This window comes from Phacochoerus africanus, chromosome 6, assembly GCF_016906955.1.
Source record: "Phacochoerus africanus isolate WHEZ1 chromosome 6, ROS_Pafr_v1, whole genome shotgun sequence".
Classification (NCBI taxonomy): domain Eukaryota; kingdom Metazoa; phylum Chordata; class Mammalia; order Artiodactyla; family Suidae; genus Phacochoerus; species Phacochoerus africanus.
This window is the reverse complement of record NC_062549.1, coordinates 7,007,069-7,295,426: the sequence shown is the minus strand read 5'-3', so window position 1 is coordinate 7,295,426 and position 288,358 is coordinate 7,007,069. Positions and strand designations below refer to the sequence as shown.

Below are 288,358 nucleotides of genomic sequence, written 5' to 3'. Positions count from 1 at the left end.
CCTGCTTCAACCAAGCACAGGCCACAGAGGTTGGAATGAACCGACTTCTAGAACCTAAACACAAGTGCTTGAGCCCAGATGAAAAAAGGAGGAAGGAAGAGGCTCCGTAATGGGAACTTTAACGACTGGGTAACGATGAGCTGGACACTTTGGTGCCGAGAGGCACTTCTGCAGACAACCACGCGCGGGCTGTCACGCAGCTGTTCACTTTGGGGTCACCATGCGCGGGGATCTCAGCACGGCACTCACGGTCCTGGACGGCCCGCTTCAGCCGTCTCGGTGATTTTCAACATGCAGCTGCGAGCCCAAGGGTATCCTTTCCATCGGATTCACGCCCAGTGAAATGACGAGGGTGCGGGTCATGGGCTCCTGGGGCCCAAGGAGCTGTGCGTGGACGGGGCGTCTCTGAAGCTCCAGGGAGACGTCCTACAGCTTCAACGAGTGGCCATGGGTTCCAAGTGCCGAGGAAGGTGAGAAGTAAAGGGCGCTCCTTGTCTCGGCAGAGGGGTCAGTGCCTCCCTGGGCCTAACGGCAGCGAAGAGCATGGGTTTTGTAGTGAGGCCAGCATCCCCACCACATGCCGGGTCCCTGTTTTCCTAGCTCTACAGCGCCGGGGCTTTAGGAATCTTTAACAGGCATGCTTTCCCTGAGAGAGGGACAGAGGGGTCAGACAGATTGAGATTTTTAAAAAATGCCTTTGTTGCTGCTAAAGCCATTGGAGCCTGGTGGCTCAGATGTGGCAGACCCTTGCTAATCTGCACACCCCTCCCCCAAACACAGACGGCTCACCTGGAAGTGGAAGCTGTCCCACTAGACGGACTGCACGGCAAAGAGGTGAGATCAGACTGTAGAATCAGAATCAGAATCCAAGTCCATCCAAAGGCCAGAGATGCTGTTGGTTTGGACAACAGAGATGCTGAGGGACAGAGAGAAGCAGGCGGAGTTGAGAGCGACACGGAAGTAAACGACAGGACGAGGGGCTGGTGTGACCAGGAGGAGGGGAGAGGTCTCTCATCCCTCTCCAGCGAGCACCTGACATTTAGCCCTGACTTCCTCCCGGCTTCTCCCATTAAAGGACAGGAAGTATCGGCCTCTCTTTGGAGATGCAGAGAGAGTCAGAGTCACTCCTCTTCCTCTCCTTGGCTAAGAACAGGACCAAAGCTTTGAAAATTTTTTTTTGTTTCTTTGTTTGTTTAGGATTGCACCTGCAGCATATGGAGGTTCCCAGGCTAGAGGTGCAAAGGGAGCTGCAGCTGCTGGCCTAAGCCACAGCCATGGCAATGCCAGATCTGAGCCAGATCCAAGCTGCATCTTTGACCTACACCTCAGCTCATAGCAATGCAAGATCTGAGCAGCATCTGCAAACGACACCGCAGCTTGTGGTAAGTCAGATCCTTAACTTACTGAGTGAGGCCAGAGATTGAACCTGCATCTTCAGGAAGACAATATCAGGTCCTTAAGCTGCTGAGCCACAACAGGAATCTCTGAAAGTATTTTCTTTTTTTCTTTTTTCTTTTTTTTGTCTTTTGTCTTTTTAGGGTCACACCCACAGCATATGGAGGTTCCCAGGCTAGGGGTCTAATTGGAGCTGTAGAGCCGGCCTACGCCAGAGCCACAGCAACACCGGATCCTTAACCCACTGAGCGAGGCCAGGGATTGAACCTGCAACCTCATGGTTCCCAGTTGGATTCATTTCCACTCTGCCACGACAGGAACTCCTGAAAATATTCTCTAATGAGAGATCTCTTTTCCTTCTGTGGATAAGACTTGTTATCTGTTCATGAGACCCTTTTCCTTGTCCTCCTGGGCACCCAGCTAGTTTATATTTCCCAGCCTCCCTTGCAGTTAGGAGGGACCATGTGACTCAGTGCTGACCAATCAAATTTGGGTCTGAGTGATATGTGTCCATTCCAGGCCTGGCCCATAAAAATCTCTCTCACATACTCCCCGGTTGGCTGGTGGGAGGTCAATGCCCAAGGTGACCTTGGAAGCCAAAGGGGGCAGACAGCAGAGGCCCCATCAGTCTGGGCCCCGGAACAGCTGTAGACCTTTGAGTCTGTCTCCCCTCCCCTTGCTGCCAGTGGACAAACACTGGGAGCAAACAAGAAACTTCTGTTGGGTTGGTCTGCCGAGATGTGGAAGTTTGTCTATCACAGCAGTTAGCGTTGCCTTAACTAATGTAATTACCGAGTTTGCTGGTGCTCGATGTTATCTAGGGAAACGACTAGATGAATGAATTACTAGCTTTATTCTCTGGCACTAGAAAGTCAGGATCTCTGTCCGTATTCATGAGAGGGCAGAAGCCACACGTGGTATGCAGGATGCCAAGCCATCTCTAGGCTCCAAATCCTCCCCCAGAGCATCAGGTACAAAAACAGGTTGCAGAGATGCTCTTTATGCCCTGAACTTTATGAGATGCCTGCAATGTGCCCAGCCCCGTACCTGAGAGTCCCTGTTCTCAAAATCCTTGGACTCTAGAAATCTGCGACTGAAAGTAATTCCAACTCAGAAAATCAACATTTTTCAGAGCGTATTATTCATCGGCTTTTCCCCGTGACATCGCTGCATAACAAGCAGTCCTCAGAGCCTGGGGGCTCCTAACAACAAACGTGTGTTCTAACATCACAGGTCTGCAGATCGCCTGTGCTTGACTGACCTGGCCTGGCCTTGGCTGAGCCCAGTTCCTCTCCACTGTGCAAGCTGGGGCCAGGCTGGCTCCACATTTCTTGATCCTGGGACTCTAGCGGAACAGGCAGCGGCTGCCCAGGCTGATAGGAACCTACTGGTCAGGACGTAAAATCCTCTGTTGAGATGAGGACACTGTCACCCCTGTCCACATTCTTTCGGCTCAAGAAATCACATGGCCAAGTCCAACCTCAGAGGGCTGAGAAGCAGACCTCCTCCCATGGAAGCTGGTGGGAGAGAGCAAATTATTTCCTGAAAAATCATCTACCAAACAGAGAGACCAGATGATTAGCAGCAACAGCACAGGAAAGTGAGCACCGAGGTCAGCCTGGGAGGTCCCAATGGCCAAACACGGGAAGGGTGTTGGATTGGACACCCGGGAGGTGAAAGTAGTTGGACCACGGGAAAGAGCAGGCGGAATTCACTTCAGACCGAAGACACGGCTCGTAGAATCCTGGCAACACTTTTCGTGAGAGCAGACATCGGGACTCTCTCTAAATGTCTCTCAATAAGAGATCTGTTTACCAAAAACACCCCACAGAACAATTAAACTGTTGAACACGATGTATGAGTTAAGAAGAACGAAACTGATGGAGATAAAACGACAAAGAGATTTTTCTAGACACACTATTTGGTGAAAAAAAGCAAATTCCAGAATGGACATGTTAGCGTAAGTTAATATTATTCAAAGAAATACCCATACTTACAATAACAATGCTATATTTTTAATAATCCGTCTATTATAATAGCACATAAATTATCCACTAATCCAGGTCAGGTAGATTATAATTGATCCTATTAAATATTCCATATTCTATTATAATATATTTTTTGGCCATGCCCACAGCATGTGGAAGTTCCTGTGCCAGGGGTTGAACCCTCGCCACAGCTAAAACGAGAGCCACAGGAGTGACAATGCCAGGTCCTTAACCCACTGAGCCACAAGGGAACTCCCTGATATATTATGTTTTAATACTCCGTATATGAGATATGTATATATAGAGAGATAAACAAGAGTGAAAGTGAGAGGAAGAGGGAGGGAGGGGTTTATGTACATGAAATCATACCCTCCCCCAAAAACAACCAAGAACACCCGAGAACAGCCAGAGCGACTTGAGACAAAGTCCACGGAGCTGGCCGGAGACCGCAGCTGCTTCTGCAAAGTTACAGTTTCTTACAAAATCGTGTGCTTGTATTGCATCCATTCTACTGAACAGGTTGGGATGACAGGTTGCGAGCAAACAAGGACTGGCTGCTTCTCTTCCTGTAAGTCCACTGTCCCAGTCGCCCTCCCTCCTACTCCTGGAGGATCTCAGGCAGGTTGCAGAGCATGAGCAGCCCCTGTGGTGACTGTCAGACAATCAAATATCCTTCATTCGCTCTGTCTTCACAACAGTCGTGTTTTCACAACCCAAACGCCTCCAGGGCCTTGGTCAAAGCCCGTCCAGTCCCGGGCCACATTCTCCTGCACCGGCAGCTTGAGCTTGTGGTAGGAGATATTTTTCTTTCCTGGCTCACCACCTCCCAGCTCCCCAGCAGCCTTTTCTGACTCTGGAGGAAACGCTGGGACAGGGGGACGACGGGATGAGGGCAAAGGGCACAGCACAGCAAGGAGGAGGGGCATGGGGGGGATGGGCTCTCCCTGGACCCAGGCTGTGTGGGCACTTTTGTGGGGGTTCTGGGGATGCCCTTCCCTGATGATGACCAGGCAGTGCCCCTCCTCCCTCGGGCTACCTCCAACCTCGGCTCTGGTGCTCCAGGCCTTCCAGCCTCTGCTGAGCTGCTCCTGGCTGCCCTCTGGGTTGGGGTCACGGAAGCCCCCCGCCCACAGGAACACTCGTGCCTCCCTGCAGCTCCCGGCCCTTAGGCTCCGCCTGAAGTAAGGAGCCAGTTCCATTTCGGATGCAGAAAGCAGTTGAGGTGGGGTGCACAGCACACCAAGCCCCCCTCTGCAAAAGACGCTCTCAATGCTTCCACCCCCACCTCTTCAGAGGTCGGAGTGGATGGTTTCCAATGGTGACGGAGCCCCGCAGGAGTGACCTGACCCACGACGCCGATCGTGGGTGTTCTTGGCACTAACTGCATTAGCCTTTGATTTCTCAGCCAAAGCTGAGACAAAAGACTTCTTTTTAATGCCCTGTTATACTCATATAATCACATAATTAGGGCCAAACAAGGCAGGAAAGAAAATCTTTGGTTTCCCAGGCAAAATGGAGGCAAAAAGAGACCCTCTGAAAACCCTGTTATATCTTCAAAATTAAATAATAAAAGACTAAATAATTTAGAGGAGACAGAGCCCACAGAAGAAGACCAGAGATCTCAACCAAGCCTCTCTGTCCTTTCCTGCCCTGCAGACACGCACACACGCACCTGCACACCCACTCACACTGCAGACATGCACACACACACACCTGCACACCCACTCACACTGCAGACATGCACACACACACCTGCACACCCACTCACACTGCAGACACACACACACCTGCACACCCATTCACTGCAGACACACACACACACCTGCACACATACTCACACTACAGACACACGCAGACACCTGCACACCCACTCACACGGCAGACACACACACACCTGCACACCCACTCACATGGCAGACACGCACACACACACACCTGCACACCCACTCACATGGCAGACACGCACATGCACACCTGCACACACACACAAGTACAACGAGCCAAGAGATATGAAGTTCTTGGCAAGTTCTGGAAACGATAAGATGGTCAAATCTGTGAAGAATGTAGTAAGCAGCAATGAATCCAGATAACGCAAATTCGTCACATATGTTCCACATCCAAGCATGGCTTCCAAGTGCCTTTTCTTTTTTATGACGCCTGTTAAGAAAGCACATGTGGCCTTTTGACGGGAACCAAAAGCTGGCTGAGCTGAGAGTCAGAGGTAGCACAGGTTTTGCTTTAGGCACGAAATGCATTTCTGTTGCGTCTGCATTACTGCAATAAGCCGCCACCACAGCTGGACTGGGTGGCAACGTCGGTTCGTGCAGCGTGCCACTCCCTGTGGGGCTGAAAGAGGATCAACATGCGAACAGGAAACCCGACTACTTGGGGGCTGCGCACCTCCCTTGAGGCCACCTCCCTTCCCACCCTGTCACCGCCTCACCCACAGGGCTGAGGGCCTTGTCTCCCAAGAGAGCGAGTCTTCATTTACTTAGCGCAGGTGGTCCACCAGCTTCCCCGCATCTCCACCAAGCCTTCCAAATCCTTCCTCGCAGCCGGTTCCAAGCTCGGACAGTAACTCAAACCCACTCGGCGCCGGCTGTGTGATTTTTCTACCGACACCAAATATGCGTTGTTTTTCCACACCAGCAACCAACTCTCCCACCCCATCTGGATGGCCAACAGCTCAGTTCAATTGACACTAACGACCCGGCGTGAGCACAGACCGCGCAGACGAAGGGCGTGCTCCGTAAGGCTGCCCCCACTGCAGGCACCCGCTGCAAATGGGGCCCCAGGCCCCTCACCCTCTGCCAGGCTGACTGCAAACTCAGGGGTTCTCACAACCCCCTCCTCAGGCAGGACAATGCGCTGGGATTTACGGAACTCAGGAAGGGCCTCACTTAGGTGCGTTAGTTTCGCATAAAGGATACAACTCAGCAACTGGAAGAGATACACTGAACAGGCGGGTGGGGGAGTTTCCATGTTCACCAACCTAGAAGCTCCTTAAATTCCACATTTAGGGATTTTTACTGAGGTTCCATTATGTGGCATGGTTGGTTAAATCCTTCGCTACTGGTGACTGAACTCAACTCCCGGCTCCTCTCTCCTTCCCAGAGAGGTGTGTGTATGTGTGTGTGTGTGTTGGGGGGGGTGTTGAAAATTATCACCCTCTACTCACGGGATTGGTTCTCCTGGCAACCAGCCTCCCCCTTAAAGCCATCTAGCTCATTACATAAACTCAGGTACAATCAAAAGGGTTCATTAGGAACAACAAAAGACTCTCCCATCTTCAGGAGAGTCTAAGGGTTTGGGGCGCTCTATGCCAGGAACCTGCTGTTTGCCAGGCACAAACATCAAACATATATTTATTTGTACTACGCCAGGCAGGCCTGGGCAAACAGCCTCCTCCTCTCTCGAACACCACCCTGCTTCCCGAATCCTGGCTCTCGCTGGAGGATGCCATTCCCTGAACTGGCCATCCGCTCGCCTGCTGGTCTTCATCGTGCCCGGTTAACCCCGACCGTCTCCCTTTGCTTTGCTCGTGAGACCCAACGCTCTTGGATTCAGATGCTGGCTCAGGTGAAGCCTGAGGCCACCCCATCCCTTTGGGTTGGAACCCGGGGGAGTGAGGTGGCCGAGCATAGCTAGTTACCTCTCCGGGCTTCCTCCCCTCCACATGGACACGTGAGCTTGCCCTCCTAGGAGGACCTACAAGTGAAGCCGTCCCAATCGGAACGACGAGGGCCGGGCCCTCTATATCCACGTTACCAAGGCTCATCCAGTCACCACGTGGGCAAAACAAGGACCCCAGTGAAGTATGGATTCTGTGTATTCAAAAGAAGAGTGTTTCAGTTCCTGCTGTGGTGCAGTGGGCTAAGAATCCAACTGCAGTGGCTCAGGTTGCTGCAGAGCTGGAAGTTCGATCCCCAGCCCAGCACAGTGGCTTAAAGGATCTGACATGGCTCAGATTCAATTCCTGGCCCAGGAACGTCCATGTACCGTGGATTCAGCCATAAAATTAAAAAAAAAAAAAAAGAAAAGAAAAGAAAAAGAAGAAGAAGAAAAAGAGTTTTTTGAGGATGAATTCATCCTTTGTATCCTTTGCTTTTTAAGAATTTCACATGGTGATAAAATTAATCTGCTCTTACTATGTTTCTAAGAGGGACAACTGAAATAAATATTCCCTGCCAGGTTCTCCCCAGAAGGACAGGGGGGATCCCTACTACCCACTTACTGCTCTTGTTTCCTTCACATAAAGCACCCTCTCCTGCTTTGGGCCGTTTCTTTAGCATAGTTCTTGATAATTAGGGTTCTTCCCATAATCACCCAAGAAGCTTCTGCTAATGCCACTTATATACGGTGGTTGCCATAAGAAAATATCATTTCATGGGCCATTAATGGGCTTAACCGTCTTATTTAAAAAAATAAAATAAAAATTCCTATTTCTCGAGTGGATGGAAGCAAAAGCACTATGCCATGACCTCTCATTTCACCTCAGCTAATATTTGTTTAACACCGTCCTGGGCTTGATGCTCTGAGCGTGCCGCCTCCTTAACTCACCCGGCAACCCTACGGGACAGGCGCTAGGACCCCTTGGGAATGAGAACGCGGGCTCAGCAAGGTTAGGCTCCCTTGCACACGCATGGGGCTGGGACACTGCCGCGTCCTGACTCAGCTCCAGGGGGTCTGACCCCAGGGACTGTGCTCCTTCCCCTGTAACAGGCGGCCTCAGAGAAACCCACGAATAAACTTGGCAACTGTAGTGAAGAAGCCAGAGTTTGGAGCCAGGCTGCTGGGTGCGGTGTCTCCCTCCACCACAAGCGAGCAGTGAGACCTTGGCCATGGTGTCTCAGTTTCCCCATCTTTAAAAAAAAAATTATGGCCACATTGGGCACGTGGAAGTTCCGGGGCCAGGGACTGAATCTGAGCCGCACAACCTCATGGCAATGCCAGATTCTTTAACCCAATGTGCTTGGTCCAGGGATCGAACCTGAGCCTCCCAGCAACCTGAGCTGCGGCCGTCGGATTCTTAAGCCCTTCACCACAGCAGGAACTCCTCCCCAGCTTTAAAATGGGAATATTAACAACAGTGGCCCCATCAGACTTGTGAGAATTAGCTCATACCCACAACCCCCCCGGAAGGGAAAAAAAGCGTTCAACGCCCGTCCCTGTTGTCATTATCTCCAGGCTCCTTGCAATGAACCTTCAGCAACAGAACCAACCAGCTGTGTATGTTTTGTGAGCTGTGTGTGTTCAACCTTCGAGTGTGTCAGCGCATCAGTCTGCCCTGGGACTCTCACGTGTACTCTGACAATGGATGCAAGCCTCTGGTTTTCCTGTATGAAGATGTAATCTTATATTTTGATACCTCGTATAGTTTTTTCTATAGCTCCTCTAAGATCTTTTATAGATGAAAATATTCAATTCTTTATCTTTTTTTTTCCTTTTCTGGCCATCTTTTTTTTTTCTTCTTTTTTTTTCTTTTTCCCTGGCATATGGAGTTCCTGGACCAGGGATCAGATCCGAGCCGCAGTTGTGACCCACACCGCAGCTGCAGCAATGCCAGATCCTTTTACCCACTGTGCCTGGCCAGGGATCGAACCTGTGTCCTGGCACTGCAGAGACACCGCTGATCCCATTGCATGCAATGGGAACTCCCAGTTCTTCATCTTCACACACTACTTAAGACTTTGCACATGCTCTCCCTCCTCCTCCCCTGCAGCCCCCAAGGTCTGGAGCATTCTTCCAATGCCCTTCTCCTGACCAGCAATCACCACCTGCTGGAAACCTTTCCAGAGCCCATCCTCCACCCCCACCTCAGTGCTCTTGCTGTCTTGGTCCTTACCTTTAAAGCCATGTTACCACTGCCTTGAAACTACCTGTAACTGTTATCTCCCTTTCCATCAGACAGTGAGCTGACTGCACTCCAAATGCCAAAGGGTCCCTAAATCCTGTCTTCACTCTGGATGTGTGCTTATTCCACCTACTAGACATCGCCCCAAGGACATCGCACTCCTGGTTGTGCCCGGTGTTCCCTGGCTCAGTAAATGATGCCTTTGAGCATCCCCAGAGGCAGATCCCAAGACAGGGGTTCAAGTACAAGTAGTCTGGGTGATTCAGGGAACAGCAGTAGGAGAGTGGAGAAATACTGTAGGAAGGAAGAAAAGTCCGCTGCTGAAGGAGAGATGACTAATTCAGCCCTGACAGTGGGTGCCTGATGTTTAATTCTATGGAAAATGACCACGTCAGCTAAACAGACTTCTGAGACTCTACCTTAGCCCCGACAGGCTCACAGCCCAGGGGAGACAGGCGGCTCTCTGATGATTTTGAGCAGACAATGCTAGGGGAGCCCAGGGGAGGGGACCTCCCTTAGCCCAAGGGAGGGCATCTGGAGTCTTAATACTGGAGTTGACCCCTATGCTCCTGACATGGGAGGCTTTTGTAAAGGAAAAAAAAAAAAAAGTTTTCTAAAAGAATTACCTTCACAGTTTTCAGAAGAATCCTTGCTATTGCTCACCAAGAAAGGAAAATGAGAACACTAACCAAGGCACCTGGAGCTCTCCTTGTGGCTCAGCAGTAACGAACCCGACTAGCATCCATGAGGACACAGGTTCAATCCCTGGCCCCGCTCAGTGGGTTATGGATCCAGCGTTGCCATGAACTGCGGTGTAGGTTGCAGACACGGATCAGATCCTGCGTTGCTGTGGCTGTGGCAGAGGGCTGGCAGCTGCAGCTCCAATTTACCCCTAGCCTGGGAATATCCATATGCTGTGGGTGCGGCCCTAAAAAAAAAACAAATAAACAAAACAAACCAGGTACCTCCAGACCTGGTCCAGGCCTGCTTCCTGCCTTCTCGCTCACCGCAGCATAGCCCTCTGTTTTTTACTGTTAGTAACACAATTTCTTAATTAGAGTATAGTTGATTTACCATGTTGCGCCAATTTCTGCTGAACAGCAAAGTGACTCGGTCACACAATACATATATTCCTTTTTTAGTATTATTTTCCATCATGGTCTATCCCAGGGGAGACTGGCTAGAGCTCCCTGAGCTCTACAGTAGGAGCTTATCCTCCATCCATTCTAGAGGGACAGTTTGCATCCCTGCTCACCCTCCTGCAGATCCCCAGCACCGGAAATGCTGAGCTTTCTGATATGCTGCTCTGTTGTGCTGAAGCAACTTACAGAGTCCAGCTTCACTGGGATTTTTCAGAACTGACCAAGGCTTCCCTGTCTCAGAGCCTCCATAAGCTTCCCAGGTAGGGTGACAGCCACAGCCTCTCACAACATCCTGGCGCTCTCCCGGTGAGGCTGTGAACAGGATGAGGGCAGCAACCTCCCAGCCACCTGCCTGCCTGGCTCCTAGAGGCACCCAGGAACTATTTGCTGAGCAGGGACAGTTGGGTAAATGATGGAGGAAGGAAAGACTGTGTCTGACAATCACACGAATCAGAAGGAAAACAAAATCTGCCTTTGCACGGGAAATAGAGAACCAACCAGATCCCCATCCCCACTTATTCACATTAGTCCTGGGAGGAAACCCAATCCAGAGTCTACCTATTATTCCTCTGGATAAAATTCTAACATATCTTAGAAACCACAGGTGTCAGCTCCGAATCCCAGCTCCATCTCTTCAATTTAAACCCAGAGTGGCACTTTCCTTGTCTGTTCATAACATGCATTCATTCATTCATTCATTCATTTGAAGATTCAACAAATGCTTCTCAAGTACCTAAAATACGTGAAGCATTGGTCTAAGCACTCAAAGGATAGAGCAGTAAGAAATACAGTTCTCGGAGTTCCCGTCATGGCTCAGTGGTTAATGAATCCAACTAGGAACCATGAGATTGCTGGTTCGATCCCTGGCCTTGCTCAGTGCGTTAAGGATCTGGCGTTGCCGTGAGCTGTGGTGTAGGTTGCAGATGTGGCTCGGATCCCATGTTGCTGTGGCTCTAGTGTAGGCCGGTGGCTACAGCTCCAATTCGACCCCTAGCCTGGGAACCTCCATATGCCACGGGAGCAGCCCATGAAATGACAAAAAAAGAAAAAAGAAAAAAAAAGAAATACAGTTCTCCTAAAGGAAGAGAGACAAAGACAAAATAGATGATTAAGCCATTGTATGTGAGATGGTAGATGCTGTGGAGGAAAACAGATAAGGAGGATGGAGGGGAACTGACGTGTTCCCGGGCATGAGCTAGGGAGGCCTGTGAACGGAGGCCTGTGAACGGAGACCTTACGATGGGCATGAAGGAGGCAGGTGCACGCTGCAAGCAGAGGGCACAGCAAGTGCAAAAGCCCTGCGACTTGAATGGGTGAGTGTGAAGAGCCAAAAGGAGGCAAACGCGGCTGAGCCTGATGGAGCCCCAGGAGAGGAGGAGAAAGAGGTCATGAGGGCAGACCAGCCACGCCCAGGAAACCACGTCAAGGGCCCTGACTTGCGCTGAGTGAGAGATGGAGGACCTTGTGGGCACAGAGCAGAGAATTAACAGCAACTGACTTAGACCTTAACCATCACTCTGGCTGCTGTGTTGAGAACAGACGGAAGGGGGCAAATGCAGAAGCCGGGAGGCCAGGCAGGTGGCCAGGTGAGAGGCGGAGATGGCCTAGACGAGGTGGTACTCACAGGGGTGGCCAGACGTGGTCAGATGCGTGATGGGTTTCGAGAGTGGCGCCCAAAGGATGGGTCACGTGGCACAAGACCAAGAGGACTCGAAGATTTTCGCCTGCCTCACTGGATTGTTATAAGAAAAAGAAACGTGGCATGAGTGAGCACCCCAAAATGTCAGTCTTGGTCTTAGGGCCATGATTTGACTTTCACAAAAACTTGATTATCTCTTTAGTTGATCCACAGCAAGACAGAAAAAGTAATTAAGGAGAGACAGTCCCAGGAGAGAGCTGATTGGAAGGAAGAAAAATGCCAGTTAAGAACAGAAGGCTGAGCAAATTCATTAAGAGGGATATGAGAAGTCACAGAAGCCACAGATACTCAAAGCCAGTCAGTGGGGAGACCCATGTTCCAGCATGCCTCAGTGAGTCCTTCTTATGAAAGTTAATTTTCGTAATGCCAGTGAGTCATACAGAAGATCCAGTTACGTTTATTGTATTATGCTTGAAAGAACAGTAAAGTGTATAACTCATTACAGGAAAACGTCCACCTAAAATACTTAAAATAAAATACGTACCGCTTAAAAGGATAATTCTCAGATACCTGGGGAAAATGGCTGCCTTGAGATTCTAGGAAGATGCATTTTGTTGTAACAGCAGAAATTCACCCACATTCAAAATGTGAAAGACGCGTTGACATCTAACACCACCTCTGATGCTTATAAAAGCCCTAGGAGATGGGTAATGACCCCTAACTTCAAGGGCATGAATCTTTATAGGCCCAGAAACAGGAAGTGATTTGTTTGAAGTCAATGGCGGAATGGGTCAGGAGCCAACACCAGGAACACAGGAAAAGGATTCTTCCCATGTCAGCTCCTTATCACTGGCCCGAGCTCTCCCAGCATCCATGTGTTTAGCAGAATGGCCCACAGTGCCAAGATCAAGACCTGGAATTGAAATCCTGTTCTGCCACGAATACCTGTGCAACCTGCCAGAATCTAAATAAGGGAGCGCCAAATGTTCTCTTCACCTTCCAACCTGAAGTCCTCCACGATGCCTTCTCGGAGCGTGGTGCCGAAGAATTCCAGGATCAGACAGACTTCACCGAAAAGAGACATGAACTGGAGGAGCAGTGTCTGCAGCAGCGGTGGCTGGGCAGCAGAGGCGTGCACTGGGGGCTTGTAATCTCTAAACTCCCTTCCGAACCGCATGTCACATGATTATGTCTAAACAGAAAAGTCCGGATGATGAATAAAGAAGGAGTGGAAATCCACAAAGACAGCAGTCTTTCCACATGTTAATCTGCTTTCCACAGCACAGCACTGAGAGCCTCCAGCAGAGGCTTTTTGTATCATAACAACATTTTCAAATATTTATACTTCACATTTTTAGAATATCCTCACTCGGAGAAGCTCAAGGTGATACACTTTACTTACATTTTGTATATATTCCAATTGCCAGTTGTGAAAAAATTCTCTTAAATCTTAAAACTATAGCCAACAGGGCTTTGCTCTTATTGCCAGAAAGTGTGTTCCTGTTAACAGTGGAAGTAGTTTTATTGCCTAATCAGTTATTCTATAAATCCTAATTGATTAAATAGATGACATTTTTCCAGAGAAATAAGACCTTGACCTAAAAGTAATAAATAAAACCTACAGTGGGGGGCAATGATGTAATTCCTTCACTCATCTCCACCAAGAATAATTTTTCACAGTGAACAACTCAAGTTATTTTGGGGACGGTGGTTTCCATGGCTTAACTGTGATGTCTCATTTTGGATCAAGGCTACACTAAACATTATCCATGTATCTGTGTGACAAAAGTCACCTTTGACCATCTCAGAAGGCAAAGGGCTAAGCAGAGCTTCATTGACTCTGATGAATGTCACAAATTCTCCAATATTTATTGCTCCAAACAACAGCACATATATAAAATCCACTCACCTCCAAAGAACTATCTTTTTTTTAACCCCAATATTTGCCAAGGTACAAATATTTATCCCTTACTTAACTTAGCACTCATAGCACTAATGGCAGGTGTTTTGTTTTGTTTTTTAAATCTTGGTATTAAAGCTAAGGAAACAGACAAAAGCTCATGGACTCTGCAAATATTTCTTGAGCACATATTAGCTGTCAGAGGCCAATTACCTAACAGGTTATATGGCTCGTAAGTGGCAGAGTCCAGATGAGGACTCAGCCGATCCCAGTTAGCCCGACTTTCCCTCCACCTCGGCATCTCTCACACTGTCGTCTAACACGGCCCTACATCAGAGTCACCCAGAGTATACGTAACAACACGTCCCCGGCCTCACTCAGACTTACTGAATCAGAATCAGGTGGAGGAGTTTGAGGGTCTGTCTTCTGACCACGCAACCATGCTGATTCTATCGACAGTAACATAAAGTACAACTGCTTTTAAAATTATATCATCTCCCCAAAATACTTTAAACCCGAAGGGGGTAGTAGGCATTCAGTAAATATTCCTCTGGTCACTGCATAACTATTGCTGCCCTGATACACTGTTTAACGATGGCAGGAGAACTTTAGCTAGAAAACTAGCAGAATTTTCTTCACTGAATAAGGAACGATTTTTTAAAAATACTAAGTTCTGTGATGTTTTCCAAATAAACAGCATATTCACACAAGTACCCGATTTGGCCTTCACAAAAGGTCTTGTCGGGGGAAAAGTTAATACAAATAGCTTCTATAAATGAAAAGGCTGGCCAGTGGGGGCGCGCTGTAGAGCACGGGAAACTCTACCCACTGTTCTGTGATCATGTAAGTGGGAAAAGCACCTGGAAGAGAACGGACGTGTGTGTGTGTGACCGTATCACTTTGCGGTTCAGCAGAAAATGATCACAACCTTGGAAACCAACTCTGCTTCAGGAAAACCAGAAAATGAAAAAAGTACCAAACCATAAAAAAGGGCCAAAATACTGAATAAATGGCCACAATTTTTTTTAATTAGAAAATCACACATTGGGTAGTAACCTGGAAAAGCATTTACCTAACTTCCCACCTGATGTTAGAGTCCTTTCTGAGCCTTCTTGTCAGCACTTCCAGAGGGGAGAGATCACCACTCAGCATCCATGTCCTTCTAGCACCTCCGTTAAACTCTCCTCCATAACCCAGCGACCGCGCCTAAACGCGGCGGCCCCTGCGCACGCATCTTCTCACTTAGACATGAGATGAGGCCCAACAGGTGCGAGGCAGCTAGAGTGAGGGGCTGTGCCCTCTGCTTTATGTGCATCATCTCTGTTAAACCTCACAGAACCCACATGAAATAACTGCCAAACGTATTCATCTATTTAAGGAATGTTCATAATTACTGTTCCTCTTCTAGACTCTGCTTGACAATGCGTGAAGCTAACATATGATACTCTAATAAGGTATACACAAAGACAGGAAAAGGCACAATTTCAAAACATCTTTGAAAACCAAGAGCAACAGTCAACCATTTAAAGAGGATTTAGAAAATTTTCAGTCACACCAAATGACATCCAACTGATATCATGCTTGGCACCTGAGGATGTGTCTCCAGGCAAAGCAGAACGGTCGGCCCACGGGAAGGCAGTCAGGCAGCTAGAACAGGAGGGAGAGAGGGCACCTTGCCTCAGGACTGCTGTAAATCGCATTCTGATGGTAAAGCAAACAAGAGGGAGGATACAAGTGGAGATAAATACTACATTTCGCAAGATCTGCCTCATGAAAACATCACCAAACATTCAGAAACGAATACGAAAAGAACGCTCAAGAAGACGGTGGAGGAGGGGCATGTCTCTCAAAGTGATTTGCTGAAGTAAATACAAGAAAACGTTACGTCCATGGAGTTTGTAAACATGACTACAGATTATTCTATACCCTCCCTCCCAACCCGCTGTTGGGGCTTTTCCACATGGAGCTCTGGGCTGGCCTTGGACTTAACTTCGACCAACGAGACCTTAGCAAAAGCGACGCAAACCAAGACTTGAAAAGCTTTTGTGCATTTATGCTGATCCTTTCTTGCTGCTCGGTGGCACCTTAGGACTGCACCACGCTAGGAACTAGAGGACAGACGATGATGTGTCTCAGCTGAGGCCACCCCCAAAGAGTGACCTTCAAGTGCCAGACAGATGAGCGATGCAATCCTAGACCATCCACAACCAGCCAAGCCGGCCGGGAGCAGAAAAGCCACCCAACCAACCTACAGAAGAGTGGGAAGTAAAAAATAAGTCACTGAGGGTTGTGGTGCTTATTTTTCTAATGTAGCAAAAACTAACTTATACCCATTTGGTTGGTTTCATCAACAACTTGCAAAAGACAATATTCCTTGAAACGACAAACAAGGAAGCAGAAAGAAGAGCACCTAGAAGAGATAAAAAAGGTAACTGCCTCCAAGCCGGAAATAACTCAGTAAGACTAAAAATACAATGACAATTAAAATCAATATTGCAAGGGAGTAAAACAGAAATACCACTGCGAGAAAACAAAACAACGCAGAGAAAAGGATATGGATTCAATCTCAAAACAGACAGGTAAAGGAATAAGACATTAGAATAAGGGAAGTTTGACATGTAAGAAGTTCTAAATGGTGAGTAGGGCTGACTCCAGAAGGAAAAAAAGAAACAACCACAGAATTGGAGAAGGGGGAGGAGGGGAAGGAGGAGCAATTGGGGCGGGAGTTAGAGGGAGTAAGGTGGGGCCAGAGAAAGGAGGGGAAGAAGAAAACCTTCCAGAGCCTTCGGGTCAGTAAGGCAGACAGCATCCTAGGGAACACAAAGCAAGGAAACACACAGAAAGATGTCTTTGCACTTCATAAATTACAAGATCAATAAAAGCTGCACGTTTCAGGTTGTCCCAAATAGTTTGTTCATAAAGAATGGAGAAGAGGCGTGCCAGGGACAGGGGTATGGAGGGAAGAGAGAAAAAAGATTCTATTGTCGGTGTCCCTACTGTGTGCCCGTCCCGAATGTTCTAAATGCGTCATAGACCCTTTTTTTCCCATTTGATCTTTTTTTTTAAAACCCCTTAAAGAACTTCATACACCACCACTGTCATCTCTTGAATATGAAATGTAGAAAATGCAAGATAATTACAACGGTTTTAAGTGTTAAAAATGAGAAAAATTATCATGTGTTCAAAATTACACACAGGTAAAACTGTGTATAAGGATTTTCATTTCATTTTCAATTAATAAGCTGAGAAAACAATTTCATTTTAAAAATAGCAAGAATACAGCAATGCGTTAAAATAAATATTAAAGAATTAGAAAAAAATGTTAACTTTATTAGAGTGTAGCAGACTTACACTGTTGTGTTAGTTTCACATGTACAGCAACGTGAATCAGTTACACCTATACATATAACCATTCTTTCTCAGATTCTTTTTTCATCTCTTTAGGGCCGCACCTGCAGCATATGGAGGTTCCCAAGCTAGGGATCAAATTGGAGCTGTAGCCACTGGCCTACACCACAGCTAAGTGGGACCCGAGCCACATCTGTGACCTACACCACAGCCGCACAACACTGGATCCTTAACCTACAGAGCAAGGCCAGGGATTTGAACCTGTGTCCTCATAGATACTAGTCAGATTCGTTTCCACTGAGCCACGATGGGAACTCTGGTTTCTCAGATTCTTTTCCCATGTCGGTTATTACAGAATACTGAGTATATTTCCCTGTGCTGTATAGCAGGTGCTTGTTAGTTATCTATTTAATGTATGTGTATACGTTAATCCCAAACTCCTAATTTATCCCTCCTCCCAATAGTTTCCCCTTTGGTAACCTCAAGTTTGATTTTGAATCTGTGAGTCTGTGTTTTGTAAATAAGTTCTTTTGTAACATTTTTATTAGATTCTACATATAAGTGATACTGTGACACTGTATGATATTTGTCTTTTTCTGACATTTCATTTAGTATGATAATCTCTAGGTCCATCCATGTTGCTGCTAATGGCACTATTTTGTTCTTTTGTATGGCTGAGTAATATTCCATTGCATATATGTACCACATCTTCTTTATTCATTCTTCTGTCAATGGACATTTAGGTTGCTTCCATGTCCTGACTATTGTGAATAGTGTGCAGTGAACACTGGGGTACATGTATCTTTTCAAATTATGGTTTTCTCTGGGTATATGCCCAGGAGTGGGATTGCTAGGTCATATGGTAGTTCCATATTTAGTTTTTTAAGGAACCTCCATACTATTCTCCATAGTGGTTGTACTAACTTACATTCCCACCAACAGTGTAGCAGAGTTCCCTTTGCTCCACACCCTCTCCAGCCTTTATTGTTTGTAGACTTTTTGATGATGGCCATTCTGACTGGTAAGAGGTGGTACCTCATTGCAGTTTTGATTTGCATTTCTCCCATAATTAGTGATATTGAGCATCTTTTCATGTGCTTTTGGCCATCTGTCTGTCTTCTTTGGAGAAATGTCTATTTAGATTTTCTGCCCATTTTTGACTGAGTTGTTTGTTTTAATTAAAAAATTAAAATGGGAGGTCCCATCGTGGCTCAGTGGAAACGAATCCGACTAGTATCCATGAGGATGCAGGTTGATCCCTGGCCTTGCTCAGTGGGTTTAGGATCCAGCATTGCTGTGAGCGGTGGTGTAGGTCACAGACACAGCTCGGATCTGGTGTTGCTGTGGCTGTGGTGTAAGCCGGCAGCTGCAGCTCCAATTTGACCCCTAGCCTGGGAACCTCTATATGATGCAGGTGCGGCCCTAAAAGACAAAAAAAAAAATTAAAATAAAGAAAGTCTATAAGCTAATTTTAGGAAAAATTTAAATTTCAAAAGATGCTAACTAGAAAGAGATTTTCAACGAAAGGTAAGCCCTCATACACTGCTGATGAAAACATAAAATGGTTCTGGCCACTTGGAAAAAGGGTTTGGCTGTTCCTCTAAAAGCTATCTACCTAGTCACCCACCAATTTCATTCCTAGGAATAAAAGACAAAAAAGAGAAAACATACGTCCACCCAAAAACACGGTCCCTAACATCATAGCGCCATTGTTCCTGACAGTCCCCAAATGCAAACGGCCCAATGTCCATTAACGGATGAGCAGGGAACAGAAGTGTTATATCCACACAACGGGTTATTACTGGGCAATAAAGAGTGGAGTACTGACACTTGCTACCACGTGGATGAACTTGAAACATTATATTGTGAGAAGGAAGTCAGACACACACACACAAAAACACATACCACATAATTTATATAAGATGTCCAGAATAGGCAAATCCATGGAAAGAGAAAAGTGGGGAGTTCCCGTCATGGCACAGTGGTTAATGAATCCGACTAGGAACCATGAGGTTGCAGGTTCGATCCCTGGCCTTGCTCAGTGGGTTGGGGATCCAGCGTTGCTGTGAGCTATGGTGTAGGTTGCAGACATGGCTCAGATCCCGCGTTGCTGTGGCTCTGGCGTAGGCAGGTGGCTACGGCTCTGATTTGACCCCTAGCCTGGGAACTCCATATGCCTCGCGAGCGGCCCTAGAAAAGGCAAAAAAAGACACACACACAAAAAAAAGTGGATTAGTGGTTCAGCGCACGCAGGGGTGGGGGGGGGAGGTTTGCTGGTGGGAGGGGTGAAGTGGGGGAGGAACTGCTAATGGGCACGGATTGCTTTCGGGAATGAAAAACATGCTCTAAAATTCATGGGGATAGTTGCATAACAAAACCACTATATACATTTTTAAAGGATGCATTTTGTGGCACATGAATTATGTCTCAATAAAGTCATCATTTTAAAGCCGATTAGCATATAACTGACTCTGAGTTAGACCATATCAATGAAACAGCACATACATCAGAAAAAAAAGAACATTACATAAAAAGAATTAATATATGATAAAGCAAGAATAGCAAATAAATAAATAGGGAGGGATAGATTATTCAGGACTTAGAGTAAAAAATGGCTTTTGCTAAAAAAAAAATACATCAAATTTAGATTCTCACTACTATATGGCAAAATAAATCCTGTTTAGATTAATGATTTGTATGTATAAAGAAACAAGATATAAACACAGACTATTTATTGCTCTCCAGAAGAGGATAGACTTTCTCAGCACAAAAGCAACAGAAGAAGCCACAAATTAGAACACCGAAGGGTATGCTATCCTACAATTTAAATAAATATCTATAGAATAGAAACACCTACAAAATGTATGACAGCCATGAAACCAAAAAAAAAAAAAAAATCTCCCTACTAAATTCTTCACACCAGTGTTTAATATTTTTATTTAAAGAGTTCATTAAAAATTGATGAATCTTTAATTGGAAAATGAATAAATAATATTATCAGACAGAAGAAAATCAAGTAGCTAATGAGTGTTCAATGTTATAAATAAGAACAAAATATGGAGGCATTCTTCCACCAACTGGACAATATTTACAAATTAGTGCTGTTAGGGGGCAGAAGTGATGAGTTAGCAATTCTAGTAGAAGCACAGATCAGTTCAGAAGCAGTTGTGCAATATGTAAAGTTCTCAAAGATTTGAAAACCCAGCTAAATACATGGCAATATTTGAAATCAATTTACTAAAATAAAATTTACACTTTAATGGAATTCATTATCTGACAAATGTACTTCTAGGAAACTATCCTAAGAAGAAATTCAGATATTCAGATGTGTCAAAAAAGATTCATATGTGTTGTATTCATTCACTGGACAGATGTTTACTGAACAACTACCACGTAATTGGGTTTGTTCTAGGTCATAAGGATTATAGCAGAGAAAAAAAAACAGACAAAAATCTCTGACTCTATAAGGTCTACATTCTAGACTGACAATAAATAAAATGCTCTGTATTCGATGGGGATGAATGCACCGGAGCAGCTGATGAGAGACGATGGCACCGTTGGAAGAGCCTTCCAGTCCACCAGGATGTGAAGTTCCTTCTCTGCTGTGGATGCTCTCCACACCCACATCCTCAAGGTGCAAGGTGCATCCTCAGGGTACAGAGACCCTCGCAGCTTGAGCATAGTAATGAGTGTCCCTCTGCCAGCCTCCTTGCCAGGTTTCTATGCAGCCCCTGACTGCTGGCCCCAAGTCAGAGAGTACTCCTTACCTTGGCTCTCCTTTCCCTCCACCCAACTGAGATGCCCAAGTGCCCTGTCGCAGATCTGCACCCTTCCATTGTCCTTGTCATTTAGGGACCCTCTGAGTGGGGCTGCGGTATGGCAACAGTTCCTTTCGGCTCACGCCCGCATCTTTCATGCTGACCCACCTGCTAACGTTTTTCCCAGCGCTTTCCCTCTGCTGTCAGCTGACAGCAGGGAACTGAAAAGATGCTGCTGGTCCCCTCCTGCAGCACAGGACTCCTCTGGACGATGGTCACAAGTTCCATGGGTACCTGCTGGAGGAGTGGTTACTGTATTTGCCGGCTGCCTCTGTGTAGGTCTCTTCCATGAGGGGAGTCACCCTCCCCTTCAAACAAGGGGCTCTGAGTCTGAGAACTGCCCCAGATCTAGAAACTGGGTGATGGGCCACAAGTCGTCCAGCGTGATGGTAAGCCTCAGCCCTCTCCTCATCAGCTCTTGATTTTTTCTAGTTATACAAGCCAAGCTACATCCTTGTTGGCTACCTGCTCATCCCTAAGGCCCCTTCCATCACCGTGATCTATTAGCCACTGCTATAGAGCTTGTAAGTTCAGGTCTCCCTGGCTGTCCCTCTGGCCTGCGGTCCCCTGATAGTAATTATGTCCTCCTGATAGTAATGATGGTAATTAAGCATTGACACCTGGATACTGCCAGCTAGAGCCTAGCATGTCCGGTTCAGGGGCACCATCTGCTACCGTCAGCCCTGGTCCATGAATGGCACTGAGATTTTCAGAGCATCTATTGCTGCACCCCCACCCCCAACCCTAGGCAGCGTATCCTTATTGGCTGAGTGAAGGGCATGTACCCTCCCAGGAAACATAATCAAGTGCATGCTCTCTGGTCGCACATAATAAACCCAGTCTATTCTTCCGATCTCTCGCAGCCTCCCGACCTCCTCCTCATTTCTCTGCTAAGGTTGTTCTGGCATCCCCAGAGCTCATGAAGCCATCACTGTTCCCACGTCTCAGAGAGTCGCCCCACAGATCAGGGTTGGCTCCAAGGTGTCCTTGCCAGGACATTAAGTCTCGAATCACAGGAGAACACCCTGTTTCAATAAACGGCCTCTCTTCCAGCTGCACCCTGCACACCCTCCAGTCTGTCACCCTCACCAGCCACTTGTGTGTGGTGCTCCAGTGCCAGTCAGTGCATATTATCCAGATCCCATAATCACTTCATTAACAAAGCTACTTCCTCCTCGAGCAAAGGAAATGAAAGAGGAAAAATATGGGGGTCAATTCTAAAGAAAGATCCAAGGAAGACTTCATAGAGAAGATACCAGATCTGAGTGTCAGGAGCTGGGAAGAGGTTCAGAAGGTATAGAGGGAGGACCGGGGAGAGAGGGAAGGGCATGCTACGCAGGGCATGCAACTGCACAGGGTACCAGACGGCTGGCACACTGAGGAGCCAGCAGGCAGAGCAGCTTAGCAGGAGCGGAGAGTGTGAATGGAGCACAGAACAAGGCTCGGGATGTAGTTTAGATTCATGGAGGAGGAGCTTGTGCGCTGAATAAGGATGCTCCCAGGGCCACCCATTCCCTAAGGCTCACCCCAGCCCTAGCTGGAAGGATAACTCACAATCTGGGGGGGAGGGGGGGGACTCAAATATCTCATTTAAAAGATCATGGTTTGGAAGGACAGATAATCTTTCAGATACCAAAACTGGACCCTATGAGGAGATGCTGAAATTCCATCTGCAGGCTGGTGTCACGTTTAGTGGAGTGAGTGATTCTCTACCTCACCTGCTGCTGAGGATGGAATTCCTGATTGACAGCTACCTGCCACGCAGACTGGATGCCATTTTTTATTGCCACTGTGTTTCATGCATTTTACATCTATTTCCGGTATCGCTCTCACCCAGTTTCCCCTCTTTAGAGACCAGGAAGTTGAGTTTGGAGCAGTTCAATGCTGTCCCAGCCAGCCAGTGATAGAGCTGGAGTTAAGACTGAGACTTCGGGGACGAGTTACCTGCAGACATGGTGCTTCATCAGGTTTGACCTGGACACTGAACCGGCCAACGTTCAAGTTGAAGCTCTCCAGGATTTGCATCTGTGTGGCTTTCTGTTTAACATCGGCTGGGTAACTTCTCTGGGTTATTGCGAGATAATAATAACAACAACAGCAAAACACCCATGAAATGTCACTGTCAGTGATTATAATATACAGCAAACTACAAGGAGTTTCTGTCGTCTTTATCAGTAGTGCTGACATTATTTTGTCTAGTGGTTCTTGTCATCATCGTCTTAATTTAAAATCATAACTGGCTGAAGAACTAGTAGCAAGGCAAGGAATGCAAGCCCCCATGGTGCTTTTCCTTTCCTACTTGGGACTATAAATTAGATGTGTGAGAAGCTTTACGCCGGAGGAGAGATGATTGAATGCCGAACGACACCAACCCAGGCAGAAAACATCGCCGATGAAACGGGAACTTCAAGAGTGATTTAGCGCTGGGCAGTGTTCCCGAGGGAGAAAATCACCCCGAGAGGCAATTACCTCTGGATCGCATGACCGGGGGGTTCTGAGGCTTGATGAGGGAAGGTGAGGAAGGTCCAGAAACTCTGCCGGGAGCCATCCAGGAGGATCAGGGTTTGTAATCAAAATACCCTGAGAGGGAGGGAGAGGCGCGTGGCACCTGGCAAGGAAGAATCATTTACCCAGATATTTATTCCACCTCAACACCAAGCATCTGGAGGGAGCAGCCAAGCGTCTGTCTGAGACTCTTTGTTGTGGGGGTGGGGTGTGTGAGCACATATGTGTGTGTGTGTGCATGCATGTGTGTGTGTGTGTGTATGCATGCATGCGTGTGTGTTTAAGGGAGAGACCATACAAAATGGGGTAAATCAAACATCTGCAGAAAAGACGGAATGACTGAGGCAGGATAGAGTAGCTGTCAGCCTTCAGTTCTTTGAAATCAGACACAAATACATTTAAATCCAGCTGTGACACTTACTGTGTGCTCCTCAGAAATTTTCTTAAGCTTCCTAAGCTTCGGTTTCCTTATGCAGAAAATGGGAATTATAACCAAGAGGGTGGCTGTAGGGATTGTGTGGGTAAATGCATGGGATATGCCAGCTACAGAAAAAGCAGTTAGTAACCTCTGTTCATTATTATAACCATTGTTATTGTTGCCAATCTATTGTGTGAGCCCACTGAAGGACAATAAGGCAAAAACCAGATGGGTTGAGTTTTCCTCTTTTTAACCAGACATGTAAAGCTCTAATAAAGCAGCTGGGATTTAAAAGCATCAGGAAAGTAAAGGATCGGGTCACATTCAAAAAACAGCTTTGGAATTATTTTGAAGCAAATTCTTCATAAAACATAAGGTTCTAGCAACGCCAAGTACACTCTGCGTCACCTGGGAACTCGTTATAAATGCAAGATCGCAGGTCCCACCCTGAAGTCTAGTAAATCAGGATCCGCATTTTAACAGGATCCCCGCGTGATCTGCAGGCACAATAAAGTTTTCGGAGCACTGAGCTAGGACACGGAGTCCGTGTGTGTCCACGTGCACATCGAAGCCTCTATCGCATGGAAAGGAAGGGTCCATTTAGCCCAGCAGCCGATCCATTCGGTCACACCTGATCAATCTGTGCCCCAAGCAGGAAAGAGCAGAGCTGACCAGCTCGAATGGAGCAGCGCCCAATGCAATCAGCCTAAATGGAAGCAGATGGTGTATGTGAAGAGCCGGCCAAAAATATTCTCCATAAGGCAGTCCCTTGCCCCCATGAGGTTTCCGACCTATCTGGGGTATCAGAAGTGGAACACGAAATCAAATTGCCACATGAGGAACAAGAAGGGGTGGAGGCGACTGTCCAACCTGGAAAATCAGAGTAGCTTTCTTGGCGAATGTAGCATTTCTGGGGGACAGTGGTGAACGAGCAAGATTTCAACAGGTGAAGGAGGGAGGAAGATGCGATTCGAGCAGAGGGATATGCGGGAGGTGGAACAGCAGAAAAGCAACTGATGTGTCCAGATGCGTGAATGGACACAGCCCTTTTTTTCCTTTTCTTTTTTTTTTTTTTTTTTAACTGTTGTACCTGAGGCATATGGAAGTTCCTGGGCCAGGGGTCGAATCAGAGCTGTAGGTGCAGCCACAGCCACAGCCACAGCCACGGCAGCACCAGATTTGAGCCACATCTGTGACCTCCAACAGCTTGTAGCAACAGTGGGTCCGGATCCTTAACCCACTGAGCGAGGTCAAGAGGCCAATCCACCACCTCACTGAGACAACGTTGGGTCCTTATTAAGCCACTGAGCCACCATAGGAACCCCTGGATCACATACTCTTGAAAGCTGAGTCAGGGGTTCCAGCTTCAACACCAAGGCAAAGAGAATCAAAGCGTCAGGCCATCTTTGCCTTAAATAGGGAAACGACTTGAACGTATGTTCCCAGGCCACACATGATACCCATTTTCTTTAGCTTTTTGCATAAACTCTAGGGCATAATCTCCCTGTGACGAGCGACAAGACAATTCTGTGTAGTCTGGCCTGGATGTGTTACGCGTGGTGTCAGAGTCGGGACTTCATGGTCCTCGCTTTGATACGTAAGGAAGTCACGGCACTCGGGGATTTCTAGCCTTCTCCAGATGTATTTGCTATGTGCTATAATGGACTCATTCTTCTGCAACGCAGAGTTACGCCTGGAAAGCAGCCGCTCCTTCTGGAGCCCGTTTTCCAGCCTCTCCTCACACATTGGTGGAACCAGGAGACTGATTCTCACCAGAAGAGTGGGAGCAGAAGCAGCATGTCTGAGCCCAGCCCAGAACCCTGAGGAGCCCCTCACTCTTTTCCTTTCCTACCAGCTTGATGCGGATGATCGTGGGACCCCAGGGGAAGCCAGGGTCTGGGCCCCAAGGCATCACCTGAAGTAAAGCCAGCTGCCAGCCAGCAGCATCCCCATCGCACTGATATTTGTAGACACACAAGAAATACGCTTCTCTTCTCTCAGAGCCCCTATATGTTTTGAGCTCTGTATGTTACAGCAGCTTGCTCTATGCTAATACAGACCTCATGAGAACTCCTGAAAGAATCGAAGGAGAAACGGATAAGAAGGTGCTTGTAAATTATAAGGGCCTGAATAACACTCTCGCTGCATTAAATACTCAACAAGCATTGACGGAGCAGTTAATGGACACCAAGCATGTACTTGGTTCTAAGTAATCAGACAACAGGACAGGGTGCTCTTTCTCTCTCGCAGGTAGTGTCCAGCCACTACCCAAGAGCGCTGGCTGGAGCATAAGGATCACACCATCTGTCTTTCAGCAGAGGAAAGCGTGCGTCCTATCCTCATTTACCCATCCAGTGGGATAAAAGCCTGGCAAAATCAGAGCTTCTCTCACCGAATGGCTTTTGCTGAGTTTCTGTGTATTTACTTTTAAATGCATAACTTGCTTCGTTCCAGACAAAATTGAAGACAGCTTACAAGATAGCTGTATTTAAAAATAAAAATGAAAGAAGAAAGTAAAAACAGAGCAGGAATTAGAAATGGAGCCATGAATATAGCTAAATATGTAGGCTCTAATGACTTGCACACTTGCTACAAATTTAGCTCTGGGCTCCCTGGAAGCCTCACCAAAATGTGACATTCTTTCACTGTTATGATATCTATAATTAATGATTTAGTGTCTCTATTCCTCACAGAATGGAAGCTTCACAGAAGACAAAGTCTGTCTTTTCCTTACTGATGAACCTGCATGACCCAGCCCATAAGTCCCCAATAAGGCCATCATCAGGTAAAAGCAGATCAAGCCTGAGGTCCAGTCACATGGCACTGAGACAGAGGCACAGCCCCCCAGACCCTCCAGAAGAGGAGCCAGTGTGGACGAGCAGTATCCTCATCATATGCTTACAGTGGACCCAAGGGCAACGGACATGCGGTTGGTCCTCTTCCCAAAACCCCAAAGTTGATGGCATCAGACCAAACCACAACACGGAAAAAGCAGTCTTTAGGGAATCCAGTATCCTGTGCTCCCAAATGCCAACTTCCTCGGGTCTGAGGACCTGGAGGAGCAGATGGACACATGGCTTCTTGAGAAGCCCCTCCTTGACACGGGCTCCCCCCGCGGTATCTCACATCCCATCAATGGGCCAACTTTGACTTCATGTCTTTGGCATAGATAGGTCATTATAAGAAACCATTTTCAGAAGCTAGAATCTCCTTTTCGTGTGGAAAATTGAAAGGGATTATCTACTCTGTCACTTAGGGACTCCAATATGAAGGTGTAATTGGCTGGATCAAAATGACATGTAAATGTCACTTCTGCTACAAAATTAGAGAAACCTTTTCTTCATGTCCTCTGGGAGCTTATGCTGACATGTTTCCCTTTTTTTGCTCAGGCCCCGGATTCCAGAGACTGGATTGGCAAAATCGCCTGCTTGGTCCCAGCTAGTTAGAAAGGTGCCCAGTGTAGCTGGCAGGGCATAAAGGGCCAGTAGGTGCAGCAGAGAACAGGGCAGTGCCAGAGACAAGGCACTGAACGGAGGCAGATTTACAAACCCAGGCCACCATGGGGGCCACAAAGGATTCCCGGGGGTGTTCCCAAGAATGCACTGGAATGCAAAAGCTGGGCTGGGGGTGAGCAGGAACCAGAGGCCTCTTGCACAGCTCCACAGCACTATCTGCATGGACTGTGCTGAGCCCTATGTGAGGGCACCCCCAGGAGTTGTGCTGGGCCTCTGTCCTGCAGGGCAGAGTGCGAGAGGGCTCATCAACAACAGAAGCAACAAGAACCGACATTTACTGAGGGCTCTGGATGTGCCAGGCTGTGCCAAGGACTTTACAAGTAACAGCACATCGGGTTCTCACAACAGCATTGTAAGCAGACACCATGGTCATTCATGTTACGAAGGGAAGAAGAGACTTGGGGAGACCGAGTTCTCGCCCCCGAATCATTCAGCTAGTAAATGGTGAAACTAGAATTTACACCCAGACATTCCGACTTCACCACTCTTACTATATATAGTGCCTCCTAAAAGCTGATAAAAATAACTCTACCAGGAGTGCCCTTTAGCGGTTAGTGGACCCAACTAGGATCCATGAGGATGCAGACTTGATCCCTGGCCTCGCTCAGTGGGTTAAGGATCTGGCATTGCCATGAGCTGTGGTGTAGGTGGCAGAGGCAGCTTGGATCCAGTGTTGCTGTGGCTGTGGTGTAGGCCGGTGGCTACAGCTCCCATTTAACCCCTAGCCTGGGAACCTCCAAATGCTGCAGATGTGGCCCTAAAAAGCAAAAACGAACAACAACAACAAAAAAACCCCAAAACCTCTACCTTTTGAGATGTTGTACATAGCAGGTTTTGAATTCTGCCCCAGCAACGGAGGATCCGCCCTTGACTTCCACATGCTGATCCTACTGCCTTGTCCAAGGCCACGTTCACGTCAGAGCACGGAGACAGGGAGGCACATGCGCGCACACACGTCCTGGAGAGACAGTAACACGGAGAGACACTCACGGTCTGGCCCTCCAGAGCGCTCCCAGCACAGCGGGATGGATGCCGCCTCTGACCGAGCTCTGCGGCGGTAACCGGGGTGTTGAGCAGGTCCCACTGGCAGGCTTCTCTCTTCTGATGCTAGCACATGACCCCACTCTCCATAACGAGAGCTGGGTGAGTGCATCGAGGGCAGAGCTCGGCGGGGGCTGCTTTTGGAAGGCGTGAGGTCGGGGAGCAGAGAAGAGACACATCATTGTGACACATCATTTGGAGAGGAGCTGTCAGGGCGCAATAACCCCTGCCCAGCAGCGGGGCTCCTGTAATCAGGAGCTGCCTGTCTGCAACGTGAAGAGGAGCCGTCAGCTTCACAGAAGACACAGCCAGTGACATGTTTTCAGCACATTTTCCAGGCGTGCCTGGGCCCCTTCCTGCTCCCTGGGAAGATGCAGCTTAATTCATCCCATCCCTTTTGGGGTGGGGGCTGGGTATTTTATGTCACCTCATTCAACTGACATTTCAGTCCTCTAAATGTAGAGTTCACTTTTTAGTCTGTTTGGAACCGGTTTGGTTTAGTGGTGTGTTTTTCCTTCCATTGACTTAAACACACAACATAAGAGTTGTTTCATTTTGATTCAGGGTCTTGCTGAGGACTGCAGCCTAGGGGACGGCCGTGGTGAAGCTCTGCAGAAACTGCTCCAAAAAGGTAGGGGGGAAAGCCAGTTTATACAGGATTTAGGGCCATGGGATACATGCAGCCACACATACACCTTGGTAACTGATTACTGTTCATCATAAAAACCAGATTTTAATGATTTTGGTGCTTTTCTTTGAATGGGAAGATGTAAGACGCTGGGATCACTGAAATGCTTCCTGAGCTCTGCATTAACTCTCCAAGGGCCCCACGGAATTCCTCGCAGGTTGCGCTGTCAGCGGGCAACTGCCGTGGGTGACCACTTACCCCTCATAGAACTGGGGGGAGAACAGTGCCCTCTTGATTTTCTGTTTGTCACACAGGCCTCAGCCTCTCTACTTCCTCATCAGAAAAATGGCAATAATATGGCAATAATGGTTTCTGTTAATCCATTAGACTCTCAGGAATGAACGAAATGTGCATAAAGGCCATTATTACTAATTTACTACAGTTTTGGACTTGCTACTACGGCTTCTTAAAATGTCACGTGGTAAACGGACTTGTACCTTTGCTGAAGCAAAGGCTGAACCACAGGGATTGCCAGGCTGGGGTGCAGAAGGGAGGCGCTGAACCACTGAGTCTGTTGTGTCCTTGGCTTTGCACGTGCATCTCAAAACATTACTGCTCCTGATTACAGTCTCCCTTTCTAATGAGAAGACTTGCAAAGGTGGCAGGAAAAACCTCTTCAATGACCAGGAGACTGGTGGAAACTCTCCCCGGATCTGGACAAACACAAGGCATTGAATCGAGCTAACAAGTGTCTCCTCGGAGCCTGACCCCACACCTAGTGGTGTGGAAGGTGCAGAAAAACATAACTGCAGTGGGCAGCGATCAAGCATAGGTTGCCAATGGCCCTTTAAAAAAAATAAAAACAAAACAGGCTCACGTGCACCACGCAATCGTGAGAAGAGATGCTCCTGCCAGGGTTAAGGCCATATCTGAGATCTTACGAAGTTTCACTCATTAATTTTTCCAATTAAAAATTATGTGATACATAAACATATAAAATGTAGAGATCTATACTCCATACATTCATTTTCCATATTTGACACATGTTGATATTTTGCCACGTCACTATGTTTTATTGTTCTTTAAAAGCTTTATTGAATTGTATTTCATATACCAGAAAATTCACGCATTCCTTTTTTTGTTTTGTTTTCTTTTTTGGCTGCACCCAAGGCATATGGAACTTTCTGGACCAGAGATCGAATCCAACCTACAGCTATAATGTATATGAGAGCTGCAGCAATGCCAGACTCTGAACCCACTGTGCTGGGCCAGGGGTCAAACCTGCACCACTGCAGAGACAATGCAGGATCCTTAACCCACTGTGCCACAGAAGGAGCTCCAAATTTCACCCAAGTTTCACTTCAAGTGTGCAATTCTGTTATTTTTAGTAACTTTACCCAGTGGTGCAACCATCACCATAAATTAGTTTTAGAGCATTTTAACCCAACCCCACAATAAGATCACTCATGTCCATCTGTAGTTAATGTCTATTCCCTCTCGCAGACCTGCTATTAACTCAGTGGCCAGAGTGAATCAAAACGAAGTCCAATCATATTACTTCGGTGGCTGCTCATCTCAATCCAAATCTCTACTGTGTCCTGTGAGGTCCTCTGGCAGAAGCCCCACCTCTGGGACCTCTTCGCCCCCCTCTGCCCTCTCCTCACCTTCTCCTCCCTCCCCAGCCACCTGCCCCCACCTTCGCCCTATTTATCAAAGATGCTCCTCAGGCTGCTGCCTCACCTTTGCAGGTGTGCAGGTGTAGCTCCTCCATCACTCCCTTCACAGCCTTGAACGTAACCTCAGTGAGGTCTTACCCGACCATACATCCCCTGCCCTCCTTGATGGGTTGCAAAGAAAGGCCTCGACCCCCCTCCTGTGCCCATTTCTCTGCAGTGGGACTTTGCAGCTTCTCCCACCCAGAAGGCAGGCCTCCACCATCTCCCTAATCAGTAAACTGCTGGCTTTGGCAAAGGCTGTCCTTTTGCTCTCTCCCTGACCCTGGCTCAGTCTGCGGGAAACAGAGCTGAGAGAGAAGTTAATGATACAAGCACGGGCGGGCAAGAACGAGCTCACCGGGGCTTTCGGTGACGCAACCCAGGCTGGAACCCAGGCCTCCCACCTCTCAATTCACCTCTCTTTCTAGACCTCCGCAATGCCTTTCAGACAATCATTCACTGACCCCTGCCGTGAACTTCGACCGAGCACTTGAGTCACATTTTGCCAAAGCAATATTGCTGAGCTCGCTCCCAGTCACATCCAGGGGTGGGGACGCCAACCAGGCTGTAAACAGCGCTCGGCAGCCGTGGAACCCAGCGTGGAAATAGCCTCGCACGGCCTGGGCTTGTGGGATTTTAAGGGATGACACCTTGTCACTGGAGACGGGGCATCTCATCGCAGAACCACTCCAGCCGTGGCTCCGATGCATCTTATAAACAATCCAGAGCTTCCAGAGGCTCAGCCCTGCCGAGTTCCTACCCTTCTGTCAGGAGCTTCTCGGCTCGCAGTAATGCCAGTCGTGATTCTGTCCCTAGTTAAATCCTGACCTACTTCAGGCCATTCGAGCCCCCAATTCTATGTTGTAGGATCAAGTCGTTTACTGATTATTTGTAATGAATACATGATGACTGTTATAACTGGGAGCCTCTGGGATACCCTGGGAATAAACAGCAGGCCCTCGCTTGCTGCGGGTCAAACCTAAGTCCTGGAGACCTCCTGCATACAGATGGTAAATGCACGGGATTACAGGATTTTTAACCAGAGGAGGTTTAAAGGATAAAAAGAGGGCCAAGAGCAGAGCTTCAAGTAATGAACAGCCCAGAGAGAGGGCAGTTCTATCGTCACAGGCTTAGCCAGCGGAACGCGCTGTGAGGATGGAAGCGTCCTCGCCAGGCTGTTTAATAAGAGCCCCACGAGCTACGTGTGGCTCCTGGGTACTTGAAATGTGGCTGGTGCTGTGGAGGAATGGACTTTCCAATTTTACTTCCTTTTAATTGTTTAAAATGTAACTTTAGGAGCTCCCGCTGTGGCACAACAGGATTGGTGGCCTCTCAGGAACGCTGGGACACAGGTGCGATCCTCGATCCCCAGCCCTGTGCAGTAGGTAACGGATCTGGTGTCGCCACAGCTGTGGCTTAGGTCCATACTGCAGCTCAGATCTGATCCCTGGCCCTGGAGCTCCAGAGGCCGCAGGGTGGCCAATACTATCAATAAATAAATAAATAGTTAAAAAAAAAAAAAGTAACTTTAAATACCCACAGCAGGATTGTTTCAGCTAAAGAGAGCGACCTTGCTCAGGAATTGGCCTGCTTCCCAGGGCGATTCTCACCAATGAACAGTCCACACACAGGGCACCAAGGCCGGGCCTCCTGCACCGATTCAAGACAACTTGGAAAAGCCATTGAAGCCTCCGATCCCTCCATAGAGTTGGCTGAGCTCCACTGGACCCGCGCCACAGCTCAAATTCTCCTTCTGACAATCCCTTTCTTCCCCTTCCCTTCCACAGATGCTGGCCCCAGCGCACACTCCCCAGTAAAACTCCTGCCTGCTAATCTCCAGCTCAGTCTGGGTCCCGGGAAACCCAGCTAGTAATAAACGATGCCTGGCGTAGTCTGAGACAGCAGATATTATTAGCGGGATCCGAAGCCAGATCGCCCTCCACCCGGCTGGCACTAAGGCTCCACCAGTGGTGGAAGGTGACAAAAGAGCCCCTCCATAGTAGTGATGTAATGACAAAATTTTCACTGGTTGTGGGTCTGGGAAAACTCCATTAATTAGTGTGATGCATCAGACATTTGAGAAACGTGAGGGCAGCAGTAACTCTAAGGACAGCAGAATGAGTGCCTTTGCTGAGTTTTGATGGATACGCTGGGGAAAAAAATGAACAGCTGAGAGTAATTACACACCAATTAAAAGGTAAACGTGAAAGCCAGAGGGCTTCCTCGGTAGCATACAAAGAGGCTTTCCCCTCTGTCTGCAGTGGGAGGACAGGGGAAAAGCTGAGAGCCATGACACGGGTCAAGTGATCAGAGCGGTTAAGCTCCAAATGTGGTTGCGCTTCCTACACAGCAGGAGCTTCTGTCCAAGGACCAAGGGCCGGAGGCCTGACTGCAAAAGGATGGGGCTCTGATGTGTGGAAGGGGTGAGATCTGGATAAATACACACAAAATCCTGAAACTCCAGATTCCCCATCACCGCCTAAGGCTTCATAAAGGGCCCAATCCTCTCTATTTGGAACTGGAGCAATGCAGAGTCTTCCTGCCTTCAAGGAAACATGCACCCCTTCAGGATCTGGCCCCACCTTCCCTCCTGGCCTGTAGGTCCATTGACTGAGGCTAAGGCAAGGCCATAAGATAATCTAGCTGATAAGAGAGTCCAAGGGACTCAACCTTGTCAGGAGAGTCCATGTAGGACTATGTTCTGAGGGTGCTTGATACGGGGTCAGAACATGAAGCGGCATCTAGAATATATTGATTCTGACGCTCTCTTTCGGAATATGCTAGTAACAGGCGACAAAGCCCCAGGAGATGCTGCAAATCCTTAGGATGACTCCTGGCAGTGGGAAAAGAAAAGATAGTTCCCACGGTGTGAGACGGGCTAGACAGACAGTGGAAGAAGGGATGAAACAGCTGAAGCGTTGCATGTGCTCGAGTGGATACACTCTGAAAGGCCGTGCATCATACTGAGAGAAGGAAGTCAGAAAGACAAAGACCATATGACAGCACTTATATGTGGAACCTAACATATGGCACAAATGAACCTGTCTACGAAACAGACTCACAGACACGGAGCTCAGACTTGTGGTTGCCAAGGGGGAGGGGGGAGGGAGGGGAATGGACATGGAGTTTGGGGTTAGTAGATGCAAACTATGACATTTAGAATAAACAACAAGGTCCTACTTATAGCACAGGGAACTATCCAATCTCTTGGGAATATAAAAAAAAGAACTTGCGTGTGTGTGTGTGTGTGTGTGTGTGTGTGTGTGTGTGTGTGTGTATAAGTCACTTTGCTGAACAGCAGAAATTGATACAACACTGTAAATCAACTGTACTTTTTTTTTTTGCTTTTTAGGACCTCACCTGCAGCTTATGGACGTTCTCCGGCTAGGGGTTGAATTGGATCTACAGCTGCTGGCCTAAACTACAGCCCCAGCAATATGGGATTCAAACCATGTCTGCGACCTACACCACAGCTCAGGACAATGCCGGATATCCGACCCACTGAGTGAGGCCAGGGATTGAACCTGCATCCTCACAGATACTAGTTGGATTAGCTTCCACTGCACCATAACAGGAACTCCTAAATCAACTACACTTTAATAATAAAATTTAAACAATTAACTAAAAAAAATCCATCAGAGAACTCCGTCCCATGGGAGGAACCAGCAGACATGCCATCTTCCCAGGCCTTGTGCTGTTCAGTGAACACCAGCATCACGGAGCAGCCGGGTGGGGCAGGGCTGAGAGGAGGAGACACCACTACAGAACTGTGATGTGGTCCAGCAATCCCACTCCTGGGCATATATCCAGACAAAACTTTCATTCAGAAAGATACATGCGCCCCTATGTTCACTGCAGCACTGTTCACGAGAGCCAAGACATCACCTGATGAATGGATCAGGAAGATGTGGGACATACACACAATGGAATACTACTCAGCCGTAAGAAAACACAATAATGCCATTTGCAACAACACGGATGCAGCCAGAGACTCTCATGCTGTGTGAAGTCAGTCAGAAAGAGAGACAAACACCATATGACATCACTCACACGTGGAATCTAAAATATGGCACAAATGAACCCATCTACAGAAAAGAAGCAAACTTATGGACATGGGGAACAGACTTGCGGTTGCCAGGCGAGAGGCGGAGGGAGGGGGAGGGACTGGGAGTCTGGGGTTAATAGATGCAAACTATTGCATTTGGAGTGGATAAGCAATGAGGTCTTGCTGTATAGCACAGGGAACTCTATCCAATCACTTGTGATGGAACATGATGGAGGATAATATGAGAAAAAGAATATATATATGTATGAATGGATCACTTTGCTGTACGGCAGAAATTGACAGAATATAATAAATTAAAAAAAAGAAAGAAAGAAAGAAAGAAATTGCCATCGTGGGGAAGGTAAAAGGACCACCGGAGCAGATTCAAAACATGCCTGCCCCTGCCTTTCCTCCACACGGATTCATTAATTATGCCCAGAACACACTGTCTGTCATTTCCCCAACTCCACCTGAGCATCCGCACGAGGAAAGGAATCACGGCAGCTCACAGGCAGGCGCTCCCCGCCCCAGCACAGGCCCCTTTCTGCCTCGTTCCCCATCAAGTGCTGGTCTTGGGCTCCCCGAAGTACTCTGGCCAAACTCTCAAGGGTCCCACCAAATGGATTTGTGGAATGAAGAAACCGAGGTGCAGCCCCTCTATTTTCAGCTGAATGAGCCCTGAGTTCCCGCTGAAAGCCAGCGAGGCTGCGAGCCCTCCCAGGACACAAGAGTCCATCCTTGAGGGACCTGGCGCCCGGCATCGTTTCTGTCCTTCAGGCGGGGATCTTCCCCTGCTGAAAATCCTTTTATGATTCCATGTCATTAAAAAATAATAGCGTGCTTCCTGTAGGTCAGCCTCTGGTTTTTTGTTTTTTTTTTCTGTTTTTCCTTTTTTAAAGTTTTATTGAAGCAGAGTTGATGTATCATATTGTAATCATTTCTGCTGGACAACAAAGTGATTCCGTTTCGTGTGTACACTTCTGTTCTTTTTCAGAGTCTTTCCCCATATAGATGATTGCAGAATATTGTTCCCTGTGCTGGACAGCAGGTCCCCCCTGGCTGGTCACTCCACATACCACAGTGTTGTCAATCTCTGCTCTAAGGACTCTCTCTCTATATATATATACATATGTATATATAGTCAATATTTTAACCTTTGAAACAACCCGATGATACAAGCAGTGCTGTGTCCCCATGTTACAGATCAGGAAACGGGCACAGAGAAGCTAAAGAGCCCCAAAAGGTTAGGCAGGACTCATGTGACGAAGTCCGGACTGGAACCCAGACTCTGGTCTCCACGACCCATACTTCCAACATCTGTACTACACGGTCTGTCTCTTGGCAAAGTGCAAAACACACAAAAACCTCAAAAAAGGGAGAAAACTGCACAGGAACCCCACGTGGTGTGGGCTCCGCCCCCTCCCTCCCTCCCTGGAGGAGCCTCTCTCAAGGGCACAAGCAGGGAAGGGGGTCGGGGAGTGCGTTTCAGGGTGAAACGGAGAAAAACGGGGTGAAGGCCCTTGGCTCTAGCTGCCAGCGTGCTTCGCAGGTCGGGAAGCCTACATGCAGGGTCGACACCCCCACCCCTCCACCTCCACTCACAGCGCCCCCAGGAGCCAAGAAGAGGGGCTGCAGGAACGGGGAGCTCTCAGCTGAGGGGGACTTTGCTTTTGAATTAGGAAAGCGCCCACTGGTTCTCGTTAACCATTCACTAGACATGGAGATGCTTCCCCGCTGCTCGGAGAGGGGCCACCCCGGAACCCAGGTACTGAAGGACAGAGGCAGACGATGAAAGTCCTGGCTTCGGGTAAAGCCCTGGAAGCTCCAGGCCCTCCAGGGCCCAGCTTGGCCTTCTGACAGCTCCCAGGGCACATCACCTCCTCGCCTCGCCCCCGCCATGCCCTCTGCCCAGGATGCCCCCGCCCCACGCCCTCATTCAACCCTCTCCCACTCGCTGCTACAGCACCAGGCCGGCTGCTCCTTCCTCACCAAACACGCCATCTCCCTCAGCTCTCACGGCGTTTGGCCTCCTCTCTTAGGACACACATTCATCCCAATTTTACTTCGCACTTGCTTGAGCCCGCGTCGTCCGTCCGTCCCCATCCCCCCCACCACCACCCCGCCGCCGCCGCCAGCTCACTCACCAGAGGCTCAGTGGCCTCCCCAGCAGCGGGCAGGGTGAGGATCCTTCTCTGTGCTGACAGAGGTAAGGGAGGCGGGGACCCGGCGACGGTGAGGACCTGCCCAGAGTTCCCAGGTTGGTGCCTGGTAAAGATAACCCAAGCTCCAATGCGGCCTCTACGCCCAGGGCTGACACCAGCCCCTGACCTTGGACTTCGTGGCAAGCTCCACTGTCCACTTACTGCCCAGTGGACGCCTGCTCCATGCCCGGGGCGGCGGGGGGTAGGGGGTGCGCCTTCCCCGTGAACTTCATCCCCAGAACTCGCCCTGTGACCCACAGGACGCGACCATGGGCCTCAACCACCGCAGGCCCCCTGCTCTCTCCTCGCGGGCTCCGGCCACACCGGCTTGCTCGTGTTTCTCTCACATGGAAAACTCCACATTTCCCCACCTTATAACCTTCATCTACGCGGGCCCCTTCACCTGAGTTTTCTCCTTCCTCCCACAGCCGCCTGGTCCTAAAACCCCCTCCCCGGCCTTCCCGTCTCGGCCTGGAGATGACTCTCCCGGCACAGGTGAGCTCTACCTGCCCCATCTCACAGCTCTGCTAGGTGTTTGAGCGCACAGTGCGCATTTTGTGATTGTATTTGATTTTTATTATAATTTATTTAATGCGTGTTTCCCTTGCTAAATTGGCTACATGGGTATAAATGGAGCTGCACTTATTTCATCCATCATGGCAGCCCGGTGCCTGGCATTTTACCTGCCAGATATCAGTGTGTCTGTCTGGCTGGCTATCTATCCATCCATCTATCATCGATCTATCTATACATACATATTATAAATATGTATATATAGCTTATAACAAGAGGTTATATGTATATATCTTGTTATATATCTTATAACAAGGTATCTTATATCTTATATATATACATATATATCTTATATGTATACATACCTTATACCTTACATAAACAAGGTAAATGAAAGAAGTGACCACTGGAAGGTTCCCAGAGTAGATAACACTGAAAATCCCTTTTACTTTTAGACTTCAGAAAGAACGTCTTTTTAGACAAGAAGGGGAAACAGCCCAGGTTCTGTCCTGTTAGTGAAAGTCCTGAGAAAAAGTCAGCTTTCCTGACCTCGGCTGTCAAGTAGTGTTTCAAGGGGCCTTCCAGACTCCACGGCGCCACCTGTGGAGGTGCGTGTCCTGGTGTTCCTGGAGGGGGAGCAGACTGGAGGGAGCAGGCCAGCGGGGAGCCCTCTGGAGGAAGCCGGAGCCGGTGAGCGTGCAAATGCTCAGAGACGCGGAGGGCGGACTGCGGGTGCCGAGGGGGAGGGGAGCGTGGGGTTGGTTCAGGCAAACTGTCCCATTTAGACCGGTTAAGCTATGAGGTCCTGCTGTCCAGCACAGGGAACCGCATCCAGTCTCTTGGGACAGAACACGATGGACGACAGTAGGAGGCAAAGAACGTGTACACACGCCCGGGTCACTAGGCTGCCCAGCAGAAATTGGTACAACACTGTAAATCAACTACACTTTAACGAAATAAAGAAAAGTAAAAAACAAATGCCCCACAGCTGCAGGGGAAGGTCCAGATGGGTTCTCTCCAAAGCTGAAGCCCCAACACACAAAACTCTTCCTGCTGCCGTTGGCTTCCCGCCCCCACAGCAGCCAAAAAAGGCTTCTCGCCTTTGCTTTCACACACTTGATGGAAAATAAATACAGGGCCAGCTGGCTCCACTCTCTGGTTTAGGTGATGAGATCAAGACCAAGGCCTCGGGCCCCGCCTTTGGAGTCCCTCCTCCAGCCCCAGCGTCACCCAGAGGAGCCGGAGGGAGGTAATGACTTTATACTCCCTTCAACTTTAAAAACTAAGACGAAGTATACGCAGGAGTTCCCGTTGTGCCTCAGCAGGTTAAGAACCCCATGTAGTGTCTGTGAGGATGCCGGTTCAAACCCTGGCCTCGCTCAGTGGGTTAAGGATCCAGTGTTGCTACAAGCTGCAAAGCAGGTCACAGATGTGGCTCAGAACCAGCATTGCTATGGCTGGGGTATAGGCTGGCAACTGCAGCTCTGATTTGACCCCTAGCCTGGGCATGGCCATAAAAGAAAAATAAAATAAAATAAAATAAAATAAAATAAAATAAAATGAAGTCTATTCAGAATATCGGATTGAACTCTCTGTGCTACTAACTAGTTAATTGGCCTTGGGGAAATCAAGTAGCTTTCCTCAAACCTGGCTTTTTGACTTATAAAATGAGGACTAAAAATCATACATGAATTGTTTTTCCCACAGGATTATATCAAGGACCAAGTACATCCAGAAGCAGCCCCGTGCCATAGTCTGGAAATAGGCAGACTTGGAGTCAAACTTGATTCTGCTACTTGTTAGCTGTGTGACCTCGGGTAAATCACTTAACCTGTCTCGGCTTTAGTGTCCTCACCCATAATTGGAATACAAAGATTACCAGCCTATTATAGCAAGGGCTGTCATAAGCATTAAATAAGAACACGCATGCAGAGTGTTTAGTGCATGCCTGGAACATGGTAGAAACTCAAGAAATTATAGGAGTTCCCATCTTGGTGCAGCAGAAACGAATCCAACTAGGAACTGTGAGGTTGCCAGTTGGATCCCTGGCCTTGCTCAGCGGGTTAAGGATCTTGCGTTGCCGTGAGCTGTGGTGTAGGTCACAGACACGGCTCGGATCCTGCGTTGCTGTGGCTGTGGCATAGGCTGGCAGCTAGCTGTAGCTCCGACTGGACCCCCAACCTGGGAACCTCCATATGCCACGGGTGCAGCTCTAAAAAACAAAAAATAGAAAAAAAAGGAAAAAAGAAATTTTAGAAGCAGTAGCAGCATTAATATCCTGAAGATAATGTAAGCTATATATGTCAATATAATCAAGATTATCATGATTAACAGTGAAGCCAAACCCTGTCTTTTTCATGAAGAATTTTCCTAAGAATTATTGCCTATCGATCATTCCTTTTCCTAAACTTCTAGAGACTCCTCTGCGCTGCCTACTTGCAGTTTAACCATATTCTTCCACATATTTTCTCATCCAGTTATGGTTAGAAACAAACATAGCTCACCCAGGCCACACCTCCCGGGCTGGGGCTTGGGGGGTAGGGTGGGCAGTACATGGCAGTCACCTGACTCAGGGCCTAGAAATTCAGGGTCCAGGGACTTCATCTGGATTTCATTCCCAGAGCTGAGCATTCTCTCAGGGACCAATCAGCGTCGGCATCCCCCTCCCCCACAAACACAGATGCGTGCTTATAAATAAGCCTGAGTTCTAACACACCCTTTAGAGGGGGAAACAGCAACATCCAGGTACAGAAACACAACTTTTCACAACCCAGGGCCCCCCCTCCCTGGCTGGAGGACCTGGGAAGGACCCAGCCTGAAGGAAAAAAGTGCTCAATACATAACTTGTTGAATGAGCAAATGGATATTATTAATGACAGGACTGTTGGGGTATCAGTTATCTGTTGCCATGATGAGGCTGCAGAAAGGCAATCCCCAAGCCTCGGTGACAAACTATTGCTCATATTATGTCACACCAACGGCAGGGAGGCGAGGTGGCTGTGCCGTCTTGGCTAAGAGGTGATGTGACTGCCGAGGGGTATCATCAGAAGAGCTGGGCAGGAGCTGGTTCTCCAGCCCCCAAATCAGTGCCCTCCCAAGCCCTCCCAAGTCCTCCCAGTTTCTCCCAGGTCCTCCCAGGCCTCAGTATGAAGATCCTGTGTCAGGCAGCAGTGCAGGACTCACAACGTGCACACACAAACACAAGCTTGCCTGTCACACGCAGGGCCAGCAAAATGCCAATAAACTGCGCTGAGCCTGAAACAAGCTCTACCACCACTGCCAAGCTCCAGGTGGCAGAAACTGGGCCAGTGCTGTTAATGGGCTGCATCTAATGAGGGAACAGGGAGTGGGAAGGGCTCCTTTGGGGACAGGAGTGTTTGCCTGCAAGAGGCAAATTATCATCCCAGCCCCTGCAAGGGAAGCCATTGGCCTGGCACAGGCACAGATCGCCCCCCAGGGAGCACGCTCCCTTCCAGCTCACAGATCAGAAATATTCCGTGACTCATCATATCCCTCTGAAAGTCTGGATCCGGGGCTCAGAATGGTCCCCCCAGATCCAAGATTATAGCCACGTACACACACACCACTGTGAGGAATTCATGTCTTTAAATCTTGCAGAATTCAGTCAAAGCGTCATCTGTCTCCTCCTCCTGACTCCGGACAATCGGGTGTGTGGGATTTTTCAATCTTCACCCAGTGGCTCACGTAGAAAAAGTCCGAATACGGTGTAAGGCAGGTGCCAGCTTTGGATCACTGCCTCTCCCCTCACAGGGCATCTTCCTCTGTCAGGTGATTTGAAGATGCAGAATGGCCACTATTCTTTTAGGGCTCATCAATCCAGTCAATAAGCAGGCATTCAGCATGACCTGCCAGCCCTTGACTAGACATTAGTGTCAAGAATGAATAAGCCACAGCCTCCAACCCTCGGTCAATGACTTACAGGTGACTCTCCCCCAGAGTTTTGTTTTTTGTGGGTTTTTTAATGCCTAGCAGGTAAAAAAATCATAAATATTATGAAGCCATTTCGAACAAAGCTGCAATGGGTGTATGAGCTAGGTCCCACACGATTAGCAATGAGCTTGAAGAAGGAGGTAAAATTTGACATCAGTCCTGAAGGATGAAAAGGCACCCCTGAACAGAGAGAAACATAAATGCTGCAAACCGTGGATTGGTTCATCCAAGCTCCTTCCCTTCTTCCTAGTAGGGGAGGCTAGAAAGCTAAAATCCATATTTCACAGACTCCCTTGCAACTAAATTCTGGGTACAAATTAGATTCCACCAATTAGATGCTTTTCAGTGGGATTTGAAAGGTAGAAATAAGCTGAGCCACTTGTTTGCCCTTTGGGGGGCTCTTTCTGGCTGTAAGGAAGGCTCTGGGAACATGAAGATTTTCTGCAGTAGCCTTTCAGGGCCTATTGTCCACCTCTGTATCTTCCAATTGGCATTTGAAATGACAGTAGAAGTCCTTTATTCCAGAAAACTTCCCTGACAGCCTCAGAAACAGCAGCACCCCTGGTTAACCTATTCTTTCTTCTTTCCTTCCTCCCACCCTCCCTACTTCCTTTCCTTCCTTCCTGCTTCCCTGCTTGCTTGCTTGCTTTTCTAGGGCTGCACCTGAGGCATATGGAAGTTCCCAGGCTAGGAGACGAATCAGAACTGCAGCTGCCAGCCTACACCACAGCCACAGCAACGTGGGATCCGAGCTGCATCTGCGACCTACACCACAGCTCATAGCAACACTAGATCCTTAACCACTGAGTGGGGCCAGGGATCGAACCTACAACCTCATGGATACTAGTCAGGTTCTTTACCGCTTTGTCACAACAGGAATTCCCTGATTAATCTATTCTATGCTGATCTGGGAGTGATTCCTCCAGTGAATTCATTAGCACCGAATTCCTTGTACCAAATGCCTTTCTGCCTTTTTACTTAAATTGATTTCCATTTCTTGCATTCAATTTGGAAGTTAGAACCAAACACATAGAGATGGGAAGTTGAGATCACAAGGTTACATAGCACACGATGGCAGAACAGCTACTTAAAATACCACCTCTGAGGAGTTCCCATCGCGGCGCAGTGGTCAACGAATCCGACTAGGAACCAAGAGGTTGAGGGTTTGATCCCTGGCCTTGCTCAGTGGGTGAAGGATCAGGTGCTGCCATGTAGGTTGCAGACGCGGCTCGGATCCCACGTTGCTGTGGCTCTGGCGTAGGTCAGTGGCTACAGCTCCAATTAGACCCGTAGCCTGGGAAACTCCATGTGCCGCGGGAGCGGCCCTAGATAAGGCAAAAAGACCAAAAAAAAAAAAAAAAAATCACCTCTGAGCTTCCAGGTATGGCATGGTGGTCCAGCTGGTAGCCTTCCTGCCATAAACAATCACGAAACTGAGAAAAGCGTAGAAGACATCGTTTTCAGACATGTGATAACAGACCCTGCAGACTAAAATTCCCAAGAGAAGGTAAATTCACAGGTGAGCCTCCTAACCGCCCCAGTTCTCTTCGAGAGAATTTCCTGGCTATGAACTGGAGCCAAAGAACAGCCTGGTGAAGCACTGAGCAGAAGAGCAAAGTGGATGGAATGGGGAACAGGGCCTTGGAGGAGAGAAAACTGTACACGTGTATGAAGCGGGTACACCTGTAAGTCACTGACTGAAGGCCAGGCTGCACAAGCAACCCTGACCCTCCAGAGGCTCACTGTACAAAGCAGAGATGAGACAGTAAAAGCTGAGCCGTGCCCGTGACTTGGAAACGCTGGCCCAGCAAGAGAAGAGTGAGTCCTCAACCTAAATCAGAAGGGCTTAAAGGCCACATCCTGCAGTTATGCCTGCACTAGACATACCCTAACAGATCCTAAAATCAAGACATGATAAGATCTACAACACTGAAGCGTTTAGAGAGTGGGTCTTCCCAAATTACATGGCTTGAGAAACACCCTAGGTTTTTCCCAGATAAATCTTTACAAAGCACTAACCAAACCAACACAAGTTCAAGGTGATTAGCTATTAATCAAGCCACTTCCAATTTTAAAAATATTCCCAATATTCTTGGGAGTTCCTGTTGAGGCTCAGCAGTAGTGAACCTGATTAGTATCTATAAGGATGCGGCTCTGACCCCTGGCTTCACTCAGTGGGTTAAGGATCTGGCATTGCCCTGAGCTGTGGTGTAGGTTGCAGATGTGGCTCAGATCCCATGTTGCTGTGGCTGTGGTATAGGCTGGCAGCTACAGCTCCAATTCAACCCAGAGCCCAGGAACTTCCACATTCCATGGGGGCGGCCCTAAAAAAGCAAACAATAAAAAAATCAATATTCTTCATTCACTTTGTTCCCTAAACATTTTCAAAGTATTAGACATGCGAGGACAAAGAGTATATAGCTTATAGTCAAGAAAAAAGTCAATTAGAAACAAAACACGAGCTGGCACAGCTGTATTATTTAGCAGACTAATGGGTAAAGCACCTATCGTGTTCATTGAATTAAAAGAAAATGTAATCTAAATGAGCGAACAGATAGGGAATCTCAGTAAAGAAATGAAAACCATATAAAAGAACCAGATGGAAATTCTAGAATTGAAAACTGAAATGAAATAACTGGATGAGCCTAAAAGAAAATTGAAAATAACAAAAGAAAGAGTCAGTGAACCTGAAAACTGATCAACAGAAATTCTTCAATCTGAAGAGCAGAGAGAAAAATATTGGAGAAAAAATATCAATAGGGATCTATTGGACAGTATCAGGAACTTCCTCAGAGACATGTAGGGTAATATCACATGTGTAATAAGAACCCCAGAAGGAAAATAAAATGAGAATGGAGCAAGAAAAATAATATTTTAAGAAACAACAGGCCACTGGATAAAAAGCTTCTCAGAGCCCTTTATTAGATAGCACTAAGAATTTCCAAAACATTCAGGGAGGTCCCTGGTGGCTAAGAAGGTTAAGCACCTGGTGCTGTCACTGCTATGGCTCTGGTTATTGCTGTGGTGCATGTTCGATCTCTGGCCCAGAAACTTCCACATGCCATGGGCGAGGCCTCCTCCCCACCCCCCCCAAAAAAGAACTTTCAAAATATTCGAAAGAGACCATCATAAGAAGAGCGTGAAAAGTGTATTTGACTGCAGGACTTGTGTACTCTGGGGCGTATCAAAGAACTGTGTTCTACAGAATTCCTTTTGGGAAACTTCTCCGTACAGACTGGACCTGCAGCTCAGGCACTTCTCAGGAAGGTGGGTCTGGGTGAATGTCTGATCCTGGATTTCCAGAGGGTGATGGTATTCAGGGGCAGGTGACAGTTACAATGACAAGAATACTACAGCAGGTCAGGGAGGACACAGAAGGGGAGGGGAAAAGGGCTGAGGACAAATATCCTCCACACACCAGCCCGGGCTCGGGGCCAGCCCCACTCAAGCGCCACTTCACGTCGTGAGGTTCTCAGACATCATTCCGTGCCAGCAGCGCTAGGAGCCCCGGGGAAATCCGGTCCAGGACTCGGAAAACTCATTTCCACCAAAGGAGACAGGCGCCCCAGAGAAGCGCCAAAGTCCAGGTGCAGGGGCAGAGGACTGCAGTGTGTTCCCATTTCATTTTTTTTTTTTTTTAAGTGACAGAATTGTAAGGAAGGCCACCCGATGTAGAAGAAATAGCACAAAACCACAAATCACAGTTTGCTGGATCACAGCCGAGTCTGATCAACTCTTCTGGGTGACAATGGAAGAACCCAGAAGATATTAAACAAAATAAACCACAAAATATAAAACAGAAACTCAGATAATCACTAAGAGAATCGGTCATATAATTTTATTTTTTTTTTGAAAAAGCTTTACTGCGTTCACCCACACGTCACCTCACCAGGGGTAATTACCAAGTTCTACATTCACCTGCTTGCCATTTTCACGGGGCCTTTCTTGGAGTATGCTGTGCATCTATTGTTAAGAGCAACGTTCCCTCTGGAAATGATACCCGATAAATAGTCAGAAATTAAGAGGCATGTCATATGATTGACTGCATATTAAAATCCTGCAAATGCCCAACCCTTTCATTTAGAGAGCATTCAAGAGTTCATTATCACCTTTGATCTTGATGACAGCTCACATGAGGCATGTAGCCTCTTTTCCATTTTAGAGGGGAAGAAACTGAGACACAGAAGAAGGTCCTGTAGGAATTTCCAGAGAGCACATGACTCGTCAATAACAAGACTGAGACTGAAACGCAGCTCGATTAAAAAGGAAGGAACCAGCCAGGGCTCGTCTCTGGCAACCCTGCCGGAAGTATGCCGCGTCCACTTCCTCCCCTCCACCCCACCCCACCACCACCCCCCTTCCCAGACTGCCCGGGATCCGACAGCTCTTTCCTTCCTCTGCTCCCTCATCTATTACAAGTAGTCAGTAAGATAATGACTCTCTCTGCCCCAGTCGCTTCATTCAGAAAGCGGGATCATTATTTCTTCCATGCCTGTCTCACGCTGATAAGTATTCGAAAACCAAAAGCATAGAAAAGTTCTTAAAAACAAAACATGATGTGTAAGTTCAGAGAGAATTGCCTCTTGTCTCATCCTATAGACACGGATTCTCAGAGAATCATTCCAACAAAGAACGGCTTTTCCTCCAAAAGGAGAACTGCCCATGTCTCTACTTACACAAGCATTCAAGCAGACTATGAATAACTTAGCACCAAAAGGACTAGAGAAGGAAGTGAGACATCCATTGTACACACACACACACGACCATACATACATACACACATATACCTGATCCCTGGATGTCATCTTTTTATAGACTGAGGTCTTTGTGCTGTGGCATAACGTAGAGCAGACAAAGGAAAGCCGGGATCATAAAATCCTAGGCAACCTGATCGACGCAGGATGCTTTCCTATGTCGTGAGATGCAAGGCTACTGGCATCGCCCAAAGGAGTCCCAAGGCTTAGGCTGATGTACAGCACGAAAGTCTCCTTTCCCCACATTTCAAGTCTTTCTAATTCCAGGTCCTCTCGCCACAGTTACCCAGAACCCAGAGACATCAGTGCACATCGCCTAACAGTAAAGTACCTGCAGAGTGATCCATGTCTATAGACTGTCTAAATTTGAGAACCAAAGGAAAGAAATATTAATGCAGATGGCTTGATCCTTAGCTTACGGTGACACTGCAATTTTAGGACATCTTCAAAAGATAAATATTTTTCTTTAAGCAAAACCAGAATCATATGTACCCTTTCAAAATCCACTACCTTCTGTTAACAAACCATCATGCAAAACGTATGTGAGAATCTATCTATGAATTTGCCTACTCTGAACCATTTGTATTCAGTGGAATCATGCAATATGTGATCTTTTCACTCAGCATATTGTTTTTAAGGTTCATCCATGGTATACCTGTATCAGGAGTTCTTTCCTTTCTTTGCTGAGTAATATTCCATTTCCTGGATATACCACTTTTTTGTTGTTTCTTTTCCTCTTATGGTCACACTTGTAGGATATGGAAGTTCCCAGGCTAGGGGTGTAATCTACACCACAGCTCACAGCAATGCCAGATCTTCAACCTACTGCATGAGGCCAAGGATAGAACCCGCATCCGCGTGGGTCCTAGTTGGGTTCATTACTGCTGAGCTAAAACAGGAATTCCCACAAAGTTTCTTAAACAAAACACACACACACACACGTAACCCCTAAGTAAAAGATGAACACAGTGACATTTTTAAGACTTAAGTTTAAAAAGAAAATCAAAGTCACCATTGACTAAGATATGTGCAGTACACATGAGTCCAATAAAGGACTCATATCCAACATACCCAGAAAACTCTTCCAAATCAATAAGAAAACAAACAACCCAACAGAATATGGTTAAGAGATTCAAACAAGCACTTCACAGAAAGACAATCAATAAGCACATGGAACAATTCTCCATACCTTTAGTCACAAAGAAATACAAAATTAAAACCACAGTGAGACACAGCTACATGCCTACCAGAAGAGTCAAGTTCTTTTTTTTTAATAACAAATACGTCCAGCAACTGAAACGCTCACACTGCTGCTGACACGGGTTTGTTTTTACAATTACTTTGGAAAAAACTTCTTGGGAGTCACTACGAAAGCACCCATGTACCCTAAGACCCAGAAATTCCATGCTTTGGTATCAATCCAACAAAAATAAATGCATCCCGGCATCATGAGACATGTAACAGAATGTTCAAAGAACATGATTCACAGCAGCCCAACACTGGGAGGAAAATGTCCAGCGACAGCCAGACAAATAAATTGTGATGTGTTCTTTATAGGAAATGGCGCAGCAACGAACACGAACCCTTGCTACAAACGAAAACATGGATGGAGCTCAGAGGTCTGTTGAGCCAAGGAAACGGGACACAAGAGAGCACATGACGCATGATTTCATGCATATGAGGTCAAAAACAAGCAAAGATACTTGATGACGAATGAGGACAATGATTAGTTTTTTTCGGCACAGTCAACAGGGTGTTGCTTTGCTCACACAAGTACGATCCCTTTGTGAAAATTCATCAAGCTACACCCATGAGTTGTGCACGTTTCTGTGTGTACAATATACCTCAATATAAAGCTTATTTGGAGGGTTCCCTTCGTGGCTCAGCGGTTAACGAATCTGACTAGCATCCATGAAGATGTGGGTTTGATCCCTGGCCTTGCTCAGTGGGTGAAGGATCTGGCGTTGCTGTGAGCTGTGGTGTGGGTTGCAGATGCAGCTCAGATCCCGCGTTGCTGTGGCTGTGGTGAAGGCCCCCAGCTGCAGCTCCTATTCCACCCCTAGCCTGGGAACCTCCATATGCTGCGGGTGCGGCCCTAAAAAGAGAAAAAAAAAAAAAAGGCACAGATGAACCTATCTACAGAACAGAAACAGACACACATAGAGAACAGGCTTGTGGCTGTCAAGGAGGTGGGGGGAGCGAGAGGGATGGATGGGGAGTTTGGGGTTAGCAGATGCAAACTATTGCATTTGGAGTGGGTAAGCAATGAGGTCCTGCTGTACAGCACAGGGAACTCTATCCAATCACTTGTGATGGAACATGATGGAAGATACTATGAGAAAAAGAATGTGTATATATGCGTATGTATGACTGAGTCACTATACTATACAGCAGAAATTGACAACACTGTAAATCGACTCTATTTAATAAAAATGCTAAAATGCTTTATGATCAAAAAATAGGAGTTCCCATCGTGGCGCAGTGGTTAACGAATCCGACTAGGAACCATGAGGTTGCAGGTTTGGTCCCTGCCCTTGCTCATTGGGTTAAGGATCTGGCGTTGCCGTGAGCTGTGGTGTAGGTTGCAGATGCGGCTCGGATCCCGCGTTGCTGTGGCTCTGGTGTAGGCCGGTGGCTACAGCTCCGATTCAACCCCTAGCCTGGGAACCTCCATATGCCTCGGGAGCGGCCCAAGAAATAGCAACAACAACAACAACAATAACAACAACAACAACAACAACAAAAGACAAAAAAAAAGACAAATAAATAAATAAATAAATAAATTTTAGATGACTTCAGGAAAAAAAAAAGAAAAAGAAAAAAACAAGCCATATCCAAGACCACTGGGTGAACTTTCATGCTACCCATTGTAAAACGAGGCCTTTTGATAGAGCTGTGAGTCTCTCTACCCAGCACACGGCACAGTCTGCCATCCCCCCACCCTTCCCCTACAAGAAGGAGGAGCTGAGAAGGGCAGTGGGATCTGATGACAAGGAGGTTGGAGAGAAGATGAGTCTAGGAGAACAGACTCTAGGACCTCGGTGGTCTGGAGACCACTCTGTGGTGCCCCTTGACCCCCGGGTCAAAGAAAACTGGGGCTGGAGACAGGAGGGCCATCCTGGCTTCCCTGTCTAAAGTGGGAGAGGGGCAGGGAAGGTGAGCTTTCTCCCCCGGGATGGCAGGCAGTGGGTGTGTTTTAAACACCCAGAATCCACTGATCCTTTTTTCCTCCTAACAGCACCGATTGCCCTTTGGCAGACGGCCCTCCTCTAAATATACGAGTTTACGGTTGCACAGGTTCACTTCCCGACTCCAGAAATGGAACATGCGACTCATTCAAACTGATCAGAGTATTGCCCCCACTTCGCTGCAGTGATCGATGGACACATAACCAGTCGGTGTTGAGAAACAACGGAACTTCTGTGAAAGAAACCATATGCTCCCCTGGATCTGGAGTTCTGAGACTAGGACGCTCGTGCTGCCGCAGCCACCGTGTAACCATGAGGAAAGAACCTACCCAAGAGTGGAGAGAAGAGGGAGCTGAGAGACAGCGAGGGGAAAGCTGGGTCCCAAGGAGGTGGGTCAGGTCGCTGAATCAAACCACACATGAATCTGAGCCCACCTCGCATTCTCTATTGTGTGAGCCGGGAAATCTCCTTTGTTCTTACGCCATCTGGGGGGTCTTACTTTGTTTTGCTTATGACAGAAGTGTTCAAATCAGATGCGTCCATTACCTAAACTCAATCAGAAACCCCTCAAACATAAAGAGGAGTTTCCTGACGATACTCTGACCAGGTCACATGAGTTTCACATTCCTCCTCCTAACGCAACCTTGTCCTCATGAGGCTTTAACAAAAGAAAGAACATTCTCCCTCCTACCCCCAATCCTAGGCCATTGATTTGACCACAAGGGCCCTGGGTCCACCCTTTTCCTATTTTTCTAAGGTTTCTCCCCCAGTTGAATTATAGTGGGGAGGTGGGCTGCCTGGTCAAAATCACAACCCCTTCCCCCCAAACCCCAGGTCATCTCCATCCTTTCCAGTGAGGACACTCTCACCGACACGTGCCACCAAACGACCCAGGAGAGGTTCCACATCTGTCCACGTGCCCCAGCGGCCATGCCCTTCAGCGCACGTTGCCCCAGGTTATTCCCAGGACTGAGCTCTTAGGGACCCGCTCTGTGGAAGTGCCAGGCCCTGACTCAGCCTCACAGGACTTCCAAGCACGGGTGCCCCTGGCCTTTTCCAACTGGTGCACAGAAAGGAAGCAAATGACGCTCTTCCCAGTGGGGCCCCCAGCTCTCTCCTTCCAATCCATTAAGCGTGGCGTGGAGCTGGGTACCTCTGCGCACGCCGCACTGTTCCGTATAAATAGGGCCCATCCATCAGGGATGTCACAGACAGGAAGCCAATGAAGTTTCTACAACCAATTTACAATCAGGAGCTGCTGTAAAATGCACACGGAAAATGCCCTAACAGATTGAGAGGATGTGAAATCCATATTACATACAGCCTACGGAGCCCTGTTAAACCCAGAAGATGGAACCCTGAGGGGAAAAAAAATGGTTAATACACAAAAGTGAGGGAAGGAGATGAAAAGAGGGGCTCTGTACTCACACTTGAAAATAAAAACACAACAGCATGGCAAGTAGAGACAGAATAACAATGTCTCATTTTTGCCATCTGCAAAGTCAGCAGAGCAGGAGCACTGTTGCAAATAAATGCTCTTCTTGATGCTGAATTTATTACCACCAGGCTAAAAAGTATAAAAATTGAAGATTTCTATTTAGACAGAAAGTAAATTCAACCAAGGGGATGGCACGGCAGGGTTTCTGAGGCTGAGCCGCAGACTTTCTGCAGCCTTGTAGATTTACTCGCGAGCATAAAATTTCAGCTGGGGTTCAGTGGTGTCGCTTTATTTTTAGAAGCTTTAAAACTACCCTGCAGGACAAGGAGGGGATTTGCCCAGCCTTCTTGCCACAGACATCCTGAGTACCAGGGCCAAGGCATGGCTTCAAATCGGGTAGGGACTCAAAATGCTGCCATTACTTGAACGAGTGACGAGTGGGCTCTTTCTCTACATGTTGATGGAAAGGAAACAGACACTTAAAAGCTGATGTATAATCCTCATCAATACCATCAGCAAGCCTGGTCATGCCAGCTGATAGTTAATGGGGGCTGGTTTTATGTCAGGTACAAGAGTGATTTCAGGAGTTCCATGGTAGCTCAGGAGGTTAAGGATCCGGCATTGTCACTGCTGTGACTCAGGCCAATGCCATGGTGCAGGTTTGATCCCTGGCCCAGGAATTTTTGCATGTCATGGCCAGGAAAAAGAATGATTTCATATAAAGTGAGTACTATTAAACACTCACTTTATTTTTTTAATTTAAAAATTTTTTTTTGTCTTTTTAGGGCCACACCCTTGGCATATGGAAGTTCCCAGATCAGGGGTTGAATCGGAGCAAGAGCTGCCAGCCTACGCCACAGCTACAGCTACAGCAACACAGGATCTGAGCCCTGCCTGTGACCTACACCACAGCTCACGGCAATGCCAGACCCTTCACCCACTGAGCGAGGCCAGGGACCAAAACCACAACCTCATGGATACTAGTTGGATTCATTTCTGCTGAGCCTCGACGGGAACTCCAAACACCCACTTTAAAAATGCTAAAATCTAGACTTAGATTAAGTATCAATTAAGTGACTAAGGATTCTGGCCCCATCTTTCTTTCTTTCTTTTGTTTTTCGTATTGCACATTCATTTGACAATATTTATTGAACATCTCTGGGGCAAGCAAGGAGACAATTCCTGCCCTCTGAGAGCTTCCAGTCTGGTAAAGAAAACAGACGTTGATATTTAAGATGAAACCTGAAATTAGGAAAGAACTGCATCTGGTACAGCCAAGGGAACAGACAGCACAGACAAAGGCCCTGTGGCAGAAGCCGATGGAAGCCAGCACTTGGAATAAGGCCTGACGTATGGTTAGTGCTCGTGCAACGTAGCTGCTGTAACCGAGAAAAGAAGGATCTGCGTGTCACGTGAAGGGCAGAAAGGATGGACGGCCTGATAGCTGAGTCTCAGTTACAATGATGGGAGCGGTAGGATTTAGGGTAAATCTTGCTTTCCTTTCTTTTTTGCTTTTTAGGGTCTGGCCCCATCTTTCTAAAGCCAGACCACAAAGCACTATTCTTCTGCCACTTCCCAAGGGCATTTATAACCCCAAAGATGGGTTAGTTGCACATTTTCTTTTTTCTTTCTTTTTTCTTCTTCTTCTTCTTTTTTTTTTTGTGTTTTTGCCTTTTCTAGGGTCGCTCCCGCGGCATATGGACGTTCCCAGGCTAGGGGTCGAATTGGAACTTTAGCCGCCGGCCTACACCAGAGCCACAGCAACACGGGATCCAAGCCGCATCTGCAACCTACACCACAGCTCACGGCAACCAACGCCGGATCCTTAACCCAATGAGCAAGGCTAGGGATTGAACCCTCCACCTCATGGTTCCCAGTCAGATTCGCTAACCACTGAGCCATGACGGGAACCCCTAGTTGTACATTTTCTATTCTGCGGTCTCTGAAACATAAAAATCCCCCTCCTTAGCCCCTTCCTGCAGTCAATGACCCTCCCAGTCAAGAATGAGTTGATCGAATAAGTTTTTACCAAACAGATGCACACCATGCAAGTCCACTTGGTCGTGAGTGGCAACCGTACGCCCGGCATCACGCTGGTCCTTGCGTGGGGATGACCTCACTCACCGGTCACATGGAGCCCATGCCATGTCCATCGTGATGACTGGTATTTCGTAGCTAAGGAAACTGAGGAAGGTACAACTGGGAATATGCCCGAGGCGCATACAGTTAGCAAGTGACAGGGCTGGAGGTCATCTCCTCCCACTCTCCCCCGAATCTGCTACAACCAGGCTTCCTGGGCTCCTGCTCAACGGAAGCTGCTCTGGCCAGGTGACCTCCTGACCTCCTCGCAGCCCAGTCTCAGGGTCAGTGAGCGCTCAGTCATCTTACTTGATCTTATGAGCAGTTTCTGATACACCTGATCGCTCTCCCATCCTTAAAGTGCTTTCTTCATTCTCGGTTCTTGTCCTGGTCACTAGCCACCTTGCTCTGTCTTCCTTTACTGGTTTGTTCTCAGCTCCCTGACCCTGAAATGCTGGAGGCCCTGGGACTCAGACCGTGCACCTCGTCTCTGCTCTATCTGCCCCAGCCCTTGGCGAGCTCATCCAGGCCCAGAACTTTAAACACCATCAAGGGGCTAATTCCCAAATTTGTTTGTTCCTCCCAGAATCATCCACCTAGTATCTTTACTATTATAGCCAACTACTAGCTTATATAAATGTACAGATGCAAATACAGATATAAATATCTTAAATGTAACATGTCCAAAACAGAACTCCCACTATACAACAGGCAGAAGTCTCCCCCTCTTCCCACAGTATCCCCTTGTCCATTTATAGCCACTCTGTCCTTAGAGCTGCTGAAGACAGATGTCTTGGGGGCATCCTAATTCCCCTCTCTTCCACGTCTCATGCACCATCCTCATCCATCAACAAACTACTTAGGCTCCACTTACAAAATATTATTATAATCAGATCACCTCTCACCACTCCAGTGCTATCACACTGCACCAAGGAGTCGCCATGGTTTACTGGGATTGATACCTAGCCTCCTTCCCCTGCCATCCCATTCTCCTTCCCCAAGTCTCTTCTCAAAAGAACAGTCAGAGTGGTAGCTGGCTACATTAACTGCCCTTCAGGTCCCATGTCTTCTGATATTCACACTGTACAGTCCCGTCCTGACTCTGGGCTGGGCAACGTGACTCGGCACATGTGAAGCAAACGGAAGCTGGGCAGGTGTGTGTCTCCAGGAATGCGGCCATCTGGGAAGGAAGCCCAATCTGGTGTGACCTCCCTAAGGATGAGGAACCACATGGAAAGAGAGGGCCAGACACCCCAGCTGAGCCCAACCCTCCTGCTAAGTGAGCTCAGGGGAAGTCAGCAAAGGAACAGCCCAGTCCACCTACAGGACTGGGAGAGACACTGAAGCACTACTGTTCTAAGCCATGAACAAGAGAAAACTGACAAGAGAATCCTTTCAAAACAAGCCTGCTCTGTTCAGGCCTCTGCTCAAACTCCTCTGATGCATCTTGTCTGCTTCAGAGCAAAAGCCACAGTCCCAGCAATGACCTGCAAGATCCTACATACTCTGTCCCCCTGCCACCTCTCTATCACTGCCTCCTCCAGTACAGCCATGCCGGGCTCCTCCTCAAGTTCACCAGGCACGTGCTTGCTGCTCATAACAGGATGCACGCTCCTTCCCCAGATGTCTCTCTGGCCTCCTTCCTCACGTCCCCCCTGTTAGAGAGTCTCTCCTAACGGCCCCATCCCCTTTCTCTTGCCTTGTGTGTCCCTGTCACCTCTGCAGCCACCACATGTTCACTCAGGTGCATGTTTATTGTTTGCTTCCATGAGAGGAACATGAGCTCCAAGAAGGCAGGGGCTTTGTCTGTCTTGTTCTCTGCTGTAACCTAAAAGCCTAGAACAATGTCTTAATCATGGAAAGAATGAACAAATATTTGTTGATGGAAACAAGTGAATGGAATCAGAAAGTCCAGTGCATCTGCTCTCAAGAATGTCGTACTGGGTCTCTCAGGAAACGCCCCAACCAGTTGCTGGCGGGGGTAGGCGAGGTGGGGGTCCAGGAAGTTTGACAGGTGTGACGTGAGCTCCTCTCATCTGCAGTTCTGCTTGGGTTCAGAGCCTGGGGGCTTCAACTCACGGACAGAGCCCCACCCAAGCCCTGAGCCAGTCCAGGTCTGGACGGAGAGACTTGTAGAGACCTCGTGTTCACACGTAAGGGGCATCTGGAAGAGTCTGGCTGTCTAGACCTGGGGTCTTATGTGCCTGGCGTGAGTCTCAAAGTCTTGTACGCCTCTTCCCTACAAATAGCTGCCCGCCTGAACTCCTCCTCCACTCTCTGTGGCCTCTTGCACTTCAGGTAGTTTCCCTCTTCTAAAAAAGATATTTATAGGGGACCTACCATGTGTCAGTGGGTGTTAGGCACAAGGAACGCAGCAGTGAACACGAAACATGTCCTCATGACCCCTTCAGGCCAACACTTTCCCACCACTGGGGTCTGGGGGAGACGGTTCACCATTCTGCGGGGCTGGCCCCCACGTTACAGGCTAGCTAACATCATCAGCCACTGAAAGTCCAATGACATGGAATAACCAAACTTCCCTTGTCTATTTTTAGTTGCTCACTAGGAGGGTAGAACCCTGGAATACGCTGCCCAACTAACTGCCCTGCCTGCTGCCCTCTGCTACAGGCGTCTCCTCATCTGTCTCCCTGACTTGACCACGTGCTCTACCAGGGCTGGCACCATGACTTGGTCATATCTGTGCTACCATGAGGCCTAAGCATGGTCTGTCTCGCCTGTGGGATCAAATCCTACTCTCCCAGGGTCTGCATCCTGATCCCCATCTTACTCCAAACCCAGAAGACCGCCCTACACCATCCCACCATGCACGTGACCTTTACCTGAGGTGAATTTCAGAGGCTCACTGAACTCATAGCTGAATGAGTGTGTGCGCTCAGGTTCATGATCTAAAATCGATGCCATACAGAAAGATTCCCAGGAGGGTGTGGAGGGTGCTTTCACAGAGAAATACAATGAGATATTTAGGAGCAAAAAGGAGATTTTTCCCTCCAGTGCTGTGAGTCAAAAACCTAGAGTCCTTGAAAGGCAGCTATCATTTTTTTTAAGTGATAACATATTAAGAATAAGCTTTAGAATAACTCTTTAGAAGCCCTCTCAGAGATGAGACATTACTCCCCAGCCCCCTGCAGGTCAGCGATCCGATTCTCAAAGCTCATGCGCTCCCCCTTCGTAGATCTGTGTCCCTCCAAACACAGGAAAGGTGAGCTGGAGTGGCTGGTGGCTGGTCACCAAAGATGAAAAGTCAATTTCATATCACAGCAAGAAAATCATTTTCCCAGAAGTTACACAAGTCAGCAAACAACACTCTTCAAGCCTCTGGTACTGGCCTTGTCCAAGGAAATAACTCCTGAATTTAAGGAGAGAAACTGCCTGGAGAGACGGAGGTGAAGTCACCTGTCTAGAAATTGACAAGACGGGTAACAAAATGCTGAAGCTGAGCTCTCCAGCTTTGCAAGGTTAACAGAAAGGTCTGTATAGCTTGCAAACTGCAGGCCACCAGATGCCGTAACTTCTCCAAAATGAATAAGAATCCTGTCAATTATAGACTAGTGAGCTTGACTTCCATCATAAGAACTGTCAGATGGAAATGAGAACCTTTTCTACAAGCCCAGCATTAAATATGACTTGTCAAATCAATTGCGTCCTGAGCTTGCCAGTGGCAATGAACTCGCGGCCCTGTAGTTTGCCATGCACATGCTGCAAGACAGCAAAGTGAAAATCCAGGTGAACAGAGCCGCGGTGAAATATATTTGATGGTATTTGTCTTCCTTGCATATCTCTTCTAATAAAAGAACACTTCCTTTCATTTGAGAGAGGCCTTCTTTTCACTCGCCCCTTCTCTGACCATGTGATTCACCTGGGGGTGATCTACCCAGGTTCCATGGGTGGATGGCATGCAGCCCACTAGCCAGAGCCAACGGTAAGCTCCATCCCCCACAATATGTGCTTCTTTCAGTTTTGATCACATGACTCAAATCCTCTCGGTTCACAAACCAGCCCCTAGTGCATGGAGGGCAAAGAGTCGGAAGAAAGAGGTGGAGCCCTCCAGACTGGCAGGTGGCCAGATTGATAAGCAAGGGAATTGGGCGGCTACTAAATGCGTGGCTCTCCATACCCGCTAGCTGGAAAAGTTTGCAGAGAGGCCGGAACGGAATTCCAGTCACACGCACCATCCACGTGGTCTCAAGCACACACACCGTCTCAAGGCTGCGCCCTTGAACACAGCGCCCACTGTGAGCACGGTGGGCAGAGCGTGCATTTCAAGGATGGGGGGAAGCAGGGGCCTCCGACTGCCCGGGTCCAGTTCTGGGGTCAACCTGGGGCCACATCTGCTCCATGTCCTCCTTCAACAAGGTCTGTCCAGCGAGGTCAATCCTGTGACTTGCCCTTTCTGGGACTGGGGACCTGGTAGCATGTGACCTGCAGTTTCTCGAAGCCAGCACAGGGATAGATGCCACACACAAAGAAAGGCAACACGGAGGGCGGCAGAGCTGTGTGATGGGGCAAGAGGATGGGACTGCCCACTCCTGAAGTTAGATCCACCCTGACTTTCGCCATGAGCCAGGAAAGTCTCCTTTTTTCCTTAAGCTTCTTTGATTAGCATCCTGCCTCTTGTAATTGCTGTGCCCTCTGTGCCCTGAACGGCACCTCTCCCCGAGCCAGAACCATTGACTCAAACCTTTCGGTTCATCCTCAATCGGCCCAGGAACAATCCTGTTCTTGCTCAGACCCAGCAGAGGAGCTGGAGAACGATGATTCAAAAGCTTTGCTGACTTCACTTTGCATGTGGCTGACCCCCTCTGGGCCCCAGCGGCAATAGCGCCAATTCTGCCTTGTTCATGTGAACAAGCTCCCACCTGGTTTCCAGCGGTAGGTAGGGCCTGGGCCTGTCTTGCCCTGTGTGCTTTTGAACGTCTGCCTTCGAGAAACGTCCACACAAGTGCGGCACAGTCATCTTTAATTCCAAGCTGCCTAGAAGAGCACCTGGGATGTGAGAGGCCCATTAGATGTTTGAGACAAGTATCAATGACCTCACCAATTGTATACAGCAGATGATGTTGGGGTCCTGCCCGGACCGTGTTACCCAGCAGGTGCATTCATGCCCAGCTGTTGATGTTGGCGGCTAGTGGCGCAGATCTGCACCTTTCTCTGAAGGACCGCCCTTGACTAACCTATGACAGCGCATCTCCCTGGAGCTGCCTAGAGGTGACACTTTGCCCACAGCAGGGAGCAGCTTCTAAAAACGGCTCATCTGATCTCAGCTGCCTTTTCTTTGGGCAAGACAACTAATGTGTGCAAGTCACACTCCTGAGCACCCCATGGGAGGGATTGGGCCCAGGCTAGGTGTCCCCTGAAGGCTAATTTTCCTTTTCTTTTTCTCCCCAAGCTTTACTGAGATGTAGCTGACACGGAATATTGTACCAGTTTAAGGTATACCCTGTGCTGATTTGATGCACTCATATACTGCAAAACCATTACCACTGCAGGGTTAGCTAACGCCTCTATCATGTCACCTAATTACCATCTCTTTTTTTTATTGTATATTGAAGATCTACTCTCAGCAACTTCCGCGTATATAATACAATATTAGTAACTACAAACACCACGCCGTGCACTCGATGCCCAGAACTCACTCATCCTACAGACGGAAGTTGGTGCTCTTTGTCCACCATCTCCCCTGTCCCGCCTCCAGATCCTGGCAACCACCACGGTAGCCTCTGCTTCTATGAGTTCATGAAACCTGCTGTCTCTGCCTTGCTTCCTCCCTGACACACCCTGCAGCCCTCACTCCTTCCCGCAGCCCTCACTCCCTCCCAGGTCCCTCTTTTGAGCAATCCCTTCATAAATGGCTCGCATGAGAATGTCTCAGACTCAGCTTCTAGAGAACTGAGCTCAAAACACTGATGAAGCAATACTTGCCACCGTGATCAGAGAGCAAGGAAGAGCCAGAGCACACTACCCAGAAGAGTCGTCGTTCACGGAGACCCTGGAGCATGGCCAGGGCTTCACAGATGGAGGTGGGGGGGAGAAAGGGATGCCCAGGGAACTCCACGAGGAAGGGCCCAGAGGCAGGTCAGTGCAGCAGGAACGCTGGACAGACAAGAAAGGCGGCGACGCCGAGAGGAAAATACTTAATACTTAATTTCCATCTCCCCTGTTTCACCTGTTTCTCCACAATGTCATGACTGGTCAGAAGTCACAAGCTTGAACGGAGCCACAATTTCCTTCCCATGATGCTCATGCTGGGGCCCAGAAGATTCAGCTGGAGGAACACGAGATTCAGTGCAGGGCTGAGTGTCTGGGATCGAGAAGGATGACAAAGTTTTATGCTCAGGAGAGAAGAAAGGAAATCATTCCCCAATGTATTTGCTTTTTGTTTATTTTGGTTGATTTTTTGGTTTTGTTTTGTTTTTGCTTTTTAGGGCCACACTCCAGCATATGGAGGTTCCCAGGCTGGGGGTCGAATTGGAACTGTAGCTGCCGGCCTGCACCACAGCCACAGCAAAGCCAGACCCAAGCTGCCCTTGCGACCTACACCACAGCTCACGGCAATGCCGATCCTTAACCCTGAGCGAGGCCAGGGATGGAACCTGCATCCTCATGGTTACTCGTCGGATTTGTTTCCGCTGAGCCGCAACGGGACCTCCCCCCATTGTATCTGTAGTCACTGGAATATCCACCAGGACAAGGGATGTCAGAGGCGAGCTCCAAGAAGGGGAATGGAGGAGAGAAAGCCTTGGAACAGGATTAGGGGAGCAGGGGGTGTGGTAAATAGCAGGTTAACTCACAGGGAAGAGGCCTGAACATGCTTCGGATTAACCATCACTAGCGATCATTTGTCCCTCAAGGCAACTTTGCTGGGTTCATGTTATCCAGAAGCTGAGAGAAGCAGCATACTCACGGCCAATGGAGCGGTCAGGGTGGCCTATGGCTTCACCAGTCAACCCCTAAAGTTTATTCCCCTTGGTTAACTAGTCCATAGGGAACATTCCTGGGATGCTAATGGTTTTGTATTCATGGATGTAAGGAAGGGAGGGTAGATCCTGAGGGTAAGTGGAATAATTCTGGGAAAAGAGAAACCATAGAAAAGTTCGCTAGAAATGGAGTCCGACAGCCATGAAATTATAAATTCACAAACATTTAAAAGGAGAACTAACCAAACAGACCCAGACTTTGCCTCCTGGGAGCTGAAGCCTCCAGGGGGCCTTAATAAATACAAGGAGATGCTCGATAGAGACAAACTATCCAGTGATCCAAACTCAATGCACATGAGAGCAGAGAGGGGACTTGTGGTTGCCAGAAAAAAAGAGAAGCTCCAGGTAATTTTTTAAAAAATGATGCTTGGTATCTTCTCACTGCCAATGGCAGTAAAGCGGATATTCAGCAAATATTTATTTCATTAAACATAAGTTATCTCCCTCTAAACCTTTAACCTCGTTAAGCTTAGGCTTCTTATCTGTAAAATGCCACCACTAATAGCCACTGTGCCCTGCCTCACAGGCTTATGTTAAATGAGATAATTCACATGGAATTTCTTTCTTTCTTTTTTTTTTTTTTTGCAAACTCTCAGGCACCATGCAAACATATTCCCCCTTCTCTGAAGGCAATAACTCCCAAAATACCAGCAGGTTAATTATTTTTTATTGGCTAAAAATGAAAAGAAGGTCAAAATAGTGACTTAACTATACTGCCAAAAACACAAGTGATAGGAAAAAAAAAAAAAACTATTTGCCATGAGAAAAAGCATTAACCCACGGCAATCTCTTTTTATTGTCTACTTTGCACGCTCTTCTCCAAGGCTGGGATAGTTAGCTTTCTCAGGAAGCAGATGGATGTTGGTGGGTATGTGACCTGCCCACAACAATTACACAGCTTTATGGTGCTTTAAATCATCCCAAAGATAGAAATCAAAAACAAAGTTTCGGAGCTTGTCAAAACTCGTCTAATTAAAGCAGCAAATGTGCTAGTTAGCAACTCTGTCTCTGCAATGAGAGAGTTCAGACTGCAGTGCTGGCTGCAAGGCATGCTGGGATCTCGGTCGACACAGTTGGTGGGAGGAAGGATGAAGGTGTTTGGGAGCATGGTGGACTCAGGCTTGGTTGGTCCTGACTGTAAAGCTCCAGGAAGTCCAAGATTAGGGGGAGAAGGGGTGGGAGATCATGGCAGTTCACGTGGGTAGAAGACCCTGCCCAGCAACTGGCAACAGTGGTTACGATACTGGATTTCAAGGTCCTGAGAGTACAGGCTTAAATAGGGCTCAGTAGCTCAGCAACTAACAGGCCAGCAGAGAAAACAAAAGCATAATCAAAGCCTTTTGGCACAATTATAGAAACAAATACTATTCGTTGATCTTCTGCTCTGTGCCAGATAAGCACTGCTTCATTGTTTGACTTCATCAAACAACAACAGTCTCTTCAACATGATGCCCTCTACTGCCTCCTGCCAGCCCCTCTCAACTCATCTGGAGGAGCATACAGAGGACAGTTTCCACATGCCAGGCATATTGCTAAGAATTTTGGAGAAATTATCTCATGACCACATAAGTACAAGGGTGGCTCCCAGGAGCCACGTTTTACCACCTGGCCTGACCTTCCTGGCAACAGATTATTGTACTGGATGCTTTAAATAGGCTAATAATCATGCAAATTCCTGGGAATTTGGATTGGTGTCTACTATTTTTGCTTCATCCTGTCTCTTGAACAGAAGAGATAGAAACTAGAGATTTGTTTGTGGTCTTGAGGATTGAGAAGCAGGTAAATCAGGCTGCAGTGAGAATTATTCAATAAATATGCAGAAAGAAGCAAAGACGAAGGATGGGAAGTCTTTCAGATTTCTTCAAGTTCAACAACACCTGGTTTGGGCTCATACCAGAGGCCCAGCTACCCCCCACCACCCCCATCCACCGTCTGGAATCCATTTCAGAGTGCTGCAATTTAATGACAAATATATTTATTTGGTTAAACTAGTTTCAGTAAGTCTCTTTTCGTGCAACCAAGAGTCCTAACTAATCCATCTCCCGAAGACACCTGGATGCACACAGAGATTCCCAGCAGCCTGTGGGCTCTTATCCACCACACATTTTAACTCTTTATACCCCTTCCCTGACATTCTCCAAACACCCTTCCACTAAGCTGTAGCCAAACCGAATGACTAGCAACTATTGAAACTCTGCTTCCTTATCCACCTGCCACTGCAAATGCTGATTCCTGGGCTTAAAGACCCCTTCCCTTTCTTCCGTGGTCTGGGACGCTTGCATCTAGCATGCAAGACTCAGCTCGAGAGCACTCCTAAGGCTTGAACAAGGCTGACCCCTCCCACTGAGGTTTCCCTCCTGGTGCAGCTGGCATTGCCAATACTCCAGCCCACTGCCAGGCCACAGGTCTCCCTTCTGCGCACCCAGCCTTCTGACTGTTAACTTGTCAGGCTCTCCCACCACGCTCCGTAGCGGGGACCAAGTCTTTCACGGCTTCATCCCCACAATCTGGCAGAGTGCCTGGCACTTAGCAAGAACCCAAGGTTTTCTTTGTTTGAATAAAGATTAAAACTAACATTTTTGGCTTCACGCATTTCTTCCAGTTAAGTGAAAGATGGCTGAAACCTGGTCTAGTGGGAGGAAAATAACCTGCCTGGAAATCAAGATACAAACGGGGTTCATTTGGATAAATCTCATAGCACTGTGGGATAACGGGATGGAGAAGAATTTCAGATATTAGCTAAAAACATGGTCCTGGCTGCTGGGTAAACTGCCTGCCTACATCTTCTTTTGTCTCTTTACAGCTCAGAGTCCACCCAGCAGCCATCATGATCTCCCTGGAAAATATAAATCAGATGGTGACATTATTTAGTTTAAAACTCTCCCATAGTTTTCCAACGCCTCCAGAATAAAATCCAAATATTTTACAACAATCTAGCCCAAATGCATCTCTCCTGCCTCATCCTGTGCCATTTCCCCTCACTCTGTTTCAGAAAACATCAACTTTCCTCCCATTGAAACTTGCCAAGCTTGTAGCTGCCTTAGGGCCACTGTTGCTTCCCCTCCCCCCAACCCACATTCTCAGATGACTAAATCTCATCTCAAAGAGCATCTCTTCAAAAAGTCTGCTTTGGGAGTTCCATGGTGGCTCAGCAGCAATGAACCTTACTAGTGTCCAGGAGGATGCTGGTTTGATCCCTGGCCTCGCTCAGTGGGTTAAGGATCTAGTGTTGCCATGTGTGGTTGCAGATGCAGCTTGGATCCCACATTGCTGTGGCTGTAGTGTAGGCCAGCAGCTGCAGCTCTGATTCGACCCGTAGCCTGGGAACTTCCATATGCCACAAGTGCGGCCCTAAAAAGACCAAAAAAAAAAAAAAAAAAAAAGGCTGCCTTGTTTCTTTGGTGTAAAGTCATCTCACTCTTTCCCCATCACTTGCTGTATCACCTCCTCTTCTGTGGGTTTCACATCTATCATCATCTTAATTATTTTGAGGATTTGCTGGTTTGCAGCCATACTCACTCTCTCCTTTCTAGAATGAAAACTCTTTGACGGCAGAGACCACATCTCTCTTGCTCACTGCTGTACGCCAGGACCCAGGAAATTGTCTGACAAAGACAGCAGACCCTCAATAAATATGCACGGAATCATTGGATGCATAGGAGCTCAAGTGTCCTCTGCTATTCGGATCACTACGGGGGGGGGAATCACTCATGTTCTCTGAGGCTGTTTTCTTATCTATAAAAATTAAGAACCCTTGTAAACAGGCCCATCTACTTCAAAATGGCATATGGTTCCACAAAAGTGGGCCTTTGATGGGTATTGGAATGAGGGGAGGCGTTCCCACCATGGCCTAGTGGCAATGAACCTGACTAGTATCCATGAAGATGCCGGTTCGATCCCTGGCCTCGCTCGGTGGGTTAAGTAAGGCTCTGGTGTGGCTGTGGCTGTGGTGTAGGCCGGCAGCTATAGCTCTGATTCGACCCTTAGCCTGGGAACCTCCACGTGCTGCGTGTGCAGCCCTAAAAAGACAAACAAATACATATATACGTAGAATGAGGGGACTTGCCCTTGAATAACTTTCTAACGACAACCCCCCTCCCCCCACCCCGGTGCAAACGCTCAGGTTGCACGTGTCTGATGTCAAGGTTGAGCAGCACAAGCCCAGTCTCTACTCCGAGTAGAAATGAAACTCAATCACTGACTTTACAATCATCTCAGGGGCTTTTCCGAGCATCCATCCTGCCCATTTTACTGCCTGGAAATTGCATCGTAAAATTCATGTAACCGTGTATCTTCCCGGGAACTTGTCTCTGTCCACCACCCCAAGTGGAGAGGGAGCGTCTGGGTTTATCCGCCATTAATGACAGCCTCACTCGTGGTCCTGTGGCCCTGGCTCAGCAACTTTCAGAGGCAGGGAGGGTAAAAGTTCAAGCCCAACTGGACTACTCTTGATCCTCTGCCCTCCTTCCCAAGCAGTCAATTAGACTTTCAGAAAGGAAAAAAAAAAAAAAAAAATGGTTGTCAGAGTCACAATCCTCCGAGCATTTAGCAGAGGCAGTATTTTAAAAGATTAATGGACTTCAGCCAAGATGGCATCTCTCTTTACTGTATGTTATTTCATCATGCAATTTACTTAACCTCTCTGAATCTAGTCTAGCAAATTCTACAAGTTCTTTTTGTCTAGAACACTTCGCAATTATTTCTCCACTGTCCTCTTGACCCCATTGTTACTGTTGAGATATTTAATGCCGAGGTGATTTGTATTCCCTAGAGTTTGATCCATCTTCTCTCTCTAAAAACTTTTCGAGAAATAGGGAAGCCTGGTGCTTAAGAACCCAGACTCTGGAGCGGGAGATAGCTGGTGTCTGTCAAGAGCCATCCCACCCGTGTCTTGGCCAAGAGATCTGGGGCAAGTTACTTAAAATCTCTGTACCTCGTTTCCTCGTGTGTAAAATGGGAGAACAGGTGCACCCATTTTAGGCTGCAGTAGGGCTGAATGAGTTCACACATGTGCTGTGCTTAGGATAATGCCGCCAGACACCAGTACCAGATCCATGTTCCCTGTTACACATATTTGGATTGTCTCTCGTTTCTCGATAGGCTTACTCTGTTATCTAACATTACAGGGGTCTGTTTTTCCATATCCACTCTGCCTTGTCCTCTGTGAAGACTTTCCATCAAGGCCATTCACCCTTCTTTAATTCTGGAAAATTCTAAGTCATAATTTCTTCAACTACTCTCTCCCCTCCCATCTATTTTTGCCTATCTTCTGGGACTTCTAGTATAAGATTACTGACACTTCTTCAACTCTTTACTCCTTCCGGATGCCTTCTGGGAGAGCTCTCAAGCAGGCCTCCCAGCCGACCACGGGCGTTTTACCACGTAGCCCATCCCTCCTGGTCTTTATCTTAACATTGTGTTTCTCCCACCATGCACTTCAACTCGATTCTATTTTATTAACTTCTTGCTTCTGCTTCCTATTACCAATATCCTCTCTCATCTCTGCGAGGGAAATTATTAAGCTTATTTTGAATTTATGACCTGTCTAGACCATTAATTTTTAGTTTTACCATAGAGCTGAATCTCACATTCTTGACTCTCTTTTACAGCGACTGTGTTCCTCAGATGGGTGGTTACTTTCCTCTATGACATTATTTCCCATCTTCTGGAAGAGAGTCCAACACTAGTTCATCCACTCAGAGTAAGGATGCATTAAATTAAATGACAGTGTCTCTGCTAACACGCATGCTCTTCCGTCCCATCTCATTTGCATGGTAGGGAATAGAGTCAGGGCGTCCGAACTCCAAAAGCTCACGAGAAGCAGCAGCAACACTGGAAGTCTGGGTCAGCTGTTTTATGAACAATCTCACTAGGGCAACCCTCAGAAGAAATCCACTGCCCCAAGCTTGAATGTGAACCACACCAGCATGTGCAGAGAAAAGCAAGCCACTGAGCTTGTGAAAGAAGCAGAGCGACTGCCCCACATCCACGCCTCCGTGTTGCTTTTCAAGTCCTCTTAGACTGCATCACTGGTAGTGAGCAGAAAACCCGAATAGATTTGTTATGAAAACCAATGGTCCAAGGACCGGAGATACGCAAGGATGGGGGAGACCTGGTAAGAATCTTGCTCACAATCGTGGACTGGGGCGAGGATGCCCAGGAGCATCGCATCAGAACGGAGAATGCTTCCAACAGCAGAGGGATCACAACCGCCTGGACCTTGGAGCAAAGCTCCGGTACCCGGAGCTGACGGGTACCTCACTGCACTGACAGAGCTGAGGTCCCACGTGCATGGATGGACTCTCTTTAACCTCTCCAGACGCAGACTTTGTGGCGAGACTGACTTGGGTTCAGACCCCCATTCGGCCACCCTTTCGTTGTATGGCCAAGTTCCATAACTGCCCTCTGCCTCTGTTTCTTCATCATAAAGCAGGGCCTCCTGGGAGCATCATAAATCAAGCACCTCCCCTAAGCCAGCTGCTGTTCGTTACGACTCAGCCCCTCAGCTCCAGGAGTTCACAGCGGCACGAACAGACGAGCAGACGTACGACTGCAATGAGGTGACAGAGCTAGCGTAGAGACAGACCCTAGCGAGGGGTCACGGATGGCTTCTCTGTAATCCTGCTTCGCAATCTCTTTTAACACTGATCTCTCAGCCTGGAATCAACCTCCAGCTCCAGCTTTCAATCATCGCAGCAGGATGCTATTAGAGCAGCTATTTTAGGGTGACCTGACCAGCCCAGCAGCTCACCCACGTGTCCTCTCTTCTGTGCTCAACACAAAGGGCTCTGGCAGGGGTCAAAGGACTGAGTTCCCCTTCCCCTGTGTCCCAAAGATGCCCCTCTGATCCCAGATTCTGTCACAAACTGCACAGCCAAAGGGAGCCAGGGCCTTCTGACTAGCATCCATGAGGTTGCGGGTTCAATCCCTGGCCTCCCTCAGTGGGTTAAGGATCCATCGTTACCATGAGCTGATGTGGTTCAGATCCCGAGTTGCTGTGGCTGTGGTGCAGGCCAGCAGCTATAGCTCCAATTTGACCCCTCGCCTGGGAATCTCCATATGCCATGGGTGTGGCCCTAAAAATAAAAATAAAAATAATAATAAAAAAGATTTGCAGCCACACAGATGGATCTAGAGACTATTCTACTTAGTGAAGTAAAAGTCAGACCAAGCAAGGCAAATACTTCATGATATTACTTACTGTGAAATAAAAAAAAAAAAATAATACAAGTGAATGTATAGACAAAAAAGAAACAGAGTCACAGACATAGAAAACTGACAGTTACCAGAGACAGTGGGGGAAGGTACAGATTAGAGGATGGGATTAAAAGATATAAACTATTGGGAGTTGCCGTCGTGGCTCAGTGGTTGACGAATCTGACTAGGAACCATGAGGTTGCGGGTTCAATCCCTGGCCTTGCTCAGTGGGTTAAGGATCCAGCATTGCCGTGAGCTGTGGTGTAGGCAGCAGATGCGGCTCAGATCCTGTGTTGCTGTGGCTGTGGTGTAGGCCAGCGGCTACAGCTCCAATTAGACCCCTAGCCTGGGAACTTCCATATGCCGCGGGAACAGCCCTAGAAAAGGCAAAAAAAAAAAGATACAAACTATTACACACACACACTAGACAAACAACAAGGGTTTGCTGCACAGCACAGGGAATTATATTCAATATCTTACAATAATCTATAATGGAATATAATCAGGAAAAAAGTAACTGAATCACTATATTGTTCCCTTGAAACTAACACAATACCGTATATCAACTATACTTTGATAAAAAAGGAGAGAGATCAGAAAAAAAAAAAAACCCCACCTCTTGGGTTGTGAAAAATGTGAGAATTAAATACTGTGGAAAGTAACATAATGTCTTTTCCATCAAAGGAAATCTTGGTGACTCCATTTTGCTCTGGTTTCGGGTGAAACGCCTTCCTGCGACCCCCCTACTTCCCTCCTCTCCCAGTAACAATTTGTTTCAAATTAGCCAATGAGTAAGAATGACCAACCGCAAGGGGACAGGTGCATCACCTGCGTTAGGGATAAACAGAGGAGAGTCCTTTGCTCACAGCACGTGCTCTTTGGAGCCCCCACGCCCTCCTGCAGAAGTAAAGAGCCTTGTCGAGATCTCCCCGTGTTCATGTGTCTCATTTTTTGACACTGACGATCCGAGCCATGTCCCCAGCAGATTTGGGTGCTTGTCCGGGATCTGGGGTCCACTGGAGCGTGGATGCTCAAGGAGGGGAGACACGTCCCACAGCCTGTTGCAGTGGCCCCTCAATGGAGACATCCGCACCTGTGAACTTCAAACCCGTGGAGGGTTCTCGACAACGCGGGAAATCACCAGGCAGCTTCCATGAACGGACCAAGGTAGGAAAGACAGCGGGTGTGATCAATACCTCCTTGGTGGTCGGGGATGGGGGTCGGCAAGCCTCAAAGGGTCTCGGGTGAGACAGGCAGTTTCAGGTGAAACCGGCGATTTTGGGTGAAATCGTAAAATCAGAGCACGACCCTCAAAAGGTCTTGGGTGAGACCGATGACTTCAGGCGAAATCGGAGGAACAGAACAAGATCCTGGGAAATGGGAAGTATGTCTTGCCCACCTGTACCTCCACCTGGAGGACTGAATCGGGGAGGGGACCAAATTCCTGCAGACCATCCTCTGGGATTGATACTAAAGTACTGGGGCGACAATCCAGGGATGAAGGAGAAAAAGAAGGGAAGAATGATTAAATATTGTTGTTTTATCTGGACACAGACACCTACCTCACCCCATCCGTCTTCTGGCCAAAGTTCAGATCAGATGAGGATTGGGTCTGTCAGCTGCTCAGTTTACCCAGGACAAGTCACTGGGGTCTCAGGAGGAAACTTCTCAGGCTCTCTGTGGGCGGCGAGGACCGGTGGTCTTATTTCCCCTCAGAACATGAGAACAAAAGGAAAATGAGGAGGGAACCCAAGAACATTCTGGGTCCTCCTCCCCTCCATGGCACCCCCTTGGCTCATTGCCACCACCTTACAATCCCAAAAATGGCGCTGGTCCCCCTCCAGCCACAGCCACCACCGCTGTCGCTGCCTGGGGACCGTGGGACGGGGGTGTGGGGGGGCAGAGCCCACCACCCAGGCGGAAGGGCACTGCTCACAGAGTCAGAACAGGAGGGTCAGGCTGCAGGCACAGGCGTGCTGCCCCGGCCCGTGAGATCAAAGCCCACCGCCTCAACAAAACCAAAGGATATGGCAGGGCCTTATTCCAGACTTAGGCGAGAGTTAAAACAATGTCAGGAGTTCCCATCGTGGCTCAGTGGTTAATGAATCCAACTAGGAACCATGGGGTTGCGGGTTCAGTCCCTGGCCTCACTCAGTAGGTTAAGGATCCAGTGTCGCCAGGAGCTGTGGTGTAGGGTGCAGACGCAGCTCGGATCCTGTATTGCTGTGGCTGTGGTGTAGGCCAGTGGCTGCAGCTCCAACTGGACCCCTGGCCTGGGAACCTCCATGTGCGATGGGTGCAGCACTCAAAAGACAAAATAATAAGTAAAAAATAAATAAATAAATTAATATATATATAAAATAAAGGATTGGAAAGATAAACTATTAGAAAACTTACTAAGAGAGACAAAAGGTATATGTGAGAAGGAATGAGGAATGGAATTCTATTTTATCAAGGGAAAAGAAGAGTAAGTCTGTCTTCTAGCTTGTTTTAAATGGAAAATGGGAGACAAACTAATGCATACAGAAAGTGCTGGAAGGTTTGTGGGAAGCAGACATTGAGAGAAGGGTTATACATTATCCTAACTGAGTTTAAAATAAGTTCGAGTAAATTAATTTTAAAATAAGCTGCTACAAAACTTGAACTTGGCTTTTCCTTGGAATGCTACTTTGATAACAGATTATACAATGTTCTTTTAAGTGACCTGCTGTATTTACTTCTTTTTTTTTTTTTGTCTTTTTGTTGTTGTTGTTATTGTTGTTGCTATTTCTTGGGCCGCTCCCACGGCATATGGAGGTTCCCAGGCTAGGGGTTGAATCGGAGCTGTAGCCACCGGCCTACGCCAGAGCCACAGCAACGCGGGATCCGAGCCGCGTCTGTAACCTACACCACAGCTCACAGCAACCCCGGATCCTTAACCCACTGAGCAAGGGCAGGGACCAAACCCGCAACCTCATGGTTCCTAGTCAGATTCGTTAACCACTGCGCCATGACGGGAACTCCTGTATTTACTTCTGAGATCTCTTGTAACTTCTTTCTTGGTTAAGAAAGAAGTATTATCCACAGCAACCTATGATTCTATCTGAACAAATTTTAAAAAATGACTTATTTGTAAACATTATCAAACTCTAATTAAAGTGCTTTTAACTCAGCTAACTTTAAAATGCTTCATGGGATCCTTGAGGCATTCGAAAAAAAAAAACAGAGTTAAATTTACTAGAATTATTTGGAATGTTAAAATACATAGAGAGTATTATCAAATGAGTGATAAACCTCAGATTATATAGATAAATAGATGTTTTTAATATAGATATTCTAGAACTTTTACAGTTTCTGAAATTTGGATATATACTGGTACTATGTTATAATCCTTTTTTTTTTCCCTCTAGTTACAAGAGTTCCCAAATTTCATTGTCAATTTGCATTGCAATCAGATTTAAAATGTACCTTAAGTCTTTTGTCACTGTTAGTTAATGGCTTTACTGAGATACCTTTGCAAAAATGTTTCCTTTTCTAGAAGATCTGTTAAAAAAAAACTTTTTTTTTAAGAAATACAAGTTTCTGACGTACAGACCTTAATGATGAGCTGAGTAAGAAATTAAAAAAAAAAATTCTAAAAAGGAAATCGATGTCTTCATAAACAGTTAAACAAAAAGGATTGGTTACATTGGACTGTGTGAACGGGCGAATATGGTTATAATTTTACGGTTTCCATTTAAAATAATACTGGATTTTAATCTGTGTTTTCCAGGTATAAAGAAATTTTCCCCAACAAGCGATTTGGTAAATCAGACCTTTGTAAGCTGTCTGCTCTGCCTGATTTCCTCAGAGAATGGAAACGCTCAGGCTTTCAGGAGCTTTATCAGATAATTAGGAAGGCCACCTTGGATGCAGCCTGTAAAACCTCAAGGTAGCTGGGGTTTTAAAAGGGAAGGAATTCACTGAGATCTTTAAGATAAAAATCTTCAAGACAAACCCTTGATATGATTTTCTTAGCCCCGAGGTGCCTTTTAAAAGCTTAGTCTAAGATTCCTCATAAAGTTCTAACAAAGCCAATTAAAAAAAAAATCCATATGATCAATTTTATTCACATAAATCATCAGGCCAAGGTTGTGGACACCAGACTTAACTGGCAAATAAATTAGTCTTGGTTTGGCTAATATTTGATAGAAATGAGAGTAATTTTAGAGAGAAAGAGATGTTTCAGTGAAAACTTGCTAAATCTGTTAATCTCATTCTTTTAATTGTGGTCAGCTTTACTAAGACTTACTTCCTAGATAGTTCCTTGCTATTATGTTATACTGCTGCAAAGTTTAACTGAGCTTCTAAAAGAACATTCTAAGCTTGCTTGTAGAGTTTATCTCAGTAATCTATTTTTGGATAAAAATCAGATGCCCCAAAACCTGCAAGAAGGGGACTATGTATACTAAAAAGGACATAATATAGAAGGACTATTTCCAAGCTTGTAAAGGAAGACCCCGATCCCTTACTGTGGAGCCAGGAGGAGGTACAACAATTTAGGGATTCAAGAGAGGTGCTGACAGGTGCCCCTCTTCCGGCTCTACCATCCTTTTGAGGAATTTTTTCATTTATTTGTAAGCATGGGCCAGGGGACGGCGCTAGGGGTCCTCAAACAGAAACATGGGGAAAGCCACCAGCTGGTGGTCTCCCTTTCCTGCCTCCTGGACCCTGTCGCCAGAGGATGGCTGAGTACATACAGTTGGGTAGCCACCCCTGCCCTATTAACTGAAGGAAACAGAAGACTCACCTTTGGAGGAAGGCTGACTGTGAGGGTAAAAACAGGATATGGGGACACAAATGCCTGGGTAAAATGGATAAAATACTCTGTGGACACACTAGACAAAATCAGCTGTTACACTTGTGCCACAGGGAGACCGGAGGCCCAAGTGGTTCCCCTTCCTCTGGGATGGTCATCAGACCCACAGGGTCTTGAAGGTGTGGTGGCCCTCTTCCAGGACAAAACGGCTTCAGATAATGAGTCCAGTCGGACTTTGTCACTCCTATTCCCTGAGGTCAAAAGTTCTGCAGGTCAGCCCCTGAGAACTGTTCAGCTGCCAAATGAAAACATCAACTTCTCCTCATGTCTAAAATGACAAGAGGCAAAGGCGACTTTCTTAGGCAACCTGACCAGGTGCAGTGAATGCTGGTCCTACATCACCCCCACAATAAATCCCAGTTCCAAGGGCTCTGGGCAGATGTCTGGTGGTCTTGTGGGAGTCCACCAATGGGCATCCTTCCGAAAAATCAAAGTGACACCTGTACTTTGGTGCAATTGGCCATCCCTTTGACCCTGGCACTTAGGCGCCAATCTCAAACTCAGCCAATCCTGAGGAAACGAGACATCTCCCCCACAGGGGTGGGGGGGGGTGTCCTTTAACCCCCAAGTCTATATTGACGCAATAGGTGTTCCAAACAAAGACAAGGAATCAGGGAGCTGTGGGTTTGAATCTGCTCTCTCTTGGTGGTCAACCATAAACAAAAATGTTGACTGGATAAATTACATCTTTTACAATCAACAAAGACTCATTAATTACACTAGAGATGCCATTAAAGAAACAGCTGAACAGCTAGGGCCAACTAGTCAAATGGCGTGGGAAAAGAGACTTGCTTTAGACATGATGCTGTCAGAAAAGGGTGGAGTCTGTGTAATGACAGATATCCAGTGCTGCACATTTATTCCCAATACCATCGCCCCAGACGGCACCATCACCAAGGCCCTATGCGGATTAACGACCTTAACAGATGAGCTTTCAGAGAATTCTGGTATTAATGACCCCTTCACAGACCTTTTAGAAAAATGGTTTAAAAAAATGAAATGGACTAATAGCTTCAATCTTTACCCCTCTAATTGCTGTAGTTAGTGTCCGTGTCTTAGCTGCATGCTGTATAATTGGGGACTTATTCGAAAATTAATAGAAACTGCCCTAACAAAGCAACTGGGACCTGCTCCCCACCAAGCCAATATACTCCTGATGGACACAATAGAACACGAGAGCCAAACCATGCTCAAAGAGTTTGAAGAAAAGAATATTTGATAACAAATGAAAGGGGGGAATTGTGGAAAGTAGCATAATGGCTTTTCTATCAAAGGAAATCTTAGTGACTACATTTTGCTCTGGTTTCGGCTGAAACGCCTTCCTGAGACCCCCCCTCCTCTTCCCCTCTTCTCCCAGTAACAATTTGTTTCAAACTAGCCAACCAGGAAGAATGTGCGCCCTGACCTGACCAATGGCAAGGGGACAGGTACATCTCCTGCATCAGGGATAAATAGGGGAGGGTCCTTTGTTCAGAGCATGCACTTTTTGGAGCACCTGCACCCTTCTGCAGAAGTAAAGAGACTTGTCGAGATCTTCCCGTGTTCATGTGTCTCATATTTTGACACTGACGATCCGAGCCATGTCCCTGACAATACGACGATTCATGCAAAGCAGTGGCCCCAGCTACCATCCCACCAGTTAATTCCTGATGCACAGAAGAGCACCCCACACTGCCCCAAATAAAGCCAAATCCATCACAGCTCTGGGAGAGAGAAGTATGGTGCCCTCTGGGCATCAGAAAGGCGCAAGAGAACACCCTGCCCATGGCAGAAGCTTGAACGTGTCCACAGCTGACTCTGGCAGCAGAAACCATCAGGCTGGTATCTGCAGGGACTACAGCAGAGTGATGTGAATGAATGTTTCTGAGAACCCGTGACACACCCCAGGGGCCTCTCAGAAGTAACCCAAGTGCTTCTTTATGGGGTGGGGGAGGGGTGAAGCAGCCAAATGTGAGGGTTTATCCTTGAGGTGCACCCAGCAAAGCCCAGAGAAGATGAGGCACAGATGGTCACAGCTCAGGGTTGATCCCTGGCCCAGGAACTTCTGCAAGCTGCTGGTGCAGCCGAAAGAAAAAGAAAGAAGGATAGATAGAAGGAAGGAAGGAAGGAAGGAAGGAAAGAGAGAGAGAAGAGAGAGAGAAAGAGAGAAAGAAGAGAAAGAAAGAAAGAAAGAAAGAAAGAAAGAAAGAAGAAAGAAAAGAAAGAAAGAAAGAAAGAAAGGAGGAAAGGAAGGAAGGAAGGAAGGAAGGAAGGAAGGAAGGAAGGAAGGAAGGGAAAGGAAAGGAAAGGAAAGGAAAGGAAAGGAAAGGAAGAAAATCTTTGACAAGGGAGGCAAGAACATAAAATGGGAAAAAAAAAGTCTATTCAGCAAGCATTGCTGGGAAACCTGGACAGCTGCATGCAAAGCAATGAGACTAGAACACACCCTCACACCATGCACAAAAATAAACTCAAAATGGCTGAAAGACTTAAATATACGACAGGACACCTTCAAACTCCTAGAAGAGAACATAGGCAAAACACTCTCTGACATCAACATCATGAATATTTTGTCAGGTCAGTCTCCCGAAGCAATAGAAATAAGAACAAAAATAAACCAATGGGACCTAATTAAACTGAAAAGCTTTTGCACAGCAAAGGAAACCAAAAAGAAAACAAAAAGACAACTTCCAGAATGGGAGAAAATAGTTTCAAATGATGCAACCGACAAGGGCTTAATCTCCAGAATATATAAGCAACTTATACAACTTGACAGCAAAAAAGCCAATCAACCAATGGAAAAATGGGCAAAAGACCTGAATAGACTGTTCTCCAAGGAAGATATACAGATGGCCATCAAACACATGAAAAAATGCTCAACATCGCTGATTATAAGAGAAATGCAAATCAAAACTACCATGAAATACCACCTCACACCAGTCAGAATGGCCATCATTAATAAGTCCACAAATAACAAGTGCTGGAGGGGCTGTGGAGAAAAGGGAACCCTCCTGCACTGTTGGTGGGAATGTAAACTGGTATAGCCACTATGGAGAACAGTTTGGAGATACCTTAGAAATCTATACATAGAACTTCCACATGACCCCGCAATCCCACTCTTGGGCATATATCCGGACAAAACTCTACTTAAAAGAGACACAGGCACCCACATGTTCATTGCAGCACTATTCACAATAGCCAGGACATGGAAACAACCCAAATGTCCATCAACAGATGATTGGATTAGGAAGATGTGGTATATATATATATATACACAATGGAATACTACTCAGCCATAAAAAAGAATGACATAATGCCATTTGCAGCAACATGGATGGAACTAGAGAATCTCATCCTGAGTGAAATGAGCCAGAAAGACAAAGACAAATACTATATGATATCACTTATAACTGGAATCTAATGTACAGCACAAAGGAACATATCCACAGAAAAGAAAATCATGGACTTGGAGAATAGACTTGTGGCTGCCCGATGGGAGAGGGAGGGAGTGGGAGGGATCGGGAGCTTGGGGTTATCAGATACAACTTGGAATAGATTTACAAGGAGATCCTGCTGAGTAGCATTGAGAACTATGTCTAGATACTCATATTGCAACAGAACAAAGAGTAGGGGGAAAAATGTATACATGTAAGAGTAACTTGATTCCTATGCTGTACAGAGGGAAAAAATAAATAAATAAAAATAAATACAATCAATGAGAAGGAAAAAAAAGTTGAAAGTATTTCCTTTAAGATCAGGAAAAGAAAAGGACACCCACTCTTGCCACTTTTATTCAACATAGTTTTAGAAGTCCTAGCCACAGCAATAACACAAGAAAAATAAATAAAAGATATCCGAATTTCAAAGGAAGAAGTAAAATTTTCACTGTTTACAGGTGACATTATTTCTATATATAGAAAATCCTAAAGATAACACCAGAAATCAATTAGAGCTCACCAATGAATTTGGTAAAGTTACAGGATAAAAAATTAATATTCAGAAATCTGTAGCATTGCTATACACTAACAACATATTAGCAGAAAGAGAAATTAAGGAAACACTCCCATTTACCATAGCATGAAAAAGAATAAAATACCTAGGAATGAACTTATCTAAAAAGGCAAAGTACCTATACTCAAACAACTATAAGACACTGATGAAAGAAACTGACACAAACATATAGAGTTGTATGTTGTATTTTTGGATTGAAAGAATCAATATTGTTAAAATGGCCACACTATTAAAGGAAATCTATAGATTCAGTGCAACCTTTATCAAAATAACCATGGCATTTTTTCACATAAATAGAACAAATAATTTAAAAATTTTATGGAAACAAATAGCTAAAACAATCTTGAGAAAGAAGAACAGAGCTTGGATAATCATGCTGTCATAACTCAGAGTATACCACAAAACTACAGTAATCAAAACAGCCCTGTATGGGCATAAAAACAGACACATATATCAATGAAACAGGATAGATGACCCAGAAATAAACCCATGCACTTATGGCCAATTAATCTACAACAAAAGGGGCAAGAATATACAATGAGAAAAGACAATCTCTTCAATAAGTGGTGCTGGGAAAATTCAACAGCTACATGTAAAAGAATGAATTAAAATATTCTCTAACACCAAAATCAAAAAAACCCTCAAAATGGATTAAAGATTTAAATGTAATATTGGATATTATAAAACTCCTAGAGAAAAATATAGGCAGAACACAGTTTGACATAAACCACAGAAATTTTTTGATCTGTCTCCTAAAGAAAATGAAATAAAAGCAAAAATAAACAAATAGGACTTAATTAAATTTGAAATCTTTTGCACAGCAAAGGGAACCATCCACAAAATAAAAAGCCAACATACTGAACAGGAGAAGGTATTTTCAAATAATAGAACTGACAAGGGATTAATATCCAACAGATATAAACTGCTCATACAACTCCACATTAAAAAACAAGCAGCCTGATCAAAAATGGATAAAACACATTTTTCCAAAGAGGAAACTCAGATGGCCAACAGGTATATGAAAAGATGCTCAACATCACTAGTCATCAGGGAAATGCAAATCAAAAACCATGTGAAGATATCACCACACATTTGTCAGAGTGGTTATCTTCAAAAAGAACACAAATAACAAATGTTGGCAAGAATGTGGAAAAAAGCAAATCATTGTATACTGTTGGTGGGAATGTAAATTGGTGCAGCCACTGTGTAAAAGTATGAAGGTTTCTCAAAACACTAAAAATATAACTACCATATAACCCAGCAATTCCACTCCTGGGTATATATCCACCCAAAATAAGAACACTAATTTGAAAAGATACATGGACCTCAATGTTCATTACAGCATTATTCACAACTGCCAAGATATGGAAATGACTTAAGTATCCATCAGCAGATGAACGGATAAAGAAAAAGTATTGTGTGTGTGTATTCACACATAACGGAATACTTTTCAACCATAATAAAAATGAAATTTTACCACTTGCAGCAACATGGATTGAATTGGAGGGTATTATGCTAAGTAATTAAGTCAGAGAGAGAGAGAGTTCTGTACAATATCACTTATATGCAGAATCTTTAAAAAAGTAACAAACTAGCAAATATAACAAAAAAGAAACAGAGTGACAAATACAGAGAACAAACTGATGGTTACCAGTGGGGAGAGGGGAGGTGGGATGGGCAATATAGGAGTAGGGGAGGAAGAGTTACAAACTATTATCTAAAAATAATCTATAAGGCTATATTGTACAACACAAGGAATATAGCCAATATTTTATAACCATAATAGAGTATAATTAAAAATTGTGAATCACTATACCATATATCTGTAACCTACATAATGTACAGCAATTATACTTCAATAAAAAATATCAAATATATGGGAAAAAAAAGAAAGAAGGAAGGAAGGAAGGAAGGAAAGAAAAAGAAAGAAAGGAGAGCAAACATGTAGCCCCTAAGTACATCTAGGCCAAACCAGGCATCAGTGAGGGTTCCTTGAGCCGACTTACAACACACTGTATCATGTTATTGCCTTGGGGACACCCATCCAAAAGGCTTTGGAAAATACTTTTGTGCAATTAGCCAAACAGATCCAATACCTACAGAAACCACAGCACTTTACAGCTGAAGAGACAGACGTTTCTGGAACACACAGAAACAATTTCCCAACTCTTCCCTGATTTGATCACCTTAGTCCAACATATCAAATCAGATGAAACAGGCATTCCTAGGCACATCACACAGGTGAGGCAGCCCCAGGACCAGAACCCACAGAGCCTCAGATTCCCCCAGTTGGCAGATTTGGCAGGAGTCTGGGGACAAGCCTGCTCAAAGCTCGAGGGAGAACAGGAAGCCTCTTGTGTGACGCCACACGCAACCCGCCTGACAAATGCAGGTCCTCAAGCAGCATCGCCCCCTGCCCATCCAGCCTATGGAGAAGCCAGATCTATAAGTAAAGTTGGCCGGGCTGGGGTACAGTGAGCAGGCGCACAAGTGTTCCTAAACTCCAGGGCCGAGTGGCAAACACTGGGCATTTGAAGAAGAGCATCCCACAGGGTGGGGCGGGTGTGAGAGGGAGAAGAAGAAAAAAAAAAAGGGAATGTGGGGCTAAAACTGGGAGAGAGCTGAGCAGGGCAGAAACCCAAGCAGAGTTTCTTAGATACAAATACTTGAGGAGAACAGAACAGGCTCTGGTTGCTGAGGGTGCACGTTCACATGGGAACCTGGGAAAGGTGAAGTCAGACAGACAGACAGACAGACAAAGGGGCCACAGCTAGGGGAGCCCAGGCCAGCTTTCAGCAGCTGGAAGGCTTTGGGTTTAGCTTTTTTGGCCTCATTTGCAGCATGTGGGCATTCCCAGGACAGGGATTTAACCCGTGCCACAGCAGCAACCTGCACCACTGCAGTGACAATGCCAGATCTCTAGTCCTCTGCGCCACCAGGGAACTCCTGGGTTTCATTTTAAAAACAGAGGCTATCTTGATCGAATGTGCACTGGTGTTTGAAAGGCCTCACTGATGAGGGGTAGAGAATAAGCCTCAGAAGATGCGGGAAAGGAACGGGGCAGTGTGAGAAGATGCTATGGCAGCAGTGCGGGTGGCAGGACCAGAAGATCTGAGCAGAGGACAGGATAGAAGAAGACAGTGCTCTTACCTTACATTCAAATAAGAAAAAAAAAAAAAAATCCCTCAAAGTTGGACGTCATCTGGTGTTTGCTCAATCGATGCCACTGAATTAAACTGAACAAATGCTGGGGTCTCAGGAGCTGATCTGTACAGCGGAACACAGCTCCAATCAATGCTTATTGACCGTCGCCCAGACTGGTGCTGTGGGCTAGGCCAGGAGCTCAAAGATCAAAGGACCTGGGAGAGTGGAGGCTTTTGCTCCAAGCCAGGCTGGGAGATGTCTCCTCCCAGAACAAGCTGCCACAATTCTAACACCTTTAAGAAAGGTAGATAAGGCCCACCCACACTATCAAGGATAATCTCCTTTACTTTAAGTCAATTAATTATAGATATTAACCACATCTACAAAATATCTTCACACCCAGATTAGTGTTGAATTAAACATCAGGAGTACTCTAGCCTAGCCAAGTGGACACTGTAAACGAATCTATCACATATTTCTTCACGGCCTCTCAGGTCGTGCCTGCAGATCCCACCCTCTTTAAATCCCATGCACCCGAACCCTTGCCTCCACTTCTGGAGACTCTGACCTGAGATAAAGGGTGAAGGGCCCACTGGTGTCTCAGCTCTCTAAGCTCTGACCCTTCTTAAGGCATTCCATGACTTGGACAGATGAATCGCCCCCATCCCAGGAGTGGTTACATTTTGGGGGAGGACTGCTGGAAAGAAGGGGGACCTCGGGACCCCAAGGAAGGTCCTCAGTGCTCAGACTCTGGGTGACCGCCTCCGCTGGCGTGGAAGTTGGGGGCCCAGGATTCATGGCCATGGATTTGCTCTGTGACTGAGGACAACTGGTTCATCTCCTCCGACGTCCAGCAATGGGGGATGAGGCTGAGCGCTCGCGACTTGGGAGGCCAGGTCGAACCCTGCGGGCGCTGAGGTTCTAGGGGAGCAGGCAGAACCTCCACTTCCAGGCCAGAGGCGCCAGGGAGAGGAGAGGAGGCCAGGCAGGGGCTTGGGGGCAGAGGAAGAAGCACGGACACGGTGAGGACAAGGCCACACGGCCGGGGAGGAGAGAGAGAGAGTGTCAGGCTCCCCGAGATACTCGTCCTGCCAGGCCTCACACGTCCCCTGGGCCCTGCCTCTCCTTAAGGAGCCTGAGGGACTCCCCAGACCTGCCAATCAAGGAACCAAGTGGAACCTGGGATGGCCTTTCCTCCAACTTGTTCCCTTGGCCAGCCAACTCTCACTCACCTTTGGATCCCAGCATAAGTACGGCCTCCGAGGGACCCCCCCACCCCCCGCCCCAACCTCTCCATCTGATACAGACACCTGCCCTGCAGCCCTCGCTCCCAGGGCACCGTGCTGTCTAACTCCCTGTCTGCCGTCCTGGTTTGACGGTGAGACCCCAAGGACCGTGCCTTTCCTCCCCTGGACCCAAAGCACAGTGAGCGGCACACAGTAGGAGTTCAAGGAATGAAGGAGACACCACCAGGGCCCCACACCAGTGGGTAGGAAAGAAAGAGAGACAGCCCGCGCCACAGGGCTCCCATCTTTTAGAAGTGACAAGCACACACCCCATTATTTGGAGTTGGTTGTCAGGGCGCCACTGCCCAGACACACCCCTAGGGTGTGCCACACAACGGAAAGGTGAATTCCAAGCTGGCCAGCCCAGTGGGATTTCTGAGCGCAGGCAGCAGCTGAGCTGGCCGAGAAGCAGGAGCGGAGGCTGCCGAGCCAACGGGAGGGGCCTCGCCCCCCTGGAGACACGACGCCATCTGAGAGGCAGGAGGAGCCGAGCTGGGAAGACAGGGTGGGGGGCTTCCGGGAGCCCCTCACCGGGAGCAGCCCCATCCGTGCACCAGCCAGGCCCAGCGCAAAAGCAAAGGCCATCAGCCGGCTGGTAAGAGCGGACACCCAGGCCCAGCTTGGATTTACAGTGACGCATATTGATTTTAGCCCTTGGAGGGTGTCAGCTCACCCATAAATTAGAAGATTTATCTCAAAGAGCTAAGGGATAAGTTGGCTTTGCACATAAATGCCTTTTCTTTTGCACTTGAGAGTGCTAATAGGCCAGGGCCCCTGTGGGAGAGGCTCGAGGCTCTGGCCAAACCCCTGGGTCCCACTCTGGGCGGCCTTTGGACACGGCCAAGGTGCCCCATTCCTGGCCAACCGCAGCTCAGGAAAGGGTATGCCGTCAGCCTCTTTGCTGCTTTGCTCAGTGCTAAGGGATTCATTCGCTCATTCACTCATCAAACATCCACTGAAGGCCTCAGTCTGTTTGAGCTGCTGTAACAAGCCACCACAGACTAGGTAGAAACAAGAGAAACGCATTTCTCACAGTTCTGGAGGCTGGAAGTCCAAGATAAGCCGACCCCAGACCTAAGATCCAAGACCGAGGTCTCCTCACTGTGTCCCCACGTGGCAGACAAGGCGAGGAGGTCCTCCGGGGCCTCTTTTATAAGGACACCAACCCCACTCACGACGGGCCTGCTCTCAAGACCTAGTCACCCGCAAAGGCCCCACCTGCAGGGACTGGGGAGTTAGGATTTCAAGATGCGAATCTGGGGGGACCACAAACACTCAGTCCACGGCACATGCAGTATCTGCGACAGGTCTGTCTCACTTAACATGATATTTTCCAGGTCTGGTCATGTCGTTGGAAATGGTAAGCTTTCCTTTTTTTCAAGGGTGACTTAAACATATATCTACAATTATATTCTTCATAGATTCTTTATCCATTTGTCTGTCAGTGGACATCTGGGATATTTCCGAATCGTGGCTGTTGTGAATAACGCTACAAGGAACATGCAAACACACATACCTCTCCAAGGTCACGGTTTTAATTTAAACAGAGCATCCCAATTAAATTTCAGTCATCTTTCAGGGCAGATCATTTCCCCCCACTTTCAGATGAGGCAATGAGAGCCGGAACCAGGAAGGCTGGGTAAGATGGAGCCCTTGGCACATGCCAGGCCCTGGAAGTTCGGGACCCTGTATCTTACAGACAAGGCAGCAGGTGGCTGAGCGGAGAGCCAGGCCTGCAGTGGCAGAAACTGCTGCCTGGTTGAGAGCTTGGCACAGAGAAGATGCCCGGGAAAGAGGCGGTGGGAGGATGACAGAGGGACTGCGAATGCTGGTCCACCCCGAGGGAGAGTATCCACATCAGAGCCGCAGAGACAAGGGGACGGACGGGAGCCTTCACGTGGGAAATCTTCAGCTTCTGCTCTTCCTTTCACGCAACACCCTGACGTGCCTGGGAACTTTCTGGAGCTCTGCCTCCAAAACAGCCTGGACACCTACACTTGTTTTTTGTGACTGTGCTGAAAAAGACTCTTTTTGTTCTCATTCCCTGACAATGCATCAAGCGAGACTACAGTTGGAAATGCAGTTCCTGGCACTGGAGCAGCGGGGCCAGGTGCTGCGCCCCAGGCTTTGGAAAGCGTCAGCCCCGAGCAGTCAAGGACGCGGGAGCAGCAGGGGGCAGGTGTGCCGCACAGGGAGGAGGCAGAGCCCTCCTTCAGCAGAGGCGATGGCTGGACAGAAGAGTAAAATCAAACGGTGGGGAGAGGGGCAACCATGCACTCAGAGTACGAGGCAGGCCAGCACCGCACACAGACTGGGCTCGTGTCATCTTTGGCAAATACGAAGGTGCAGTGGCAGGCAGCCTATCTCCTGATCAAATGGCGCGTTCATCATCACAGCACAGAACAGAGCCGGAGCTGGGTGATGGCAAACTGATGCTCAGCTGTGTGTGTGTGTTTGATAGCCAACCATTAATAATTCATGCCGTGGCGAAATGACGAGAGGGTCGGAGCCATCTTCAGCACTGTCCCCCAGCCACCAGCACCTGCTCCCTGCCACCGACCCCTTTGGGGGACCGCCCGCCCGGCCCTCTCTCTGCCTGGGACCAGAAGCACCTGCCTGCTGTGTCATGCAGCGCCTGACATGCCCGTGACAAAGGCCGACATCCTGCGTCAGGCTTTTCCTTCCGCCCACCCCAGATCCAACGGGCTACAATGTGGCGATTTATCCTCCTCCCCATTGTCCTCAGACTCACCCTGGCCTCCGAGGCCACGGGCCAGCTGGCCAGGTCCCCGGGGACGCAGGCTTGAGCTCCCATCGGCCGCCATCCCGCCACCGCAGCCTATCAGATGGGAGCCTGACGTCCAACCGGGGACTAGCTTTGAGTGATGCCCTGGCTGCTTCTTGGGGCCACTGGGCGGCTTCCAAAGGGGTGATGGACACTGTGTTATCTCCTTCCTCCTGCCCCCAACCCAGTTCTCGGTGCAGTTTGTCCCGGCACATCCCTGGACGAACATTCCCCTTTTGCGCCTGAAACGGGTTTCGGGACATCTCCCGTCCCTGCCCCACCGCCCCCCTCAGAGTGGCCTGACGCGTTAGCACACGGTGGCCACACGGCCCCCATGGTGGGGAGGGGAGCTCTGAGCTGGGCCCCGGTGGGTGCGGCGCCGGCCCCGGAAGCTGCGAGGTGTGCAGGTGAGCTTCCCGCGGCGGGCGGGTCAGAGCTGAATGACGAGTTCGCACAAAGAGCCGGCGCTGCTCTAAAAGTCAGAGGGTGCTGAGCATTTTTAGAGAAATATTTAAAAAATAGTTCTGGAGTTCCCATTGTGGCGCAGTGGAAACGAATCCAACCAGGAACCATGAGGTTGCAGGTTCAGTCTCCAGCCTTGCTCAGTGGGTTAAGGATCCGGTGTTGCCGTGAGCTGTGGTGTAGACGCAGCTCGGATCTGGTGTTGCTATGGCTGCAGTGTAGGCTGGTGGCTACAGCTCCGATTCGACCCCTAGCCTGGGAACCTCCATATGCCACGGGAGTGGCCCTAAAAAGACAAAATAAATAAATAAAATTCACAAGTCAGGGCAGGGGCGGAGTTAGACCTTGTTCTAACCTCCTAGCCTGTGAATCTGAGGCCCCTGTGTCGAGACCGTTTCCAGGCCTCGGCGACTCTGTCTTCGTCTGGTGGCCCAGCGCTGGGGGCAGATGGTCCGGGGGCCTGCGCAGTCAGTGAACCAGTCTCGGGGGGAAGCCGGCCCTCCCCCGGGGAGAAGGCAGGTCCTCCCCGGCTCCTGCTGGGCCAGTGGGGGCGGGGAGATGGTACCGGTGGGGGTGGTGTGTGTGTGTGTGTGTGTGTACTTGTCTGAGTGGTGTGGGGTGTGTGTACTGTTTGTGCGGCGTGTGTATGTCTGATGTGTGTGTGTGTGGTGTGTGTGTACGTGGCGTGTGAGGTGTGTAAGGTGTGGCACAAGCTCAAAGGGTGGCAGCCCCCCCCCCGCCCTGTCTCACCCCCGTATCTTAGCCTGTGAGCCGTGCCACGAGCGGGCTGGGCCCTGGAACCCTGAAGAGGGGCCCAGAGGTCCGATCACATTCGAGGTGTCCCCAGTGGCCTGGGAACATCTGGAATGGTGTCCTGGGGGTCCCTTGGGCCACCTCAGGGGACAGGGGCAGACAGGATGGCTGCACCGTTCTGGCCTGGAAGGATCCCGCGCTCTCCGGCACACGGGCGCCTTGGCGACTGCCCTTCTCCTTGGGGTGGGTCCGGACCCACACTGTCCCCTGTGTCCTCCCCTCTTTGCTCTGCCTGTCCGCCTCCAGGTGCCAGGCTGACAGCCCTCGCTGCCTCTCGTCTGCGGGCTGAGGGGAAGCGGAGAACCGAGGGTCCCGGGAGGGACAGGGAGGTGGCCCCGGGCCACTGTGCTGGGTGCTGCTGGATGTCACCCATGGGCTCTGGTCCAAGCTGAGGTACTGGACAGACACAGGGTCACAGGGAGCTCATGTCGAGGCAAGACATGAGGGAGGTCAGGGGCGTGGAGCTCAGGACCAGGTCAGAGGGCCAAGTGCAAGCAGGACAGGGAGTGGGAGAACAGTCAGGACAGCGGCCAGGGACAAGGACAGGGCGCTGAAAGCTGCTTGCGACCTTTCCACTCCATGGAAAGGTCTGACCCCCTGTGCGCAGCCAGGCGCCGACGTCCCGGGCACTGTACCCAGGTGCTTGGCCATCCGGCCATCCTGACGCAGGCGGCGTCTCCACTTAGCACGGGGCTCAAGAGGCTGTCACACTGTCCCACTAGGGCGGGCGGGCTGTTTCCCTGCCAACGCCTGTGTCCTCCTCTGCTGCTCCCACGGCATCAGCCAAAGCACCTGCAACCGCTCGATCTTCCGCCTTCCACGTGTCTCCAGGCTACGGACGGAGGGGCAGCCCTGGGTTGAGGTGGGGGAGCTAATAGGGGGACAGTTCACAGGCAGAGCACAGAGCGGGCAAAGCTGCACGGAGAGCCCCGGACACCTGTGGGGAGCTCGCGGGCAGCACGGCACCTCCAAAGACACCCCAAGTGAGTGAACACGCCCCTTGGAGCAACAAAGGGGAACGAAGGCTGCTAATCGGCTGACCTTAAGATAGGGGACTGGCCTGGATGATTGGACCGCAGCTGGTGACAGAGATGAGCTGGAAGGACGCAACCCGCCACTGCCCAAGCCCTGCAGACGGGGGAAACGGCCATGAGATGGACTGCGGGCTCCAGGGGATGGAACTGGCCAGTGGCTTCCAGCAAGGACGAAAGAGAATTCCGCCTGGAGCCCCAGAGAGCAGGAAACGGACTGTCCACTCCCCCAGGATCCGGAGGATGTTAGAACAGAGCCAGGAGAGAGCCTCCAATGGGACACAGCCTGCCCACACCCGGATCTTAGTCCACGGAGACCCACGTCAACGTCCAACCTTCAAAACAGGACGATGATAAAGCTGCGTTGTGTGGGCTGTGAGGCCTGTGGTAATTTGTTATGGGAGCAATAAAAAGTGAAGACACCCCCCAGAGTGCTCTGCTCAACTCGTGCATGTGGGAAAACTACCAAGCTTGGGGAAGAAACACCCAAACGGATTAAAGGGACGGACGGGGTAGAGTCGCCGACAGAGCCGTGACTGGGGGAGCGGATACCTGGGCCAGCCCCCTCCCCGGCCTCTCTGTCCTTGAACAGGAAGGTGGGCTGGGTCTGGAAAGCATCTCAAAGCCCCTCCCTCCTCAGGGATGTTCTCCAAGTCATCAACCCGGCAACGATCTAGTCTTGGGCTGGATGCGGGGTTCCCTCCGGTGGAGAAGAACTGAGTGGCCTGCACGCAGCTGCCTTGAGTCTCCGCACCCGCACACGGGAACCGTCGCGGGTCCCAGGGTCCCACTCAGAACGGACGTGACCCAGACTGTCAGTCAATTCCACTCCCCACGTGCCTCCACTGCCTGGGCAGAGACCCGCTGCCTAGAGGAGCGAAAGAAAAGGGAACACCCCGACATCCATCCCTCGGGCAACGTTAAGGAAGCTCTCGGGAGCCACACCACGGAAGACGGCGCGAGCGTTTCGGAATGAGGTAGGTCCAATGGGTGCTGTAGAAAGTTCTCCAGTCCTCCACACGCACGGATGTAAAGAAGCAGTTTGTACAGCAACACACACACAGCGGCAAGGTTCATGTTGGAAAAGGAAGAAGGATCCAAAGATGTATGTGTATATATAAAAACGTACCTTTTATAAAAGGCACATAGAGAACACATAGACATAAACTGCATTGAAGAGGGGTCCATTTTGTACATAGCTGCCAAGCAATCCTTTTAAAACAAGAGTCGGCTCATGCCATTCCTCATTCCATAAGCTCCAGCAGCTTCCCAGCTGGTGGAGGACAAGACACGATGTCTTTTTCCGGTATCTGCGAGGTCCCCTGTGTTCCCGCCAGCTCCTCCCCACCGGGTACACAAGGCCACACTGCCTCCTGCTGCCCCTGGAACAGGTGCATCCTCAGCGCTCACACCTGCTCTTCAGCTTCCGGGCACCCCCTCCCCAGGTGGCCACGCACCCCCTCTCCAGGTGGCCATGCACCCCTCCCCAGGTGTCCGCACACCTCACGGCCTTGCCACGCAGACAGCAACACAGACGGGGTTGTCTCCGCAGAAGGGGTCTTCATCTAAAATAACACTTCTTCCAGCAGCTCCTCGCCTTCCCCCGCTTCATTCTCTAAAAAGCGCTCATCATTCTCTAATGAATTTCTATCTCACCTGCAAGTTCCCTGACAGTTCTCCCCTCCTCGGTGAGAAGATAAGCTCTTTGAGTCTCACACCACATCATGTCCCCAGGACAGAGAGGACTGCCGGGCACATGGTAGGTCCTCCAAAAATATCAGATGAATGAATGAATAATAGACAGCAAGCCACCCCTGGTAGCTGCATCTCAGGAGGAGACGAGGACTATTCTGGAAGGGATCTCTATAGTTTACCTGTAAGGCTTAAGTTGCTTACAGTGAGACTGTTTTCATGGATTGTTTGTGAAATTAAACATTAACAAACATCTAGAAAAAGGCCCCCATAATCCACTGTGATGTGTTCCGTGCAGGAGCAGCGGTGTTTCTCTGGGAATTCGCAGGAATCTAAATTGGGGTAATTCAGAACTGAACAACAGGCAGGAGAGAGGAGCGTGGAAAAGGGCTGCAGGCAGAGGGAACAGTGGGGTGACAGTGCACCCGTGAGGTGGGCCTGTCGCCCCCAAGAGGACCGAGCACAGCCAGGCTGACGGTCAGACTGGGCAGAAACACGGGACCATCTCTCTCTGGCGATGCTGCCTGCACCGTCAATCTGCTGGATGCTTAGGCTGAAATACAGACATGCAAACCAACGCACAGCTTCCCTGCTTCCTTCATCGAGAAAGTCTTAACACGACGCAAACAAGACATAGGAGTGACTTTCATGCTTAGCGACCGAGTTGATCCACACTCCGGCCTGGAGCAAGCTCCTTCTCTCACGGGGGAACGGGTCTGACTGGTCCTCAGACCCCGCGCTGACCCGCCTGCTCTGCGGCTCCCTTCTGAGGTCCTCCTGAGCTGGCTGAGGGGAGGGAGTGGCTGGGGGTCGAGGGGAGGGGAAGGGCAGAGACCGGGGCCACATCAGATGCTTTCTGTTGTTGTTGTTGCTGCGTTTCAGGGACGCACCTGCGGCATATGGAGGTTCCCAGGCTAGGGGTCCAATCGGAGCCATAGCCGCCGGCCTGCACCAGAGCCACAGCAACTCCAGATCCGAGCCGCATCTGCGACCTACACCACAGCTCACGGCAATGCCGGATCCTTAACCCACTGAGCGAGGCCAGGGATGGAAGCCACAACCTCATGGTTCCTAGTCGGATTCGTTTCCACCGCGCCAGGACGGGAGCTCCCTCCAGCTGCTCCTTGATCCGTGGGAGACACGAGGCCCCAGGGTCCCTGCAGAGGTTCACGTCCTCACCTTCCTCCTCTTCTTTCTCTTCCTCCCTCCCCCGTCTGCCATCTCTCTTTCATCCACAGGCGTCTGTTGACAGCTTCCTTCTGTGTGTCACTGCGCCATGCTCTCACAGGCCTCTCCGCCTGGGCGCGGGGCAGGCCATTCACTGGGCTAAAGCCTGGAGGACAACGTCGAGGATCTGGCTTCAGAATGCCAGCACCCCGAGGGAGCCTGGGCCCCCAAGGGCATTGGGGATCCCTCCTCGATGCCCCCACAGCCCCTGGAACCACCTCCATCACCTGGCATGGTGTTGCCATTGCCCGGGGCTCTGCTCTACCAGATGGGGGCCTGGCTGGGGCTTGGAGGCAATCATGTTCACCTCCACACGCCCCGGTCTCAGGGCGGAATGAGTTCTCAGTAAATACTAGGAACAGGGAAAAAGAAAACACAGCTGGACTGCGTGGGTGAGACTCTATGGGGGAAGCACTGAGTGGACCATTCCAGCCACACATGGGGAGGCTGACAGTGTGTCGCCTGCAGGAGGCAGTCGCTGCACGTGCAGGAGAGGAAAACACCAAGGGGCTCCATGCCGAGGCAGTGCTGGCACAGCCACGGTCAAGGTGTCATCAGGGGACCCTCGGGAGAAAGGCCTTAGAAGGTGGGGAAGATGCTGAGCCACCAAGAACACACTCCTGCTTTTCATGGGATCCCAAAGCCTCGGTTAAACAAACACACATCCCACTCTGATGGGGCCGGGGGGTGGGTGGATCAATCAGAAGTTGGGGGTTTGGATCCGACTGACGGCACTCAGGATTGGCCACAGAGAACCTGTGTTTAGGGAGGACACTTTCCCAGCCTCCCCAGGAGGCACAGCCAAACCAGACTGAACCCCAACCCCGGCGGAAGCAGAAAGCATTGATTGCTTTTGTAAACTCAAGAAAGATCATCCGACTTAATTAAGATTGGCCCATCCCGGGAAATGCGTCAGCTGGGAGGGGCAGGACAGGAAGGGGACTCGGAGGGGGAGTGACCCTTGAGTGGAGCAGGAGTCCCCTACGGAAGGGGCTGCTAAAAGTTCCTGGGGTCAGGTCTCCGGGGTCAGGATCATGGCCAGCAAGGAGCAGAGCAGCATCTTAATTAATCCGCAGAGAGTGCCCTGGCCTCAGCATCACCCTCTGTTTTCAATCACTCAGTCCTTCCAATTTCCCAGCAATTTAATTAAAGGCTCTTCCCCCTGAACCACAATGTCTCATTCTCCTCAGAGCAGCACTAAAGAATTAGGAGCCAGTAAAGCTGATCTGACCGCAGTTGTTTCCTATGAGAACAGAAAGGAGCCACAGGCTGGCTGATTCAGACGCTCCCCACCTCCGACCCCCAGAACCAGAGCTGGATGTCCAGGCCTGGGGAGAAGGGTAGCCTCCAGGTCACACGAGGACCTAGAGGCGAACCCCGCCTCCATCCACTCCATAAAGGGCTGTGATCTGCAACCCGTGACTCCAGTTCATTCCTCTCTAAAGTGCAAGGCGCTTATGAAAGTTAAATTCGGGTAGGGCTGTGAAAGTGTTTGGTTGCCGGAAACCAAAATGCACACCAATACCGAGGCACCCAGGAGAGGGGTCAGGAAACAACGGCCCATGGGCCCCGTCTGGCTCAGCACTTATTTTCATCAATAAAGGTTCACTGGAACACAGACTCGTTTATTCTTTTATGTACTGCCAATGCCTGCTTTCAGGGTGACAGCAGAGCTGCAACAGAGACCCCGATAGCCCACAAGACCTGAACTATCTACCTGGTTTTTTATAAGAAATGTTTGCCAACCCGGGCAGAAGCTGTGATCCCATCCAGAGTTGCCCAAGGGCTGGAGGAAACTGGTTCCCGGGACATCGCGGGTGTTCTGGAACCAACGGGCCGCAGCTGCTCACCCACCCCCTCGGGGGCCCCCCCAGCTGTCGATACAGAGCCCAGGCTGGCCTCTCTGGCCAGGTCCTTCCCCATTTCTTGACGTGTCCCTCTTCCCCTGATACATCAAGAAGAGTCGAGGAGTTCCCGTCGTGGCGCAGTGGTTAACGAATCCGACTAGGAACCATGAGGTTGCGGGTTCGGTCCCTGCCCCTGCTCAGTGGGTTAACGATCCGGCGTTGCCGTGAGCTGTGGTGTAGGTTGCAGACGCGGCTCGGATCCCGCGTTGCTGTGGCTCTGGCGTAGGCTGGTGGCTACAGCTCCGATTCGACCCCTAGCCTGGGAACCTCCATATGCCGTGGGAGCGGCCCAAAGAAATAGCAAAAAGACAAAAAAAACAAAAAAACAAAAAAAGAAGAGTCGAGCTGGCAGAGCAGAGGGGAGGGTGGGGAGAGGGCGACCCATGGGTGAAGACAAACGTCTCTCCGGCCAGAAGGAGGGAGGGGTTGCCCTGAAGTCTCCCCTAGGCGCTGGGCACACCGAGACTCGGACCCCTGCTCTCCCAGGGAAGCCGATCCCCTCAGCCCCCTGCTCTGGCCCCGTCTTCTCTCATTAACTTCCTGTTAACACCAGCCATCCATGCTGGTCCCCACTAGCTCTCGATTCCACCCCTCTTGTGCAGAATCCTCAGCCATGCCCAATATTGGTCTCTCAAACCTCCCTAACAGGGGAGAAGCTGCGTCTTACATCTGTTCTCTAAGCCTGGTGGGGGCTTTATTAGATGCTCAATAAACATTTCTTGGCTGTACTTTCTCCCCAGGAGTCACCTGAGGGGGAGAAGCAAGGAGGAGGTCGCACTGGCCTTTGGTGTGTGACCCCGACCAGATCTGACCTCTGCATCTTGCATATTTTATTCTGAAAATCGGTTCAAGGCTCTTAACCTAGGACCCATGAACCTCCCGCAACTGCACTAGAGTTGCGTGCAAGTGTATTTTCCTGGGAGCCAGTCTGGGGCTTTCCTCCAAACCCCCGAAGGCTCAGTGGTCCACAGAGCCTGAACACCAGTACCCAGCCCCAGGGCTCTGGGGTGGTGTGCCCAGAGGCTCTGCCATCATCTGTGGGTCTTCCCCTCCCTCCCCCCTCAGCCCACACCCTTCTCCCATTCCCCCCCCCCTCCGCCCCTGTCTCATCTCCTCCATCCCTCCCTCGCTGACATCTGAGGTTTGGTGGAAGGTCTGTGGCTTGCTCGAGCTCTCTTTGGCTCCTCTAGAATCCAGGCTGCATGAGGGCAGAATGGAACTGAGTAGGGAGGGGAGAGTGTGCCCCCCGGGGTTTTTCCATCGTTGCATCCGGCCTGCTGGTACCCAGCCAGGGCTGGGTGTGATCGCTGTTTACTCATTCAAGGCACCTGACAGTCTGCAGGTTATAGAAACTTCCCCAGCTACACTGTGCTCAAGCCATACAATTCCAACCACATGGAGAGAGTGCCAAAAGATATGCTACATCTTCGAGATGCCGAAAACACTGTCCTAAAAAGACCAGTAGTTGGGAGTGTGGACACATCATGAAAAGGATGTACCCTGAGGACAGCAGCCACCTTGCCCTCAATGTGATCAGCCGCCAATTAGAGAAATGGCTCTTTTTTGCTTGTCATTTTGTTCATAGGCTGTTTTCCTCATGTTGTTTAGTTGTCTGTGTTCTCTTGTAGCTCATGGAGCTTCTTGAAGATGATTTTTTTTTTTTTTTTTGCCACACCTGCAGCATGCAGAAGTTCCCAGGCCAGGGATTGAACCTGAGCCACAGCAGTGACAACACAGGATCCTTAACCACTAGGCTACCAGGGAACTCCTAAAGATGGTTATTTTTTAATTTTTTTTTTTTGGTCTTTTTTTTAGGGCAGCCCCCACAGCATATATAAGTTCCCAGGCTGGGGGTCAAATCAGACCTGTAGCCGCCGGCCACAGCCACAGCAACACCAGATCCAAGCCACATTTGCAACCTACATCGCGCAGCTCACGGCAACGCCAGATCCTTACTCCACTGAGTGAGGCCAGGGATCAAACCTATGTCCTCATGGATGCTAGTTGGGTTCGTTACTGCTGAGCCACAAGGGGAAGTCCCAAGATGATTATTTTGAGTTTCTTGTGAAGTGGTTCATGGACCTGCTTTGTTTAAGGTCAGTTGCTGGTGTTTTATTATTAGTTCCTCTGGGGGGTGTCAGGTGTGCCCGGTTCTTTGTGGTCCATGCAGGCCTCTGTTGGCTTCTGTGCACGACTGGTTTCTGCAGGTGCAGACCTTCTCCTGCCTTGTCCTGGGCCCATGGGGCTGCCTCCGGGATGGGTCCAACAGGGCCAGAGCTGGGTCACGTGGCTGCTGCCTGGTCTGTGGTTGGGTCCTGGGCATGGGCGGGTATGGTTGCTGCTGGGTCCCTGGGCTGGTGATGCTCCCTCTGGGACCACAGCTGAGCAGGTCAAGGGTGCTTCCGGGCCCCCCACTGGGTCCACGGTCAGTGTGCCTGTTCCCAGGTCCCTTGGCAGCTAGAGCCGGTGGAAGACCACAAACAAGCAGGTCTGGAGCTGAGTCCACGGTTGAGGGGTGGGGGTGGGCCTGCGTTCAGATCTGCAGTCTGGCCACACCACAGCCAGCGGGCTGCCTCCCAGGGAGGGCCTGCCTGCAGGGCAGCTCTCCTTGGTCCTGGGCTCCACCGGGGCTTCACAACCTCCTACCTGGGTCCCCAGGCCCCACGAGGCACCGTGTCTGTGGACGGCTGCCAGTCATTGTTTCTGCAGAAGGACAAAGGCTGGGCCTCCTACTGCACCATCTGACACCACCCCCAAGAAATAGATCTTGTACCCAGAGCCTGATGCCGACAGCTGCCTGTGCCAGGCACTCCTCCTCTGCCAGCATGTTTGTGCCTGTTTCTCATTTAACCCTCCCCCTGCTCTAAGAGGTCAGTATTGACTTCCTGATTTAGAGACTAACCAGGAGAGCACAGGCAGAAGGAAGACCCAAGGGGACAGATGGCTTTAGGTTTGTGAACACTCCAGAAAAGCTTTGCTCACCACCAGGAAACTGGCCCTTCAAGACAAGCCTCAAGGTCTCGGGGGGCCAGGAGCAGACTCGCTCTGCAGGGTCCAAGGCTAAGGGCGCCTTCCTTCCATGGGCTGTTGGGTCTCCCAGTGCCAAGGGCACTGATGTCTGAATCACAGTGGAGAGAGGACTGAGCTGCTCTCCTGACCTCCAGTGTCCCCACAGTGGGGGGGGGGGGCTTGTGCTTGCCGTGGGGTGAACTGGCAATGACCCTCTCCCAGGGGACTCCCCCTTCTGACCAAAGGTCTGGGTGGTGAGGTCTGCAGCGAGGGATGAAGGATGAGGTCAGAGGCCGAGCAGCACAGAGAATCTTCCCCAGGGCCGGGTGGGCAGTGCTGGCACAGTCTCTGCTCTGTCCTTTTTTTTTTTTTTTTTCTTTCTTTTTATGGCCACACCTGCAGCCTTTGGAAGTTCCCAGGCCGGAGGTCAAATCTGAGCTGCAGCTGCCAGCCTACACCACAGCCATGGCGACACCGGGATCCGAGTCACATCTTCAACCTACACCGCAGTTTGTGGCAACACCAGATCCTTAACCCACTGAGCAAGGCCGGGGATCAAAACCACGTCCTCATGGCTACTAGTCAGGTTCTTAACCCGCTGAGCCACAACAGGAACTCCTGCTCTGTCCTTTTTCATTACTGCAAACTAGGGCGTCACCTGCAGCCTTTCGCAGCCCCTGGCGCTCCTCTGGCGACAATCCACCCTCCAGCTACTCTGCCATTCGGGCACCTCCCACAGTTATGGTAGAAGGAAACAAGGATCATAATTGGGGGGCTTTAAGAATGGGCCCCAGTTGGAGGCTTGTGCTGCACCAGGAAATGGACACGCCTCACAAGGAAGGTACTATCCGGCTTCCCATTTCAGAGACTGAAAAACTGAGGCTTAGAGGGAGTGTGTGAGGCTTCAGCTAGTAAGTGGTGAGCCCCTGGCTCCAGCAGGAGTCTGATCTCGGACATTGCAGAGGTTTGGCTGTTCACAGTGTACCCACACGTCACAGGGCCCCGGTGGATGGGTTTACAGGGGCCCCCAGACGGGGCCAGCCCTACGACTATTACTGCCAATACGCGGAGAACTACCAGGCACAGAAACAGCTTCTGCCGGCCCTGGAGCACGCCTCCCTCCAGGGCCGGCAGAAGCCGTCTTTCAAGGCTAATTTCCGTCTAGGTCCCTGGGTGGCTGGCATGCGACCAAAGCACCCACCTCAGGTACATCTACCAGGAGTGGTTCCCTTATGAGTTTCTCCCGGTCCATCAAGAGCCCCCGAGGCCCGGGCTACTGTCCAGGACGCCTCACCATCACCCACAAGCGTGATTTCCGTGAGGGTCCAAAAAGAGGTGCAGGATGGAAGGACCAAGGTGGAGCAGCAGCTGGCGGGGGGTGGGGGGCAGCAAACACCCCAGGGACTGTGGCCTGACATGCCTTCTTCTGTCTACACCCGCCTGCCTTTCCCCTTTGTCTGTTTTGCGATAGTTAATATAGCAAACAGTCACTGCCTTCTTAGCCTGCAGGAACGGCAACAACTGTTATCTACCGCAAACCACTGAAGCCTTAAATTGCGGCAGGAATGGTGACAGTGATAGATTAGAATTTTTTAAATCAAACCCAAATGTGTTCCTGTCATGGCTAAGAGAAGGGCCAGGTTGACTTGAAAATAATTTACTTGGAAAATTTTGCGATGCATGGTAAATTAAGTCCCTCCCTCAGAACACTCTTTTTCTCCCTCTTCCAAAGTATTAGTCCACTTAATTGGTTCCCAGAGACTTCCTGCTAAGACTTAAAACTATTACCACTGGGAGGAGATTGATGCAGGCCTGGACTGCATCCAAGGGCGAGATGGACAGTTCACTTTGAAATCTAAAAAGGGGTGGGGCAGGGTGATGGATTTGAAATCAAACAGGCTTTTTTTCTCCATCCTTGAAAGATGGAACCAAAGAACAGGGAGAAAATCATCAGTGACGAGGGCTAATGAATCTTAAATACTTACTACAAGAAAAATTAACTTGCTAAATTGGCCCTGTAGATACAGGTTATAAAATAAGCCACCATCTCCTCAAAATATGTGAAACTCGGAGCAACCAATGCAGCTCAGACTTAAGGCTGCACGGCCACGGCCACACTGGGGGTCATGGTCTCCTTGCTGGGCACTGCCTGCGGTGGCCAGGGCTGTGCCTCTCTATCGGACGCTGTGCCAGGAACCTCAGGGATGTGATCTCGGCAAATCTCACTATTTCCGGGGCTACTTTATCTCCATCTGCATGAGGGGGTGAGAACATGCATTCCTCCCAGTGCTGCCCGAAGGCTGGATGCCGACACAGTTAAGTCATTCACACTTGGCACCAATGACCTTATCATTTGCATGAGTGCAATGGTGACGTGACATAACCTAACTTTGCAAAGTTATACAGATGCCAAGAGGCGGCATCAGGCCCAGGTCTGTCTTGTCCGGGCTTGGCTCCTTATTCAGAGACCAGACTTCACCCCCTGTGTTGACAGACAACAGCCTGGGAGTCCACAGGGCAGCAGAGAAGGCCATCCGGGGGCAGGGCTGGTGTGAGGGCTGCCGGCACGTAACCCTGGCTGAAGGGGCGCCTGGGGAACGAGGGTCAGACCACCCAGGGCTGCCCTCGGCTTCCTCCCAGCTGCACGCACCGCAGGCCCATCCTGGCTGGTCCCTCCAGCCCCGCCTGGCTCTCCTGCCTCCCGGTGGCTCCCGCTCACACTGGCTCTGGCCTCACAGCCACAGGGTCCCGGGGCTTTCGCTCCATGTCCTGGGCCAGGCATCCTGCCTCTAACCCTCCCTGCCCTTGGGATCTGATCTTTCCCCCCACACCCTGGGCATGCTCTGCTTTCTGGTGCTAGGGTGAAAGATCACAGGGGAGGCATCGTGGTACAGGGGGTACAAAAGCCACTGATGAGATGGTCCCTTATGCTGGATTCTAGTCCTGACACTTCACTCTGCAGTTTCAAGGGTCACCCAAGACAGGCTGCTTAGAGCCTCTGTTTTCTCAGCTGTGAAAGAGCAAGAAGCCGGCAGAGGCACGCCGCTGGGAGTGCAGGTCTTGCTTGGGCTCAAATTCTGGCTCCACTACTTCCTGTGTGACCTCAAGCCAGCTGCTTAATCTCTCTGTGCTAATCTTCTCCATCGATAAAGCGCTAATGAAATCAGTGGCTCGCTGGGCTGTCCAGAGGGTTAAAGGAGAAGCCTGGCACAGAGGAAGCGTGACAGAGGTGCCGGCAGTTCAGTCTCAGGCAGACACGTGGCTCGTTAAAGAGCCCGGCCTGGTACCCAGCACACGGCAGGTCCTTCTCATACCCTATTAAGCCCGAAGGGGGGAGCCCACTCAGCCCTCCAGCACACACTTGCACCTCTCCTGGCACAAAGGACGAGGTGGACCCAGAGGGATCTGAGTAAAGCAGTGACAGGAGCTAAGCGCTGGATGGACCTGGTGTGGCTCAGAAACCCAGCCTCCCCCTACCCCATAACTCTGGCCCCCCAGCATTAGAGGCCCAGAAGAACTGCACCCCTTGCCCTGCCCCCCACCCGGCTCCACCGGGATCCTGAACACAGACCACCTTTCAACCTCCCGAGTTCCCAGGAAGGGGGGATGCTGAAAGTCCACGGTGTCAAGATTGTTGATCCTCTGGGACCACATCCCCCGGACAACCTGCGGGGGTGACAAGGGCCTGGGGGTGGGCTGACTCAGATGGAGCGAGAGGCCGTCTTCCGCTGCAGAGTCAGATCCCCGAGGGGCGTCCAGTGGCAGAGTCTTTCCCCTTTTCCTCCTGTTCCCTCCCTTCTGTGTGTGGCCTTAGGTCCGCAGCAGGAGCCCTGCCCCCACTGCCACCACCCTCGGCAGGGACCTTCTCTCCAGGCTGCTGGGGCAGGTCTGAAGTCAGCCCCCTTCTCAGTTCTGGCTTCACCTCTCACCAGCTGCAGACGGCAGGCAGGTTCTTAGCCTCCACCTTCCCCCCCCCCCCAGCAGATGAGGGTCAGCGGGACGCTACCTGGGGCTTGGCATGGAAATCAAGGGAAGGCTGCCCGTGGGTGCCGACATGGTGCCCGGCTGGTCCCATCCGCCCTTGGCCCCGTGACTTGCCATTTCCAGACCAGGTCGGGTTAGGTCAAGCCTCGTGCCAGGCTGCTGTTCTCTGCCCAGAGCCGGGGCTCAGCCAAGGCAGCATCGACGCCCCCATGGACCCCCTCGAGCTGCACCAGTGTCCCTGCTCTGCCCCTGCAGCCCCTCACCGCCCCCTCCCCTGTCTGCCCCTCTGCCTGCTGAAGGGGGGGTGAGTCCCTCCAGGCCTGGGACCACCTGTCACTGGGAAGCTGTGTTCCCAGCGCCTGTCCAGTGTGGGTCCCTGGGGACAGTCGACCATCTCTGCTAAGTCAGTGGGTGAATGAACCACGCGAGGCTGTGACAGGCCCAGGATAGGTGGACAGGTGTAGTCACCGGGTGAGGAAACAGCAGCCACAGTGGGAGCCTCACTCTGCTCAGGCGAGCAAATGATACGGCCCTGCCCACGTCACCTCCTCGGGGCTTTACCAAGAATGCACCATGAACAATGGAAGCAAAATAATACTTAACTGTGATAGGATGTGCTGGATGCTTTGATGCATGCTTTCATGGTTAATCCTTAAAACAAACTTGGCAAAATGGGTGACATTATTGACCCACTGTGTGGATGATGAAATTGACACTCCTCAAGGTTCACCAACAAATCGTAAACGGGGAAGCAGGATTCAAACCAAAGCCACCTCACCTCCTAAGCACAGGGCCCTCACGACCTAAACGCGGTTAACATTCAAAGCCACTGGTCCCTTCTCTGTGTGGCTAAGTACACAAGGACTTCAGATGACCTAGTAGATATCTGTCCAGCCCACACCCACCAAACAGCAGCTTGGTACAATCACCATTCTTCACTGGGGGGTCAAAGAATTAGAACAAGATCTTCTAATGGTATTGCGGTCACTGATGAGGCCAAGACATGCATCTTGGAAATAACCAGCTTTCGAGGAGAATCGGCACGAGGGACTGACTCAGCACCGAAGTCAGCTGGACTCTGAGCTCTGTGGTCACCTGTGCTGACAGCCGAGACTGCCTGCTGAGCAGCTGCGTGCCTGCTCCTCCACGTCACGGGGTCCCACCCATCCCGGCCCAAGGCCTTGTGTCAGGGGACCCCATGGCTTCGCCCTGGCACATTTAGTTAGACTCTCCTTTTGTGCACTCGTGCCACACTTTGCCACTAGATCCAGACCTCTTGGAGGGTGTCCTTAGAGGGGTATGCACACTTGTGGACCCCGTGACTAAGAACACAAATAATAACTGATAATTCCAGGCTGTGGGCCAGCTGCTCTGCTAACTAGCTTCTTGGGCTTTGTTCAGTTAATCCTCAGTAATCTTTGGAGTTAGCACTGATCATCTTTTCAGAGATGAGTAAGCCACAACTCAGACAGGCATAGAAATGTGTCCCGGTCACACAGATACGGGGCAGAACTGGATCTGAGCCCAGGTTCTTGTCTCTGACCTGGATGATCAACCATCTAACAGGATTAATCTTACTGGGACACCACTCTCGCCTTTGAACCCTGGGTCTACTGAATGGCCACTGTGTCCCCATTTAATGTTATTGAATTAATTTTACTGAATAAAATCAATACCCATCATCTCCAATAACCAACCTGTTCCTCTAGGTTCTGGTTTCAAGTTGATTGCCCTGTCTCTCCCCTTAGAAGATCCACCAGCCAAATGGAAACGTTCGTGCCTCACCGATCACCGTCCGTGCCGTCCCACCCCCGAGGGTTAATGCCGCTGTTACTCTATTTAGAGTCCTTTTCCTCACCTTCGACCCTACTCCCTGCAAGTGCAAAGCCTACCTGGTCTACAAAGCCCCGATCCCAGGCCACCTGCACCATGAGGCTTTCCCTCACGCATCCCAAGGGGGAAGTGCCCTTGCCTCCTCTGCACTCCAGAGGCACTTCCTGTCTTTCTGGCTTAGGGAGAGCAGTCGCTTTCCTCCTGTACTGGAAAAGCAGCTTTTAAGCTGCCCACCCCCTCCCACCACCAAGAGGTGCCCTCAGACCTGGCTGGGTGAGACGGCGCTAACGATGAGGGCCAAGTACACAGGGCTACAGTCTCCACCCTCTTCGCCCAGAGCAGCTACCACTCCGCCTATCTGTACATATGCTTACAGACCTGCGTGAGAGTTCATGTGAAAAAAGGGTTCTTGGAGGAAGAAAAGCTGACCTCAGTGAGAAGTTCAACTGACAGCACAGAAATACAAAGGATCACAAGAAATCACTATGAGCAATTACACACCTCCAAAATGTACACCACAGAAGAAACGAATAAATTCCTAGAAACACACAATCTCCTAAGATTGAATCGGGAAGAAATAAAATACATAAACAAATTACCAGCAATGAAACTGAATCAGTAATTTTCAGAACTCTCAACAAATTGAAGTCCAGGACTAAATGGCTTGACAGGTGAATTCTACCAGACATTTGAAGAATAGGTGACAATCATCCTTCTTAAAATGGTCCAAAAAAAAAAAAAATGAACAGGAAGGAATGTTTCTGAACTCATTTTATGAGCCCAGCATCACCCTGATACCAAAACCAGACAAAGACAGAAAAAAAAAAGAAAAAAAAGAAAATTACAGGATATTATCACTGACGAACATAAACGCAAACATCCTTAACTGGATATTAGCAAATCAAATTCAACAATACATTAAGAGGATCACTGACCAAGATCAAGTGAGATTTATCCCAGGGATATAAGGGTAGTTCAGTATCTGCAAATCAATCAATGTGATATGCTACATTAGTAAACCGAAGAATAAAAATCATATGACTGTCTCAATAGATTAAAAAAAAAAAAAAGCTTTTGACAAAATTCAGTATCTATTCATGATGAGGACTCTCAATAACATGGATATAGAAGGGAACATACTTCAATTTAATATAGCCCATATATGAAAATCCCATAGCTAATGCCATACTCAATGGTGAAAGGCTGAAAGTATTTCCTCTAAGATCAGAAACAAGTTCAGAATGCCTACTCTCGTTACTTTTATTCAACATAGTGTTAGAAATTCTAGGAATAGCAGTAAGACAAGAAACAGAAATAAAAGGAATTCAATTTGGAAAGAAATACATAAAACTGTCCCTGTTTGCATATGACATTACCCTATATATAGAAAACCCTGAAGATGCCACCAAAAATCTATTAGAATTAATAAATGAATTCAGTAAAGTTGCAGGGTACAAAGCTAATATACAGAAATCTGTTGCATTTCTTCCTTTTTTTTTTTTCTTTTTACAGCCACACCTGCAGCATATGAAAGTTCCCAGGCCAGGGGTTGAATCGGAGCCACAGCTTCAGCCTACATCATGGCCACAGCAACACCTATTTGTTATCCACTGAGCAAGGGCAGGCATTGAAACCACATACTCACAGAGAGAACAGTGGGTCCTTAACCCACTGAGCTACAATGGGAATTCCCTGTTACATTTCTATATACTTACAATGAACTATTAGAAAAATAAATTAAGAAAGCAACCCTATTTATAATTACATAAAATAGAATACCTAGGAATAAATCTAACCAAGGAGATTAAGAAGAAAAAAAAAAAAACCTATATTTGGAAAACTCTAAGACTTTGATGAAAGACTCTGAAGGCAACCCAAACAGAAGGAAAAATATACTATGTTCATGGATTGGAAGAAAAATATACTATGTTCATGGATTGTTGAAATGACCATATTACTTAAGCCAATCTATAGAGTCAATGCAATCCCCATCAAAATACCAATGCCATTTTCACAGAGCTAGAACAAATAAATCTAATATTTGTAAAGATGCACAAAGGACCCCAAATGGCCAAAATATTCTTGAGAAAGAACAACAAAGCTAGAGGTATCACACTCTCTGCTTTCAAACTGTACTACAAAGTTACCAAAAACAAAACAATAAGGCTCAAAAACAGACGCATTGATCGATGACAGAGAATGTAGAATCCAGAAATAAATCCGACTCAAACAGTCAATTAATCTATGAAAAAGGAGACAAGAATATACAATGGGGAAAAGAAACCTCTTCAATAAATGGTATTGGAAAAAATGGACAGCTACCTGTAAAAGAATAAAATGAGAACATTTTCTCACACTATACAAAAATAAACTCAAAGTGGACTAAAGACCTGAAACCATAAAGAAAATACAAGCACTGGCTCTCTGACCTCAGCCACAGCAGTATTTTTTTTTTTATATGTCTTCTCAGACAGGGGGAACAAATGCAAAAATAAACACATGGGAAGACATAAAACTAAAAAGCTTTTGTACAGCAAAGGAAATCATCAACAAAATGAAAAGGCCACCTATTGAATGGGAGAAAATATCTGTAAATGATATATCAGATAAGGGGTTAATAACCAAAATATACAAAGAAATAATAGAGCTTAATACCAAAAAAAATCCAATTAAAATGGGTTAAGGATTCGAATAAAAATTCCCCCCCCCAAAAAAAGACACACAGGTGGCCAACAGACATGGAAAGATGGTGAACACCATTGATCACCAGGGAAACGCAACCCCAAAGCGGCACTGAGATACCTCCTCACACCGTGAGAATGGCTACCATCAAACGGACAACAAATAACAAATGCTGAAGAGGACGTGGAGAAAGGGGAACACCTGCACATTTACATTCTTGGTGGGAATGAAAATTGGTGCAACCACCATGGGCAACAGTATGCTGGTGCCTCAAAAAATTAAAAACAGAACTACCACACAATCCAGCAATTCCACTTCTGAGTCTAGAAAAAGTAAAAACAAAAAAACTAATTCGAAAGACATATGTACTCCTGTGTTCACTGCAGCATAATTTACAATATCCAAGCTATGAAAGCAACCCAAGTGCCCATCAACAGATGGGTGGATAAAGATGTGGTGGTCAATGTACACAACAGGGCATTGCTCAGCCATAAAAAGGAATGGCATCTTGCCACCTGTGACAAAGTGGATGGACATGGAGGGCATTCAGCCAAGTGCAGTAAGTCAGAGAAAGACATATGCTTTCACTTCCATGTGGAACTTAAAAAAACAAACAAATGAACAAACAAAACAAAACAGAAACAGACTCACAGACACAGAAAACAGACGGGTGGCTGCCAGAGGCAAAAGGAATGTGGCAATGAGTGAAATAGGTGAGGGAGACGACGAGGTACAAACTTCCAGTTATAAAACAAGTGAGTCATGGAGATGAGATGTACAGGATGGGGAAGAGAGCCCACCCCTGTGTGATAACTTGGTACGATGACAGATAACTAGACCTAAGGTGGCGATCACTTTGTAATGTATAAAAACATCCCATCACTGTGCTGTATCCCTGGAACTAATGTTGTGCTGCAGGCCAACCACACATCAACAAACAAACAGACATGACACACAGGCTGCCAGGCATTCGGAGGAAAAAATCCACGATTTGGTTGTACCATTTACCTTTACCACGATTGGTAAAAATCCTCCACCCTTACTAGAGAAATAACTCCAAGTTCTTCCTTTACTGAAAACGGGTCAATAACGTCTTCCTTGGAAACAAAAGACTGCAAACCACCGAAGGATTAAAAATTCTCAAGCCGCTTCTTCATCTGCTACTGAAGCACAGCTTTTGGCTGTCTTTAGTCCCCACAGAGCATCAAAAACTTGGTTTCAGATGAAGAGTTTTATGAGCTGTCCCATGTAATACAGAGGATTTCACTGTCTATCCTCGAAATGTGAAATTCTAAAGCCATGGGGCAATAGTTTATTATTTTATATCTTAAAAGGGTGGTTTATTCAAACAATTGGTTAGAATCACTACATATTACATTTCATTCCCCCCAAAAAAAATCTTGACCTCAGTGAGTTGGACGGTGGGTGATGATGTCAGGAGACCCCAGGGGTGGAAGGGGGCAGCAAGACTCACCTCGCCGCCCCCGCAAAACTGTCACACAGCAGAGGCCTGAGAAGATTTGGGATTTATGAGGATCTGGACTGAAAGGTCAGTCGGACAGGAGCATCGTGAGGGCTTCTGTGAGCTTGCTGCTCGTCCCCAAGTGGCAAGGGGCTGCTGCCAAGTCTTGGCTGCAGCAAATCAAACGCCAGGTACCAGGAAGCGGAAGGCAGGACCAAGAACCTCAAACAGTGGCCCCTCAGCAAGGCTAATGCTTTAGAGCGACAGAGAGCATCGTGATCGCCGATGGGGCCGTTCTAGGTGGGGCCCAGATCCCAGATTTGGTTTCAGGAAGGGGGAACACACACCACCCAAGCCACAGGAGGAGCCGAAGAAGTACACAGGCAGAGACCGCTTCTATTCTATCCACCTCGCCTCCTTGGAGTGGGAGGTGAACAGCAAAAAGTGCATTTATTTAAAAAGCAGAAGGATTCCAAGAGAGTAAGCGGAGACCCCACCAGGGATGAGCGTGGGAGGGGCATCAAATCGTGGTTACTTCACAGGATAACAAGTGCCCTTGATGCATGAGGAGGGCAGAACTTTGTAGATACACCCCTCCCCTCTGTTCTCTCCTAGGGGACTCAAAACCAGGAGGTCGAGTTCTCTGCGACGGCTGTCTCCCGTCACCAGGCTGCGGAGCAGTCCCACATAAAGATTCGGCTCCACCTCCGAGACTGATCCAGGGAAGATGTTGATGAGCGCTGGGGGTCTCTGCTGGAATCTCAAAGCAAAGGGGCTATGCGGTATGGGCCATGTTTGGGGAGCTGATGCAAGTGTCTTTCCGGAAGCAGACGACTGGGGGGGAGGGTGGCATCTGTGCTGGGGGCGGGGCTCCTGTACTGCTGGTGATGCCCATCGCCATGGCCACCCAGAGCAGGACCAGGAGCGCCCCCCCTGGCGGCCGGGGCAGGGAGTGCAGAGGAGAGCACCCGGGGACGGGGGGGCACTGCTGGGGGCTCCCAGCCCTGGTGTCCGCAGCGTCTACACAGCCTGGCCAGCCCTGCCTGTGGCTTTGTCTGACGTGTGCCCTAGAGCTCCTGGGCTGGCTGCCCCACAGCCGGCTCCTCCACGGGCTGCATGGCCTCCTGCACGTAGACGATGAACTCCGAGGCCTCCCCGCCCTGCGTGTAGACCGTCACCGTCTCAATGCCCTCCACATCGTCGGAGGACACCACCAGGTGATGCTGCTCGGCCAGCTCCACGGAGGCCTGCTGGAGGGTCTCCTGGATCATGAGCGTGTGGTTGGAGCTGGGCTCCTCGTCGGTGACCTGTGGGAGGGCAAGAGAAAGGTCACATGGGCTGCACGTCCAGATCAGCCTCGACAACAGACTCCCAGCCCATGGAGCATCTGGTACATTCCAGGAGCTCGTCCTTCCTGCAGGGGATGTCTCGGCAATGCTCTATGCTTGCTCTCACCTGTGACTTATAGGCAAGAGGGCGATGCTCACTGCTGCAAAGCCAGGGGCCCCAGCGGTGGCTGATGGTGGAACCCAAGTTCAAACTCAAAGTCCAAGCTCTTCTCTCGATGCCAAGCTGCCTCCCAGAGGTGTTGGGGGCTGCCGAGGGTGTGGTGGTTGGAAGGCACCATGGGAGTTGCTTCCTGCGACTGTGTTGAGGGTTGAGTGGGGGGGTCTCCTGGAAATTCACAGCTGGCCCACTGAATGGTGAGAAAGGGACCAGCTTATGGGGGTCATCTGTCTCTCCACCCCTGGGAGCTGAACTCTGAAGGTCAACAGCACACTAGGCATTGAGGCCCCTGCAGGACTGGTTTCCCCAGATGTCACCCATCAACACTAATGCCCCCGGCAGCTCTGCAGGGCAGTCGCTGCCCCAGGGCTGGGCAGGGGAGCCTGTTAGAGCATCGGCCAGTGGAGTGCTGCAGGCTTCCAAGGGCAGGCCTTTCTCTGTAGCTCTGAGCAGGCAGATTCCAGACAAGGCCACATTCCAGCTGCTGCGAAGGCCCCAGGTCCCTGACTCTGTGGGTTCTGGTCTGTTTTACATCCATCTTTGATCTCGAGAAGAGAAATCATACAAACACGGGGAAGATCTAGGAAGCGTTGAGACCCCGAGAGCTGCAAAAATGACTGAGGGTAAGAAGAAAACCAGCCCAGGATCAAAGTGAAGACACCTGGAATTGTTGAGCAGGGGAATGAGAGAGCCCCCAGATGCAGGGGGGGACGACAGAGAGACCTGCCTTCCCACAGGGCCCGCCAGGCGTGGGGAGAGAGCACTGCTGCGCCCGGCACTTGGCGAGGCTCCAGCAGCAGCTCCGCTGCTACTCGCTGTGAGCCTCGGCCAGACGCTGCCCCCGCAACCCTCTGCTTCACCATCTGGGAACCAGGGGCTCCCGGGCCCCTTCAGAGAACTGCCAGGCGGACTGAGGAAGATCCCGCCCGCCGAGCGGGTGCTTAATCACATCACTGCCCTCCGGGCCTCCATCACGTGCTCATCAGTGTTGTCTTAAGGTCCTGCGGCGTGTCCCTTAGGCATATTCACTCAGCCCACAAGAACTCTGTCACTTCCTCAGGTCCCGGTGGGCTGAGTTCCGTGAGGGCAAAGACGGCACAGTCTTCCCCCAGAGCCCGGTGGGCGGGCGGGATGGGGGAGCAGCGCCAGCCCTCAGTGTGTGCAGGACATGCTTCCCTAGATGCAGATGCTGAGTGAGGGCTCAGGCAGCCCGGGAGGAAACTCACCACCTAGCAGGGCAGACACAGGCCCTCAGGGATGCTCTGGCAGAAGGTGGGGTGACCTCGGGAGGAGGAGGAGGAGGGACAGGGCTCCAGGCACAGAGGGGAGCAGCACCAAGACCCCCGGAAGGAACGGGGAGCAGAGGGTTGGCTCAGCAGCCTCCATGAGCTCCCGTTCATGACGCGCTGACTCCCCTCCCAGCTGGAGCCTGCCTAGGACGGCCTCCCCCTTGCTGCCTGCCCTCTGTGACTTGCCAAGGCGCCAGGCTACCTCTGGAAACGGCTCCCCAGCTTCCAGGCCCTTCCTCTGGCCCTGTGCCTGCACCATTCCCTGCCAGCAGGAAGGGCTGTGTCAGAAGGGGGCTTAATCCAGAGAAGAAAATGGATGAGGCCCGTCTGGGGTGGGCTCTGCGCAAGGTTATTGATCGGAAGGAACTTTTCACTTGGACTGACAGAACTTACCAGAAGCCAGAGAAATACCTGAGTGGAAGGTATTCATACATTCAGCCTAATGTGTTTTTCTACAGTTAGATGGAGGCCCTTTTCCTTGTCTTCTTTTACTGTTTGTTTCAATTTCATTTAAATGGGAAAATGTACTGGGAACCAAGACTGTAGAAGTGAATATTGATTTATTGCACTTGGAAAGCGGGAACCTGATACGGGCTGGGCAGAGGGGAGGAAATACTCAACAAATGCTTTCCTCTCAACTGCCAGGAAATTCTACACGAAGGAGAAAGTCGGGGGCCACAGGTGACTTATGCTGGGATCCCAGGACATCACATGTGCAAAGCAAGGGGACCCACTTCAGGTAAACAAATGACAAAATGGTGATAGAAAGGGTGAAAAAGACAAAAAAAAAAAAAAGGGTGAGATCAACCAATACTCAAGCTTCAAGACGTGCTCCTGGGCACGACCCCGTTACCTGCAGACCGTGTTTGCCACCGCGATAAAGCCTAAAATGAGGAGGACGTTGCTAACAACGTCACTGTCCTTCTGCACCACTCTACCATCGTGATGCCTGAGCACCAGCAAGGGCTGACACCGCCGCCCCGACACGGGGACGCTGCCGGGCCCGGGGTTTGATGAGCAGAGGTGGCAGCCCCTGTTCCCATGGCAACAGAGCGGGCACACGGAGATCCCGAGACGACCGAGGCATGGCCTCTGCCCGCTTCTGCGGGAAGAAGGCTGGAAACCAAAATGCGGCCGCTGTGTGTGAAATAAGGGAAAGCAAGGTGCTGAGAACTCTGACGCAGCAGCGCCCGGGGCCACGTCCTGGAGGGTGCTGGTGTCTGCAGATGGTGGGAAACGCACCGCAGGGGAGAGGAGGCAGCAAAGTGCAGGTGTGCGCCCCCAGCGTTGCCAGGACCACCTCCCAGTCGCCAAACCCGCTGAGCAGCGTTCCGTCCTCACCTTTCCAGAAGGTTCTCTGCCATCGGGACACTGCTGAGCCGACCTCAGCTTGACTCACCGAGACCCTCTGCGCTGCTTCCTCAGCCTTCCCATTCCAGGCTTCCCCACTGTGCTGCTGCCCACCTCCAAAGCCCGGGGGTCCCCACATCCCCGCCGCGTCCCCTCTGGGCCCCTCGTCTGCACAGAGGCTTTGCTCCTGGCTGAGCCTGGGACCCCCGGGTACCGAACCCAGGCCCCAGACCTCAAGTGTGTCTGCACACGGGCAGTTCTCGGGCCGTGCGTCCGTCAAACGTGCACCAGTCACGGGAGAGGCAGTGCTGGGGGTGGCGGCGGCGGGGGAGGCCAGCTGAGAGGCTGAGACCTGTCTCAGGACGACACTCACGCGACCCGGGGCAGCCTGGGACCCCAACCTCTCTGACTCGAGGAGAAGGTATACTGAGCGCCACTCTCTCTCCCTCTCCCTCTAAATATCCGGGCTTATTTGCCCGGATTACCTTGTCTGTGTATTAAGTCTGTTTAACATGATCCTTCCTCTATTTTTTATCCCCAGTTTTCGAGGGATTTGTCCACCCGAACCAGCAGGCAGACTCATTCACTGCTGAGTGTGGGAGTGAAAGAAACTTTCCAAACATGGTCCTTTGCGCTGCGGTCCTTTCACTAGAAAGAGCGATGGAGACAAAGATAAGTGTGTCTTTCACACAAGTTCTAGAAGGAGCCACCTCCAAGCTGGCGCAGGTGTAACAGCCAGGGCGTCTTAACTAACAACTCCCAGGGCTTGGCTGCCACGGGGCCGAGTCTGCGCTCTCAGGAGCTGTGCGAGCAGCTCTGCCAGGCCTGCAGATGCTCCAGGTCCTGTACAGCTGTAGAAAGAGGGACCCCAAGGGCTGATGGCTGCATCACACAAAAGGGTTCTAGGGATTTTGGCAGTGAGCCCCTCCCCACCTCCACCCCCTCCCGAGTTTCAAGGTTCTCATTCTGCTTGGTCCCGGGTTCTATGTTTCTGCAAACCACAGACCTCCTTCCCCGCCCCATCCCCGGCCCCTGCACACAACAGCCTGTGGCTTGGTCATCTCTGAATGAAACCTCGACTGTCGAGTGACCCAGCTCATGTCAAAGAGCTGGAAAGGAGCAAAAGCTGGACGTTGGCCTGGGTGACCTCAAGTCCAGGGACCTTCCTCAGCTAGGGTAATGTGGCAGCGACTAATGGGATTACAGGCCACGGCTCAGTAAGGTTAAATTATTACCCTTCACCCACCCCGATCAGTTCGTGGCTGGCTGTATAGCTCTCAACCATTTTCTTTGTTCAAAATGATCACTCGAGTAGTTTAATCTATTAGCACAGGCTTAAAATTGTTCTCCACAGTGGAAAAGCTACGGCTTCACAGTGTCATTATCCCGAGACGGGTCCTCCATTCTCCCTGAATGCTGTATCTAACGCATCTTCCTGCTAAATTATTAGCAGCCCAGCGAGCTTAATGGAAAACCTGAACCCCTAAGCCGGTGCACATTATTCACTAAGTCAGGTCTGAGTTCTACAGTCCTGCCCACCTCAAGGGTTCCAGAATCCAGGCCAGATCACTCGCCGAGCCAGGTGCTGGCTGAAGAGCAGCTCCCCACCAAGGCCCCCCTCCGCCCCCCGCTTCCAAGGCTGCAGGGCCCGGTCCTCCATGCACTCAGCAAACACTGCTGGGACGCTGCTGTGCACCGGGCAGCCCAGCTGCCTCCCTTGTCTTTCGAGGCTCCTACTCTCCTTCCTGCCCTGCTTCCTCTCCCTCCTCCAGCCCCCTCTCTACTTTATAATGATCACTCCCAGCAGTGAGGCTTTCTCCCTCCCACATCCAAGAAACTCCCCAGAAGTGCCTCAGCTGGGGGAACCCCCCTTGAGGAAGAGGCGGTCCCGGACGTTCCATTGTGGCTCAGTGGTAATGCACCCGGCGAGTATCCATGAGGATTAGGGTTCGATCCCTGGCCTCGCTCAGGGGGTTAAGGATCTGGCATTACTGTGAGCTGTGGTGTAGGTAGAAGACGTGGCTCGATTCCGAGTTACTGTGGCTGTGGGGTAGGCAGCAGCTGCAGCTCTGATTCAACCCTTAGCCTGGAAACTATCATATGCTGCATGTGAGGCCCTAAAAAGAAAAAAAGGAAGAGGGGGGGTCCCTGTGCTCAAACGCTCTGCGTGAAGCCCCCTGCAGGGCTCTTCCACAAGGTTCTCTACGCACAGATCTCCCCGCTCAACCTGCAGCCTTTTGAAAGCAAGGACAGGTTCATCCTGCCAGACCAGTGCCACGCCCTCGGCACATGAGAGGCACGGGCGGTACCTGCACAACTATCCAGGTAGAACCTGGACGTGAGCACCAAGAGGACAGCCTGCCACCTCTGCCGGCTCCAGCCGGGCTGCCGCTGCCCCGTCGCAAGCTAATGGGAGCCCACCTGGCCGACGTGCAGGCAGAGAAGAGACAGGCTGTCCACAGCAGGGCCCCCATTGGCTCCCGAAGCCCCGAAGGTCCATCCTCTTCTTAGACAGGAGAGGAGCTGGGGCTCCGAGAGGAAAGAAACTGCCCAGGACCACACTGCTGGAGACAGAGCCCGGATCTTCCAAGTCTTGCTCTGAAAACTCCTTACCCTGTGCCGGAGGACCTCACACCGGGCCACAGAGCAGGCCCGCTTACTGGAAGAACAGGGCCCAGCACCCAGCGTGGTGCCTGGCCCGGGGGTGAGAAAGCCCCCCCACCCCTCCGTGATGTCAAGAGCACATGTGAGGTCTGGCTCCCCAGCGCCAGAAGTCGTCCAAACAGGCTGTAATGACGCCAGGCTGGTGGTGGGGGGGCTGCTGTGCCCAGCATTTCCAGATCCTAGCCTCTGATCTTCACAACACCTCAGCGGGGGGCTAGAGCCCCAGCTCCCCGGCTTCAAAGGAGAGTGGGGCTCAGGGGAGGATAAGCTTCTCCAGGGGGCCACGCTCTGGCCCACTCTGCACCCCAGCACTCCCCGCGGCCGTGAGACGATTCAGTGCACAGCCTCTGGGACCCTAAGTCTCTGCCGGACAGGTGATCCCAGGCCACCGTCCACAGCACAGGACTCGGCCAGGCAGGGGCTGCCGAGCCAGGGCCACTCCTTCTTCTCGGTTCTCCCACTAGCCTCGTGCTCTGACCCTGGCACCCCCTTCCTCGCACTTTTATGTCCTCATTAATGAGAACACGCCAAGGGACTCCCCTGTGCAGGGGTCCTCGCCCCTCAGACCCAGATGGTCGGGGGGCTGGGAGCAGGGCAGAGCCGGGGGCACAGCTTCCTCCTGCGACACCTCGTTCTCAGGAATCCGAGACACTGGATGAGAGAAGCAGGGGATGGGCTGTCGGGTCAAGAGGAGAGGCCCAGGCAGAGCCGGGGGTGGCCTCCCTCTGACTGCACTTCACCCTGCGAGCAGCCCTCGCAGCCTCTGGCTCAATCCCTAACACCGGTTTTTCTGGGCCATAAACCGCACCAGCTGCGACCCCCTCCCCAGGACATCAGCACAGCCCAGAGACATCCAAGGACAAAGTAACAGGACAGAGGCCAAGACGGAGGGCTGAATGCCACAGAGGAGACTCCCGCTCTCCCGCTGGCTGGGTGTTTAAAGCAGCACCCTTTCAACTTCAACGCCCAAGCGTGCATCCGCCTTCCCCCAGAGCTTCCGAAACACTGCAAAGAACCTCAGGGGGCCTGAGTTCCCCACAGGCTTGGGCAGGGGGGCGGGGGGGGGGGCCTCTGGTCCCTAAAAGAGGCCCCGCTCCTCACCAGCCCAATGCCCTTAACAGACGCCTGTGACGTCACTCGTGATGGGGCTTGGGCATCCCCCACGCAGCAGGCCGGCTCTGAGCCAGGCTAGCTCGGTATCTGAACTTGGCTCCCAGCACATAAATGATGAAAAAAAAGACAAATTAAATTTCTGTTGACTCCAAGATGTTAAGAAACCTGGATGACACCTACTGGGATGGTATCAGCTTAATGTCTATTTGGTTTATAGTCTTTGGAATGAAAATGGCCATCACGGCACCCCTGGTCCGATGCTGCCCGGAGCCCCTGGCGCTCATCAGCCTTGCAGCCCCACAGGGATGGATGCTGCTGACCACCTGCCCTGGGAGAGTCTTTCATGAGCCCCTCCTGGACGGGGCCCCCCCCCTTCATGTTTGGGGGGGCCGCCCCCTGCCCTCTCTGCCCCGAGGCATCCTTCACATCTCAAATCTACTTTTGAATGTTGAACCCAGTTCCTCTATTAAACTGCGTCATGGGGACGGCCCGCTCTCCGTGTCATTCATGTCCTTGAAAGGGCAGGTCTGGGCTGCAGGCCAGGGGGCGAGCAGATAGGCAGCAGTCCCAGCTCCTCACGGGCTGGCCTGTGGCTCCGGGGAAACGTCCTCGGGACCTACCCCTGCTCAGCCGGCCATGGGCTGGGGAGCAGGCAGGACGGCGTGGTGAAGGCCACCGCCTCGCAGAAGGCAAGGAGCCCCACACGGGCAGGGCTCAGGGCCTGGCCGGGACGCCCCCGTCTACGCCCCTCTCTCCTCCCTGCCGCTCCCTCCGTCGGCACCTCGTGACCCTCCTGCCTCCCTCGAGTTACCGTCACGTCTCACAGAGACCTTAACAGGAAGGCCCTTTGCAGTTCGCAGCGTGATTTCAGGTCCCTCATTGCGTTTAACTCGCCCGCAGCCCCGTGAAGAGGGCGGGCAGGGAGGACGGCAGCCGGTCTTTTTGAGAAGCCAGGGCTCAGAGCATTCATGGGACCCCACCGCTAGTGACAGAAGATTCTGGAATGTGAAGCCGAGCAGGACCCTCCAAGGCCTCAGTCTTTCTTATTGGCTCTGTTTAAATCGCAGTGACCTCCCGTGACCCCTGGGGTGGAGCCCACGCCCCCCCCAGAGGGAGAGATGGGCGCCTCCCGCCCCCTCCCTCCGCGCTCAGCTTGGTTTCTGGACAAAGGCATGCTCTCTCTGGCCCTGAACTTCTGCCCTGACTGCTCCATCTGCCTGAAGCCCCGCCTATGACCCGTCCCTGGAGAAGGTGGCCCCGAGTCCTCTCGTCTCAGAGGACCCCATCACTCGGAGCCTGGTGACAGCTGGCACAGACACAGCGGACCCTGCTTCCTGAACGCATCAGGGCATAGAGCGCGGAGTGGAAGTCTCCTAAGAAATGTGCCAACCTTGCTCACAGGCCACAAGAAGAGCACAGCCGGCCACGCAGGTGCCACAGAGAAACGGCACTGGTGACAGGGACAGCCAATGACCATGGCGAGAGGCCCCCTAGAGGCCTGTGTCTCTCCAAATGCAAGAGGTCACAGAGGGTGGCCACCACCTCTGGGCCTATCACGGCACTGAAGGGGACAGTGCCATAGAGACCCAGGGCCAGGGCCCCTGGCCTTGTTCAGGTCCCCTGTGCCTAAGGCTGCGGGTGCTCCCCAGTGACAGCGCAAAAGGGACAGTCTGCAGGTGAACGGGTTGGCCTGCATTCCCGCCCAAACGCACGGAGAGGGGCGTGTCATTTAAGACTTGGTGCTCGGCGCCCAGCACCCGCCCCACAAACTCTGTGATGAGTGAGGAAAAGGTGCTGTTTAAAGAAGTGAAAAGAAGGCAGCACATGCCCTCACATGCTGTCCTGTGTCCCCACGCTTGGTACAGCCCCTCGGTGTCCATGTCCAGCCAGACCCTGTGTGCCTGGAGCCCCCAGAGCCCAGCTCCCTCCCAGCCTCCTGGGTCCCCTCCCGACCCAGGGAGCTTGTCCTGCTCAGGGCTCCTTGCGTGACTCCCCTGCTTGGAGCCCATCCCCAGGTTGTCACTGTGCCCCTCCCTCATTCCCTTCAGGTTCCTGCTCCAGTGTCACCATGTCCAACAGGACAGCCCAGTGCCCCCCTTCCTCCCGCAGAAGCAGTGGCCTTGGACACATTCCGGCCTCCCCTGCTCTGTCACCCCTGGAAATCCCATCACGTACTCATCGATCTGCTCATTGCTGAGCTTCAGGAAGGCAAAGGCCTGGGCCATGTTTTTGGCACTTTATTTCGAGCATTGACGATGTGGCCTGGCAGAAGGCGGTGTCTGGCAACACCCTCCTGAACAGACAGCGTCTGGCCCCTGCCTGCACGGAGAGGGGTCAGCAGCTGCCATGGGCACCTACATGCTGTGCAAACAGGGGCCCTTTTTTCTTCTTTCTGCTTTTTCTGTTACCTACATTCTTAAAATAATGTAGGATTAATAGTCCTTTAGGATTAAAGGATTAATAGTCCTTTAATCATTGGGGGAAATGAAGTAAAAGGTAAAAGAAAAAAAAAAGAAAATGGGAGAAGGAGGAACATGCAGAGTTACTTCCTCCAAACGCCACAGGGCATTTTGGCCAAGAAAGCGTTCGCCCTCCGCAGCACAGCAGTCACCAGCACAGGCCCCGGGCAGGCGCCTTTAAAAGCTGCAGAGGAACCGATCTCTCCAGAGCGGCCTGTGCGTGGGGAGGTGAGAGGCGGGCAGGCGTCCAGCCCACACCTCTAGAGAGGACGAGGTCCCAGGCCAGGACTGCCTCCAGTTTCGCCCCAGCAGGAACGAAAGTGCTGTGGAGAGTGAACGCAGAAAACCCTGCAAGAGGCAGCTGCAGGCACTGGATCAGATCAAGGCCAATTGTCTCTGGAAGACAGATCGCATTTTGAAAGGTCCTTGCCGCATAAAATGCTGCCTGCCGGGTCCTCACATGTAACCAGGCTCTACGGAGCAGCACTTGATGGTCACAGCAAACAGCTGGGCGGGTGGAGGTCACCGGGGCCCAGATGGACCGAGGAAGCAGGAGACAGAGAGAAAGCGTGAATGCCAGGAGCAGACCTGCAGGGCTGGGGCTGCCTGGGGGGAGCAGGGCTATGCAGCTGCGTCAGCACCTGCTCTCACAGACAGCGGCCTCTGTCTGGACACCTCTGAATGGCGAGCCATTTACGGAATAAGCCACCTGACAAGCCACCCGCCCTCACTTGTCACCTGCTGAGTCCCCAGGCACTGCAGATACCCTCCTGGCCCTCTCCTGTTCCGCTGAGAATTGTGGGCCCCACACGCTCCTTGAATGGGCCTGCAGTCTAGTCGGGGTGGGGTTGGGGGGAGGACGGGACACCTCCTCCCCCCCCCTCCCCCGGGCCCCTGGGGTGAGCAGGGAGCAGGCAGCAGGGGTGCGGGGGGTGGGTCCTGAAGGAGCTGACCCTGGTCCTGAACACTGTAGGGTTTCCGGGAATCAGAAAGATGCTAACATCTAAGGTCCCTTCCGCTGCAGGCATTCTCAGATTCCGTGACATGGCAAGAAGCAGAGGGTCCCAGACAAAACCCAGACACCACGACTGGATGGCAGGGATGAAAAAGGACCTGCAGTTGATCCTTTCAGGTAAAATACGCTCCTGTGAGTGTTTAAGCTCTGGGGTAGGAGGCTTGGTTTTTTTCACCAGCAATTAGGGTTTCACTCACTGCTTATTTTATAACCAAGTGAGGGCTTCCTCCAGCACCCTCCAAAGGGACTGCAGGCCCATTTAGCAAGGCCAATAAGCAGGCACATTTACCTTCACAGCCCTGGGTCAGCTGTGTCCTTGCATAGGTCACAAACAAAAGCAACGTGGTAAATACTATCCTGAATTGATAGAGGAAAAAAGGCACAAAGGAATGTGGTTTGTAAAAAAGCGTCGTAAATTCCCAACTCTAAGACTCTACATACACACAGGACCCCAAAAGGGGGGAAATACACGTGCGAGAAGCTTGTGGCAACATCAAAAGATATTCGTGGGCAGGAAGAAGCCATTCTGTACATCAATGAAGATTTAAAGCCTTTTTAAAATAAGAGAAAAGGACTGCACGGGAAGCAGGCAGGGCCAGGCATCCTCAGGAGAACATGGCCTGAGGCCTCCCTCCACCCTGTTTTTCTCTTGGTTGTTAGGAGACAGCAGATACTTTTTCTTCTCTGAAAATAAAGACCCATAAACAGTCCAAAGCCTGGGTTGTAATGACTGCTGGCTAAAAACAGTCACCACCGGTCCCCACATGTGCCTCCTGGCCATCGGAGACGCTGCAGGGTCCTGCTGGCCAACACTCGGCCCCCCCAGTGCTAAGGCCCCAGAGTGTCCTTGTCCACCGTGTCCTGGCCTATGGGGGATGGGCAGGGCCAACTCTCTCTGCTGTGACAGAGGGGCCTGGAAACAGAAGAGATGTGCCTCCTATGGCCCTAAGCCCATCAGAGGATGAAGATGAAAAGGCTTGCATGGTGGAGTTCCCATCATGGAACCTGACTAGGATCCATGAGGACTCGGGTTCGATCCCTGGCCTCACTCAGTGGGTTAAAGGATCCCGAGTTGTCATGAGCTGTGGTGGAGGTCACAGATGTAACCCACAGATCCCGGGCTGCTGTGGCTGTGGCGTAGGCTGACAGCTACAGCTCCGATTCCACCCCTAGCCTGGGAACTTCCAAATGCCTTGGGTGCGGCCCTAAAGAGACACACACAAAAAAAGGCCTCCGCCCTCTCAAGGGAGAAAGCTGACTGGACTGCCAGGGCCGGAGCAGTCCATGTTCTGTTCAAAGAACAGCAATCCTGACCAAACAGTAAAGCGATCACTTCTCAAACTCACCCAGGTCAGTTCCTTTGAGGCAAAGTAGGTCTAAGAACAGAACCGGGAACTGGACCATCTTACCTGGAGCACACCCACCCTGGGCGCTGACCCGCGCAGCCTAAGCCGCTGCATGGAGCCTCCGCATGGACACCACTTCCCGCTCATCAAGTCCACACGCCCGGGTCTCCTTGTCACTCCCTGTCTCCGAGGAGGAGGAGCCACTGACGCTGCCTCTCTCTGGCGGTTCTCCCCTCTGGAGCCCCTTCTGGCTGGGAGCCCCTCACCCAACTCCCGGCAAATGGCCACGATGACACGCCCAGCACCAGCTCTCCTCCATCAGCCCCTCCAGAGCGGTGACCAGGATGCCGTAGCATCTGCACGTGGTAAGGGTCAGACTGCCTCCAGCCACAAACATGTCAGTTTACATAATGCAAGGAGGCACTGGCCTGCCTGGACCAAGGACAGCCCCTCCTGGGCGGCAGGCGGTGCTGCATCCAAGCTGGGACTCCTACTGCCTGAGTGGCTCTGTGGGTACTGCCTGAGGGGCAGAAGCTTCCAGAAGCAAAAACACTTACGGCTGGATCCTACAAGCACAGGCGGTGAAGGAGCTTGTCACTCCTAGGACAGGAGCTAAGATTTCCCCAAGATTTAGCCAGTGTCAGGCATGCCACCAACTGCTTCATTTGCATAATTACAAATTACACAATTACTGGGATAGGTTCTATTATTTTCCCATTTTACAGATGAAAAAACAGAAGTTCAAAGAGGAAAAGTGCTTTGTTCCAGGTCACACGCTATTAAGTGACAGGCAAGGGGTGGAACCCGGACAGTCCCAGGCCAACAGAGGGGCTCCCTCTCTGAGTGTCTGCGTTTCTCTAGAAGCCGCTCCTCTCGGGCCCTCCGCTCCTAAGTCACCGTGGGCAGAGAACTCTTCTCTCAGGGGGTGGCCGGGCCACCACCCACTTCTCTGGTTTTGCAGGAGGGTGGACTTGGGGCTCCTGTCAAGGCCTCCGGGCCTCCACTTGCACCAGGGCGGGCACGTGGGGTGTGAGCAGAGGGCGCTCCCGACCCGCACTCCCTGACCGCGCTCGCTTTCCTGCACCGCCTATGAAAGTACCACCGGGGCAGCCCCAAAACACAAATCCTCCCGCTTCTGATCCGGCGGACGTCTCCCACGAGGCGAGGGAGTCCTCTGCCTTCAAGGGCTCAGGGAGGAGATCCAGACCCAGGTCACACCCGGGCTCGAGGTCAACCACGTCATCCAACAACACAGTCAGGGGAGTGAGGGCCCGTCCCAGACACAGGCTCCAGGGAACCGGCCTGGTGTGGGGCAAGGGCTTGCTGCGAGGGCCGCACGGAGGCCAAGCCCTGGACGGCCAGAGGTCGGCCCTGCAGAGCCCGGGGCGTCTCAGTGTGGAGGTCCGGAGGTGGGTGCAGAGCAGCCCCGAGAGCTGCTGCGTAAAGGGCCAGGAGATGCGGAGAGAGCCAGGCTGCTGGGGGCTGGGAGGCCAGGCCCAGGGCCCGTTCTTCAGGCTCCTGGGGGGTTTTCAGTGAGGGACACCAGCCTCTGATTCCCACTTTGAAAAGATGGCTCTGTCTGCAAACTGAGCTTAGAGCAGCAGGAAAGGAAGTAAGGAGACAGGTGAAGAGCAAGGCTGTGACCAGGGAGGGGGCTGGCGGCTTAGAGCAGAGCTGCGCGCGGGAGTCGCTGGGACCAGGGGCGACGGTGAGATGCTGAGTCTGACTCAGCACGTCTGGGGGAAACCGAACACTCTGCATTTCTAACCAGCTCCCCGATGCTGATGCTGCTGGCCCAGGGACCACATTTTTGCATAGTAAGGGCTTGATGGAGGCGGCAGCCTTGGGACAGAGGGGCTATTTAAAGTACGTTGGGAAGGGAGCAGCCACAGCAGGGAGGGAGCTTGCTGACAGATCAGATGCCAGGCTGAGGGGCGGAGGAGACAGGCCCCGAGCAGCTGGAGCAAAGAAGAGCATGCGTGTGCTCCACAGGGAAACGGATGGAGAGGAGGTCGGGGGAGGGGTGTGGGGACCAGAGGCCTTGTTTAGAGGATGGAGGCTACAGCCCCCGTGGAGTGAAAAGCAAGAGCAGCCCGCAGCAGCACTGCCCTAGGCCAAGCCCCAGGATGGCTGGACCAGACCCACGGGGAGGGCGATGGGAGCTCCGGCTTCTCCAACTACGACTGTCACAGCCCGGCCTTTGCCCCAAACCTGAAGCCGACTGAGTGATCTCAGGCGGCAAGGCAAAGCTGCAGAGAGCAGGGAGGTACCTAAAACCCACCTGCCTTGGCTAAAGACATGGATCAGGAAACAAGCACTCGAGCGAATAGAAATAGACGCAGCAATATTATAACTAAAATAAAGCAGGGTTCTGCAAATCACACCGACCAAGCTGTGGCTTCTTGGGGCATAACGGGAAAAATCAAGTCTTAGGAAGAGGAAAAGAGAAGCTGAGTTCAAGAGACTGACACCTTCACAGCAGCTCCAGACGCTTTCTATGAACAGGAGAGTCAGAATGGGACAGGGGAAAAGCCTTTGTTCTCTATTTTTTTTTCCAGACAATTTCGCACGTGGCCACAGATGTATCATGGAACTTAACTTTTAAAAGTTCACAAAGAGATGGCATTTTCCGTCACTGCTATGGAATAAGAGGGCTCAGCATGTAATAACAGAGCCATGAAAGGAAGCAGTTCTGAAAATCAGCTGTCAGAAATCACACCAGAAACAGAAAGCTCCGAAGGAGGCTGTATTTAAGACAAAGAAGAAAAGATTCAGATGACTCAGGGTGAACTAAGGAAGCTCACAGAGGACAAGAGGTGGCATCAGGTGACAGAGAGAGTAACCCATCCTCCAGGCCCCAATGAACTGTCTCCACGTCTATGCTGAAGGTCACCCTTCGACCAGGGCAGCCCAGGTGCTCTGTAAGGAACCTGAAGTATGCAAATATTTGAAGAGGCTACCTGTGTGTGTAATCAGAAGCTTGATGTAATGAATGCTGGCGGAGGCCCGGGATCAAATAAATTGTACCACCAAGCTCTTCAGGCAGCAGCCGAACTTCAGTTGAAAATGGGATTCAGAGTTCCCGCTGTAACTCAACAGGTTAGGAACCCTACACAGTATCTGAGGACAAGGGTTCGATCCCTAGCCTCGCTCAGTGGGTTAAGGATTCGGCATTGCCGTGAGCTGCGGTGTAGATCACAGACGCACCTTAGATCTGGCGTCGTCATGGCTGCAGTGGAGGCTGGCGGCTGCGGCTCTGCTTCGACCCCTGGCCTGGGAACTCCCATATGCTGCAGGTGCGGAAGGAAGGAAGGGAGGGAGGGAGGAAACTGTTCCTCACGGGAAGATCTACAACAGAGGGAAGGGCTACGAAAAGAGAGAAAGGGGTTGGTGAGACTTCGGTATTTACGTAACGATCAAAAGCCCTGGGAATTAAAAGATAGAAGACATCTATCTGGACTGTAGGCATCTCTTCCACTAACAGAGAATCCAGAATTAGATCATCTGAGGGTCTGGAAGCACAGGCACGCCAGTGCCCTCCTCGGTCCTGCAGTACACACCCGAGAGAGACGTGTGGTTCCTGGGCTGGGGCTCCCAAAGGCACGGGTCCGTCATGAGCATCATCTCACCAGGGAGTCGGTGAGCACGGAGTGAGGGCTGACCTTCCCATCGCACAACGAGGACGGGCAGGAAACACAGGCAGTTAGTTACTCTCAGTGCTTTCAACACGACGTGCGTGTTGCCTCGTTTAGGAAAGGTTCCTCAGATGAGGTGCAAGGCTGGCAAAACCACTACGGCGGGAACGCAGACCGAACAGAGGAGACAGCTGAAGATGCCGGCGTGGCGTTACGGTGGACGAGAATAAGTCTGCCACCACCATGTCCCCACGCAGGCGACTGATCTGAAGACAGGTGAGGTTCTGAGGGGGAGACGTGAACACGGAGCAAAGAATGGGTGTCTGTCTGGATTTCCGTGCTTTCGGTGAGGTCAGGGGGAGGTCTGCGTACAGTGTGACTCCAGCAGCGCCGCTGCGGGAACAGGAGAAGGACACTGCTGAACACGCCGTCACTGGCGCTTAGGGAGAACCAAACGGGGCGGCTGCTCGCCACCCCGTCTGTGCGCGGGCTTGGGGGAACGATCTCAACTCAGTCCCGCTGGACGGCACTGCGGGCGCCCAGAATTTCTGTGATGGTTAGGGGTCACAAGAGTATCTGGCGTGAACCATCATTCTTTGGCATGACTCAGGTCTCTTGCTGTGTAGTTAAACTATCAAATTAATGGAATGGAGTGATGGTTTTTATTTTTTTATTTATTTTTCCTTTTTATGGCCACACCTGAGGCATGTGGAAGTTCCCGGGCTAGGGACTGAACTGGAGCTGCAGCTGCCCGCCTACGCCCCAGCCACAGCAACACGGGAGCCGAGCCACAGTGCCGACCTACGCCGCAGCTCACGGCAACGTGGGATCCTTAACCACTGGGCGGAGCCAGGGATCAAACCCGAATCCTCATGGACACTTGGTTGGGTTCTTAACCTGCTGGGCCCCAATGGGAACTGGAGTGACTTTTTAAATAATAGTGAAAACAGATTTGTATCCTCACGAAAGTCACCTTCCGGGTCCCTCAACCCATGATTTTGCCACAGGACTTACGAGATGTTCAACATGCCCCCCCAGAGGAGCAGGAGGCTCCTTCTGGGCTCCCCTTGTGTGTGTGTGTGGTGGGAGGGAGTGTCACAAGGAGCGAGGCTCCCCCAGGCCAGGCTGCCCGGGCGGAGTCCCTCGAGCCACAGCCGGCTTCTCCCCATCAGATGCCCCCATACAGACAGACACCGTGGAGGAGTTTCCGGGACCACGTTACTCAGGGCCTTGAATTAAAAACAGGACAGGCTGGACCCGAGTTTCCCTGCAAACAGGCAAGTGATGTACGTGGTTGGCCATAGCAGTGGATGCATTTCCTCACAAAAATCACGAACTGAAAATGACAAACAGCAATATTCCAGTGCTGGCTGCCAACCAACATGTGTCTTCCAGCAAGAACTGCCACCGAAATTGCCTCTGACTGTGCGCTGCCTGCTGCGCCCAAGAAGGAGACCCTACGAGTTCCTCTCCTCCAGACCTCGTGTCCTGACCTCGCCCCCAGCGCCAGCCACCCCAGGGGACCTTCCCAGAGAAGAAGCAGCCGGAGAGGTGGGTTGTTTTTGACAACGCTGGAACCTCTGTTGGGGGCTTGGATTTTTGCTTTTGTTCTTAACACCCAGTTGGAACGCGTGGGAAGAACACTTGGGATGTTGAACAAGATGACGGCAGCATAATTCAGCGCCCTGCCAGGCCGGGGGCGGCGTGGGCGAAGCGGGCGGGGCGCCTGCAGGTCCGGGGGGTCTTATTTGCTCCTCCCTGGTGTTCCCCGCCTCGGGCGCACCCGCTGACAGCTGGGAAGCATCCAGCTCAGGGAGGGAAAACAATGCACAGAGAGTGGCAATCCTAGGAGGCACTGCAGAGACTCAGGACCGGGGGCAGAGAGACAGAGTACGGCTGAGTGCGGTCACTACCAAACGCCATGGGACGCGGAGCAAGAAGAACTCTCGGGTTGCTCCTGACCTGGGGGTGAAAGTGGACGACCCTGGGGGTCGCCTCTTCTCTCAACGACCTGCAAGGTGGCGCTCAGCCCTAAACTTTGAATGGAAACGTCAACTGCACCACGGCACGCACGCTTTCTAGAAGCTGTCGAATCATCCTGAAATCTGGGACTTAAAGCCGTCTCTATGACAACTGAGGATCTCAGTAAACAATAACCTGGACTCACAATAACCTTCCACTGGCAGAGACCTTAACACTCTGAAATGCACTACGTGGATATGGGTGTGAGGGCTAATCTCATGTGCCAACCTGACTGCACCACGGGGCACCCAGATATTTGGTCAAACGTTACTCTGGCTGTTTCTGTGAGGATGTTTCTGCATGAGATAAACATTTTAAAAAATTGTATTGGGGTATAGTTGACTTAACAATGTTGTGTTAACTTCGGATATACAGCAAAGTGAATCAGTTACATATATACTTACACCCGTTCTCTTTCAGAGTCTTTTTCCAAAATATACAAAACTCTCATACAGCTTTACATTAAAAAAAAAAAAAACTGATCAAAAAATGGTCAGAAGATCTAAGTAGACATTTCTCCAAAGAGACGCGAATTTACATGAACAGACTAAGGAAAGCAGACTGCCCTTCCTAGTGTGGGTGGGCCTCATCCAAACAGGTGAAGGCCTGGATAGAACAGAAGGGCTGACTCTCCGAGAGGGAGTTCCTCCTGCCTGACTGCCTTTGTGCGGGGACACGGGGTTTTTTCCTGCTCTTGGACGCTAATGGGAATACCAGCTTTGCCTGCATTTCAGGCCTGCCGGCTTTCAGACTGGAATTTACACCATCAGCTGTCCTGGTTCTCAGGCCGACACCATCGGCTCTTGAGTCTGTAACTCGCTGACTACAGACCCTGGGATTTGTCAGCTTGTCAACCTCCATCAGTGAGATAATTTCTTATTTTACACTCACACATGCGCGCACCATGGACTTTAGCCGATGCGATTGAGTAGAAGACCTTGAGACGGGGAGCGTATCCTGCATCGTCCAGGTGGGCCCTGTGCAGGCATGCAGTCAGTCCTTCCAGGGAGGAGGAGGTGGGTGAGACTCAGAGAGGGCGATGCAACCCTGGAAGCAGGGGTCAGAGGGACAGGATGGGACAGAGCTCGGCCTGCCTCTGCTGGCTTTGGAGATGGAGGGAGGGAACCACAGTCCAGGAATGCTGGGTGGCCCCTGGGCGGAAAAGGCCAAAAAGGAGTCCTTCCAGAAGTAGAGCAGCTGTCGACCTTGATTTTCGCCCAGCAAAACCCATTTCAGACTTCTGACCTCCAGAATTGTAAGGTCATAAATTTTGTTGTTTTAAGCCACCGAGTTTGTGATGATTTGTTGCAACTGCAATCGGAAACACACAGTGGCTGCGGCATGAAAGTCTGCTAGATGGATGCTGGAAATTTCTAGTAAAATGTCACTTTCAGTCTCTAAGATAAATTTTAGTCTAGAAGAACAGCAAAGAGTGATTTAAACCATGAATCAATGGCTCATGTGAGGTTCTTTTCAATTTATGTTAATACATCATAAAAAAATTATAAACAGAGCATATAATTATTTTTAACATGGGAGAGAAATCGAAATTTTTAAACATCTAGAATAAATTCATGTACAACCTAGAATTTATTTTTGGCCCTTTGAAAGAGATTCATATACAAGAGGAAACTTCTAAAAGATATCAAGAAGTGCTACCCAATAGTAATTTAAAAGCATTTTTTCCTGCAACATACAGTAGGTACTTTGAGACAATGGGTCCTTGCTATTTTTTCTAGAGGCTATAAATAAAGATTCAAAACGTGAAACCCACAGTGTACTCACACCTACTTCAGCATTTACTGAGCAACTACTGCGTGTAAGATCTCGAATCGGACAGAGGCAGACTCCCCGACACCAGGGGTCCCTGCAGGGTGAGGGGGCCCTTCCGCTTCCTGACAGGTGCGCTAGAGCTCACATTTGAGCGGCTAAAGCACCCTCTTCAGATGTTCTCTACTGAAAAATGCTAAACCAGAGTCTAGTTCAAAGAAAAGAATTGACACTGACTTCCTTCTCTAATAAAAAGTATGTAAATGTAAATGATGGGACGGCTGAAGAGAAGGGGGCTCCCTCACCTAGGAGAGCCTGACAGGGGCAATGCCTTTGCCGTCGGAGCGGGGATCTGACCCCTCCCGTCCGTCCATCCACCCTCCCGTCCATCACTGATCCACAGCCTCCGCGCACCAGGGGCCAGGCGCGCAGACAGCATCACGGCTAAGACACACGCTCTTGGGGAACATTTCCAAACGCAGTCACTCAAGGCTGTGTTCAACGCTGACCCTCCTCTTAGCCCTGTGTCTTTCACAAGACCAAAGACTGAAGGGCGCCCCTGTTTTCTGCTGCTGCGACACATCCTACCTGTTCACACTGGCTGTGGTGATGCTTATCTGCCTGATCCCTTGTCATGCTGTCAGCCTAATGCCTGGGAGCACATCTAAGCTGTATCCTAAACCCGTGGCCCTGTGTTACCACTGCCTCGCCTGCGACACACAATAAATCATGTCTCTAAGTAGCAGCAAATCAATCCAGTTCCTGGAGGGAAGACACAGCCACAATTGGTGGCGCCTCCCTGCAACCCTAGGAGGATTTGGAACCTATGAAACAGCCACAGTTCTCCCGATACCAGCCCGAGGAGACCCTTCCTGGAATGCCGGGTCTAGCTCAGGACTCCACCTGCCACGATGGAGACGGGGACTTTCAGAGAAGGCAAGACAATGTGAAGACTGCGATCTAATAGATACAAAGAAAGACCAAAAAATGTTTGGCCTAGAGGCGTGTGAATCTGTTCCCAACCAATGCAGGAGCCCAGGCCTTGCAGACTGAAATATCAACCCTCGCCTGCCAACTTCTGTCCAGGGCCTCAGGGACAGAAAGCTTCCTAGTGGGGAGGGTTTCCAGGACATGCGGTCCAGACATTCACCGAAACAGGCTACATCCTGTCTGCAGATCCAGAAGCCCAGAGAGAGCCAGAACGCACTAATTCCCCAGAGAATCCCTGAGCTCGAATGTCACACCTTGCCTTGGGCCCCGGGCACGCCTGGGGACTGTCACGGAGACGGCACTGGGAGGTCTGCTGATTCATCCAAGGCAGGGTCCTGACGACACCTCACTCAGGGAGTGAGAACCGAGTTAAGAAATACCTTTGTTTGTTACCTGTCAAGATAATCTTACCTCTTTCGCTGTTGACAGTTTCATGTTTCCTTCCTGGTTTTTTACTATCAAATTTAGTACCAAACGAATGGACCTGGCTCAGTCCAGTGACACATACCTCTCCCGGGTCTCTGCTCAGATGCCGAAGTTCCGCCCTGACCCTGTAGAAAATGGCCCCCACGCGCCCCCCTCCCCGGCCCACGCCCCCTCCCCGCTCCCTTTCACTTGCTCCACTGCTCGGGTTCACCTCTGACGTCCTCCATATTTCACTTATTTCATCTTTTCCCCACCAGAGGCACCATTTTTTTTTTTTTTTTGGCCACCCCCATGGTGAGTGGAAGTTCTCGGGCCAGGGATAGAACCTACGCCACAGCAGTGACTGGAGCTGCTGCAGTGACAATGCTGGATCCTTAACTGCTAGGCCACCCGGGAACTCCCAGAGTAACCACTCTGACGGCAAACGGTGGTTCTCTCTGGGAGCCCAGCATCGAGGACACTGCGGACACTGACTAAACACTTCCCAAGCGACTCACTAAAGAACGGGTAACCGTGTGAAACTCCACGGTCTGCAGCCGACCTTCTCCATGAACTTGAACTTTGATTCTAAATTATCCACCCTAGGTCTGCCCTGGCTCTGATATGCTTACTATTGCTTTGCTTTGTTTTTTAAGTATTTGTGTAAATCGGCTTAAATCTTTCAGACGGTGCAGCAGGAGATAGTAGAGCGAGAGGTACAGAGAGAAAAAGGAGGCGGTGATTGTCTCTCACACTGCTTCCCAACAGATGGTCAGGTCTCTACCGAGGTTGGAAGGGGAGGGAACGAGCCAAAGAGTGTAACAATTGCTAGAGTGGCCTTTAGCCAACACTGGCCTTCGTCCTCCTATCAGTTTGGTGCAGTGACCCTGCGCCAAGTCCATTGAGCAGGATGTAATATTTTAAAAGGCCAGTCCTCGGGGAAAGCTTCCTGTTTTCCTGGCTGTCCCCAGAGACCCCACTGGCCCCACTGACTCAGGCCTCAGGCACCGAGGATGCATTTGACCCTAAATATGTCCCGAAGTGTCCACATCATGCTCGTTTCACCCGGGGACTCCTTTCTTTGAAAGGAAATGAATAAAGTTTCCAGAACCTTTTGAAATGTACTATACATTTTCCCCTGTAACACACCTCCCCAGACACATACGGAGCCACTGCAGATACAATCCCGTGATCGATGGCGGGAGAATAAGAAAATGCAGGAGACCAGACCGATTCCATTCCGAATTCCACCTCGGGCAAGGCAAAGCCCTGAAACGCTAAGGCGGCGGCGGGGTGAGGGGGGCCGTGCGAGGCGACGGTGCCAGTGGGTGGAGGGTCCTACCTGCTTCACGACAGTCACCGTCCCTGGCGCCATGGCAACCACCGAGGCGACAGCCGTGGCATCGTGGGTCTCAGTGCCCAGCTCAATGATCTGCTGGAGGATGTTTACCGCCGTGGGGTCCAGTCGGTCACCTGACCGGGAAGAAGCAAAGGGAAAACCATTAAGGTCATTCATAGGCGGTGAAGGTCACGGAACACAACGCAGCCCTTAGCAGAGGCCATCCTTGGGTGGTGCCTTCTCCTGGGACGCGCCCTCTTGGCCAGCAGGACTACCGCGTGTGGCACGGCCCAGCGGACATGCACCCTCGGTAAGAAGGTCTCACAATGCCAACCACCCTGCGAGGAGACAACCTGTGATGGCATTATCCCCATTTTATAGATGAGGCCCTCCACTGGCAAAAATGGAAGAGACGCGCCTTGGGCCTCTGGGTCTCAAAACCAGGGCTCCAGCCCCACTGTTCTGAATCCAAACCTGGTGACGCAGGACTGCCTCTCAAAACAGAACCCCTGAGCAGCCCCAGCTATGACGTTACAGGGCACAGCCGGTCTTCCCTGAGCGCAGACACCACAAGCAGGTGGCCAGTGAGCAGATGCCAGATAAATCACACTGGATGCGGGCAAAACGCCCGAGGACATCTCGACGCTCGAGCCCGTGGGCTTCAGAATTCTAAAGCAGCTTAAGCTCGGGGTTCTCTGCTCATCATCTCAAACGACTGGAGTCCGTATCATCAGGGCAGCTGCCTGCCCTCCCCTCTGCCTGGCCGCCAGCGACGGTCCTGCCCCGGCCCTCTGGCCCCGGCCATTCACTCCCGAGGAGGGAAATCCCGCCTGATGGCCCGGTCAGCATGACGTGATGAGTCTCCATCGGCGTGGGCACCCTTCTGGACGGCTTCCTGCCCGCCGCCGCACTCCAGTGTGAACCAACAAGGGACGAGAGGGGACTCAATGTGTTCTATAGAGGGTGCCTGTGGCACGTGACTGAGGCAGCGATATTAGAGACACGCACAGGTTCACTGTGCACCAGCCTGGCATCCGCTGCACACACACACACACACACACACACACACACGCACACACACACAGTCCTTCGGGGAGCTGTTTCAACTGCGCCGTGCAGCCAACCACTCTCAACATCCAAACACTGAATAAAACATTTACCTTAAAAACATACTGGTAGAAGGTTTTAATTCCTCATCCATTTACTCCCTCAGCGACCATTTATCCAACCCAGACTCTCAGCCAGGAGCGTGGTTCCCAGTGGGAATATGGACAAAGCTCTAACACTGCCTCTGCCTCGCTTTCCAGGGCTCACAGGCACTGCGACAGACTGTAAGCAAATCATGACAGCGCCTGGTGGCTTCCACCTCGGGGGGGGGGGGAGACACAGACCAGGAAGCACTGCGGCAACGTCAGATGAAGACGCATTTGCCAGAAAAAGTGCTGGGGGGGTGGGGTGGGAGGGGGCACAGGCCAGGCCCCAGAGAGCACTGGAGCAAGTGGGTGAGAAACGTAGCTCATGCTGAGAACGGCCGAGTCTGGCCCAGAGGGGCAGGGCTCTGAGGTGGTCGGAGACGGGTGCAGGGAGGCCGGGCCCCAGGGCAGTGGCCCAGCCACCAGGTTACAAAGTCTGCCTTGTTTCCTAAGAGCCAGAGGAGACTAGGGAGCCCTTAGGAGGGAGCAAGCGTGTGCTCCTGGGGGGTGAGGATGGCCAGGCTGTCTTTGCAGCCTCCAGCAATCCTGCAGGCTCTGCAGGTTTGGGAGAGACAGGCACAGTCACACCCGGCTTCAGCTCTGGGACCCTATTAACAGCCAGAGTCTCCCTGCTCCCCGGAGCCTGTGGCTCTCACAGGCTGCGGAGCCCAGATCCCCTCAGCTCAGCAGGCTGTGAGCCCAGCCCCAGCCACGCGTCTTCCCCAGGGGAGTTTTCTGCACACTTTCTCACAAGGTGGGGTTGAGGGGTTTAAGAGCTGGGTGAAATGGCCCGTTCCCACCCGCTTTCACCACGTGCCTTCATGTAATGCTCCCTCTAATCCGCCTGCCTGACCTCTAGCCCCAAACACAGGGAGGGCTGTGGGCCATGATACTCACTTGTATTCTGTTCCTGCTTTTTGAAAAGAGCATTAAGAAAAGGTTTCCTAAGCACAATGCCCGCATGGCCACTCAATTGGCACAGTGGTTTGTTTTTTTAAAACTGATCTACCATCTGAAAAGGATGCCATTTGAGATAAAAGTCCTGATGCGGGGCTGTTCAGAAGAACCGGAAGCAGCCGTCCCGGGCCTGCAGCTCCTCGAGGGCCGTGGGGAAGGCCAGCAGGCACGGCCTCAATCTCAGCCACCACCGCCTGCACTGCTTGCCTGGCTCCCACAGGTGCTGAAAGTGCCCTCAGAGCAGATGACTTTGAGGGAGGCTGGGACGGACGGGATGCCCCAACAGGAAGTCAGGTGACCCGGATTCCAAGAGCAGCCCCAGCCCCCAAGAAGTGGGGGGCCGCCAGCCCTTACAAGGACGCGACCTTCCGCCTCGGTGCAGGGAGGACAGTAAGACCTGCTTCTCCTGGGATGACGCGTGTGGACCTCTGGTGACACAGTCATGCCTCGCTGCCTCTGCTGCGGCTCTGTTCGAGAACACGGCAGGGGACCGCCACCTCCAAGCTTAACATCAGGACCACTTGCGCAACCAGAAAGCAGCTGAAGGAGGCTGACTGCTGGACACCACTCGCTCGCAATTCATTCATTCAGCGTGTCCACCAGGTGGTTCTAAGGTGCCCGGGGAGGCAGGGAGCACCCTCTCACCGCTCTCCGAGTTGTATCTCAGGTTCTGGAGCGCGGCCACGGCTGCCTGTGTGCCCTGAACGTCCTCTTCAGCTTCCGTGATGTGCAGGTACTGGGTGGAGGGCTCCTCGGCCGCCTCTGTGGCTGGCTAAATAAAAACACGGCATCACCCACGTGCCCTTCTGCAAGATCACCCGCTACCCGAAGTCCCAGGATAATGGATTAAGACAAACAATCACACATAAGCGATGCTTTGCAACATCTCATTTACCTGGCACCCCTGAGAAATCAGCGCTCCAATAAAAACCTACTTCCTAAGGAGAAAACTTCCCTTTGCATGTGCCAAGACTTTTAAAGCGGCTTTGGTGCAAAGCTTCCTGCAACACCTTCTTGCCGAAGGAAACGAGTTGTTCATCACCAGAGATGAGGCGCCCTCAGAGGTTCTCGTGTGTGCCTGTAATGCCCCCACTGCCCCCGCCCACTGCCACCAGCACTACCCTCATCCCCCCGGTGCCCGGGGCCACCTGCCATGAGGCCGAGGGGATGGGCACAGCAGTGGTGACAGTGGGAGGGAGGAGGCGACCTCAATCATGTAACTCTCGGCAAGTTTAGGTCTTGGGCCACAGCAAGGTCTCAGCCAAGCCCAGCTACTCGCACTGCTCTTATTTCTATGGGGGGATATAAATAACGCTGACCACAGAAACTCTGTCTACGCAAAATCAGGACTCACGAGAGTAGGAAAAGCTAAAGTGACATCCATAGCTATCTCACGCCTGAGGAGAGGAGAGGTAGGATGGAATTCTAACTAGAGATTGATAATCCCCTTTTTCCGGAACAATAAGGTGAGAAGCATGAATGTCACCAATAAAGACGAACAAAGAGGAGATTTTCCATACAATCACAGGAGCCCAAGTTCTCAGGCTCTAAAAGCACGTCTCAGTTCCCCGCATGGGTTCAGAACACAATGTGATTATTCTTTTACAGCCAGGCGGTCACGTTCATTTAGGTATTTCCAGCCTGACACTTAGTAGACACCCAACACACAGCTGATGAACGCGTCACATGAACAAAAAGAAGCACCTTTAAGCAACACGCCAGCCAACATGGACTGGATCCGAGGAACGGCTCAGGCTGCGATAAACGGGATGGGCGTGGATGGCTGCTGCTCCTTGGGTCCTCTCTGTAAGAACCACGACTGGGAAGGACACTGCCCTACAAGGCATTCCTCAGAGCCTGGCGACAGCCCAGCTGCTGGAACAGGCATTCTGTCACTACACGGGGACCACTCCCCCCAGCTGGTCCACCCCTTGCCTAGCTCCTTGGCTGCCCTACCGTCTCACTTCCCGGGTCAAACGCATGGCTTTGTGTCAACTATTTCTGTGGAGCTGTGGCTTTGCTGGAGGTGTTGGGGTCCGCGAGAAGCGAGCGCTCCAGAGGAAGGGACGCTGCTGCACACACCAACATAGGCACCAGCTGGCCAAGAGAGAGGGCGCCTTACATCGGAAGCGGGCCTTCCAACGGCTCCTTGAGAACGAGCAAATCCCCACAAGCATGAACTTGAAACACCAGAGCATGTGTCTGAACACAAGTCCAAGTGTGAACTTGACCACATCTTCTCCTGTAGATGACGAGGTGATGCTGATGTTGGTGACACCACTGTCACCACCACTCACCACAGCAGGTGCCATAACTACGACACCACTGCCTCACTCGAAACACTTAAGAAGTAGTAATTCCTTGATAGCTTCACACAACTAAGTGCCATGTACTGCAGGCCTACCGGGGACTAGCCAGTAAGCCCAGCATTTTCTATACAGTGTCTCTCAATCCTTTTGACCTCTTAGGGATCATTGGCTTTACCGTATAGGTAAGAACTTAGAGGGCTCGGAGGTTAAATAAAAAGTGGCTCAAGGTCAAACCATTTACAGGAAGAGCCAGGATTCAAAGTGAAGTCTGTCAAACTCCAGAGTATGTACACCTTCAATTTTCTTACAGAAAACGTCAAACATACAATGGAGAGGTGAATCCCATGTACACATCAACCAGTTTCAAGTTAACCAGCTCCTGGCCAGTCCCGTTTCACCTGTGTCCTCAGGCACACCACACAACTGCCCTTTGATCCTGAAGCAAGGTGGGTGTCGTGTCGTTTTATCTAAGTATTTTCGAATGCATCTCTAGGAGATGAAACTCTTCCACCGCAGGGAGTAAACACTAACCACACTCGGAGCAACCACAGCAACCCTAACACGTCAGTGCAATGACTGCAAAGAGCCCTTTTTTGCAGTTCTTTTGGCCGTTAGGCCTTATCCCACTAGGGAGGGACGACCCAGTTTCTATCTTAAAGTCTCCTGGAATAGTTCCTCTCTACATAGTTAGGCCATCGTTTTGCTAGACAGTCAGGATAATTTATTTCCTTCTGCTCTCGACTTAAATTTAGTTTTGTGCTGATTACTGTACAAAATACTTGCACGGTTTCAGTCAAATCTGCCCAGTGGGTCTGCTGAGAGGGTTACCTTCTCTTCTACCCCGTCCGTCTTGTTACCTCCCTGCCTTTTCTGCCAAGGACCCCCCCACCGCCCCCTTATGATTACTTTACTTTGAAATAATTTTAGACTTGCAGAAGAGCTGCAAGGATAACACAGAGAGTTCCCGCACAGCCTCCAGGCGCCATGTTAACGTCACCAGGGTACAGAGCTCAAAACCAAGGCGTTAACACCAGCGCAACAGCATTAACGAGGCCCCAGGCTCTAACCAGAGTCCCTGCTCTTTCCACTGGAGTCCTGTTCCCGGCCCAGGATCCAATCCAGGATCCCACGGTGCATTGAGCCGCCAGGCTTCCGCCATCCCCTCCAACCCGTGACGGTTCTTCAGTCTCTCCTTGCCATGACCTTGGTACTTCCGAGACCTGGTCAGGCGCTTGGCCATCCACACCAGCACATCATCTGGATGCATCTGGTGGTTTCTCACGCACAGACAGAGGCTGAGGATTTTCTTTTTCTTTTTCTTTTTTTGGAAGAACCCCAAAAGGTGAGTGTCCTTCTCATCACATCGCACCAGCTGGTAGGTGAAGTCTTTCTGTCTTCTTCCCGCTGAGGATGCTGACCTCAGTCACGTGCTCAAGGTGGTGTCGGCCAGGTATCTCCACTGGGAAGTTACTACTTTTCTCGCTATAATGGAGAATGATTTGGAGAGGTATTTTGAGCCTACACAAATATTCTATTTCTCCTTAAACTTCTGTCTACTCATTTTAGCATTTATCAATGGATCCTGCCTGCTGCAGTCATTACTGTGGTGTTTTGGGGGGTTTTTTTGGTTTTTTTTTTTTTTTTGCTTTTTAGGGCTGCACCCTCGGCATGGAGATTCCCAAGCTAAGGGGTCTAATCGGAGCTACAGCTGCCGGCCACAGCCACAGCCACAGCCACGCCAGAGCCGAGCCACGTCTGTGACATACACCACAGCTCATGGCAATGCCGGGTCCCAACCCACTGGGCAAGGCCAGGGATTGAACCCGCAACCCCATGGTTCCTAGTCGGATTCGTTTCCGCTGAGCCACAACGGGCACTCACACTGCAGTGTTCTAATAGCAATTTTCTACTTCCTTCATTCTTTCTACATTTATCAATCAGAATTATTCTAGGAGGAGAAGCTGTTCCTTCCCCACCATTTATTCAATGGTTATTTATTTAAGTAGGACACATAAATGTTTACTTTATCCTTTGAGTTGTAGTCCAGTACCACCGCTATTTATTTCGGCACTCCACCTGCTCCAGCTCTGGCCATCAGGAACTCTCATGCGTCCTTTTGACTTGCCTGCATCTTATTTCTTTGGTGCATGTCGTTACTTTCCAGTACTGCAAAATGCTCCAGGATCATCTTACAGATGTTTTGCTTTAGCCCTGGAATCAACCCCTTTTCAAAGGGACCCTGGTTCCTTTTCTTGGAGAATCCTATCAGAAACCAAGACCTGGATACTGGGTGTGCTCACTGTCAGGGGGCGTCACTGCTTCCAGGCCCTCTAAGCACAAAACGCTGAGCCGTACATGTACTCACACATATCTGGAATGATCTGAGTCAGTCTGTCGGTGTACACACACACACACACACACACTCGCAGGCACACCGTCATATACACACACACAACACCTGACAGTCCTGCAATGGACAGCCTTGCGAAGACATCCTTTTCCCGCTTTTGTCAGTGTGCCTTTGGGAGAGGTTTCTAGTGGTGGGATTGTGTAGTGATGGGAAGAGAAACGCAAGTGTACCCGTCGTCGATACCGTCAAGTCCCGCTTCGTGGAGACGCCCTAGTGTGTAGCCCCACCAGCAGGCTGCGAGCAGGCGGACTCCCCTTCAGCCGCTCCCGCAGCGATGGCAAACTTCCGGAGTCTCGCCAGTCTAACAGGGAGGAGATTCTACCTCTGTCTGGTGTTAACTGCTTTTACCATGTGTGTGGGTGATCGTGCTTCCAGATCTGCAAGGCTGTGTACATTTCCTTTTCCATGAACCTTCTCATCTCGTGCCCATTTTCCCTTTGGGCTGTTGATCTCTTTCATCAGGTTTCTAGAAGCTTTTTACAATGTGAAGATACTCATCCTTTTTTCCACGATAGGACTGAAAATCTTTTTTGTCATTTGTCTTGCTATGAGTTCTTTTCCATAGAGCTTTAAATTGTTTTTCATGGCCTTAATTTCTTTGCGATCTTTTCCCTAATTGAATCTGTATTTTGAGCGATAATTAAAAGTTCTCCATAGTCCCAATTTATAAATGGATTCACCTGCGTTTCCTACGGGCCTGTGTTAAATATCTCCTTCTTTACACTGAAACCTCTGATCCTTTGCTCCAGGTTCTCTATGTAGAGGCCACTGATGATTGCATGCTGATGTCCTGATCTGCTGCTCATTGTGTCTGGTAGCTTTTTAGTCACACTTCTAGATTTTCAAAAACATAATCCTGTCGGAGTTCCCGTTGCGGTGCAGAGGAAACAAATCCAACTAGGAACCATGAAGTTGTGGGTTTGATCCCTGGCCTCACTCAGTGGGTTAAGGATCCGGCATTGCCATGAGCTGTGGTGTAGGTCGCAGATGAGGCTTGGATCTGGAGTTGCTATGGCTGTGGCTGTGGCTGGCGGCTACAGCTCCGATTAGACTCCTAGCCTGGGAACCTCCATATGCCACGAGTGCAGCCCTAAAAAGACAAAAAAACAAAAAACAAATCCCACATAATCTGTCTTCTCTCCCGATTCTTTGTCTCCATTTACTCTGCCTCAGCTACACACCCGTAGGCCTGCTCATCTTGTTTCCAGCTCTAAGGAGAAACTCCCAGCGGAAGATGCTGGCTTTGGGGCTGAAAATGCATACATTTCGTTTTTCATCTTAAAAACGCATTCATCAAATCCGACTTTATTGATTGTTTCATCAGTGGATGCTGATTTTTGTCAAATGCTTTTCCTGCATCTCCAAAGATGGTCATTTCATTTTTCTCCCTCATTCTATTACCAGGATGGACGACATCAACCCCCATGCCTGCCTACTGAACCCCTCTTCCCTTGTATTCTCGAATAATCCCCACATGGTCATGACGTGGGTTTTTTTTTTTTTTTTTCCTTCATAGCTTGTTGGGTTTGTTTCAAAGCCCTTACTCTTAACCACTGGATGCTCCAGTGCCCCAGACAGCCCTTAGGAAGTGGTTCTCCAGGGAGGTGATCCTGACCCCTGGGAACACTGGCAACGCCTGTGATATTTTTGGTTTTCACAACCGGGGATGCTCGTGAGCGTCGTGGGTAGAAGTCAACGGTGTGACTAAACATCCTAAAATGCACACGCAGCCCTCTACAACCAAGAATTATCCAGACCGTAGTTTTAGCAGGACTGAGTTTGAGACATTCTGCCTGACGTAAAATGCAATTTGGTAGTGCCCCCTAGTCCTTGAAAAGAGAAACAGCTGCTGGCTTTTAAAATGCAGGTACGGGCTTTTATAAAATTAAAACACTGGTTCCAGCACCTGAGAGGAAAGCAAAGGTAGGAGCACATGCCTGGGCAGAGGGAGAGGAGGGCCAGGAGCAGCAAAAGGGGCCCTCCCTGCTCCCGGGAATGCGCTCTTCTTTCAGAGGCAATCCCTGAAAGCCTGGATGCGTGATCACAGAAGTGAAAATACCAAATGAGGCCAAGAAGGACATGCACGAACCAGCCCAAGCACCACCCAGACCAAGAGGGGACACGCATGGCCTAGACCTCAGCCAGTGGTACCCCCAGATGTGAGACAAGCTTCGAAAAGACTTCCAAGTTTCCCACCAGAAAACCCACTGCCTGGAAGAACAGCCGTCCGTGCCCAGCACCGGGCCTGCCTGGCTTGTCATCCGCATTCAGGAAAGTCCTGACCAATATGGTGCTTTCACAAGAACCTCCCTGAGTTCTCTTGTGGCGCAGTGGGTTAAGGATCCAGCGTTGTCACCGCGGCAGCCTGGAAACGTCCACATACCGCAGGTGCAGCCAGAGCAAAAACAACAACAAAAAGTACCTCCCACTTGGGCTCTCCCTCGTTCTCCACCAGCTTCAGGCCATGCTTGTTCTTCAAGTGCCTGTTGAACTCCCATTTGGTGCCATAAACGAAGCTGCACACAGGACACTTCAAACCACCTGGAAGCAGAGGTTAAAAGAAGTATTCAGAGCACAGACATTCTGCCTCCCAAACGCGCGAATCTACGGAACGCATTTTTTTTGTCTACAGCACTTACACTCAAGCCAAGCTTACCTTAATAGTTAGCCGAGTAGCAACACAATGGTAACACCATAGTCTGTGTGTTTTTCAGGGCAGAGGTTTTAAAACAAAGTTTTGTTTTGTTTTGTTTCATTTTTTGAACGAGAATTTGCAGAGAATTTAACGTACACAATATTTTAGGTGCCAGGGAGAATTCAGATGACTAACATAATTTCTTTGGCTGAGGGGATAAGCAACTTGAATTTCATGCTTTCACTCAAAAATTACAAATAAGTTAGAAAGTAAGCCCTGAAGGACAACAGGTGCTTTTTCTCAATCTCCTTTGTGCCCAAAATCAACATCAAGGGCCGGATTCTCAGTTTCCTCCACATAAGAAGCCAAGTCAGTGGCACGAATTCCCACGTGAATATCCCAGTAAAAGACCGATTAAAAAGATGGTCACCTCCTGGAGTTCCCGTCGTGGCGCAGTGGTTGGCGAATCCGACTAGGAACTATGAGGTGGCGGGTTCGGTCCCTGCCCTTGCTCAGTGGGTTAACGATCCGGCGTTGCCATGAGCTGTGGTGTAGGTTGCAGACGCGGCTCGGATCCCGCGTTGCTGTGGCTCTGGCGTAGGCTGGAGTCAACAGCTTCGATGAGACCCCTAGCCTGGGACCCTCTATATGCCACGGGAGTGGCCCAAAGAAAGCAAAATGACAAAAAAAGATGGTCACCTCCTGAAACGTCCTCATTGATTTAACTAAACTGTACACATGTTTCAGGAAGTGTATGAATGCTTTAATGAGAAATTCTGGGATTAAAAAACCAACCAACAAACAAAAAAAGATGCCCCTCCCCCCCAAACCAACTGTCACACAAAAACTATCTTTCTAAAATTACATCAGAAGCAGCAACTAAATTAGGAGCTGGATAAAAAGCAGTTCTTTACTTCATTTATTTGAAGTTTTGTTGACTTACACTGCAGTGCTGGATTCAGGATTTAACACGTTGCACTTTCAGAAGCAAACTCTAGCCCCTTGGGAGGCTAAGGGCAGCCCAGGCACTAGCCTCCAAATCTACCACGGTATTTAGAGGCTGGAGTCAGGCTAAGGGCCGGCACCACCAGGCTTACCCCCTGAGCGGGGCAGGGGCAATGAGACGGGACCAACAGGTCCCGAGCTGGTCTCTCATGGCCACTGTTGGTCTACCCTCTACCCAGCAGACAGGCTGGTCTTAAAAACTGTCACTATGCTGTACAGAGAAATTAACACAACACTGCAAATCAACCACACTCTAATAACAATTTTAAAAATAAAAATAAAAACCATGAATGGAATGGCATCTCTCACAGGTATAAAACCCTCCAGTGGCCCTCCCTCACACCCAGAATAAAATCCCAGCTCCGTGCTGTGGCCTGTGACCCCTCGTGACCCCGCCCCTGCCTCCCTTCCCAGCCCTGTCTCCTCCCTCCCCCTCTCTCCCATCCTCTCCTCTCCTGCCTTCTGCATTCACCAAGCTCCTTCCCTTCTCAGAGCACCTGCTCTTGTGGTACCTGCTGTCGGTCTGGCTGCTGACGGGGTCACCTGTCTCTGAGGGGCCTGCGTGCTCTCCTGTGCCCTCTGAGCATCAATATTTATTTCTTGCTCACTGGGGTGCTAAGGAGGAAGTGGAGGAACTCTGCTGATGACAGGCTGTCTTAACAAATTATGTAAGAATGAGACAGATCTCACAGGACACATCATGTGATGTAAACATCTCCTGGATGCAGGTATGATATGCTCGTTCTCCCAAATCAACCCCGTGTCAGTGGAATCTTAGAGAGCACTGTCCTGTAACTGGGGTGTCTTGTCTGTCCCCTGAGCTGGTGGGCGAGTCCCCACACAGTCATAAGCAGGAATGGAAGCCAACCCAGGTGGCGAGGGGCGGCCCCTCAAACCCTCCTGAAGCTTTAGACTCCAGCGCTGGGAGGGCACAGGAGAGCACGCAGGTCCCGCAGAGACAGGCGACCCAGTCAGCAGACAGACCGACAGCAGGGTACGGCAGAGACATGGGGCAGAGTCAGCACAAAGACTGGCCACAGACACCAAGTTCTAGGCTTCCAGAATATTCTACAGACGAGGCAGCGCATATGCTGTTTTCTGAAACTCAAACACACTGTGCCCTTTTTTTAGGCAAGATCAAATGGACTTGTTCTTTCTTGCCTGGAGGATAATTAAACTTAGTGTTTAACCTTCTTTGTTACTGCTTATTAATCACCTAAAATGACGTCTTTTCCTGTGATCATCTTTTAAAACCCTCCAAGGTATGAGACCCACTATATTCTCTCTTGGTTAAGCTGACGTTGCTTCCATAAAGACTTAACACGAAGCAATGAACACGAGCTAACTACCTAAGGTGAGATGTAGGCTTTAAAATGAAATTAAAGATTCTTTCTGGGGTATTCTTTAATGGGAACTAATTTAGGGAGAAAAACATCCTTATATTATGTTTAAATTAAAATTAATGTAAGAATGCCCCCACATTAATTAAAACTTCCGCCTTTACCACGGTGGCTTTAATTAAAGAACAACAAATGGAAATATGTAATCTAGGCTGAATGTGTAACTGTACCAGTTAATTGACATCGAAGCCGAGAAAAATTAATTTCCCCCTCAAGTCATTAAATTCTTAGGCAACACTCAGTAACGGTTTCGGGAAGACTTGGCGAATTTACTCGCAGCACTGACACTAAACGCACGCCACGAAAACTGTCTCCAAGGCCCCAGCTCCTCTTAGGAAAGATGAAGCAGGCAGAAAGAAGGACAGAATTTCAGGAGCAATTTTAAAACTCCATCATGGCATCCTTTTTGGAAGACAGCATATTCTGGAGGAAATTTCGAACACCAAGCTATCTGCCTTCCTTTGCTGTGGCTGACGTTATTGAAAACTCAATTTCATTTCCAATAATGTAACTCCCAGACTGGCACCGGACACGGGGTCAGACAGCCTGAATCTGGCCCTCGCCCACGTGCCTCAGAACCACTTCCTTAAACTCTTGGGTTCGGGTTTTCTCCTCTACCCTGGTTAAAAAAAAAAAAAAAAAAAAAAAAAAAAAAAAAAAAAAAGCTAAAGCTTATATCCTTATAAAAGGCAGTGTGGTCAGCTGAATAACCCCCTCCCCAGCCCCCGTGTATTCACACCCTAAACCCTGGGACACGTGAATAGGTGACTCACCTGGCAAAAGACACGTGAAAGGTATGATTCAAGTAAGAGTCCTGAGATGGGGGTTATTCTGGACTAACTGGATGGCCTCATGTAAATACGAGGGTCCTTGTAAGAAGGGGCAGGAGGGCTGATCACAGAGACAGGGGCTGAGAAAGATGTTCTGAAGACGGGGAAGGGGAGCGAGCAGGGGAATATGGGCAGCAGCCTCTAGAAGCTGGAAAAGGCAAAGAAACGGACCCTCCCCTAGAGCCTCCGGAAGAAACACACACTTGCTGGCAAATGGGACTCTAGCCTGCGGGACCCATCTTGGATTCCTGACTTTGGAAGGTGAGACAATAAATCTGTGTTGTTTTAATCCACCACCAGGTTTGTGGTCGTTTATTACAGCAGCAATAAGAAACGAACACAGGCACTACAGGGTAACGGACCCCAAAGCAGCTTAGTTATCAAAGGACAGTGGACACAGGGTGATTTGGTTTCATTAACAAGCGAGATATGGAACTGGATTTGAGAAATCACAGTGCATTTATGTGTTACGTGAGATCACTGAATGTAGAATCTAATACAAAATGATACGAAAGAATTTATTCCCCAAACAGAGGCAGACACTCGAAGATTTCAAAAACCAAACTTGGGGTTACCCAGGGGAAACGTTGGGGGGAAGGATAAACTGGGAGGCTGGGATTGACACATACCCGCTACCATGTACAGGAGGGGTGAGGAACGAGCCCAGGAAGCTCTACTCAATACTCTGTAGTGACCTGAGTGGAAAAGGGTCTACAAAGGAATGGATTTATGCATAAACATAATGGATTCACTTTGCCATACATCTGAAGCGAACAAAACACTGTTAAGTCAACCATACTCCAATAAGATTTAAGAATTTTTTTGGGGGGCCATCACCTGCAGCATATGGAAGTTCCCAGGCTAGGGATGGAATCGGAGATGCAGCTACCGGCCTACACTGCAGCCACAGCAACTTGGGATCTGAGCCGCTCCTATGACTTATGCGGCAGCTCACAGCAACTTGGGATCTGTAACCCACTGAGTGAGGCCAGGGACCAAATCCACATTACCATGAACACTGTGTTGGGTTCTTAACCTGCTCAGCCACAATGGGAACTCCCAATTAAAAAAAAAAAAATTGTTTAAGTGCATTTCATCATGAGCTAGGGTGACATTCCAAACCCCAGTGAGGAAGGTTTGGCGAACGGAGCTTAAGCTAGGTCTCTCCCACCCCTCCTGGCCCCTCACACACTCCTCAAGCCCTTGGGGTCTGAGGTCCTCTGGACACACAAGAAAGGGCTGGAAAGACAGAGAGGCACCGGTCAGCCTTGGGACAGATTAGCAACCCAACCTGGAGACAAAGAAATAAGAAAAAGTCAACTGCTCCTGTGTGTGTCCCCTCTCAACACAGCCTTGTGTGACCTCCAGCAAATGGGAACCAGCTGGTGCCCCGACAGGGCCACGCCTCCTCCTCTTCAGTGCAGATGGGAGGCCACGGAAAAGAACCAGCCTGCTAAGCCCCATTCATACCCCCACCCCGTGAGCTCCAGGAATGAGCTGAGAAGGTGTGATGCGGGTAGCACAAAGCCCCCGACGCCTCTCACCACTCGGGACTTGGTGAACCAGCTCCGGAGCGGGCGTCATCAGAGGTGCTTTAAAAGGAGGGCAGGGCAGGCCCATGGAAGGAATACAACATGGAAACGTGTATTTTTTGTGGGAAAACACTTCGAAACTGCACTAATGAACAAGTGATGAGCTAAGGGGAATAAACAAGAGACTGTCTGATCTGCTTTCAAAATATCATAAACACAAGCAGGGAATAAGATCTTTATGCAGCATTCGGTACTAGTCTAATCGCCAAAAGGCACCACAGTTCCCAGGGAAACAGTGTCTCCTGCAGGAACCCCACTGGCATGCGGCCAGCAGCGGTGCCCGTGCCCCCAGGACCAGAGGCGTGCTGGATCGGGCCGGGCACCCGTCTCCCCAGCTCAGGGACTTCACAGTGGAGGCTTAATATTGGCCCTGGTGGGAATATTTACACCACAGAAATTGGCAGATGCAACAAATCAGGTTCCCTGCCACTGCCCCAGGAGGGCCAGCTGGTGAACAGAACAGGACGTGGGCGTCCGGCAGCTGCATTCCAGGGCACTTCTGAGCTCACTGCCAATAACTCAAACTCCACAGGAAGCACCGCGGTACCTTCCCACAGAAACCTATGCAGAGCAGAAGTCTCAGCCTTTTAGGGCTTCCCTCACCTCCCCCCACGGCGCTGCATAGACACGCTTCGCAGCCCGAGAATCCTTCCCCACGATGGACAGCTCTGCCTGTGTCACAGCGGGACACTGTTAAACACGGCTGATAGACAAGGAGTCCCTACCTTTGTTGCAGGAGGCTGTAGCATCGTTTTGCGAAAACTAAACTCCATTTGCATTTTTTTTTATTACGTGATCATTTTAACACGTATTTCTCTGTCTCAAAGCAAGAAATGATAATGTTCCATGAAGCTCCTTTTTGAGGAGCAAGCAGAAGAGGAAAATAAAATCAAGCAGGGATGGAGAGAATGACTTGGAATTAACCAACAGAAAATGAAAAATCCCAGTGGTATCGAATGAGTCAGCATTTCCAAACCCAGTCGTTTCATCCAGTCCCACTCTCTCCCTGTCTTCTTCGCTCTCCCAGACATGAGAACAGCCTGAGCTGAGTGCTCTGGACATCTCTGAGCTGCACACAAACTCCAGCAGCTCTCTGATTTCAGAGGCTCCTCTCCTGCCCAAACTCAGTGGCACAGTGTCTCCTAAGAGCCAAGAGACGTTCGGGCTGCTTCCTTCCACAATATGTCTCTCCAAGGGGAACAGGAAAAATAAACACACACACGCACGCACGCACGCACGCACACAAAGGCCTAAGATCCTCCTGCAAAGATTGGATAGAAAACCCAGACCCAGTCAGGGAAATGCCACTTGACTACAGAGTCTTATAAAGTTAAGTGAAAACTTAGGGCACGAGGCCACTTGACCTCAGCACATTTTCTGCAAGGCAATGATGAGAGTCTGGAAGCAAGGAGCTATGACAGTGTCATCAATCCGATCCCCACGCCTGTCCCAACAGCCCCAGGAAACGGCTATTTCCTGCCGATCCCACCCACGAGTGTGAAGAATGTTAAAACCAATCTCTAGCCTACTACTCCAAATATGTACTGTGACTCAGGCAATCCATTCTCTCCTCTGTGATTCCTGGACCGGGGGTCGTCAAAAATGATGCACTGTTCTAGAAGTCTTAGAATATTTTCAGGGAAAAAAAAAAAACATTAAAGAAAGGAATGAGAATGCATTGAGTGCCAGACAATCAAGTGTTCTCATTTAGTCCTGCCCGCTGCTCTCACGGGAGACGGCACAGCGTGCTGTGACCTCCACGCGGGGTGAAGGGCTTCGCTGGAGAAGTTTGGTTACTTGCCCGAATGGCACAGCGAAAGAGCCAGAGCCCCCGCGTGGCACCATCTTGCCCTCTAGCTCCGTGAAAATGCCTTAAAGCCAACATCAGGCACATACTCCCATGACCCCAGATGGATGGCTCAAAATTATCCTGAGTCTTTTCTGCTGCTCATCCATCTCTGTACCTCAGCCCCATCACCAAAAGGGCTGAAGTCAATTGTTTGTTATACACGAAGATGCATTTCATGGCCGTTACAGCAAGCAGAGCTTCCCGCTGCACCAGGAAGCTCTGAGCATCGCGGCTGTGGCCGAGTGTACAACCCCGCGTCTCTGTTGACTGGAGGCGGATTTCTAAAACAGTCTTCAGCTTCAAAGAGGCACAGTCTTCAGGAGAGAGTAGCAACGGACACACTGCATGCTGCAATCATTTTTTCAGCTGAATTCCCAAAGCACAGAGATAAATCCAACAACATTTCTCTGCGTGGTAACAGCACATGAGCTAAACCCTCGCAAGTGGGAATATGTGATTATTTATTGAAAAAAGAAGCACCCCCCCCCACACACAAACTTCTCAATGATATGAGAAGTTTTCGTCCATTCTCTTTAGTTCAAATGTTCTAAACAGTTTTTCCTTTTCAGGATGAATAAGTAATCTGAGCACTCAATAAACATGTGGGGGTAAGCTAAAGAATTCCATCTATAAATGTATTTAGTGGAGCATTACCTATAACTGCAATAAAGGAAAAATCTGGAAACCCCACAATGTTCAACAACAGGAGCACAGTTATATAGAGATGCTGACGCTTGATGCTGATTCCAAAAAGCTCTTAGAAACTATAAGAAGACAGTGCACCGAAGGAAAGCAAAATGTTCGGGATAATCAGCATTAAGAAAGTAATCCATGAACGTTCATTTACGCGAGACGTACGCATGGACCATGAACGGAAGGCCCTTGGCATCCCCAGGTTCTGCAGCCCCTCAGGGCCAAGGATACGGACGCTCTGCCGACTCTGCTCTGCCGCTTCACCTGAGGGACCTGAGCATCCGCGGACTGTGGTATCTGAGGAGGTCCTGGAGCTGACCTCCCGGGTACCGAGGGACGGCCGTACTGACAAATGCGCATTACGGGAAGGGTGGTAAATGTATGCGTAAGTTATTACTTCTTTACTTGGGATGCCCAGGAAGCCTGCTGTCATAGAACCCTCACAGTAAGTAACACTGACACACACACTGGGGAGAATAATGATGAAGATGAACTAACAAAACTGCTTCAATGTCGGGGGGAGTAGATTCAAACTACTACATTTAGAAAGGAGAGAGAACAAGGTCCTACTGCACAGCACAGGGACTGTATCCAACGTCCTAGGACAGACCAAGATGGAAGGGAGTATTAAAAAAGAATATAACACACACACACACACGTACATGACTGAGCCACTTTGCTGTACAGCAGAAATGGGCACGACATTGTAAATCAACTACACTTTCATAAAAAAAAGAAAGAAAGGGAGGGAGGAAAAGAAAAGGAAGGAAGGAAGGAAGGGGAGAGAGGGAGGGAGGAGGGAGGAAGGGAGGGAGGCGTTCCAGTCGTGGCTCAGTGGAAACAAACCAGGTTAGTATCCATGAGGATCCGGGTTTGATCCCTGGCCTCGCTCAGTGGGCTAAGGATCTGGAGTTGCCATGAGCTGTGGTGTAGGTCACAGACCCCGCTCACATCTGGCGTGGCTGTGGCTGTGGCGGAGGCCGGCAGCTGCAGCTCCGATTCATCCTCTAGCCTGGGAACTTCTATACGCCGTGGGCGCAGCCCTAAAAAGCAGAAAAAAAAGAAAGGAGCGGGGAGGGAGGGAACCTTCAGGGCCCAGGGTGGCACTGCCGGATGTCCCAGCTGTCCTGGCGGGACTCGGCCAGGCAGGACAGGGCCGGCCGCTCACCTACCTTGCTGGATGAGCGCGTCGGCCGCCAGCTCCCCGGTGCCCACGTTGGCGTACTCCTCGTTGGGGTGCTTCCTGTTGTAGTGCCGCTTCAGGGAGCCCGAGATGTTGCAGGAGTAATGGCAGTGGGCACAGCGGAAAGGCTGCAGGGACAAGGAGGGGATTAGGCGGGGCTGGCCCCCCAGTGTCATCAAGTCCCCATGGGAAAGGAAGACCCCCTGACGCCCCCTGGGGTCCTGCTTACGACTCTCCCCCTCCCGTGTCTGAGTCCTGCAAAGCCTGTGAGGAGCACCCCTTGGGACACAGGCCCCAGGGACACACGCTAGCCTGGGGAGGCGGGGTCCTGCCTCTGCAGGGACCATCCCAGTGACCAGCAAGCAGTCCCCTAAGGATGAGGGGTCTCTGCTAAACGACAATGCTTTCATTTCTTTTCTCTTTTGTCTAATTCTTGTTCAAGAAGAAAATCACAAAAAAGCAACACAGGAATCTATCACTTTTTTTGTTTTAAGGGAATGCCATTCAAGTAGCTCCCCCGACAATTAATTCCCTGATGCATCTGCTTCTCTAATGAAACAGCTTCTTCCACAGTATTTGCCTGCAAGCACCTGCAATGCAGACACCACTGTCCACAGGTAGGGAAATCAGCCTGATAAAATCTACTTCCAACCTCCCTCCTGGGCAGGACAAAGGCACCACTGGGTCCTGCAGCTCAGCTCATCTGCCATCTCACCATGGCTGCGGAGGGTGGGGAGGTACCGAGGGGGAGGGGAGGGGTGCCTGCACAGGCTTCCTGGGGAGCCCGTCCATCAGCCAGGTGATGGACACTGTCCTACCCACACCCTTACTCATGGTCAGGACGGTATCAAAGTGTCCCTCTGAACCTCGAGCCACACAGCCGTGCAGCACGATGCTACAGAAATCCCAGTTCGGCAACCAGGGCCCTTCTGGAAACACAAGCAGCTTCCTGGTCCAGCGAGAATGGAGCCCACAGAACAGCCACGGGCAGCCACACTCAGAACGGCACAGGGGATTCCGAAGGGCAAGTTCAGCTGAGCCCCCGTGCGGGCTGGCCGCGGAAGCCCCGGGTTGCTTTACCAGGTCTACGTCCCGGGCCGGACGTGAAACGCCGGCCTTCTCCCAGGCTCTGCCCTTGGGCCTGCTGTGTGTCCCCGCCATGCTTCCAAAGAGCATTTTCACACTCAGACCTGGATACGCTCACATACGTCAGTGGGGATGGCGCCCGAGCCAGAGACAGCAGCCCTCAGCTGTCCTCCAGGCCTCTCCCTCCACGGGGATGCTGTGAGCACCGCCAAGGAAGCACACAACTCCACCCCGCCTGTCTGCAGCAGCAGCTGCTCACGCTAAGACCGTGTCACCCTAGACTGTCCCTTCTCTTTTACTGCCCAGCCAGCGGCTAGGTCGGCCCAGACGTCCTCAGACAGGCGCACAGAGGTGGCCCCCCGCCCCTCTCCATCTGTCACCCCAGCACAGAGAAAGTGTTGACCTGGCCTGGAAAGGAAATGCTGGCACTCCCAGGAGCGGCAGTTCTTAGCAAGACTCGGGGAGCAAACCCGCTCTGACCCCTTCCCTCAGGGACCCCATGCTCTCTCGAGGCCACCCCATGGTCACCGGGTGCTGTGTGCTATGTGCACATGTCATTTTCCTGGACGAGAACCCCATGGTTTGGCATATGAGGGTTTTGTTTGTTTGTTTTGCTTTTTAGGGGTGCACCCGCAGCATATGGAGGTTCCCGGGCTAGCAGTCAAATCAGAGCTGTAGCTGCCAGCCTATACCACAGCTACAGTGATGTGGGATCCAAGCTGCTTCTGTGACCTACACCACAGGTCACAGCAACACTGGATCCCTGATACACTGAGCGAGGCCAGGGATCTAACCCACATCCATGGATACCAGTTGGATTCATTTCCGCTGTGCCGCAATGGTAATTCCTATGAGGTGTTTTTTTTTTTTTTAATTTTTTAAATTATAGTTGATTTACATTGTTCTGTCAATTTCTGCTATATCTAAGAGGGTTTATTAAACAAAAGGGCCTGGAACAAAGGCAAAAATTAACCAGACTTCTCACCTATCTACTGAGCAGAGAGAAGAGATCTAAACTGCCAACATATGATTACCTGCAAAGACAAAATAAAAGCTAAAACATTTTTTTTTTTGGTCTTTTTGTCTTTTTAGGACCACACCCTGCAGCATATGGAGGTCCCCAGGCTAGGGGTCCAATCGGAGCTGTAGCCGCCGGCCTACATCACAGCCACAGCAACATGGGATCCAAGCCACATCTGCGACCTACACCACAACTCATGACAACACCAGGTCCTTAACCCACTGAGCAAGGACAGGGATCAAGCCTGCAACCTCATGGTTCCTAGTTGGATTCGTTAAATACTGAGCTGCAATGGGAGCTCCGAAAGCTACATGATTTTTAGGTGCATTCAACTCTAAATAAGCAAATGCTATGAAATTATTTGGGGAATGCCAGCGTTTGCACAGAAATCAAAAAGACCAGCCAAAGATGCTCTCCAGCCAGTGCGGGGTGGTCAGTGGGCACGGAGGCAGGAAGGGGCAATTAAACTGAGAAACAGTCCTCAACACCTAACTCAGGCTGGAGAGCCAACTCATCCTTCTTGCAGCAAACTGATAAACTGCCTCATGAGAGTTTCAAGATTCATTCCTCAGGCCTGCTCTGTGGTCGGATTGCTAATGAAAAGAAGCACTATCCAAATGTGAGCAGATAAGGCCAAAAAATGCCCAGGTGAGCCCAAATGAGAAGTCAGTTTAAGGGCCACTGATTTCTAGGGAAATCCTCAGTTCTTAAATATGAAAGAGATAGTTTCAAAGACTGACTTTGGCCAACGTTCCCCCCACGACAAGTCGGTCTGCTGCGGCCTCGGGTCTGTGATCTCAGCCTCTGTCAGATGCAGGGAGGGCAAGCCCCCAGCCCCTTGCACCCTGAACAGTTCTGGGGGTTAGGAAGATAAACCTCCTAGTCACAGCATCATCGGCTTTTACAAGCATCAGCCACCACCTCACGCCCTCTTGGGGCCCTCTCTCCTTAAACCCTATAGCTGAGCTGCTCCCGGGCCCTTCAAACAAAAGAGTCTGGGAGTTCCCGTCGTGGCGCAGTGGTTAACGAATCCGACTAGGAACCATGAGGTTGCGGGTTTGATCCCTGCCTTTGCTTGGTGGGTTAATGATCCGGCGTTGCCGTGAGCTGTGGTGTAGGTTGCAGACGCAGCTTGGATCCCGCGTTGCTGTGGCTCTGGCGTAAGATTAGACCCCTAGCCTGGAAACCTCCATATGCCATGGGAGCAGCCCAAGAAATAGCAAAAAGACACACACACACACACACACACAAAAAAAAAAAAAGAGTCTGAACTTGGGAGGCATTGCCACGTTGCAGCAGGGAGCGATGCTGAGGCTGATGGCGTTGCTAAGACTGCTCGACTCGAGATTCCGTTTATGAAGCAGCTCCTCACTGCCCTGCTAGAAGCCAGACACTGTCCTCTGACCCTGTGGGTACGCTGATGAGCCCCGAGACACCCTGAATATGCATGCGTTTGGGGACTTAGGTATGAACTGTAAAGATGAAACTAAATCACGAGACGTGTTTCCTAAATCAGGTACCTGCAGACAGCAAACGAGCTACATCTCAAAGGGAAGTTATTTACTGAGCGCTTTCAGGCCAGAATCCATCCAAGAGCTATGGAGAAAATATATGCATCCAAGAGCTATGCAGAAAATATATGTAGTCCTGTAGCACATGTGAAACAAATCCCAAAAGAGAAAGTGGATCAAAACCAAGGAGGGAGCCCGCTGTCATGCCTACGAGTCAGGGCTGCCCTGGATTTAGGTAAGGCGACCTGAGAGAATAACTACTGAGCTCACAGTTCCTGACAGCTGCCATGCACTCAGGGTCATGGTCGCCTCGGGGATGGAGAAGGGGGTCTGAGGACCGGCAACGGCCCCTGTCTGGGCAGTGGGACATGAGGGTTCATGTCATAATTACCCATCACCCCACACACTCGTGTGCATATGCAACTTTCTGGATGGGCATTCTATCTTACACTAAGAAGAGTGAAAAAAAAAAGGTTAATGAGTGGGTAAATATGACACAGAAAAACTCTCTTCATAAGGGTTTTGAGAATTGCAGGTGACTTAGATAAAATGCCTCGAATGACACGCAACACACGGCAGCCACTCTCAAGAGTAATAGCACCAGCCACAGCACTCACACCCTGGCAGGTTCCAGATGTTGACGTTTATTTTCCTTCATCTGTGCGATGAAATGGCGTTGATACTGGACTAGAGTTCTAACGTATCTGCTCTTCATTTCCCAAAATGTCCAAAAAGGAGACTGCAGTCAGGGGGTCTCTCCAAAGACCAGGTGACAGGCCTGGAGGAAACAGCAGCTGTCACTCTGGCCCGGCACACCTAAATCCAGCTGCACGGTGGAGACACGGCCCTGGATTATGCAGATGCTCCCCGCTCCCCGGGGCCTGGGCTGGAGGCCTCCTCTAAGATTTCTGGCAGTGCCTCTGCAGTCGAGAAAACTCGATAGGAAGGTGGAAATTTTTCATTTATGTCTGAGGGGGCCACCGATTTCCTCAAATGCGAGCTGGCACCAACCACCCCAGGAAGTTGCAGCTGGGCGGGGGCGGGGGGGTGGGGTTTCTTGACTGTCCGCTCAGGGCCCTTCTCCCTCATGAACTTCGTTCAGTTCCGTCTGAGACCTACCAGGCAGCTTCAGCCACTCAGAGCCTGGAAAGAACAGGATGAAGTATGATGGCTTCTTCCAACTGAGGACTTATCTGGATTTTATCTCTGGAAAGAAACAGAACAGATGCCCCTCCCCCCCCCACGACCCCATTTGCCATGGAGAGTTCTATGGCCTGGGACGTTTCTGGCAAACTTTGAGGGGCCGGGTTTCTGGAGGCAGAGAGGTCTGGGCTCAACCACAGGCAGCATTCCCCACGGAAGCGCCAGGGGCAGCGGTAAGGTACACAGAGCAGCCTGTGGGCAGATGCTCATCAGATGAGCCTCATCGACTGTTTAGACACAGAAGCAAACCCTTCCATTGAGCAGGGATGAGCAATGAGGTCTACTGCTCAGCACAGGGAAGGACACCCAATCTCCTGGGACAGAACATGAGAAGAATGTGTGTGGGTGGGTGTGTGTGTGTACGTGTGTGTGACGGGGTCACTTTGCTGTAGAGTAGAAACTGGCACAACACTGTAAATCAACTATGCCATCATTTTTAAATTTTTTAAAAATAAGTTTTTAAAATATTGATATGCCAAAAAAAAAAAAAAAAGAAAGAAACTCAGGACAACCTGAAGGGAGGGAGGGAAAGAAAAGAGGAGCGGTGCTCCTTTGGCCCGAATACCTGCGCCGGGATTGCGGGATTCCCGAGTCTACAGGGCGTGCTGGAGGCTAGACCGAGGGGGCCAGAAGGCGCCAGTGACCATGGCAGTGAGCCCTGAGTCCCACCCACAGGCCTCACGACCACCTCGGGAAGAAACATCAATACCTGCTTTTCAGGTGAGGACACGGAGGCCCTGGGAGGGTGAGTGGCTCGCCGCAGGTCATACAGTCACAGCAAAAGCCAGCTGCGACGGCAGGGCTCTCTGGCCCCAAAGCCCAGGTGCCATTGCCCTTGGCTGCTGGTGCTCGGACCACAGGGCCCACTGCCAACAAGCCCCACTGTACCCACAGTCTCCCCACGGATGGGGTGGACGGATGATTCCTGCACCTTTTCCAATTAACAGTACTGTTTTCATAGCAGTCTTTCCAGCACATTAAGTTCTGGGAGCGCAAACTACTTGCCTTTTCTTCCCCGGCCTCCCTTTCCCCTCCTCTGGGCCCTGCCTCTGAACGGCCCCCACCTGCAGGCCCCCCACCGGCACAGCGCCCCACCTGCAAGGTCCCCCACCTGCATGGCTCCCCATCTGGACCACGCATGGAACTGCCTGCTGCCCACTGCTACCTCCGAAACGGCCAGACAGTTAACCACACTGCCGCGCTGAAGGCCCACCTGCCTCCATTCCCACTGATCTTCAAGGCGCACACCAGGAAATGATCACACACACTCCCTGTGACAGGAAGCTCCACTGAGACGTTTCTTGAACAGAACACAATAATGAAGCAAGGCTTACTGTGCCCAACACAAGAAAACAATAGACGTGCAGATATTAAATCTGCTCTCTGCTAAGGGAACAGCTCCCACTGGACTGCACGCAGCCTCGCCTCAGGCGTCCCTGACCCGCAGTGGGGGTCTGCAGCACTGGGTAAATTTCAAGAACCCATGACCTCGGGATCAGCTTGGTTACAGGTGCTTTTTCTCACTTGCATCTCACCGCGCCTCGCTGCGAGGGAAGGAAGCGCCGAGAGCCCAAGGCCCCGCGGGGAGACCAGCGTGGAGAAGCAAGCAGGGCCCGGCGAGGAAGAGCCCGTGGACCCTGTGCCCTTGCGGCTACAAGCCTTCCAAGGAGCCCGGCGGCCCGCCTCCCCTGAGATGTCTCCCGGGATCAACCTGCGACACTACAGTTCGACGGAAGCTACCCAGTTACTCATTCGTTCACTCAACAGACATTTATTAATAAGCCCGGCCCCCCCTGCTGAGACTAGAACAGAAACCGGAACAAAGTGCCTCACAGAGCACATGAAAGTCTAGCATCACGATCAAGAAACTACACAATCCGCCAGATGTCATCAGACAATTAAGCATTTGACTGAGACGCGGGCAAAGGAGAGGGACCGGCGTAGATTTGTGGAGGAGGGCAGCCAGAAGAGGGAGGGGCCGGAGAGGCCAAGCGAGCGGGGTGCTGTGTCCTCGAAGCAGAGGGCTGGGGGGCGCGGGCGGAGCGGAGGCGGAGAGGGAGGGCGCCGGCCGGGCAGCCACCTGCGGTCTGCGGGACTCGGGCTTCAGCTCTGGGTGCGGTCAGAAGCCACTGGACGGCCGGATATATGTGGGCTCCGTTACACTGTTTTTCCTACTTGTTGATTCTCTGATAACCAGCGTTTCCCAGGTTGCTTCAAAATCTAAGTGCCAGGCGGGAACACCACGGGGAGGGAGGAGGGTGCTCTGTGGTCGGATAGTCTGCACGTCACAGCACGCTGTGCCCTCCAGGCACTGCCCTCCAGCGTCCCGGGGAACGAATGTTCCAAGAAACACTCTGGAAAATGCTGCCTCACGCGCCCTCTGTGCCCATGGGGAGCGACCTCACCTCCCCCAGGCAGACGGCGATGCCCTGAGCCACACGCCCACCGCGGCCCACGGAGTACTGGGTACCAGAGGCTCGCCAAACAACCCACACAAAGCAAAGACCCCAGCTGACTGGCCACTGGCTTCATCTCCCTACGCAGTGGTAAAGGTGCCACGAGAAATGACTTTTCCCCTCAGAGAAATGCCGTCGTGTTGGATCTGTGAACTGCCGTGTCCCGGCACCCACAGAGGGAGTGTCCTGGATGATGACAGGGGCTGGGAGGCGGAAACGCCTCACAGGTCTGCAGAGTGTACCCCAGAGCCTGCTCTGAGGGCCATTTCCGCAGAGCCTGGGGCAGGCCCCTCACCCTGCAGCAGGAGAAACACGCTGCTCTGGTCAGTGGCCAAGGGTCTACACGGCTGGACAGGGAAGCGGGCCGCTCAAAAGAAAAATATGCATATTCATAAGAAAAGCACAGAGGCTGTAAATGACGAGTCCCCTGGTGATGCTGATTAGGGAAACTTCTGGAGCCACTTTGTGTCTGAAATCTTGGCTCCCTCCCCTCCTCCTCCTCCTGCCTGAGCTCAGAGATGGATCTGAACTACACACATAGAACCAAGTCTGGGGACTGGTCAACGAACCCCCAGGCTGACACACACACACACAAAGAGCCCAAGGATGCACTGCTGATCCACGGAACGGACAAGGAGAAAGGGACACAGGGCAGAAGGAGAGACACTCCAGAAGGAAAGGGCCTGCGGGGAGGGCCAGGGGCAAGTGCGGGCCAGGACGTGTGGTCCCAAGGGTCAGCCTTTAGACAGGTCGGTGCTGACGACTCCAAAGCACCGCTGCTGTGTAAAGGAGGGCACCCCTGTTCCTGTCCAACTGTGCACCCCCCGCTGCAGTCTACAACCGCAGCCTTTGGCCAAAGCCGCCCTGCTCTGCAGGAGAGAAGAGGCCTGAGCTTTTGCCCTCTCGCTCCAGGATGATAAGCCTGAAAGCCAAGGTTGGGACTTCATTCCTGGATCAGCCACAATGGGGACAAAACCAAGCCTGGGGCCCAGGAGCGAGAGAAAAACAAGCCAGGTGTCCTCTCACTCCCCAAGCACAAAGCCATCTCTGTTATAAAATAAGGCCAGAGAAAAATTAAACAATTTAAAAGAATAAATGTTTTAAAACCACGAGGTACCACGAGATCCAAAATGGCTTATGTTGAGGCAATTATCTCATCACAATAAATAACAGTAAATCAATCCATACTAATTGCTTTTCGTGCAAGAGCTTAGAAGACTCTTCAGCGTTCTCCAACTATTGATTTTTTTATAATCGTTTATGCTGTCAAAATGCAATATTTCCAGAGAATATACTGCATACTGTAAGACAGACAGGATTTTAATTTAACATAAGACAATCCAATTTCCTTTTTTTTTTTTCCCCCAAAGTACTTTAAAACTCTAAAATACCTGGTGTAACAGGTTTTTAGTAGAGGTATTTCAGTTCAAAAGAACTTAATAAATGGCCCCCTCTGACCACCTGCTCCTACCACAGCCCCTCTTCCTCCTCACACGCATATCATGCAAAAAGAACAACATGTAATCGCAGATTCTTCACTTTCAAAGAAATTAAGAACTGAAAAGCAAAATGAACACCACCAACTGCAACCCTACATGTGACTCCTTGCTCTCTTCACCCAAGTTCAGGCATTTCCCCTGAACTTGGGAAACGGTGCAGCTGCTAAGTTTACACTCAGCATTTCGCTTCAAGATTTTGCTTGAGTTTTGAGAGCTGAACATCTACCTGTGGGCTCATATAATCAAAGCACTGAGGGGGAAGTGACGAGGGGGCCAAAATGGCCCTCTGCTTGGCTTGAGAACAACAACGTGCAGGGTAACGGATGGACAGAAACTTTGTCTACAAAGAGACGAGGCTCAAAATGCCAGCTCCACCGCTTACGGACTGTGTTACTTTTGCCTATGTGACTCGACTGGACTCCGGGCCTCAGTTTCCCTACCTATAAAATGGGACTCTCAATACCTACCTTCATACAGGGGTTTTGGGGGCAAAATAAAGTAATATATATGAAACACCTGCCATAATGCCCAGCATAGGGCTATTTATAAAAGGGATCATTCCCCATGTCTTTTTATTCCGACACAAGATACTTAAAACCATCCGCCTTGTGGTGGAACTCTCTGACGGTAAGATGAACCCCCTCCTGGGTAACAGGAGAAGTTAGAGTAGAAATAAAGCCAGGACGCTTGCTGTACGCAGTGCCAGGTGACTCCGCCTTCTGGGGGATACTGAGCATCTCAGAGTGAGGATTAACTTGAGCTGCTTATAAATGTGTGGCTCTAAACATTCTGCTTATTGGAGATCATTTCCGTACCGTCACTCCCTCGCTCACTAGGCTTGGAGCGGAAGCAAGGAGTAGGTGAGATACCCGGCCACGTCCTGGCTGACCCCATCCAAACACCACCTCTGTTCAGTTTAGTACCTAAGCCCCTGCCCAGCCCATGAGCCCAGCTGCCTGGCATCCCCTGTCCTGTACATGTAACTTGTTTCACACGGACACACCATGAATGCCTTTGGGACCCATTTCATTATGGGGAATACAACAAGGGATTACACCAGTTCCCTCTGATTTGTGGATATCAGTCAATCAGAGAACTTTCTGGTTGCTCTAGGTTTCAAAAGCTATAGGTTTTATGTGGTAATACTGTATCAACTCAATTGAAACATAGCTTTTAAAAAAAAGCGATAGAGTTGGAATAATTAGTCAGCTAGTCTCCCGGGTTCCCACAGAGCTTAGTACACGGCTTTCTTGAAGCAGTTAACATACTTGCTGCTGCTTTTCTTTTTTCTTTTTTTTTTCTTTTTATGGCCACACCTGCAGCATATGGAAGTTCCCGGGCCGGGGGTTGAATTGGAGCTGCAGCTGCCAGTCTACACCACAGCCATAGCAACACTGCATCCAAGCCGCAGTTTGCAGCAACATCAGATCCTTAACCCATTGAGTGAGGCCAGGGATCAAACTCGCATTCTCGAGGAAACTACATCGGGTTCTTGACCTGCTGAGCCACAGCGGGAACTCTTTGCTGTGGCTTTTTATGCACAGAGGGCTCTCCCCAGACCCGTGAGCCTGGCAGACAGAGGCCTGACTTCATCCCAGCATCCTCTGCCCCAGCGCAGAAGGGTGCAAAGAAAAGGCACCAAGGGCCAGAGCAGGATGGGAAAAGAAAGTCCACCGCCACGTTCAGCAAGTGCACAAAGCCTCCACCAAATGCACTATAGGGTCTCTGAGGCTGGGCTGGGCCAAGAGGGGAGACAGCCCCCAAGGAGGAGAGAGCCAGAGAGAAACGGGACCGTCCCAGCCACCAGATACCAACCAAGAGCCAAACTCACAACCACATCTCTGAAAGGACAGCAGTCAGGCCTGCTATTCTCTGCACAGTCCCCCACTGAATGGCCTGATGCAAAGAGTATTTTCTTTGCCGTGGCCAATAGTCCCCACTGTTCTTTTACACGTAATATCTAGCACTCAAGTATGTATTATGAGACATGCAAAGAAGAAAATGTGACCCAATTCAAGAAAAAAAAGTCAACAGAAACTGATGCAGATTGCTCAGATACTGAAATCACTAGACAGAAACATTTTAAATGATGATGAATATGTGAAAGGCTCTTACGGAAAACGCGTGAAAACAGATGGTAAATTTTAAAAGAGAAAGAAAACTACACAGAGAACTAAATGGAAATGCTGTATATTTTTTAAAAACAGGAACTGAGTAATTCATTTGGGTATCTAAATAGCAGAGCTGACATCAGAAAAAGGATAGGTCAACTTGAAGAAAGATCAACACAAGTCATATACACTGAAACACAAAGAGAAAAAAGAATTAGAGAGATATCAACTGAATGCTGGGAGATCTCAGCTTACTTTATGAGATATTATAGTCCTAGAGAAAAAATGGAGCAGAAGCAATACTTAAAGAGATAACTGCTGAGAATGGCCCAGCCTCATGAAAGATGTAAATCCACAGATCCCAAATCTCAGCAAATCCCAAGCAAAATAAACACTAGGAAACCACGCCTAAACTTGATGTTAATACAAACAACCTAATCAAAAAATGGGCAGAAATATACACATTTCTCCACAGAAAATACATGGCCATAAAGCAAATGAAAAGATGTTCAATATCACTAATTACTAAAGAATGCAAATCAAAACTACAATGAGGTGCCACCTCTTACCAGTCGGAATGGCCATCATCAAAAGGTCTACAAACAATAAATGCTGGAGAGGGTGTGGAGCAAAGGGAACTCTGCTACACTGTTGGTGGGAATGTAAATTGGTACAACCACTATGGAGAACAGTATGGAGGTTCCTTTAAAAACTAAATATAAAACTACCGTATGATCCAGCAATCCCATTCCTGGACATCTATCTGGAGAAAACCATAATTTGAGAAGATACCTGCACCCCAATGTTCACTGCAGCACTATTCACAATAGCCAAGACAAGGAACCTAATTGTCCAGCGACAGAGGAATGGATAAAGAAGATGTGGTACATATTTACAACGGAATACTATTCAGCCATAAAAAGAATAAAATAATGCCATTAGCAGCAACATGGATGGACCTAGAGATTATCACACTAAGTGAAGTAAGTCAGACAGAGAAAGACGAATATCATTTGAGATCACTTACTTCTGGAATCCAATAAAAATGATGCAAAAGAACATATTTACAAAACAGAAACAAAACTCACAGATTTCAAAATCAAACTTATGGTTACTAAAAGGGAAACCACCGTGGGGGAGAGGGTTAAATTAGGAGTCTGGAATTAATATATGCATACTACTGTATATAAAACAGATAACTAACAAGAACCTACCGTGTAGCACAGGAAAGTCTACTCAATGTTTTATAATAACCTATATGAGTAAAGAATCCAGAAAAGAATGGATATATGTCTATGTGTAACCGATTCACTTTCTGTACATCTGAAACTAATGCAACATTGTAAGTCAACTACACTTACGTCAAGTTTTTTTTTTTAATTTAGTAACGTACCAGAGTCCATGTTCTAGCTTTGACAATATACTATGGTTAAAAAAGATGTTATCACCAGGGGAGGTGGCTGACAGGGACACAGGAACTCTGAGACTTTTTGTGAGTCCAAAGTTATTTCAAAATATTTTCGAATTAAATAAAGCCACGTTTTAGCATTCATGTGCAAGGCGGCAGGCACTGGCACTGGATCCACTGGCCCTCGGACGGAGAACATTTCTATCAGCCGAGTCACAGGCTCCTTTGAGTCTAATGGGGAGAACTCCACAAGTGAGCCCTGTCTGTGGGTCACCTTGCTTATAGAAAGGTGTGTGGCTTTTTTTTTTTTTTTTTTTTTAGGGCCACACCTGTGGCATATGGAAGTTCCCTGGCTAGGGGTCAAATCGGAGCTGCAGCTGTTGGCCTATACCACAGCCACAGCAGCTCGGGATCCGAGCCCCCTCTGTGACCTATGCCACAGCTCATGGCAACGTCAGATCCTTAACCCACTGAGCGAGGCCAGGGATCGAACCTGCATCTTCACAGATACTAGTTGGGTTTGTAACCCACTGAGCCACCATGGCGACTCCAGATGTGTGGCTTTTTTATGAGCAAGAAAGCAGAGCTGAACAGCTGGGCAGAGGGAACAAGCCTGTTTCTGTCTAGAAACCTCCGGCTCAGGGTGGTTCCTCTCCTGAGCATCTTCTCTGCCCATCCCCCCTTTTTTAAAATAAATTTTATTGCAGTATAGTTGACTTACAAAGTTGTGTTAGTTTCAGGTGTACAGCAAGGTGAATCACTTATCCATAGGCATATATCCCTTCTTTTTCAGAGTCTTTTCCCATAGATTATTACACAATATTGAGTAGGTTACCCTATTTTTTTTAAGGTTGGGGGTTCGGGCTCCACCCTAGGGAATGCATTTTATTTACAGCTGCAAGAAGTGTATGTAACATCTTCATTATTTGTGCACCCTTGGTGGCTGGATGGGTTCCTCCCAGTGTTTTCAGTCCTTGATTTTAGGGTGACGCGTAAATGCTTTTGGAATTATGTCCACTGTATGGTCAACTCATAAAGAACTACGAATGATGAAACTGCTCAATGATGAGGGGAATGGTTAACCAAACTGTGATACGCATCCTTACACAGCCATTAAAAGCAGTTAATAAATGTATTTTCATGAAATGGGGAAAGACCTATGAAATGACAATAAATAAAAAGCACTGTTTATAATGCCTAAAGTATGCAGCGGCCCCTGTCCGGACTCTGACAGTGAGGTTCCTCTAACTCAGCAAACCATCTGGCCACTCATCTAAGCCACATTCTCCAGTAGAGCATTATCTCCCTGATAAAGCTGACATTTTAATCTCCATCCAAAAAAAAAAGCTCATTTACAGGGCGACCTCAATCATGTCCAAAAATATATCCAAAAATTCCCCCAGGAGAAGGACCCAAGAATCATTTTCTAAACCTTATTTAATAAACACATTTTAATTTCATTCTCAAATAAACATATAAATAACACTGTAATTTTTAAAGGCAGTACAGGCGTCTGCCCTTATTACAGTGTTTCCTGACGCAAATCACACACTGAAAATTACATTTCTAGATCTAGAAAAGCAAACTGGTTTCCTCTCGAAAGCCAAGTGCAATAAATTAGTAGCATCTGCCTGAAGATTCTGAGGCCTCATCACCATGGATCAGTAAAACAGTGAGACTTGATTTTTCAAATTTTTTATGGCCACAGCCAAGGCATATGGAAGTTCCCAGGCCAGGGATGGAATCCAAGCTGGAGCCACAAACTGTGTCACAGCTATAACAACACTGGATCCTTTAACCCACTGCGCTGGGCCAGGGAGCAAACGCGAACCTCCACAGAGACAAGCTGGATCATTAGCCACTGTGCCACAGCAGGAAGCCCTAAGACCTGATTTCTTGATAACGTTTGCTGTGGGGAGGAAAAGGTTATACAGGAGACACATAGTGTGTATTTTCAGATATGTGTGAGAACGTTCAACCACAGAGCAGATGAGAAAGGAGAGAAAAAGAGTGGGGATGCGGTGGGCACGGCCCCCCACAGGAGACCATGTCCTAATCCCTGGAACAAAAAGGAACTAAGACGACAGGTGGAATTCAGGTTGTGGATGCTCTGACTCCAAGATAAGGGCTCATGCTGGGCTGTCGGAGTGGCCGCACTGTAATCACAAGGTGCCTGATGAACTGGAAGAGGGAGGCGGAGGAGGCGGGTCAGAGCAGAGGACGAGGGATGCTCATGGCCCTGAAGACAGAGGAGAGCCCACAAGCCGGGGAACGCGGGCAGCCTGTCGGAGCCAGAAGGGCAAGGAGAGGACTCTGCCACGGAGCCTCCAGCAAAAGCACCACCCTGCCGTCACCTGGACGTTAGCTCAGTGTGACCCGGCTGGAATTCTGAAGCACAGAATCGTAAGATAATAAACTTGTGCTGTGTGAAGCCCCAAAGCCAGGGGTACTTTGTTATAGCAGCGATGGAAAAGGAATACAGGGAGTGGACAGAGAGGAAACGGAAACAGCGGTTAGGACAAGGGTGGTTGGCAGGAAATCAAGTTCATTCTGCCTCTCGAACCTCAGCCAATTGAGAAACACAGCTTCCAGGCACGTGGCCCAGAAGAGCATCCTGACCTGGGGGAGGGGAGAGGCCAAGGGCTGACACAGGGGTCCTCACTCAGGCCTGAATCTCATCCCCAGCGGGGGTCCCACTCGGCACAGGAGACACCTGAACCACAGGAAGCCCGAGGGAAACCTGCCACGACCCAGGTCCAGCTTATTCGGGCTCCCGAGGCCCCGTGGTGCCACCGGGTGACGGCAGGGAGAAACAGAGCTACACACCAAAGGGACACCTTCAGTCAAACCGCCCCCAAATGAACTTCTGCACCCAAGCCAGAGCCACAAACCCGAGGAACAAATCGGTGAGCATCTCAAGGCAGAGACAGTCGGCTGTCTCTCTGGTTGGAAGACGGTCCACGCGAGGAATGAATGGGAAGTCCCGCTCCGATTCTGGGACGGCGAGGACAGTAATTAACCTCCCCGGGCCTCGCTGCTGTCTCCAAAGTGAAAGCTGCCCTATCGCGGCACCGTCCAGCACTGCAGCCGCACTAGTCTAAGAAAATCCGGAGGGCCCCCTGCGCTCAGGTCTGGGAGCTGTGGGCTGTGCGATAAGGCTCTTAACTTTAATTAAGTAAAAGGATGCAAACACGGAACACCCCGATGAGAGGTTCCGAGCTCCCTAGGTGACACGTGGGTCTTCCTAAGAACCTCGTTTCAGTGCAAACGTTAAAGCAGCAGCATGAGCAACAGGTGCAGCAGCCTCAGATTCCCCAGCTGCCTCCTCTCTGTGGACAACAAGTGACTGAGACAATCCGGTGACAGACACTCAGGAGTCAGAGCCAAAGCCCAAGTTCTCACTCCCTTGGTCGCTGGACAGTTACAGCACATGAGCCTTCATCTGCCTGAGCCACCTGGCTCCTTAACTACAGAGGAGAGGTTACGAGCCTTCATGTGACCTCACCCCGAGGCTGTTCTGGGCATCAGATGAGCCTGTCCATGGGGAGGGTTCTCATCACCTCCGAAGGGGTGACGGCACAGGGTGACCGCACAGGCTGGCCGCTGCTGTAACGGCGACTAAAGCCTGAGGACGTGGGTGATCAGGAAAGACTCAGGGGATTTGTCTTCGATGCAGGCTGTTCAGGTGTCAGACCCAGGCAGTGCTATCAGCAGAGATCAGAGCTTAGGGCTGTGAAGTCCCTGACGTGGTACAGGCACACAGGAGATACCCACTAAGTGACCCTCTGAGTGCGGGGGGCCCACGGTCCCCTCCACACTCTACCGCTCTCTGGGACTTAGCAGTGGACACGGTTTTAACAAACATCTCAGCACCGTGCTCCCAGCTCCACCTGCACAGCAGCAGCAGCAGCAGCAGCATTGATTTTAAGGGTCAAGCTGCCGAGTGCTGAGCAGAATTCCTCATTAAACAAATTCACGGGACCAGAGTGCCTGCTGTCGATGACTGCACCATACGCAGTGGCCACGGGGACGTTACCGTCTACATGAAAGAAACATCCACGGCAGGCATCAGAAGAACAAGGACAGCCAGGGTCTCTCGAGCCCCTGGGACATGCTGGCGCCGAGGCGGACATGAGCCCCCAGGCAGCCTCACGCCTGTCCTCCCCGGGGGGCTACCTGCAGCAGTCCGGGATCTGACAGTGCACACTGCTGTCCCTAAACACCAACTCTTGGCTCTAAATCACTCGTTTTTTATGGCAAGAGGGGGCCTTTTCTCTAGTCTGCCTCCTCTTACGCTCTGCTCCTGGGCTTGGTTTCCGAAGTACAGAGAATGCTGTGCAGACAGAGAGTATGCGGGTCCCTGAGCCAGGACCGGGCCCCACATGCACTGGCCAAGCAGCCCGGAGGTGAGGGGGAACGCCCCAAAGCGGAAGTGAGGGGGACACGGCCAAGCAACGCAAGGAGGCCTGCTGTCTTCAGTTGGAAAAGCGAGGCATTCCCAGTGTGAGCGCCCTGGCCGCCGAGCCCTTACCTTGAAGGAGGCGTGCTGCTCCATGTGCCGCAGCAGCTGAGGCTTCTGGGCCGCCGTGTAGTCACACACCGTGCACTTAAACTGCTTCCCTGGAAAGAAGGGGAAAGAGGGTGAGTGTCGTCGGGCAGACTGTGAGTGAAACACAGACATCCCTTGTCACCCAGGGGTCCAGGGCCTGGGGGGAGGGGAGGGAAGGGCAAGTAAGCAAACAGGCACAGAAGGCAGCACGCTGGGTCTGGCCCGAGGGCGCAGAAGGGCGCTTGCCTCCCTCGGAGGGAGAGGAACGCCCACCTGCTCTCCCTGGGGACGTCCCATGAGTTGTGACACCTGATCAGGCTCCTCCAGGGACTGTAAGGGTGCCTCGAGCTGATGAGAGGAAAGGCTTCCAGGCAGAGGGGGGCACGGGGTGAGAACACAGGGCAACCTGGTCGGGAAGGGGAGCTGCTGCGCCTTCCCTCCCGGACCTAAAGTGTGGGGTCTGGAGAGTCAAGAGCTGACCCTGGAGAGGCTGGGGGCCGACAGCAAGGGCCTGCGGCGTCTCCCTAGGAGCTCGGGGGCTCTCCTGAGCCAAAGGCCATTCAGCAAGAGGAGAGACCTGTGCCTGAGCACGCCCAATGCCGGTAGGAGCATGAAAGGCAGATTTAAGGGGACGCTGGAGAGAAAACAACAAAGAAATGTGAAAACCTTTGGAAAGGATTCTGGTTTTAGCAATTGGTAAATATTTAATAATGCGATAAACAAGCTCACATGTAAAATCAATGGATTAGAATAAATAAAACCTCACCCTGCAATAATGCAAATGTGCAACCAGATATAAATCTGAGCTACTTCTCACAGCAGTGAATTGTTCACCATGCAGCTCCTGATGGCTTCCCAGGGGACAAGGACCACAGTCACTGCACATGGTAGCACAGAAACGCTGGCTCCTTCCGGGACCTCTCCCGCCTTTCCCTTCCAGACGAGCCAGGTGACAATGTCATCTATCTCTGCAGCCCCCATGCTCCCTCCCCGTTTGCTCCTGAACTCAGCCAAGTGGCAGGGAGACCAGCTCACCCCAAAAACCTGTCTCACCAAGGTCACCTCCCTGCTGCCAAGTCAAAGGTGGCTCTCAATCCCTATTTTAAGAGATTCAAGTAATAGGCCGTGCGTGGGAAATCCTCTCCTCTGAATCCCTCTCTGGGCCCCTTGGCTGCGCATCCTGAGTACCCTTGAGAGGTTCTCGTCCGCCTGCATCTTTCACACGCTGGCGTCCCAGAGCGCTGCAGCCCGCATTCCCATTCTTATCCTTCTACAAGGGTCCTTGCCTGCAATGGTCCCCGCAGGCTCCTCTAAACCTCTGATGCCGAAACCTAACATCTTCTACCTGTCCCTGAGCCTGAGATCTGAGCATCCAGCCAGCTGTCTGCGGGACTACCGCTTAGCCGACCCAAATGTCCTAATTTAGACTCATTATCTTACCCATCAGATGGCTTCACCTCCAGCTTTCCTGGTTGATCGACCCCCTGATGGCCCAGGTCAGAGACCTAGCAGCCTTCCCGCAGCATCTACCTGAGCATAACTACACTCACCTCATTTTTTCAGTTCCTGATTTCAACTCCTAATATTTCTCTGTCCATTTCTCTCTGTTTCTAAAACCTCCAAGCTGGCCAAGGCCTTCCTCATTTCTTTTCTGGACAATGGCAAAAGCCATCTGAACTGGTTTCCTTGCCTTCAGGGAATCCTTCCTTCCATCTCTCACCACCCCCTGCCACCCCCACTCCATCATCCATCCACCCATCCTGATGCTGCCCCCCCACCCCCATGATCTAACACACGCACACCCCATAACCCACCAGTGACTCCAGTTCCAAGCAGAAGTTCCAGAGCTTGGCACAGAAGGCCTCCAGAAGCAGAGCTAACCCCTCCACCCCCGCCCCCCCCCCCCCCACCCCCTACTTGCTGTTTGTCTCTGTAGTCTGAACCTGAGCCTCCACAGATATCCTCCAAGCCTGGCATGCACTGTGCCTCGGCACCTGTCCTTCCTCACTTTAACTCAAAGCTCAAGTTGATCAACATCTCTGGTATAAGCAGGCAAAGGCCCGGCCCCTGAAGCTGCCCCGCACACCCTCTCCATACCCTCTGTCCACGCCCAACCCTGCAGCCTGGTCATTACCTGCCCCGGCCACCCCCGGGCGGGAGCCGTGTTGTACTCATCATGGCACTTCGAGCACCTGAGGGCACAGCACAGACAGAGCGCACGCTGTGCAGTTTACTAAGTGGAACGGGGCAAGAAACGAAAAGGAAATTTTGTACATGTTACATGAAAAATACTTTCCATAGCAGCAGGAAAAGGGAAACAGTGATATCAAAATGTCAACACCGCAGCTGTACCTACCACTCCAGGCAAATGACTCCCAAACTCCAGATGCCACCAATTTTGCAAGTCCAAAGGGTGGGGAAAACCTTTCACATCTAAGGCAGACAGGTCATAATTAGAGAGCAATGAACACTTTCTATTATCAGCATGTCATCTTTTTTTCAAACAGAAGGCCACCCAAACTTCTCTACTGGTTTGTGACTCACCTCAATCCACCATCACTATGCCAGGCAGCCTGAGGGACACAGGGCCCGAGTTCCCGCTGCCCAGGCAGCCTGAGGAACACGGTGCCCAAGTTCCCGCTGCCCACTGAGGGGAGGAAAGCTGAGAAAAGCATTCTCCACGTTGATAAGTATTTCCACTCATTACCAACACACGTGGATCACAGAGGAAGAGATTAAGTGCCTGAAATGACCAAATGGCATCGCCTCGTTTGAGATCGAGAGTCAGCCTTTTACAGATCTATTCCCAGGGCCCTGCAGGGAACAAGGAAAGAAGGAAGCTCCTAAGAACCATCCCTTACGAGGCGTCAGAGCCCGGGCAATAAATATTACAAATGTTTCCAGCAACCACTGACAGCCCCCCACGTGACATAATCTGCTGCCTATTTAAAATAACACAGTATAGGCGCATGACTAATCATAAAAAAGCAATGACTTGAGACTCTCAGGTTGTTCTCTATCAAGATCCTCCTGGAGTTCCCACCACGGCTCAGTGGTTAACGAATCCAACTAGGAACCATGAGGTTGCGGGTTCGATCCTTGGCCTCGCTCAGTGGGTTAAGGATCCGGTGTTGCCGTGAGCTGTGTTATATAGGTCAAGGATGCGGCTCAGATCTGGCATGGCTGTGGCTGTGGTGTAGGCCGGCAGCTACAGCTCCAATTAGACCCCTAGCCTGGGAACCTCCATGTGCTGCGGGAACGGCCTTAGAAAAGGCGAAAAGACCAAAAAAAAAAAAAAAAAAAGCAGATCCTCCTGAGAATCACAAGATCAGAAGGACGGTTGGCTAGAAACCAGAGCATTTACCCGAGGTTAGCGGGACCTCACAGGGTGGGTAGATGAACATCGAGCGGCTGCGGACGTGAGTCACAGAGCAGCCCAGGAAAAGGAAGAAAACCAGGTGGGCTTTTAAAGACCCTGAAGTCATCAATCACACCGCCTGCCTGTCATCTCTATGTCCCGCTCTGCTGGCCATCCGCGGCTGTGCTAGGACCCGGGATGTGTGACTCACCTACACGCAGGAGCCCGGGGAGACAGCAACCCTCTGAGGAACTAGGAAAGGAAGCTGAGCAGCTTGGCATGTTGTGAAGGATCGTGGCACAGCCTGGATCTGAACCCCAGAGCCCCAGCTCACAGCTACATAAGAATCCTCTCGGCTAACAGGGAATGGCACCATTGCCCCAAAGGGCACAAAGAATTGACAACAGCAAGAGGTGCATCTGAACCACACACGCAGAGGCTGGTCACACAGGATGGTAGCCCCAAGAAGCCCCGGTGGCGAGGGAGGGGAGCTCTTTCAGGCCCAGTCCAGCTCACCCTGCAGGTCCCAGGGCTCGCTCTTCTCTGCTACTCAGCAGCTCCATTAGAAAAATGGGGAGGTGACCCCTGCCTGCTGCCAGGATGGACTCAGACCCTGTGTGGCAGGCACCTGAAAAGTGGCCCCCGAGAGAGGAGGCTGAGAGTGCGTGCAGGTGGCCCAGGAGCGGATCCCTCACTGAGGCAGCCCCCCTCAGGTCCTATAGCCTTGACCTCCGACATTGCCAGGGACAATCCAAGGACAGGCCTAATTAAGCCAGCCTGAGATGATACACCTTAAGTAGTAAGAATATAGAGAAGGAAAAATAGTAACACGGAAGCAACTTACACTACGAATGAGTTTACAGAAGGCCTTCTTTATCCAGCCTTGTCTGCACCAGAGCAAGCCTGCACCCCCTTACAACGGCTGGTGGGACCCTCTAAGGCGCCCTCTCCGTCACCTCCCTGCACTCGAGTGCTACCCTTAGCCCTCCACCCCCACCCCATAGCACACCCAGGCCTTTGTACTTGCTGGTCCCTGGGCCTGGGATGCCCTTCCATGCGTTGCTGGCTCCTTTCCCTCCACAACCGTCCTGTTTAGGATGGCACTGGGGACGTCCCTCCTCTTGCTACATTTTCATGTTGAAATGGAATCGTTCCACATCCGTATTTCCATATCTCAATTTCCTCAATATTGGAGACATTTTCATCTCTCTCTTGTAACATACCCAGCCTCTTACTGATTGATCTTTTTTCTCGTTTAGCTTCACGGCAGTGGGAGTCTGGGTTTTTGCTTTGGTTGCTGTCCGCGTTACCCACTGCTGTATCCAAAGCACCTTAGCACCCACGAGGCACATCGACGCATCTCTGGTTGGCCCGTCTGGCGCTCTCGCTGGGTTGCAGGGACTTTGGGGACGAGGACAGTAGATCTCCCCTTCCGCATCCTTGTGCTTGGCAGGGAGCGCAGGCTGGCTGCGAGGCCAGCAGCCAGTTACCAGTTAGGGCAGCTCCCAACAGGAAGCGGGCTGGGCCATGCCCCCTTTCCCTCCCCGCTGCCCACAACGTGCAGATCACACAGGACACAGTAGAGCCTGGGAGGTGGCCCGGCCCACCAGCTCTCCACCCCTAGCCATGGGGCATATGCCCCCGAGGTGGGCCAGTGACCCAAGCTGAGCCAGGAATCTGAACCATTGGCCTCTGAAGCATGTAACTCAGAAGCTATAATGGCCATTTTATTTTCACTCCGTGCATGAAACAAGCAAACAAACCAATCTGCAAAGAGAGATGGAGCTGGAACAGCAGAACAAGGAGGCAGAGAGGAGCAAAAGAGAGGGACGAGGACATCCACCCAGAGAGCATTCCGAGGGGCCCCGGGTGCAGGGACCAGGCCTGACCCCGGGCTCGGCAGCCAACGGGCAGCGGGACCTCGGCCTTCAGGGAGCACGTGGCCTGTGAGGACAAGAGGCGAGTAGATCACCACACACCACACTGGGCTAAGGTGGAAACGGACAGGGCGACGTGGCGGAGGAGGAGGGACCAGGACAGCGCGTGGCCGCAGGGCGGGGCCGTCCGAGCAGGCCTCTGTGAGGGGCACCGGTCAAGCTGAGGGGAAGGACGCCAGGGCCCGGCCACAGCGACCCCAAACCCGAGGAGCCCCAGGCTCTGCAGGATGTAACAGAGGCCACCCGTCTGCTCAGTCACCTCAGGTGAGTTTCTGTCCATGGCGGCCGAGTCCCAGCAAACACGGCTGTTGAATGAATGAATGAGTAAACACACGAATATAAAACGCCAAGACCCCTGGACGCAAGCACATCTAAAAGGACAGGAACAATTCGCTCGAGAGGAGTAAATCCACTTAATTAATCAAAAGTCCAATGACTGCAAACACTTACACACAACACAGGAGCCACGCAACATGGTAAGTTCCTTACGCGCGTCACCCACCCAATCCACCGCATCCTCTCATTCACCCGTGTGATTCCATGAGTTATCAAATAACTAAGAAGTATAATAAAACGGTAAGGTCCGATATCCATTAAACCAAGAAATTGAACACTCTTAATAACACGTGATGCTAAAAATGAAGAGTTCAGTAGCAATGATTTCGTGTTTCCTTTTTCTTTTTGGGTTTTTAGGGCTGCACCCGCAGCATCTGGAGGTTCCCAGGCTAGTGGGCAAATCAGAGCTGCAGCTGGCCTACACCACAGCCAGAGCAGCTCTGAATCCAAGCCGCTTCTGTGACCTACACCACAGCTCACAGCAACACTGGATCCTTGACCCACTGATGGAGGCCAGTGATCGAACCCAAGTCCTCATGGATACTAGTTGGGTTCTTAACCCACTGAGCCAAACAGGAATGCCCAATGATTTTATATTTCTGGTACAATTTTTTGAAAAGTAAGCTGGCAGTGCTATGCACAATTAAAACCACCACAACAAAATAGCCATCCTGCTCCTGGAAATGTATCCTCAGGAATTAACTCGGAAGAAGGAACAGTCTGTACACAAGAAAGGACTCCCTGCAATATAAGCTGGAACAACGGGAGAAGAGAGAAAACAGGAAGAGAATGATTAGGTGCCTCGCGGATCGCCACCTAGCGGAGCCTCTTCAATGCACTTTGTTGCTGACTCTTCAGCAACAAAAAAGCAACCATAACTTTAAAGCCGTAAGAATGATCTTTATCCTTTTGTTTTTTTAATGGCTGCACCCGTGCCATATGGAAGTTTCTGGGCCAGAGACTGAATCCGAGCCGCAGCTGTGACCTATGCCACAGCTGCAGCAACACTGGATCCTTTAACCCACTGCGCTGGGGGATGAAACCTGCACCCTCCAGGCGACCCAGGCTGCTGCAGTCAGATTCCTAACCCACTGCAACACAGTGGGAACTCTGATAGTTGTCCCTTAACCACAACTCTATCACCATTCCATTTGCATATGAATAAAGACTGAAAAGAGTCTTCAAAAGGAGAATTCAGTTGTTAGCGGACAGAATTGCAGGCACACGTGTAGGGAGGGTTTAGATTTCTGTGACGGTGGTTTTCGTATTTTCTGTGCCACAGAGAAGCATTGCCGATAAATCAGCAGCCCTCTCTGCAAGGCTGGAGGGCGGGATTCCATTCGATCCTGCCCACAGTTCGGAAGAACGGTCTTTCAACATGGAACCTTGCAGAGGTATCGATGCTTTCTGAACTTGAAGTTCAAAACAGTTCATGGTCATTTAAAACACCACGAGCCCTGAGGAGCTGCACACTCATTTAGGCATTTTTGCCTCTCTTCTTCACAAAGAAAAGGCAGTGGCCTAATTTTGCGAATCTCCTCAGGAGTGGTCACGTCTCATCTTCTGAGTCAGGATTGGACCTCTCTAAACAGTCAGAGGTCATCCTGAGCTGATTCTTGTCGTTGAGGAGGACAAAGGAAAGCCGAGTCATCCCACTTTCTGGAAAAACACTCTTTTCAGGAGAGCTCTGCAGGCTCGCTGCAGAAACACTGGCACAGTGAAAGCAGCTAATTGCAGGGACAAAGTCTTCCCGCTACAAACGACAGAATCTAGAATCGCAGGTACTTATAAATCCTTTTTATTGATCTAGAGGTCCAGGCGTTAAGTGTCAGAATCACGACCACCCAGGTGGACCTTACGAATACACTGTGAAAAGGAAGAAGCCAGCACAAAAGAGCACCTGATGTGGATCGGTCTATACGACGTTCAAAGACAGGCAAGGTCCCCTTAAGGTGTCCGAAGTCCAGGCAGTGCCCACCTTGACAAAGAGAGGAGGGGATCTGCTGGGGGAATGGGTCGGGGGCCTCCTCAGGGGCTGGCAACATGCTGTGTCTCGTCCTAGGACATGGTTACACGGGCGTGCTTCCTTTGAGATAATCCACTGAGTGGATCACTTACCAAGTACGCATTTTCTGATATGTGTGCGATACTTTAACTTTAAAAAGGTGAAAAAAACACCGCAAGGACGAACTAGTCAGACTACCTTTCCCAGAAAGAGGCTCAGGAACTGGCCTCAATTAGTTCAGGGAAGAAGAGATGTGTCAGGCAGTTCAAAGACTAAGTCTGAGGATGATGCGGCGGCGGCTGCGGATGGTGAGAGAAGAGGCACCATCGGCGCCCTCAGCCTCCGCGCGCGTCAGCCAGGCACCTGTCCGAACGTGGGCATGCAGGCAATCTCCACTGCAGATGCTGCAGCTCGTTCTGCAGATACTGTTTCGCCACAGCTCCTGTTTCCCTCGAAATGTGTGACACTACAACTTCCATTCAAAGATGGAGGCTGGGGGGTGGAAACATCACCCCCACTACTTCTGTCCATCCCTCAGAAGGGGAGGTACCACCTCGGCAGGATCCTTCTCCATTTTCCGGTTTTCTCTCAGAGGAGCTGGGCTCTAACTTGAGCAGTAATTCACGGCCAAGTGGCTGATGGAACGAAGCCAATCTCTGAGCAGTGGAGCACTGGGGGACCCGGCAATGGCATGCTGGCTGATGAGGTGCCAGCAGCCGTAAAGGAAAGCCCAGGGTCTGCGGGCAGGCAATCGTGAGCTTGGCCCTGGACTCAGGCTCACTCAGGCAGAAAGATACTCAGCTTGTCCTTCAGGCAGAGGGGACAGCACTGGGCAGTAGGATGGGGGAAAAGGAATGGAAATCCCTGTTATTCTGCCTCGGGTCAGACAAAGAGGGGAGGGTCAGGACTGCCCTTCCTGCTGAATTGCCTTCTGCTCCAGAAGGGAAGATGACTATGTGAGAGGGCAGGGCCTGCGGGTGGCAGGAGAGCACCTGCCTTGCTCAAGGAGGAGTCTCCTGGGTCGAGGAGGGTCCCACTACAAAGGATAAGGACAGCATCCTCCCCAGCTGCAGCATTAGTCACTAATTACAACTCGTCATAGTAGCCAAGTTATGGAAATAACTTAAATGCCCATCAACCATGAACGGATATAAAAGATCTGGCAGATACACACACCATGGAATATTAGTTGGCCGTGAGAAAGAATGACTCGCTCTATTTCTGACAATGCGGATGGACCTTAAGAACATGATGCCAAGTGAGATAAGTTAGACAGAGAAAGACAAATATTGTGTGATCTCACTTACACTTGGAATCTAACGAATCAAACTCAGGAAAAAAGCAAGAAGTAAAAGAGGGGTTAATGAGGATGAGAGCGTGGGGGTGGGGTAGAAATCGATGTCACTCGCGGGTCCAAACTTGCAGCGAGAAGCGCCGATGCCACAGTGGTCCGACACAGTAATGACTGGGTCAACGACGCACACTGGGATATGTAAGGAGTTAAATGCCGCTGCGACAGCAATCATGTGCCCATAGGTACATGTACAAAGCACCTGACACACATCTTCAATTTACATAATGGTATGTGCCACACAGATGCAAAAAATGAAAAAAATACCTCATCATCATAAGAAAAGAAATGGGAACCAGCTGATGGATGTTAACTAAACTTACTGTGGTAATTATTTCACAATATACACATCTGACAAATCACTACGTTGTACACTTTAAGCTCATACGACATTCTATGTGAACTGAATTACCGTCAAACTAAAAAAATACTTAAAAAAGGAAACACGCAGCACCTGCCTGCTTCCTGTGTTTCTTACGACACCCTCGTCTGCTTGATGAGTTTCCCCGAGGATGGTTCCAGCTGCTCAGTTACTTTAAATAGAGTTCTATATAAAACCAGGGAGGAAGGGAATGGCAGAGAAACCAACCATCGGAGGAAAACAAAACTGTCCCCCATCTTCTGGCATTTGGATTGCATCAGGACACAAAGAGAGACAGGGACAGAAAATTCCTTCTGCTTGAAGGCAACGCCTTTGAAATACCTGCTAAATTAAATAATTCCTGCCAAATCAAACTTCCCGTGTACCTCAAACTTGAAGGAACACGAACATACTTAGAGAAAGAAGTCTGCAGAGCTATAAACCGTTACTAGTCGTAACACCTGGAGGCATAAAAGTGAAAATGCTTCCTTATGACTGTTTAGCCAGTCTTACAGAAAAAGGCAGTGTTTTGCATAAGCAAACTTTTCAGAAAACTGACGTTACCCTTTTCAACACTGATACTCTAAATATTAACTCTTGTGCTGTGCCTTCCTAATGAAAGAATGTTTGAGAGAAGAGTAACTTGATCCTTCCTAAATGACACAGATGACGTAGATAATCACTACAAATAACCAGCTGCACACTGACTGTGTCGAGAGTGGCTGGGAACACGCGCTACGGATCACTATGGAACAGAATCACGCGCCGCACACTTCGAAGGAACCGACACACTCAATATGAACCCCGTTCACCTCCCACAAGCCCACTGTGCTAGGCTGACAAGGCCCTCCTCCCAAAGCATCCAGGTCCTAATCCCCAGAACCTGTAAAAATGTCACCTTACGCGCAAAAGGGATTTTGCAGATGTGATCAAGTTTGAGATCGGAAGCTAGGAGAGTGTCCTGGATTATCCAGGTGGGCGCAATGAAATCAAAAGGGTCCTTACAAGAGAGGCGAGGGGGTCCGAGTCTTAGAGAAGAAGTGAGGACAGATGCAGAGGGACAGAGACAGGGTAAGAGCTAGGGAGCGGGCTTGGAGATGGGGCAGGGGTGGCGCATAAGCCAAAGGATACAGGCAGCCTCTGGCAGCCGGAGAGATGAGAGAAACAGTCTCTCCTTGAGTCTCCGGAAGTAATGCAGCCCTGCTAACACCTTGATTTTAGACATCTGACCTCCAGAGCTGTCACATGATAAATCTGTGTTGTTTTAAGCCACTAAATTTTGTGGTCGTTTGTTACAGCAGCCATAGGAAACTAAAATGTCCCCATACAGAGGAAGCTTCATCACCCAAAGAGGGATGACCCAGCTCCTGGTCAAGGTCAATCGGGCAAGAAGTGGTTCCAACCCGGGACTGCCCTCCTGAGCCCAGGCTTTACCCACGCTGCCGCACTGCCTGTGTGGTCTGGCACACACCTAATATGAGAAAAGCACCCTGCAGGGGAGTAACAGGCATTTTGCAGCAGGCGTTTTGCAAAGCACACATCTTCACAGTTCTGGCATCTGCAGTAATTTGTGCAATGGCAACTCAGAACAGAAATAGCTACAGCAATAAAAGTACAGTTTAAGACATCTCTGTACTTTAACAGCTGAACTTCAAGCAACAGTAGCTTAGGGACTGATGATTCTCTGTAATTAGTACATCAGTTTTGATACAAGGAGGAATGGATCAGCATTAGACCAGGAAAGAAAGAGAAGGCAGAGCCAGATCAAAAGACCAGGAAAGAGCACAGAACTGGATGAAAGTTAGAGATGCTGTGCCAGGTATTTGCAGCTGAGACCTCTCTAGTCAGGTGAGGTGTTAGGTGCCCAAGCCTTATCCAACAGTGAAATCTGTATTAGTCATGCCTAACTGTTCAGGAAGCTGTTATGGTTCATTTTACAGTATGAGCTCAGTTATTCTTTCAGTTTATAAAACCCTCAGCAAGAGGAGCTCCCGTCATGGCGCAGTGGAAACGAATCCGACTAGGAACCATGAGGTTTCGGGTTTGATCCCTGGCTTCGCTCAGTGGGTTAAGGATCTGGCATTGCCGTGAGCTATGGTGTAGGTCGCAGATGCAGCTAGGATCTGGCGTTGCTGTGGCTGTGGCAATAGGCTGGCAGCTGTAGTTCCAATTAGACCCCTAGCCTGGAAACATCCATATGCCACGGGTGCACCCCTAAGAAGCAAAAAAAAAAAAAAAAAAAAGAGCAAAAGAGCTTCAGGTGGCCCCAGACAGGTGGACCCAGGGACTCCTGGGTCCTGAAATCAGCCCTCCCCCTCTCCTGCCCATGACCCAGACACCGGCCCATAAAGTAAGCCTGGAAACCTACTGCGTTCATGCCACTGCCCTACTCCCACCCTGTCCCTCAACCTTTGCACCAGCAGTAAGACAGAGAAAGGATAAAAGCAACAAGGAGGCTTCAGAGAGACCAATCTCACTGAAGCCTAGCAAATAAACTTGGTCAGATCAAACATGAGGCTGCTCAGGCACCATTTGCTTTTCACTTCCTAGTTTTAGAGTCTATGATTTTAGAAGGGATGAGACTACGGATCAGTGGGGCAACTTTATCTTAGAGTCACTGTGTTTTTTCAGAGAAAAGAGATTAAAAACAACTCTATACTTACAACTCCTAGAATATTGCTGTTTTTTCTTCTTTCTAGGGCTACACCTGTAGCATATGGAAGTTCCCAGGCTAGGGGTCCCAGGCTACAGTTGCAGGCCTGCACCACAACCACAGTGACGTGGGATCTGAGCCACATCTGTGACCTACACCACAGGCTCATGGCAATGCCGGATCCTTACCCTACTGAGTGAGGCCAGGGATCAAACCCAAATCCTCACGGACACTAGCCGGGTTCTTAACCTGCTGAGCCATAACAGGAACTCCTCCTAGAATATTTCAATGTGCAGCCACGGGATCACTTATGACAAACTGAAGAAGCAAGGGAAAAAGGGGTATCTGCTCCCCTCAGACCTAATTCCCAAATTCAGCCTCCACTCGTCCGGTTATTACACACACAAGCATGCCTGAAGCTTAGATAATTCCTCGTTATCAATTTCTTATCTCAAGTGAAGGAGGGCAGGGTGGATTGGGGGAAGCAGGGGGCCCAAAGGAATTAGCACTGAACGTCAAAGAGCTTTTTATTTCACGATTAGAGAATTCTCATTTGATTACATACCATGAGGGTGCTGCACCATTTAACCTCCCCTATCTGCTGCAGGTGGGCAGACTCCTGTGTAAACCACTAGACCACACATCACAGCTAGGACCTCTTTAAGGTCAAAAAGGGGTGGGGAGGTGTTACCAGCAGGATTCCTGCATTAAATTCTTGCATCTGCGGGCATACCTGCCCAGGGTTTAATCGGGCCCTTTTAGAGATCAATATCTCTCTTTGTACATATCGACTGGCAAACCTTTTTAACAGAAGCCTTCGCCCCTTCTGGCCTCTCTCTTCTAAGGCACAGTAATGAGCTCCTTCGGGAAATAGGAAAGAATAAACAGGGATAGACCACTTTAAAGAAGCCAATACACAGGAAAAATCAGATTTGCAAGCAGGTAAAAGCGAGGGTAGTTACTCAATTCTCTTTTACTTCATTAAAAGATACCCAAAAAAAGATTCACTTAGTGCAGTCCTCCACCGTATTTTAAAATCTCTAATTTGCAAGCATTGATGTAACAGAACTATCTGGGAGATGAGGTGGGGGAAATAACTGGTACTTTTCGAGTGATACTATATCCTGTCCACTTTCTATGTAAGACACATCACACTTTTTTCACTCATTCAATCAATAAAAATGTACTGAGCACCTACTATAAGCCAGGTACTATTTTAGATACTGGGAATACAAAGCAAAACCAACAGAGCCAGTCAAAAAGCCCTGCTTGAGGGGCTTACTGTCTAGTGTAGACACAGTAAATCATGAATTGTATATACACATATATATCTACTGCACGTTAGCCAAAGAAAGGCCTAAAAAGAAACCGGAAGAAACAAGGAAGAGACTATGAAGTGACTGATGAGAGAGTCTCAGTCGTAGAGAGACAAGAAAAAAGCAGAGTTCTTCTTGTGGCTCAGCAGGTTAAGGACCCAACTAGGACCCATGAGGATGCAGGTTCGATCCCTGGCCTCGCTCAGTGGATTAAGGATCCGGCATTGCTGTGAGCTGTGGTGTACGGCACAGATGTGGCTTGGATCCGTGCTGGTGTGGCTGTGGTGGGGGCCAGCAGCTGTAGCTCTGATTCGACCCCTAGCCTGGGAACTTCCATACGCCGCAGGCCCTAAAAAGAAAAAGAAAAAGAAAAAGAAAAGGCAAATAAATAGTAAATTATAAACATATTAGAGAAAGATAAGCCAAGAAGGAAAACACAAGAAATACCAGGGGGTCTGGACGATTTGGCGGCTGTTGAGATTTTACACACACAGCGGCCAGGGAAGGCCTTCCCGAGGGAAGGATGCTGGAGCGAGGACCTGAAGCCAATGTGCCGTTCAGGCATGGAGGCGGGGGGGGGGGCTGGAAGGTGCAGGGGAGGAGAGCTTGCCAGGTCAAGGGAGGGAAGGTCCCCTGAGATGGGCCAGGACAGCGGTGGGGAATGACGTCAGAGATGGCGGGTGGGCAGGAGGCTCAGACGGGACAGGCAGTTACCCCAACACCTGGCTCAGCAGGATGACTCTGGCCGCCCTGTGAGGGCTGACTGTGGGGACACGGGCAGAAGCAGGGAGAGCAGCCAGGAGGCTACTGCAAGAACGTAGGCACATGGGGACAGCAGCTCCTAGGAGAGCCCAAGCTGTGAGGATGCCCGGAAGTGGGAGAATTCTGGATTGTGTTGAAGGGACAACACACAGGATTCACCAATGGACCATTGTGGGGTGTGAGCAAGACTGGCAAGAGTGACCTGAGGTTTGTGACCTGCACACCTGAAAAGGAGCTGCCGTTCACTGAGGCATGCAGCAGGGGTCTGCAACCTACGGCCCTCGGGCGGAATCCAGCCTGCCTGCTCTTCTGCACAGGAGCAAGAAAGGCTTTTGCCTGTTTCAAGGTTTGTGAAAATAAATGAAACCTAAGAAAACTATACAGCAGAAGCCAAACCTGACCCCCTCAAAACCTGAAATACGTCCTGTGTCTTTACAGGGTTCGGTGGCCCCTGGACCACAGGAGACACACGTGCTTGGGCTGAGGGGCCCCCTGACCCAGGCAGGGGCAGGTGCTGGGTGGGCGGCAGCAGACACGGGGCAGAAGCTGGGCGGGGAGGATGGGGCCTCCTACAAACAGTATGTAAGGCCGTGAGGTCACCCCCCAGGGTGTGGGCATGGCAGGGAGAGTCCATGGACCAAGCCCCGAGGCCTTGCAGCTTAGAGAGCATTGCGGGGGGCGGGGGGGGGGGGGGGGGCGGGAAAAGAGGGGCGTAGAAGGGAAAGAGTCCAGGGAGGAGGGCTGTGTCTTCTGCCATTTCACCCTCACAGCCATTTGGAGAGGGGGGCTGTAATTACCCCCACCCTACTGAGGAGGAGACGGAGGCTGAGGGGCCATAGGGCCGAGGTCGACCCCCCAGGCAAGGCTCCAGCCACCCCAGCCCTACCTATTCCACGCAGCTTCTCCGTGGAACAACTGCACTGAAAACCAAGTAATTTCAGGCAGGCTTTAAAGCAATGCTTGCTTCTAAATAAAGGGCTAACGCTACAGTTTCAGGCTGCGAGCCTCCTCAAGGCAGCCAGCCTCTAGTAGGAGCGCGTTTCCCCGAGGAATTCAAAGCATGTTTCAGATGCTGTCAAATGGCTCATGAGACCATCCAGTTTATCCGAAAAAGTAATAATTAAATAAGAAAAAAAAAAAAAACTAGAGATGTCCACAAAAAAGAGAAAGGACTAGTACTTGTGTGCATCATATTACAGTTATTAAACCAGTATCTTACAAAACAACGTACTAGAACAAAGATCAGTGAAACAGACCAAAATCTCAGAAAACACCCAATATCTTGAGAAATTCTGGCATTTCAAAACAAAATGGAAAGGATTGATTTCTCAATAAATATGCTGAGTCAACCGACAACTGTTTAGAAACAAAGTAGGATTCCTGCCACACACTTTTTACACCAAAATAAATGTCAAGAACATTAAATTTCACAAATGTTCTACACCCGTAAAGCGTGAAGAAAATACAAAAGAATTTTCCCCCAGGGTGGGGAAGGTTTCCTTTAACACAGAGCTATCGTGGAAGAGAAAAACAAACAGGAAAAGACTGATAAATTTAAATATGTTACATTATTTTACTCCCTATAAAAAGACACACTAAAAAGGTAGAAGCAAATACTACGTTTATACACTGACAACCACTGAGCTACAAAGGGATTTAAGAAACCACCAGGGGGAGTTCCCCTCCTGGGCGCAGCAGAAACAAATGTGACCAGGAACCATGAGGTTGCAGGTTCAATCCCTGGCCTCACTCAGTGGGTTAAAGATCCGTTGTTGCTGTGGCTGCAGTGCAGGCAGGCAGCTGCAGCTCCAATTAGACTCTGTAGCCTGCTGACCTCCATATGCCACGGTTACAGCCCTCAAAAGCAAAAAAACAGAGAGAGAGAGAGAGACCCAAGAAAGGCTGAGGTCACCCTCCTTACTCTGCCACGTAACAAGACGGAGGCCCGAGAGGAGAGGCAAGCAGCTGGCGCAAGGCTGCCCTGTCTCACCGATCCGCTCACACCTGAGGACCTGCGCCCTCCTTCCCAGACCGTGAGTGTCTGAAGACAAAGGCGTGACTTTACAGACACCTCATCCTCCCAAAAACGCCAGGGGCAAGAAATGAGGAGAAACCATGCAAATTTCCTGCAAGTTCCTGCTGCTGTATCCTGAGGAAATGCCTCCTAAGGCCTGCCAGGCCTTTCCCTTTAGGGAAGGGTGGCTGAGGGCTTTGACTCCAAGAGCGTCTTTGCCCCTTTCCTGCTGGAGAGTTCTGGGAAGGCAGTGAGCAGATGCCCCTGTGACCCGGCTCCTCACAGCGACCCCTCCCTGCACAGCCAAGGCCAGAGGCCGGGTCTCCCATTAGACAGCGGCCTACCTTAGCCCTTCGGAAAGGAGCCCAGGCCTCGGGGCCAGGCCTCAGGCCACGGCTCCCTTTCCAGGCCCTCCAGACCCGGCCCCATGCCCAGCGGACACTCTAGGCGTCCCCGGCCTTGGGGGACGCCGCTTTTCCTAACCGGCACTGTATTCTTATGGATTTCCATGAATAATGTGCTATCATGTCAAGAAACACCAGTAAGGCTTGTTGCTGAGGGAAGTGTAAGAATTCATGAATAATTACTCGACTTAATGCATTCATTACCCGGGATATGACTGCTTTACTGTCATTGTATTTTTAATTATTTTGATTATGGATTTTTTAGTTTACAGCACACTGCTTCAGTTTGAATAGCATGGCTCCAGCTTGGCTTCAGCCTGAGGGAAGCCCTGATCCTCAATCCAGATGAATCCCAAGCCACACTAAGCGTTCGGCTTTTCCACTGAGCGCCTCAAGCTCAGCTGGCGGCCCACGAGATCCCCCAGAACAACCTTAAAATAAAGGCAGAACCTAATGGCTGGATCCCTCTCTACGCTCTGAAAACAAGTCTTCGCTGAAATCACTTTAGTTTTTACAGTGAACTCCAATGATCATATGCAATGGTGCCCAAGTAACAATTTATCAGGAAACGCAGTTTATTAACCCCATCACACGGACTACTGACAAGACCCCCGCACGATTGAGGCTTTAAAGGAAAATTTAAAATATTAAAGGTCTTCTATGGTTTAGCTGCCTATTTTCCTAAAACAATTTTGCAATTCTGCCTTTTCTTCCTCTGTTCGGCCCCTCTCGGGGTGCCCTTTCCAGTCACTGAGATGCACCCCCTCCTCCCCGGGGCTCCCCAGCTCCCTCCACCACAGCGCCCACCCTCCCCCCCAGCCTGCACGCTCCTCTTCTCCCCCCACCCCACCCCAACCCCCACCCGGCTAGAAACTCCCGAAGGCGGCAGGAGCTCTTCCTCTTTAACCTGTGGCTCTGGGCTGGCTGACACTTCCGAAGAACTCTTCAAGGGTTCTCAGCACATGAATGGAACTAGAAATCCACTTACAGGTGCTCGCTCAAGGTCAAGCCTGCCCAAATCCTGTTTGTGTGTTAGACTGAATCCAGTTTGGGACTGAATCAGACACCCGGAAGCAGCTGGGAGGGTAGGAGCAGCCCCTTGAAACATCAAGTCGGGTGCAGTCGTGGCGACCTCCTCTGACTGTCAGGCTCAGGTAGGGATGGAGGCCTGAACAAGGTCGAAACTTCCAGCTCAAGGCAACCTGAACCTTCTGAAGGTGCCTTATTCCCTGAAGCAGCGGCCCCTCCATGGCCACGCTCCTTGTGTGCAGACAGGTGCGCGCTCACACGCGCGCGTGCGCGCGCGCACACACACACACACACACACACACACACACACACGCAGTGAGTGTTAGCAAGCACTGGTGAGGTCAGGACGGCTGCAGTCCTGAGCAGAGGTCGGCGGGCAGCAGGTGGGTCCCCCTGCTCTCCCTCGGAATGGAAATTCCAGGAGCCCCGGCTCTCTCCCGCTCTGGGCCCAGCCACGGTCAGCATCAAACGCACTTTCGAGGGGAAGAGACCACCGTCTGGGGTCCCCCACTCACCATCAGCGGTGTGAAGGAGCTTGTGACTTTTCAACGTCCCTTTCGATTTGAACTTCTTGCCACACATGTCACATAGGTGGGTTTTCTCAGTGCTGTGACGATTCATATGAGCCTTGAGGTTACTCTTGCTCCGTGTGGCGTACTCGCACAGAGAGCACTTGAAGGGCTTCACGCCTGTGCGAGGAGAAAGATACAGACAGATGGACACATGCACGCATTTACGTGTGTGCGTGTGCAGGAATACACGTGTACACCTATCTCCACACACGCCGCCCCGTCCCCTCTGAGCACCGAAGCACACCCGCGGGCCCCGCACAGCCGCACCCCGCCCCCCCCCGCCCCACCACTCCTTCCAACAGGACGCCCTTTCCTCCCGCGAGGGCAACAGAATTGCTTGCCTCCCATCAAGGCACCCAAACACCACCTGCTCTCCTGCTGCACTGGGCTCAGTGCTCTACAGTGAGTAGCAGACACCCCCTCTCCCCACAGTCTGGAATCTCTGCAGGCACAGACCCTGAGCAGCTGGAGAAGCAGACCTCATTAAATTCAACTGAACTGGGTCAAACGGACCAAAGTTAAATGTCACCAAGGGCCTTGGTAAAAAGCACCGGCACATGGGGCCCACAGGACCGGCCGCAAGCGCATGTCCCAGGTCACAGAACCAGCAGGGCTGCTGCTACCAGCCCAGCAGCAGTCTCCCATTCGGCCTCCTCCTCTGCTCCACAAAATCTACCAGAGACCTGCTCTGCAGTGGACACCGAGGGCTGATGTGAAGGCGAGAAGCCTCCGCCCGGCCCTCACTGTCCAGAGGGACTGGACGGGCCAAGAGCCGTTACCATCTAGCGCCACGTGCTGTGGGGGAGGGGAGCTGGGTCTGAACCAGAACCCAAACCCAGGGGTAACAGATGGTTATCCCGAGCCCATGATTTCCATCCCTCATCTTTACTACGAGACCTCGGAGGAGGCCGAGGCTGCCGGATGCTGGCTGGGGGGTGGAGAGCAAGGACCAGAAGACAGAGCAGACGCGTGTGCATGATGGTCAACGATAAAGCATCTCCCAGTCTCGGCGCTGGTCTCACACCTTCTGCCCTGTCCAGGTTCCGACTCCCCCGGCTACTGTTCTCTTTACTGAACTTGGTTTGATGTCACACGGGAGAAAGTACTTAAGCCTTCCCCTCCTGCCTTCCTGCCTGCAGCCTTCCGGATTCCTAACTCCCAGGAAGGGCTCTCCCAGGCCCCAGGGCTCGGAGCCCCATCACCAGGAGAGCCACACCAGCCCCACTGTCCCTAACAGCACCCTGTGAACGGGGGACCGGCACTCGCCATCTGCCTCTACACGGATCGAACCACGAGCCACTGCAGCTGCCGACCCTCAGCCCCCCTGAAAGGAGCTCAGGGTGGAGACCGGGAGTGACGTGCTCTGTGCGCTGGGAAAACTGGCAGGACAGGTCTTCAGACAGCCAGACAGTTTCAGAAGATTTCGAGCCCACTTCTTGAATCTCCTGGTATCTAGGAAAACACTAAAATCCTGCATGTGACATCTGCTCCTCATAACTAGCAGCGGCCTTCTGTAAAATGGGTGCCTAGCTGCTTGGACCTGGCCTTCGCCAAAATCACAAATACACTGCCTTTCCCCCGCCTCTGCGAGCAGACTGCAGGGCTGGGCGAAATCCTGCCTCCCGGGCTATAGTCTTCATTTTGCCCCAAATAAAACATAACGCTCAACTTTCAGGTTGTACCCATTTTTTAAGTCAACACCTGGCCTCCACCAAAGTCCCAGAGGGAGCCCACCCTCACTTCCCAGGCAAGCACCCCAAGGCTCGGGCTGCATCCTCCTCCAGCCAGCTCCCCACCTTCCAGAGGCTGCCTCCGCGACAGAACCACGGAACCCTCATGCTGGACGAGGGAGCCTTCCTCATCCTCCTGGCCTTCCTTTTTCCACGACACCAGCACCCCCTCCACGGCCACCACGGGCAGCACACTGGGGCCACCAGAGTCACCCCTGTGACAGCCCAGCACAATCGTGCTGACTTATTTAACCACCACTTCAACAAGAGCTATGCAGAGCTGCACCCCTCTGCTGGCTGCAACCGCAGCTCAATGAGGACGGGTTCAGATCTGGCAGACGTTTCTCAGTGAGCTAGGAAACACTAACCACAGGGGACACAGAGATCCGGCTTGCTCCCGCACACTCCCTGGGGAAGCAGCCCGCCACGAGGGCTCCGTCCTGGCAAGGCAGACTCACCTTCATGAGCCCAGATGTGCCGCTGCAGGTCTGAGCCGTTCTTCATGAAATAGAAATCGCAATACGGGCACTTCATGGCTCGCTTTCCAATCAGCCCTTTCAGCTGGACCCTCCTCCCGAGAACCTCGGAGATGGTGCTCATGGAAACCTCTAGAAGAAAAGCAGGGGGGTAACCAGAAGCAGCCAAAGAGCCCAGGTTTGAGGTGGATGTCAACGAGCCTCGTGACAGAACCCGAACCCTCCGGGCACAACCCCAGCAGCTCGGAGGCGGTGTGTTAAGAGGCCCCGTGGCATCGTGAGACAGGACTTTGGCCCCCAAAGTTGAACCAGAATCTAATTGAGTCTCAGGTCTAAATTTCTGGAGTTTCTGTGTGGCTCGGCAGGTTACGGACCCAACACTGTCACTGCTGTGGGGCAGGTGACAATGTTCAACCCCTGGCCTGGGAACTTCTACGTGCCGGGCACACAGCCAAAAAGAATAAAGAAAAAATCAGATCTGGGTTTCTGTAAGGACAAGATGTGAGAGATGGAGAAATAGTACCACAAGGGACAGTCGGACAAACGCAGAATGTGACACCACTGTCCGGGAAAGAGGTCCAGGTTTGCAACGAATCGCTGTCTCGGGGTACAGAGCTGGGGTGGGGCTGTCCGACAGGACTCAAGAAACTGAGGTGAGTTAACAGCACGAGTCAAACACACCAACTGTAAAAAGGAAAGTCTTGCATCAGCTGGGAAAACGCTGAATGGACTAATACCAGCTGGTAAGAAAAACCACTGTTCATGCTGTTTAACGGCGACATGGTCGACATGTTTTAAAAAAAGTCTCTATTAATTGGAGATTCACTCTAAAGCTTTTTACAGGGAAATTATATTATGTCAGGATATACTTTAGACTAGAAAAAAGCATGGGGGGCTCAATTCGTGAAACGAGTTTGACGCAGTGGCGCTGTAACCGTGGGATCTGAGTCATGGAATCGTGAGTGTTCCTCACATTGCTCTGCGTGTTTCTATACGTGTGAAATTTTCCGCGATAAAATAGTTTAACATAATACACGAGGGTTGACGGGGCTGTCCTGGCCCGCACAGGACACAGGCTAACACGGGAGGAAAGGACTGGCCAGTCGGAGAATCACACAACCCACGCGTCCCCACACGGAGGCGGCCCCCAGGCTCCGTCGGATCCCGGAAGAACATGAGAGTCAGGGCCCTGGCGTTGCTGCTTTATTATCTCTGCCATCGGCTTTAACCCATGGGGCAGTTCCCTAGCATGAGGAGCAGATTCAAAGTAAAGAGAAAGAGAAACAGGGACAAGGACGGAGCTTCTCCGTCCTCCACGCACGCACACACAGCCCGGTGCTGCACTTGCGGCCGTGGCACCGGGGGTCTGGGGACCAGGCGTGAACAAGGGCAGCCCTGTCTGGAGGCTCCTGAGTGGTGGGACTCCAGGGGCGGGTGCGCTGTGCTGGGGGCGTGGAGGGGGAACCACTGAAACCTCCACAAAGCGGGCTCTGAAGGAGGCTGCAGAAAAGACCCAGGAATTAACCAGATAGAACCAAGAACAAGGTCCCGGGTGGTGAGAGTGAAAAGTGAGGCCCACACAGCTGGGGTGGAGGACACGGGAGGTGACTGTCACTCCAACTCACTGGGCTCCTTGGCTCTGGGGGGAGTCTACACCCCCTGTAAACCACCACTTGGTCCAGGAACTTACAGAAGAATCTGCATCGAGGTCGCACTGGGTGAGTGGCCCATCTAAAGGCCGTCACAGGTAACATCCAAGGGGGGGGACCAGGACAGGGAGGGAGGGGGGAGATGTAGCTGAAGACCGGATACAAGAATAAAATGAAGCAAATGATTCTATAAACTCCTGAGCTTTAAATAAAGATAATTCTTCCCCGAGTTGACTCATAGCTTCATCCCTCTCTGATCTTCACTGAACACAGTTGACACCCAGTGCTGTATCTTAAAAGAAATGTGAGCATTTTAATACAAATGTCCCACTTTAAAATGCATAACCTTACCGGGATGGTTGGTCTTGATATGTGACTTTATCAATCGGTCTTCTGAAAAAGACTTTTCACACACAGGACAAGAGTAACTCCTTTTGTCCTTAACAGAAAGAGAGCATAATTAATGGACTGTCTCCCTGAAACTCCAGTGCTGTGGAAAAACACCACCACCACCACCAGCATCAACGCTGGACGCACAGTGCATCCTGCCCAGAGCCTGGCATGCAGCTTGCAGCCGGCCCCAAGCGGCCTGGGACTCAAAGGCACCAGGGCAGTGGCCTCCCCTCATTTCAGGAGGGAGGGGCAGGCCTTAGGGATGAGGTGGCCGGGCCAGGAGAGGCCCGGGCTCGGCCTCAAGGTCTACCACGCAGCCCAGGCGGCTCCAGGACCCGGTGCATAGTCTGCCCTCCAGAGCTCAACGCATGCTGTGCGTGCAGGTTTTGTAGAAGTTACTGTACTGAGACGCATGACCGCCCTGGAGGGACACGCTCTATTCTGCTGTTACAGATTAAGAATCCAAGGCCAAGGGTGATGAGCCCCAGGTCTGTGAGGAGGAGCCTGCATCAGGACCGAGCGGACAGATGCCCAGCCTGGGCTCTGACTGCTACAAGGCCACGTCCCCCCCAGGCGGCAGGTGAGGAGCTGACCCTGTGCTGCTGCCGGCTTCCCCGAGCCAGCTACTGGCAGTGCCACGTCCTCAGTTAGGGGGAAGCTGTTGTTAACGATCAAGCCACTGCTCTCAGAGCTCACGTTAGTGCTGTTCCACATGATGGGGGGTTTTCAGAGAGGGGGGTGTACCCCTCTGTCCCCCACGAATTCATATGCTGAAGTGCCAACCCCCAGGACCTCAGAGTGAGACCTGATTTGGACATATGGTCTTTACAGATGAAAAGGTTGATGAGGTGACAGGCCCTCACCCAGTATGACCAGTGCCCTCATAAAAGGGGAAATTTGCACAGACACCTGCAAGAGGTGGAAGGTCACGTCCTCGGGGAAGAAAGAACATACCCGAACCCAGTGCACTTCAGTCACCCTCTCCCACCCAAGTGGGAGTAGTGAGGTTCACGTCCAGAGGCACAGGCTCGCAGGGACCTAATCGCAGGACTACAGCGTGCTCCCCCCACGCAGCTTACTGACGCCTCACTCCCCTCACCTTACTGATGCCTCACTCCCCCCCACATTACTGACGCCTCACTCCCCCCCACCTTATTGACACCTACTCCCCCCACCTGACGCCTCACTCCCCCCACCTGACGCCTCACTCCCCCCACCTTACTCATGCCTCACTCCCCCCCACATTACTGACACCTCACTCCCCTCACCTTACTGAGGCCTACTCCCCCCACCTGACGCCTCACTCCCCCCACCTTACTGATGCCTCACTTCCCCCCACCTTACTGATGCCTCACTCCCTCCAGCTTACTGATGCCTCACTTCCCCTCACCTTACTGACGCCTCACTCTCCCCACCTTACTGACGCCTCACTAAGGCTGATTTACAGCAGTGCCTTTACCCAGTACATCTTGTTCAGCTACCAAGAAAAAATTACAAGACATACTAAAAGGCAAAAGACCCAGCTTGAAGAGACAAAGCAAGCATCAGAACAAGACTCAGATATGGCACAGATGTTGTTGTTATCAGGCCAGAAATTTAAAACCACTCTGATGACGATGCTGAAGACTCTAGTGGATACAGCAGGCACGTGCAAGAATACAGGGCAAAGCAAAGCAAAGCAAGGAGATGAAAATTTTAAGAAAGAACCAACAAGGAAACGCTAGAGATCAAAATTACAAGAAATGAAGAATGCCTTTGATGGACTTATTTGTAGACTGGACCCAGCTGAGGAAAGAATCCCTGAGCTTGAGGATATCTCAATAGAAACATCCCAAACTGAAAATCAGACAGAAAAAAAAGGCTAACAAAAACAAACTAGAGGAGTTCCCGCCATGGTTCAGGGGTAACAAACCCAATTAGGATACACGAGGACGCAGGTGCAGTGCTAAAAGGCGAAAAAAAAAGAGGGGCTCCCAATGCACCCTATGGACCCAGACTGTCACTCACGTATCAGCGTAGGTTCACCAAGAGTAACAAAGGCGGGAGTTCCCGCTGTGGCACAGCAGGGTAAGAACCTGACCGCAGGGGCTCAGGTTGCTGTGGAGGCACAGGTCCACTCTCCAGCCCAGTATAGGGGGTTAAAGGATCCGGCATTGCCGCAGCTGTGGCATAGGTCACAGCTGCAGCTTGGATTTAATCCCTGGCCCAGGAGCTTCCAGATGCCACAGGTGTGACCGTAAAAAAAAAAAAAAAGTCGGGTACAGGCTGTGCACGCCTGGGAACAAGGGCTCTAGCGGGAAATCTCAGTACTTACCGCTCAGTTATGCAGTGAGCCTAAAACTGCTCTAAAAAATATGAAAAGAGAACACACATGTTACACGCTCTGAACAGAGCCTGGCCTCGGTGAGAGCGCGACACGTCTGAAACACTTTGCTGCTGTGGTTCGGGTGCTGCTGTTAGTGCCACTTGGCCTCAGGCTTCCGCACGCTGGGAATCTCGGGGTGGGGGGAGGGGGCGTCTGAGTGAGTGTTCCCCCAAATTCCTTTGCAGATTAGCTGTTGCTGTTGCAGAATGCCTCCTGAGGCTGGGGTTCCCCAGGGCACACGTAGGGAAAGGGTGCTTTATGTTTAAAAAGAAAAGCGAAACGAAGCAAAAGCCTCTCTGAACGTCCCCTCAAGCCTCTGGGACCCCAGCAAGGCCTGCCAGGCGCAGAGGTCCAGGGGGTCCAGGCAGCTCAAACTGCCCTGAGCTTTGTGTCCAGCCAGTGCCACCGACTCCTGCCCAGGCTGCAGCACAGGGTCTGGGCTCATCGGTGTACACCCGCCTGTGTCCTCCTACGCCCTTGACCTTCCAGGTCTCCCCATCGCTCCCAGTGCCTGCACACGGGAACTCGTGCCCATAACCATGTGCCAACTGGAAAGATGCCCCGGGCCCCGCACGCGTCCTGGAGGAGGCCTAGAGCCACCCCCGGCTGCCCCCAGTGTCCTCATCATCAGAGCTGATGGAGGCATTCAGCAGGGCTTTGAAGGAGTTGACAGTGATCTCTCCTGAGCCCTTGCTATTTGATTTTTTCTCTTTTCATCTCTGATCATGTGCAGGCAATTTCTCTCAGAGCTTATGGGGCCCCTCATTTCTCGATGTCTTTGAAGACTGTCAGAAGGACGCGGGCGCTGGGAAAGGGCGCTGGCGGAGGTGCCCTCTAAGGACGCGTGTCTTTCTCTTTCAAAACCTCGGCTCCTACCGGAGATGAAAACCCAAAGCGACACAGCAAACTTAAAAAGAACGGTGGTTAAAGGAGCTGAGGGCAGAGGAGGAGCACGGGGCTCCACACCGTAATGAGGGTAAGAGCCCGGCCCTCGGAGGCTGCGGCTCTGATGGAAATGGCCTTCAAAGCAGCACAGGACTCCAAAGAAGGGAGGCGGCAGCTGGAGGCAGCGGTGCGCAGCGAGGGCAGGAACGGCTCCCCGCCGGAGGCTCCTCACCGTGGCCTTGGCCTCCGAGGCAGGTGCCTTGGCTTCCAAAGCAGCAGGATGGCCCTCAAGTCTGAAACTAGCAGCGGGTGGAAAATGTCAAATCTGCCCCCACCCAGCCACCGAGTGCATTAACTATCACGTAAAACACAGGATATCAGGTTAAAAAAGGTGAGAAAGTGTCCTGTGAACATTTTTCTAGTCTACTATTGTCTCTTGAGGATGCTTCCTTGTATTCAGGAGTGTGTCGGCTGATGAACAGGAGAGGAAAAGCCTGGCTGTGATTCCAGGAATAATTCTCAGAGGCGAGTATGCGCTCTTGCAAAACGATGCCTGCTCTGTTGTCCAGGGTCAGAAGGAAACTTGAGATGTGGGGTTTCTTAAGATCCAAGAAAGATTCTCTGGCCCCGTTTTATTAACGAGAAGACGGAAGCCCAGGGCAGAGAAGTGAGGGCTCTCGTCTCAGAGCCAGGCCAGAGCCCCTCCCTGCTTGCCGCCGCCCGCTGCTTCAGCTGGCTCTATGTCTTAAAAGCTGCTCTCAACAGCAGCCCAGAAATTTCATTTAAGCTTGTCAATCATTCTGATTTAAAATGTATATTATTCTACAACAATATTTTTCAAAGCATTATATTTTACTTCTTTTCTCTCTGTAACAATGTGTTATTCTACAATTTTGTTGCCTTGATTTCTTGCACCTGCAAACTGCAAGACAATGACTGTGAAGAAGCAATATTTGCTAATAATTAAAAAAAAAAAATGGTGAGAGACTCCACACTGAACGATTTCTCAGGAATAAAAAGGCCACGGTGCCAGCATCAGCAGGCCTCTCTGGACTCACGGATCCCTCAGATCTTCCAGGGCCCCTGCATTGTGCCAGGCCCTCTGCATTGTGCCAGGCCCTGCACTGGGGACAAAGGTGGGACACACTGGTTCTTCCCTCGAGGGGCTCCTGAGCTAATGAGAACTGCTAACACAGAGGCCGGTACTCACTGCAGGACTCTCAGAAGGGCGGCAAAGACAGGAGAGGTGACACTTAAACTGGCAAATTTGAACACATTTGAAAAGAGCCAGAAAAGTGTCCCATTTGGGATTTCAACTCAAGGATCCCAAAAGTGGTTCTGCTCTGGAAATAAATGGGTCTGTGCGTATTTTCTGCCCCTCACTTCTGGCCCTCGGGTTTGCTCACAGGCATCTGCTTTCCACCCAGAAGGCTCCAGTAGTCTGAGGTCCCCAGCACTGGATAAACCCAGACAGGGCACGGAAACAAACTGGCCTGGGTCCCCTGCATGTAAGAGAGACCACATACTCCCGTAGCTCTTGGAAAGGAAAACCGTGCATCCAGTCACTTGGGTTCAATAACCTTGACTCTACTTTAAGGAAAAAAGCACAGGTTGTACAACTGTAGAAATAATAAAATTCATTGACTGGTTTAAAAAAAGAAGTACAGGAATTCCCTGGTGGCCTAGCAGTTAAGAACCGGGTGTCATCACTGCCATGGCTTGGTTAGATCCCTGGCTCAAACATTTTGGAATACCATGGGAGCAGCAAAAAAAAGAAAACAAAGAAAGAAAGAAAATACACACAGACCCATTTATTTCCAGAAGGATATTGGAGGTAGCTCCCCCTACTTCTTCGTGCAGTGTTGGCAATGCATTAGTTTAGTTTACTTCTCGCAAAAGCACATGGAAGAGTTTATACACGCGGAACCTCCACAGCCAAATACAGACCGCGCTCCCCTCTAAGAGCGGCTCTCACTCTGAGCACCGGCAGAAAGGCCCCCACACCCTGGACGGAAGCACCAGGAGCAACCACTGTTACTATCCCTCCTCCTGCCACCACTTCCGAAAAGACACAGACCAGCCTCCCCTCCTGCCTGGACCTGTGCCGTGTCCCCAACAGATGTCATCTCACACCCCAGAGGCGGCGGTCAGGGAGCTCAGGTAGCGAAGTCACACCGCCGACGGGTGGCAGGGTCAGAATGCAACACCACAATGTGCCCGTCCTCCCAGGCGAGGGCTTGTGACCTCGCCAGTGCCCTTAGCCTTGGGGACCTGTGAGATCCTCTGAGAAGGAACGCAAGCTGGAGATCGAGGGGGACTCAGTGACACGGCCTGAACATCCTCCGTCAGCCCAACCTCCTGCTGTCTCCAATGTCTGTGTCAGGATGAACTTACTTAAGCAACAGGTTCCCAGATCGCCCCCCAAATTACGGCAGCGGTCTGAGCCAGGAATCGCCCTCATTACAACTGCCCCCACCAAGGACTTCTGACTCAGGATTTTCTAAACGACATCGTCAGGGTGAATGACTTATCAGCGTACTTAATGTGACCTACACAGGAGGTCACCCACTTGACGGCGACACCCAGAACATATGTGCACACCGCTGGCACATAAACACAGTAAACATGGAAACGAAGGTGTCAGAAAACAGCACTTCCCACCTTGTTACGGGCAAAGGGTGCTGACCGTGTCCACGTTGCCCTATTCCATTTCGTTTTTAAGGCATACTGGTTGTAATCCACTCACCTAACTTCACAGCCCTCTGATGGAACATGACCTGGGGACTGAAAAACTCTGACCTGGGGATCTGCACTCATTTTCCAGTTTCATCCTCACAGTCCTGAGAGGTAGGAGAAATAACATAGCTCCATTTCACAGATGAGAAAACTGAGGCTCATGGAGTCTAAGCAATTTGCCAGACATCACAGCTGTGGAATTTGGGGGTTTAACTCCAACATCTTAGAACCCAAAGTCCCTCTTTATCGTGCAAAAATCGTGTTTTCTCAAGTCTCCCTTTCACCGAGTTTGCACAGTGCTGTTAAAAAAAAAACAAAAAAAAACGGTTTGCTCCAGAAATGCCATGGAAGAACTCCCTTGACGAGGTCCCCCCACTCCCTTGATTTCCTGGATCCTTGACTGTAAGTTACAGCATCTGGTGACCAACGGGAGGGAGCAGGTGATGGGGGGAGGCTGCCTTCACTGGACATGCGTCCCAGTCACTGGGTGTATCTCAGCCGGGCAGCGGCTATGGACAGTCACAGCAACAGGCCCTTGGCCAAATCGGCCTGCAGGTGGACACGAACCCAGGCCCATTTGGGGAGGGAGAGCTAGGCTCTATTTCAGGTTCCCTTAGTTCTTCCCCTGCATGGGAATCTGCAGATTTCAACACAGGGCAGTGGTAAGTGTTGGATCAAATGTGAGAGCCACCAGGCTTGCAGCGCACCCGGGCCACCTCTGCGTCCCAGGCCAGGAAAGCAAGGCCCCCACTGACATGGGGCCCAGCCCAGGTCGGAACAGCCCCGCGCTCCCGGCCAGCTACACCCTTGCTGACCAGAGTCCTGGGCCCACGGCAGCGGCCGCTGGGCACCTTTGGCCACAAAACCCATCCCTGCTCTCTTTGGAGCCTCCACACCATCCTGAGAAAGTGGGTGTGGTACTTATACATTTGATGATTCCTTTTATACACGAGGTCCAGCAGGGGCGAGTCCACGGAGATAGAAAGTGGAAGAGTGGCTGCCTAGGACTCGGGGGGAGAGGAGTGAGGACAGACAATGGAAGGTCTTTCCACCAGGCCAACATCTCCTCAGTGCCCGTGGCTTCATCACAGCAACAGTTTACAGGCTCTGAAGACAACTGTGGTCTACGCTCAACATACTGGAACCTGTTCTCATGAGCAGTGCTATGGCGGTACAGCCCACCTGCCTCAGGGCAATGCGTGGTCCTTCTCTATCCCGAGGTACGCAAAGGGCCCCCCCACCCTGGTGTGGGCCGTCTGCTCTGCTGGGACCCCCGCGCTGTCCGCCTCCCTTGGCCAAATCCTACTCCTGGAGCCCAGGCCCTTCCCCCGGCATCTCCCCCTTACCTGGACCAGGTCCTCTGGGGGGGCTCAGCGGGGACGGGCACTCTGCACTGGCCTTGCTCCCCCCACCCAGCCTGGCCCCATGGCCTTTGCTGTTCACTCTCTCACCCCCCGCAGAACAAAGAGCGCCTGGTATGCAGGACCAGGCTGCCTCTGGAGCAGTCCCCAGCCTGCAGTGCGCCTCGGACGCAGCAAAAGCACGTTCACCTTTTAAAGTGCCTCAAATAAAATGACCACGAAGCAGGGGAGGAAAGACTGAAACAAAACGTTACCACCTTCTAAGGAAACGTGAGTAGGAATGAGATTCAGGATGACCTCCTTTTTCACAAGGCCGGTGGAGCCGCGCTCCCTTCCTCTGCCCCAGGCTCCTCTCTTGCCGTGACCGTAGAGACGTTGCAGGAAATGCAGCAAGAGGCGCAGCACCCACGCAGTCGCTGCCCTCGGGGACAGCCCACCTCCACTGCCCTCCTTCAAGTCAGGTGTGAAGAGCGTGGCTGCCACGAGTGACAGACCCTGCAAAGCGGGCATGAGCCGCAGGGGCAAGGACAAGCTCGGGGGCTTGAATTCCATCTGTGTCCCTTACCAAGAGCGGGCGAGTGGCACGTCACCAGCCGACTCTGGACAGAAGGTACCGACCTCCCCAGGGGAGGAGTGATCCCCAACTCCTGGAGGTGGTGAGAAGTCAGGAAGGTCGCACGAGGGCCTGGACCACGGGATGGACACAGCCACTGTTACCTCCCTCCCCTCCCACAGGCGTCGCAAATGTCAACACGGAAGCGACAAGCCGCTGCAAGGGAAAACCGTAACTATAGAAAGCTGGAAAGAGAAGTTTCTTTCAACGCCAGTCCATCAAGAAAAATGAAAGCACATGAAATCGACGTCAATGCTCTCAGTGCATGTTCCCGACACGCCCCTTTGACCATGAGGCCAGAGGAGGCCAGGAAGCCGAGCTCCCTGACACACGCGATGGGCAAGGAGTTAACAGGCGGGCCCTCTTTCACAACTTGGTTGCCCATGCCAGTCCTTAGCCTGTGCCTCATCATCTCTGAACTCACAACCACAAGCTCCAAAAAGACATGGGGGAAAAACAAGAGTGATTCTAACAGTGGGTGGCCTCAAGGCTTATTCCAGGCAGGCCCTGTTCTGGCTCCTCCTCTGAGGAGGGGTAAACGAGGCCCGCAGCGGGTACAGGACTCCCCTCTCGAGGCCAAGTGCATAGTGGGTGGGGAAGCCATGGTCAAAACCCCGGCGGCCTGGCTCCTCCCCCGCTGCCCCGGAGGACCCAGTTCTCAAGCCGGCCTCACTCGTCTGGATTTCCTAAGAGCTTCCGGCAAAGTCACAGTAATGATTTCTGCCACCTCAGTTTGCCCTGCCTGTTTTCCGAGGATCCCGAAAGCAGTACCCATGTAACCACAGTTCTGCAAGTAAATAGGAATAACACACCTTCATGCCCCCCAACGCACACACGAGGGGGAGGGGCACGTACTGAGGGACCAGGTGACACGCAGGAGCTGCTAGTCGGGAGTCTACAAGCACCGAGCCAAGTTCTCTACTCAGAGCCCTCCATTCTAACCTCCAGGGAACCCAGAAGATCCACAGACATGCACGAATATACTCGCGTGCGTTCATGTGTGTACATGCATAATGTGCTTAGAGGCGCGTGCGATACGTACTTGCACATGTGCGGGTGTGTATAACATGTGGATATCTCTGTGCATCTATGTGTGAGAGAAAAACAGATCTACACTTTTTTAGATATTTTATACAGAAGGCTACCAAGTCTCAGAAAGGACAATTGCCTTACTTGTCCAGCATCACATGGTCTGTGCAAATCCTTATTTGAGACAACATTTGAATCCAGGTCTCTAACCCCAAAGCGCGTGCTCTTTCTACGCACTAAACCCAAAGCACCCCAACGTTACCCTGGTTTACAGAGGACAAACACAGACTGCTGGGGCCTCAGGGATCTTGAGGCCAGAAAACAGAAGTGGCCCGTCAAGCTTCCGAAGCCTCCCCTTGCTCCTTCCTTTGTGGCACAGGAAGGACTGCAATGGAAGCAGACCCACCTCTGGGGCCGGGTGTGTCTGCTCAAATCACTCTTGGGCATCAGCGGCTCAAGTCAGAGCAGAATTTGCTAAAATAAACACTCAGTCATTGTGTTACATGATCACCCACTAAAGAATTAAACAATATTTATCGGCATGAATGTTGACAGCACCCTGAATTAACGTAGCACTTTAAAATGCCATTTAAGAACCTCGCTTGCCTTCCATTCTGTCTCCTGCAGACTTTCTCCGATGCTGAAAAATCTGCATAGCAAGCAAACATATTCGATTTCATCTGTTTTCCAAGATGAGACGCTCCCTGTGAAAGGAACCCTGGGGTGAAGGCCTTGGTACAGAGAAGAGCCTGTCTTGTGAGGGGACCTCTCTGTTTTCGGGGCTGGACGCTGGCACCCTGCATTCCCAGGAGGCAGGAGCACCTCCCCAGGCGTCAGTGTGAGAAAGCAGGGAGCACCCAGGGGAGACGGGCTGCCGCTCGGGCTTGCTACTTACCAGCTCTGTGTGAACTTTAAGATGTGCCTGCAGCTTATATTTATCTGGAGTCGAGTAGTCACAGCCGTCAGTGGGGCACTTCAGCAAGATGTTACTGTGTTTCTGAATTACATGGCGTTTAAGGCAGTTTTTGGTGATGGAAGAATAATGACACTGGGAGCAATAATACAGATGTTCCCGGGTGTGGGTGCGGACATGCATGTCAAAATGCACTTGGTACCAAAAAAGTTTGCCTAAAAAAATATTTTCACATGAGAACAAGGAAGTTTCTTTTACCCTGAATTTGATTTTTTTCTTAATTATTATTATTTTTTAGCTACTCTACTTCTCTCCCTTGCGTGCTTGTCCGGGTCACCCTTCACGCTTTGCACTACATCTCTGTCTGGAAACGACTTATCAAAGGTGGGAGATTGCCAGTGTTATGGGTGCTGCTACTTCTGCAGGATGCCAGAGCGAGGAGAGGAGGAAAGGGATGCTTCCTGACCACCAGTTACGGTGCCAAATGCCATTACGCACATGCTTAAAGTCAAAGAGGCTCTAAACTCTGCGGACACCTGGGCCATCTCTGCCCAGTCCTGCCAGCGCTCGAGGAGGCTCGCAGGCTGTGCTTCCACTGCGAGCTGGGAGGGCTGCACTCAGGGTCTTCCTACCGGGAGCTGCAGCCACTTTTGTGACCTCTCTGCTCATCTAGAACACGGCCACAACTTAAAGCTGGACTTTAAACTCGTCGTGTGCCAGAAGGAAGGTGCTGCTTGTTAAGAGTTCTGGCCGAGGCCCTGGAACATGCCTCCGCGTGCACCCTGACCGAGCCGCGCGGCCCGCTGTCCCGCCACCCCCGCTTCTTCACAGACCCCACGCGCTGACCTGGCCACCCCTCTGACTATCTAGGAAGGCCGGCTAGCTCGCTCTGGCGTTCCCTGCAAAGAGACACGGGCTCCAAGCACACACCAGCCGACCCGCAGACAGGCAGGGACGGCCGGGGCTGCTGGGCAGGGCGCCCCAGCCGCGCGCCCCGGCGCCGCTCCGCGCCCCTTACCGCAGTATTCACACTCCAGGTCCCCGTACACCTTCCGGATCCTCTCGCACAGGCCGGTGTTCATCCGCCTCTTCTGTAAACTGTCCAGGACCTTCATGAACGCGGTGATGCCAGCCCGGTGCTCGGAGGCGGGCGAGCAAGAGTCAGGCTGGCACAGGGCCATGTGCTTCTCATCTGCTCCCGGAGGGGGGTCTGAGGCCGCAGCTGGGTTTGACCTGAGACTGCTGCCGGGATCTGGGCCATCGGAGGGGAGGACAGCCACTTTCTGCCCTTCGGCCGGGGGACTCTCAGCGCCCTGGGCCTCCAGGTTTGCCCCCATGCCTTTGGCCGTGGACGGCAGTGGCGGGCGGTCCGCTCCGGGGGGCGGGGGTGGGGGCGGGGCAGGGCCTCCCTGCTGGGCGTCCAAGGTCTTCTCGGGAGCAGCCGCGGCCTCAGCAGAGGCGGCGGCGTCGTTCTGCAACAAGAACTCATGGGAAACACCCGCGTGCAGACCAAGGTCCGAGGACGCCTCAGAGGCCGCCAGTTCGCAGGGTGACGCGGCAGCGGCGTCGGCCTGGGCGGTGGCCGAGCACACGGGTGGGGCGGGCCCTTCTGCGGGGGCCTCGGGCTGCTCCCGCCCCTGCTCAGGCCTCAGGTCCCCAGGGCGGGCCGCCTCCTTGGGTGCGTTGACCCCCTGGAACACAAACTCCTCCTCCGCCAGCTGCAGCTGCCCCCCCAGGGCCTCCTGCTGGATGTCCCCGCCGGGCTCCAGGAGGCAGAAGCTCTGGTTGATGGAGCTGGTGAAGACCGAGCTCTCCTGGGCGGCGCCGTGCACCTCCTTGATGTGCGCGCGCAGCCGGATGGAGCTGACGAACTTCTTGAGGCAGAGCGCGCAGACGTACACGAACGGGTGCTTCCTGACGTGCAGCTCCAGCGCCTGGTACTTGGTGGCCCCGTGGCCGCAGAGTTCGCAGGCGAAAGGCCACTTGTCGCCGTGAACCAGCATGTGGCGGTCTCGGTCCAGCTCGTTCTTGAACTTGCGCTCGCAGATGTGGCAGTCGTAGAGCAGCTGCCGCTTGCCTTCCCTGGTCATCAGGCAGAGCTCGTCCAAGGCCTCCTGGACCTTCTTGTCCTGCGGGTCGTGCGCGTCCCGGATGTGCCTGATAAGGTTCTTGACGTCCGAGTACTTCTTCTTGCAGAAGCGGCAGTGCTGCTTGATCTTCTTGTGCACCCGCTCCACGTGCACCTTGAGGTGGCCCTTGCTCAGGCAGGTGAAGGAACAGCAGTCGCAGGCGAACTTCTCACCCGTGTGCTTGCGCAGGTGCACGTTGAGGTTGGCCTTGATGGCGCTGGCGTAGCTGCACTGAGGGCACTTGTAGGGCTTCTCGTTGGTGTGGATCCGCAGGTGGGCCTGCAGGGAGTGCTTGAACTTGAAGACCTTGTTGCAGTACTCACAGGTGAAGATCTTGAGTTGGGTGGGCCCGAGCCTAGGAACAGAGGACAGCACCCATTACAGCTGGAGCCCCTGCCCCTCCTGCTGAGCCCCACCGCCTTCCAGGTGCCAAGTACCCAAGGCTTAAACCACCCTAGGGAGTTCCCTTGTGGCTCAGTAGGTTAAGAATCCGACTAGTATCCATGAGGATGAGGGTTCGATCCCTGACCCTGCTCAGTGGGTTAAGGATCAGTCATTGCTGTGAGCTGCAGGGTGGGTCACAGAGGAGGCTTAGATCCTGAGTTGCTATGGCTGCAGCATAGGCTGACAGCTGCAGCTCCAATTCGACTCCTAGCCCAGAAACTTCCACATGCTATAGGTGCAGCCATTAAAAACAAACAAACAAACAAAAAATTGTGCGCTAGGCCAGTCTGAGTATGGACAGATGTGTTCACTCATCAACAGGTAGGACTGGAGGTCCCGGCGTGGACTGGGCGCACACAAAGACAGAGGAGTGGATCCCTGTTCCTCAGGAGCTCACAGCCCAGGGTGGGAGGGGGGACCAGGTCAGCCCATGGCTGCACGACGGTGTGGAAGTTGTGACAGGAGCACATGGAGAGAAAAGAGAAGGAGCCCTCCAACCTGGATGAAGGCAGCTGGGAAGAGAGGTCTGACTCGAGGGGATGCAGAACCAGGAAGAGGGAGGCAAGAGGAGGACGAGGTGTCATTCAGAGGGTACACAGGAGCCAGCCATGCGCCAAAGGTGACCTGGATGGACCCCGGGGGACTGTATCAGGACAGTCTTAATGGAAGGAACTCAGTCTGTTCCATGAGATTAGACACAACCTGCTTGGGCTTATTCAATAGCTTTGATAATCCAGACTCGCCTATTCATTCAATCAGCCACAGGGGTAACACGCTCTCGCTGCTGCAAGTTTCCACGTGAGGGCCATTCACTGGTGGAAGACCCCTGGCCTTCCTCGCTGTCCTCACTCGCCCCCCTGCCCCCAGAAAAGGGAACTGTGTCTCTGGCGGGGAGTTTGGAACAGCACTCGGCCTCCAGAGCTGAGCTCACTCCTTCCTGTCTGCTGAGCATTCATGTGCATGGGCTACGGATGGCAGATGGCGCTAAGCCACATGGGCCTCCGTGTGTCCAGCCAGCAGCAGTCAAGGACCACAGCAAGGGGAGGGGGCCAGGCGGTCCAGCCCTGCAGGACGGTCAGCGGAAGCTCAGTGTGACCTGCCCCAGGCTCTCTTTTCCCATAGCTCCACCAATCCTGGACCTGATGTGAGAACCTCTAGCCTCCTCCTCCTCTATCTCGGCTGATTCAGAACTCAGGGAAAAGAAGGCTGTTGTTCAATCATCAATGATTAAACTCAAACACCATTCATTAATAAATGCGTGCCATTTTATTAACACTTGCCTGTGTGTTCAGGCACTGTGTTAGATTTAGTATAGTGATGGAGAATGAAAAGCCCGAGGCGCTCTCCTGATACAGCAATGTGTGTGTGGAATGAGATGCTAATAGGAGTAACAGCTAACAATTACTCTGCTAAGTGTTTCATCTCAACCCTGTCATTGGGCCCATTCTTCGGGTGAGAAAACTAAGTATTTACCCAAGGTCACACAGTCAGTGGTGAAGCCGGAATGTGAGCCCAGGCAGACAGCCCACCTCTTGAGCCTGCACATTCTCCCACTGCTTGAAAATGCTGTGAACACCAACCCCTGCCCCAGAGTGACCGTACACACGGGGAAGCCCTCCTGTGTGGGGCTTCCACGGCTGCTGGAGCAGGTGTGCGTTGTTCCCCAAGTCAACAAATGACAGTCACCAAAGTACTGCAACTCGCACAAGAACAGGAATGGGCAGATGAGCCCAGGAGACAGGGGAGCGGCCTCGCTCTGTAACTCCTCCGTCTGGCCTCTGCGCAGGTTATCCAGCTAGGTCCTCGGGAACACTCACCATCATCTAGTGCCATTAATCAGACACTGTTAGGCTGGACCCACCGTAACTGTCAAGTCTATACTTAGGGAACTATCCATACAACTCTGCTGGGTCGACAGAGGGAGCCTCAGGTTTAAATGAAAGACGTTTAAGTGCGCTTCGGTCCATACACACCAGAGAGCACAAGTCCCATGATGTAATTAAAACAGTCAAATCTGAAAGTCAGCCCTGGGCCCACACGCAAAGCCCAAAGCCGCTAGAAGGAAACGAACTTGGATCCTTCTCAAATGACAAAGCCATCCAGAAGGTGACGTTCTTGACTCCAGGAAGAAACTCTGGACTCAAAATGTTAATTAAATAAATAGATCACAGTATTTCCTTCTCCAGGACAAGGTCTAAATGGTCTTAGGAGAGTCTCTGGCTCTGATTTTTCATATTATTACACGAATGCCTGGTGGAGCCCTCAGTGCTACTTCCCGCCACAGGAAATGAGTGGCAGGAGCTGCCAAGCAGCCAGCGTCAGCTCTCAAGTGCAAGCCTGGGAACTAATCACAGAGCTGGGCTGTCCCCTGAGTCCCAGCACGTTATTCACCCCAAAGGTCCCCTCTTCACTGAGAGAGGCGCTCATCCACTGCACTTTACAACGCATCCCAGCAGAGCTTTAAGAGATCAGAGCCCTTGATCCACTTATTCCACTGCTGGGAATCCATCGAAAGAAAGAATATGAAATCTGAATGAAGGCGCCTGGTGCAGGATTCTTCACCATAGTTCCTTCCGAGTGGAAAGCTGTTTGAAGCTTCCAAACAGGGAACCAGTTTGTTTGCGTGGGTTTTTTTCCTCATTCATGCATTCATTCAAAGAAGTATCCCCAGCACTGAGGACACAATGAGGACAAAGGCAAACCCAACTCGGAGTTCCTGCTGTGGCACAGTGGGTTAAGGATCCAGCCTCACCGCAGCTGTGGCATAGGTTGCAGCTACAGCTCAAACTTGATCCCTGGCCTGAGAACTTCCATATGCCACAGGTGCAGCCAAACAAACAAACAAACCCAACTCATGCTCCCTCAGCACTCACCTTCTACAGGAAGGGGTAGGCCAGCCTAATAACCATATAAAGGAGCAGATAAGGGCCACTGGCTCTCGGCTGCAATGGAAGAAGCAGGATGCTCTAAGAGCCCAGCTCAAGGCACACTGATCTGACTAGGGGACAGAGCAGACTGCCTGGAAGAGATCTGAGCAGGTAGCTGAAATACGAACAGGAGTTAACCAAGGGAGGGGAAGGGGTGGCATCCAGTGGGGAGAAGAGACACGTGCAAGGAGAGATCAAGGAAATAAAAAGGACCCAGATGGCTGGAGCAAATCCCGGAGCCCAGAGAACCGGAGGAAGCCAAAGAGGGGGTCCAGGCTGGAGAAGTGGCAGCCAAGGAAGACCCTAGAGGCCAAGTTCTCCTAACAGCAGCGTGAGGCCTTCGAGGGGACAATCAAATGGGCATTTTACAGAGATGTCATTGTCTGCAATGTGGGAAGCTGTGGTGGGTCACAGGATACCCGCATGACGTTGGAGCAGGTCACTACAAAACAGGGTGGTGAAGAATCTGAGCAACCAAGGAAAGTATAATGTGACTAAGTATCAAAAGCAGGATGCAACATTACATATAAAATAGAAGTTCGATTTATGAAATACATGGGCTGAAAAAAGGCTGGAAGGAAGAAACACTAAAAATATTAGCAGTGGCTATCTCAGGGTAGTGAGATTAATCACCTTCTTCCTCATGGTTTCTGGGCTTCTCAAATTGTCTTTCCTTTCTCTCTCTCTTTTTTTTTTTTTTTTTTGCTTTTTGGGGCTGCACATGAAGGTTCCCAGGCTAGGGGTCGAAACAGAGCTACTCCAACTGCCGGCCTACGCCACAGCCACAGCAATGCCGGATCTGAGCTGCACCTAAAACCTACACCACAGCTCACGGCAACACCAGATCACCAACCAACTGAGCAAGGCCAGGGATCGAACCTTCTTCCTCATGGATCCTAGTCGGGTTCATTAACTGCTGAGCCACGAAGAGAACTCCTCTTTTTTTTTTTCTCTCAAATTTTCTATGTAATAAGTCTATGTCATGCGTGAGAGCCTAACTGTTATATTGATATAACCCAAAAGTTTTGTTTCTATTTTACAAAGCAAAATCATGCAAAAAATCTTTCATAACTATTTTATAATTTAGACTATAAAATATTAATAGAATGGTTGACAAGAGGAAAACAGCCTAAATCTATTGATGAAATATTGAGCATATTTACCTGTGACTAGATTAGCGTTTGTCTGAAACATTCCCAACAGACCTTAAAATATTATGAAGATAATTAACTAAGGTCTACAAATCACCCTGCGTTGAAACAAGAATGATCTTCAAATTTAATTCTATTTGAGCGTTGCCAAAGGAGTGCCTATTTTTACAACTTCATCAATAAATTCAGTTGCCCGCATCTGCAAGAACAGAGGACTGAGGCTACAAATCAATGGCGCATCCCAGACAACACGATGTTATAATTTGCTAAGAGCACTTCCCATACATGCGGTCACTTACTCCCACCCCTAACCTAAGGCAGAGTCTACTGGACACCCTTGTGGCTGGTGTAAGAGAGGCTTGGAGGCAAAATCAGTTGTGTCCAGTCACAGTCCAGAAAGCCTGAGCTGGGCACGGCTGCACCTGTCTTTCTCTCTCTCACATGCCAAGGGCCTGGCACACAACAGGCGTTTCATCTGCTGAGCTAAAGTCTCGTGGAAGGGTCTGGAGCCAACCCAGGTCTGCGTGGTGCTCAAGCTTACACTCTCCTCAAGCACACATCTCCCCTCTTCCAGAAACAGAGGGAACCCACGGGCTCTGGCATTTTCTTTCTTTCCTCTCAGCTGGGAAAATGTGTGTGGTGCTCAGGTGATCAGAGTCTGCCCATCTGTATCAGCAGGTACGAATCACGACTGAGCCGGTGACCTGGCGACGGCGAGGACGTGTGGGGAACACACAGGCTAGGTCGCCGCAGGAGGGCGACTCGCCCAATGTGTTTGGAGGGTGGTTTTCAATGTCGATTAGCGTTTTAAGCGCTTGTGTCAGTCTAGCAATTTATCCCACAGGAAGTCCTGAAGAGGGACTGAGAGAGGGAGGGACCAAAACCTGGAGCAGAGCACTGACCACCACGCAGAAACCGGCTTTGCAAACCACCGTGCGCCTGCGCAGCAGCAAACGCACTTCTAAAAAACACGTAATGAAAGGGACAAAGATCGAGGTGCGGTAGGTTTAAAAAAATAAGGTGATCACGGTGCCTTTGGTAGGTTGTGTTAGAACAGAAAATAACAAAATCAAAGTGTTCTATTTTACTGTATCATGAAAAAAGTATCGCGTCCTGTGAAGCACGCTGTCAACCACAGTGACTCCGCCCAAGGAGGGACTGCAGGTGACCGTAACCTGACCTCTCGGCGGATGCTGGTGTTACCTCTGAAAGCAGGAGAAAAATGAAGATTTTTCTTTTTGATTATAAATTGTGCAGCTATAAAAATTTCAGCAAATTTAGTAAGTAAGGCCTCGTTCACGCCTCTTTTTATGCAGGCGACACACATATTTGCCTTCAGTAAAATGCCCTGCTGTCATTAAGCTGACTGGCGCCCAGTTTCCCCAGCCTGCTGGCCCACCACGCACCCCACAGAGGCACCTTGCGCTCCGGGGCACAGCAGGGCCATGCGGGCGGGGGCTGCTTCTCAGACTCAAGCAGAAACCAGGACCCTCGGCAAATGAGTCTGCAGAGTCCCGACACACCAACGCGCCGGTCCTCTCGGCCTCTGGGGCGGTGGCTGGAGTCACACAGAACAGACGCTTTACCTGCTCGACTTCATGGGCTGCTCGTAGGGCGTCTGCTGGATGGCATACTCCTGGTACCCTCTCCGGGGCGCCAGGTCAGCCGCTGTGGCCTCGGGGTCTGCAGCTCCTGTTTCCGGGGGCCCGGCCTCCACTGGAACGATCTTGGTAGCACCTGAGATGGAGGCAGAGGGCACTGCGTGTGAAAGAGGCACCGTGAGGGCCCGGACCCTCCCAGAGCTCTGCTCATGACACCCACACAGGGTATCCGTCTTCCTTCAGTTCACACCTTTAACGTGTGTATGTCTGTGTGTGTGTGTGTCTGTGTGTGTGTGGTTGCGTGTGTGTGGTTGTGTGTGTGGGGAAGGGGCAACTTTTCCAATAATCTATCAAAACCTTCTTCCGAGGTCCATTTTCACCTGCTCTATTTACTACAACACAAAAACACACATAGATGGATACACATATACACAACTGCCACCTGCAAGAGTCCACAAAGAGCCACATGTGTTAAACTTTAGGTAAATGGCAACGAGACAGTATGGAGCAGTGGAATCGGCTGTGAACAGGGATCCAGGCCGCCTGGACCCAGCCGCACACATGACAGTACCTTACGCCTCTGGGCCTCTGTCTCCACCCTACGTAATGAACCATTTGTTGTGGAAAAACGCAAGCATCACCTTTACCTGTGCGAGTCAGTGGTGTAAAATGATCGCAGCTTTCGCAGCCGCGTGTGTGCACACGGGGCACGCCTGCACGTGCTCGCTACATGTGCAGTGTGTTAAAGAAAAGGCTCCAATCGATCCCTTGCTTCTGCAGCAGCAAAAGAAGTGAATTACACTTACAGAAATCTCCAAACACTGCCCTCAATTTTTAAGACATGACTGAAGAAACTTTCTCTAGAGACGGCCGAGAATAGGAACCTGGCTCCCAGGACTTCCATTTCCCAGAACAATACTGCCCCGAGGTAGGGTTGGGCAGACCAAGTGGCTTTCCGGAAGCTTCTTCTGGTCACACAATCTTATATGGCTTTTTTCCTACTGATCACCCTTCTCTGCACTGAAGTATAACTTCCGTATTTTCATTTTAAATAATGAGTTAATATTGGCATTGAAAACAGATGCTTAAAAGGCTCTAGCTGTTCTTAAAAGCCTAAACTTAGTTTTTTAAAAGGAAGCATTGTACTTAATCCCATCACCCAGAGATAAAACTTCTGTGAACATTCTGTATACAGTATTTCTATTTAGTTCTACACATTTGGTAAGTCCCAACTCTTCTACCATCAAAAGGTATCTGAAATCTACCTACTCTTTACTTCCTTCCACTACACTTGATTTTTAAAATTTTATTTGACAGCTATTACCCCAAATGGATAGGAGAAAAAACTCATTATTATACTGTGGCATCTATTATGATAAACTGCCTTTTGTCTAAAGTATCCATTCCTGGAAAAGGCTATTGTTTTGGCAGTGCTGTGGCAGGTGGAAGTACCTGGGCCAGGGATCGAACCTGAGCCAAACACTTAACTACTGGGCCACCAGGGAACTTCCAGAGATGCTTTTTTAAAAAGCGTAGTATAGGGAGTTCCCGTCGTGGCGCAGTGGTTAACGAATCCGACTAGGAACCATGAGGTGGAGGGTTCGGTCCCTGCCCTTGCTCAATGGGTTAACGATCCGGCGTTGCCGTGAGCTGTGGTGTAGGCTGCAGACGCGGCTCAGATCCAGCGTTGCTGTGGCTCTGGCATAGGCTGGTGGCTACAGCTCCGGTTTGACCCCTAGCCTGGGAACCTCCATATGCCGCGGGAGCGGCCCAAGAAATAGCAAAAAAAGACAAAAAAAAAGGGTAGTATAATATACCCACTGACTAATTTATGTGAAAGGAAAAGGAGAGAGAAATTTCCAGCATTATAAAAGATATCAAGACCCCACTAAAAAACGCAAAATAGAAAGTGAGGTGGAGGCTCTGGGAGCCAGTTTGCACCCGCCTGGTGGGAGGGGTCTCAGCTTTAGGGCGGGGCAGGAAGAGGAAGGAGCAGGCCCAGGAAGGGGCTGAGGCTGGGGGCAAAGGAAAGAAACACCCCCCCACCACCACCAAACAGCTCCTCAAATGACAAGGACCTGGCAGCGGGAGCAGCCCACCCAACAACGCTGCACAGTGAGTCTTCCCTGGTGGATGGGAAATTCGACAGCGAGTTGGTCAGTGAGGAAGCTGCTCGGGGTCACGGCCCGGCTGTCAGGATGCAGCCCCATTCTGTGCCCTCCCGCTGGCTGTGGTCACCTGGAATGGCTTCGTGGGCTGTTAGCACCACACTTATGATGGGTTTCTTGGCTCCAGAGATCTGCGCGGCCTCCTTTCCCAAGGGCGCCTTCTGCACCTTCTCCGCTCTCTGCGTCCTTGGCCTCTTCGGGGCCTTTTCTCGGTCATCGTCCTTGTACTTCTTCTCCAGCTCAAGGTCAGATTCATTACCTAGGGAGCAAATGCCAAGATGTACAAGATGCTCTTTCTCATCAGTGAGTGGATGGGGGTGACTGGAGGGTGCACATAACCCTTCAATGGGGCAAAGGAAACACAGACAGGTCCCCTGCCATGCAGGCCATGTATCACTGCGGGCTCCACTGCACCCCTGCCACAGGCCACCATCTGGGCCCTGGGACACCCTGTTGACACAGCAGGCACAGCCCCCTGCCAGACCTCAGAGTCCTCAATAAACAACACTGCGGAGAAGACACGGTCTCCGGGATTTACAGCCTAAGAAGTCACTCGCTCCCTCAGCTTACATTATCAGGTGCCTTCCATGGGCCAGGCATGGTGGACACAGAGCCCAACAGGACACAGACCCAGGCCCTGCCCTGGAAAGCCCTGGGGTGGGAGAGACGGACAGACAAACAGTGAGGTCAAGGCCGGACTGCTATGCAGCTAGGGACATGGGAAGGGGTGCAGGACGACTGCAGGGAGGGAGGGTGGGCTCAGCTTGAGAGGTGAGAAGCCCGGGCAGACAGCCCTTCCAGTGCAGATAAGCAGGCAGAATCCGTGAAGCCACGGTTGGGGGCCGTGCGGACCAGGTACGGAAAGGTTGTTTGGGCAAAGGAGAGGGACGGGGTGGTGGCCCACGGTGGCTCCAGTCCAAGAACGGGTCTTAAGGACATGGAGTGACATTAACGGAGGATCCCATCTGGCGAACTTCATGAAGAAGCCAGCCAATAGAAACAAAACTAGGAGAGGGAATTCCCTCATGGCTCAGATGGTTAAGGATCCAGGCTTATCACTGCTGTGGCTCCGGTTACAGCTGTGGTGCGGGTTGGATCCCTGGCCTGGGAACTTCCACACACCACAAGCACATACCGCAAGCACAGACCCCCCCCCCAAAAAAAAAACAGAGGAGGAGTGAAAGCGAGGTCTTCAAATGCCCATGAGAAGCCTGTAATCTTCCTTCTGTGAGAATGGGGAGAAGCTCCAATGCTCGTGGAGACTCCTTGGGAGCGTGAGTGAGTAAAGCTGGCCAAGGGGGCGGGGGTGACAGAGCCAGGCCCCAGCTCCAACCAGCGCTTTCCCGCAGAGTCAGCGGGGCCAGAGTCACCAAACCTTCTGACTGTTTAAAGAAAAACTGGAAATCCAGAGTTTTACAGGAAATCTTCCGCTTTTTCAAGGTTGACTCTAATCTAAAATGTCTTAAACCAATGAGGAAACCAAGAAAACACGTCTGGGGCCACAGCTGACCTGCAGCCTCTTATCTGCCACCCTGCCCGGCCAGGGCCAGCCACGGAAGCGTTTTAAGTGGGGAAGAGTTGCTAGGTCTGTGCCACCTGGGAAGGAAGTACTGGACGGGTTCAAACACACTAGAGAATGGAACTGCCAGGCACAGACAGGACAACGCCTACCTGCACGGGGCCAGCCTGGCTCAGCCTGAAGGGGAAAGGCGCTTCCTGTCAGAGCAAAGAATAAAGGAGCGCCCTGTCCTGAGTGTTGCCATTCTCGGTTCCTACGTGGAAATACAGGCAAGGAAGGGGCGGGGCTTGTCTCTTTCTTTCTCTTTTCCTTTGGCCACACCCGAGGCATGCAGAAGAAGTTCCCAGGCTAGAGATCGAACCTGCGCCACAACAGAAACAACACCAGATCTTTAATCCGCTGAGCCACCAGGGAACTCCAGTTGTCTCTTCCTTAGAATCGCAGCCACAAATCCGAAATAACCTGCCCAAGAACCGCTTCTCCAGAACATTATGGAGCGTCATCAGGGACGCTCTGCACAGCCCTTTACGAGAGGTGAGCGTGCGGTGCATGGACGGGCATGGCACGGGCACACGGGCAGGAGGGTAGGGCAGGCTGGGAAAGCTCTGGAATGGGAGGTGGGCAGGGAGGAACCATGAAGCGATAAGGCAGAAGCTGGAGAAATGGGAGAAGTCAAAAGGAGACAGCCTGAGGCAACTCAGTGAGTCTGGGCTTCCGATGGTTTAAGTCTGCCTCCAGCCGGCGCCCCCAGAAGCCTGAAGGGGGGAGAGACGGTGGAGCAGCACGGATTCTAGGACAGCCTGCTGCCCAAAGGCATGTGCTCTCAAGAGGGGCTCGGGACAGAACCTGGCTAAGGGGGCAGGTTGACCAAAACAAACACTTAATTTTCTGTGTTCTATAAATGAAAATCTTTGGAGCGTGTCCCAATAACACGGGCTCTCGAACATTTTTAGACCTGGTGGAGGAGTTCCTGCTGTAGCCCAATGGGATCAGCGGCGTCTTCAGAGTGCCGGGACTCGGGTTTGGCACAGTGGGTTAAGGATCCAGCATTGCAGCAGCTGTGGTGTAGGTCCTTGGCCCAAGAACTCCATAGGCCTCTGGGCAGCCAAAAAAGAGAAACAAAACACCTAAAGACAGAAGTTCCCAGGCCAGGGATCGAATAGTCAAAAGAGTCACGGATTTTTTTTTTAATTGATTGAAACAGGTCCTTAGTTATATCATCAGTGGCAGCAGCAAACATGATAAAGGCAAACTGATTATAAATACTAAGAGATGAGGTCATGACTCAGAACTGTACTCTCCAAGGCCAAAGGGAAAGTCAAGACCGTTACCTAAGTCCACCCCCTGAAGGATAGGATGACTCCTGAAAAGTTGAAGGATGGGGCCAAACAAGTTATCCCCAAAGCGACGGCCAGTGCTATGTGATGGTCTATGATTTCTGACCTCAGCATGTCTAATGGCAGGTTTGAGAGATAAATGTACATAAATAATGACAGCAGAATATACTGGATGCCTTGAAGAGGCAGACACAATATAGTACAGGATTTCTTACTTTTAAAAATGACCCTTCATTTTAAGAATTAACCGCAGATTACAATTCAGAATGTGGGTGACACAGTAGCAATAGGTAAGTGTACATTTTTAAAAACCCTAAGAATTAGAGTTTGCCATAGGCTGAACCCGCAGTCAAGTAGCAAAAGCCTAATACTGCCTCTCAGGGGCCAAAGGGACCCGTGGGCCTGGCTGGGGGTTGGCGGAACACCTGTCATTTGAGAAGCAGCTGGGCTGAGGGGAGGGGTAGATCCCCCCCCCCCCCCCGTGCCCCAGCCCCAGGGCCTGGCCCTGCGCCTCCCTCTTCCTGCCCTGCCCTAAGGGTAAAACCCTTCCCACCAGGCTCAGTGGCCCTCAGCTGAGTCCCCAAAATCTGCACGAGGCCACCTGCTCCTAATTCCTTGGTGCAGATGAGCAGCCCACATGCCCAGGCTGAGGCGCCGGGTGTGGGGACAGCATGGCTGGGATCCTGGCGCAACAGACAGCCTCCGACCCCCGCCTCCAGGGCCAGGCACTTAAAATCCCTTTACGCTTGCCGATGCGGCCCCAGTTCTTCTGCTCCGCAGCCGTGCCCCTTGCCATGAAGAGGCATTTCTTAGAGAGTGAAGAAAACTAGGGTTTCCGTTCTGTTCAAACAGGTAAATGTCTTGCTTGTGCTGCGAGAGACGAAACCCTCCGGCAGTAAACTAGGTGAGCCAAGGCGGCTCTTCCACGCGCCAGGATCCGGCCCGCAGACGCGACAGCCGCCGACCGGGCTTGCGGGCTGATGCTGGGGTAACAGGATGATTTACTCACTGCCCCGCTGACCCCCTGGGTGGACTCGGTGCCTGATGAGGACTGGGCAGTAAATACACCCAGAGCGGGAAATGGAGACACTGAGCAGGACTGCGGCTAGGGGGCCCCAATCACACCCCAAGTCTTCTAGGTAGCATCTTCAAGGTGAACCACCTTCCATGACTTTTAAGGTAGAATTTTATCTCCAAATTGTATGACATGTCTGTAACATTTTCGCTGAGCTCTGGAAAGGACTCCATCTAAAAGAAAGCGGGAAGTGCTATGAAGTGGGAACAAGAGCTGAACTCTGTCTGAGATGCTTAAGAGGCAGAAGAGAAGGGACGCCGTCGACCCCCAGGCTGGCCCTTCCCGCGGTGGGCCGGCCAGGGCACGGGCGAAGGTCAGTGTTCACACCATCAGCAACAGTGGCTTTCACACTGAAATATCGGCGTGGTCTACGCCTGTCTCGTATCTTCTTGGTCAATAATCCCGAGAGGGAGTAAAGTGTGCCATTACAGCGACACGACCTCTCTGCTGAGTGGCGCAGGGCAGTTGCGACAGGAGCGGTAACTAGCACCTGTAACTCGACTGTCATGTGCACAGTGCACCTTCTCAATCACGTTTTTACAATTCATTCTTTTCTCCAAGCCTCTAACAAACGTGCTCTCCCGCAATACAAGGCCCTTAGCTGAAGCGCCCTCGTCCATCAAATTCGCATGGCGCTGTCTGAATTGTGATCGTCACAACACTAGGATTTTGTTTCGTTTTGTTTTGTTTTTTTCTTTTTGGGGCTGCACCCACAGCATATGGACGTTCCCAGGCTAGGGGTCCCATCGGAGCTGCAGCCGCCGGCCTACACCCCAGCCACAGCAACAATGGATCTGAGCCACATCTGTGAGCTACACAGCAGCCTGCAGCAACGCTGAATCCTTAACCCAGTGAGTGAGGCCAGGGATAGAACCCACATCCTCATGGGCACTATGTTGGGTTCTTAACCCACTGAGCCACAACAGAAACCCACAGGATGGCGGGGTTTTTAACATTTTTTTTTTTAGCAGCAGGACATTTTGAGTGACCTTTTTAAGGAATTTCAACAAAACAATCAGGAACATGGGAGTGACTTCTCCATTTACAGTTGGTGGGGTCTGGGCCAGCCTCCAAGAACCCCAGATGCATGCGGCTTTAACCGGCGTGGCTACGGATGTACCAGGACTGTGTCAAACACCACCTTCCCTGCAGTCCCTGCGTCAGCCTTCAAGCCGGACCGCTTCGGCTCTCTCTACACCCTGGTCTGAATCTGCACGGGGACTGGCTGGGAGGCTCACCCAAGGGAAGGCACCGAGTCCTCTCAGTTGGGAAGCACGAGGTCGCCCACAGGCCACATTTGGGGCACGCGTGCAGCTGGGGCTGGGCCCGGCTCATCCCTTCCCTGCACTAACGGAAGAGGCGCAGCCAAGGGCCTGCCTCACCGGCGCCCCAGCCTGCTGTGTTCTGCAGAGTCACGGACTGACATCTGGGAACTAAAATGTTTAATTCCTTGACATCTGTGCAGTACTGCTCTTCAATATTAGCACGATGCTTTACATTTCACTTCCTTTTGCAAAGACGGTGTTTAGGAGTTCCCGTTGTGGCTCGGTAGGTTAAGAACTAGACTAGGATCCATGAGGGTGATGGTTCAATCCCTGGCCTCACTCAGTGGGTTAAGGATCTGGACTGTGGCCTTGCCACAAGCTTCAGTGTAGGTTGCAGATGCGTCTCGGATCTGGCGTTGCTGTGGCTGTGGCGTAGGTCAGCAGCTGCAGCTCCGACTCGACCCCTACTCTGGGAACTTCCATATGCCGCAGGGGCGGCCCTAAAAAGAAAAAAAGAAAGACAGCCTTTAAAAAGCGACCACACCGCAGCATGAAAGCAGGAGTTCCCAGCCAGGTGCACATGTGCCTCGTGCTGAGAACCCCACTCGCATGACAGCAATGGCGCCCTCACTTGCGGGGAAGTGTCCAGCTACAAAACTGGAGGCTGCGCTGCTTAAGGAGCAGAGACCAAGTACACACCCCATTTTAAATGGTCTAAGTTCCCACTGGCCCCTCCAGGCCACCCCCCATCTTTCTCCATCCAGCTCCCAGAGGCTGACCTGTGAGGGTCACACAGGGAGGGGCTCCACTGCTGTCTGGCTTGCATCGGGTTTGGCCAGCAGGGTCAGCAGCAGAAGACAGGAGGGAGGGATGGGCGGGGGGAATTCTCTGGGCTTCCGTCCTGCAAAGGCTGCAGCTCTCCCTTGGAGCACTGGTCACTCCTCACTCCTCCCTCCACACCTTGTGATAACAACACCACACCTGCCTACACCTTTACAAATTATTAAGCTCTCAAGTGGCCAGTCCACAGGGCCAGCATCCTTTTGCCCGGCCTCCCAAAATTGAACCATTGTACGACACAAATATCCACTTGACATCACACACCAGCGACCACCACGTGCCTGGTACATAAACAGCAGGTGCTTAATCAATGCAGCTGATGAATTAATGAGTGATCTACAGCAGGGGTTAAAAATCTTCCCACTTTCCTCAGTTCCAAACTGCACAAGCACACACGCACACTCCCTTAAACTCTGATAAGCTCCTCTCACTTTAACAGAAGCTAATCTGTTATAAAAGCTCTCAACTAAGTTTCTTTAATCTCAAAATCTCCCTGCTCTTTGCTCACCACCCTCTCCTGCCCTAGGAGTTCCCTGGGAGGCATCTTGCTCCATGTCCCAACTCTACACTCCAGCGAGTAGGGTGGGAACTCACAGAGTCAGTCCCCTACGTCTAATAACATCCAAGGGAGGTGGGGTGGCTTGGTAACGGCGGGTGAAGAGTTAACTGTACGGGCAATTGTACATTTGTAGAAATTGGTTCATATGCACTCATTCATAATTAACACTCTGCTAATAGTCTAAAGTACCTATTCCGAATTGCCCAAGAACTAATTAAATCTCAGAACACCCCAGAGAGTCAAGTGTTATCAGCCACATTAATAAAAAGCCCAGAACAGTTGTTGGAACAGCCGACTGATAAGGGATTATATTCTGGGACCCCGCTACCGATTCATTCCACGCTGCTAATGTAGCAGTTTATTAGCCCACGATCATTCTATCAAACCTGCTGAGAACCTGCTGAATATGCATCGTTCTCGCCCCCCCCTCTTCCCTCAGGCCAGCTCGCCTCCTCCCAGCTCTCTGCTCCAGGGGAAGCCAGGCGAGCACCTGCTGTGAGCACAGCGTCCCCATGGAGAGGTGCCAAGAACAGAAGCATGTGCAGAGCTGGAGGCGGCCACCCTCCACGACCCTGTCTGGCAACATACCAACCGCATCGAACCACCCAGCACTCCCCAAACGCTCCCATCATCATACCTGCGGGCTTTCCCAGGCACCATCAGGAAGAAAATGCCCACCCCTGCACCCCACATCGGCCTTAGACAAGGAGCTTAGGGCCCCTCTCTCCAGGGAGCCCTCCAGGATGCACCCTCGGCGGCACAGTCCTGCCCTGACCCCTGCATCGGGCTGGCCATTCCGTCATCCTTCACTTCCCAGTCCTCGTCCCCAGGCTCTGCTGCTCAAGGGAAGGGACACGTCTCACTGGCTTTGATGCCTCAAGCCTGGCTTAGTGCCCAACCACCACAGCACAAGCTCGGTACGGAGGAAACAAGAGAAAAGAATTGGCTGCTGCGAGGACCCCGCTAAGCCTCGGCTTCAGCCAGCTCCTCACAGCGAGGAGGCATCAGGCACAGCCAGAAGTCCGGCTTAAAGGGCTGCTGGGCCTCTGGCCACAGGTCATTTGTTCTAGCATTTTCTCAGCAATCGGCTATTGTGGTGAGAGACTCCTTTCCAAAACGGGGGTCAGAATGCAGAGCTACGACTTGTCTGGGAAGAGCCATCACTTGGCACAGAGGCCCACTGTGTCACCCATTGTGTCACCCACTGTGTCTCAGGCTCCATGGCTCTCATCGAGTCCTCCAGGCGGGACATGACAGACAGCCCTAAACTGCAGACAGCACAGAGCAACGGGGCTGTCAGCAGGGCTCTGGCCCCCACCAAGATGCTGGACCAGAAAGTCTTCCTTGAGAAGTCCTGACACAAAGTCCTGCCTGGGTGGGATTTAGTTCCTCTTCTCCCCCCTCCGCTCCTACCCCCCCGCAGAGGCAAAAAACACTGGGCACCCTCTGGTTACCTGAGAGTCACAGGTCTGCAAAGAGAACACAGGTACGTGGGGCCAGCTCCGTGCCTGACTTACGTCCTATGTCCCACTCAGTTACCAAAGGAACAGGAGGTTTGAGTCAGGTGACTCGGGGCCAGGGCAGAGAGGAGAATCAGAGGACCAGCGTCTGAAGGCGACTGGATCATGTGACAAAAGCTGGAGCTCAGGAGTGGAAGGGACCAAGATTCAGGGATGACTGGCTGGCCTCGGGCAACCTCCTTTGTCTAGCAGAGCCTGTTTCTTCACCTAAGCCCCACCATGGCTCCCAGCAGGAGGATGCGAACATACGCTCAGCCCCTGGACAGCAGCAGGCACAGGGGGACACCCAGTAAGAGGAGGCACCATCACCACCCAGCAGCCCGCTGGGGCTGGTAGGCATCAAAGCCCCACTGTCTGGGTCTGGGACTCCGCAGACCTATGGGAAGCTCTGGACTACGTTGTCTCTGGAATTCTAGAAGCATTACATCGGGAAGATGCAAACAAACACCTGCCACACTCCGCAGCCTCGTCCATGCCCAGTCTGCTCACCCAGTGCCCATCTCTGGTGCCTGGTGGAGCTCCCCGTGGGCCCAAGGCTGCAGGGCTCGTACTTTCCTCCTTCCCTGAACAACCTGACCACGTGTCCCCTTATCAGTTATCTGCATTTTAGTCAAGGTATCAGAAGCTACTGGAAAGAGAATGGTCACATGCAGTGGACTTTTAACAGGGAGGAAAGTGGGGTGGGGGTAGGGTCACAAAAAAGTAATTCAAACTGTCTCAAAGTCCCACCTCTCCAGGGGTCACAGACGGCTGCACTTTCCATCCCCTGATTAGTGCAGAGATGAAACAAAGATTCACAGGCAGCAAAACGAAACAGACTTTAGGAGTTCCCGCTGTGGCTCAGCAGATACGAATCTGATTAGCATCCACGAGGATGCAGGTTCGATCCTGACCTCACTTAGTGGGTTAAGGATCCAGCGCTATCGTAAGCCCTGTGGTGTATGTAGGTCTCAGACACCAGTCAGATCCCACGTTGCTGTGGCTGTGGTGTAGGCCAGTAGCTGCAGCTCCAGTTCGACCCCTAGCCTGGGAACCTCCACATGCCGCAGGTGCGACCCTAAAAAGCAAAAAAGAAAGAAAAGAAATAGACTTTACTGTTCTACATCTTTCCATGGAGAAGAGTTTTACCCTCAGAGACTAACACGGGCTCTACCTTTCCACCTGCAAATTTTCAGACACAACTCGCTCAGAACAGCTTTCCATCATGGCAGCTGCTTGTCAAGTCGGCTGTTTTGCTAACACAAATACAGTAGGAAGACGCCTGAAACGCTGTCGTAAAAAATCCTCATGAAGATTACAGATGCATCTTAGCTAAGATCTTAAAATAAATGCCTTGTCTTCCTTAGAGAGGATTTAACAAGAATAAGAGCAGATTTTTGCAACTCTCCTTGTATAAAAATGACCCCAGAAATAACAAGCTTAGAAAGGTTCAGAAGTCACTTTTATAAACCTGACATGGTGATTTCTGTAGGCTGAAAAATGTTTTTCAAAAACACCAGCCATTCCACATAATGGCATTAAAAAAAAGGAAAGAAAGAAAATCTCTTTCCCTGGTTTCTTTTACGATTCAAATGCAGAATAAAATAAATAAATGTTGAATACACATCAAAAATGTTATTTTAACTTGCTGTGGTTCCGTGTCAGGGAAAAGCTTATTTTGTTTTCTTCCGATTGTTTTAACAAGCTATAAAAGTCAAGGTCAATTGTTTGAAATGTCACTAAATTGCTCTTTACAGAGCATGTATTAAAACAATTATGCAGGCATTTTCCAAATTATAATATTGTGCTTGGCACACTAGGGGACACGAGGTGGTCATCAGAGGGACAGCAGCCACGAGGCAGCTGGGCAGAAGGTCACGTCTGCATGTTTGAGAGGCTTCAACAGTGGCCAGAAAGGGAAGAACACGCAGAGCTTCTTGCAGGCGGTATCTGCTGAATTAAAGTCCTCAAACCAAGGGACTACGAAGCCACCTTCTACACAGCTCAGTACTAGAGGAAGCTGATAATCTTATGAGAAAGTCAGCCACTGAGCCGGCCTAATTACAGACTAGAAAACAAAACAGACGTCGGGACCAGCCAGGGTGGAACTTTCCCTTCCTCTAAGTTAGCTGAGATGAACAAAACCGACTTGGCAAAGGGGAACTGCGGCTGGGGTTAAGAAGCAAAGGCGGTGGAGCAGGGCCGGCCAAGGGTAGGAGGGGGCGACGGGGGACCCAGCCCTCCCTCACAGGCTCTGTGACCCCTCGGCACCCTCACTTCCGGACCTGAACGTCCTCAATCACAAATCTACGCAAAGGGCTTGGAAAGGGGCTTTTCTAAGTCAGTCTGAAAAGGTCACATAGTGTGTGATTCAGCTGATGTGACATTCTCAAAATGACAAACATCACAGGGTTGGAGACCCGTGGTAGCAGGCTGGGGGCTGGGGGCCACGCCTGTGGTGATGAACAGTCCTGTCCCCTGACTGGCAAGCTGGTTACACTGACCTACGAGTGCGGCGAATGATGGCAGCACTCACGCATTATCTCAGTGTCAAGGGCCTGACGTGAGGCAGATGTTACCTTTGGGGGAAGCAGGATAAAGGGCGCCTAAGAGCTCTCTGCACATCTATGCAACTTCCTGTTATTCCATAACTGCTTTCAAAAAATGAAGTTTTACATCTTAAAGGGATTCTTAGGCTTAGGACCAGACCTTATGATTTTCTCTGTGGACCCTGGGATCTGAAATACTTTACCCACCAAAATACATTCATGAAGATCATTCCTTCACCCACATTTACTGACCAAACATATATATGTGTGTGTGTCTTAAAACTTTCCAAAAAATACAATTTCCAGGTGGATCAAAGATACAGATAAAAATGAAACCCTACAAATAACCAAGGAACATAGAGAAAGCTATTTTTTTATTATTTGAGGGTATGGGTAGATGTTCTAAAGTATGATCAAAAGGGCAAAAAATTTAAAAGAAACATTTGACAGCAGTGACAATGCTGATATTTAAAATTTCAGTAAAGTAGAGGAGTTTCCATTGTGGCTCAGTGGAAACAAATCTGACTAGCATCCATGAGAATGCAGGTTCGATCCCTGGCCTCATTCAGGGGGTTGAGGATCCCGCCTCGCTGTGAGCTGTGCTGTAGGCCGCAGACGCGGTTTGGATCGTGCATTGCTATGGCTGTGGTGTAGGCCAGCGGCTGCAGCTCCAATTGGACCCCTAGCCTGGGAACCTCCATAGGCCAAGGGTGCGGCCCTAAAAAGACCAAAAGAAAAAAGAAAAACATTCCAGTAAGGTGCAAAAGAAAAAAATAGCAATTCTACAAATGAAATTAAGAGATAAATGATAAAATCTGAAAATATGTTCAGCCTATATGGCAATCCAAAAGTGTAGTAAGCCAAGGACATGAGTGACAAACGCCTCAAATTACATACAAAGCAGAAGTCCCCAAGAGCTGCAAGTGGACAGTGCACTGGTGACCAAAGAGAGAACAAATTAAAATAACTAAAGAAAACTGTCTGCATGTGAAATTCACAGGCTAAAGATGGACCCCAGATAAGGAGCAAAAAGGTGGATGAAGGGCCACAGACGATGATGGGGAATAACAGACACTTTCTCCTGGGTGCCCTGCCAACACCTAAGGGTACTCCCTTAGCCCAAGGATTAAATTACTAGATACTTACCCAGAATAATAAAGGCACAAGCACAAATATAACAATAAAATGAAAATGAATGCTCAAGATTGTGCACCTGAGTAGCTAAGGTTTGTTTGTTTTTTTAATCAAGAAGAAAAATTGAAAGGAATATTCAATGTCAATCAACTGGAGACCAACGAAGGAAATCTCGTGGCCCATGCGCACAGTGAAATACCATAGCGGCCTTTACACATCAAATTTACTGAGTGTTTTTGAGCATCTCAATCAAAAGCACAGACCCTGCAGCCAGGCTGTGTGTGTTTTAGGGTCCAGCTCTACCCCTAACGGGCTGTGTGATATAAGGGAACGCCAGAACCTCTCTGTGCCTCAGTCTCCTCATTTATAAAATGGGAGTGATAAGAGTTCCCTTTGTGGCTCAGCAGTAACAAACCCAACAGTATCCATGAGGATGTGGGTTCGATCCCTGGCCTCACTCAGGGGTTAAGGATCTGGCGTTGCCGTGAGCTGTGGTGATGGTCACAGATACAGCTCGGACTCCGCATTGCTGTGGCTGTGGCTATGGGGTAGGCTGACAACTACAGCACCAATTCGACCCCAAGTCTAATAACTTCCATATGCCACAGGAGTGGCCCTAAAAAAATTAATTAATTAATAGGAATGATAATAGTGTTTATTATGTTGCTATGAGAAGGAAATGAGCTAATAACTGTGAAATACGGAGAAAGTATCTGCAACATAGAAAGTGCTACAAAACAGCTTGTTAAATAAAAAATATTGACATGAAAATTTTATCTGCTACATCAGTGAGTGAAAAAAGATCACAGAACATTATGTATGACCTCATTTCTGAAAAATGCATATGAGTATACACAGAAGTAAGGGCTTTTTTCACTTTTTTTATACAGTGTAACAGACATTATACCTAGGCAGTGAAATTTTGGATTATTTCTTTCTTCTTGGTATTTTTTATATCATTACAGGTACAAGCAGTACCGCCTTGACGGTTAGCACTGACTCCTCTGATTAAAACACAACAACTGGGAGTTCCCGCTACGGCACAATGGGATCGGCAGTCTCTGGAGCACTGGGACAAAGGCTCAGTCCCCAGCCCAGCACAGTGGGTTAAGGGTTGCCGCAGCTGTGGCGTAGGTCCCAAATGTGGCTCAGCTCAGGTCCCTGGCCCGTGAACTCCATGTGCCGCAGGGCAGCCGAAAAAGGGGTAAAAAGAAAAAGAAGACACAACCACCATTAAGGACCTGTGCAGGGAAAAGAGAGCTGGGGCAGCTGCATGTGTGCGCGTGAGCCCCTCCGCCGCCCCTAAAGCATCTATGCAGGTACCCCTGTGACCTGCACCCGTGGGCATCAACCGCCACCAGAGGACACACTCAACTCCTAGGTGACTTAGAGTAGCAGCCAGTAACCACTACAAAAATGAGCACTGTCCAGACAGGGGGCGCGAGAGTAAACTGTGCCATTTCCAAGTCACGACCGAAGCAGGGAACACGGATGGGAGCAGCGATGGCGCCTGGCGAGAAACTGACCTGCCTCTCCTTCCTCGTCGCCCAGGTTCAGCACGATGATGCAGACGTGCTTCCGGAGCTGGCGCGAGTTGGAGAACCTCCGGCAGCACTTGCTGCACTCCAGGCGGCTCGGAGCCAGGCTGCTCCCTTCCTCGGGGGCCCGCCGACTGTCCTCACTGGGGGGAACGCTGTTTTCCGCCAGCTCCTCTTCGGGGCTGGGCTTCTTCGTGGACCCCTTAGGCCTGCCTCTCTTCCTCTTCATGACCGAAAACTCTAGGAAGGAAACGAGAGGGCACCGTGTGGTCACACGAGGTGACAGGGCAGGGCAGGCACTCGACTTCCAAATGCGGAAATGTGTTCAGCGTCACGGGTTTTTTCCTAATTTTTTGGCCACACCTGCAGCACACAAAAGTTCCTGGGCCAGGGACTGAACCCACGCCACACTACGGACCCGAGCCACAGCCATAACAACACCATATCCTTAACCTGCTGAGCCACCAGGGAACTCCTGGCTTCATGTTTTAGTAAAACAGAAAAGTCTGAAACAGTTCCAGAAGAGCTACAGACAATCTTTATGCTACTATCTTTGCACCTCTATACTATTGTATAATCAACGTCATAATAATGTGATTTAAGAATAGCACTTTATCAGAACATTTGCACTCAACTCACTTCTTCTGTAAAGCAGGGAGGTTTTTTTGTTGTTTTTTTGTCTTTTGTCCTTTTAGGGTTGCACTCGTGGCATATGGAGGTCCCCAGGCTAGGAGTCGAAATGGAGCTACAGCCACCAGCCTACACCACAGCCATAGCAACGTGGGATCCAAGCCACATCTGTGACTTACACCACAGCTCACAGCAACGCCACATCCTCAAGCCCCTGAGCAAGGCCAGGGATTGTCCCGTGTCCTCATGGACACTAGTCGGGTTTGTTATGCCTGAGCCACAACTGGAAGCCCGGGGAGGATCTTAAGTTGCGACCATCGGCCCCCAGTTCACAAATCAGGCTCCTTAGGAACTACCACTTCCAGTTAAATCCACTTCTCAGAAACCCTCCCCACGAAGCGTCCTCAAAGGCTGCTTAGTTTTCCATGCGCTTAATGAGTTACACAACTACTCAGATTATTACAAGGCACCACAGTCATTACAGCCAAATTGTTCTGATGATGAAAGACAGAAAAAATAATTATAATCTAAAGCCACAAATTATAGGACTAAAGACAATAACAATATTTTTCCAGTTTCCTAGAGACCAAACGATTTAAATGTCATGATCAGAGCTGCTTCGGAGTAAGCTTCAGATCACTTTCCAGTGGGTATTTCTTCCTCCTCAGCATTCACTTTGCAGGCGCTCATCTCCAGGTGAAGGTGGGGTAAGATGCTGAGCGAGGTTAGGGAGCAGGGTGTCCTGGTGTGAAGGTGGAGGGGGGTGGTCTTGGTGATGTGACTTGACGGGTACCCTGAGGGGTGCTGGCCCAGCCTGGTCACCATGCCATCCCTGGAGAGACGTCTGCCCGGAGAAGGCCTGGCATGTCAGCAGCCCTCCTTGAACCTGAACATCAGGGCAGAGTGAGGGTCCGAGGCTCTAGCACCATCCTGGGTCACCCACAGAACCATGATGTGTTCAGGGGCCCGCCTGCTCTCTCCAAGGCGATGGCTCTGCCACCGTGAGGACCCTTTAAGTGGGTTGCATGCGCTCCCAAATGAGACAGGAGAGCTACAGGGGTGGGAGAGGAGGGCAGGAAGGTTCTGGAGCAAAGTCTGCAGGGAAAGACCAGCATGACAACGTGGGGTGGGCTCTGGATGGAGGAGCCTGCTCTGACGTGGGGTCCCCAAGAACTCTGATAGACCAGGCATCAGAACCAGCGAGGAGTTGAGAGGGGGGCCCTCACAGGAGCAGGGTTTCCACCGAGCTGCAGTGCCAAGCGTGTGTCAACATTGACCGCAGGCTCCAAACCAGAGCCTTCCTTGGCCAGGGCAGCCAGCAGGAGGCACAATTACTGCCTCCCTCGAATGTTCTGGAGACCCTGGGATGTTGCCTGGGGGTGGGGAGGGAGGGTCAGGAATGAGGAGAGAAAAGTGCTAGACAGAAAGAAAGCAAGAGGCCAGAAGAAAAAGGAACAAGGGCACGAGCCCGCAGGCCCCTCTGCCGGCACTGAGATTCTAGGGAGGAGAAGGAAGGGTGTGCGGCCAGGAGGCCCAGCCGAGGCGCCTGGGCGCGGGGAGGGGGCGGAGGGCGGCAGAGTCAGGACGACTGCTGGCCTTGCCGTCCTCGGCCCTTTCCTCCTCGAGTTCTGGACGACAGCGGGTACTTGTGCGACTCGCCGAAGCAGCGATTACCGGTCAGGGGAGCAGACTTCGCGGAGAGGCTGTAAAAGCCCAGCGCACATCCCATCGGCTGAGCTGCAGAGACACGCTGCCTCACCGTTTCCACAAGACCCTGGCCCAGGCCCGGCCCCGACGACAGGCCCCTCACCCTGTCTGTGCAGACGGGGGTCCTCCTCGAAGTGTCCAGGAGGGCGCAGCTGGGCGGTGAAGAAGCGACCCCACCCAGAGAGACGTCAGGCCTCTGCCCTCGGCTGTGGGGTGACCTCGAGGCCCCTGCCTGACAGGGCTGCCATTGCCTGGCGCCTTTGGCCACGGGACGGTCTAATACTGGCATTTATTTCAGGGGCTCTGCAACAGGTCCGATCAGCTGTGACCTCTGGGCAAACTGGACAACAGGTACTAGCCTGCCCTCCTGGAGGAGCTGGCCACGTGGGCATCTGCCATCCAGCCCCTTCTTGATAAAAGCTCTGGACCCAAAGGCTCGGGTGAGCATCCCTTAGAAGTACTCGTGAGTCCTGCCATGTAACGTAGCCAGAAGAAGGCAGTGGCGCCCAGGGTTCCATGGGGGGCGGGGGGACCCAGCTCCCCCCCTGGCTGGAACCCTCCCAACCCCGCTTCGCCCAGGCATCTCCCACACCGGCTCCTTCAGACTGTAACCTCTTTTGTGTAAAACTGTCATCACAAGTGCAATGCTTTCCTGAGGCCTGCGAGTCATTCCAGCAAGTTATCAAACCTGGCAGAGTCCTTCGGGTCCCTCAAATTTGTACCTAGCTACAGAAGTGTGGTGGTCCTGGGGATCCCCCCACCCCACCCCCCACAATGTGCAGCTGGGCAGACGCTGCAGCCCTGCAGAAGCTGCGCCCTGAACCTCAGGCTCGGGTTCAGCCCTCATGGCAGTGGGGCACCCAGCATCCTCTCCACAGGGACACCCAGAGCTGGCAGCAGCCGCAGCACCCATGACTGCAACCCGGCAGCATGGCCGGCCAGACTCGAGAGTTGCCTGTGTCTGGAGGCAGCGTCCCATCCTGGTGATGTTCCAGCCCCAGCACCTGAGCCTGTGTTCCCCCCCCCCCCCGCCCCCGCCCCGAGGGCATCCTCAAATCCTGAAGAGGTAACTGGCTAAGCAGGGTGCACTCTGCTGCTAAGGAAAAAACATAAAATCAGCCCTGAAAGCTCTGGAAAACCTCTAACACGATGGTGACAAAACTAATCTTACATGTTGCTGCATCCATAATTCAGGTCCTCAAGACCAATTAGTTAGCTAAAAATGAAATATTCATAAATGAACTTGGAATAATTTAAGCCCTGAAAACGAGTTGCTGCTGTCAGCTACCCGCATGGCACAGAAGAGCCGAGAATCCTGGAGCAGCTAAATCGACATTTTGGGGGGGTCTGAATGGAGGAAATGACTATTCCTCTCCCTCCCCGCTGAATTCCTTTACTCAGTTGTCACCGAATCCACCAAATCCTGTGGATTTTGTCCTGAAAATGTGTGCCCAGGAAACCCTGCTCCATTCTCCTGGCCCCTCTGTCTGCTGGCCCCCTGCCCACGACCTGAGTCCAGCCTTCTCTTCCACTGTAGCCTCAGCCTCCATCCCTGGGAGGTAGAGCCGGCCTCCCAGCTCTGTCTGCAGCTCGACCTCCGTCACACCACCTGGAGAATTTAGGGAAATCCTGAAGCCCCGACGCTGCCAGCCCCTTGCTCTAGAACTTTCCATGGTTCTCGATGGCTTTGCCCCGCGACTCTCAGAGCCAGCCTTCCAGGCCCTTAATCACATGGTTCAGCCCCACACACGCACCGTGTGCTTTCCCACGCTCTTTCTCCCCCCAGCTGCCCAGGTTCTAGACCTCCCCCCAAGACTCAACACCTGTCTTTTTTACTTAGCACCGTTCCCCCTGCCTGTGACTACCTCCTGCACCCCTGAACCCAAACCCCAGGGCTAACCTGTCAGGCAGCTCAGATCTCAGCCCCTTCTCTGTGAGGGCGCCTGAACAGCGAAGCCAGTCCCGAGTTGTCTCACGGCCAGTGTGAGGCACACACGTGTGCAAACTCACCCACACTGTTCTCCCTCCCCTCCTTCAATCAGACACCTTGAGCTTTGAGCTGCCTTTTGATTCTCAGGCCCCACTGGATCTTGGGCAGAGCTGGATGCCCAGCAGACACTTAAAACGGAAATATCCACTGGTCAGTTGTTTAATAGAAGGAAAAGAAGCATTTCAGAAACAAGTCGTTTCCTTTGCCCAAGTTCCCAATAGGAGAAAGGGACGCACCACAGTGCAGCTCAACCCCGTCCCAAATCCATAATCCAGGGCCACTTCCTCATGGTCAGAAAACGACCCTTGCAGATCCAAGGCCCAAATTAGCATGAAGCAGAAAGAATCAGTTGAAGGCTTTTTAAATTTAATCAAAAGACAACGTGAGCATTATGAAAAAAGTACCTCAAAATTATCAAAAATCTAATAACATAAGCCCTTGATGTGTACATCACTCAAGTTTGTGGGCACATTCCCAGCTATTAGCTCATTTTGTCTTCATAAAAACCCTACGAGATGGATTCGGCAATTATATAACTCCTCAATGGCAAGAGAAATGAAGGACCCCAGGGTTCAAGGGACTTGGCACCTTTTCCAGAACTTGCTGCGGAGCTGGCAGAGCTGGGATCTGGCTTCCTTCTCCCCGGCCCAGATCTTTCTGCTGAGTCATGGGGCCCTCGGGAAGGTTCTAGACGCAGAGCCAGGACGTGCATGGCAGAGCTCGGGGATGGAGGGAAGCCGGCCTGAGTTTAAATCCCCACCCTCCACCCGAGCCTCGGTTTCTAACACGAAAATTAACCACAAAACTGCCTCTATTTTATGTATTTTATTAGAAAAAGCAGTCCGTTAAAATGCTGAGTTTAGGACCTAGGAGGTGAGCAACAGACGGCAGGTGTTTGTTACCGCGGCTGCGGTCAAGGCTGTTCTTTCCGAAGACACCACCACCTTCCCAGCCCGTCTGCCGTTAGAGCTGTGACTCCTCGACACACCCGTTTTGTCCCTTAAGACATTCGGTCCTCAATTTCCTCATCTTCAAACATCTCACACCAAGAGCCGACACAGAATGAGGGCCAGGCACATTCCACTCGAAGGCCGCGGGTCGAGCCGGCCTCCGTCACACCACCTGGAGAATTTAGGGAAATCCTGAAGCCCCGACGCTGCCAGGCCCTGACAGTCAACTCACTGCCCTGCCCTTCCCAGCAGCCCAGGCAGCAGCAGGGAGAACCACGCCCAGAGAAGGAACAAGGGGCTGTGGGGCTTTAAGGGGACGGCACCCCAAGCCTGCTCCTGGTGGGTTTACCAGCAACACATCGCACAAATAACAGCAACAATAAACCACGCCGTGCATCTCAGGCACCACGCTAAGGCCCTCGTATGCATTTCCTCTGCAAAACCCCGCAGGGTTCCTGTTCTCCAGAGGACACGGATGCCTAAGGAAAGTAACCCATCTGCCCCTAGACCCAGAAGTGGCAGAGTTAGGATCTGAACCCAGATCCATCTGCCTCAGTCACTGACTCTCACTCCCACGCCTGCTCGGCTATCATCAGAGCACAGAAGGAGCGCGTCTCGGCCTCTGTTCTGAGTTCTGCCAGAAAATGGGGACCATATACCCAGCCCTGAGCCTCCGCGCCATCTGACCCCCGAAGTGGGGCAAGATGGCTACACAGGGAGGGGGCTGGAGGGGCAGCGGCCCGCACCAGGTACCTACCAAGTGTCCTGCACCAACGTGTATTTGCCTTGGAACCTGTTTTTTAAAAAGGTTCCATCTCCCTTGAACAGATAAAAAGCCTAAGCCAGTGGCGAGGCCTCTGCGGCTGGGGTGCAGGCAGAGCCCCGCGCGAGGGCCCACAAAGGGTGCGGGGGGCCATCCCCGGGCCCGCTGCTGCCCTGGTGCAGGACCTTTCACGTGCTGCAGGTGCGACCATTAAAAAAAGAAAAGAAAAAGAAAAGGAAAGGAAACATTTGCTACTGACCTTATTTTAAAAAATCAAAAAAAATTCTGAGAGATTACTATGAACTGTATGCCAACAAATTAGATAACTTAGATAAAATGGATATTCTAGAAAGCCACAAACCACTGAAAGAAATCCAAGAAGAAGGAGAAAATATTAATACACTTATTACAAGCAAAGAAACTAAATGAGTAACCAGAAAGCTTCCCACCAAAAATAAAAAACCCAGGACTAGGTGGCTTCACTCATGAATCCCACTAAATATTTAAGAAGAACTTATACCAATGCTTCAAATATTTTCCAAAAAATAGAAGGGGAGGGAACACTTCCCAATTCACCCTATAAGGCCACTAATACCATGATTCCAAAACCAGGCAAAGACATCAGTGAAAGGACCCCAGACCAAGATATCTGAATACAAACACAAATATCTTCATCAAAATACTAACAAACCGGGGTTCCTGTCGTGGCTCGGTGGTTAACGAAGCCAACTAGCATCCATGAGGACATGGGTTCAATCCCTGGCCTCGCTCAGGGGGTTAAGGATCTGGCGTTGCTGTGAGCTGTGGTGTAGGTCACAGATGTGGCTCAGATCCCAAGCTGATATGGCTGTAGTGGGCTGGCAGCTGCAGCTCCAATTTGACTCCTAGCCTGGGAACCTGCACATGCCTCAGGTACAGCCCTAAAAAGACAAAAGACCAAACACACACACACACACACACACACACACACAAAAAACTAGAAAACTGAACTCAGCATTATATTAAAAGGATTATGCATTATGATCAAGTGGAATTTATCCCAGGAATGCAAGGGTGACCTAACATGTGAAAAACACCAAATTAACAGAACGAAGGGGGCAAAAACCACATGATCATCCCAGCAGACACAGGAAAACACATTTGACAAAATCCAATACTCTTTTATGATAAAAATGCTCAGCAAACTAAGAATGGAAAGGAACTTCCTTAACCTGATAAAGGGTATCAACAAAAAAACAAAAAACCCATAGCTAACATCATACTTAATGATGGAAGACTAAACGCTAAGATCGGGAACAAAACAAGACTGTCTGCTTTTGTCACTTCATTGTACTGGACTTTCGAGTCAGGATAACCAGGCAAGAAAACGAAATAAAAGCCATCCAGATTGGAAAGAAAGAAGTAAAACTATCTCTGTTTGCAGATGACAAGATCTTACATCAATGGACTCCTAAAACCTGCACTAAAATAACAATTAGATCTAATAAACAAGTTCAGCATACAAGATCGACATACAAATTACAATTATATTTATAAATGAGCAACCAACAGTCTGAAAATGAAATTAAATAAAATTACATTACAGTACCATCAAAAAGAATAAAATACTTAGGAATAAAAATAACCACGGAGGTGTGAGACTCGTACACTGAAAGCTACAAAATATTTCTGAAAGAAATTAAAGAAGACCAAAATAAAGGAAAAGACTTTCTGTGTTCACGGATTGGAAGGCATAGTACTGTTAGGACGGCAATCGTCTCCAAACCGACCTACTGATTGACCACAATCTTTCATCTGACTATATCAAGTGCTTTTTTGAGAAAAAGACCAAAAAAACCCTAAAAATCATATAGAATTGCAAGAGACCCAGAGGAGCCAAAACAACCTTAAAAAAGGAAGAACAAAGTCGGAGGACTCATACCTCCCCACTTTAAAACTTACCCCAAAGCTACAGCCATCTAAACAGTACTGCACTGGTGTCAGGACAGACATACAGATCAATGAAATAGAACTGAGGATACAGAATCAAACCTATTACCTCTATGGTCAACTAAGTTTTGACAAGGGTGTCAAGACAGTCCAATGGGGAAAGAATAGTCTCGACAACCAATGGCACTAGGAATATGGGATACTGGATACCCACACGGGAAAGGATGACTCTGGACCCCCTGCTCCACACCATCTATACAACTTGACTCAAAGTGGACCAAAGACCTCAAAGCTATGATATATATATATATATCCTCATAAGTATATATAGATTTTTTTAAGATAAGGGTTAATATTACCTATACAAAGACATCCAGATGGGAAAGAAAGAAGTAAAACTATCTCTGTTTGCAGATGACATAATCTTACATCAAGGGACTCCCTGATAAAGAGTTTCTACAAATCAGTAAAAATCATAGAAAAATGGACAATTGATATGAATGGCAATTCACAAAAGACTAAACGTCCTTGAACACATAAAGCACAGTCAGGCTCACAAGTGACCAGCAAAATGCAAATTTTAAAAAATACACCATTTTTTGATCTATCAGATTAGCAAAAACTCTTAAAAATTTGAGACTATCCTTGGGTGATGTGGCTGTGAAAAAAAAGAAGCTCTTAGATCCTGGTGAGAATGTAAACTGGTAAAACCTTTTCACAGAGCATCTGGACAGTGAACCTTTAAAAGAACATACCTTCTGCACAAGCAATTCCTCTAGGAATGCAGCCAACATAAACACACACTGTGCAATGGTATTTGCAACAATATTCGCCGTGACCTTGTTTATAATGACACAAAGTTGGGGAGAAGATACATGTCACCAAGAAAGAAAAGGTTAAGTAAATTACGAATTAGCCATGGAATGAAGTGCGGACAGCAGAGAGAATTAGGAGACACGCTGGTATTGAAGAGGAAGGCTATCCAGTATGTGCTGCTGACATTTTTTTTTTCTAAAAAGGCTGCAGAACATATACCATGATCTTTTTGTTATTAAAAAACAAAGCAACAGTGGAGTGTGTATGTTTATATACACATTCAGAAATGTCTGGGAGCACACTCACTCAGCTGTTAGCAGCGGTTTTTCTAGGAACCTGGAAGGGATATTTAGGGAGATGGACCTTCCTCATTTAGTACTGTTTGCACATTTTCACAGCAAGGCGTTACTACCTTTGTAACTGAGGAGGCGGGGGTATAAGGAGTCAAATCATTACTACAGGTGCACAGCCCAGGAGAGGCACAAACGTGTGCCAGCAGGAGGGAGGTAAGCTTTGCAGGAACAGGTTCACCCTTGAGAATCTGCTCAGCTCCCGGGGGGCTTGCAAGACCAAAGGAGGAGGGGCAGCAGCCCCAATGGTGAATCCATGCTGCCAGATCCTGCAGAGAGAGCAGGAGGGCTCGAGCTGGGCACAAGGGTTGCCAGGTCCGGGAGGCCCTGGGAGCTCTGGCGTGGATGAAGGGAGGGGTGACAGGTGGAACGGGAGACATCCTCTGGAGGAGAGAGGGGCAGCCAGGCCGGTGGTGAGAAAACCAACGACATCAAAGGTGCTTTCTTCCATCAACACGCAAGGAGGGCGATGACCCTGTGTCGGGGCTGAGGACCGGGGACAGCCCTTCCTGGGCGAGCCCTGGCCAGCAGAAGAAAGGGCCGGAGAGGCAGGACAGACCTGAGGGCTTTGTGTGGCTGTGGGAGACTGGAGGAGGGCTTCCCACCCGAGCTGGGCCGAGGGGCGAGCGCCTAGGAGATGGAGGGGTTCGGAACGACCTCGACGGTGCTGCTATCTTGCACCGGCATCCGTGAGGAGGGCAGGGTGACGTCAGAACCCGGGGGCCTGCTGCAACAGCAACGCGCCCGAGTCCACATGAAGTTCTCGCTGCCTTATTAGTACTTATTCTTTATTATTTACCAATGAAACGAAAGATTCAAAGTATTTTAGCCCTTACTCATGTTTCATTTTAGGAGGAAGAAAAACCTTAATAAGCAAAGCTGAATAAAAATAAAATGAAGAGCTTCGTAACAGCCTTCCTCTGCGTCCTTTGCGTGTTAATCCACAGGACATCCACCTGCCATCTGAATTTTATGAAAGAGCTTATCTGTTTTTCCGAGTTTAGAGCTATTCAGCCCCAGAGGCAGGTATACAAACACGCAAAGTTCTTGACTAAAGCTCTGATTCTATCTGCCTGTTAAGCTATGCTCTTGCAGGACGGGCAGCCCAGGGAGGGGAGACCGAGCTTGGAGCCCCTGGCACTGGCAGATCCTTTCCCTCTCCCCAGCTTTAATGAGGCATCACTGTCAAATAAAACCTGTATATGTTTAGGTTGTACCGTGTGGCTTTTAAGGTGAACCACAGGATGATGTAATATACATACACACTGTGAAGCGCGCGCCTACCATCAAGCCGACGAACGCGTCTGTGACCTCCCACAACACGGTGTGTGCGGTGAGAACACTGAAGATCTGCGCTCTTGGTGAAGTTCAAGGATATGACACAGCATTATGATTATTATTTTTCCTTTTGGTCACACCCACGGCACATGGAAGCTTCCAGGCTAGGGACTGAATCCAAGCTGCAGCTGCAGCAACTTAAGCCACTGCACTGGGTCAAGGATCGAACGCGAACTTGTGCCTCGGCAGCAACCTGAACCACCACAGAGACAATGCCAGATCCTTAACCCACTGTGCCACAGAGGGAACTCCAATACAGCATTATTAACTACAGGCACCCTGCTATACAGCAGATCCCGAGAGCGTGTCTGAGCACGGGTGCACTGTGACCCGCATCTCCCCGTCTCCCCCACCCCCTTGCGACCGCTGTTCTACCCTCTGGTTCTATGAGTTTGGCTCTTTGAGATCCACGCCTAAGTGCAATCCTACAGTATTTGTCGTTTAGTGCGTGGCTTACTTCATCGAGCCCTCCAGGTTCATCTGTGATGCAAATGGCAGGATTTCCCTCGTTAGAGCTGACGTCTACTCCCGAGAGAGAGAGAGAGAGAGAGAGAGAGAGAGAGAGAGAGAGAGAGAGAGAGAGAGAGAGTGTGGGTGTGGGTGTGGGTGTGTGTCCTCTTCTGCACCCAGCTGTCTGTGGGTGAACGCACTCAGGCTGTCTCCACGTCCTGCCTACTGCGAAGACGGAAATGCTCCCCTTCCAAGACCCCAGGGGGTGCCCGAGACCACGGACAGTACTGACCCCTGCAAGTGCTACGTCTTTGCCTCCACTACGCGTCTGCGATGACGTTTAATTTATTACCTAGGCGCAGTGAGAGATTAACAGCAATAACGGATAATAAAACAGGATAATGACAACACGAGTCTGTGACGGAAGCGACGCAGAGGTCGTTTCTCTCTCAGTCCTACGTGCCGAGCTCGCCCTTCTTGTGGGGATGTGAGGGGATACGCCGCCTATGTGATGAGAAGGAGGGAGGGAGAGACGCGGCCCTGAGACGTGGTGTTCGGCCACCACTAGCCTGATGACCTGTCGGAAGGAGGGTCCTGGACCACGGACCTACGGTGATGCTGGGGTTGGGATGTGAGGAGCAGGCGACGTCAGGCTGCTCGGTGGGGATCTTGGGCAGGATGGAATGAGGTTTCACCACGCTACTCAGGACAGCGAGCAACTGAAAACTTGAGAAGAGCTTATTTGGAGAATTTTTCCATTTAGGGTTTTGTTTGTTTGTTTTTTGGTTTTGGGTTTTTTTTGGTCTTTTTGTCTTTTAGGGCCGCACCCGTGGCATATGGAGGTTCCCAGGCTAGGAGCCTAATCGGAGCTGTAGCCACCGGCCTACGCCAGAGCCACAGCAACATGGGATCCGAGCCGCATCTGCAACCTACACCACAGCTCACGGCAACGCCGGATCCTTCACCCACTGAGCGAGGCCAGGGACCCGACCCGCAACCTCACGGTTCCCAGTAAGATTCATTAACCACTGTGCCACAACGGGAACTCCCTATTTTTCAGACTATAGTTGTCTGAGAGAGACTGAAACCACAGGCAGCGAAGCCACGGATGAGGGGGTTTAATGCTGTGGACCCCGATCTCGCTGCCTCTGCTCACACGCCCAGAAGCGGGGCTGCTGCATCACGTGGTGGTTCTAGTTTTACCCTGTGAAGGAACCGCTCTACTGTTTTCCACAAAGGCTGCACCAATTTACATCCCCACCGGCAGTGTGCGAGGGTGCCCTTCTCTCCACGTCCTCCCCAACACGTGTCACCTCCTGTCATTTTCACGCCGGCCACTCTGACGGGGTGAGGAGATATCCTGTGGGTACTGATTTGCATTTCCTTGAAGGTCTGCGATGTCTGGCACCTTTCTACAACCTGCAGCCATGTGTACGTCTGCTTTGGAAAAGGTCTGTTCAGGTCTTTTGCCCCCCATTTGTGAATCAGTTTAGTTGACAGGTTTCTAGTACCCGACATGGACCTTCCTTCCCCGTACCCTCCCCAAAGCAGAGAGAGGCAAACGCGAACCAGCATGGGAGACGCGGCCACCGCGATCGCCCGGCGCACTCCGGTTCTCGGGCGCCTTGGACTCACTGCCAGGGTCACTGATGGCGACGCAAGGTCCACCTGCCCCCTCCTCGGCCATGCCTCATTCAGAGGCTGGATTCTCTTCGTTCTCCCCAGGAGCAGTAGCCAGCAGAACCTGTCCTGACTTCGCCACGACTCAGGCCTCTGCCAGGCACGTTGCCCTGAGCGCCCTGGGAACGGCCAGGAACACTCTTTAACCAAAACACTTTTTGTCTGGAGTCTCTCTCTCCTCGTTAACGGTGTCGGACAGATGATCGATAAGCAGGCCTATTTAGAAGTGCCGGCCCGAGTATTCTAAGGAAAGAGCAACGGGATTATCAGTGTGACTAATGAATCCCGCGCCGGGATGTTTACTGCCACGGACCGAGCTTCTGCGCAGGAGACTGGCCGAAGCCTCTCGTCACATACAAAGAGTTTTGTGGCGGCCTTTTCCGACCCTGGTTTGCAGCTGTTCCGCCTCTGCTCTGTATTTTCTTTGTCTGTGGGGAACTAATTACAGCGCCCAGACAGTTCCTCTCATCCACCCACCTACCGCCTCCAACACCAGTGGGAGACGTCTGGGCACAGCAGACAACATGCCTCTCGCTTCCAACACTGACCATGAACCTGATGGAGTCTGCGAATCAAAGCTCTGCGATGGGAATCCTTGTTCCAGGTGGACCTGATCGGTCCAGCTGGTCGAGAGAGCACCTGCAACCTGCACATGTTCAGTCCTCACGTGCGTTATCCTAACAGCTTCCCCCACGGTCTGCTCTGTGGCAGGTGTCACTCTCGGTGCTGACACCGCGTCTGTGGCTTAATCCTCACAGAACTCCCTTGCGACAGTCAGATCTGTCCTCATTTTTCAGATAAGCAGAGCAAGGCTCAGAGAAGGGACACTGTTTGCTGCAGGGGGATGCAGCTAGTTGGTGCTGGGGCAGGTAGGGAGCTGGGTACAACCCACGTTTGCCTGACAGCCAGCCCCTGCTTTCTACCCTGCGGGATGGCGTCACCTCCTTTCAATCATCCGCCCATCCATCCTTCCATCCACCGGCCAGGCTCCGGAGAAGCACCTACAGAGACTGGGTACAGAGAATTCAAGGACACGCTCTTATGTGAGTGGCTCTACAACAGGAAATTATCGTGCCTTCTGGTTGGAAACTTGGAGTTTCTGGATCTCTGTGCCCACCAGACAGAAACTTAGGGTCACAGTATTATCTGAGGGCAAACCAGCAGCATCATCGCCCAGAGGCACACCCGTGGGCGAGGCGCCCCCGCCCGACACCCCGGCCCCCTTACCGTCTCCGGTTCTGCCTGGGTTGGTGGGCTCGGGGGTACTCAGAGGCCTGAGCGGAATGATGATCTCATCCACGTTAACCCCCTCCTCGGCGTGCTTCTCAGAAACGTGGGAGAGCAGTTCTGCCTGACTCGGTGAGAAGAGGTTACAACATTTACACATGAAGATGGCCGGGTTTTCTGTAAAAAAAAAAAAAAAAAAAAAAAGCAAAATATGTTATCTTCACAGTAAAAGACAATTACATCCAATTACCAAAGAAAAATATTGAAAGCTGCTCTTATGAGTGACTGCCAGCCTCCCATAGACTGTCTTTCTCACGGACACTGCACAGCCAGGGAGCTCACTTCTAACATCAGGTGGCCCCAGTTGCCAGAAAATTCTTCTTACAATATTTCAAGACCTCAGTCCTTCTGAACAGTGTCTAATATGGACCACCCTGGGACCCCCAGCTACTCAAGAACTGAGATTTCAGTATCGACAATGGCAAAGTAAAAGAGCCACTATGGGGGAGTTCCCTGGTGGTCTAGCACTTTCACTGTGGCGGCCCAGGTTCAATCCCTGGTCTGGGAACTGAAGACACCACATCAAGCCACTGCACACTGCAGCCAAAAAAAAAAAAGAATGTGGAACTTAAAAATTAATCCAACCCTCAAATGAATGAATCGTACTGACAACACTGAAGTATCCTAGCAAAACTCATTCAAATTAGGTTCAAGGAAGAACTGATCAAAATCGCATTTCTCAAGAGCCAAGACACCTTCTCTGGGCGGGCACAGGAGCCAAGAACATGAAGGATGGAAGCTGCTGCTTTTTTAAGCCACTTATCTTCCATTTAAAGCATTGTCACCATTCACAAACATTTACTAATATCCCATTATGCTCACCCCATTAGACTAGGCAGAAAGACATAGGCGGGGGGGGGGGGGGTCATTTCTGAATCTGATAAAATAGTTATAGGCACATATAGGAATATAATATTTAGGATCCAATAACAAAAGCGAGAATTGGTATGATGGCTCTGAAGGTTAAATTTCCCACTCGGGTCCCTAAGAGCTGGGTGACCTTGGAGCAGGAGGAACGCTCTGGGTGGCAGAATGCAGGACACACGGGGACGCGCCTCCTCTGCGGTGGGGACACAGGAGGCCCTCGGGAAACCACACCCCCACTCTGCTCTCACGCACGCAGCTGTAACAGCTGGAAAACACCCACGCTGCCTGGCTCCCCGACACCCACCACCGCCAGCCTCGAAGGGCTTTTAAGGTGGCCTGGGACTCATGCAAGGTCTCCAGGCCTCTGACCCAAACAGATCACCCCTCAGCCTCTCCCCTCCCCAATCCCCACTGTCTGACCCCCGCCTCCTCGTTCACTGAGGCAGCCAGAGGCAGCTCCGGAGCTTCCTCCACGACTGCCCACCCACCCACCCACCTGCGTCTTCACCCAGCCGTGGCGTGTTAGGTATGTGTCGGTGTGGGGGGTGGGGTCCACCTTGGGGCAGAGGCACTAAGTTTATTGTCGACATTCTAAGAACAGATACACAGGAGTTCCCGTCATGGCGCGGCAGAAACGAATCGGACAAGGAAACTTGAGGTTTGGGGTTCAATCCCTGGCCTTGCTCAGTGGGTTAAGGATCCAGCGTTGCCGTGTGCTGTGGTGTAGGTCACAGACATGGCTCAAATCCTGGGTTGCTGTGGCTGTGGTGTAGGCCGGTGGCTACAGCTCCGATTCGACCCCTAGCCTGGGAACCTCCATATGCTGCAAGTGCAGCCCTAAAAAGCCAAAAAAAAAGAATAGATACATGTATGCATATGACCGAATCACTGCGCAGTACACCTGACACAAACACGACACTGTAAATCAACTCTACTTCGATGTAAAATAAATGGTAAGAAAATAATTGAAGAAAAAAATAAAAAGAATAGCCGCTCACGGAGTTAAGAGAATGCAGACCAACACCAAGACGCTGTTAATGCTTTTACACCTAAAGACAATGCAGCCTCTGCCTGCACCTGGGAGGCCTGCTCCCCACCATGGCAGCACCCTGGAAGGCAGGGACAGGGGACAGCACAACGGCCTGCCTGCTCCGAACGCCAGCCTCTGCCACCCTCTCAACGATGCTGTTCCAGTAGCTTCTGCTTCTTTCTCCAGATCAGCTTCTCTTCCCTCTCTGCTGGTCTCCATATGCCATTTTTGCTTTCATCCTTTTATTTTATTAATCTCTCTTTTTTTCCTTTTTAGGGTCACACCCACAGCATATGGAAGCCCCCAGGCTAGGGGTCGAATTGGAGGTGCAGCTGCCAGTCTGCACCACAGGCACAGTAACACCAGATCCTAGGCGCACCTGCAACCTACAGCACAGCTCATGGCAACGCCAGTTCTTAACCCATTGAGCGAGGCCAGGGATCAAACCCTGGCCCTTATGGATACTGGTCGGGTTTGTTACCGAGGCCTCCTGCTCCCATCTCAAGACAAAAGCAAATAAAGCGTCTCTCCATCTCCACTCCTCCCTCTGCCCCAGCCCCACGGTTCCCCTCTTTACACAGGATCCCCCACCAGGAAGGAGACAGGAAAGGAGGGCAGCAGGCCAACACGGTGTTGCCGCAGTGGGGACGGGGCCCGGCGAGGCACTGAGGTCACAGAAACGAGGCCCTCTCCGCCCTCCAAGAAGGGGCTTCTCTGCGAACAAGCAGGCAAGGTAATGACCTACGGGACTTCTTTCCTCCCAAATAACACACGCAACAGAGACCTAACAAAGCAGAACACTGCTGCGTCAGTGAGACGCTGTCAAGAATGCTGTCAATCGATATTTTTTTTTCCAAGAAATACTTCATTCCTAAGGAACCCAGAACACTTCCAAACAAGAAGAGATTACAGTAACACCTTTTTTCTTAATAAGGGGCAAGTTGTTTTCCATGTGCTTCCTGCTGATCCTGCAACAATCCTAGGATTTAGGCGAAAAGAGGTTTGTCATTCCCATCCCGCAGATGAGGAAACTGAGGCTGAGCAAGGAGACGACATCCGCCCAGGTCAGGGCCCAGACTCCTGGCCACCTGTTTTTGTTTGTGTGTGTTTGTTTTCTTTTTTGGCTGCCACACAGCATGTGGAGTTCCTGGGCCAGGGATCAGATCCAAACGGCAGTTGCAACCTACATTGGGTCCTTCAACCCGCTGTGCCAGGCTGGGGATCGAACCTGCTCCCTGGTGCTGCAGAGACACCACCAATTGCACCACAGCAGGAACGCCTCGGCCACCTGCTTTTGATGTGAGCTATGCTGGGCTGCAGCCCATGAGTTGGTCCCCTCCAGGTTAAAGCTAAAACGCTTATCCCACAGCCAACAGCGTCTGAAATGGAAACTACAGGGAGAAGCGTAATGCCCACACCCCCATCAGTTTCCTTCTTGGTCAGTTCAGCATCTTGCGGGGGCGGGTGCCTGCTGCAGGCACTGCGGACGCCCGGAGGAATCAGGCATGAGGTCCTCCAGGTGGGGCCACTGCCCCACTTGGAGACAGACACGCCTGGAATAACTACATCATAGGGTTTTTACTGAAACTACTTCCCAAGGGACCTGGGCATATTCCTGATTCCTGTTATGCTTTCAGAAGAAAGAGAATTCTGTGACATGTGACAGAGCAGAACTTCCGGGAACCAAAGTGTTCTTGTGAGGGGTCCCTCAGTTCATAGGAACCCCAAGCATTGTCTGGAGACCAAATAAATAAAACTACTCTCGCATCTGCATGTGACAGTATGCTGGCAGCGGCTGTAACCAACGCGCCGCCCAGCTGCCCTGCACGGCCTGGAGGTCTGCGCGGCTGGATGGTGGCTGGCCTTGGCCATCCGCCGTCAAGCAGCATGTCCCCCAAACGCCCCCGTGTGTCCAGGTGAGGTGCGGGGGGGCAGCACGCGTGGCTGAGGACGGACAGAATAGAGGGTTCAGCGTGGGATGGAGACGAACACGGGGCCAGCGCCTGGGCCGCGTCACGGACAGCGGCAGGTCCCTGGGAGCCGGATCTCGGCACCGCCCACGGAGACCACGCACCGCGCCCAGCAACGGGCCCAAGGGCCTCGGGAACGCCGGCCCGGGACTTCTCAGCAGCGGTTCTCCTTCCGCAGAGCTGGCCTCGCACTCGTCCCAAGTGCGACCTGGGACCAGCGCGAAGGCCCTCAACGCGGCGGTCCCTTGGGCCGCCAAGTCCCAGAAGCCACCTCTGTACTCCGCAGAGAACACATCACGGCACGTCCCCCAGAGACCGTCCACGCCACCACTGAAAACCCTGTTTTCAAAGAAGCCTGAATGACACGGAAAACGCTCAGAATGAACGTTCAAGTCTCCAGAGCGGGACAGGCCGCGACTCGGTTCACACAGGATTTTGCCCCGAAAGGGACAAGACAAGCTTGACCAGTGGACGGGAGGGAAGGACAGACAGCCAGGCTGAAGGAAATACACCGAGATCCTGCCTGCTGGACTCCATCCCTGTCCACAATGAGCCCCTGTGAGCTTTAAGCATCAGAAAGGTGCCGGACGTGCTGAGAAGCAACCTAACAGGTAAACCCAGTGGTGAGGACACGGTTCCAAGGGACGAGAAGCTCAGGCAGGCGGCCCGGGCAGGGGTTCGAGGAGCATGGAGCTGGGATGCTGCGAGCAGAGGGCGGGCAGAGCTCCCTGGCTAAGGGGCTCCTAAGGCTCCAGGAGGGGGTGCCGAAGAGCGCCTAGAAGCAGCCCGGGGCTGGACGAGCGGCCCTGGGGCAGGCACCGGGGCTCCGGCGGGCAGCAGACGAGGGCTCCAGCCAGCACCCACATGACCTCATGCCCGCCCCCACCCCACTCCCGCCAGCCAGGCTCATGCCCATGCTGCGAGTGCAGCACTAGGGTTCAGAGAGGCTGACCTCCCCTCAGCCACACAGCCAGCAAGCAGGGCAGAGGGGGCACCCAGCTTTAGCTGACCCAGGCCCAGGGTCCCCGGCCCTTCCAGGGTCAGCACTGGTGGGAAAAACAACTGCACAACGGCAAGAGGACCACAACCCCACCCCGAGCCGTACCACTGGATGGGCTCTGCTTTGCTACCAACAGGGCAATCTTGTATTAAGAACAGGGCAGTGCTCCCTCCGTGAGCACCGTCTGTGAGCACCCCCCAGCCTCTGGCGAGGAGGGAAACCGCACTCTCCAGGGATGCTGGCAAAGCAGTATCAGCAGCAAAATGCCAACCACGCGCAGAAGGTGTCAGAGCAGGCTGCGTCCCCTCAAATGTTAAGAATTGTGAGTCTACCAAAATAACAACAAAGCGGCTCTTTTCGTTTTTCATAGTGGACTAATAGAAAAAAATGCATCGCATACCCTGAAACATAATCATAATTATGTTGTCAGCTAATTCTGATGAAGATGCTATAATTTGGAGGCATTTTTAGGTTCAATTACTGTGCGCTCGTCCTTATCAAAAGGATTCAAAGGGAAAATGACGTGTTCAACACAAGGAAAATTACAGAAATCTGGGGTTTGAGCATCCAATTTTTATGAATTTTTGCCAATTTTTAACCAGCTACTCCGTACTGTTAAAAAGGAAAATCTTAAAATAACCACATAAACAAGTCCTTGATTTGAACTCTGATTTGCAAACACTCCTAGTTGGGAACAGCCAAGTCCTGTCCATAACCTCTGACTGCCCACCTGCTCACCCCGACCTGCAGATCAGACACTCAGAAGGCCTTTCTTCCCTCCCAGAAGAAGGTCATGAACTTGAGGGGCCTGCAGGTCCCAGGAGGGTGGATGGGACCCTTTGTTCCAGGGAGGGTCCCTGGGAGCTGTGGGTCCCTGGGAACTGAGAGTCACTGGGAACTCTGGGTCACTGGGAGCTGAGGGTTACTGGGAGCTGAGGGTCCCTGGGCACTGAGGGTCACTGGGAGCTGAGGCTCACTGGGAGCTGAGGGTCCCTGGGAACTGAGGGTCACTGGGAACTGAGGGTCACTGGGAACTGAGGGTCACTGGGAGCTGAGGGTCCCTGGGAACTGAGGGTCACTGGCGGCGTGGCCGGGCCTCTTGCCCCTTCACGTGTCAGCTGGACTGGCCTGCTCCAGAGGGACCCTTCCCCAAATCTCAGGTCCTCGAGTCAAAGGCCAAAGAGGGTCAGCCCAGCCCTCGGCTGAAGTCACACGCTCCGGCCGGCTCCCAGCACACAGACAAAGGCATCCGCCCTTTGTGCCGTTATCCTTTGCTAAGTCCATCTCCTGTGGGGGCTCAAGAGCAGGACGGGACCCAGGCAGCCAGGTCTCCCGGCCTGTGCCCCCCGTTTTCAAATGACCATTATTATGGGTACAGAAATCACAGGGCAAACACCTGCTCGCTGTGCAAGATCGAGTAACACAGAAGCACGCTGAGCAGAGACACCCCTCCCATCCCTCTGAGAAGGTCGGGGTCCCTGAGCTTTTGCTGGGCGAACCCAGGACAGAGAGACAGAGGCAACTCCGTATGCCCCTGCCCTCCCCCTTCCCACCTGGGGGGCCCTGAACCCTCCCCTCCACCTGCCTCCATCTCCCAGTGCTGGGCTCCTGGGCTCCTCAAGGAAGATGGGGGAGGAGGCATCTGGTGTCATGGAGGGTCTCAGGGCCCCCGAGCAAATGCTCAAAATATGTTTCCTGGAGTTCCCGTCGTGGCACAGTGGTTAACGAATCCGACTAGGAACCATGAGGTTGCAGGTTCGGTCCCTGCCCTTGCTCAGTGGGTTAAGGATCCGGCGTTGCCATGAGCTGTGGTGTAGGTTGCAGACGCGGCTCGGATCGCGCGTTGCTGTGGCTCTGGCGTAGGCCGGCGGCTATAGCTCCGATTGGACCCCTAGCCTGGGAACCTCCATATGCCGCGGGAGCGGCCCAAAGAAATAGCAAAAAGCCAAAAAGCCAAAAAAGCCAAAAAAGCCCAAAAAAAAGAAAAAGTTTCCTAATAGAAGCAATGTCAGAAATGGCCTTGCCATCTGAGCGGTCTCGTGGGGACAGCCAGGACTGGGCGGCAGGGGCTCGGGGTCCCAGCCTCTGCCTGGCTGCATACAGGTGGGCCCATGGTTGATTCACTCACTCACAGTAGAAAGGGCAGGGGGTGGGCAGGACAAAATGATGCAGTCTTGGTTTAAAGACGCAAGCATGACACAGACACGGCAGGTCAGACTCCCTGGAAACAGGCATCAGAGAGTCCTGGGGAGGGTTCCAACGCCCACACGCCCTCCTTCAAGGCACCAAGGGAGGGGTTTCTCTATGTTCGGGCCAGCTGGTCTACCCAAGGCCAGGTCCGGACAACCAGAGACCAGGATGCAGAAGGAGGGCTGACAATTTTGGGAAAAAGGAAAAGAAAAAGAAAGTGTATGTCCACACAAAAACTTGCAAATAAATGTTCCTAGCAGCTTTATCTTAACCGCCAAAACTTGGAAGCAACCAAGATGTCCTTCAGGGGTAAATAAATAAATCAACTGGGGTCCGTCCAGACAATTGAATATTATTCGGCGCTAAAAAGAAATAAACTCTTGGGAAGGAGAGAGGGGCAAGACAGGGGTGCCAACTATCAAGTATAGAATAAGCCAGGGAGTTCCCTGGTGGCCTATGGTTAAGGACTTGGCATTGTCACTGCTGTGCCCCAGGATGCTGCTGTGGCTCAGCTTCCATCCCTAGCCTGGGAACTTCCACATGGTGCAGGCGCAGCCAATAAATAAATAAACAAAGGCACAAGGATATATTGCACAACATGGGAAATAAAGCCAGTATTTTATAATAACTATAAATGAAGTACAATCTCTAAAAATTGTGAATCACTACACTGCACACCTAAAACTTATATATTGTACAACAACTATACTTCAATCAAAAACAAAAGGAAAGGAAAGGAGCTATCAGGCTCTGAGAAGACACAGAGAAACCATAAATGCAATTACTAAGTGGAAGAAGCCAGTCTGAAAGGTCGTACATGGTATGATTCCAACGACACGACATTCTGGAAAGGGCGCAGCCATGGATTTAGTAAAAAGATCTCCAGAAGTAAGGAAAAAGACAGTAAAAAGGTGGCCATGCTTGGGGTGGGACTGGGGGCTGAGCGGGCAGAGCACGCAGCATTTTGAGGGTAGTGAAAATGCTCTAGATGATACCATAACAATGGATACGCATCCTTACATATGTACCCAAAGCCGCAGAACAGACAAGAGCAGGAGGAAGCCCTGCTGGAACCGCGGGCTGTGGGCGATGACGCTTTCCATCGGCACCAGGGTACCACCCGGCGGGGATGGTGATGGTGAAGGAGGCTGTGCACACGTGTAGGCAGCAAGGACAGGGGATCTGTGCACCTTCCTCTGAAAACCTAAAACGTCTCTAAAAAGCTAAAGTCTCTAAAAATACATACGATGGCAAAAAGGTGCAGAAAGATGGAGTAGCTGTGTTTTTCCCAATTCATCCCACTAAGTACGACTCAAAACCCAGACATCACAGATAACAGAAACCTAAAACTGAAAATCAGAAAGAAGGCAGCAGAGCAGCTAACACCCTGCAACCCGGGGAACAAGACAGTGAGGGTCCAGGGCTTGCTTTCGCCTCCTAGAACCTGGACGTAGAAATACCAACAGACATAGGCAAAAACAGCTCCAACATAGCCTGCTCTTACTGGCCAACGGACAGGAAAGGGCAGCCTTGCTAGACAGAAACCCTTTAGACAATAACTTTTGTGCAACAGCCAAACCCTGCAGACAGCACTGCAGCTCCTGCCCACCTCTGCCAGAACGATCGGTGACTGTGAAGATGAAACAATAAAAATATACAATCTGAATAACAGAAAATAGACTGAAAAAGAACAAACAGAGATTGAGGGACCTGTGGGACTATAACAAAAAATCTAATATTCGTGTCAGCAGAATCCCAGGAAAGGAGAGAGATGTAGAAAACTATTGAAATAAATAGTGGCTGAAGATTTCCCAAGTTTAGCAAAAGACACAAACCCACACAGTCAAGAAAATTAGCAGGGAGTTCCCTTTGTGGCTCAGTGGTTAACGAACCCAACTAGGATCCATGACAATGCGGGTTCAAACCCTGGCCTTGCTCAGTGGGTTAAGGATCCGGTGTTGCCACGAGCTGTGGCGCAGGCTGCAGACGAGGTTCAGATCTGGTGTAGCTGTGGCTGTGGTGTAGGCTGGCAGCTCTGATTCAACCCCTAGCTTGGGAACCTCCATACGCCATGGGTGTGGCCCTAAAAAGCAAAAATAAAAGCAAACTCCAGAGTAAATCCAAAAAGATCTATGCCAAGACACATTATAACAAAACTTCTGAAAACTGAAAATAGAGAGAAAGTCTGAAATTAGCAAGAAAATTTCCTGTGAGAAAAATAAAAAACTCTTCAAGGGACAGCAGACTTCTCATCAGACACATGGAGCCCAGAGGGAAGCAGCACAGCTCTTTCAAGTACAGAAAGGACAGAACAGTCCACCCATAATTCTACACTAAGCAAAAACATCCTTTAGAAATGAAGGGGAAACCAGCACCCCCAGAGGAAGAAAGAGAACTTGTTGCGAGGAGACCCAACCCAGAAGATGGCCGAGGAAGTGCTCCGAACGGAAGAAAAGCACTAAAAAAATGAATCCTGGGACATCGAGAAAGGGGATGTGGGCAAAGGGAAGGGTAAAAACATGGCCAAATAGCTCAGATGTCCCTTTTCCTGTTAATTTCCTAAATTATATTCAACCATTAAGCAAAAGGCATAACTCTGTCTGACATGGTTCTTGACGTCTGCAGAAGAAACTGTTAAGATAATTATAAATAACGGGGGACATGAGGTTTCTACGCTTTACTCAGGGAATTCCCATCGTGGCTCAGTGGTAACGAACCTGACTAGTATTCGCGAGGTCGCAGGTTTGATTCCTGGCCTCGCTCAGTGGGTTAAGGATCCGGTGTTGCTGTGGCTGTGTGTAGGCTGGCAGCTGTAGCTCCAATTCGACCCCTAGCCTGGGAACCTCCATATGCTACGGGTGCAGGCCTAAAACGCAAAAAACGAAACAATTACACTTCACTGAAACTGGTAAAATGTCAACAAACAGTCCTGCACCTTGACTACAGGGGTGGCTCCAGAAACCCACACACGTGGTAAAAGCGGATCAGAACCACACGCCCGGCACCAGCATTCCTTCGCTGGCTTTGACACCGCACAGCAGTCACGCACGGCGTAACCACTGGGTGGGGGGATGAAAAAGTGCTGGAGGTGAATGGCGGCGAGGGCTTCATGACAACGTGAACGTCCTTATGCCCTAAACTCTACACCTAAAAATGGTCAAAAGGGTCAGTTTTAAGTTAAACATATTTTTTATCCCCCCCCCCCGCGCCCCTCCCCCCGCCCAAAGAATGTAACCATTGCAGTGAACCAGGTAAGGCAATATAAGAGCTCTCTGCATGCTCTTTCAAAGTCCCCATGAACCTATTATTATTTCAAATACGAAGTTAAAACAAACACTCTAGCAAACAAAACAAACCAACAGCTACCAGTGTGTATTCTCTGGAAAGGGCACTCCATTTGAGAAGAAGCAGGTACAGTGCTTGGCACATGCATGACCTTGTCCAAAATCAAACACCTTGTGAGGTATACATCTCACGGGGAGGAGTGAGACGGATCACGGAGGGAGAGCCAGGGCTCGGTCTGGTCCCTGTGCCACCTCCATGGGGTGGCAGGCCTCTGTGGGCTCTCAGGGCTGGCTCTGCACCCACATCTTTGCCCAGCACCTTCCTTAGCACCTGCATGCATTACCTGCCCCCAGAGCCCCACCCACCCCAGTGTCACCCATCCTCATCTTAACACGCCACCAGGGGCACAGCAGGTGGTATCAGTAAGTGTTAGATGAACTGGTGATGAGAAACACCCTTAGCCACTTACCCATGACCACAAGAAGACAAAATGCTCACGACCAGACCATCAAGTTTCTCTAATTAAAAGCCAGAGTAGGAGTTCCCATTGTGGCTCAGTGGTTAACGAACCTGACTAGGATCCATGAGGACACAGGTTCGATCCCTGACCTCGCTCAGTGGGTTAAGGATCCAACATTGCCGTGAGCTGTAGTGTAGGTCAAAGATGAGGCTCAGATCCCGTGCTGCTGTGGCTGTGGTGTAGGCCAGCAGCTACGGCTCCAACTCAACCCCTAGCCTGGGAACCTCCATGTGCCCAGGGTGCTGCCCTAAAAAAAAAATAATAGTAAATAAAAAATTAAAGCTATAGTGTAAAAAACCCTCTGCCTTCCTCTTGTTGATTAGTATAAATCATCCTTCTCTGCTTTTCAACTTTTACTTGGATTGATTAGAGAGTTCAACAGCCAAAATCAAGATCCTATTAAACTGCTGACCTTAGGAGATGAGCAGGATGGCAGATTCTTTCAGAGTTAGATTTTTTGTTTTCTTGTTTTTCACCTGCCCTTAAGTTATTAAATTCATAAGTGCTGGCAGCCTCCCAGTAGGAGTGGAAATATTTCAGCAACATACAGCCAGACTGCTGTCACATCCAAGGTAACGAATAAACTCTCACACTGTGTAGCTTAGTACAATGGAAAACACTTTTTCCCCTTTATTTTCAGGATAAAAGGCTGGGGCTTGGATAAAACATTTGCCTTCCGCTTAGTTTATTTTGCAGCACTTTTAACCAGCTGTGGATATGCCATATATCACCACTGCTGAAAATTTCCTGTAACCAAAACAAAGGGTCCAGGAGGAAGAGGCAGAAGAAAAGGAAGCCTCAGTCCGTTAAGCCCTCGGTACGAGCTGGCACCACCCAAGGCTCATGCCAGGCATGCTTCATCTTCACAAGGATCCTGTGAAAGAGGTGTCATTACTGTATCCCCTCAAATCTAAGACAACAGCTACTCTAGGACACTGATACTTTACATAAACAACACTAAAAAAGATTAAAATGTGACCAAAAAAGACTAAGACACACGGGTTTCTAATAGTACCACTTGCGAGACACCTCCTCATTTAGGGATGGTAAAATGCGAGTCTTGGAATCAAGTGAAACTCAGGAAGATTTCCAGATTCTGATGGAGACGCAGCTCGGGCTAAGTACAGGGGAGGCTGGACTCCCAGCCCCTGCTCTTTCCTTGTAAGACCCCATTTCCCAAACCAGTGCCCCCAACACACACACTTGGGCTGGGGCCCCACCTCTGGCCTCACTTCTGTGATAGTAGCTCAAACCCTGCTTTCAACAGAGGGAAGAAGACAGACACTCCCTGAGGACCAGGCGCTCGTATATCCCTCACCACATCTAATCCTGACAAGCTGGGTGGCTGCCCGCCCACAAGGCACCTCTGCAAGAGGGGAAAAAGCACCCTTTTCTTAAGACACTAGCTCCCCCTGTCAAAAACTGCTCACAATGTGCTCACTCTGCTGGAACTAGATACTCTACTACCATGTGCAGAACACTGTCATAATGAATATACAAATCTATGATGAGTGATGATCTCTTTAGACATGGTACCCTTGTGCAGTGTGCGACCTGCACAGCTGTACACGGTGGCCCCAATAAGTCAGTCATGAAGATATTATTATTATCCCATGTTGTAGAGGAAGAAGCTATACTTTGCCTGAGAGGATCAAATTCAGGCCTATATGCTTCCAAAGCCACTTGGGCAATTCACAAGGAATTTAAAAATCAGGCAGAAACACAGGTTGTATGCACGTGCCACCAGAGAGCACGGGGAGAACGCAGGAATCCTGTGGCGGAGGCACCAGGGAGGGAGGCAGGCAGGGGGCAGAGGCAGGCCAGCCAGTCGGGGGAGGGAGCAGAGGAGAGCCTTAACCCCCGGGAGCCTTGAGTGCAGAGGGGAGGACAAATTCAAGGTAGGGAGGCAGGTGACAACTCCGGGTCCTCAGAACCACCCCCCCAAGGAAGCTCGCCCAGGAAAGGCAAGGGCACCGGGCCCCACAGCAGGAGGCCCAATGGGGGGGAGGAGGGGTAACCACACAGGAAGCCCACCCCCTGGGAAATTCCAAGAAGCTGAATCTGTATTTGAAATCTCTGGATTTTATGTGTATCCTTTTTTTCTTTTCCCGCCCATGCAGAAGTGCCTGGGGCAGGGACTGAACCCCAGCCAAGACTGTGACCTAAGCCACAGCTGTGGCAATGCCCAGATCCTTTAACTCGCTGCTGACCGGCCAGGATCGAACCTGCATCTCCGCAGAGACCCAAGCCACTGCAGTTGGATTTTTAACCCATGCGCCACAGCAGGAATTCCAATCTCCGGGTTTTTATTTTTTCTTATTTATTTTTTTATTTATCTTTTGTCTTTTTAGGGCCACACCAGAGGCCTATAGAGGTTCCCAGGCTAGGGGTCTAATTGAAGCTGTGGCCACTGGCCTACACCATAGCCATAGCAACGCAGGATCCGAGCTGTGTCTGCCACCTACACCACAGCTCACAGCAACACCAGATCCTTAACCCACTGAGCAAGGCCAGGGATCGAACCTGTGTCCTCATGGTTCCTAGTTGGGATTCATTTCCACTGTGCCATGATGGGAACTCCAATCTCTGGGTTTCAGATGCTAGCAGCTAAATGAGATTTTTCTGGGAAAAGAAAAACACGCAGGACAAAGAAATCAAGTCTGCAGGTTGGATGTGCCCGAGGGCTGCCAACTTGCAACTTGGGAGAAAAGGTCTTCCACCTGGGTGACTAGGCCACCGTTAAGCAGAGGGGGCATGGAGACTGGTCTGCAGAAACAGAGAGACAGAGACAGCGTGAGGGCCACACCTTTCCCCACCCCTCTGACTCCCCAACACCCAGCAAAGTGCCTGGCTCCGGGGAGGCAGCTCCTGAATGCCACTCATTTTCAGTTTCATAGGCTCTGGATTTTTCACATCTTCCGCAATGATGCTTACATGGGTCATCCAAGAAAAAAATTAAATTTGAAATGGTATATTGACATTAGAAATAAAGGCACAGTAAGTAAGATCTCCTACTGATCCCCAAACAGCCTGAGCCCCGCACAGCCTGATGGGCTCTGGGCCAAACACCAGGCAAGGAAGGACAGCGGGGCCACAGCTGTGGGTGCTCGGCAGAGACGCGAACCCTGGTCACAGGACAGATGTTTCCCAGGGCTGATGGTGTCCTGGTATTTCTCTCAGAAGCATTATCAGCCACTGGACTGGGTGACTGCAGGTGGGTGGGACATCATGTCCTCTGCCTGTCCCTGTGGGTCTCTCATAAGGATAGGTCAGAGTGACACTGAAAGTGCACAGTGTTCAGATGACAAAGAGAAAACAGAAAAGAAAGTGGTTTAACCAGAAGCCAGATAGATTTAATTTGGAACTGATGAGGAAAAAGCATTCTTTTTTTCTTTTTTTGCCTTTTTTTTTAGGGCCGCATCTGTGGTTGTATGGAGGTTCCCAGGCTAAGGGTCGAATGGGAGATACAGCTGCCGGCCTAGACCACAGTCACAGCAACGCAGGCTCCGAGCTGCATCTGCGACATACAGCACAGCTCACGGCAACACAGATCCTTAACCCACTGAGTAAGGCCAGGGATCGAACCCTCATCCTCACGGATACTAGATGGATTTGTTTCCAGTGGGCCACAAGGGGAACTCCAAAAAAGGCATTCTTGATTCAAGAGCTACATTCACTGCAACAAGATACCTGGTAGGGATGGACAGCCAAGCCTCAAAGTGCCAGATTGCAGAGCTTTGAAAGCGTGGGCCAGGTGAGCACCTGCCCAGCCCAGATGCACAGGGCCCAGTGCACAGGAGGCCCAGGATTAGGGGAAGCCCAGCAGGAAGAGGTACAAGAGCTCCTAGAGCTGGGTGTTCTGGGAGAGATCCTACGTGTCAGCCGTGGCAGGGGAAGCGGGGGGACGAAGACTTCATGGCCAAAATGGCACCCCCCAGCCTCCCCACCCACCCCAGTTTCAGAGTTACATTAGACCACCCACTTTGTGTCCACAGGCCTGCAGGCCAGTGACCCCACCTGATCCGCCCTGCTGTCCTGGGAAATGGCCAAGTAGATGGTACCTACTACTGTCACCACCACCATCACCTCCATCACCATTCCCCTATCACCATCACCTCCACCATCACCTCCACCACCATCCCTCCATCACCATCACCACCATCACATCACCTCCATCACCATTCCCTATCACCATCACCTCCACCATCGCCAGCATCACCACCACCATCACCTCCACTGCCATCCCTCCATCGCCATCACCATCACCACCATCACATCACCTCCATCACCATTCCCCTATCACCATCACCTCCACCATCGCCAGCATCACCTTCCTCATCATCTACACCACCATCCCTCTGTCAATACCACCATCACCACCGTCACCTCTGTCATCATCCCCATCATCACCTCCACCACCACCACCACCACCTCCACCATCACCGTCATCATCCCCAGGTACTGAGGAGAGAGCTAGGACTCAGAGCAGTCAGCGGGACACTAAGGAGCCCCGGTCAGATAACACACAGTCAAAACTTGACCAAGACCTCCCAAGTGGATCTCCGTAACTGCCCGCCCCCCTGGGGGCCAGCACTGTTCCAGGAGGTAGTGTCATTTCCTGTAATAACGCAGCAGAGCCCCGGAAGAACAAAGCCGGCTTTGGGCCCCACCCTAGACCAAGCATCGGGGCTACAGAGACATTTCAAAAGATTGATGACAACTACGAGTAGCTATACCAAAAAGGGACCCTCACTCTTGTGTGTTAGAATTTAAGACAGCAACTCAATGCAGGGAGGGCTAAGCTGGAAAATCAAAGTGCCACCAACCCACCCAGACCGCACACCTAATAAGTACGCCCCCACACGGCTCGACAGCAGGTCTAGAACTAGGGAACAGAGAATCACTACATATAAGGCATCAGCTTTGGGGGGGGGGCGGGGGAGGGAAACATAGGTTACCAACACACAGTAAACCCAGGGCCTTCGCTCAAGCAGGCACCATACATGTGCCAGGAGCACCCTCTGGTGGCCAGTCTGAGCACTACACCTTCCGTCCGAAGGATGAAGCCATTCCCAAGACTGAGCAGAGACCCGAATGAAAATGTGGCTAATATTCCCTGATTCCTACCTCTGCTGGAGGCCATGCTTTGCTCACCACCCACTTAATATTCACATTAATCCAGTGAGGGAGGGACTGCTGTCCTCACTTCAAATCAAGTAAACTGAGCCCAAGGAGGGGATGCAATGTCACTCGGCAGGTAAGCACAAAGCAGAAGCACAGCCCAGGCCCCAAGCCCATCCTACATGCAGTCACCACTTGCTGTTGCTGCTTCCCCAGCAGGGCTTGGGTCTGTACTGGCAGCAAGTCCTGGACGACCCGGCAGGTGAGGCAGACCCAACGCCAACCCCAGATTCTCTGTCCTAGTCACCACCAGCCACTGCCCAGCCAATTCTCAACCCATATAGAAGTTATCTCCAAACCTTATGGTGCTTCCCCATTCACAGCCACATTTTTATGCTAACAAAGTGGAGCTGAGTCAAAGAAGTTTAATTCAGTGCTCCATTCGCACAGAGTACAAAAGGGGCCCCACTTCTCGGCAGAGTCAGGACAGGTTCTCCTTGGGTCTGGGGCTTCTGCATGTGTTCGGCTTGGTCTCACAGTGAATTCAGTCTGTGAACATCCACAGATCTGTTCATCACTTCGAAACACTTTTCTACATGTGTGCTGTACATCATGTTTCTCAACAGCAAATTTTAAAGGAAAAGATAGAGGGGAATCTCTCATTTTAAAACAACAAAGTACGGAGTTTCCTGGTGGCCTAGGGGTTAAGAATTTGGCATTGGCATTGCTGCGGCTCTGGTTCGATTCCTGGCCCAGGAACTTCCACATGCCACAGGTGAGGGCAAAACATAAAAAATCAATTTAAAAAATCAGATGACAAAGTAAGGTGAGAAGCCCAGACCTAAACATGAACCCACCTCTGCCCCAGGAGCCGTGCAGCCCTGGCATGTGTGGTGGCCTCCTGAGCCTGTTTCCCCATCTGCCTGGGGGGTCTGCTGGTGCTGCAAAAGGACTGCAGGACATCCCTAGCTGGGGACTGACACTTCTGACATGGTAGGAAGGGCAGTCGTCTCAGCCAGGAGCTGGGTCCCCCAGCCCCTGCTCCCACCCGCCCAATGTGATGGAGTCTGTGTAAGCCTCTGAGCCTCACTAGACCCCATTAGCAGTGACCTTGAATGTTTTAAAGTGGAACCTGGCCTGCAAGCCTCACCCAGAGGCTCCCTTACAGAGAGATGGACAGAGCCGCCTGGACGGAAGCCAGGGTGTGGGGACAGCCCCAGACAGAGCCCCACTCCCCTCTGGCCTGGCCAGGCTCGATATGCACCTGCCCTCCCACCCGTCCCCGGATAATCTCCAAGGCGCCCTCCCAGCTCAGAGCTTCAGTGGGCTGAAATGCCAATAAACACACACCCTAACTTTGGTATTACTATCATGCATCTCATGAAATGCTGATGAGCATGCCAACTTCTTTAGCTCACAAAGTTAACGTTTCTGTTACATGCAAAGGAGAAATCCCACGGGTGCTCCTTTGTTGAAACTGCATTAACAAAATGAAATGAGAAACGCTTGGTACCAGCTATAATTAAGGCTGGGCCAACAGCTGCATTATAGTTTCATGCATACACATTTCTCCCATGTTGAAACGTGGCGTAACTTTTTTAAGTTATTTTCAAGCTCTCTCAGAGTGAGAGCCCTGGGCAATAGTCTACTCACACTTAACGTCAGAGCTGAAGAAAGCACCACAAATTTTATGTCAACAGGAACCACAGCCCTCACCCAGTTCTCTAAGCAGCTGCACCATCCTTGCCCCAGCAAATAGGGGGAAGCTCTGAGGATGTGGCCAACGCCCTGCAGGGACATCAGCCCCCCTCGTGCAGACCACAGAGGGGGCCCAGAGCCCTCCCGCCATGGGAAACACAAAACGTGCAAATTCCTCTCATTTTTGTTTTTTGCCTTTTTTTTTCCCCCCTGCTTTTTAGGGCCGCACCCAGGGCATATGGAAGTTCCCAAGCTAGGGGTAGAATCAGAGCTACAGCTGCCAGCCTACGCCACAGCCACAGCAACACCAGTTCCAGCAGCGTCTGCAACCTACCCCACCGCTTGCAGTGTTGCCAGATCCTTAACCCACTAAGCAAGGCCGGGGATTGAACCTGCATCCTCACGGATTCTAGACAGATTCATTACTGCTCAACCACAAGGGGAAGTCCCTCCCTCTCATTTTACGATGTATCTGAGGGGAACAGCAATGCTCATGGCACCGCTGCCAGGCCTCTGAGTTTCCAGCATTTAATTATTTGTTTATTCATTCATTTATTTATCTGGCCGGAGCATGCAGTGGCTTGATGTGGGAGCTCAGTTCCCAGACCAGAGACTGAACGGGGCCGCAGCAGTGAACCTAACAGTCCTAACCACTAGACCACCAGGGAACTCCCCTGAGTTTCCAGTTTCTGTGTGTTGTTGTTTCAGTTTATTTTGGTTCCTTTGTGTGGCAAACCCACCCAGTCCCATTTCCGAAGGCAAAGGGCTGCCTCGAACCAGCTTCAGCACAGGGCCTGGGGACAGCAGCTCTGGGTGCCCTTCTGCACGACTGGAGGAGCCGTTCCCTTCCTGATCCCTGGGTCCTGGGCTGGAGACCCAGCTGCTGCCACCCTGCTGGGCTCATCAGGGTGGTGGGGGCAGGGGGTCAGCTTGCGGAGGAAATGCTGGGGAAAGGACTTTGCATTGCTACCCAGGACCCAATACCCGGGAAGAACAGGTAAAACGGGCCTGTAAACCAAGCAGGCAGGTGGAAGGGGCTCGGCACCATTCCTACAGGAGGCAGGCCGGTCCCTGCCCGTGGGACGCTGCCTCATGGAGACACAGACACAGACGTTCCAGAAGGGACAGTTCTGTCCTACAGAAAGAGGGCCGCTCGGGTGATCTCAAATTTTCTGGCGGCCACATTAAAATGAAAAGAAACAAGCATAATTAATTTTAATAATACATCTCATTAACCCAGTGTGTCCAAAACATTATTCTTTCACGTGTAATCCACTTTCATTGATACAGTTGCTTTACAACATTAGCAGAGTCAGTACCCAGTGGTTCGTTATACACATGTAAATACTTACCTATTCTGTTTCAGATTCTCTTCCCTCGTGTGTTATCATAAAATACTGAGTATAGTTCCCTGTGCTATATAGTAGGTCTCTGACATGCAGTTTATTTTTAAAAGATTGATGAGAAATTTTTATTGTTGTTGTTGTACTAGGTCTTCAAAATCTGACGTGTATTTTCCACTCAGAGCACATCACAGTGCTGACCAGACACGGATCCAGGAGTCACAGTATTTCCAGGACACCTGGCAATTTTTTCACTGCAGATCAGAGAAATGCGACACGCAGGCCCCACTCCCTGACAGCCAGTGGGACAAGAGTGGGCCTCCACCACCCCAAATCTCCAGCACCCCAAAATCTTGGAGACCCACAGAGTTAAGAACATGAAGATGAAGCGTGGACCCTGCCAGCCAGAGTTCCTGTCCACACTATCAAAACGAAGCAAAAGACAGAGGCATCTTCATGTATTACCGTCACAAGCTTCAGAGGCTGGCTGTCTGCTCTGGGTTCCTGGGGTCATAATCAGAGGAGATAAACTACAATAACAGCCTCGGAGTTCCCGCTGTGGCTCAGGGGTAAGGAACCCGACTAGTATCCGTGAGGATGCAGGCTCAGTCCCCGGCCCACTCAGTGAGTTAAGGATCCAGCACTGCCATGAGCTGTGGTATAGGTCGTAGATGCGGCTTGGATCTGGTGTGTTGTCGTGGCTGTGGTGTATGGTGGCAGCTGCAGCTCCAATTCTACCCGTAGCCCGGGAACTTCCATATGCTGCAGGTGTAGCAGTAAAGAAATGAAAAATTAAAAATTAAAAACTAAAAGAATTAATACAATAAAATAATATAAAATAAAATAAAAAAACAGCCTGGGCAAGAACTGAAGGCAGATGTGGGAAACCTGCAAATTCAACTTCAAATTTTAAACACCTGCTTTACTTACCATGAAAGCCTGCAACTGGACTCAGTTACAATGTATTCTGAACTTAAAAAACTAATTCAAGAAGAAATAACTGACCTCTAATATTCGGATGTGTCTAAGGTTTGTTTAAATTCCAAAAGAGAGCTTAAAATTTAAGCAACAAGAGCCACAGGGAAAAGAGAATTTTCCAGACCCTCCGGCCACTGAACTTCAGCCTACAAGAATGATCTGGTCCATTCATCCTGGCAACTAAGCTATAAAGTAAATATTAGGTGTATGCTCCACATACCTGGGCTATGCAGTTTTTACTAGGGGAAAAAAAGTAATTTTTAACTTAGTCTCACAGTTCAACATTTCAGGAACGTCTGGTATATACCACATACTAGGTGTGCTAAGCACATTTAGAAATGAGTAAGACAAAGACCTTCCCTCCAGGAACATAAATAATCCATTTTATTCAGGAAAACAATTTAAAGTGACTGTGGCTTTACCTGAGGCCCAGTTTCATAGACTCTTGCCTTGGAAGAGATGGAGCATCCAGGCCCCCAGCCAGTGCCCTCCCTGCCCCTCCCCGGGTCTGAGCAGCTACCATTCTGTTTACAGGTGAGGGATCTTTAGAAGGTCAGGCGGCTATGCAGCCTCGGGGTGACCCTGGCAAGGCCAGCCCCTGCCCCTGCACCCAACCAGGCTACCTGGTAGCCTTGGGTCCCCTCCCCTACAGGTCCAGCATTCCGGTCCTTCTGCCATGCCTGACAGGTCCCGCTGCTGGGACAGCGTCCACACCGTGGCCAGGCCAGTCCTGGCTTGCGGACACCACCTCTCCAGACACAGGTTTCTCCTAAACTACCACAGCAGGTCCTTTCTATGCATGTCCCCTAGGGGGCGATGAAGGGCAAAGGAGAACTCCAGCCTCTGGGAACTAGTTCTGAGATGCTGGAAATTCTACAAAGTGGAGAGGGCTGGTGAGTGCCTGCTTTCTGATTGTCAAACTTTTTTTAAAATCCAAAACCTCATCCTTCCAGTCTCAGCTCCTCCCTCACTCTCTCAGAGAGACTCTTCTTAAATCCCTGGAATATAAAGTAGGTCTCCATTTCTTTCTCTTGTCCACCCCCACCGTTGCTTAGAAGCAATTACCAGCTTCCAACCATGTGTCTGATTGTGTGTTTATTTATTCGTTTAATCCCTCTCTGTCCTAAAAGACTGTAAATTCCAAAAACATCACTATCATTTCATTCAAAATACAGTTAAAAGCTTAGAGAGATCAATATTTAAGGTTAACAAACCTACTTACTTCTAAACAAAGAAATGCTGTTTCCTTTGTCACGAACAGGACTAGAACACTTCCAGAATATTCACCTAAGGTCTCCTGAGAATGCTGTTAACCAAGGCATTCACCTCCTGCTTCCTAGCATGACATTAAGACCGAGGGCTGGGGAAGGAAGAGCAGCTCAGAGTGGCAGAGCCGCCAGCCAACGCCCCCCAGAACCTCTGACTTCTGTTTGTAAAATGAGAATAAGCACAGCATCAGGACTGGTGGTTATAAGGAAGAGAAACCAGACCAGACAAAGGGCCTGGGAGAAATGCTCAATGAAGGGTAACAGTCCAGAAAATATCGGGGCACCCACCCCCCCATCATCAAGGAAGTCCCACTCTACTCCACCTCCTCCCCTGGACCACCGCTCCTTCCTGGAAACACACCCCTGGGTCACATCTGTGTGTAGGTCCCCACTAAAAAGCAGCGAAATTCAGACCTCTCTCTGAAACACAAGAAATACTCACCCTGGAGTTCCCTGGTGGCACAGTGGGTTAAGGATCCAGCATCATCACTGCTGTGGCTCAGGTCACATGCTGCAGGCACAGCCACGAAGGAAAAAAAAAAAATCAAAACAAAACAAGAAATACTCACCCCCAAAGTTCACAAACTTAAAAAAAAAAAGAAAAAGAAATAGTATGAGAAGAATCCCTAAAATGAAATGCAAACAAACAAATGAATGAAACCACTGTGGTTTAAATGAGTAACTGTGACTGCGCTGAAATGCGGGGAGGGGAAGAGCAAACTCAAGTCACTCTGGAAGTTGGGTTTGCACCAAATGAGATCAAGCAGGACCCTGTGGGGGGCCCCCGAGTATAGGAGCCCCTCCAGGTCCCCAGTTTCTCATTTGTAGAAAAAGGCTACTGTCTCCTAGACCTTCCCAGAGTTCAAAGAGCAGACCCAAGCAGCTGCTAATCAGGAATGCAGAAGCAAAGGAAAAGCAGTCCAAAAAATAATAGTTCAGGCATAAAACAAAATCCAAATTCCTCCTCAAGGGATATATATAACAATTTGACTCATATCTTTGACTTGTTCTGCAGAAACTAACACTCTCCCCACCGAGGTGGGGACCACAGACTCACAGACCCCAGACCAGATGGAACCAGAAAGCTAATGAAACCCCACCAGCCAATCAGAAGAAAGTCACGCGGACGAGACGGAGAGAGCAAGCTTGAGAGGGACAACTCAGAGAGCAGGACAGGTGGGACCCTCCGACACTGGAGATGGCTTGCAAAGGGATTCTTGTTCAAAATAACAGTAATGGCAAAGGATGCTCTGTGTTCCTTACATCCAAGATTCCAAACATCAAGTTCTACACAAACCTCTCTCCTTCCTTGAGCCACTCTGGCTGGAACCTCCAAAGGTCAATGGAATCATCATGCCAAACCTCACAGACCCTTTTCCCTTCTAACGGACCAGCCTCCTGAGGGCCTCCAGCGGTCAAGGGCAGTGTCCTCCTAATGACCCTTTTACCTTGGACCGTGTGCCTGGACAGGCAGGCAGCAGTCACTGAATCCCAGCAGTGAATCCTGCCCGCCTGATGTTCTTCCACCCCTTCTGCTCAGTTCCTGCCACCAAAGCCCTACTCCTGACCCATGCCCCACACCTGGGCATCTCCAACTAGAGGCGAAGACTCAAGAAAATTCAAAAAGAACATCTTTCCTCTTTCCTTTGGCTGCGCCTGTGGCGTGTGAAAGTTCCTGGGCCAGGGGTCAAACCCATGCCACAATAGTGGCCCAAACCACTCTAGTGATAATGCCAGATCCTTAACCAATTGTGCCACAAGGGAACTCCAAGGATGTTTTTTCTGATGATTTTGCTTTCTTCTAAAAATTGAAAAGAGGAGGGAGAAGGGGAGAGAATGACATGAAAAGAGTTGAGTCAAGCCTAGTGTTCAGGGCTCCCAGAACTCTCCCGAAGCCCAGGGACCTTCTGTCACTCCCCACCCAGCCCACATGCACTTGATAAAATCCCCAAGTATGGAATGCTGCTATAAATCTCTAAGAAAGGCAACAGGACCCCAAGTCAGAATTACAGTGACACTCTCAGGGAATGACGGCTGTAGGGCACCTCACAGCAGGGACAAAGAGGGAGTGGGGTCCATGGAAACTGTCATCACGAGAAAGAATATTAGTGATGAGTGGGTAAGGCTGCCATGTGGCCCTCCTGAAGCAGGAGGGACCTCTGCTCCAGGGCACTCTTCAAAGATGACCTTGAGGGAGGGGCCTCAGTCCCCATGAAAGGTCTTTCGGAGGTGCTTCCAACAACCTGGCAAGCACTGTGCCAGCTTCCTAGTCCAACTCCAAAATAAAAGCAGGGAGCAGAATGCAAAGGCCTTCTCCTTACCACTGCAGGAGGGAATGGAGAATTATGGACCAGGGCTATGTGCATAAAGCCTGAAAACATTCACAACCCCGTGCCTGTTAGGTTCGTTGCTGCTCTTTCCCTACAGCCAAACAGACAAAGGCTGGCTGTTCTCTAAGTTAAAATTCAATTAATTACCATTCCCATGGGTTTTTTCCTCTAATGCATTTCCCTAAATATGCCCCTAACCTTCACGCCCAGAGCCACTGCCCTGGGGTGAGGGTCAACCTTGGGGTGCACCAGGATGGGTCTTGCTCCTGCCTGCACTTCTGCCCCCAAAAATGTCCTCCTATATAGTCTTTATAACTTCAAAAACTACTACAAAGCTATAGTAATTTAGAATGGTGCTGACGAAGAATTAACAAATAGATCAATGGAACAGACCAAGAGAGCTCAGAAATGGACCCACACATAATTTTCACCAAAAGGACCAAAGTAGGGCATCCCCGTGGTGGCACAGTGGAAACAAAATCAACCAGGATCCATGAGGATAAGAGTTCAATCCCTTCCCTTTCTCGATGGGTTGGGGATCAAGCATTGCTGTGAGCTGTGGTGTAGGCTGCAGATGCAGCTCAGATCCCATGTTGCTGTGGCTGTGATGTAGGCTGGCAGCTATAGCTCTGATTCGACCTCTAGCCTGGGAACTTCCATGTGCCTCACATGTGGCCCTAAAAAAAAAGCTAAAAAGTCTCTCTTAACAAATGAGGCTGCAAAACCTGAACATCCACCTTTGGGGGGTGGGGGGGGGAATTCCGATCCCTACCTCACACCACACACAAATGACTTGAGATGGATGAGAGACCCGACCATAAAAACAAGAAGTATAACGCTCTGAAAAAAATGAGCAAACCTAGGAGGCTATCTTTGTGACCTTAAAGTAGGAGAACATTTCCTAAAACACAAAAGGCACTACCTGTAAAAGCAAAAATAATGGTAATCATCTGGTAAAATTACAAACTTCTGCTGATCAAAGATAAAATTAAGGAAATAAATAAGCATGCAGCAACTGGGAGGAAATAGTCACAACACATACACAGGACAAAGGTCTTGCATCCAGACTTTATATAGATCTCTACAACGTAACAATTAAAAAGACAAGCAAGCCAGCATTCAAATAAGGCAAAAGATTCTCCAAAGATTATATACATATGGCCAAAAAGCACAAGCAAAAGTACTCAACATCACAGGTTACGAGGGAAATGCAAATTAGAAGAGACGCCACAGTACAGCCTCCAGAATAGATCAGAGGTAAAAGACCAGCGACACCAAATGTTGGTGATGATGTAGAGCAAGTGAAATTCTCTCACTGCTGGTGCAGCTCCTCCGGAAACCTACTTGGAAGTTTCTTAAAAAGTTAAATACACCTCTACCCTACAATCCAGCCACTCCGTCACCCAAGAGGAATGCAAATCTATGTCTACAAAAACCTTGTACAGGGCTGTTCATGGCAGCTTTATTTACAACAGCCAAAAACTGGAAACAAATCTAGGTGTTTATCATAGAAACAATCTGGCACATCCACACAATGGAATATTATTAGGCAATAAAAAGACACCAAATACCAGATCTCAAAATCTCTATGCTGAGTGATAAAAAGCCAGATACAAAAGAACTACGATGTTCTAGAAGAGGTAAAATTAAAATCTCTGATGAGAGAACTCAGACTAGTGAGGGTGACAGACAGGGACTGGGTGGAGAGGTGCAAGAGAGAACCTTCTGGGCTGATGAAAGCGTTTACGTTATTAGGGGTGTGGGTTACACAGGTGGTCAAACCATAAGCTTAAGGTCTGTGCATTTCACTGAATGTAAATTATACTTTAAAAAACTTGTCTCCAGGCAGTTCCTGAAAGGCAAACCAGCTGACCCTTCAGCCTCGTTCTTTGAAGTCTTCATAATGAAGTCCCAACAGCTTCCTACTGTCTGAAAGACTCTTCACCACAGACCTCTATACCCCCACTGCTGCCCCCGGCCTCAGCCCTCACCTAGTCCCACAGAACACACCTTTGGGTGTGTCACACCTGTGCCTTGCACCACCATCCCCCGTCAGGGGACCTCTGCTCACGCTGCAGGTTCCAGCTCAGGTGCCTCCGCTTTCAGGAAGCCCTCCCAGAATCCCTGGGTGCACTGTCCTCCCCCCAGCCTGAAACCTTCAATTCCTGGGGCTTACATCCATCCTAGCATCTGGCGCCATCTCCGCAAGGGCTGGTTTTCCATTGCCAGGACAGCATGAGGGCCTCAAAAGGACAGAGAGACTCATACCTGACTTTGCATTCCCAGTTCCTGGCACAAAGTTTGGCACAAATATTTGGGTGAACCAGAGAATCTGAGTGGAAGAAAAAAGGGGAGGGAGGGAGGGAAGAAGAAAGGATCCTAAGGGGCAGAGCAGGAGCTGTGGCCCCTGAATTAGAGGCCTGCTGGCAGAGGGGAAGAGAACATCTAACAGAAGGAAAGGGGCCAGCCAGGACCCCTACCAGGAGACCTGGGCCTTGGGGCTGACTCACAAGGCCCTCTAGGATGCCAGGACATTGGAGACCCTCGTCTTCCAGAATGCTGCTCCCAAAGCCTCCTGCTCCTGGGCTCCGGATGCCAAGGCTGACCTGGCCCCGTCTCCTCCTATACCCCTAGCAAGGCTAGCAGCCACCTCTGAAGCTGGGTCCCCACCTTTCCCATCCTGTCTCAGCCCAGACTTATTTGGGGGCACAAAGGTGCCAGATTCCAGAGTGCAATAATGTGCAACTCCATCTGGTACATGATTTAAAAGAAGAAAAATCTGTTACTCAATTTAAATCCTTTTTCTATTAATGTGCCAAGCATAATCTGTTCATAGGCAGGTAGTTATCTATATATGCTACATTATTTGCGGGGGCGGGGGGAATGTAACTTCAAACCTGTAATAAGTATTTAATATGACTGTTTTTGCTTCACTCCCAGATTACTTTTTTCTTTAAAAAAAAAAAATCAAAGTCTGTAGACTTTTCCAACCACAAATGTGCTCAAGAAGCAAGAAGACAGTGCACCAGGCTGCAGAGCAGGAAGCAGGGAGCCGGGTCTGGGTGAAAAGGATAGAGAGCCAGCCCTGCACCTGCTGGCTCTCTGCACTGTGAGCGGTGAGCAGTGAGCGGGGGCTAGGGCTCCTTTTGCAGATGCAGGAGTCACAGGAGTTATGTGACTTCCCTCAGGTCAGGAATCCGACCTGAGTGATGAGCAGCAGATCTCTGGACCCAGAGCACGTGTCCATTCCACCCTCCAGAGAGTTCCAGCCCTTAAAGTTGACACTTGCCCTTGAGAAATTTCAGAGACAGTGAAAGTTTAGCAGAATAAACAGCTAAGAACAAAGAGAAAACTTAACTCTAGGCTAAATCCACTCTACATAGTTAAATCAGCCCCTCTTGCTGAAGGTTTTCAGAAGCAGCAGGCATGAAACTATCTATAAAAGGAAATGCAATTGAGGAGAATCTTTTTAATATACCTAATTCTTGACTGCCCTGGTCCTAGGCAGAAACTGAATTCTACCTAAGGATATCTACCTTTGAAACGCTGTTATGTAAACTGCAAGGTAAGGCAAGAAAAGACAAAGAGATGGGAAACCGGCTGAGGAGGGGGTGGTGTGATAACAGCTCCAGTTTACCCTCGCAGCTGGTTTACTGGTTTACCACGGAAAAGCCGGCTCTTACTGACCAGAAGCAACTCCAGCTTACTGCACTGGCGCTCCTAAGTTGACCCAACAATCAGGCGAAACAAGAAACTCTTTTCAGAAGATAGCTGACCACAAGTTGACGGCAATTCATTTAAAAACAAGAGTTCTGCTTATTTATTACATCGGCAGATTGAAGAGAACTACAACAAACGCCCAGGTTTCTTTTTAAAAACTGTCATAGGTAAAACTCCAGAAGAGGAGCAGTGCCACAGACCAGCAGTAGCCCAATGACCTGGCAGAGGGCAGTCAGCAAATAGAGAAGACACTGTCACTGCCCCCGGGGGAGAACAAATCTGATGCCACACTGGGTGTTTCTTTGACTTTAACCTTTGTATTCTACTGCCTTTGCTACAAGCTAATTCACTGAAAGAAAGTTGCCTATTGCCTGAAATATACAGGAGAGCCCCTTCTCAGGGCTCTGCCCTTTAAAGGATAACACTTTTCTATTCATAAGGAGATAAGAGTTGCAGAGTAGAAAATAACATTTGTCTTGCTGGAGGTTTAGGGGAATATTGCCACAAACCTACCTGGAGAGCTGCAAGAACAAGGGATTCCGGCATGAAGAAGTCTGCCAGCCACACTTCCTGCTCTTTTAGTATGAAGAAGCCTGAATTCTACCTCAGGTCAGAGGGTTCTTTGGGACACGAGTCAATCATCTTCTCCATCTGCTGGCTTTCCCAATAAAGTCGCTATTCCTAGCTCCCAACAACTCATCTCTCAATTTACTGGGCTGTCCTGCAGTGACACCGTTACTGTCACAAAGTACCAGGTGATGCACTACTCTGGCTCTGGCACAGCTCCATCACTATACACACACTTGCCCCAATCTGACCCAACCATGGGATGTGAGCAGGACCAAGAGAAGAAGGGCTCTCTACCCACCCCTGCCTGGCGTGAAGCAGGGAGGGCCATGCAAAGCTCTTGGCTTGAACTGAAGAAGCAAAGAAAAGTGCCCCGTGGCAGTCGGGACGGTGACGTCAGCCAGCCAGCGAGCATAAGCTCCAGGTGTCTACTGCAGCCCCCGACGCCCCGCGTGGAGGACATGCAACATAGCTGCTTCAGTATCAAACGGTAGGCTCAGAAGATGAAGCTGGGGAGGCGGTCCTGGAGGGTAAGCCTGTGACATTAAGCTTGTATTTCCAAAAGCTCACGGGCTCTGCAAGAGAACCAGACCGACGGAGGGAGGTGGAGGCAGTCACTTAGTTCCTTCGTGCTTCCACTCAGTAAATGCACACTGAGCACCCACTAGAGGACAGGCGTTAATCCAGGGGATGGAAGTACAAGTCAGGCAGCCGCGCTGAAGTTTGGATTTCATCCCAAGTCGGAGGAAGTTGATTTTTAAAGCCTCAGCGCTGCCATTAACAAACTGTATGAAGTTGACCTCTCTGAACTTTTGTTCCTCGTCAGTAAATGACACACAAATTAGAGCTGTCGGGAGAAATGAGCAGCAAAAAGCGTGAGGTCAGTGCCCCAGCGTGCACGCTTATTGTTAGCTGCGGATGAAGGAGCCCCAGGCTCCACGTTAAGGGAGTTGGACCAGGTGTTCGTGGAAGATCCATCGCGCTCTCGCATCCAGCCGGCAGAAAGGCTGCTTCAGCCGAGATGCCAGAGACGGCTGCCTGGAGGGGGTGGCATTTCAGCCTAACTTTAAAGAGTGAGGAACGGGGGCCCACAGAGCTGGGCGGCCGGTAGAGGATAAATTTACAGTTGATCACAGGGTGTTAGCGGGTTCCCAGTAGCAACAATGCTAATCCTTGGCACTTGTGGCTCCCTCTGTAGAACACATAGAAACTTTCCTTCGGCAGCTCGGTGGAACCCTGTCCCTTCAAAACATCCTGGCCACGTACATGGGTCTAGAGAAGCCACCCACTTCACAGAGGAGCAAACTGAGACCGGCCCACCCAGGGACCACGCGGACAGAGTTGGAAGCCTCGGGGTTCGAACCTCCCGCCTGCCAGGACGCCTGCGCTCGGTCGCCGGCGTGCGCCCCGGCCCTACCCGTTACCCTGGAAACGGCCCCGCGCACGCGCGCGTGTGGCTTCCCGTTGCTCGTTCTTCCGCTAGCACCCTCGTTGCTTTTTTTCTTAATAAAAACTCAAGGCGGCGGAATACTTCCAGCCACTGAACGTGCCGTCAAAGGACGCCGTTACGTCCGCTCTCCGCCCCGGGCCGCGGATCCCTCCGCCGCCCGGCGGCCTGCGCGCTCTTCCCCCATCTGCAAGCTCGAAACGGCTTCCCGCGCGCCGCGCTGCGCCCCACCCCCCACCTCATCCCCACCCCAACCCCCAGCCCGGCTCACCTGCCGCCCGCGTCTCCATGGCAACGCCCCCACCGCGGAGGAAAAAAAAGCCTCGGGCTCTTCCGGGCCCCCTCCCGCGCCCACCGAGAAGGCGGGTCGACCCGCTGAGGCTTCGCTTTTTATTTTTATTTTTTTAAGAAAAGAGCCGGCGCGGTTATGGCGAATCTGCGGCATCCAACATGGCGGATGGAGTCTTCGCCCTCCTCCTCCCGGGGCGCTGACGCCGGCGTCGCGGACGTCAGCCTCGGACGGCCCTCCCCCCGCGCCGAGCGCGGCCTGGCTGGGCCGGGCTACTGCGCATGCTCGGGTCGGCGGCCCCCGCTTGGTATCCTGCTCCGCGGATTCCGTCGCTCCGCGTTTTGAGCCTCTCCTGGGAATGGGCTAACGGGAGGCCTGGAAAAGGGCTGGCAGGATTGGGAGTCTTCCCTGTTCTGCCTGGATCATCTACCTGCTGGCAGATCCTTGCAACCGAACCACTGGGCCGGACGAGGAAGGAGAGTTCCACGCCGGTGTCCCGGTTCCCAGAGATTTAACTTTTCTTGGCCTTAGTTACCTAATTTGTCAATCGGGGCAGTCACAGCCTGCCTCCTTCTCAGAGGTTGCAGTGTTTCCCAAGTGGGATGCTTTCCTCGAGGAGTACCCCTATAAGAGTTGATTTAGTCTTAGAGACAGAAACTATCTGGAACCACCTCCACCCAGCGACAGGCTGCCTCCGTCCTCCGGATGGTCTTGCAGAAAGTCTCCCTAACCCTTGCTCAGCTCCCAGAACCTGGCTCACAGACTTCTCTCTGCAGGCGACAGTATGTGGTTGAGATGTAGTGACCTCGTTTTCCTCCTCGGTGTTAAGGTGGTTAGTGTACCACTTCCTTCAGATCTCTGCTTAAACGACATCTTCTAGCGGGCCCTCGGGACCACTCCATCCGAAGGAACCTTCCTAAGTCATTGTGTGTTTTCTCCGTGCTATTACAATAATTTTTCTCCATCTCGCCTTGGTCACCCTCTTGGCTCTAGAAACTACAACTGAGCCTGACAGTTATTTGTTGAATAAATTAATGACTTCTTGTTGCGTGTATGTTTAAGGTTGCCTTCTGTTTATAAAAAGGACAACTTTTTTCATTTATGGTAGTAATCGTATAAAGTTTTCCTTTTAAACTCATTTACATTTTTAAAAATCAGTCAACTTAAAATGGTGCATGCAGTACAGAGACAAGGAAAATAAGTAAAAATAAAACTTCAAGTGAGAAATTTGGAAAATACCAAAGTGTAAATCTTTGCCTATTTGTAAGTCTCCTCCTGGAATAACCTCCCCTCTACTGCTGCTTAGCTGGAGAATTCCTTCTTCGGCTCCACCCACACTTCTCCGTGCCCATTGCACTTCTCTGCTCACCCCCTCCCCAGGGGCTAGACCATGAGCTTCTTGAGCACAGGAGCCAGGCAGGTTTTTTTCTCCTTTTCTCACAAATCCTGCACAGCAGTGTTCCTCAGGGAACACACTCGTTCCCATTGGCACTTGTTTTCCAGTCAGTAAAACGCGCATGAATATTGAGCTTTAGGATGATGCTAATTTCTCAGGAGTTCCTTAATCCTGTCTTGCTCCTTAATCCAGTTCTTAGGAGACAAAGAGTCATTGTAAGACCCCCAGATTTACAGTCTTTTAAATATATGTTCAGAGATACCTCCTCTCCCACTCCTTCATTTCATCCTCACAACAACTGAAGGGTTAAACTGGACAGATATGACTAGCATTCTTTTCTAGAAGTGAAAAAAGATGTTTAGAGAGGTTATGTGGCTTGCTGAGTGCCAGTGAAGACCCAGGTGTGGAACTGGTCTCTCCATGCCCAGTATCCTCCCCACTTCACCACATCGCCTGCCAGGATGTGCCCACACTCCCCACCACACCCCTGAAAGGGCCAATGCCAAGGCAAGCCCAGGGCTATTAGCATACACCCACCACATCCTACATCACAAGATAGATGGCTAGGTGGAGCCTGTCAGAATAGCTCATTTGCAAGTGAACTGCTCAAAAAGTTGCATTGATGAGCTTCCCCTTGTAGAACGCTAAATATTTGCAATAACCACTATTTTGCTGTGAATCGATTTCTGTCAGGAAATCAGAGTTCTTCTGGGTTGCTGACGGCATTGGTTTTGTGCTGGGTCGCCTTACTGACAGCAGCATTTAAATGTTAGATATTGATTAGCAGATGGATTGCTCCTGGATGTTGTGACCAAGATGAATTTTGAAAATGAAGCCATTTAAAATGTGTCTCAAAACCTAGTTGCCTCAGAATAGTAATAAAGTAAAATTTAAAGGAAAAGAAATTGTGGATTATGAATGATGGTCCTGGGTTAATTATCGGGACAGCTGTGATTTTCTCCGTTATTCTCATGACATTTTCTTCCTTCTCTATTCAAAGAAGAGTCACGGAGCACCTGTTATTCCTGAAAACAGGCCTGGCCTCAGGTGTACAGACACGACAAGGGAATAGTCCTTTTCTTTGGGACCAGACTTGCAAAGGGAGAGATGTGTCCACCCCGGCTCTGCCGGGTGATTTGCACCTTTCAGTCAGCAAACATCTGTCTTCTTTCCATGTGCATACTATCCCAAAATGCCTCCATTTCAAGAAGGCACATTAGTGGAATTAAACATAAATTGATCAAAATCATATAATAAATGGCATCCTGCTTCAGGGATTGTTCCTAGAGGAGACGAGTTCCCCTCTGGCCCTCTGGTGGCTGTCAGCCTCTCAAGGCTCACACATGAGTGAATTTGTGCCAATGAATGTATCAACATGAAATAGCATTTGGTGATAGGATAATACATTTACATAACTGAATATATTTGTGTCAATAATGTTATAATTATGTCTAACAGCTATATGACAAATACGCATATACACGAAAACATGATTTTACAAGATGCTTACTGAAAGCGGGTTTTAATAAAGGATACATACACGTGACCTCAAAATAATGGCCTGGAGGCGCACAGCAATGATAAAATCAGAGGTTGGGATAATCATAGTCTGAGCGAAGTGTTAAAAATCTAAATAGGCCCTTCGTAGAGAAAAATCCATTTAAAATGGTGTAAGAGAAAACAGTGTTGTAATGTCAGAATGATTTGAGCAATTTGAGAACATAATGATGACCTTAGGAAGCGGCATATTTTCTAGTTTGTTCTTTTCAGTGGCTGCGGAGTGCCATCTCATCACCAGCACGCTGGTATCCTCAGCTCCCACATATTGATCTCAATAGCATTTTTCCTTAGCAGTATCCAGGGCTCATTCAAAGAAGCTGGGTCCATATCTGGGGCCAGGGGGAACGTCAGAATGGCCTGAGACATCTTGTGATGGCCAGAAAACCAGGCTGCAGCCCAAAATGCCTGGCTGTTGCTAAAAGAACAAGGGAGTTGGCTGAAAAGGAAAGGGGTTCCTCTGGTCAGGTTGTAACAACTTGGAGATAACAAAAAATAACTAGGGCTATGGTTGTCGATTTAAAAGAACAAGGGGTGGAGTTCCCGTCGTGGCTCAGTGGTTAACAAATCCGACTAGGAACCGTGAGGTTTCGGGTTCGATCCCTGGCCTTGCTCAGTGAGTTGAGGATCCGGCGTTGCTGTGAGCTACGGCGTGGGTCTCAGACGTGGCTCGGATCCAGTGTTGCTGTGGCTCTGGCGTAGGCTGGCGGCTACAGCTCCGATTCGACCCCTAGCCCGGGAACCTCCATGTGCCATGGGACAGGCCTAGAAAAGGCAAAAAGACAAAATAAATAAATAAATAAATAAAAGAACAAGGGGAGTCTGTGAAAAGCCATGAATCTTTAATGATCAAAAAGGAAAATTAATATTATGTGTAATGACAAATCTAGGTATAATTCAAAGAAAGGATTTTTAAAAAGGATGTTTCAGTAAGTAGGTAAGTTTGGCATATACGGGGTTCTGTTTCCTAACTGAAGTTCAGTATATCTGATTATGAGTTGAAAAGAGCAGGTAAGTGTATGGTGAGTAGTCAGAGATTTCCAGAAGTGAAGGAACTGCACCAAAATGAGGAAGGGCCGGTCAAGACCGTGGTCTCCGAAATAACCAGGTGGAAAGAGGGCTCATAACTGGTGGTGCAAGTTAACGGATTAGCCAGATGTCCTAGGAGAACGGCTGATAGATTCAGCTTCTCTATGACCCTGTAAATGACACGGAATGCTAATGAGACACAATGAAGTGAATTGTAAACCGAGGCAAAACACCACGTAGCCAAAATTCAATGGACGTGGAAGTGAAGCTGTGTGACCTCGGGCAGGTGAACCCTCACGCCGTGGTAAATGTCCACTCTCCCGGCCTGCCTTCTCTGGGGACGGCATCTGGCTCGTCCTCTGGGGATTCCCTGGCTCCCACGGAGTGATTTTTTTACAGCACTGTTATTGACAGTGCGATTAAGGCAGGTGAGCTTTGTGACTCTGGGGCACGGATTCCTGGGCCCATCAGTAACTGGGGGCGAGTTAGATTAGGTAGCTTCCCCTGGGATGTCATCCAGCTCCCTGTTCCAACACCAGAGCTGGCCAAGCCGCCAGGCCTCCAATTCTGACCTATAAGTGAAGGTTTTCTTACAAACATGAAGCTCCGTTACTCTGCTTGTAAAAATATCATGATTAACAGCAAAGCCTGTATTGACACATGCACTGAGGCACGTGGCATGACTGCCCATCGGGGACCTACTGTCCAGCATGGGGAACTGGGCTCTATATTCTGTGATCATCTACGTGGGAAAAGAATCTGAAAAAGACGGGATGCGTGTATATGTGTAACTGAACCACTTTGTTGTACAGCAGAAATTATCACAACCTTGTAAATCAACTATACTTCAATAAAACTTAAAAAATAAAAATAGGCGTCCCCGTCATAGCTCAGTGGTTAACGCATCCGACTAGGAACCATGAGGTTGGGGGTTCAATCCCTGGCCTTGCTCAGTGGGTTAAGGATCCGGTGTTGCCATGAACTGTGGTGTAAGTCGCAGACACAGCTCGGATCACACGTTGCTGTGGCTCTGGTGTAGGCTGGCGGCTACAGCTCCGATTGGACCCCTAGCCTGGGAACCTCCACATGCCGTGGGTGAGGCCCTAAAAGGTCAAAAGACTAAATAATATAAATAAATAAAAATTTTTTAAAAGAGCAGTGCCCGTAGAGCTTGGCAGCCTAAGTCCATAACCCTGGCTCCACCTTTAGAAACTAGTACCCTGGGCAAGTTCTACAATTTGCAGCTTCTCATCAGTTTCCCCATTCATTAAAACAAAGGTGGCAATCTCTACTGCATGGGCTTATATTGAGAGGCTGAAATGAATTAACACACAAGAGCTAGGTTTTCTTTTCTTTCCTTTTGTGGCCACTCCTTGGAATATGGAGTTCCCTGGCCAATGATCAGACTCAAGCCGCGGTTGCGACCTAAACCACAGCTGTGGTAACAACAGATCCTTAACCCACTGTGCCCACCCAGGGATCAAACCTGTGTCCCAGTGCTCCCTCCCAAGATGCCGTCAATCCTGTTGAGCCACAGTAGGAACTCCTAGCTAGGTTTTCTTTTAAAGAGAATTCAAAGCAGTGTTCCTACCAGACTCTGTGGAATTTGATATCTCACAAGCCTCATTAGTATTTGCATTCTCTCCACCCTGCCTTCACATGTTGACAGTGTTTGGGTGAGTTCAATGAGGCTGGTCTCTGCAAAATTCAAGTAGCAGAGGCGCCTGCCAACCAGATTTGCTGACAGACTTAGGTTCAGGAGAAAGCAATGAGCAGTCTGGCCTGGGAGTCACATCCTGCGAACGAAATAAATCCTGAGAAAGCTGAGGGCGAAACCTGCATTCCCCCATCCCATCACCCTCCTCCAGGGACCAGGTTTAGGCCCGGCCTCGACGCCTCCCTCCCCTCCGTCACCCTCCCGCCACAGATGAGGTTCATCAGGGCGACATTTCCCATGACTCTTGCCTTTTTAAAATGCGCTTGGCACAGGTACAAGCTCCCATGGATGCTAGAGGGTCCCCCAGGCACCCAGTCCACTCTCCCTGCCTGCTTCCTGCCAGAGCTGGGAATAGAACAGGAGACCCTTGATGGGTCTTACCTGGAACATCGTGGCACTCAGAAACTATTTGTTGGAGGAAGAGAAATTGAATAAATAAATGTCTCCATTTTCTACCGTCAGCAGATAAATGCTACAGGAACATTTAGGGGAGGGGGACGTCCCCTGCTTAGAAATGTATGTGGACATCTTTGCAGGGGTTCCTGAGTTTAACACAGAACATTGGCATTAAAATGACCTTAAAGATCATGAAATCAAACCTCTTTATTTTACAGATGGGGAAACTGAGGCCCAGACATGCTAAGCCTGTTGTTCACCAGGCAACCAGGATGGTGAAGGCATGTAAATCCATGTTTTCTGATCAACTTTATTTATTTATTTATTTTTTTGTCTTTTGTCTTTCTTTTTGTTGTTGTTGTTGTTATTGTTGTTGCTATTTCTTGGGCCGCTCCCGCGGCATATGGAGGTTCCCAGGCTAGGGGTCGAATCGGAGCTGTAGCCACCGGCCTACGCCAGAGCCACAGCAACGCGGGATCCGAGCCGCGTCTGCAACCTACACCACAGCTCACGGCAACGCCGGATCGTTAACCCACTGAGCAAGGGCAGGGACCGAACCCGCAACCTCATGGTTCCTAGTCGGATTCGTTAACCACTGCGCCACGACGGGAACTTCGACATGCTGATCAACTTTAAAGAAGCGGGGAGGTCCCCATTGTGGCTCAGCAGTAACAAACCCAATTAGTATCCATGAGGATGCAATCCCCGGTTCAATCCTCAGCCTCACTCAGTGGGTTCAGGATCCAGCTTTGTGGATCTGTGACCTGTGGTGTAGGTCACAGAAGCGGCTCGGATCTGGTGTTGTGACTGTGGCACAGGCTGGCAACTGCAGCTCTGATTCGACCCCTAGCCTGGGAACTTCCATATGCCACACGTGCGGCCCTAAAATGCAACAACGACAACAACAAAGTAAGCTGGAAATGTTTAGTTCTCTTTCTCCGGAGAAGAGAGCATTAAGTTAAATTTTTTATGTAATGCACAGCCCTTAACCACCAGGTCACCAGGGAACTCCACATGCTGATCTTTAAATGTCCAAAAGGCAACAATACGAAGAAGAGCTTCTTAAGGAAACAAAGTATTCAAAGATGAAACAGTCACCCCCAGATGCTGAGAAATAACTTCTAGAGAGAAGAGAAGCACCAAAACGGGGGCAGAGAAAATGGCCAAAATGATAAAAACAGAAAATACAAGTGCAGAGAGGATACAGAGCAACCAAAACCCTCAGACACTGCTTGTGGGAGAAGTAATGGCACAACCGCTTTGGAGGACTGGTGGATGGTTTTGAGAAGGTTAAACTTAATGTCTACCCTGTGATTTAACAAATTCACTCCCAGGAATAGACTCAATGGAAATGCACACGTGTTTTTCACTAAAAGACATACGTGAGATGTTCATAGCAGATTACTAACAGCCCCAACTTGGCGACTCCACAAATGCGCCTTAACATTAAAATGAAGAATTAGGTTTTAGTACATTCACACAATGGAATCCTACACAGAAGAAGTCCAAAACTTATTCCGTAACGCACTAGAAAATACCTCCAGCTTTGTGTCCATATGGTCTTTCCAACTTTTGTCCCTGCAGCGCAATGCAGCCATAGATAGTGCAGAATTGAGTCCGCATGCATGGCTGTGTTTCAAAAAAAAAAAAGCAAAACTGGGAGTTCCCTTCGGGGCTCAGCAGTTAACAAACCTGCCTAGGATCCATGAGGATGTGGGTTTGATCCCTGGCCTCGCTCAGTGGGTTAAGGATCTGGCGCGGCCCTAAAGAGCAAAAAAAAAAAAAAAAAAGCAAAACTTTATTTATGAAAACAGATGGAAGGTTGAATTTAGCCCATGAGCCCTAGAATGCCAACCCTCCAATAATCAGTAATAAAAATGGACAATTTGCGGGGAGGGAAGAGAGAGAAATTAGGAGTTTGAGATTGACACATACACACCACTATACATAAAGTAGGCAAACAACAAAGACCTACTTACAGCACAGGGAATTATACTCAATATCTTATAATAACCTGTCATTGAAAAGAACCTATCGATCTATAAACGGAATATATAAATCCAGCTTATATACATATTAACGGAATGACTTTGCTATACACTTGAAACTAACACAACCTTGTAAATTAAAAAAACCTTATAAATTAAATACACTTCAATTTTAAAAACCAAACAAATATGACCCTCATTCTACTTTTATAAATAAAGTTTTATTGGAACACAGAAATATGGACACTCTACAGCCATATCCAGCAATATGGGTGAATCTCATACAAGTGCTGGGCAAAAGAAGCAGACCCAAGAGTAGGTACAACATGATTCTATTTAATGAGGTACGATCACCGTCACTGCTCCATTGAGGGTCCTAGTGGTCGGGATGGTAGTTGTGCCCCTGCAGGATGAGGATTCCATCTGGGCCCTGAGTATGTAGTGTGTTCAGTTTTTGAAAATTCATTAAGGTGCAGAGTTAGGTTACATGTACTTTTTGAGTGCATATAAAAAGATCCTTGAGGAGTCCCCGTCGTGGCGCAGTGGTTAACGAATCCGACTAGGAACCATGAGGTTGTGGGTTCGGTCCCTGCCCTTGCTCAGTGGGTTAACGATCCCGCGTTGCCGTGAGCTGTGGTGTAAGTTGTAGACGCGGCTTGGATCCTGCGTTGCTGTGGCTCTGGCGTAGGCCTGTGGCTGCAGCTCCGATTGGACCCCTAGCCTGGGAACCTCCATTTGCCGAGGGAGCGGCCCAAGAAATAGCAAAAAAAAAAAAAAGATCCTTGACTTTAAAATAATATTTACCACTAACGAGAAAAAATAGGTCTTCCCACCATGGCAAAGAGGGTTAATGATCCAGCGTTGCTACAGCTGTGGTGTAGGTCACAGCTCCAGCTTGGATTTGATCCCTAGCTCTGGAACTTCCATATGCCATGGGTGTGGCCAAAAAAAAAAAAAAACCAGAAAAGATACACGCACTCCCAATATTCATAGCAGCATTATTTACAATTGCCAAGATATGGAAGCAAACTAAGTGTCCATCAACAGATGAGTGGATAAATAAGATGTGATACACACACACACACACACACACACACACACACACACACTGGAATACTATTCAGCTATAAAAAAAATGATATTTTGCCATTTGCAGCAACATAGATGGACTTGAAGGGCATTATGCTAAGTGAATTAAGTCAGACCGAAAAAGAAAATACAGTATGATATCACTTACACGAGGAATCCAAAAAATCCAGTAAACTTGTCAGTATTAAAAAAAGAAGCAGACTCATAGAGAACAAACTAGTGACTACCAGTGGGGAGAGGAAAGTGGGGAGGGGCAAGATAGGGGGACAGGAGTAAGAGCTACTAATGCAAGGTTTAAAATGAGCCACAGGAATACACCATACAATGTGGGGAATATAGCCAATATTTTATAATAACTATAAATGGAGTACAACCTTTAAAAACTGTAAATGACTTTACTGTACACCTGGAACCTATATAAAGTTATATAGCCATTACACTTCCATTTTTAAAAAAGGAGGGGTTAGGAGTTCCCACTGTGGCACAATGGGATCGGTGGCATCTCTGGAACACTGGGACACAGGTTCGATCCCCAGCCCAGCACAGTGGGTTAAGAATCTGGTGTTGCCACAGTTGTGGCATAGGTTGCAACTGATGCTTGGATCTGATCCCTGGCCCAGGAACGCCACATGCCATAGAGCAGCCAAAAAAGCAAGCAAACAAACAAAAAATGTTTTCAATAAAAATTCAAAAATAAATAGGAGCAGGGCAGCTCCTGGCTTGTGGTCTCCAGTTTATGACTAGTCCCTGGTCACAAAGTTGGAGGATAAGAAAACTGGGACTGAAATCCAGGTCTCCAGCAATCAGTAAGGACAAGGAATTGATACTGGATGACTATTTCTGTGTGCGAGCCAACCGTAGCAGTCTTCCTAGTAACTCTCAGGGAGGGAACTAGTGTGCTCATTTTTGCAGATGAGAAAACTGGGGCCCAGTGATGGTGTGGATTCAGCGAGGCTCATCCTGCTAGTCACCTGCTGCAGAAATGTCATCTGAGCCCAAAACTGTTTGATTCTGACCCCATGTTTTTAAGCTGCTCCTCAAGTTTTAAACGTAAATGTGATGCTTCCTATATGAGCACCGCGTGAGCACAAAAATAAACTGTAAGCCCCATGCTAAGAAATATTATCCAGTTATCACTGGCTTTGACTGCCGGCAGCCAAGGCTGCTAAATCTCATTATCGGGTGGCTATGCCGGCTGCTTCCGGGCAAACACTGGCAGGGACACAGCTGGAGGGGAGAACAGAGACGGGCCCTCCGGGGCGTTTTCACTGTGCTTTCTCTCCCTGAAGCAAGTCGGGTGAGTGGGAGTGGGGCAGAAAGGGGACAGAACCAAAAAAAAGGTGGGATGGTGGGCGAGGCAGGTACACTGACCAGTGGAGGGGATTGTCCCAAGCTGAGCGAGCTTGAACCAGAAATAGGAAATGAAACCAGAAACCAAATCGGAAACAGGAAGCCATGTCTCCTTCTGGAGCCACTGGCCCCTCATGTTTGGTTTTTTTGTTTTGTATTGTTTTGGCCGCACCGGTAGCATGTGGAAGTTCTCCACTCCAGAATCGAACAAGCGCCATAGCAGCAACGCAAGCTGCTGCATTGCCAATGTCAGACCCTTAACTCACTGAGCCACCAGGGAACTCCTGCCTCTACCTCTGAGATCAATCCTCCCTCCTGCCATCCCCTGCCTCCAATGCTGGTTGTAAAAAGCAAGATAAAAGGTGCCTCTTCATCCCACTAAGGGAGGTATAGGATGAAGGTCTGCCTTTCAGCATTTTGTGACTATTTTAATTTATTTTCAACAGTTAAAAACTGGGAGTTATAAGGAGGAATCTTCAATGCACACTGCTAAAGTGAAAGAGGCCAATCTGGAAAGGCTACAGACTGTACGGTTCCAACTGTATGACATTCCAGGAAAGAAGAGACACTGTGAAAAGACCAGTGCTGGCCAGGGATTCCTGGGCAGAGGGGGAGTAAGTGAGGAGGGATGAAAAGGTGGGATGGGGGCGGGGGGGGGGGTGCGGTTAGGGCAGTGAAGCCACTCTGTATGTCACTGGGTTGGTGGATACATGTCATTATGCATTTGTCAAAATGCACAGAATAGGAGTACCCTGGTGGCTCAGGGGGTTATGGACCTGGTGTTGTCACTGCTGTGGCTCAGGTTCAGTCCCTGGCCTGGGAATTTCCACGTGCTGTAGGCTCAGTCAAAAAAAAGAGAAAAGTCCATAGAATATACAAAACAAAGAATGAATGTAAACCATGGACTTTAGTCAGTAATGATGCATCAATATTGATTCATCAATTATAACCAATGTACCATACTAATGTGAGATTTTTTTTTTTGTCTTTTTGCTATTTCTTGGGCTGCTCCCTCAGCATATGGAGGTTCCCAGGCTAGGGGTCGAATCGGAGCTATAAACACTGGCCTACGCCAGAGCCACAGCAACGCAGGATCCAAGCCGCGTCTGCAACCTACACCACAGCTCACGGCAACGCCGGATCGTTAACCCACTGAGCAAGGGCAGGGACCGAACCCACAACCTCATGGTTCCTAGTCGGATTCGTTAACCACTGCGCCACGACGGGAACTCCTAATGCGAGATGTTAATAACAGGAGAAATGGGAATGGGGCGAGAAGGCGGTAATGGGAACTCCATGTACTTTCTGTGCATTTTTTTCTGTAACCTAAAATGGCTCTAAAAAATAGTCATTAACTTTTTTTTTGTCTTTTCTTTTTTTAGGGCCACACCTGCGGCATATGGAGGTTCCCAAGCTAGAGGTCGAATCAGAGCTGCAGCACCAGCCTGTGCCACAGCCACAGTCACTCGAGATCTGAGCCACATCTTCAACCCACACCACAGCTCATGGCAGCACTGGATCCTTAACCCACTAAGCAAGGCCAGGAATCTAACCTCCATCCTCATGGATACTAGTTGGGTTTGTTAACTGCTGAGCAACGATAGGAACTCCACGTTAACTTTTTTTTTTTTTAAATTAGGTGAGTTCATGGAAAAATCTGGATTTCTGGCTTCACTGGAAAAATCTGTTCAGGGAGCACAGAGCCTGCTGCATTACTAGGCCTGCCAGAGTCTAGCAACAATCACTCCCGTGGAAGAAGCACAGCTTCTCCCCTGGGGCTCCCTCTGTGAGGACACCCCAATTTTGCCACAGCCTAAACAAGCAGGTATCACCCTTTTATGTTTCCATCTGGACTTCAGGGTCATTGAGTTCGGGATCCCCAGGGTAAGAGGAGTAATTTAGTGCAAAGAGTATCAAACTGGATTCCTCTGGGACCTTCCTGCCGCCAGGGTTATCAGGTTTGGGGGAGGGGTGTGGGCTCTGGGCCCCTCCCTGCTGCTTCTCCTTTATCTGCTGGTCCTGCTGGACTTAATAACAAGATGGACTCCAGGAAAGCGGTCTGTGGGTAAACACACGTGCCAACCTCTGGACTAGCCCAATGCCTGGAAAACAGGCTCCAAAGTGTCCGGCTACAGGCGATTGCTCAGAGGTGGAGGTAGTGCTGCATCTCTTGATTGCCCCTCGAATGTTCCATTAGACGCCGCAATCTCCATGTGTGTCTTGTCACTGGCAGTTCATCATGGTGTCACCACCCATTTCTGATGTGACTCATCCTGAGAAGTGTTTCCCGCTGGTGGAGCATCCCCCTCCCCATCTGTCCAGGATGCCTTGTTTGCTGGACCAGCCTCATCCTCCTCCCAATTTAGAGTTAAGGCCCAGAGGGTTAATCAAAAGAAAATAAAAGCCTGCAGGCCTAGCGCATGCCTGTTGTAGCTCAGCAGGTTATGAAGCCGACTAGTATCCATGAGGATGCGGGTTCGATCCCTGGCATTGCTCAGTGGGTTAAGGATCCCATGTTGCTGTGAGCTGTGATGTAGCCCACAGGCGTGGCTCTAAAAGCAAAAAAAAAAAAAAAAAAAAAGTATGAAGGCTTAATAAACATTTGGTCTGTGAGATGCACTAGGAAAATGAGACCCCTGCAGAAAACCTTTCAGAGAGCTCACTCTTGTTATAAATGCGAGAAAGGCAGGTGGGGCCCCAGGGGCAGCTTCCTGCCTCTGGAGGCTCTTCAGAGACTCTGCCACAAAGCTGCTTTCCATGTCCAGGCCCCAGACGTGGAGTCTCTGCCCAGCCAAGAGCACGCTCTGTGTCTGCTCTGAGTTGCCCCCATATCACACCGCTCCCTGCACTTCAGGCTGCTCTCAAGTGCCCTTGTGATTACCTTTACTCTTAGGAAAGAAGTCTTCATGAACTTGCTGCTTCGCTAGGGTGTCTGTCTGCTACATGTACCCTGTATCATATCAGCCACTTTCTTTCTGTAGCTTGTCTATATAATATATGCATATAGACACCCACATAGATACACATATACACAGATACTCAGCCATAGCAACCTAGAAACATTTATAAAGAAACCATTATATGCCAGACCCCGCGAAGGAAGCTGGTCCTTGTCCTCAGGAAGCTCATCCTATCAACGGAAAGATAATCATGTGAGAAAAATAACTACTGTCGGAGGTCCACACGTACTGCGTGGGAAGAGAGGGGTGGGCCTGGGGCCAGGAGAGCACAGGAGGGAGCAGCTAAACCCTCCCCCAGAACTAGGGCAACAGCTCAGAGGTGAAACCTGAACCAGTCTGGAAGAACAAGTGGGTATTTGACCAGAGGGGCGGGGCATTGCTGACAGAGGGCACCACCTGGGCAAAGGTGTTGTTGGGGTTGGGGGAGAAGCTGGTGGCTCTGGGAACTGGCAGGCAGCGATTGCCTGGGCAGAGAGACATTTTCCATCTGAGAAAGGGCTCAGCTTGGGCAGCCGCTTAGTCCCGGGCATTAGGGTTGGTGGGAGGGAAGCCGAAACTTAATCCTCTTATCAGATCAGCATAGCCCAGTCCTGCCTCTGCTCCCGCTCCTGTCAGCAGCTCAGCACGGGGTGGGGGGGACCACACCCACCATTTGTCCTGCGCTGGAGGGAGCTGGCAGAAGTGAAGTCACATGGGCACAAGTGTGTGCTTGTCACCTGTTCCTACTCCATGATTTATTAGGGTAGGCTGTCCGATTTGTGCCTCTTCCTAGATAAACTTCAGCATCATCGTCCCGTGTCAGGGCCGGAAGGAGTTGGGAGCAGTTTTCATCCCAGTCCATGGCTTTGGGGAGGGTAAATGAACATCCTGAAATTATACAAAATTGTGTTAGCACGACACGTTTTTCCTCGGGGAAGGTCTTCAGCTTTTATCAGGGCCTTAAAGGGGCCTGAGACCTTTGCATTGGGAGGAACAACCACATAAAACCTCCCGAGAGCCATGAACGCTTTTCCCCAAGCACAGAATTACAGTGAGAAGCAGCACTGAGACCAGCGCGGGCCTTGGACAGTTGGTGGAGCTGACTCTATGTCCAACCAAAGAAATATGTATTCCAAAAAAAACACTAAATTCAAAATAAAACAAACATGGTGATCTTTGACAATGCTTGAGGACATAGTGTAACCATCAGAACAGCAGGGCTACATGGTTTTTCCATTAGTATTTCTGTTTCCATGTTTTATTATCTTTATACTTTTTTTTTTTAGGGCTGGACTCATGGCATATGGAGGTTCCCCGGCTAGGGGTTGAATTGGAGCTGCAGCTGCCAGCCTACACCACAGCCACAGCAATGCTGTATCTGAGCTGTGTCTTTGACCTACACCACAGCTCACGGCAACACCGGATCCTTAACCCCCTGAGCGAGGCCAGGGATAGAACTCACATCCTCATGGATGGGTCCATTGCCGCTGAACCACAATGGGAGCTCCTATCTTTTTACTCTTTAAGGGGTTTCCTCTGGGCCCCTAATCTGCAAATGAAATATTGAGGGAGCAGAGCAACCTGAGGGGGGTGGGGTTTTGTTTGTTCATTTGCTATAAAATAAATCAATAAATCCCTCAGGAAGCCTGTAACAGAGATTAAATGCATGACATGTCACGCCATCACCATTAAAGCAAAGTGGATCTCATGATCCCAAGGGAGTAAAACATGTTTTTCACTGGGTCCAGGGTTAGGCAAAATAAAACATGAGTCAGAATTTTTAAAAAGTAAAAATAACAACAAAATGTTACGGATGCCAACGGCAAGTCTGTCCCGGATATGTGCACTTGAGAACCTTCTTAGAAGGCAGAGCATCGGCCTCAGGAGGCATGCAGAGACGGCTAAGGGCCAGCCTCCAGGCTGAGTCAGAAACCAGCGTCTCAGGCAGCTCAGAAGCAGGCTGGGGAGCAGGGACCAGGGCTCTGCTGGCCCCCGATGTCAGAACTCAAGTTCATTCGCAGGGTCACGGAGGGGAGAGGGAAGACCATGACCCTCAAATCCTATCCTAGGAATTGTCTACAAGACCAGTGAGTGGGTTTCAATCTTGCTCTATTTAAAAAAAAAATTTTAAATATTCAATTAAATTTATTTATTTATTTATTTTTGGCCGCCCTGTGGCATACGGAGTTCCCAGGCCAGGGATCAGATCTGAGCCACAGTTGGGACCTCAGCTGCAGCAACGCGGGCTATTTAACTCACTGCGCTGGGCCAGGGATCAAACCTGCGTCCCAGCGCTCCCAAGATGCCACTGATCATTGCGCCATAGCCGGAACGCCTACCCTGCTTACTTTACATCTTGCCAATTATTCCAAGCAAACAATGCAATTCCTTCAGGATAAAGACAAAAAAAAACACCAAAAAAAAAAAAACCCAAAACAACCAACCCAGTGTTTGGTGCAAGGAAATCACTCTGCAATGTGTGGCTGTTCAGGTCTCTTGGTCGACCTGTTACCGTCAATCCCGGTTCATTCGCCCCCACAACAGACCAAGGCTCAGGGTCATCTTGCATGATCATCATTCCTCCAGTCTAGTGCTGCTTTTCTCTCAGTTTCCTATCAACATAGCCAACGAAAGCATCTCACGAGCATCAGTAAGGAACACAAACAGGTGAGACTCAAATTTCCCTAAATACTGCACCCGCTCAGCCTCCTTCACCAAGTCCCCGAGGTGCTGAAATCAGGCAGCTCTACATAGGGATGCTGAGCTGCCATCCTCAAAAGCTGCTGGGCCCTTCTGAATTTCTGCCTCATCTCTAAAATGAGATTAATAATGGCTACCTTGGGAGGAGCTGGTGAGACTGGCTTTTCATTTGGTCGTTAATGCATTCATGCATTCAGATATCTGAGCACCAGCTCTGGGCCGAAGAAGGAGTGGGCTGAGCCAACCCAGACACTCTTCCCTCTTCTCAGGAAATTTAGACTCTAAAAGGGGAAGTCGTCCTGCCCACAAATGACCCCAATAAACCTTGTCCACGCTGAAGCTGGAAGAATTGCCAAGAGGAGAGGGGCAGGGTGCTGGGGGAGGGGTAAGGGTGTTGGGGGTGGGGGAGGCAGGGATACAGCAGGAAGTCCTCCCTCCGGAGGAGACACCAGAGCTGATGAATGAGGAGGGGGAGGTAATTAGGCAGAAGCAGGGGAACTCTACTCCAGACAGAGGAAAGAGCACACACCAAGGCCCCAGGATGGGGACCGAAAGACATTGGCTGAGGAAGCAGAAGCCTAGCGCAGCAGGAGAGCAGAGCGATGGACAGAGTGATCGGATGAGGCCCAGGGCTGCACTCCGAAGCAGCTTCAGAAGTCCTTCCAGGAAAACAGCCAAGGGGACAGACACTGCTGAGCCTGCTGAAGAGTTGCCCAAATCAGACACACCTTCAGAAGACGCAGGGTGGGTAGGACCCCGGTGACAGAGTTCCCAGTGAATGTGAGGGGGCTAAAGCCACTCACCTTGCCTTCCTTTTATTTTTTTTCTTTTTTGGCCGCCCCGAGGCTCACAGAGTTCCCAGGCCAGGGATCAGATACGAGCATCAGTTATGAGCTACCCCGCAGGTGTGGCAACGCTGGTTCCTTAACCCACTGTGCCAGGATCAAATCTGTGTCCCAGCACTCCCAAGACACCGCCAATCCCGTTATGCCACAGTGGGAACTCCTCCTTGCCTTTCTTTTATACTGTGAAATCCATCTGGGGCTATTCTGAATGGCCTTAGAATAGACAACTCCATAGACCCTGGGGGGTTTGCAACTTGTAAGTATCTATTAACACTCCTGTTACTCGTTGTAAGGAACTCAACTAGGATCCATGAGCATTTGGGTTCGACCCTTGGCCTCAATCAGTGGACTGAGGGTCCAGCACTGCTGTGAGCTGCAGTGTAGGCCGAAGACTCGGCTCGGACCTGGCACTGCTGTGGCTGTGGTGTAGGCCTGCAGCTGCAGCTCTGATTTGACCCCTAGCCTGGGAATGTGCATATGTCACAGGTGCAGCCCTAAAATTAATTAATTAATTAATTAATTAAAAATAAAAAGGTACCAAGTATGTAGAGATTGGGAGTCAATGGTGTGTGTAGGTGTGTATGTTGGGGCAGCATGGTGGTAACGAATGGAAATAAAAATTCTAGCCGGCTGTAATCAGAAGGAAAAACACCCGGGATTTGGAGTTGGGAGACGTGAGTCTGCCACTGGTTAGCCGTTGTGGTTACGGCTAGCTACACAACCACAGCCGTCTCAGAGCCTTGGTTTCCTCACCTGTAAAATGAGGCGAAGAGCGATCCCACCCTGGGGTGTTGGGAGGGTCAGAGTCACGCGTTCTGCATCTTCTGGCTGCTAAAGAACCCTACCGTGAGGTTCAGAGATCAAGGGAACAGCCTCTGCCTTCGGAGGTCCGAGCCTTCAGGAGGGGAGAGAAACGAGGGGCCAGATCATCACACAGCACTGAGGGGGGCACAGAGCAAAAGGCACACGCTGGCATGACTGGACTGCAGAGGGAGGCTGCTGACCCCCGCCCTTATCCGGCTGTTCTAGCCCCAGCCCCCTGCAGGTCCTTGCCTGGAGGCTGTCTCTGCCCCCTGGAGCCTGCAGGCAGGAGGTGGGGAGGGAAGGAGGAATGACCTGGCAGCGGTGCCTCTGCACTGACGCTCCTTGTGCCCTGAGCAGGCTGACTCCAGGTGAGCGTCCCCTGCTCTCTCAGAACATCCCCCGCAGGATGGAGACCAGTCACCCCCATGATTTGCTTATCATGCCCCTATAGTGACTTCTTCCCAGCCTCATTTCACTTTCCCAATCTTTTTTCTTTCTCTGTCTACTTTTTTCTTTATTTTTTTTTTCTTGGTTGACCCACGCACGTGCAGTTTCTAGGCCAGGTATTGGATCCAAGCCACAACTGCAACCTAAGCTGTAGCTGAGGCAATGCCATATCCTTCACCCACTGTGCTGGGCTGGGGATTAAACCTGCGTCCCAGTGCTCCCGAGACACCACCGAGCCTGTTTCGCCACAGCAGGAGCTCTGTCACTTTCCCAATCTCTTAACAATACTTTCTGGGATCATGTCCCCATAATCTAGCACTCACATCCTTGTCTGGGGGCCTGTTTCCGGGGAAACCCACTGGAAGGTACACACTCAAACCTGCAGGGAAGAGAGCTGAGAAGCCTCTGACCCGGGCTCCTGGGGCTCCAAAGGTGAAGCCGGCTGACCACCCTAACCTGGGCATGCATAAAGTGCCTACGTTAGTATCATTATTAGAAGGAGAAATTGACCAAAGCATGGACTTTGAACTAGGGCAGGTCTGTGAACAATGTGTTACGGTTCCAATGACAGGAAGTGAGAGTCAGCATTAGTCTAGACCAAGAAATTAAACAAAATAAACCTTTGTTACAGATAGTTGAGAAGCCCAAGCTTAGAATGTCCTGTTCCCTTCTTAACTACGCTTTTTTTTTTTTTCTCTGTTTCTTGCATCCACAAGCTAAACAATGGTGCTTTGTCCCAAGTCTTTCCCAGGATGGGTCAACCTAGAGGAAAATAAATAAAGCACAAGGGCCCTTGCGTGGAATTTAGCCTCAGGGCTCCGGAACCATGGGATGCTCCGGCCTTCGGAAGGACCCTCTCCGGCCTCCAGCTTCCCAAGGACGGGCTCACGTGCTGCCCCTCGCGAGGGCTGGGAGCCGCATCAGCACAGTCTGTTAATCGCCCTTGGCACAGCCGAGCAAGCAGCTCCGGGAAGCCAATTAGTGGAACAATGTCTAGAAGACTGAGCACCACATAACATCAGAGGCAAGGGGCGATGGCACCTTATCAGCCAGAGCCAACCTGTTAGCACAGCTTTGAAGACATTTCTAAGAATAGGCTGGAAAAATCATTAAACTCAACATGCAGCCTTTCTACAGCCCTGGCCCTCCACAGTCACCACGCAACCAGGGGCCTTATACTCAGTAGGTGCTGGAGGAAGTTTTTAAATACGTAAGAGAAAAAACACGTTATGATTTCTGTTTTGCACCCAGAGCCTCTCCGTCTGTATGGACTCCTTCCCCTCAGGATTCAAACCAAGTCCTCGCTCCCTGCTCACAGTCCGTCTCCTCCTGTCTCTCCCCACCAGGCACAAAGCTCTGGAAAGAATGATCCTCGCCCTTACTCTGTATTGTATTTACCCTCCAATACCTGACTCTGCTCCGGCCCCACCACACCTCCGAAACTGCTCTGGCCAAGATTTCCAAAGACCTTCTCAACCTTGAGTAAGCCCTTCTCGGATCTGCACTGAACTTGGCTCTCGGCCGTGGTTAGGGCCACTGACCTCCCTTCCTCTCTCCTCTGTTCCCTGCTCCTGACAGCACTCCCTCCCCATTTCCTTCCTGCCCCTGGACGGCAGCTCCGCCTCAGTCAGCTCTGCTCTTTGCTGGCTGTTGCTTAAATGGGTGATGAAGCCGCAACAAGTCATGGCAAAAAATTAAAAAAAGAAATGGATAACCAGAAAGAAAGAAAAAAAGAAAAGAAAGAAAAAAGAAAGACAGAAAGAAAGAAAAGAAAAGAAAAGAAAAGAAAAGAAAAGAAAAGAAAGAGAGAGAGAAAGAGAAAGAAAGAAATCTTAAAAACAAAAAACAAACAAAAAAAAAAACAGGTGTTTTCCAGGACTCTTTGGCACATTTTTGTTCTTCCTGTTGACACTCTTCCTGGGTGACGAACAATTTACTTCGAATTCAATTACCACCCATATGCGGGTGCCTCCTACAGCCACGTCAAGTCTGGGCCCCTCTTAGCTCTGGATGCAGAAGCTCCCGGGTCTACACACCTAGCAGGCAGGATGTGTGGGTCTAGACCTCAGAGCCTGCATCTCCTCCCTGTCTCCGAAGGATGGTGAAGATAATGGAACCACTTCTTTCTGCTCGCCAGGCACCTGGGAAGGTTATAGTTCCACCACGGCCTGCCAGAAGTTAAACTGCCCTTCCTTTCTGGGCAAAGAGAGACTTTTTTTTTCACTGCATGGCAATAGGACCTGCAGGCTATGAGGAGAAAATGCCAGAGTTGGGCTACATGGGCTTCTCGCTCCTGCATTTGTTCTCCGTACTTTTTCAAAGCCATCGGGAGAATCATTTGTACTCAAATCTCTTCCTTATGAAGGTCTGGTCCCCTTTGAGGGTTCATCTGATTAAGACACCCCATCCAGGATAATCCCTTTAGATGAACTTCAAGTCAACTGGTCTGGGACCTTCACTGTCTCTGCAAAAGCTCTTGCTCCTTTTACCCAATTGCCGGAAGGAAGTCCATCCCATTTCTGGGCCCGCCCAGACTCGCAGGCAAGGGGCTGTGCAGGATGCGCACAGGAATTGAGAGTCCTGGGAGCCACCTGGAATCCCGCCTAGGACGTCTCCCTGTTTAGGTCCTCATGGCATTTAGTACCCACTTGTACCTGGGTGTCACTCTGCTGTGGGGGACTGTGCAGTCTGCCACACCTGCTTGGCAATGGCGATGGAGGCAGAAAGATTCTGCCCTGAGTTTATAGCTGGGCAAATACTCCAGTCAGATCGTCTCAATCCTGAACTTGTGCTGCAGAACTTTTTCTAACCTACTGGTTTTCAGCTGTTTCGATCCCCTTTTGGAACACGTTTAAATCCTTCTACATGTGAGTGTGCAGTGCAACGTGTCAACTCTTCCTCCAGTTCTGGGTCACCTGTACAGTTGATAAGTACATTTTCTTCCTCTCAACCCAGGTATTAATCAAGAGTTATAAGGGGCAGGCTGATGAACTGAGGTCATTGAGTTTGGCACGACAGTTTCATTAACCACACAGCTCTTAAAAAACTTATTTAGGAGTTCCCGTCGTGGCGCAGTGGTTAACGAATCCGACTAGGAACCATGAGGTTGCGGGTTCGGTCCCTGCCCTTGCTCAGTGGGTTAACGATCCGGCATTGCCCTGAGCTGTGGTGTAGGTTGCAGACGTGGCTCGGATCCCGAGTTGCTGTGGCTCTGGCGTAGGCCGGTGGCTACAGCTCCGATTCGACCCCTAGCCTGTGAACCTCCATATGCCGCGGGAGCGGCCCAAGAAATAGCAACAACAACAACAACAACAACAACAAAGACAAAAAATAAATAAATAAATAAATAAATAAATAAATTTAAAAAAAATTAAAAAATGGAAATGAGGTTAATGAGAAAAACTTTCCCTATAAAACCATGCTAATTCTTTTTTTTTTTTTTCCCTTGCCGTTTAGGGCCGAACTTGCGGCATATGGAAGTTCCCAGGCTAGGGGTGGAATCAGAGCTAAAGCTGCTGGCCTACACCACAGCCACAGCAATGCCGGACCCTTAACCCACTGAGCAAGGCCAGGGATCCTCAAGAATACTAGTTGGATTCACTTCTGCTGAGCCGCAAGGGGAACTCCCACCATGCTGATTCTTAATCATTGCTAATGATCATAAGCAGTCTGCTAAAATTCATAGCCTATTGTTTCGTGGAGGAGGGGGGGTTGATGCTATTATAATTATAATTTGTTCCTGGAATACACCTTCTTCACTTTTCTAAAGCTGTTTAGACTATTTGGAAACCTTGTTTAAGCATTCTTTCTGAAATCTCATTTATGTAAGTAATTGGCTTATATGAACATTTTTCCTAATAGATTTTCTAAAATAAAATTCAACACTTCTCCAAAACACCAAATCAGCAAAGTCCCAACAAAATTGCTGACTACTATTATGTATAACTCACATACCTCCAAAGGGCAGCTAAATATACCAAGCTTGTGAAATACATTTATGGAACTTGTAACTGTGAAGACCCAAATCAGGTAAATCACGGCCTCCAGGTCAGCAGGGGTGGAATCTAGGCCACTTGTGCTTCTTTGTTCTTATGTTGAGATCTTTTCTTTACTCTTTCTGAGGCCCTGGAATTTTGTATCTCTAATTCCTCTTTCATCATAATGAAGGTGCCATCATTTTATTAAGGTCTGAGTAGACCAAAGGAGATGCAAATTAGCCTCAAGTATCTCTGGTCTCTGGTGCTGGTTAAAAGCCACTTGGGCTTCGGTCTTGATGAAATCCAGAATTAATGAAAGGTGGATAACAAGATCAAAGCTTATTTCTGATAATGAGTGTGCATAGTGTGTTGAATAGTTGGATTTGTCCATTAACTATATCATCAAATGTTTATCGCATCTTAGAAACATGTGGGGTTTGGGTAGTTTTTGTTTTTTTTTTTTGTCTTTTTGTCTGTTGTTGTTGTTGTTGCTATTTCTTGGGCCGCTCCCGCGGCATATGGAGGTTCCCAGGCTAGGGGTCGAATCGGAGCTGTAGCCACCGGCCTACGCCAGAGCCACAGCAACGCGGGATCCGAGCCACGTCTGCAACCTACACCACAGCTCAGGGCAATGCCGGATCGTTAACCCACTGAGCAAGGGCAGGGACCGAACCCGCAACCTCATGGTTCCTAGTCGGATTCGTTAACCACTGCGCCACGACGGGAACTCCTGGGTAGTTTTTTAAAAAGCATTTTCTTTTCTTTTCTTTTTTTTTTTTTTTTTTAGCTGCTCGCAGAAGTCCCTGGGCCAGCGATCAAACCTGTACCACAGCAGCGACTTGAGCCACATCGGTGACAACGCCGGATCCTTAACTCCACTGTACCACCAGGGAACTCTGATAATGCCACTGTTTTCCAAAGCAGGTGTGCCAGCGCCATTCTTGTCATCGGGAGTGTAAGTTTCTGAATTTCCACATCACAGCCAACACTTAGAATTGTTAGTCTTTGATATTCTGATCAGTCACATGGCTGTGTAGCTCTGTCTCACTGTGATATTAATTTGTATTCCCCAGTGGACAATGAGGTGGAACATTTCTGCGTTTTATAGGTTAGCCATTTGGATACAGTTTCCTGTGAGGTGCACATTCATATCTGTGCCCACTTTTTTCTTACCAGGCTATTTGCCTTTTTTCATTTATCTTTATGATTTCTTGTGTATGCTGAGTACTAGCCATCCCTTTTTAAAAATTATATGTTACAAATACATGCTTCTACTCTGTGGCTTGTGGAGTTCCCTTGTGGCACAGCAGGCTAAGGGTCCAGCACTGTCACTGCAGCAGCTTGGGTGGCTGCTGTGGTGCGGCGGGTTCAGTCCCTGGCCTGGGAATTTCCACACGCCGTAGGTACAATCAACGCACCACCACCCCTTAAAAAAAAAAACAAAAAAACAAAAAAAACAAAGATAGTTCTGTGGCTTGTATTTTAATTCTTTTAATAGTATTTTTTGATGAACAGGACTTTTAATTTTTAGTCCTTTTTATCACTTCTCCTTTACATTTAGTGGTTTTTTTGTTTTTTTTTTGTTCTATTGAGACACCAACTTCAAAGTTACTAAGATACTCTAAAGTTATTAGGATCCTCTAAAAGCTTAGGTTTTGGCCTTTCAAATTAGGTCTTTAATCCACCTGGAACTGATTTTACATACAATGTGAGGGGGGGGTATAATTTAAATTTTTTTCCAGTAAGGATGTCCTATTGCCCTATTTTACTGAAAACACTGTCCTTTACCTACTGCTACTTCTGTCATATATCAAGCCCATATATGTGAGGCCTGTTTTTAAGCTCTCCATTCGGTCTCACTGGTCTGTTTTTTTGTTTTGTTTTGTTTTGTTTTTAACTTTGCATAAACACCACACTGTCTTGATCACAAAAATACTAGTGTCTTGATACCTGATTTTAAAATCCTCCTAAAAATTTCCTTTTTCTCAAGAAGCAGTTTGTAATATTCTTCAAAATAAACTTACTAAGACTTTGATCATGATTGCACTGAACCTGATTGGGAGGAACTGACACATACAAAATATTGATTTTTCGAGTCCGTGAACATGGTATAATGGTCCTTTAGATATTATTTAATATCTCTCAGTAAGGTTAAAATTTTTACCTTTATAAGGTTTGCACATTTTTCATAGATTTATTTCATAGTAATTGATACTTTTGAAATTATACTTTATTATCTTTTAAAAATCTATCAATTTTTTTCTGGAATAGAAAGTACAGTGATATTTATGTATTGATTTCTTTGTTATAAGTAATAGTGTTGTAAGTATAGATTCTTTAATGTACACATAGTAGCATCTGAAAAAAATGACATTTTTTTTCTTCCAATCCACATTCTTTATATTTCTTTGTCTTCCTTATTGCCCTAGCTAAAACCTCTGGTACAATGTTGACTAGAAGTTCAGACTTGCTCCTACTCTCAAAGGGAAAGCTTTTTTTTTTTTTTTGTCTTTTTGTCTTTTTGTCCTTTTAGGGCCACACCTGCAGCATATGGAGGTTCCCAGGCTAGGGGTCTAATTGGAGCTGTAGCTGCCGGCCTACACCACAGCCACAGCAACTCAGGATCTGAGTTACTGACCTACCCACAGCTCATGGGTAATGCCAGATCCTTAACCCACTGAGCGAGGCCAGGGATCGAACCCGCAACCTCATGGTTCCTAGAAGGATTGTTTCCGCTGTGCCAGGATGGAAACTCCTCAAAGGGAAATCTTTTAAATTTCATCATTTGTGTCATTTGAACATATGAGATAAAGTTTGTTGTAGATTATGTGTTAACATGTTTTATCAAATTACACCTGGAAAATCTAAAATCCTTAAAAAGGCCTGGGCGTTGTTTTGAACTCAGATCTGGGGGGAAAAAAAACCATGAGAAGTGAGTTGAGTTTGGTCCCATTGGCCTGTGCCAACTTCTTCCAGAAGAAGCTGCATTCATTCATTCAAAGCCTGGCACTGGAGTAGGCTTTGGTCCGGAGGAATACATCCAGAAATCTGGAGCTGGTTAGTTTTATGAACATGTCCAATAACGAAACATGTGCCTTATCTCCCTCCTTCTCCTGGCATTTATATAACCTGATTTCTTTAGTTAGGTCATTTTAAAATATACTGAATGCCTACTACAGCATCAGCCGTATAAAGGTGAACACCAAGTCTTGAGAAAACCTCCCCCTGGAGTTCCCATCATGGCTTAGCAGTAACAAACCCATGAGGTAACTAGGATCCATGAAGATACAGGTTCAATCCCTGGCTCTCACTGAGTGGGTGAGGGATCAGGCGTTGCCATGAGCTGTGGCGTAGGCTGCAGACACGGCTTGCATCCTGCATTGCTGTGCCTGTGGTGTGGGCTGGCAGCTGCAGCTCTGATTTGACCCCTAGCCTGGGAACTTCCATATGGATCAGGTGTGGCCCGAAAAGAAAAAGAAAAAAAAATAGAAGAAGAAAAAACACCTCCTCCTGCTTCCCTCTAGTGACTGTCCTTTCCTCTTAAGGACAGTTATTTTGCAGGATAGTTGACAGCCATGTTCTTTGATCCTCTTTTTTTTTTTTTTCCTTGTCTTTTTGTCTTTTTAGGACTGCACGCACGGCATACGGAGGTTTCCAGTTTAGGGGTCCAATTGGAGCTGTAACCACTGGCCTACCCCACAGCCACAGCCAACGCTGGATCCTTAACCCCCTGACGGAGGCCAGGGATCGAACCCTCGTCCTCATGGATGCTAGTCGGGTTCATTAACCGCTGTTTCACGATGGGAACTCCCTTTCCAACCTCATTCTTCAGGGAACACAGGAGATAACAGAGACTGGCATGGGCGGAATAAATGACCATAGAAGCAATCCTGGCTTCTGCTCGTTTTAAGGAGAATTCACTTGTGGGCTCTCAGGTCCTGGGCCTCTGTGCTGGGCTAGTAGTGCAGCAGAACTGAGAAAGTCCAGAAAACTAGACTGGCTTACATCTGAAATTTGCTGCCAGGGAGAAATGAACAGACGTAAAAGGTGAAGTGAGCCTCAGAGAAAGACCAGAGCCAGTGGGGTGAGTCTGAAGGAGACCAGCGTTTGAAAGAGTTTGGAGAGAGAAGACCAAGCTATTTTAAGTGGCACCTGCCGCTGTGTCAAAAAATGACAGAGACTTGGGGAAAGAAAGTTGGAAGCAGAGTCTCTCTTAGGAATCCCTGCCCCTTTGATTTAAGCTGCTTTTGATTCTCCTTTGATGTTGGTCTTGTGTCTCTTCTGAGATGACACAACACCAGCTAGACTACAGGCATGGATATGTGCAAATTATCCAGATTTAGGCTCTGCAAGTCAAATCTCGGCCCTGTCTTGTAATACTCATGTGACTGTAGCCTTCTCTTCCAGAACCAAAACACCTGCCTTAACGTTTTTGTAAAAATTAAACAGGACAACAGATGCAGGTTTTTGCTCAAGCCTTGCAGAATCACAACAATTGCTTCTTTCCCTTTTTTTTTTTTTTTTTGGTTCCTCCATAGAAATTTGAAATTTGACTAGAGTCAGAAAAATGGGGGCCCTCAACCACAGGATGACGGGGAAAAAAGTCTGGCCGAAGGGAGAGACAACCAGTGGTGACACGCGCAGCCCAGCCTCTATTCCCACAGGCAGAAGTACACTGGGATAGACAAGGACACCTTTATGCCTTCAGAAATATTGAAGTTAATTAAGTTGCTACGGTGCTGAAATATTTTTGTAAAAGAAAGGAGTATTTATTGATATATTATTTATCCTTTTTTTTTTTTTTCAGGTGAGCATGTGTTCCTGGACAAGGGATTCAACGCGAGCCACAGCAGCAACCCAAGCCACTGTAGGGACATGCCGGATCCTTACCTCACTGTGCTGCAAGGAACCTATTTGTCTATCTTACTGAGAGCATCATTACTCAGTATTGTCCTCAAACATTGTCAGATTGTGCTCACAGAGTTACAGATGGCAAGCCTGCCCCTCGGAGTTTCCATTGTGATGGACAAATCCCAGGCGTCCACCAATATACCCATGAAGGCAGCCCAGCTGGATGCAGGGAGCACAAGTCTGTGGTCAAGGCTACCCCTCACTGCTCCTGAGCCTCAGGCCACCAGTTATCAGCACCTTGCCCTCCATGCAGCTGCCCTAGAGCACGTGCGTGGCTGTCATGGCTAGATTTGTAAACATCCGAGCCCTCAGTGGATGAACTGAGACTGTCTCCTGCATCCTAGCACATCTGTCCCCTTCTGCTAGTGCAGTGCCTGGCTCAGGGTGGAGTCAGCGTTTGTTGAATTCATTACTGAATTATCTGGAGTGCTCCAGAGAACATTTTCTCTCTGGCCCTCCTCTGCTTCATCTACGTGGGAGATTAGGCTCGGTTATCTCTAGAT

The 288,358-nt window shown here is 50.3% G+C and overlaps 1 protein-coding gene and 2 long non-coding RNA genes across 6 annotated transcripts; all 3 read right to left on the bottom strand.

Annotated features, from left to right (window-relative positions):
• Nucleotides 1-103,805: 103,805 nt before the first annotated feature.
• ZFAT (zinc finger and AT-hook domain containing) lies at nt 103,806-261,255 on the bottom strand. Of its 4 annotated transcripts, XM_047783202.1 has the most exons (17): nt 260,693-261,255; nt 252,800-252,868; nt 231,028-231,204; nt 217,186-217,437; nt 203,953-204,141; nt 201,700-201,850; nt 194,481-195,946; nt 193,445-193,677; nt 183,519-183,606; nt 181,501-181,650; nt 179,256-179,429; nt 161,197-161,285; nt 144,360-144,498; nt 135,606-135,724; nt 129,110-129,236; nt 126,318-126,448; nt 103,806-104,718 (listed from the first exon to the last, which is right to left on the bottom strand). In XM_047783202.1, the coding sequence occupies exons 1-17, from the start codon at nt 260,709-260,711 to the stop codon at nt 104,479-104,481; spliced, it is 3,813 nt and encodes a 1,270-aa protein (XP_047639158.1). In that variant the 5' UTR covers nt 260,712-261,255; the 3' UTR covers nt 103,806-104,478. The 4 variants fall into 4 exon arrangements, with proteins under 4 accessions (XP_047639158.1, XP_047639161.1, XP_047639159.1 ...); XM_047783205.1 differs by lacking the exon at nt 217,186-217,437; XM_047783203.1 differs by lacking the exon at nt 252,800-252,868.
• Nucleotides 261,256-264,484: 3,229 nt separating this feature from the next.
• LOC125128754 (uncharacterized) lies at nt 264,485-267,157 on the bottom strand. Its single transcript, XR_007135302.1, has 2 exons — nt 266,284-267,157; nt 264,485-264,862 (listed from the first exon to the last, which is right to left on the bottom strand). It is a non-coding gene; the product is annotated as an uncharacterized LOC125128754 (long non-coding RNA).
• A 7,121-nt stretch (nt 267,158-274,278) lies between these two features.
• LOC125129005 (uncharacterized) lies at nt 274,279-280,675 on the bottom strand. The gene is made up of 2 exons (XR_007135381.1): nt 278,470-280,675; nt 274,279-275,059 (listed from the first exon to the last, which is right to left on the bottom strand). It is a non-coding gene; the product is annotated as an uncharacterized LOC125129005 (long non-coding RNA).
• Between the last annotated feature and the right edge of the window lie 7,683 nt (nt 280,676-288,358).

Bases quoted from the DNA above. Each gene is read 5' to 3' on its own strand.
- ZFAT (XM_047783202.1), bottom strand. The intron at 204,142-217,185 runs GTCAGTTTCTCG...TTTGCTCCCTAG, and splicing joins CGACGAGGAAGGAGAGGCAG to GTAATGAATCTGACCTTGAG. The intron at 104,719-126,317 runs GTAGGACCCTCC...GCCCTCCCACAG, and splicing joins CGGTGACTGTCGTGAAGCAG to GTCACCGACGAGGAGCCCAG.